At 34.2% G+C, this 288358-nt stretch overlaps 1 long non-coding RNA gene across 1 annotated transcript; it reads left to right on the forward strand.

Annotated features, from left to right (window-relative positions):
• Positions 1–2586: 2586 nt before the first annotated feature.
• On the forward strand, positions 2587–149725 carry LOC140608414 (uncharacterized). Its single transcript, XR_012010435.1, has 4 exons — positions 2587–2679; positions 112814–112903; positions 147515–147561; positions 149641–149725. It is a non-coding gene; the product is annotated as an uncharacterized lncRNA (long non-coding RNA).
• The last annotated feature ends 138633 nt before the right edge of the window (positions 149726–288358 follow it).

A 288358-nucleotide genomic window follows, 5' to 3' on the forward strand; every position in this document is an offset into this window, starting at 1 on the left:
TCACGATTATGTTACATCTTGTTATAGTTTAATTTGTTTTGTACTTCTTTTTTTGTCATTTTCTTTGCACATGCAGTTTATTTTCTGCATTGTAAACTCTTCTTCATTAGGAAAGTGAAAAGTTAACTTAAGTGATGTCTTAAATACTCCATCTTCAAGATGTTTTATGATTTGAATTTTTAAAGACAGGGACTAACTCTTTCATTTCTTTATCATCCAGCACTAGATAAAATACTAGTGTGCACAATAAACACTTAGTATACCAGAGAACTGTAGCTGCTTATTAACTACATGGTTATTGCTACTTATTGTTATGATCCTATACGTGTTATATTTGGTTCACACACACACACACACACACACACACACACACACACACACGATTCTTTAATCTCCTCAGAAAGACAGCAAGTTTGTTCAGGAGTTGTGCTATTTCTTTGCAGAACCTCCCAAACACTTTGTACTCAGTAAGTGATCAATAAAGGCTTTTGAGTTATCGATTAAAATAACTAGAAATTTTGTCTTCTTAGAGTGCTGACAATAAAGGGCAAAGAAGTAAAAATTAATCTGAAATGTGAGGCAGAGGTTAAGGGTAACCAGACTATAAATAGTTCAAATCTAGTTTTTTTTTTTTATCTTGGTTGAAAATATAAACTAAAAAAATATAAATATAAACTAAATATAATTTTTAGAAAAGCGCCCTTTGTCCATCTTCTGATTTTTTTTTTGCAATTACTAAATCAATAGAGGATACTCTTACCTGTTTGGAGGTCTTGAGCAAAATATTTATTTAGAAATCTCAACACTGTTTCATATCAAATCTTTGCTCTACTATTCATTTGTGGAATGGCTGTAGCTATTTTCCCCAAATACATTATGTTCCACTGTGTAATGTGTAGGCCAAATTTGTCCACCTAAGATTTCTACCATATTTTTTCTAGCTTTTAAAATTAATGTGTACTAAGTTGGGACATATAAAATGTAGGCAGAGAGAGGAAAATATTTTCCAATGTGTCCTGTTTTCTTTCACATACAAACATTCTTTAAAGATTCAATGAGGTAGCTATTTTGTTTTTAATATAAAAAATAGGTGGATTTTAAGACAAACATAAAGCTTTTCAGTAGGTTCATAAGTAGTTAGAATAGAAGACTATAAAGACTATAAAGACTATAATAATTCCTTAATTTCTTCAATGAGAAATTAAGGAATTATTAACGGCACAATAGTGTATTCTGAAACTGGCAAGTGATATTTTGGGGGTATAAATATAGCTTATATCAGAAGAGCCTCTGGAATACAAAATCCATTTATTTTTTTATTGTTGAATATGACAGGATCTTCCTATAAATATAACATGCATTTTACAGACTTCATGCTTATAATATGCATTTGGTTTTAAAAGTCTTGTATGAAAATCAGTTGTTTTTTACCTTATAGACATGTTTCATATGGTTGTATTCCACATGTACACGAATGTGGACAGACAGACACACTATAAGAATCATGAGTACCTCTCCATCTTGGTGCTATGCTCAGATGAGAATCAGTATCTGCTTGCCTATGAACCTTTTATATGCAGATTGGCAAAGAAACCCATCTATGTACAAGGGTATAGGGGAGAATTAATTTGAATGAAGGCTTGCAACGACAAAGCAAATTTCTTAGACCTAAGATCAAATTTCAAAACAAAACAAAGAGTTTTAAAACAATCACATGGATAGAATTATTTTATTATTTTCATCCAGTGGCTAGGTAAACAAAAGTTATGTGGATTTCTTCTTTACTTACTGCAGTATCAGTAGTGCCTAGGGCAGTGTACCTTGTACAAGAGGAGGAAATCAATAAATATATACTGAATGGAAAAATGAATAAATATAAAGTGTATATAAATATATCTGCACACATGAATATTAATGCTTGACTGAACTAGACTTTTAGCTGTAACAAGAAGAAACATTGGCTCATTTGTAGCTAAGATACTATTTGAAGACTAAACACCTAACCTTCTACTGACAGGCACTTAGACTGATGAAAGCTGGACAGTTTGCTTCAAATGATTCAGAAGTATAAATAGGACTAACATAATTGAATGGGCTTTTCCCCTATTCTGGGAGAATGAGCATCAATTCCATCTTTTTTGGAGGCAAGTACAGTGTATCTGTTATTCTGTCTTTTGTTTCTACCTTGGCTGTCCCTTCTGAAAGCATCTGTCACACTGTATTCAGTTCACTCTGCATTCTGTTAATGCTTTGAGCTAGCTGTAGGGTATCTGCTTGGGAGCAACTAGAGGTACTCCCAGTAGGGACCAGTTACACGCAGAAAAGAATAAGCAAAACTACCCACAGAGGTACTGGCTTCCAACAATTTTGCAGAAGTGTGAAGATTTACAGTAGAAAATAAAGCACCTCATGCTGGGTCTGGCTCCAAGCCTCCCCGGAGAACCTTCCATTTAGGCAGTCTCTTTTATCCTGTGAGCTTAGTGTTCTATCTGAAGGAGTTTAAGTTTCATATTAACAAATTGGCTTAATTATTTTTAACCAAACTGTTAACTACCTGCAGTGACTTCAGAAAAATCTCCCAAGTTTGAGTTTTTCTTTCAATAGGAAATTAAACAAAGCTGTGAACAACTGAAGAGAAGGAGCGTGGAGTCCTCTCCCAAGGAGAGCCTGAGTAGCCAGGTGGGTAGCTTACAGGCAAGCACAGTTCCAAGAAACAACAACAACAACAACAACAGCAACAACAACAACAAAACCAAAAAAAAAAGATCTAAGCTCGCCCACAGCAACAAGGTTTGTTTATCACAAAAGACTTCTTTCCATTATGTTGTTTAAATTTCTAATTTGGTAGCCATCAAATTAGAAGCACTGAGGTATGTTAATTGAAGTGTGTTCTGCCAAATTCCTGAGAGCATATAGATATGAATATTTTATTACAAAGGATTCGGGGCAAAGAAAATCAATCTGGTGGGTTTCATTTTGCCCACTGGTGTGGCAGTATTCATTTAAAACTAATTGTGGTCAAGAATTAGTTTCTTTTATTCAATATTGACACATATTCATATCACGTCTATGCAATGTTATATTTACTTCTCTAAGCATCAAAAAATGGAAAGGTTTAAAATTATAAAATATTACATACATGACTATTGACTACAGAACATTCATAATCTTAGTAAAAATATAAAAATGTATTTATTGCTACCATTTTATCTCATATAATGTTAGAAACATGAGGCTTATCCATTTTTGATCATGATGATATTAAATATGATTTTGCTTTATCGTGAGCACATTCATGAGCATAATCATATATATATTTGTTTTTCTATAATGTAATGATCATTGTTTTATTCTGCTATGGAAATTGGTAACTTTATTTGTTAATCAAAATCTGGAATACTTGGGCAGCCCAGGTGGCTCAGCGGTTTAGCCCCTGCCTTCAGCCCAGGGCCTGATCCTAGAAACCTGGGATTGAGTCCCGCATCGGGCCCCCTGCGTGAAGCCTGCTTCTCCCTCTGTCTGTGTCTCTGCCTCTCTCTCTCTCTCTGTGTGTGTCTCTCATGAATAAATAAATAAAATCTTAAAAAAAAAATCTGGAATACTTCCAACAGCCACCAGTCTGGGAGATAAACTTCTAGGGCAATTGAGCGGTACTTTCTAAGAGATGCATATGGCTGACCAAGATGTCCTTAATATTCCTCACAGCTTGGCTACACTTTGGACAGATTTCTTTCCGACACTTCCTTTACTTGGTGCATTGACTTTATTTATTTATTTTATTTTTTTTAATTTATTTTTTATTGGTGTTCAATTTACCAACATACAGAATAACCCCCAGTGCCCGTCACCCATTCACTCCCACCCCCCGCCCTCCTCCCCTTCCAGCACCCCCAGTTCATTTCCCAGAGTTAGGAGTCTTTACGTTCTGTCTCCCTTTCTGATATTTCCCACACATTTCTTCTCCCTTCCCTTATATTCCCTTTCACTATTATTTATATTCCCCAAATGAATGAGAACATATAATGTTTGTCCTTCTCCGACTGACTTACTTCACTCAGCATAATACCCTCCAGTTCCATCCACGTTGAAGCAAATGGTGGGTATTTGTCATTTCTAATAGCTGAGTAATATTCCATTGTATACATAAACCACATCTTCTTTATCCATTCATCTTTCGTTGGACACCGAGGCTCCTTCCACAGTTTGGCTATCGTGGCCATTGCTGCTATAAACATCGGGGTGCAGGTGTCCCGGCGTTTCATTGCATCTGTATCTTTGGGGTAAATCCCCAGCAGTGCAATTGCTGGGTCGTAGGGCAGGTCTATTTTTAACTGTTTGAGGAACCTCCACACAGTTTTCCAGAGTGGCTGCACCAGTTCACATTCCCACCAACAATGTATGAGGGTTCCCTTTTCTCCGCATCCTCTCCAACATTTGTGGTTTCCTGCCTTGTTAATGTTCCCCATTCTCACTGGTGTGAGGTGGTATCTCATTGTGGTTTTGATTTGTATTTCCCTGATGGCAAGTGATGCAGAGCATTTTCTCATATGCATGTTGGCCATGTCTATTTACAATTGCACCCAAAAGCATAAGATACCTAGGAATAAACCTAACCAAAGATGTAAAGGATCTATACCCTCAAAACTATAGAACACTTCTGAAATAAATTGAGGAAGACACAAAGAGATGGAAAAATATTCCATGCTCATGGATTGGCAGAATTAATATTGTGAAAATGTCAATGTTACCCAGGGCAATTTACACGTTTAATGCAATCCCTATCAAAATACCATGGACTTTCTTCAGAGAGTTAGAACAAATTATTTTAAGATTTGTGTGGAATCAGAAAAGACCCCGAATAGCCAGGGGAATTTTAAAAAAGAAAACCATATCTGGGGGCATCACAATGCCAGATTTCAGGTTGTACTACAAAGCTGTGGGCATCAAGACAGTGTGGTACTGGCACAAAAACAGACACATAGATCAGTGGAACAGAATAGAGAATCCAGAAGTGGACCCTGAACTTTATGGGCAACTAATATTCGATAAAGGAGGAAAGACTATCCATTGGTGCATTGACTTTAGAAACCTTGTAATTAGAGATTCTTTCCCTGATCCCTTGAGATGTAAACTTTTCCCAGCTTATTTCCGGTTTTATAATGCATGAAGTTTTTCTCAAGGACTGAGAGCCATCCCTTTGAAATGTAATTATGTAATCACCAAGGAAGGTAGAGCCCCTATGGCTTAGTTTCAGTGGAGGGTAGGGTGGTGGTGGGGGATGGGGAGGGATCCTAACTTCAATGAGAGAGAATTGACAATTAGCAAACATAAATAGTTTAATCGTAGACATGATTTCCTGCAAAGTCCTCCAGAAAAAAACAATAATTTTTTCTTTATTTCATCCCAGCATTTAAAAATCCGCTTGTGAGGCATCTGGATGGCTCATCAGTTAAGCAATTAAATGTCTCCCTTTGGCTCAGGTCATGATCTGAGGGTCCTAGGATCTAGTCCAGGGTAGCTCCTGTCTGCTTCTCCCTCTCCCCAAGCCCCCTACCCATGCGCTTTCTCTCATGCTCTCATAAATAAGTAAATAAATAAATAAACAAACAACAGACAGACAGATAGTGGGAGTCTTAAAAAATAAAATAAAAATCCATTTGACTTTTGTTTCAGAGGAGTTATGCTCAGTCTCTCTCTCCTACTTCAGTAGATTTGAGTAATTTCTTCCTTGCCTGTTTGACTTCATTTAGTGCAATTTTTTTTGTTGTTGTTGAGGTAGCAAATTTTGACAATTAGGGTAATAAGAAAACCAGATCAAGAATAAAATATTAAAAAAAGTGATGGGTGGTCTACATGGAGGAAGACAAAACTATATAATTTTTATAATATTTGATAATTGGATAATGATAAGGATAATACAACAGCAATATCACCTTTTGTCCCTTAAGAATTCTATCATCTATCTATCTATCTATCTATCTATCTATCTATCTATCTATCATCTATATAGATATATATAAAATGGGGCATTGGGTCCACAATGATAGAGGTAAAACAGTTGAGTAGAATCTACAATGCTGGAAACTTATGTTGTTTGTTTGTTTTTTAAGCTCTTCATCAACAACACTAAAATTGTTACTAATCATTAGATAAAGACAGTATATCTTGGATTTTTGCTAGGATATCATTTTAGCACCTCATGTTGAATGCACATACTACTGACCTGAGACTTAGATTACTACATAATGTCCATGAGCATTTTCTTGGTTGAATGTCTGTTTTCTTGTACCCTTTTAAGGCTATTTGTCTAGTTTGAATACTGCTGACTGTGTCATTCTTTGATAGAACTCTATGTTTTTGAAGTTTCTGGAATTAGCATGGGTTGTTTTGGATAGTTTCTTTATCCTTTTATTCTCCTTTCAATTTGTTTCTTTAGGGAATGGTTTGTGCTTTGCCAAGTTACTTTCTGATTCCCCTGGGGCTTGTTTGAAATCCTATTTAGCTTTATATTTAGATATTTTTAGTGTATAACATTATTCAATGCTGTGGCCTGTAGTGTCATATGTATGCAGACGATACTCAGATATTCTTTCCAGTCCCTGCAGACCTATGAAGCAGCTTGATGTTTTGCATAATTGTCTGTGTGATATTCAAGCATGGATGTCTTCAAATTTCCCTGAATTTAGTACAGATAAAATGGGTTGCTACTGATTGGTTCCCTAGTATAAGTGTTTAAAATGTAATCTATGCTGCTAACTTTAAAGAGGTGATTTTCTTTGTTCTAAAATCAAACTTTTTGACCTTAGGGTTACTGTAAAGTTGTATTTGTGTGTGCATGTGTGTGCTTGTATGTGTGGTGCATGTGTGTTTTATTAACCATATGGTTTCCTTTCTGCACCTACTCAGTGCACGCCTGTCACATAAAGACTTCATGATTCTGAAGGAGTTTCTGCCACAATTTACAATCACTGACCTCCATCTCCCACCTTGCAGACTGATTGTAATAGATCATATCCTTCCACACCCTGCTCTTCAGCCAGGAAATCTATTCTTTTATGCATGAGAGCTTTAAAATTGCTGTTGATTTGTAAGGTTCAACTAAAAAACTTATTTGTTTGATTTAGCCTTTTAAATATTTATTGTATTTTCCTTTATATAAAGTCCCCCTAGCACCATGGGATGGACACGTGAAGGACACTCATAAATGTAAATTGAGTTGATTGATAAGCCATGTGAAGTGCTTGCAGAAAGTACTATTTTACAATGAGAAGGCCTGTTAATGAGTCCATGGTGATTCTGAGCTGTGAATAAATGTATATCTAACATATCTTCCCACTAGGTAGCCAAAGAGTGTACAACATTTTAGATACTGCATGATGTAAATGGGGTAGAATAAAATTCCTGTGAAATGGTCTCAATTCATTAGTCTGGTAAAACTTAGGTATCATTTTAACTAAAAGGTATTCAGGATGATAATTGGTGCTTTCTTCCAGTCCTTTAAAGAAATGGGACTTTACATTCCTGTTTGGTAGCCTGCAGAAGTTAAGTTAGTTGAGTCTGTGTTAAATACAAAAAATGCATTTAATTGAGAGACCATAACCTAGAAATATCTGAAAGCAATACTTGCCTTGCCATGAAATTTCTGAAGTTGATGGAACTTTGTTGTTAAGAGTTAACAATGTAAATACTGTGTTGGTTAGAGAGGGTTACCAGAATTGGTAGGAAGCAGAGGCACAGATGGTTTGCAGAGCTCTTGTGTGCAGGCCTTTTTAAGGCCTGGAAAGTTAATGACTCACCAAAGAAGTCTGAACACATCTGCTATCTCCCAAGAAGAGCAGGTGACTTGGAATGCTGCCATTATAGCTTGGCTAAAAGACCCACCCACATAGTAAGAATATAAAACTTGTTATCAACAAGGCAAATAAAATTATATTTTTCTGTCAATGGTGCAAAGATAATTAGACCTCAGCACAGTGTGTCTTAGATGTTCTTCACTTACTTTGGGATAAACTAGGATACATGAACTTTGTTCCCAGCTGGAAGCATCAGCATGATCAGAACTGTCTATATCTCAGGTTCTCAAAGACTGCAACGTAGAAGCAGTTATTTATTTTTTTAAATATTTTATTTATTCATAGAGATGCAGAGAGAGAAAGAGAGGCAGAGACACAAGCAGAGGGAGAAGCAGGCTCCATGCAGAGAGCCTGACGTGGGACTTGATCCAGGGTCTCCAGGATCATGCCCTGGGCTGCAGGCGGCGCTAAACCGCAGGCTGCGCCACCGGGGCTGCCCAAGGAGCAGTTATTTATTGCTTGCTCAACACATACCAAAATTTATCTACCTGCATTATTTTCCATTATTACATATACTATGTGATACTCCCTGGCATCTGCTTGGTAAGAAATAATAAATTTCAGGATGTTTTTTAAAAAAAACTTTGTCCCTCTCCTCCTCCTTCCTCCAACTTTCAAAGTGTCATTCTTGGGATCCCTGGGTGGCGCAGCGGTTTAGCGCCTGCCTTTGGCCCAGGGCGCGATCCTGGAGACCCGGGATTGAATCCCACATTGGGCTCCCGGTGCATGGAGCCTGCTTCTCCCTCTGCCTATGTCTCTGCCTCTCTCTCTCTCTCTCTCTCTCTCTGTGACTATCATAAAAAAATTTAAAAAAAAAAGTGTCATTCTTGCACTCCCACCAGAGTCATCTGTATATCTTGCAAACTTCTCATATTCTTGTTATTTGCTGTGGCTACTGAACAAATCAGAAACAAGTGAAGGGTTTTTACACTGGCCAGCTCCAGCCATCATTCTTCACATAACTAAGTTACCTTTGTCATGATTTGTGCTATGCTATAGTCTTTTGGGAGAAATTTCTGTGATATAACACAATAATAATAAATATTTATTTGATCTAAAAATTTTCTTTGATATAACAAAATATATATTATTGTGAAATAATGCAATAAAATTAAATATCCAGGTTATTTTTATTTTCCATAGGCACTCTATATTGGGTTAGTGACTTATTACCAAACTTTTTCTTTTTTTTAATAAACAAATGAGAGAAACCTAAAATTAGGAGGGATTAAGCTACCTGCCAGACTCATAGTTGGTAAGAATTGGGAGCATTTTTTTTCCTCTTTATGCTACCTCCACTGAGTCAAATCTGTGAATGCAGAGTAAGAGGGACTGAATAACTTGATAGCAGAATATTCATAATGCATCTGTCATACATGGCATGGAGATGAGGTGGAGATTTGCGCTAAAATGACTTAGGGCACTCACTCAAGTTTATAACTGTTTCCATCTTTTCCACATAATTAGTCCTAAATGTATGTGTGTATGCGTGCATGCGTGCACACAATATATATTAAACATATATATATATATATATATATATATATATATATATATATATATACATTTCTCCTATTAAAACCATTTAGTAATTAAAAATTCCTTAATGACCAGCTTCCCCTCAGTACCATCAGGATAAAGCAAATACTTGTGATTATGGTCAATGGGCTTTTCATGTTTTCATGAACTGGTCTCATCTCTCGGTATCACCATCCTCACACCATAACCTCCTACCAGAATAAATTACTTTCTCTTATCCATAATCTGTTTTTCTTCTGAGTCTTTTTACATGGTTCCTCAGTCTGAAGCACTCTCATTTTCTTGTTCTCCCCTTTGACTAGTTAAATCCTAATAATATAAAAACCTAGCTTTAGGCTTTATATTATCCTAAGTGGTCACCAGGATTTTCTGTAGTTGGATCAGGTGCCTCTCACAATACACCGTATTTGCCATGTACCAGAATCATCACCTCATGTATTAGATTTTAAACTCTGTGGGGGGCGGGGGGGAAGATTTGTGCCTTATTCACCAATGTGACCGTAACAGAACTATAATGCAATGGTACATAACAGATTACCAATATATATTTTGAGGTAATTGTAAAGGTAAACATGGAAGATTCCAAATGAGCAAATGTAGAAATGAAACCAACAAAGAGCCTTTAGATTCCTAGGGAATCTCATAATTTGATTTTATCTCCTGGGAAAGCTTCCTGACTATGGTCCTACTTAGGAAATAAAGCACGTCATAGAAGTTAAGCTTTTCTCCATGATAATTCTGGCTACACCTTTAATTTAGGAGAACTCAGAATCCTAGGATATAAAACTAGACTATTATTTTCTTCATTCCTATTTCCAGTCTACAGTTGCCAGCCAAAGCCCTACTTTATGATCTATAACAGGGTACTTGAGGTTCACCTCAATGTTTATAGACCTTAGCCACTCCTTAAAACAGGTGTAATAAATAGGGCATTTAGCTTGATAAATAGGCAGGAATATAAAAAAGAAATAAGTAACTTAAAAGCATTATTTATATTACTTTAATATTCAAGAATTTTTAAAAAAAAATCTGATAGTAAACCGAAAGGACGTATGTGTCTAAAGAACCAGGAAAGTATGGGAAATGAAAAATAAAACAAAGCAAAACAAACAAACCCTCTCTTACCCTGCAAAAACACAAAACAACCCTAAAAAAAAAAAAAAAAAAAACAGACTAAATTACTACCTTTTATACATGCTTATGCAGATGCATTATAAATGTTGGGAGGATAGTGTGTATGAGTGAACATGTGGTAATCTCTTATGCTAACTAAGTCAATCATGAGATACAAATAATGATATAAATGATAATGATATAAATGAATCCATTGCTAGCTAGGAGGTATAGGATATCAAGAAAAAAAAAATTAAGGAAATTCAGAGCTTTAGAATGGCACCAAAAACTGGCTAAGGCAAACAGAATCAGGGTGCAGAGTATCATATGTCATGTGGACACTGAAAGTTTTGGAGCTGGGCATAGAGGCCTCACCATTTTCTGCTGTTCTGCACCTGCCTGGTTTACACATGGGTGTTTCTTGCTTCACTTTTTGTGAAGGATAAAGATCAATATCAGGTTTTGAGATTTTAGGAGAAGGAAGGAAGGGAGGGAGAAAAGGAAGGAAAGAAGAAGGAAGAAAGTATGGTTGGTTGATTTGCCTCTCAGTTCAACCACTCATAGGGTTGAACTAAAATGACTCATGTCATTTTTTTATTTTATTTTTTTTTCATGAGAGACACACAGTGAGAGAGAGGCAGAGACAGAGGCAGAGAGAGAAGCAGGCTCGATGCAGGGAGCCCGATGTGGGACTCAATCCTGGGACTCCAGGATCACGCCCTGGGCCAAAGGCAGGTGCTCAACCACAGAGCCAACTAGGCGTCCCTCTAAATGTCATTTTATGTTGGGCTTCTATCTTAACAAGCATCTGTGTCAAAGTTATATGATGGGATAATTTACCTCGTCCTAATTAAGGAATGCTCCAATATCCTTTAAATGCACATAGAGGAAAACCAATTTCAAAGTACCCATTACATGGTATTACAAACTACCAGATACCCAAATTTGCCATCATATTACTGATCCATTAAGGCACTATGGTATTTAAAGTTGTTTATTCAGAAAATTACAATTGAAGGCAGGAAATAAATATACTATTATCAAATAGTTCACCACTATCATCAAAACAAAAACAAAAACAAAAACAAAAACAAAAAAAACAAAAAGAAAAAAGAAAAAAAAAGTTCTACATGAAAACCTAACCATGAATGCTGGAAAAAGGCAAAGCATCTGGGCCATTTTTTTCCCCTTATTATGAATAAAAGATTTTGACATATAATTTGGTTTCTCACAATAAAATTAGCCAAAAAGGTAGAAAGAACAAATCAAAACAAACATTCCCTATTAGAAAAATCTTCAGCTTAAACTCTTTGTTTTGGAAGAGTGATAAGTGGGGCAAAGGCTCTGCCCCCCACCCCCCCAATCTTAGTGTGTATTCACTAGTCACAGACCTATCTGAATCTCTCCTTATCCAGTCAGTCAGTTTGTGCATATTTAATATCCCACTTCCATTTTCATGCCTGAGAACAGGCAGGTACTACCAGCACACACGGGAGCAGGATGTCTTATGCATATACAATGTTTACCTGAAGACGAAAGTTTTGATGAAAACTTGGAAAACAAATATTCATCTCATTGGAATACAATTTGTGAATTTTTCAGCAGTTTCATGAAAAACTGAAAACTATTTGAGAAGAATAAATGAGCAATTTCACACAACTCTAGTTTGCTTCCTCTTGTTCCCTGTTTTGCTCTGTTATGCATGGTGGAGAATCTTATAAAAAATGCCTTCTATTACTGACCTAGCTCTTTCTGAAAGTGGTTTTGTCATCCTTCAAGTCCTTAAAGAATAGATGAAAGTAAAAATACGAAAGTGTTTGCACTGAGGAAAATGAAAGTTGAAAGGCACACAGAAGAATTAGGGGCACATAGACGGTAGATACTGATAGACATTCAACATCTAATGAACATTTCAAAATGGAACTTCAATGAAAAGAGTAGTCTGCTTTAGTGGAAAAAGAATCATATTAGAAAATAATTCCTAGAAGAAATAGAGCAGATTTAGAGTTACTAAAACATACAAAGGAGGATTATAGCCTGTGGAATCCAAAACTGAATTGGTAAAGGCATTACTCAATATAATATTTAACCTAACATTGAAAAATGAAAATACATTATGTCCTAATGAAATTTAAGAATATGTTCAAAATTCAATGGCAAATAGGTTTTAGCAGAGCCTGACAGAATTTTTCTCTTGCAAAAGACTGTTTTTAGATGAGATTTCTCTCACTCTTTTTTTTTCTTCCTGAGGAGTGAAGAGTACAGTTTCCAGAGGGCTTGGAAGTTAACTTTTATTTCTTTTATTTCTTCCCTCAACTATCAAAGATGTTGTTACCCTGTCAAAATAGAATTTCTGTGGATGAACGACAACTTAGGTTCTGACTATAGGAAAAATAACAAAAGGAGAATTTTTCACATATTTCAACATTTTAGCCTCTCTTTTCCTTCTTTCCAACTGATGAATCAGGGTATGATAATTTACTGGTACTCATATACTATACTAAAGTCCACATGTATCAAATCCTTCCCAAAGCAACTGTACAAATCAAATTGCATGGGTCCCTAAATTGGAAAAGAAAAGAAAATCTCTAATCTACCTCAATGAAAAGGGCAAGAGTACTTAGATGCTGCCTTCAGGACTTTATAACCTCTAATTCCAGAGGAAGAAAAAAGTCAAATTCAAAAGTTGGTACAGTAAAATAGTAAGAGACTATACTTACTGAAGTGTTCTCTTCACAAAAATTTCATATTTTAGCTACGGCAAAAAAAAAGACTATTAGTAGGAAGTATAATGGCTGGAATGTGACTTTATTCTGATAAGTCATAGGAAAATATGAATATCCTAGAATAAACACTGTAAGTAGGGGTAATGATTTCCTCTGATGACATCTATGATATTTTCACATTTGTTATTACATGAGTGTGCCACAGGAATTTCTGTTCCATGAGATGGATTTGAGTACAGACCTATTGTTTTAAAGATTATATTTATTTATTCATGAGAGACACACTGAGAGAGGAAGAGACACAGGCAGAGGGAGAAGCAGGCTCTCCGGAGAGCCTGAGGCAGGACTTGATCCCAGGACTCCAGGATCATGCCCTGAGCCAAAGATAAACGCTTAACTGCTGAGCTACCCAGGCATCCCTAGACCTGTTTTTTAAATCTGTAGTTTTAATAGTAAAATTTGCATTTATTTAATGTTTACTATGAGTCATGCTCTTTTCTTTTCTTTTTTTTTTGTCATGCTCTTTTCTAAGCCCCTCATAAGTCTCAAAGTAAGTAATCATTCCTATGAAAATGTTGTAAAATCGATTATCTCAATTTTGCAGATTTAAACATGGAGGTACAGAACGATTCAGTGACTTTCCCAGGAACACAGATCTAACAGTGGCATGCCTGGACACTGAACCCAGGCCAAGTAGAGGCAAATCTGAGCTCCTAACAACCTTACTTTGTCACCTCTATTACATTAGTCTTCTTTAAGATTTGCTTAAGTTCCATGAGTTAAAACACTTGCCTGAATCATTTGACTTGATTTTTGAAATGCTTAATCAGATTTGATAAACACTTGGTATCTATCAACAAAGAAGATTGTAGGAAATATTATAAAATACATCAATGGAACTCTACCTGTGTTAGCACGTACATTGCACCATTTAAATCATTTTAGGTTATAAAACACTGTTATGGTGAGAATAAAATATTTAGAAACTTTTATAAAATATTTTGAATGTAGTGGATATATTCTGACTCTTTGTAAACTCTTAATTATATAAATGACCCTTTCAACCCTACATCAAGCTCTTAGTTTTATAGACACACAAAAAAATTATCTCTAGTTCCTTGGGCTCCCAAATTTACAAGACACGTGATGAAGGGGCACATCTATTACAACTGTGCTAACTGTCAAGAACCTCTTTAGATCACTATTTTATTCTTTGGCAAAGATCAATAGAAGTCACTTATTGTGCTTTTTGCGGGTAGAAATAGGAGGGAGATCATTGATGGGCATAATTCAAAATCACATACTGTGTGGGTATTTGGGAGTCACTGGAACAATGAAAGTGGCAGCCTGTAAAAGTTATTTAGATTCATTTGAAGAGGAGAATGCCAGAATTAGCCATTCTGCAAGACTGGACTGTCTCTATAGACATTTTAATGGCTCTCTGTGATACACATAAATTTGCATAGCATTTCTAAATGTTTGAGTGATCCAAGTAACTTGTATATGAAGCATATGCTTCTATGTGTTACAGTGCCCCCTAAAATCTTAAAAAAAATGTAATGAGATTTGTTGAGTAACAATGTTTGGATGTTCCAGAAAGGCCAGGCGAGATGGAATCTTTCAAAATGCCATAAACAGTTGTAATTGAGAGATAGAATTTATTCAATGTAGGGGACATGGTCTCTGCATTCAAGATGCATATAATAATCCTTTTTAATAGCTTGCTCCAAAAGAGGTTTTACATGCTTAATAAAAGTCTGTGGTTTGTTTTTTAGGCAATGAGTTAGTTGAAATTAGTATGACACAGGAGGAGAGTACAAACACATAGTAGGCACTCAAACGCATAGGTGTGAGACATGGTAGTCATCACAAAGATTTATGTTCAATGAATAGCTACACATTTATGTGATATGCTATGATTTGGTATATAATATAATTAACTTTTATCGATACCTGCTATTTTCAGACAAAATGCTGATACTTGGCAAATATTATATCTGAAATAGGTGTTATTATTCTTATCCTACAAATAAGAAATTCTAGGATCATATTTTTCATGTTTACTAAATGTCCTCTTACAGTACCTTGTTGAATTCTGACCCATTTTCTTTTAAGATGGGTCACTTTTTTAAAGGTTCATTTGTATACACACATATATATACACAGATATATGTATATATATATATAAATCTTTAAATTGTATATATATTTATATTTTACGTGGACATGAAAGAATATTTCGTAGTTAGTGGTATGTTATCTTAATGATAATATATGCCCATAAAGACTGCTAAGGTACGTTTTAAAGCAAATTGACAGAAAGAAAAGTGTCAGATAATTTAGCTTGCTACCTATTGGAGATTACATAGCTCAAAGACACAAGAGTGGCAGGCAACTAATTAAAGTAGAAAACAGCTAATAGAAGACTTTCAGGCCCTTAATACACCAAAGAGAAGGCATGACACCATAAAATAGACAGAGCATAAACAGCTATTTGCAGTACATTTCATACAAAGTAAAAATGAAACACAAGGAGACCCATCAGGGAGCCACATTGTGGAAGAAAAGGCCGTTAGTGGAGACAGTTGAGCCCTGGAATAGAGTGCTGTGTTGCAGCGAAGCTCCATGGGAGTTCATGGAGAAACAGCGGCCCCCTGAAGACAGAAATGCAAAAACAATGGGCTGGACATTTGCTGACAACAGAAATCCCACAGATCATTGTAAGAATGGCACCGTTGAGCCAAATGAATGACTCCAGAGTCATCTATGGTCCCTTTTGCTGTGCCCTTCAAGTGGCCTTCTCTGTAATTGTTTTAATTAAACAATGAAAATTGAAAACACTGTAAAGGAATCAATGTGTCTCAATGCTTCATAGGAAAGAAGTTATGATGTGTTTTTATAATCATTCATCCTGGAATAAGAAAAAAAAAAAAAAGCTAATTGCCTCCTGCAGGTAACTACAAAACTTAGATACCTTTAAAAAATAAACCTGTGGGATACCTGGGTGGCTCGATCACTTAAGTGTCCTGATCTCTGGGTACTGGATCAAGCCCCACATTGAGCCCCAGGTTGAGCCCCACATTGAACCTTGAGCTCAATGGGGAATCTGCTTCTCCCTCTCCCTCCACCCCTTTCTCCACTCTTGCACGCACTCCCTCTCTCTCTCAAATAAATGAAATCTTAAAAAATAAATAAACCTGTGATTTCCAGCTACTAAGCAATGTATAATCACGGGCTGCTGGTAGACAACTAGTCTATTTTTCTGATTGTAATTTAACATAAAGAATGGTGATATTATGGGAGAACATGTTAGATGATCAGATAAATATTGATCTTTAGCATTCTCATCAACTGTCTACATACTCTGACAACCACTGATAGGCATCATGTTAATTTTTGTTGGTCTTTTTTAGAGAACTTAGCTTGCAGAGATTCTGGAGAGAAAAGGAAACCTCAGATGACCTTGAGACAAGGAAAGTTTTGTCCTCCCAAATATTTTCCTTACCCTTGTATTAAATTGGATTCAAAAAAATCCTTCTGCTCAAACCAAAGTCCATGGTTTTCAAAGCACTATAAATATGTTAGAAGACTAATCTCAAGATATATAGAAACACACCTGTGGTAGGGAAATAATAGTACCCAAATATATCCAAGTTCTATCCCTGCATCCTATGAATCTTACATTATACAACAAAAGAGACTTTGCTTACTTGATTAAGAATCTTGAAATAGATTGTCCTTCATTATTTTCCTCCTGGTCCCTAAATTCAATCACAGTTGTCCTCATAAGAGGAAAGCAGAAGGAGATTCTATTACAGAGACAGAAGGCAGATGTCCTCTGTGATGACCTCAGCAGAAAGATTTGAAATGCTAAACTGTGGGCTTTGACAGTGGAAGAAGGGGCCATTAAGCAAAGAACATGGCCTAAAAACTCTCCCCGCCCCCTGCCCATCCCAAAATGCTGACACCTAAGTTTTGGCCAGAAGTTTCAGACTTCGGGAACTCTAAGAGAATAAATTTATATTGTTTTAGCCACCTAATTTTTGGTGGTTTGTTTCAGCAGCCAAAAGGGAACTAATACAATGTAATATATTACTAATACAACGTAAATATATTTTTGGGCTTTTTTGAGGTACGATTGACAAAATCGGAAGTGTAAATTGTGGTGATTTGATAAACATGTACACTATGAAAGAATTTCCACCATCTAGTTAATTAACACAATCCCTAACATCACAAATTTATCCTTTTTTGGAGGGAACATTTAAGTTCTACCCTCTTAGCAAATTTCCATTATACAATACAGTGTTATTAACTATAGTCACCATGTTTTATGCTAGATCATCAGACTTTATTTATAGCTGAAAGTTTATACACTTTTACCAACACCTTCCTATTTCCTCTCCCCTCAGCCCCTGGTAACCTCTCTTCTACTCTGTTTTTGGGATTTGTTTGTTCAGATTCCATATGTAAGTGATACCATTTGGTATTTCTTGCTTTGTGTGGCTTATTGTTGACCTCAAGATCCATCCATGTCATTGCAAATGGCAAGATTTCCTTCTTTCTCATGACTGAATAATATTCCTGTGTGTGTGTGTGTGTGTGTACACATACTACATCATCCTTTTATTTTTAAAAAATATTTATTTGAGAGAGGCAGAGAGCACAAGTTGGAGGGGGGCAGAGGGATAGGGAGAGAGAATTTCAAGCCTACTGCACTCTGAGCTTGGAGCCTGAGATGTGGCTCAGTCTCACGACTTGGAGATCATGACCTGAGCTGAAACCAAGAGTCGGACACTTACCTGACAGCACCACCCAAGTGCCCTTATTTTATTTAGTTAATTTTAGTATAAAAATTTTTAATTTGAGTATAATTGATGCACATTAGTTTCAGGTATACAACATAGTGGTTCAGCTTCTCTATACATTATGCTGTGCTCACTACAAGTCCAGCTATCACCTGTCACCATCCTATATATACCACATCATCTCGATCCGTTGATTGACACTTGGTTATTTCCATATTTTGGCTACTGTGAATAATGCTGCAATGAACATGGAAGTCTGGATATCTCTTTGATATTCTGTTTAATTTCCCTTGAGAATATACTTAGAAGTGGGATTACTGGCTCATATGGTAGTTTTATTTTTAATGTTTCGAGGAACCACCATACTGTTTTCCATAGTGGCTACACCAGTTTATACTCCCATCAACAATGACCAAGGAATTACTTTCCTCCACATCTTTGCCAGCGCTTATCTCTTATCTTTTTAAATGACATTCTGACTGGTGTGAGGTGATACCATACATTGTGGTTTTTATTTACATTTTCCTGATGATTAGTGATGTTGAGTACCTTGTCATGTACATGTTCACCATTAGTATGTCTTTGGAAGTTGTATATTCAGTTTCTCTGCCAATATTGTAATCAAATCGTTTTTGTTATTGTTGTGTTTTATTTTTGCTATTGAGTTGTATGAGTTCTTTATGTATTTTGTATATTAACCCCTTAGCTGATACATGATTTGTAAATATGTTTTCTCCTTCAGTAGGCTGCCTATCATTTTGTTGATGGTTTCTTTTGCTGTGGAGAAGCTTTCATTAGAAACAGGCTCATTTGTTTTTGCTTTTGTTGCCTTTGCTTTTGGTGTCACATAAAAAAAAAGTACTGCTAAAAACAATGTCAAGAAGCTTACCTGTTGTGTTTTCTTCTAGGAGTTTTATGTTATCAGGTCTTACATTTAAGTATTTTATTGATTTTGAGCTGATTTTTCTGTATGGAGTACTTTAGGGGTCCAGTTTCATTTTTTTGCTTGTTACTGTTTAGTTTTCCCAGTATAATTTACTGAAGAGACTATCCTTTTCCCATTGTGTATCTTTTGCTCCTTTGTTATAAATTAATTGATCATTTGTGAGTTTATTTCTAGGTTCTCTGTGCCTCTGATCTATGTGTCTGTTTTTATGTCAATAAAACATTTCTAAAGATTTCTCTATCTTTGCAGTGTAGTTTGAAATAAAGAAGTGTGATGTCTTCAGGTTTGTTCTTCTTAAGATTGCTTTGGCTAAAAAAAAAAAAAAATTAAAAAAAGATTGCTTTGGCTATCTGGGACCTTTGTGGTTCCAAACAAATTATAAGATCACTCTTTTCTAGTTTTCTGAAAAATGCCATTGAAATTTTGAAAAAGGTTGCATTAAAACTATAGATGGCTTTGGATCATATCGACATTTTAATAGTATTAGTTTTCCAAACCGTGAGGACAGAATATCTTTCCATTTATTGTGCCTTTTTCAGTTTCTTTCATTAATGTCATAGTTTTCAGTATACAGATTTTTATATCCTGGTTAAATTTATTCTTAGACATTTTATTCTTTTTGATGCAGTTGCAAATGGGATTGTTTTCTTAATTTCTTTCCAATAGTTTGTTCTTACTGTACACAAATTCAACTGATAGTTGCATATTGATTTTGTATCCTGCAACTTTACTCAGTTCATTTATTTGTTCTAACAGTATGTGTGTATAATTTTTACAAGTTTCTCCAAATAATGTTTTATTATCTGTGAATAGAGATCATTTTATTTCATTCTTCTAATATTGGATACTTTTTATTTATGTCTCTTGCTCAGTTTCTCTGGCTGGAACTTCTAGTGCATCTCAAGTAGAAGTGGTAAGAGTGGTATCTTTGCCTTCTTTCCTGATCTTAAAGGAAACACTTTCAGTCTTTTACCATTTAGAATGATACTAGCTGTGGACTTTTCTTTTTTTTTTTTTTTTTAAGGTTTTATTTATTTATTCATGAGAGACAGAGAGAGAGAGAGAGAGAGAGAGAGAGAGGCAGAGACACAGGCAGAGGAAGAAGCAGGCTCCATGCAGGGAGCCCAATGTGGGACTCGATCCCGGGTCTCCAGGATCACGACCCAAGCCAAAGGCAGACACTCAACCACTGAGCCACTCAGGTGTCCCTAGCTATAGACTTTTCACAAATGTACTTTTATTATATTCTACTGCTATTTTTTAATGTTTTTATCATGAAATGGCATTGAGTTCTCAAATGCTTTTGCTGAATTAATAGAAATGATCATATGGATTTTGTCCATTTTGTTTATGTGGCATATTATATCAATTGATTTTTGTATGTTGAATGATTTTTACATTCTATGAATAAATCCCACTTGGTCATTTCATTTAATTTTTTTATGTATTGTTGAATTTGATTTGCTAGTATTTGGCTGATTATTTTTTTAAACAATATTGATCAGAGATCAGTAGGTATTTTTTTTTTTTTTGTAATGTTTTTGTCTGTCTCTAGTATCAAGGTAGTACTGGTCTCATAGGGTAAGCTTTGAAGTTTTTTCTCCTCTGATTTTTTGGAGAACATACAGAATTATTGTTAATTTTAAATGTCTAGATGTAGAATTCTCCATCAAAGCATCTCATCCTGGGCTTTACTTTTTTGGGTGGATTTTGATTATTGATTCAGTTTTCTTATTTATTGTTTTATTCAGACTTTCTATTTCTTAATGATTCAGTATTGTTAGGTTGTGTGCTTAATTTATTCACTTCTTATAGGTTATTCAACTTGTTGGTGTAAGATTATTTAGGAACAGTTATAATAATTTTTATTTCTGAAATACTATATGTGATGATCCTTCTTTTACTTTTATTTTAGTTATGAGTCTTTTGTTGTTGTTAATCTAGCTAAGATGGACAATTTGATTTTTACAGGTGAAAACAAGTTTGTTGATTTTTTTCTATTTCCCACTTTGTATATCTCTAATCTTTATTACTTCCTTCTTTCTACTAACTTTGAGTTTAATTTTTTCTTTTTTTTGTAATTTCTTGATATGTAATATCAGGTCATTGATTTATTATATATTATTTCTTTTTTAATATATTCAATTATAGCTATAACGTTCCTTCTTAGCACTGCTTTTGCTGTATCTCCTATATTTTGGTATTTTGTGTTTTATTTTCATTTGTCTCAAGGCATTTTTAAATTTCTGTGTGAATTTTTCTTACACCCAGTTTTTCTTGTGCTATTGATTTTTTTTCTTTTCATTGTGATCAGAAAAGATACTTTGATTTATTTTTTCAGAATTGGTTAAGACTTGTTTAAAGCCTAATCCTTGAGAAGCTCCATATTTACTTGAGATTTTATATTCTGCTATTGTTGAATAGCATGTGTTGTATATATTTGTTAGGACCAACTGATCTATGGTGTTTTTAAAGTTTTGTTTCCTTATTGGTCTATCGACTTGTTCTGTTGAAATAGGGGTATTATTGGCTCCTACCATTATTGTGTTGCTGCCTTTCTCCCTTCAGTTCTGTTGGAGTTTGCTTCCTATACTTTTGAGCTCTTAGGTTTGGCATATAAATATCTCTAATTGTTATATCTTCTTGGAGACTTGATCTTTTATCATTATATAATGCTATTCTTTGTCTATTGTAATATTTTTTTTTTTGTGTTAAAGTCAGTGTTGTCTGATATTAGTATAGCAACTCCTTCTCCCTTTTGGTTATCATCTGTATAGAACATCTTTTTCTACCTTTTCATTTTAGCCTGTGTGTGTCTCTAGTTCTAAAATTTGTCTCTTGTGCCAGCATTTAATTGTGTTCTGTTTGCTTTTTTTTTTATGCATTCAGTCAATCCATTTCTTTTAATTATGAAGTTTAATCCACTTACATTTTTATAAGATTTTATTTATTTATTCAAGACAGACAGAGAGAAAGAGAGGCAGAGACACAGGCAGAAGGAGAAGCAGGCTCCATGCAGGGAGCCTGATGTGGGACTCGATCCCCGGACCCTGGGATCATGCCCTGAGCCAAAGGCAGATGCTCAACCACTGAGCCACCAGGGTGTCCCTAATTCATTTACATCTAAAGTAATTACTGATAGAGGTCAACTTCTTATTGCCATTTTGTTAATTGTTCCCATACATTTGATAACATTTTTGTCCCTCCTTAACTGCTTTCCTTTGTGTTTCATTGATTTTTCTTTTTCTTTGTTTCTTTGTTTCTCTCTCTCTCTCTCTCTTTTTGTAGTGCTATTTTTATTTCCTTCTGTGTATGTTCAATAGAACATTTTCTTTGTGGTAACTATTGCAAATACATATAAATCTTAAAGTTGCAGCAATCTATTTTAAACTGATAACAGCTTAACTTCAATTACATACAAAAACTCCACTGTTTACAGTTCCACTCTCTCCCATTTAATTTTGCTGATACCACAAATAACATCTTTATATATTGTATACCTGTTCATGTAGATTTTTAGATGTTTAAAATGTCTAAAATTTAAATTCTGTGCACTGAAATTATAGTAGTACTAATTATTATATTTGTTTACGTGTTTATCTCTACTGAGGAATATTATATTTTCATATTACGTTGTGTTGCTCCCTACCATATTTTCATTTCAACTCTAAGGACTACCTTGGTATTTTTTTTGTAGAATGGGTTTAGTGGTGATGAATTCCCTTAGCTTTTGTTTACCTGGGAAAGCCTTAATTTCTCCTTCATCTTTGAAGGCTAGTTTGGCCAAATATGGTATTCTTGGTTGACAAGAAAGCCTTGTGAATCTTTTAGGATCAGATGAGAAGCCCAGCCTTCACATTTGCTCAATATGTCTAGTTCTTATTACATAAGGTAAAAAAGAGGCATTTGTGATTGGCCTTATGTGGTGATGTCATGAAGATGAAGCTGATTTCCCAGTTTCTCTGCATTCTGAACCTGGTGGGGTGCTGTCAGGCTGGAGTTGTTCAGTTAAAGCCTTCAGATTTCTGTCACTTACTTCTACTCAAGACACCCAGCAATTGGCAGAACAGGCTTCAGGTACATATTGAAATAAACCTGATGAAGTAAAATGGATAATAAATGAAACTCAGTGTTTTAATCATTTAAAAAACATTGTAACAATAAAGATAGATAACACAGCCTATATCAGTGTATAAAACAGGTACAGTGGGCTATGGGGCTCTGGTAATAATCATGTCAACATCTTGAGTCAGGCAAGACAGAAACCTGTCTCTTGGGCAGCTCCCAAACATGCCAGAACATTTGTCACTCTTTTGTTGCCATTCTGGGTGTGAGAGGTTCTTCCCAGTTGCTTTGCCCTATTCCACATAGAGAAAGGGGCCCAACAGGTCTGTCAAATGCTATGAATTTTCTTATCCTTTTGCTAGAATCCCATGCTGCTTTTACAATAGCATGGGTGCTATAGCTTCTCAGCTGGTCTCTAGAGTCCTCACAGAGATATCCTAGTCTATAGTTTTTTATAAATTTGGTGTCTTTGTTAAGGAAGGAGAACTGCTTCCCAGTATGCTATTTTGCCGACCTCACTCTCACATGTGATCACCTTTTATTATTTCTGAAATAGTGATGTCTCTTTAAATGGTGTTGTCTTTTTTTTTTTTTCATTTAAAGGTTTTATTTACACTCCATTTAGTTAACAGATACGGTAAACTTGGTTTCACGTGTAGAATTCAGCAATTCATCACTTACATGTAACGCCCAGTGCTGATCACAACAAGTGCCCTCCTCAATATCCAACACACACTCACCTCCTTATCAACCTTCAGTTCTCTATAGTTAAGAGTCTCCTGTGGTCTGCCTTCTTTTTTCCCTTCTTCCCCTCTGTTCATCTATTAGTTTCTAAAATTCCACATAGGAGTGAAATCATACAGTATCTGTCTTTCTCTGACTTTTATTGCATTTAGCATAATATACTCCAACTCCATGCATGTCATTGCAAATGGCAAGATTTCATTATTTTTGTGGCATATATATATATATATATATATATATATATATATATATACTATATATATATACCACATCTTCACCTCTTCTTTATTCATTCATCATTCAGTGGACATTTGGGCTCTTTCCATAGTTTGGCTATTGTTGATAATGCTGCTACAAATATCAGGGTGCCTGTGCTCCTTTGTATCAGTATTTTTGTATCCTTTTGGTAAAAAATGATGTCTTCTAATCTACTATTTTATTTCACTTTTGTGATATATAGAATAATTGTATGTCTTAATATAAGATTAATTTAGATTTGATAAAAGAGAAGTTACATGACTTTATTGTATATATTTATTTTTTAAAGATTTTATTTATTTATTTGAGAGAGATAAAAAGAGTGAGAGAGCAGGAGCAGAGGGTGAGGGACAAGCAGACTCCAATCTGATCATGGAGCCTGATGGGAGGCTCCATCTCTCAACACCAAGATGATGACGTGAGCCAAAATCAAGAGTCAGTTGCTTAAGTGCCTAACTAAAGGCACCCCTAAGGAAGTTACTTGACTTTAATTAAAAAACCTGAGTTCCTTTTTCTGTAAAATGGAGAAAATAAAAATAGGACTAACTTCATAAAGTTAGTGAGAATTCAGTCTGGTCATCCATGCAACAACTACTGTGAAATAGGTATTTGACAAATTTGTGTATGTTTCTCCCCCCTGTATCTCTAGTCTTCAGTAGAAAAAGCACGTAAAATTACATATGGTTTCCCTGATAATCACTTTCTTTATTAGATTATAGATACTCTGTATAACTAGAAAATATTGAGAAAATAGATTTCTGATATGCCTTCAAATAGAACTGCAGGAGTTTCCAGTTTATTTCACTGGAAATAAAGATATTTTGGCATGAACTGAAGGAATTTCCTCCACAAGAAGGTCAGAGCAGGAGAAGCCTGAGTCCTAGAAATGCTATTATTTACAGTTCTTTTCTTTATACGGATTGTTCTTCTTTCTGCATATCTTATCAGGAAGGAAGGATAGGCTCCATAATAGTTCTTGTAGACACCGTTAATAATTCTTAAAGCAACAAAGTACTATTTACACAGTGAATTTCTTTTTATGTAATGGGAATCCACTTGAATGAAAATTTAATTGAAATATTCTATTGGATAAGATATTAGATATTGAGTCTTTTTCCAAACAAAGCAATTTGATAAACAAAATCATTTAATTTTAATTGATAATGTTAGGAAAAAAAGATTAATTCCATTACTTAATTTACAAGTTAGTACAGGCTAAATGTTATCTCTATAAATAAAATCAAGGAATTATGAACAATTTTAACTTGGAATGTAAAGTAGCTCACACAGCGGTTTTGCCTAATTACAACAAAATCTGTGTGGCATATTTTATAGTATATCCTTTGAAAGGATTTTCTTTTTAACTCAATCACTTGTTATTTAGAAGTGGAAATGCTATTTATTTGAATGAGGCGGTTTCATAGCATTGTACTGATAGCGTTTTGTAGCCCTATAACCTAAATTAATATTAAAAATGTTATTTCAACTCCCAAAATGAGATTTAATATTCTTTAAATGAGAGTATCTTACAATAAAAGAATTCTAATTCAACATGACTAATTGTGCATGCACTCCTTCACACAACTATCATATAGAAAATTACTGGCAAGTGTAAGGCACCTGCCTCTGCCTCTGAAATCAACAAACAAGTGTGTTAAATCCCTTCAAACCATTACATTTAAGTGGCCTTTTCTCCACCAACAGTGTCACTTTCTTCCTTGATCTTAAGTTCAGTGTCTTGAATTAATCTTTGTCTCTCTTCTCTGTATGGTCTAATTCACCATTAAATAATTTGCCAAATTTTATTTAAAATGTCTCTAGCATTTGATCCTTATTTCTCATTCCATTTCCACTAGGTAAGCCCAGATTTATATATTGAATTACTGCAGTAGCTTCTTCATTAGTTTCCTCTCCAACCTTTCCTCTCTCATCATTTCTCTATCCAGTGACATAGTAACATTTCTAAATTACTGTTTTCATCATGCTGTTTCTCAGCTCAAAACCTTCCTATGGTTATCCTTATAGGCTAAAAGCCAAATTCCTCAGCCTGACATGAAATCGCCTCTACCAGCTGACCCTGTTTACTCATTCAACAAATATTTATTGAGAGATGACCATGTGTTTAGCATTCCCAATATCTTATGACCCCATACACCCTGAAAGATTTAACTATTTGGTTGGAGATTTGTGAAAGTATTGAAAATAAGTTAAATAGTAGGTCCAGATAGTAATTTAAGAGTTACTATAAGACAGTGTATGTGAGTGTGTATGTACATTTATATACTATATATAAACATATTTTACAAATACTACATATTGAATGGCAGTAATAACATGTTTTTATACTATTGCAGTTATTACAGTTTATAATGCATATATAAGTATGCATTTCTTTTAATCCATCTGAACAATAACTAGAAATAGGGAGAAACTGGTGTTGAGAAGGAGCTTTGTGCATAATAAATAATATATTTTTGCTCTATAATCTAGAGAGATAGAGCTGAATCTAAATATATCAGATTTATGAGTCATTATTTTGTCTGTTAAGGCAAATGTTATGAAATTATTATGATCCACTGTGACAACTATAAATTTTTACTGTATGGATTCAAATATCCAGCATACTCTGCTAGGTGCTGTGATAGATGCAATCTTATGAGTTCCTACATTTCCTTTTTTTGGTCACATTGGAAATCTCTAAGTCTATTATCATCCCATCCCCCTTGCAGGTAGGAAGTCATGTGGTTGGGCCACGTGACTGAGTTCTGTCCAAGGTATGAGACCAGCCCTTTTTCAGTCTGTCCTTCTTACTTGCCATTATTCTCAAGACTTCTCGTCACTTGTGGTGTCTTGGAAGCCCCCATTTTTAATGACTTAAGTACCAATGTGGAGGAGGATTGCCTGATTTGATGCAGACTTTGCATGTGTAAGAAATCAACTGTATTTAATTAATTACTCATTTTTTTAAGGATTTTTTTTGTTAATGCAGCATCCTAATGCAGGCATACTTTGTATTGTATGCAAATTATAACACTACCTGAAACATTGTCACTTTTAAAATTCTCAATAAAATGTTGGAAAACAAGCAAGAATTGCATTAAAATATGGATTGCCTTGTATCTATTTTAACTACACACACACACATCTATTTGTGTATGTATATAGTTACATGTATCTACATATATGTAGATATGCAGGCACTTTGGCAGAAGCAATCTTGCGAGTTTCCACATTTACTCTTTCTGGTCACAATGGAGATTTCTAATCTATATCATCCTATCAGCTGAAAACTTCCTATATAGTTATCCTTATATGCATGTATGCATATATGCATATGTGCAAATATGCATACATGTAGATATATGCAAATCCACACACATACATAAAAAAGAATCATATACAAACTTCAAAGTCATTATTTTTAGTAAATGTACCAAATTCATGACATGTCATGTACTTTATGTATGTTAACTCTTCATCCTTACAACAACCTTAAGAGGTATGTACTAATTTAGACCAATTTTAAGATGAGAAAATAAGCAAAGATGAGAAAATAAGCTTGATTATGATTAGTGTTTCAAAAACACATTACTCAGGACACACCGTGTAACTAAGATGACTGAGTTGTGAATGAAGGAACTGATTATAAATGATCTTCCTGGGACATTCTTCCCATGCCTAGCTGCTCTTGCTCATCCTTCATATCTCAGATTTCCCTGGCCACTATGATGGCTACTGCTTTGATCATCATCATCACCACTCATCTGACTTTCTCATTATTTATTTCAAGGCAATCTGTTTATTTCTTTATTACTTTTCTCTTCTTACTAAGATCTAAAATTTATAAGAGGAGGAATAGATGGATGAGTGAACAAATTAGTGCTATATTTTGCATGGAGTTATTAGGTTGATTTAATCTTTAGTCTTTATAGCCCTGTGAATAGGAAGGAACTGGAGCACATTCTTGACACACATGGAAGATTCCTCTTTGCCTATACCAAGCTAACTCTAGAGGTTACACAAAATTTAATCACATAAAAAATTAAAGTTAGTAGATACTTTTGGAGCCCTGAGGGTAAAAGGTAACATAGACCACTTTGTGAAGGTATAATTATTGTCCTTCCTTATTTTACTGATGAGGAAATGGAGGCTCAGAGAGTTTCAGTGACTTGTGTAAGATCCCATAGCTGATTGTGGATTTTTGAAATTTTTTTGAAATTAGTCTTTTTCCTAGTTTAGCACTCCCACATTATACTTACCACAAAATGAATTCTCTATTAATGATAGTGGTTAAGAATGCTTCATGAAGATGATGGAGTCTATGAACTGGCTTTTAAAAAGTTATACAACTTCTCTTCCTCATTGACTCTTCTGTTTTCCCTAAAAGTTTCCTCAAGATTATTATCTTGGGACTCCTCTTCTTTATATTTTGTATATTCTCACAAATTCACATTCTTCTGGTGTTAACTCTATCGTAACTTTTAGATGTGTCCCTTCTTTTAAATTTTACTAGAATGCCCCAAAGTAGACCTTCATGGCCTCTCACTGCTAGTCCATGTATTACCAAATGACCCTTTGTCCTGTTCTAGTCAATACTAAAAATTCAGGCCAATATAAAGTTTCTAAAATTACAAGGTTTCTAAAGTTCTAAAATTATAATTACAATTATTCATTCAAAATCCTCAGGTCTCCCAAATCAACTGGAAAACCTCACAATTCTTACTAATTCTGGTTCTTTGGCCTAATTTCTGTCCACCTTTTCTCCCATGGCCTCTGTACACACACAGTTTCTTTTTTAATTTTTATTTATTTATTCATGAGAGACACACAGAGAGAGAGACAGAGACACAGGCAGAGGAAAAACCAGGCTCCCAGCATGGGAGACTCAATCCCGGGACTCCAGGGTCAGGCCCTGGGTTAAAGGCGATGCTAAACTGCTGAGCCACGTAGGCTGCCCACACACAATTCTTTCTTACCACACTGGGCCATTCACTGAGCCCTCCCTTTGCCATTTTGAATAATAACATTGCAGAAAGCTGCCTGAACCATCTTACTTCTTTGTATTAGAGTCTTCTTTATTAAACTCAACTCTGAAACCACTTCCTAGATTCCTTCTTTACTGTCCTGCCCTTTCCCCACACCACACTACAAACCATCTCTTTTCAGTGCCCTCCTTTGGAAATTTACATAGTCTATATTGTTATTTTTGCATTTTACATTGCATTCCAGTTATAGGTGCATTGGTCTCTTTTCCTTTACTAAGGGCTAAGTTTTTAGATTTACTATTGTATCCCCCAGAGTACCTAGTAAATGCCTATTTTTGAGCAATTAAGAAGTAACTAAAGGAACTTGTATTTCATGTTTTAGATTAAGCAGAGATTTTATGTGCTTTCGTAAAGTATAGAAGATATAAAAGAATAAAAATTGGCTTGGGATGAAATATATAAATATATATATATATATATATATATATATATATATATATATATATATATTTTGAATGGAGAATATCCAGAAGTTCATATGTATCTCACGTTTTAAATGTGATCAAGAGGAATACAAAAGAGAGAATAATCAATTATATTCTTGAGTGACCCCCAAATACACATTAGTATTTACTAAAACCAAATCCTATCTTTAAAGTAATTCTTAGAGAAATGGCAGGACACATTTTTTTCTAATAAAAGACTTGCTATTATTAGGCTATTATAAAATTTTATAATATGCCAATTGTAATATTATTTGCATAGCATAATTTTAAGGTTAGTGTTGTCCTTATAAGTGAATAAGTTGGATCTTATAAAATGAGTTACTTGATACCTAACTTATAAAAGGGTTCATAATTAATTTAAATAACTTAAACTTTTAAATGTCTATTTAATTTTAAAATACTTTAGTCTTGAATGCACTCTCTTAGATTCATAGGAATTAACTCTAAATTGATAATCTTCAACTCTGTATACCAGTCCAAATTTAGTACATTTATAACAATCCAAAGGATTAAATATATACACAGATATTCTCTAAAGAATGAATGTCCTTGCATGTGATAAAACAATCCATAAAATATAGAGTAAAAATATATTGCTGGTAGATGTTCTTGAATCATATGCTGAAATAACTTGACAATGTACATGAAAACAGCACTGCTATTAAGCAACATTTCATGGAATCAGAGACTTTCAGGAACTCCTTAAAAATATATATATTAGAAGACATCTATCACAGTGCATTTGATACTTCGATTTCTGCTACAACTTGTTCATATTCCCAACTATGTGCTTTGTTGTTTTTCCTTATTCTCTGAATATAGAGAAATGTAAATGTGCTCAACCTCTCCATAATTGTCCTGTTCATTTAGATTTCTGGCCTTCTTGTGGAGAGTTGACATTTTGGTGCCTGTGTTGACTAGAGCTCACACAGATTACAAATGTAAATGAGAACATCTCATGACCAGACTCAACACAGATTGCCTGTTTCATTCTTCAAATGGAAAAGCAATTAGCCATTCAAAATGATATTTCTGGTAGTGTCAATACAATCAATGAAAGTGCAACAATTTTAAACACCATTGGCTAGCAAGTTTTTTATGTTTTCTAAGGTTAAATATAGCTGCATAATACTGTAAGCTTACTTTTAATGCCTAATAAAATTTAATCTTTGAGTCAATCTTTCAGAAGGTATCATATAGGATAAAGCACATATTTTTAGTAAGATAATAAAATGTAAATATTCCAGATAGACTTTTTTTTTTTTTTGAGGGTGAGAGAGTAGAGGCAGCTATAGTTTCTTTAATTCTATCTGTTCTTTGGCAAATAAACAAAACCTAAATGTATACAGATATCTCTCTTTGCTGAGCAATTTCATTGCAGCCTATAATTGCACCACTATTTGTGATAAATTCTGATTTACAGCTTAATTGGCCAGAAGTGAATATAGCCGTAAGGTCATTGCAATAAAGATAGCAGGAACTTTAGGGAGGTACATAAGTTAACCAAAAGATTATCTGGTGCAGCTAGTGGAGAAGATCTGTTTAAAATATTAGAATACTACACGAGGTCATATTGTGCAGTGCTGACGCCATACATATAACACAAAAGGTCAATTTGAAGTGTTCACAGAGGTTGCACAGTAAAATATTTTATATTTAACAACAAGAGTGTGATGTTTTTTCCTACAAGGGAAACCAATAATTGCATGATGTCAAAAGGGATTAAAAATGGACCAATTAAAGCTTCCAAGAAAGTTAAGCCTTAAAAGAAATGTAGCAGAAAATTGAAGAGAATAGAAACAAGGATTTTAGCCACCTAGTATTAAATAGATTTGGGAGAGCTTGTTATTTCTCTATAAGACATAAGGGAAAGCTCAGAATGTTGGGAGTGATTCTGAGTATGATAGAGGAAGCAATGATAAAGATATACGTGGAGAAGTTTGAAGCATACTATATTCTAAAGTACAGTGAAATATGTGAAAGACACCTTTGCTTTTACATGAAAACAGGAAGAGGAAGAACTTATTGATCAATGAAAAATTGATTTTTAACTAATGTCCAAGTCATGAGGATTTGAGGCATGACTCATAGAGAAAGTATCATGTGAAATTGCATCAGACTAAGAGTAGAATGAGCCTCGTCTCCAGAGACATGAATAAAGTGAGAGAATGTAAGTATTTTCAACTGCCTACAATTTAAGAAATATCCAGAAAGCTAACAAAACCTCTACTATTAATAGCATTGCCTGTCACCAGGGACTCTAGCATATTTGCCTTATAAAAAGGGGCTTTAAAACATCTTTAATAGAATCTAAAACTGATTATTGTTACTATATTTAATGTGCATTATCTACTAATAATATAGTCTCCATGTAATGAAGCACAGGCTCAGAGATAGCCTTTTTTTATTTTTAAAGATTTTATTTATTTATTCATGAGAGATACAGAGAGAGAGGCAGAGACACAGGCAGAGGGATAAGCAGGCCCCATGCAGGGAGACTAATGTGGGACTCAATCTCGGGATTCCAGGATCACTCCCCGGGCTGAAGGCAGGTGCCAAACCACTGAGCTACCCAGGGATCCTCACAGAGATATCCTCTATCCATTGGTTTCACATCTTTGGATTTTCATCATACTTATACAAAAAGGAAGGAAATGCCCTGAAGGGAGGAAAAAAAAAACAAATAGACAGTGAACAAAGGCTAAAATTCCACTTAAATGTTGTTGCTCTTATTGATGAGTATTGACAAATAGACACAGGAAACCTGGCTAGAAACTCCAGAAAATAAAGCATTCACTCCATGGACATTAATAGATTCTCGAAAGTATATGATATAAGAGAGGAAAAGAGCACTATTTCCATACAAACCATCTGGAAAGTGGATTTTTGGATACTTTTATGACTTGAATTTGCTTGCTTCAAGTATAGACTTTGTTCTCTCTTGAGATAACCTATAATCACAAAGATTCCAATGAATCTACAATATTGGGACTTTATAAGGGATTATTCTTAGATTTGTGTTTCTCTCTTCTGGGGCTCTTTTTCACTATGAGCACTAGCTGTTAGAGGCCAAGAAATCCTATTATAAGTAAATCTATAGGCAGGCAAAGGCCTGTTGAGGAAAAATACATACAAGAAATATGGACAGCCAAGTGTATTTACCTCTGCTCAGGCATCACTGGAACCAGGAGCCTCAACACCAGTAGTATTTTTCCAGGCCACCTAGGAAGACTCCATAGTTCCCCGTTATTGACTAATACCTGCCTTTTAAGAATAATACAACTTATAAAGAAAATTTTAAAAAGAAAAGTAAATTTAAAACATAAAAAGTGAAAAGAGGGAGAATTACAGATAGGTCTAATAAGAAATCTTGAAGAAATAAAGTGATGGCAGTGGGAAAATAATATATTTGATCATGGTTAAGTGGTCAAATAAAAGATTGGGAGAATAAGGCAGATAAAGCAGGACAGATGAACACCTGAGGCAACAAACCTATTTATCTTAGGCCTGTGTAATTTTTGTGGTGCTAGACTGACTCATGAGAAGTGGCATGAGTGGTGATAAAGGCATAGATAGTTGCAAACTGTATCATGTTTTCATGACACCCATATGGATTTCCATACCATTTTCACTTCTCAAAAATTGAATGGAAGTTCATATAGTGAGAAAAATCCTAATTATATGAATTTAAATGAGGGTTCTAAAATGCACCAGCTGTGTGACATTGATGTAGGCACTTAATCTCTTTGAGTCTTATTTCCTCCCCTGTAATACAGAGTTCATTATCTGTGAAGTTTTATTATTTCAAGGTTTCTTCTCATTCTGAATTTTTGTGGTTCCAAACATCTTCTCCTATCATTTAGTATTTTACAATTGAGCACATCCACCATCATCCTCTATATCATCTGAGCTATCCTTTCCCAAGAGGCTTGCCGTGAAGGTGGCAACGGGAGTGCTAGCACAGATGAAAAGTAGATGTTTATCTCCTGAGTTTCTTCACCTGTGTATCTGAGCCCAGTACTTGGGTCTAATGAGTGCTCACCTTTCTTCCTGTGGGAATTTACTCACAGAGAAGTACGATTTATTTGTCAAGCATTTATTACATGTCTGTTATTTAATGGTTGAATCAAAGACAGATCATCCCATAGATGCCCTAGATTTCAACCAATCCTTTCATGATGGAATGATAGATACTATAATGAAAACTATGAAAGCACAAATGAAAGACATCTGACAAGCCTATATATATATGTTGAGTGAGTTGAAGCCAACCAGGTAAGGACATAGGGAAAGGATATTCTATAAATAGGAAACTGCATGGTTTTCAGCAGTTAATTCAGATTTATGTTTTAGATTAATTGCCAAGGTAATATGGAAAAAAAAAAAAAAGAAGGGATAATGCTGGAAAAAAGAGACCAGGTAAGGGTTGTTTTGCAAATTACAGTGACTATATGTAAAATGGCTGAAACATAGTAGGGATTTGACACATCATCAGTCTTCAAACTGGGAAGTTAAGGACTCTATCTCATTTACCATCCTGTATCTGAAATGTAGCACAGAACCCGGCACACAGAAGTCACTGACAAAATGGCCATTAAATATGTAATATCTGCAATACAGTATCACGAAAATATCAAGGTTTCATTATTTCCTGACCTGATTCATATTATTCTAAGGTGATGAAATAAGGAGAGGGGCATAAGATGTGAAGGGGAGGTTGATATTTTAGATAGGGGACTAGAGGGGGCTCACTGAGAAGGTGGTATTTGAAGGAAATGAAAGATGCAGCCATGCAGATGTGGCAGGTGGAGTACAGGAGAGCATTCCAGGTAGAAGGAACAGCAAGTGCAAAGGTCCTGGGAGAAAACATGTCAAGTCATGGTAAGAAAGGCAAATTGATAATATCTCCAGATCCCAGTCTACGAGCATGTGACACAGGACATAGGGATTTGAGGGAAGTAGTGCTATTAGGAAAGGGCTACATTTCAGGGATGGTAAGAAGGTGGAGGGAATTTTCATAGATGTGATAAGGATAGAGATGATTCTGTTGACTTTAAGTTGCAAAGAGCACAGGGAAATGTTTTCAGGAAATGAGGCATTGACAAGGTAAGGGGCAGCACAAGTACTGTAGAGCCCTGTTAAGATTAGATACAAAATGATTGGGGATGACTTGAAAATTCTAGAGAATGGTGACCTTCCTTAACTGGGGCCTGAGCTATGAAGGACTCACCCCTCACTGTCATATTCATGTGTAATGGACCTCGCAGATAGTTGAGGAAGGGAAGAGAAGATGAAGACTACTCCTGCATTTTAGTCAGTATCTTTAGCGCTCCCAGTGACATTATGGAGTTCACATTTTTCACAATACAAGTGAAAAAAAAAAAACAGAAAAGAAAAGAAAAAAGGAATGTATACAGTAGGCACCAAATCAAACATGGGTAAGGGTCTGGCCACTATTGCCCTCATCGGTGGGAGCCAGAGCTAATAGCATTTTATGACTGGGGAGTTCATATTCAGAGAAAGTTTAGTACAAGCCAATCATGCTTTGTTAAGGTTCTCAAAAGACAACTGAGCTTACAAAATCAAACATGTTGCATGTTTTCAAAGTAATTTCTATTGGGAACCTAGATCAGTCTCAGTTAAGTATTTTTAATGAGCTATAAGCAGATTACTGTTATCATTTAACGTTGTGATAAATTATTGAGAAATGTGTTTTAAATACCTATAGAAAATTATTTTAAGACAGATTGAAAATAAGTTTTTGGAATAAAGTGTGTTTTCATTTCTTAAATAAATCTTAGAGTTTTGTTTTGGGACTTGAACATTATCCAGTATGAGTTAGGTTTTAGATATCTTATTGGAAAGCTTAGAGTTGTAAAATTATAAAGTTTCTATCCTAGAGAATCCTCATGCTATAAAGCGCAAAGATGCTCATTTTTTTTTGTAGGTTCACAGTCCTTTATCTGAAATACTCTATGTAGTTTGCTAAGAGTGTACCACAGGAAACCCAAGAAAATTCTCTTTCATTTTGAATGAGAATGCTTAGGACCAAATTCATTATAGCTTTAGATACTATTTACCAAGAGGTTATAAAAATACAAACATGCTGTAGGTGATTGTATCAGCTTAAGTATGAGGTGTTCCCTAAACCTGACATTTTGTGATTCTGTGAAATATTAACCAATATATGTATATCTTTGTTCACACACAACCAAATATTAATTATTTTTTGATTCTCTGCCAATTTAAATTAAGTTTTTAAGCTTTTTTTTTCTAAAAATGATTGGGTTTAAAGTCATGATTCATTTCATAACTAATAGGGATTACCTAGCCCAATTAGAAAAAAAAATAATGGAAATCTGTTGAGGAAATCAGGATAGGAATTGACCAATACATGGAACTTAATTTTATACATACATGAAGGCTTATTGCAAACATTGGCAAGCTTACTAAAATGACAGAGCTAAAATAACAAGCTCATAGATGAGTCTCAATACAAATGCAAACTATCAGTGAAATATGCTGGGTAAGTCACTACTGAGGGACAACTTTAAAAGAGATGACATATAATAGCAGTTATCACTAAGAAGGAACATTCTGGAGAGTCAGGCAGATTTTGTGCTAGGAATGGTAATATAATTAGATAAAAAAAACATGATAGCAGTTCTATATGTGCACTCTGACATCACTGTTGAGATTGTTGTTAAGAAAAATAAAGTTCAAGTGAATGTTAGTGCATGGAATGACAGAAGAATAGAAATAATAACATTGCACCATTCTTAAATATTTTAATGTGAATAAAACATTTACCAGAGTGTGTAAATTCTTTGGGATTAAGGATTCTCTGGCTTAAAATGTATACGAATACTTTTCTATGCATATGCATAGAAATTGCCAATAGCCATCCAGTAAAACTGTTCTCCAGTGTAAACTGAAGTATTTATGTTCAGAGCTGGCTAGAGGCATACACACCAATATGTTAAAGAAAATCATGACCATTGAAACTGTTCCTAGCTTGAGGCTGTTTTTGGATATTTTCTGCAAGTCAGATTAGGAAAGGTGATATGACTATTTTTAGGCTAGAAGTGTCAATAAGGTCATTTTAAAGACATTAGTCTAAGTTCCTATAATGTATTCATAAATTCACAATGTGGTTCTTCATATACATATTCATATACTTTACTTTCTTATTTGTGTGTCTGTGTGTGACCCTCAAAAGATTCCTCAGGTCTACTTTGGTTCACAATCTTAGCCAAGTAGATGACCTTTATACCTTAGTTGCAAAGTGACTTTCCTCAAAATTAGAAGTTTCTATACTTTCACTGAAGGAGTTTAAAAAACAGCTACATTTTCTGTTGTATCTATATAGCATGTTTAAGAAAACATACCAGGGCAGATTTGGGATTAGAGGCCATGTACGTTATGGAACCTAAGAGATCAGTGACCGTGGAACAGAGTGAACCAGTAGAAAGTCAGAAATCAAGGAAGTAAACTGGAGAGAGATTTTGCCAGTAGCTTTGGAGGGTGGGGTTGACAGGGACATGTTGGTCAAAGGGCATAAATTTTCATATATAAGATGAGTAAGTTCTGAGGATCTAGTTATATATATATATATATATATATAATATGACTATAATTAATGGTACTGTATTGCATGTTTGAAATTATTTTTTTAAAGATTTTATTTATTTATTCATGAGACACACACAGAGAGAGAGAGAGAGAGAGAGGCACAGACACAGGCAGAGGGAGAAGCAGGCTCCATGCAGGGAGCCCAACATGGGACTCGATCCCGGGTCTCTAGGATCACACTCCGGGCCAAAAGCAGGCACTAAACTGCTGAACCACTCAGGCTGCCCTGTATATTTGGAATTTTCTGAGAAAGTAGATACTAAGCCTTCTCACCAAAACAAACAAAAAATAACTATGTGAGGTGATGGATATGTTAATTAATTTTTGATAATCATTTCACAATGTATGCACATATCAAATCATCATGATATATGCTTTAAATACATACAAGTTTATTTGTCAATTATACCTCAAAAAATCAAGAAAGAAAATTGGAAAGAGACTTTGACATCAGAAATGTAGATTTTCATAGATTTTGTCAGTGTTGCTTCTAGCTTTATGAAAACGTGACTCCATTGATATTTACAGCCATGTTATATATGAGCAACTATGGTCCTTAAATGCTTTGTAGTTTTCCACAAGCAGTGAAGGCCATAGTAAACAAGGCACTGGGAAATTTGCTATGATTTGGTTTGTATTTTTATTGTACCTTTATTTTAATTAGTTAAATCCATTTTTCAGTTGATACAGTTAATGGGAATAATTATCTTGATAATTAGTATAAGCTATTCACTTTCAGGATTAGATATCTTTAAAAATCATAATAAATAAATAAAGGAATAACTCTGGGCAGCCAAGGCCCATTTAGTAAATTACATTTTATAACATGCTAAATGATTTTATAGTGGACTAAAATAGTCTAATGTAAAGAAAAAAAGTTACCTTTCTTAATTCCCCTTTGACCACATCCTCGCCAACACCCGTTGTTTTTTGTGCTGTTGATCTTAGCCATTCTGACAGGTGTGAGGTGATATCCCATTATAGTTTTGATTTGCATTTCCCTGATGATAAGTGATGTTGAACATATTTCTGCTGGCCATCTGTATTCTTTAGAAAATGTCTGTTCATGTCTTCTGTCTATTTTTAATTGGATTATTCATTTTTTGAGGTAGTGTATATATTTTTCATATATTTTGGATACAAACCCTTTATCAGATATGTCATTTGCAAATATCTTCTCCCATTCTGTAAGTTGCGTTTCAGTTTTGTTGTTTCCTTAACTGTCCAGAAACTTTTTATTTTGATGTACTCCCAATATTTTTTTTTTCTTTTGTTTCCCTTGCTTCAGAAGACATATCTAGAAAGAAGTTGCTATGGCTAATGTCATACAGGTTACTGTCAGTGTTTTCTTCTAGGATTTTTATGGTTTCAGATCTCACATTTAGGTCTTTAATCCATTTTTTTTTTGTTTTTTGTTTGTTTTTAATCCATTTTGAATTTATTTTTGGTCTGTGTAAGAAATTGGTAAGAAAGTTATATGTTGCTGTCCAGTTTTCCAACCACCATTTGTTGAAGAGACTGTCTTTTTTCCATTGGATATTCTTTTTTGCTTTGTAGAACATTAGACTGTATAGTTGTGGGTTCATTTCCGGGTTTTTAAAATATGTTCTATTGATCCATGTGTCTATTTCGCGTTAGTATCATACTGTTTTGATTATTACAGTTTTGTCATATAACTTGAAGTGTGGAATTATGATGCCTCCAGCTTTGCTTTTCTTTCTTCAAGATTGCTTTTGCTATCTGGAGTATTTGTGGTTCCATACATATTTTAGGATTGTTTGTTCTAGCTCTGTGAAAAATCCTGTTGGTATATTAATAGGGGGATTACGTGTAGATTGCTTTGGGTAGTACAGACACTGTAACAGTATTTGTTCTTCTAATCCATGAATATGGAATGACTTTCCATATCTTTGTATCATCTTTAATTTCATTCATTAGTGTTTTATAGTTATCAGAATACAGGTCTTTCACCTCTTTGGTTAGGTTTATTTTTAGATATCTTACTGCTTTTGATACAATAGTGATGGGATTGATTCCTTAATTTCTCTTTCTGCTGCTTCATTATTGGTGTATAGAAATGCAACCAATTTCTATACATTGACTTTGTATCCTGTTATTTAACTGACTCATATATCAACCCGAAGGTGGAGTCCTTTGGGTTTTCTTATATATAGCATCATGTCATCTGCAAATAGTGAAAGTTTTACTTCTTCCTTGGCAATTTGGCTGCCTTTTATTTCTTTCCATTTTCTGATTGCTGAGGCTAGGACTTCCAGTACTATTAAATACCAGTGGACAACAATGTCTTGTTCCTGACTGTAGAGGAAAAGCTCTCAGTTTTTTCCCCATTGAATATGAAGTCCTCTGTGAGTTTTTCATTTATGACCATTATTTTGTTGAAGTATGTTCCCTCTAAACTTTTACTTTGTTGAGATTTTTATCATTATTAGATGTTATAGTTTGTCAGATGCTTTTTCTTCATCTATTGAAATGATCATATGCTTCGTATCCCTTCTTTTAATGTGATGCTTCATGCCGATTGACTTGCTAGTATCGAACCACCCTTACAATTTAGTAATAAATCCCATTTGACCGTGATGAACAAATTTTTTAATGTATTGTTAGATTCTGTTTGCTAGTATTTTATTGAGAATGTTTGCATTTGTGTTCACCAGGGAATTGGCCTATAGTTCTCTTTTTAAGTGGTGTCTTTATCTGGTTTTGGTATCATGATGATACTGGCCTCATGGAATGAATTCATGGAATGAATTTGCAAGTTTCCCTTCCTTTCTGTTGTTTTTTTCTTTTTCTTGGAATTGTTTGAGAAGACTAGGTATTAATTCTTCTTTTAATCTTTGGTTGAATTACCTGTGAAGCCATCTGGCCCTGAACCTTTATTTTTGGGGGAACTTAATTTCTGATTTAATTTCTTTGCTAGTTATCAGTCTGTCCAAGTTTTCTATTTCTTTCTGTTTCAGTTTTGATAGTTTCTATGTTTCTAGGAATTTATTCATTTCTTCCAGATTATCCAGTCTGTTAGTATAGCATATAGTTTTTTGGTGCTTGGCCTGAATGTGGCAAGTTTTATCTAGGTGTGCTCTGGTCTGCTTGTGAAGGAGACCTGTCACCACCTCTACTAGAACTAAGGCTCTGCAGAACTCTCTGGTTGGGAGATGATGTGGACAGGGGTCTGTGTGAGGAGCCCACCGTACTGGAAATGAGGCAAGCTTGTAGTCCCACCTGAGCCATGAGTAGTGGAGCTTATTGTATTCAAATAGGCTTCCAGCACAGGCACTGTGCTGCTTCCCACCGGTGGCTCTGTGTTTATACTGAAGGACAGGGGAGGGAGATGGCACCAGCCAGGTCCTTTGTTCCTGGAGGGGCGTTTCTGAGAATGTTGCCTCATAGGGCCTTGCTGGAGAAGAGCAAATAATCTCACTGTGTGCCCCAGTCATTTTTCATTTTGCTGTTTTTATGCTGCCTGTCCCCGAGTTGTTTGCCTGCCTTCTCTGCAGGAGCAGCACAGTGCCTTCTTGACTCTATCACAGCCAAACCTTCTGACCTATAAAACCAAGCTTTAAGCTCCTCTGGTTGCCAGAACTCATAAAATTCTGCCCCTCTCATTTTCCATGCCAATGGCTTTGGTGAACCATTCTCCTTTTGTGTTTCCCTATGTGCTCCTTTCTCTCTCTCTCTCTCTTTTCTCCATGCCCTTGCCTCCCTCCCCTCTACAGCATTTGTGATCCTTTTCTCACCACGGTTTTGTTTCTTCAGTGTGGCCTCTTCTCTCCCTTTAGTTGTAGAGTTTGTTCTCTCAGTCTTCAGGTCAATTCTGGGTATTTAGGATGATTTGATAATTACCTAGTTGTGTTCTTGGGACAATGCAAGCCTAGGGGTCCCTTTACTCTGCCACCACCTTCCTCTCTTTCTCATTTTCCTCTATTTTTAACAACTTGCATTAATATAGTGCTTTTGCTATAATGTATGAACAGATATAGATACATTATTATTCACTAAATATATACTTTCTTTATATTTTATTAATTTCTACCTAATGTCATTTTTCAGTTCTAGGATCCCAACCCGTATACCACATCATATCATGTTTAGTCATGGTGACTCCATAGGCTCCTCTTGTGACAGTTCCTGAGTATATTCCTTAGTTTTTTGGATATTAAATAAATTATTTTTGTTCATAAAACATAGTTTTTGATATGAGTACCTGTCAAATTCAATGTTTTTTAAAGATTTTATTTATTTATTTATTTATTTATTTATTTATTTATTTATTTATTTATTTATTTTTGAGAGGGATTGTGGCAGAGGGAGGTGGAGAGAATCTCAAGAAGACTGCACCGAGCAAGGAGCCCAGAGCTGGGCTGGATCTCAGGACCCTGAGATTGTGACATGAGCCAAAATCAAGAGTTGAATGCTTAACTGACTGAGCTACCCAGATGCCCTTCTACATTTTTATGATAACATGAGATAAGAAGAGTTCACATCTAAGAAATAATTCACACATAAAAAAGCTATCAATACACACGTGCATATCCATCTACTACTAGCTTTGTAAGTCCTTGAAAATGATGTGTTTGAATAACTTAACACTCTATTTGGCAAACTTTTGGTATCTGTAGTCTTTTTATTGAAGTATCTGGAAAATACATGTGAAGAATATTCTTTGATAATTGCTCTAAGATGGGTACTACAGATTTCACTGAGTGTGTCTTCATGACAATTATCAGAAACATTTTTAAAAATTAGTATTTAATGCAAATAAAAACCATTGTTACATTAATAAGCCTAAGAATATTGGTACAAAGTTATTTATATTTAATTATAGTCAGCATAAAATGTCATATTAGTTTCAGGTGTACAGCATAGTCATTTTGAGAATTCTATCGCATTATTCTATGTCCACCACAGTAAGTGTAGTTACCGTTTGTTATCATACAATGTTATTAAAATATTACTGAATATATTCCTTCTTATGCTTTACTTTTCATCTCCATGACTTATTTATTTTATAAATAGAAGTTTGTGCTTCTTAATCTACTTAACCTATTTCAGTTTTTATTATAGTTTAATGTCTATAACTTGGAGCTCATTTTAGAATTTTAATTGGATGGTAGAACATTTGAGACAAGAGTCTTAGTTAACGTGTCCAGTAAACATCGTTAATTAGTTTGAAAAACCAAGGAAGACCTCATGTTAAAGAAATCTAATGAAGGGTCAAAGAAGAGAGTTTAGGAAAAAACCTACGCTAATTATATAATATATTATTAGAGAAAGGGGAAAATATCTGATAGCTATAAGGAGAAAGAGTAGATCATACAAAAGAAAAAAATTGAATTCACATAAAATTTTTCAACTTCAGTACTGAATTCAATAAAGCCTTGAGACTATGTTTTCAAAATGTTGAAAAAAAAAATCTCAGAACATAGGATTCAATATCCAGGTGAAGTTTTATTGAATATTATGGCACGATAAAAAAAATCCTCTTTAAATATTTTTAAACATATGATGCCTCAGAAAAGTCACCACACAATATTTTTAATGAGAAATTTTAAACAAAGTAATTAAAAGTGGAAAAATGCATACTCAAGGGAGCTACCAAATTTACTTTGTAAAAATATAATCAAATATATTTATTATAATCTTTAAATATATGCTATATTTATATTATACCATCAAATACATGTATGCATAGAAGTACATATATATAAACATAAAAAGGGTAAACAATATATTCATAAAAACTCAAATGAAAGTGTACATAGTCTTAACAGGATGGGTTGGTATTATGGAATAGAAAAATAGTATCAGAGTTGAGGGAAATACAGATATCCTTTTAGAAGAATAGTAGGAAAGAAATATTTTTAAGGTAGGGAAAGTGGGATATATTGAAATGATAAACTTCTATGATAGAACAGTTACATATGGGTTAATCTTTAAAATAAATGTAAATCGACTAAATTCACCAGTTAAAAGGCAAAGATCGATATATTTATTTTAAAAAGAAATTTAAAATATAATAAGAAAAACATCTAAAGGTAAAGAAAATAAAAGTTTAGAAAACAGAAGTATGAGACTAATAGCTATTAGTAATTTGGCTTAGCTATATTAATGTTAGATAAAATAGTTCTTAAGCCAACAATGTCCTTTTAGAAATGAAGAGGTTTATTACCTTTACTGTGACCCAGCACAATCAAGTCGAGTTTATTCCAGAAATCTAAGATTGACTTAATATTTCAAAATCAATCCATTCAATTTTCCATATCAGCAGATGCATAAAAATCCTTTGACAAAACTAAACACCCTTCTCAAGCTGGGAATAAAGTGGACGTTCCTCAAGTATAAAATACTTTTAGCTAACAGAATATTCAAAGATTAAATAATGATTGCTTTTTGCCTAAGATTAGAAATAAAAATATTTGTTCTAAAAATTTAATTCATTGTCACACTGGAGATCTTATGCAGTGCAACATAATCAGATAAGTAAGTCTTCAAGTTTGGGAGTCTGATTGTGCATTAAAAACCCATAGGGTTATAAGACATTAGAAAGAAAGTAATACAACTCTACTTGCAAACAACCTCATTATGGATATAGAAAATACTAGGGATTTTATAACCAGTTACGAGAACAAAGAAGTAAAGTTAACATGGTCACAGAATTCAAGGTGAATGTGCAGTAATCAGTTGTATTTCTCTAAACTACCAAAAAACAACTGGATACTGAATTTTAAAATACCATTCTCATACATTGGGAGACTCAGTGTTGCTAGGATGTCAATTTTTCTCTTAAATAATCAATAGTTCTGTACAATGTCTTTATAAATTCCACCAGGCTCTTTTGATGAAATAAATGATTCTACTATTTATATGGAAACACCAAGTTATAGAATAGCCTAAGCAGTCTTAAAAAAATTATAGAAAGTGTACCACTTGTATTCAAGACTTATAATAATGAATGTGATTTACCTAGATTAGACAAAGAGATCAGTGAGATAGAATACACTTTCCAGATCTGTTCTGTCCAATAGAGAAGCCACTAGCCACATGTGGTAATTTTAAATTTAAATTCATAAAAATAAAATTAAAAATTGGTTACCTCAGTCACATTTTAAGTACTCAGTAGCCACAGGTAGCCTCAATAGTCTTGTTAACAGAATATATAAAGAATAGAACAAAACAAAAAGTCCAGTGAGGAATCCAATAAAAATTGTCAAAAGACTTGAATAGATCCTGCAAACACTCAGGAAAAGGTTTTATCATTACTCATCTGGGATGTGCAAATTAAAGCCACTATATACTCTACACATGCTAGAATAGCTTAAAATAAAGAAGAATGATAAAACCAAGTGAGGTCAAGATGTGAAGCTACTGGAAATTTCATATATTACTGGTGGTGGAGTGAAATAGAAAAAACACTTGGAGAATTATTTGGCAATTTTTCATGAGTTTATAAAATACATCAACCCCACTATCTACTAGTTTCATTCCACAAGATGTTAAAATATATGTCCACACAAAGACTTATCATGTTTAAAACTTTTTTATTCACAATATCCATAACTGAAAACCATCTATACAATCATTGGATAACCAAATAGTAATATATCCCAAATATGGAATATTATGTATTCATTTTTCTGTCTACCCTGAAGAAGTAATTTCCCTGTCCACACATGTTCCCCAAATTATGCTGGACAATCCTTTGTAATATTACTGAAGCCTAGTCTTTACAAATTGGGCTTGCTTACTCATTTTATTCATTTTTTTAAAATTTAAATTGCATCAACGTACAAATAACTTTTTAGCTTTTCTGCTATAGTTAGATTGCAGCATTTTGTAGTCAGTCACACTATCTGAGGAGGACACTTGCAGCTTATGTTGAGAATGCAACTTTGAGAGACTTTGTATGAAAACCAATTGTTATTTTACTTGCTTCCCTGGAATTTCTCAATATCCCATAATACAGCCATCTGCAATTACAAACTGTAAAATAATTACTGTGCTATCCCATCAGCTGTGTGTGGATTCCGACGTCCCTTCTATGACACTATCCATTGTGTTATTGGGAACCCTGGTTATATTGGTTAAGACAAAAAGACATGTATATTGACTTAGAAAAGAAGAACATGAGCTAGACTGTAAGCATTGGTAACTCTGGAGTGAGATAGGAGGTATACAGGAATGATGCATCGAAGGGGGAGAAGTGAAGAGTAAGAGAGCAGACCTGCATTTATAGTATATAATTTACTGGAAAAGTTGAGGGGAAGATTTTTTTTGACCTTTGATATCTTTTCTTAGACACTCCCTCAATTTATTCTCTTAAGGGGGCCCTGTATTTTTCCTGTGATAGTTTGGGATATTGTCAAATGTCCTTTTTTACCACTCCTATGGTATATGCTTGGCTTGTTCATATAACTCGCTTTAGGCCAAAAGAATGAGAAAGTGACATCTGCAGGGGCCTTATATGTGCTTGCTCAGTTAACTTCAGCTGTCATGAGAAAAACATGCTTTAGGTAATTGTTTCTCTTCAACTTGAACCCTTCCCAGCAACATGCAGGTAGAGATATCTTGAATTCCACTTGCAGCCTGAAGCTAAAGCCCAGACAAACCACAGCCTGAAGACAGAAAAACACAGCTGAGTTCAGTCTAGATCAGGCAAGCCATGGTTGCCTATAGACCACTACATATGCTTTTTGTTGCAAACCACTGCTTTTTAGCCTGGTCACTTATATAACATTGTTAAATAACGGATTGTACATTTTCAAGGATGCTGTCCACTCAAAACATTCTATATTTCCTGTTCTCCTGGTTTGTTCTGATAATGAAATAATATAGCACATGTGAAAATATATATGATAAAGAATATGAATATATATATATATATATACACACTTATATATATACACACATTGTGTGTGTGTGTGTGTGTGTGTGTGTGTGTGTGTTTACCTTGATTTCAGAAACAATACTTTCTTATGCCTTTTAGGGCTACTACATTCCTTTAAACTTCATGAAACATCTTTTTTTCCCTTATTGTTTTAGTCATTTTCTGTTTGCCTTCAAGTTACTCTTTGGTAATTCGGAACTCTACAGCATTGCCACCTAGTTCATAATGTTGAACTCTCTCTTATTGATACCCTCATCTTGGTTAAATTAGGTCTATGATTCAACCAGCATCTGAGACCACCTTCTCAACTTTATTATTAATCTTTTATCTCTAGCTTAGAGCTAACTGCATGGATATTATCAACTAAACTGTGCCACTGTTTAAGTCTTGAGCTCTAAAATTTACAGCTCAGATCACCCTCTCTCTGCTTCTGTACTCCCATAAGTCTACCGTCCTATGATAAGTTGTTCATTCAGAGAGCATTCATGTACTATTTATGCAAAGTGTTAAAGGAGATTCAACTTTATAACTAGTAGTGTACTCATTACCCTTTTATTTTCCCTTTTTAACTCACTCCCCTAACTGGTACCTGAGAACTGAATCACACTTATGGTCCTTGTGCTCTGCCAATATTCTCGAAGATGGTATACCCTAAAGACATAAGGTATTAGCCCCACCACAGGAAATTTGTGTAAGGACTGCTTAAAAGTATCTCTCAAATCTGTATCATAGTGCTTCACATACAGTAGATTTTCAATAAATATTTATTGAAAAAATGTGGACATATCCAAGGAATAACTCTCTAATGACATTATCCATTGTGTTATTGGGAATCCTGATTGTATTGGTTAAGACAAATAGCATGTTCATTGACTTAGGAAAGAAGAACATGAGTTAGATTGTAAGCATTGCTAACTCTGGGGTGAGATAGGAGGTATATATGATAGGAATTATGGTATATATATATATATATATAGTATATATTAGGATTTCTGATATTGTGACTAAGCATTATATATTTCAAATTATTTAAAACAAAGAAAAAATGATGCCTACTTTCATAGATTCCACTTCTAGCATTGATTTCAACTCCTAGCTTTGAAAATAAAATATCTCTTCTCATGTTTTTGTAGAAACACATTTTGCAGTTGTAGTATTCTATCTTGGGCAAAAATTGATGGTGTGTGAGAGAATTACAGATTCAGAAGGATTGACTATGACCACATGCATATAAACAGAGGCAAAACGACTATTCACCAACTCTGACATTTCCATCAGTGACCTCTGAGGAAAGGCAAAATAGTGGAATATTTTTTCTGTTTCTGAATTGTCCTTTTTATCTCTAGGTAGTAGTGATACTGCAAAAAAAAAAAATCACAGTACATATTAAGATGAACCTTGGATGACAAGAAAAGTCCTTTATTACCAATGAATATGTCAGTCACTATATCAAAATACTTTTTTTCCCTTTGGGCTCAGTAGCATTTTTGTTGACAGTATGACACTCTCACAGAGAAGAGGGGTTAGGTCTTTACTACATTCACTGAATTAAACTGAATGAGGGAAACAGGGAGAAAAATTACAATCAAATGCTCCACCAAAAATATTCAATATGATGACAGATTCAGTTAAGTGAAACTAATGTGATAATTGATTATCACTTTTAATAACCTTGCCTTCAATAACTCTGTTAAGGAAAGTCATACCAGATACACTCTTTGGAAATAAATTAGCAGTAAAATAGCATGGTAAATAGAAATATACATTTGAATACTCACTGTACTATACCATAAGACCACAAGTTTTTTATTGTGATTTCCTATGGGCAATTTATTAAGTGGAAAATTTGTGTCACTTGCATATATTGGTATTTTATGATTTTAGTCAGCAGTTTTATCATCGTAGTTTTATGCATTTAAGCTCCATATTCCATCTTTGCTCCTATAAAAATAGTAAATCTATGCATGAATCTGCATTCTTCTCATATATATATTAAAAACCATGAAAGATAGCACATTATACAGTAGAAACATAATTACCTTTTTAGAATTTTGATGGAAATTCAGAAGAATTTGTGTTGAAATGCTAACATCTAGAATATAAACCTTTTCTTGAATACTTGCCTACTTCCTCCCCCAGCATTTATATGGTCTCCTACAAATTTCTACAATTGCATGTTACAGATTTCTCCATGTTACATATTATACAAATGTTAGAGTTATGCCTACCAAGCTATATAAAGTCCTTTATCTAAGCTTCTACTATACTCAACACAGAGCTGGTCATACTGTTTGTCCTCAGAAAGGACTTACTGATAATATATTTGCTTTTCATATGTAGAGAACTGCAAAAAGTTGAGAATTTTTAGTGCTTGGAAACATATCTTTACTAAGCAATGTATAGTCAATTCAATCTCCTAATGTTAGAGCAATATATGACCTCATTTAGTAATTCAGTTAAAACATCAGGCAAATAGCTTAGTGACAAAACTCACATGCCAGAGACTACTGATTGGTTGCTTTTCAATTTTCTCCTTGAAATGGTGGCATCATGTAGACATAAATTATTTGTGTTGCCTTTGTGCATTCCTATTATACCTTTGGCTTAGCAAGTATATGACTATATGCATTCTTGTGTTCAAATCAGATTTATAACTGGGAATGCATTTGCAGAAAAATTATACCTTCATCTTTTTGGGCATTGAAAAAGATGTGAAAGAAAGAACTGTAAACTGTCATCTAAAGTAGCGAAAAAGGGGGGGGCGGTCATCTGAAGGACTCAGTCAGTTAAGCATTTGCCTTCTGCTCAGGTCAGGATCCTAGGGTCCTGGAATCCAGCTCCTCATTGGGCTCCCTGCTTAGTGGGAAGCCTGCTTCACCCTCTCCCGCTCCCCCTGTTGTGCACACACTCTTTCTCTCTGTCAAATAAAGAAAGAAAATCTTATAAAAAGGAGCAAAAAAAAACAAAATTCTGACTATGTTAACAATCTGTGACAATAACTAATTAATAAAGGAAAGTTCCTGTTGGCAAGATATAATCCCTCACCCCAAAATCTGTTTCTGGGGAAAGCTATAAACTCTACATAAACTTGAGAAACTTCTTCACTTAAATTAAATAGGAAAAATAATAAGCATCTTGCCATTTATATTAGGTTCATAAGTTCAAATTTCCGTTGCTGTTTTTGATTGAATTTGAAAATTTAGTGAACATTATACAGTCTCATGAAAAATCTGTATTCATAGTTTTGTAAGTTTTTAATTTTTTAAGATTTTATAAATAAAATAAATATTATTATAAAATATTGTGAAAATACTTAAAATTTAGAGGGGAAAATAAAAACATGAGTCTTACTTTCCAAAGATAACCATATTTTAATGAATGTCTTTCCAATTATATGCAAAACTGAATTGCATCTCATTCTTCACTTAATGCTAACTTAGAAGCATTTTCATAATTATAAAACTCTTCCAAATATTTAATGAGTATATATGTTCCATTATATGTATGCAACATATTTCATGAAAATTTTCTCTTAATCTGTAAATTTTGGTTATTTACCAGCTATAATATTACAAACACTAATATAGTAAACAGAATTAGATGTTTAGAGATACAATTCTGGCTTTAATTTGTGGATCGTATTCTGAATATATGTGGTTTATTCTTTTTCTAAAATTAAATTATAAGCATTCATACAAAGAATCACATAGTTCTAGAAGTTTCTTTTTTCCCTTCTTGTCTTCCTTGAGATAAACATTGCAAGCTCTCTTAGCTAATTATTTGATGTTATTTAACAACTATATCTCAAATTAATATGATTGCTTTTCTACTTCTTAATTTTTCAATTTGGGACATTGACTAGTGACTTTATGCTCTGAAGGACAATGATTTAGCTTCCATTTCTCCCCCAGTCTCTATAACACAAATGCACTCATGATGCCTAATTCATGCTTCTAATTAAACATATAACAGAATATTAGTAATTTCATGATTAAGGATTTATATGTAAATATTGCTACATTTATATGCAACCAATTTTTGCCTGTAGAACATGTAGAATTTTTGATTTTCAATTGTAGAATTTTGCCTGTAGGACATGTAGAATTTTTGACTTTCAATTTTATGAAATTTTAAAATAAAGTGACATTATAGGAGTATATTTTTCTCTATTATATAGAATGATATGTGCCATTAGTAAAAATCACATGCATCAGCTTTGGATTTAACTGGTGATTCCTTTCTCTTTTTTTACTGATTTCTCTTTCTGGAACTCTTTATTGGCTAATAATCCATATTTCTTACCTTAATTCATATTTTCATAGACATAGAAATGGAATAATTTAAAACTAGGAAAACTATAGAAAACACCTAATCTAAATTCTTCACTGTGGAGATGGAGATAATAAGTGCTCCATAAACAAGTGAAAGAATGACGTTGATAGAGGAGACATTTAGTAATTCTGACTAAAGTACAGATCATTCTTGGACTTTGGTATGATCATAGCTGATTAGATTTCTATTTTATTCCATGCTCTAATGAAGATGGGATCCATGCAGAGAAGAAAAGTAGTCTCATAAACCTGAATGAGGAAATTTATAAGTCCCCTACATTCTAGTATTAGTAGTATTTATGATATTGTCACCAAAAAAAAAGATCATACTATAAACATTTATATAAATTTGAGTTTCAGATCTCCTAAAATGCTTAATACTTTACTTAGTACTTTAAAATTACGGGAATGTAGAGCATAGTGATTATAGTTAACAACACTGTATTGTATATTTGAAAGTTGCTAAGAGAAATATTAAAAATTCTCATCTTGGGGATCCCTGGGTGGCTCAGTGGTTTAGTGCCTGCCTTCGGCCCAGGGTGTAATCCTAGAGTCCTGGGATTGAGTCCCATGTCAGGCTCCCTGCATGGGGCCTGCTTCACCCTCTGCCTGTGTCTCTGCTCTCTTTCTCTCTGTCTCTCATAATAGTTAAATAAAATCTTTAAAAAAAATTCTCATCTCAAGAAAAAATATAGAACTAAATGAAATCATAGGCATTAACTAAATTTATTGTGATGATCATTTCCCAATACATACATATATAAAACCAATTTGTTGTACTTCTTAAATGAATATAATTTTAGTAAAAATAAAAAACCCCAGAAAAATAGAATAAAATTACAGTAGTTATTTGGTTCACACTAAATAAAAAATAAAGAAGTGAAAACTAGAAAAAATAGAATAAAATTATAGCAGCTTTTCATTCACACACTAGATCTTTTTATTTCATGTGTTAACACGGCATGTATTTGCTGTTACAAATTTGTTTTAAAACACATCTTGTTAAATATACTTCTATAGTATTTGTTTACATCATAATCTATGTATGTTTATTTTATTTATTTAAATGCAAAGAAAATTAAAAATCACCATGCAGATGAGATTCCTCTAATAAGAATGAGCAGTGGGGTGAAATTTTAATGAGTGTCCAAATTTTAGGCATGCTATGAAATAGATGGTTTGTGCAGATAGTTGGAAAATTTTTTAAAATTTTTAAACATTTAACTTCATATCATTTAGCTTTATGTTAATTTTACATTTTTCTAAATTTTAGTATTTTCTCTTTTCCAATTACAGTTCCTCCTAAAAGGTATAAAATTAAGTAAGACTTTTCATTGCCTCATTTGTTTTGTACGTTTTTCACTGGATGTGATGGGAATATTCTAGGGAAAGAATGGAATAATTTGCCATTCTAATTAGGCCATTGTAGAACTTAATTTGCTGTACTGTAATCACCATGTTTTTCATTCTCTCTCAATGCAAATGTAAAGTTGAAAGAAGAAAACTATTCAGGAGGAAGTAACCAATAGTCAATTAGAAACATCTGGTGACACAAAGTTTGAGGTGTAAAGTCAAAGTTTGCCTGGAAAAAAATTACATACATCATTAAATACAAAATTTGACATTAGAATGCATTTTCAAATATTTTGGATAATTTATACCATTAATTCTTTAAAAGGAAAGAGATTCAATTAAACATATTAGATAATACCCAGAAAAACATGTTAGAAATTTTACTTTATTTTAAAAACATTCTACTTTCCTTCAAAGTTCATTGAGTGTTATAAACACTGGGCTGTTGTGACATATACAATGACAATAAGATACATGCCTTATTATTGAAATCTTGATATTGAAATCTCAGACTTCTGGTATAGAAAACAGAGAAGATTAATAAATCTATTTAGTGTGAACAAGTAATGTTTACCAGCTATGTTGTGGCCCAACATAAAAATGAATAAAATGTGCTAGTTTGTAGGAGAAAATGAATTAACAAATTACTTGCACCAAAATTATTTAAGAATTGCACATATTACAATTTGAACATATTACAAAATAGAAAATTTGGTAATAGAAATTAAACAAAGCATCTCAACCCAACCATGGGGGTAGGTACCAGTAGAGATAGCTAATTACCATACTAGTTTTACTTTTTCTGTGGCAGAGAATACAAAAGAAAATCTGTTTACTTAGATTACCTTTTCCTAAAGAGCATTCCGTGGAGTTCTTTATTTGAAAGATGCTCCTAGAAAATTTAATCTGTTATAAAAATGTTGAGGAAGTATAGCACAGAGTATTCTTAGCATTAAGACTCTGAATTGTAGATTTACTTGAATTTCTACACAGGAAAATTTTACAGACATGATTACAAATGATACCCGCTATTACTTGAGGAACTAGGAGTTCATGGAACATATTTTAGAAATACTGGCTTGATAGTTGTAATTTAATAACACATACAATAAACCTATGTATTTATATGATCTTATTTTCCTAGTTAATAAACAGTTGTGATTAAATAGAAAGAGTGAAGTTTAAAAATGGGAAAGAAATAGAAGAAGTGAAAATCTCTAAGAGACAATTGAAGATCTTTCTTATGGTACAACATTTCATTTTGTGATATTAGATGCACTGAATTTATTGCAATTTCAAGATTAAAGAGCAGATGCAGTAGATAGAAATTATTTTAAAAGACTGAGGAGAATTGCATTTTGAATGCTAGAAATGGTCTCTGAGAGTTAATGGAAGGGAATTTAAAACTATTGATTAAATCCTATATTTTTAAATGAAATGTGAGACTACTGATGAAATGTTCATGATGTTACAATTACAAAATTGTGCTATATATGCAATTCATACATTTACTTGAAAACCTCAGAAATGAACTTCTTAACTCCAGATATTTTTTTCTTTTCTAAAAAAGATATTTATTTATTTATTTATTTAAGAGAGAGAGAGCGAGAGAGAGAGAGAGAGGAGATAAAGAACATAAGCAGTGGGGAGGAGCAGACTCCCCACTGAGTAAGGAGTTTCACTCTGGGCTGGATCCCAGAGACTCCAAGATCATGCCCTAAGCAGAAGGCAGACACTTAACCCACTGAGCTACCAAGGCACCCCTCAGATATTTTTCTGAACCAGAGTAGCAGAGAGGGTACTAATAAATATATTTAAGTTTGAACACATCTGAATAATAAATAAAATTTTGATAAAGATGTAAAAAAAACAACCTTGCCAATGTGGATGACATCCTTTTATTACAAAAAAAAAAAAAAAGAAAACAGACCAAGGGGAAAAATATCCAGTCTTTAAAGTAATAACATATACCAATAATTGCTTGCATTTTTTATTCAACAAAGTTCAGATCCTAGAAGTTTGAGAGAATGGAGGAAAAGAAGCTTATTTTTAGAAATTATTATTAAATTTAAGAAAATATTTATTCAATTGAAGATAAACATCATCTAATTTTATTTATTTTTTTTAATTTATTTTTTATTGGTGTTCAATTTACTAACATACAGAATAACCCCCAGTGCCCGTCACCCATTCACTCCCACCCCCCGCCCTCCTCCCCTTCTACCACCCCTAGTTCGTTTCCCAGAGTTAGCAGTCTTTACGTTTACATTTTAGTTTAATACTAATTTCCTTATAGATAAAACACACTATTCCTTATCAGAAAAGCAACAATATTAACTGAAATCGAAGGGAAAACAAAATCATCTTAATCAAATAAAACAAAGGCCATCAGAAGAGATAGAAGTTCTCTCAGACTAGAAAAATGGTAGCATGGTTTGTGGCCAAATTGGAGGTCACAAGGAAATTACAAACTCAGAGATTGATAGGACTGAAACAAATGATGGTTCATTGTATATCATCTGTTTAAGAATTTGGTGCCAGAGAGAAAAATAGGATGATGACTCCATTTTAAAAGAAAATGAAGTCCTCAGTATTTTCTATTTTGGCCAGAACTAGCATTACTGGCTATAAAAATAGGTAATACAATTTAAGTAAAATGGAGATGTACCAAGTATTTCAATACATGTGTGCTTATGATTATTCTTATACTGAAGTCATATTTTTCATTTGAGTAAGACTTTCCAATTTTAGCATCAGATTAATTTTATATTTTCTTATGAGGAAATTTAACTTGAAAGCATATATTTTGTTGAAGATATTTTTAGGTTATTGGCAAGTGATATAATATGCATCAGTGCTTCAAGATGTTTAATCAATATTTTGGTCTATGTTAAAATCATTCCAAATCATGGCCAGTTTCTTCTTCTTTTAAATTTGATTGTGTTGCAGGTATTCAATTCTATCTCAAAGTGGTGCTTTGTTGGATATTTTCCCAACCTACAGCGATATTAAGCGAGGCAGGTCATACAAATGACTGCCAACAAGTGAAATTGGCATGTTTTGTAAGTGGTTATGAAGGGGATTGGCTGGCTTGAAATTCACCTGAGGGGCTTAACAATTTTCAAGCCATTAACTCAAGACTTCCTCCCCATGGAGAAAATCAGAAGATAGTCTCTAAGGCTGTATCAACAAAACAAAAATATCGTCCAATTATTTTGCAAAATTAGGTTGCATTTCCCCCCCTATTTTGCTTCTATCCCTTGATTGTATTCTATGAGTAACAGTACATGGAACATCCATAAAACTATTCTGTTTTGAGATATTCTTAAAAATACCTCTTCAGAAATTCTCAAAGGGTATGTCAACCTGAGGCGGTCTAATATTCTCAGATTGGCTTGACTTTTATATTATCATTTACTGATTTGATCTTCAAATACCAGTAGTTGAAGCTCTCACTATGGTTATAGATCTTTGATGGTCTGAACTGAATTGACTAATCAACTCACACTTCATAGAAAGATTTTGGATTTATAACTGATCTTCATTTTCTCTGATTCTTAAGAATTAGATTACTTGGAAATGCTCACTGTGATGATTTATTCCTCTCTGCTCATATATTCTTTTTAAATTAATGAAATAGAGACACAATTTTCCAATTGGAATAGTAATAATAACAACAATAAAATGAGACTATGATTATTATACTTTTCTCAACCTTTGTACTATGGATAATTTACATCAAGTTTAGATATAATATAGTATTTATATAACTTCTTTTAGTTAACCATTACAAAGTATTATGTTATGTAACAAAAATATTTCATAAATCACTACTATTATTAGTTTTATCGTTAAATATTTAAATACATTAGCAGGAAAATATTTAGATGTATATTATATTTTTTACCTAGTAATTATTAGGTGTTCACTATGTGCTACTGACTATGCCAGGCATAGAGGATACAGAAATAAACAAAGCAGGTATTCTTTATAGAGGTTGTATTATAATTGAGGAGATGGACAAGATATAAATAGTTTTATTGATGTAGAACAAATGAATAATTCATCTAATAATCTGTTCTTAAAGGTTGGCAAACATTAGCCTATGGATTGTAAATTATATTTGTAGTTTTAAAGAGCTCCTGATAGACAACCTAACATTAAATGTCTACAAATATGGACAAAAAGATTTTGTTTATGCAGATAATTTGTTTCTCTTGAAGTCCTAGTCACCTCTGGAATTTTGTTTTTTAATTGATGTTGGGAAAGAATAACAGCAGTGTCAATACATACAATATGGCATTTATTGAGAGTGTTTATATACTGGGGACCACTCCAAGCACTGAAGTAATCTAAAGCATGTATACTCCTTTTAATTCTCATTAGCAGCCTTGTGAATTCTTTCATATGTAAGAATCCAGAGGAATAAGAAGATTATGTAATTTATCTAAAAATGCACAGCTGTTAGGTGAGAATAGATCTATATGATTCCAGATACTGTAAGCAGTACTTTTAATTCTTTTTCGATTGTGACAATTAAGAATCTATTGAATAAATGTAAGTAAAGGAAGAAAATATAATACTGAAGGAGTTAAATAATGAAGTAAAATAAATGGTTCTGGGAAAATATGATTCAATGTTTAATTTTTTTCCAGAAGTAACTGGAAAAAATGGAAATGATTTTTAAAATAGATATATCAAAATGATCAGTATGGGAAAGCAGAGTTACTGGTGATCGCCCAGGAGTTATCAACTTCAGAATTCTCAAAGTAGTAACAAAAAGAAGGAATTTAACTTATTGTAGATTCATAGCTGTGGAGACTCCTTATGAAAGAACAGAGGACCTAGAATGGAAACAAAACACAAACCTGCAAAGAATACATAGCCCATGCAGCAGCAGGTGTTAACATTTTTAATAATACAATTTGGGTACTTGTATCATGGATAATATTTGTTAAAAATCACATGGGATGTGTCATGGCATTTATTTTCTGCCCAACAGGGGAATCCAATTTCAGTTAGGACTCAGTCTGGAATATATTATTATTGCCTCAAAGCAAACTAGATGCATCAGCCCTCTTATTACCACAGTGGTAATTGAGCAAAATGCTGATCAGGCAAGACGGAGGCAAATAGAGAACAAAGAATACAAGAGAACAATTAGGAAAGGACAAAAAAGTATCAGCAACAATTAAGTAAGGAAAGCACGTTGCCTAGTAATATGGCAGATGTTTTGAATATATGGTTGAGAAATAATACTTCCTAGTAATGAAACTGAATATATCTCTGAACATACCTATACACAAGGAATGCATAAATCTGTGCCTTTAATTCAGCCTATTTTTAGAGCTAAATACTAGTATTTTAATTTGTAGAGTCTCAGGTAATATGAAAAGTACTCTGCTAAGTATTAAAAAAAAAAAAAAGTTAAAGACCGGGTTCTCGCCTTGAAACATTGGAAAAGAGGTAATTAAAATATGTCAACTAGGATATTGGCTTCTGGCCATGACTGAGTAACTGGTATTAAATGAGCTTTCCTGCTAGAATAACAAGAAAACTGGAGAAAATATATGAAATAGCCTTTTTTATATATTGAATGAAAGGCAGCGTAAGCCTGCATCCCAACGAAACAAAAGGAAAAGGTGGTAAACAATCCAACAAACTTTTTTGTTGATGTCTTTTGCTTTTTGTTGTTTGTTGTTAATCTGAAAGCATTTACTGCATCTGTAGCACACAAAGAGTGAACCTAATCAGAACTTTGCGGTCTTGCTAAGCTGAGGACACAGAGTTTGGGAATAAGACATCACTGAAATTTGAAGGGCAGTGTAATTAAACCTGCATTAGTTTCCCTTGAATCCTAACTTTAACTTGAACCTACATATATGTAGAATGACACACAATGAGGTCAGGTGAAGAGTAGCTACCACGAAAGGATTGCCCCGAAGGAGATGTAACCTGAAGTACTCTTAGATCTCATAAGATTCAGAGAATTTATGAACATGAATAACCAGTGTGTAGAGACATTGTTGAACATACGTAGCATCCAATAGATATTTCAGAAAGGCCATAAATTAGATGTAGTGCTAAACTAGTCCTAGTACAAAGGACGTCTTATACTTTTCCTCATAAATCTTAAAGTAAGCCCAAAAACAATTGAGCTGATCAAATATATTAAGTGCTTACCAAAATAAAACTCAGTGCTTTTTAAATATCCGACTTATATGAAGAATCTATACAACTCAACACTAAAAAAAACAAACAATCCAATTAAGAAATGGGCAGAGGACCTGAATAGACATTTTTTCCATAGAGGACATAGAGACGGTCAACAGGGACATGAAAAAAATGCTTAACATCACTAATCATCAGGGAAATACAAATACAAATCACAATGAAATGTCACCTCACACCTGTCAGAATGGCTATGTTCAAAAAGACAGTAAATTACAAGTGTTGTCAAGGATGCAGAGAAAAAGAAACCCTTGTGTACTGTTGGTAAGAATGTAAATTGGTACAGTCACTGAGGACTCCAAAACCTCAAAATCAGTTTGGAGGTTCCTCAAAACATTAAAAATAGAAATACCATATGATCCAATAATCCCACTATGGTATTTACCCATAGAAGGCAAAAACACTAATTTGGGAGGATGTATGCACCCTTATGTTTATTGCAACATTACTTACAACAGACAAGCTATGGAAGTAACCTAAATATCCATTGATAGATGAATGGATAAGGAGGATGTGAAATTATATTATTATATTTATTGTATTATATTATATTTATTATATGTTTATGAAATATTATGCAGCCATAAAAAGGATGAAATCTTGCCATTTGTGACTACATAGATGGGGTTAGGGGATATTATACAAAGTAAAAGATCTCAGACTAAGAAAGACAAATATCATATGATTTCATTCATATATGGGCTCTAAAAACAAAATGAATAAAAAAAACCAAAACCAGAATTAGAACTATAAATACAGAGAACAAAGTGATGGTTGCCAGAGGGAAGCGAGGTGGGGAGACAGTCAAAATGATTAAAGAGAAGTGGGAGATGGAGGCTTTCAGTTATGGAATTAATAAGTCAATGAGATGAAAGGTACAGCACAGGGAATATAGTCAACAATATTGTAATAGCATTATATGGTGGCAGATTATGACTACAATTGTGATGAGCATAATATGATATATAGAGAAGTCACATTACTATGTTGTATACCAGAAACTAATATAACATTTTGTGTCAACTATACTCAAACAAAAAATAAAATAATTACAAAGCATATATATGATTAGTTCATGGGTAAATGAATTACATATGAATTACCTACGACTCATATATATGAATCACATCATCATCGATGATTTATATCAGTAATGAAAAAAATATATATATACACATATATATTCAAAGACTTGTAGAAAATATGAACATTATACAGAAATGAAGACTATAAGAAAGAGCCAATGGAGATTCTGAGCTGATAAATAGAAAACATGAAATAACACTTCACTCTATGGCTGAATAACAGACTACAGAAAAAATTATCAAACGAGTGAATTTGAATAAAGAGCAACAGAAGTTATCCAAACTTAAATATAGACAGCAGAAAATGCTAAAAGAAAAAATAAAACAGAATTTCTGTGGGCTATGAGATGATATTAAATAATGTACCATTGGTTACATGAATCCTAGAAGGAGATGATAAGGAGAAAAAGGCAGAAAAAAGGAGATGATAAGGAGAAAAAGGCAGAAAAAATATTCAAAGTAATAATGGACAAAAACTTTTAAGATTTGATGAAATCTTAAATGACCATATTCAAGGAACTCAGTCAAGATTGACACAAAGAAAATAAGGAATAAAATAAAGAAAATGTGAAGATGCATTATAATAAATCTTCTGAAAAAATAATAAAGAAAAATACTATAAAAAACAGCCAGAAGGCAAAAGGAGGATAAAATCCACAGTTGTTATGTAAAAAAGAACAATTATAAGAATGACACACTTTTTATTGAAGGTAATACAGGCATATAAATATGGAATAGCATCCTTAAATTATTAAAACAAAAACCTATCTAACTAGAATTCTATCTCTTACTAAATATCCTTCAAAAATGGAAGACAGAATGAATACATTTTTGACAATTCCTGAATCTATTGACAGTATATCTTATAGTACAAAAATTATTAAGGAGACTCCTTCAGGCAGACAGAAAACAATTAGTAATGAAAACTAAGAGCTTCATAAAGAATGAATAGTCAGATATATAAAGACAGGGTAAACAAAATAATTTTTCTCATCTTTAAAATTTACTATAAAAGATTTTACAATTTAATAAAAAAGGAATAGTAATGTAATATCAGCTTATAACATTGAAAGAAATGTATGACAATAATAGCATAAAGAGCAGAATGAGATGAAAAAGAAGCATCCTATTTTATGATATATAAAATATGCATAAAGTAGAATACTATTTTTTAATTTAATTTTCTTTAAATAATAATAATTTTCTTTTAAGTAAGTTCTGTGCCCATTGTGGAGCCCAACTTGGGGCTTGACTTCATGACCCTGAGATCAAGACCTGAGCTGAAACAAAAAGTCAGATGGTTAACCTGTTGAGCCACCCAGGCACCCAGAATATTTCAATTAGAAAGTGATAACTTAAAGTTTTTTTTTTAGTATTAGAGAAATTATTAAAATGACAAAAGCAAGGTGAATTAATGAGTCAATAGGTAATAAAAAGGAATACTAAAAAAAATTTATATAATAATATATGGCAAGAAAAAATGACATAAGAAACCATAGTTGGGATTAAAAACTTAAAAAAAATAAAAACTTAATTAGCATGATGGTGTATTAAACCCCAAAATATCACTAATTAGTCTCAATACTCCAATTAAAAGGGAAAGATTGTTAGATTGGTTTAAAAAAAAAACCATAATGATGAATATTCTTTCTGTTAGAAACCAGTGATAAAAACAGCATATAAGTTAAATAATGGGAGAAGATATAACAGGTAAAGACTAATGATAAGAAACAAGAAGTGGCTGTATATCAGGTAAAGTTAGCATTCTTTCAAACCTATGTGGAAAAAGATATTTTAAGTAAAAACAGAGGTTTTAATATGCAAATTTCTTCGAACTAACACATTAGCAGTACTTTTCTATATATTTGATAGCCAACAAAATTGCCACTCCTAAAATATTTGAATGTAGAAATTTTGAACCATCTCTGCCTTAGCAGTATTTCTACAATTCTTGAATTTTAAGAGAAGACTTTCACTGCTCACTTTTGCCCACATTTCCAGCTTTGTCCGTCATTACTTTCCTCACAGACACCTTAACTATGGCAATGCTGAATGACTTGCAGTTACTTAAAGGCAAATACAGCATACTTAATCAAACATTTAAATGTTTTTACATTCCTTTTCTGGAATTTATATTTTCACTCCTACACAAGGATGTTTCTTACTAATCCTTAAGTATTCAGCTTCAAAAGGATGAAAATATCACCTGGTTCAGGAGACTTTTCATTATACCTTCCAGATGGGTTAGGATTCTCTTTAGTAAGCTTCTGTAATGATCTCTCTGTTAGCACTTGTCCCTACTCCTTCCTACTTTGTTTCCGAAATATATTTGTGGGAATCAAGTAAAAGAACTCCTTGAGAAAAGGAATGTGGTTTTGTCACTTTTGTTTTAACATGAAACTGTGATTAGTACAGATAGATGACAATGCTACAAATAGTAATTGAAGCTAGGATATTTGGGTCCAACATTTTTTTTTTAAAGATTTTATTAATTTATTCATAAGAGACACAGGCAGAGGGAGAAGCATGCTCCATGCAGGGAGCCCGACGTGGGACTGGATCCCAGGTCTCTAGGATCACACCCTGGGTCGAAGGTGGCGCTAAACTGCTGAGCCAACCGGGCAGCCCATGGGTCCAACATTTTGGTCTGAACAGAAGCACGGTATTTTGCAGGTTAGAAAACAAGCTATTAAAATTAGAGGGTTTTGTTTTTGTTTTTGTTTTTTTTACAGTTACCAAGTAATGTTTACAACAGATAGCTTAACTCCACCTTCACATTCCCATTTTACACTTAACTATATTTTTACAAGACAATCTTGACTTTTGTGAGGCTTTGGCACTCTCAGCTAGAAATACAATGGTGGGGGGAATGAAGCATTTTCATATTCCAGGAATAAAGAAACTTAGTTTTTCAATTACTTTTTCTACTTGGAAAGTTGACTTCATTGAACGTAAAATGAGAAGTTTAAAAATAAAAAAAAGTACTGTAAGCCAAAAAACTTGGTTTTCTAGTTCATTTCTTCATGTTATTGATCATACTGAATTTTCTGAGTAGCAAATTCACTCAATAATTATTTATTGAGAATTTACCATATGCCAAGTGCTGTATCTTAAGAATTTAGCAGGGAACATAGACAAGGAGAAAAGACAGATATTAACTAATTACACAAAATTAATGTTATATTTGTAATATGTGTTAAAAATAAGCATTCTGGGTGCTACTGCGATTTCCTTAGAATTGTCTTGTTTATTAACAAAAAAAAAAAAAAAAAAAGGAAGACAAAAAGCTTGACACCAGCAGACATCTTTGAAGTCTGGTACTAGATTTTACATTGTCTTGTGCTTATTACCTCCAGTCATATCCTTAATGCTCATTGAAAAGGAAATCTGGGGGATGCTCAGCAGTTAAATGTCTGCCTTCAGCCCAGGGTGTGATCCTGGAGTCCTGGGATTGAGTCCTGCATCGGGCTTCCTGCATGGAGCCTGCTTCTTCCTCTGCCTGTGTCTCTGCCTCTCTCTCTTCCTGTGTCTCTCATGAATAAATAAACAAAATCTTTAAAAGAAATAAGAAAAGGAAATCTGTTTTTCATTCAGTGATTGCTGAGTTGTAATATAGTGCTAGCATTTGTAAATGTGATACTTTACCTACTCATTATATTTATAGCACTGCAAAATATTTTACTTTCCCCCAGAAGCATTTTTCTCCAGAATGTGAATATTTCAATACTGCTTCTTAATTTTTAGGATTACTTAGCCTTTGTGAAATGGGTTTCTCTGTTCAAGAAAAAAGTCCAAGGAAAAACATAATACAATTTATTACTACTTAGATAAACTTATGGCAAAAACTCATAGGAGGGATGATAGAGAACCTTAGAAACCCCTATTTTATCTTTAGCATAGAGAGGTTTAGGTGAATGAAATGAAGGGGTTATCATAAAAGTAGATTTGTCTTTGACAGATTTTCTTGCTGTCAAGTAGGGTGGATCTTTTCATAATTACCATATATCATTCATGGGAGTCCTTTCTGAGTCTATCCCTGGTCATGAAAAATGGCTTCAGACAAATCCCACAATTCCTTATAGAATGGGTTTTAGAAAAGACCTTATTGGATAAAATATATGGTTATTTAGAGCAAAAAATAATAGCAAGAAAAGAGAAGAGATGGCCACTTGAATGTCTCATCATCATGGGAGAGGTGTTACCCTGAGGCTGTGTGGAATCTTAATGTAGGCCTGTGTTTCGCTATGGAAATCCTTTTTCTTAGATCTCACTTTTTATAGAGAATCTTAGGGAAGCTCACCTTCTTAATAAGGAATGAACAAGTTGTTGGGTGCCTGTTCTGCTGTTAGAAATATATTGATTACTGTAAAAAGGAATTTTGGACAAGCAGCTCTTTTCTGAAAACCTGTAAACCCCCATCTCCAAGTTAAACCAGGTCTGGGTAGTGATGTCCAATTGTGTTTCTCAGTTCTATGCTTTACAGCAAAATCATTTCTTACACTTTATAACTAAGCACGGTTTTTGGATATTAAGAATTGTCTGAAATGAAGGTTGTTAATCTGTTAAGTGCTCTGTAGGCATGAGGTTTTGCCTAGTTTATGTGTAACTAACTCTGCTGGTGAAAGCAAGATTCTCCGGTCTTAGCTTCCTTTAGTCAACAATAAGTGATCTCTCTAAGTTATTGTCCGTGAATTCTCATTTCTCTACTCTTTGATGTGTAATAAGAAACTAATTCACCTTGACCTTACCTAACTGCAACCAAAAGTACGGAATTTTCAAAATGAGTTATCCAATGACAAAGAAAATAAACTGTTTTATGAATGGATAAGGAGATCCCACAATGAAGCGGAATAAATCTTCAAAACTACACTGACATAAAGAAAATCAAGTATTTATTCCAGAAATTTATAGTATTAGTCAATTTAATTAACAGAACATATTGCACAAATTTATGGCTTGAATGTGAAGCCATGAGATAAGTGTACTCAGCCATCTGAAATATACCGTAAGTGGACAAATAAAACATAGCATGTGGTTTCTGAATACTAATGCTAAGCACTATTTTTCTAATAAGTATCTTTGTACTAAAATTTATTTTAGAACTTAACAGATATCATTTTTCTGAAGAGAAAAAAATGTTATATTTTCTTAAGCGTTTCTGCTCTATACCAAGCACACTGTCAACTAACACAATTAACTGTCATTTCTCTTTGTCCTTAAGATAATGGGTTCAGATTTAAGCCAGGTAAAGAGTAGTGATTCTAGCTCTCCAGGAGATGTGCATATAACCCCATATCTTTAGTAGAATATGTTTGCCCTTTTCTTTCCATCAAATTTCAAGTGCCTCTGAGTGGTCAGAAGTAATGGTGAATAAGCCTGTCTCATTTTCCCCATGGCATCTATTGTCCAGATGGTGACATAATCTTTCAAACTTAGAACTCTTTATAATTATCAACACCTTCATAAACTCCTAAATATTTCTTTGGCAGTAGACAATATGTCACTTAATAACCTTGAGAACTTACTCGTTTATTTTATCACAAAAGTAAATTACACGAGTAATATAAGTTCTGCTTAACTCAGTGATTATCTGTCTTCTAGGAGGCATGATAATATGATTATTTAGAAAGTTCTCAAGAATTCTAAATGTCAGCCTTGGAGTATTTTTCTTTGCTTACCTAAGAAACTCCAAATATCATAATTTTTAGTGCACATTGATGCTAACATAGGGTTCAGGTTTAAATAAATAAAGTGCCTCAACAACCATTTGAAATAGGTATCATTAACCTTGATTACCACTGGTTAACTCAAAACAGAGTCAAACTAATTATCTGCACTGATTTGTGTAGCTTTTTACTGACGGAGGCAGAGCTGAAATCAGATGTCTGATTCTTGGTGAGTGACCATGATTTCATTCAAGTAGTTCACAGACATTATAAATGCATGCGACATATATAATCTCTTATACCTATGGTAATAAGATGTCAATATTCTCCATTCAGGAAGGAAGTGACCTGATTCAACCATTCTAGGCAAAATGCCATGGCAACAGCTGGCTTCTCATTCTAGCAATGATTTTACAATCCTGCTGGAAGGCCATAAACTGTAGGCTTTTCCCCTTTGTTCAAGCTCTTTTCTCTCACTATGAGTGAATGTTAGATACTCTTCAGAATGTGATAAGGAGCAAGAAGGTGGCATATAGGTATGTGTAGTACTATTCTCCCATTAGCAGTTGAGAGAGAGAGAGAGAGAGAGAGAGGAAAAAAGAATGGCAAAGCCAACCTGTAGCATCTAATGGAAGGATTCTGATGAAAAGGATAAATGTCAAGAGACTCTAGTTGTATTAAGTGAAAAAAATCTTATAAGAGTTGAAAGCTAAATTTAACAAAATAGCCTTGAAAAAAAATGCTCTCTGGACAATAAGAAAATGAGGCAAATAATGACTGAAGGGGAGACTATGTGGAAAAAAGTCAGTAGAAAAAAGAGACAAAAGGAATAATCCTTACAGCCTTTGAAAACCAATATAAATCAAAAGGAAATTTTATGAAAATACTTATTTGGGGGGGAAAATCTGAAATTTGTAAATTGTTTTAAATGCAAGGTACCAGAAACATAACCTAGCAACATTTTGTTATACCCGATAACAGAAATTATGCAGTAATTAAAATAGGTCTCATTGACAGATAAACCAATGATGTGGTTCATTGTCCTAAAATGTATATGTTAGAATTAAAGTGTGATTTGTTGTGGAACATAGCAAAACATCTCAAAAGCTTTTAAGTATGTTGTGTGAATGATCCATTTTCAAAATTATGAGATAATATGCCAATTATATTCAAAATGTTATTATTTAGATGGCTAAAAAAGTATGAAAAAGATAGTATCCATACGTATTCTAATTTAACTTAATATTTACTCTAGAATTTACTCACATACAACCATGGAGACTTCCTAATTTTAGTCTTTCAATTAAAGAGAAGTAAAGGGATGCCTGGGTGGCTCATTTGGTTAAGTGTCTGACTCTTGATTTTGGCTGGGGTCATGATCTCAGGGTCTTGAGATCAAGCTCCCAGTTGGGCTGTATGCTGAGTGTGGAGCCTGCTTAAGATTTCACTCTCCCTCTGCCCCTCTCCCACCTCTCTCCCTGTCTTTAAAAAAAAAGAGGAGTAATGACTCAACTTTAACTGTATTATTATTATGTGTGAACAAAATTTAATCTTCTTTAAGCTAGGATCCGTGGTTTTCATCTCTTACATCTGCATTATCTTGCCTGGGTTATGGTACCTAAGCATTACTGAATAAATGCAACTGAATTGTAGAAAATTAAGATGAATTTGTCTATGGTGATATAATTTTACTTTCTAAGGACATTGATTATTGAGACCAGTAAATATAATATTTTATATACTCATATCAATGTTGCTGTCATAGAACCACAAAAGATAGTGTTTTTTTTGAAACTCAGAAATTATTTTGAAATCTCAGAAATTCTCTGAATCATATCTTCATCAACATAGAAATACTTAATGCTAATGTTTCCAGAAGAGATTTGTTTAGTCCTAAAGAGTAATTATACATCAATGGACATCTTCGGGAATCATGTGATCCATACTATCTCTTGTGACTCTGACAGGGACATCAGTTTCTCTCCCTTCAGTTAGGGAGCTGGTATTTAGTAGGACAACTTTATCAAGGTCCTTCCTAGAATGATAGACAATGGTTCAGCAGCAGCAAATTTGTGATCATCATCATGGTTCACATGGCCTCCATCCAGAATTCAGGGGTCTCCATTCTCCACTTCAATCGTGGGAGGAACAGTATTCTCATCACATGATGATTTATGTCATGATTTTGTGCCATTTACTGAAAATGTGACAACTCTTACAGATATTTACATCAGATAAGTACTGTTAAAATAAACACCATTACAGTATTCCAAAAGGAACAAACAGTAAACAAATAAATAGAACAGTTAAAAAAGGGCTTAAAAATTAGTTTAAAATAAAAGAAAATATCCAGATTGCTATTCTTTTTATAAATTGAAAGCCCTTTTACTTGGACATTATTCTTCAGGAAAAATAGATCAGAGGTTATTTTAGAAATATACTCCTTACAGTTCAGCCGTTTAAATAATGCCTGTGCTTCCTTGCCCAATCAAATTCTTATAGTTTTTTTTTTTTTTTTCAGTTCTTTTCGGTAATTCATGGTGCTGCATTTTCTGGTTTATTATCTTAGAAGTAACTGACCATTTGGAAGAAGACCCTACTTATTTTTTCTCTAGTTTTACTTGATAGTCTGTGATGGATAATTTACAACTTTTTATCTGTCTAAATTTTCAATTCACTTTCCAACAATTCCTTTTTTAAAATTTCAGCCTTTCTCAGTATTTGCCAAGATAGAATTCTAAGTTTTTTTTTTTTTTGAGCATTACTTCTTGATCTAGTATCACTAACTCCTGTTTAAATAAAATTACTAGATTCTTAATAAACTTGTACTTTTTACTAAGGAAGTACTTGCAAAATAAAACACACCAAAACTATTGCTTCAGTTCTCCTTTATGATGTTGAGTATGTATGTATGTGTGTGTGTGTGTATATTTCACAATGCCTATTATGAATTAGATGAAAAGTGTATTATATATACATATGTATATATTTGACTAAAATCTTTCAGTAATCTGTACCCTGTACCCTGTACCAAAATCCATATCCTGACAAAGCAGGGTTATGTGGCTCTTTCACCAGTACAATTTAGTTCCTCCTCTTTCTTAAGTCAGTAAAACTAGCTATTTTATCTATCACACCCTGAATTCCATGATATTTTAAGATTAATATTTTCCAGCTTTACCCCAAAGTACATGGTAAATGAGTATTTGAATACATTATAACTATAGTGCAATCTTTATTTTGCCACACAAAAATCAATCTAGTTAGCTGCTATTTATTGTATTATCCTTTATTCACTCACTCAGCAATCTTTATTGAGCACTTTCTGTATGCAAAAGCTTTTGTTGGGTACATTAAGACTTCCAGAATAAGTGACATTTATTATTAGATGCCTTTGTTGAATTTTATGTTGTTCTCAGCTTCTTCTCCTCTTATATTTAGTGCTGCTCCATACTTAGATCTGATTGAAAACCTGTGATGGTCACTACACAAGTCAAGTAGATATGATTCTTTGGCATCCACAAATACTCAGAAAAATAGTGGCAAAGAGAACAGTGACGCGAAAAAATATTTCCTTTCTCTCTCTTTTTTTTTTTTCTATTTTAAGAAAGAAACAAACCATGAGACTCTTGATTGATAGCACAAGGAGGATTGATAAAAGGAGGTGGGAGGGGAATGGGCCAGATGGGTAGATGGGCATTAGGGAGGGCATTTGTGATGAGCACTGGGTGTTGTGTGTAAGTGATGAACCACTGAATTTGACTGTTGAAAACAATATTGTATTGTCTGTTAACTAACTAGAATTAAAATTTGAAAAAAAAATATAAAACATAAGTTTATTTGTTACTCTTATGGAAATGTGTATGCCACGTATGTTCATAGTCCATCAGAAGAGAATGGCAAAAAAATACACTTTTGAATAAGTGAAATTGGAAATAATTATTATCTACCTGTGGATAGAGAAAGAAAAGTCATAAACTCATAAAGTTATTTTATTTTTTTTATTTTTTAAAAGATTTTATTTATTTATTCATGAAAGACACACAGAGAGAGGCAGACTTCATGCAGGGAGCCCAATGAGGGACTTGATCCTAGACTCCAGGATCATGCCCTGGGCTGAAGGCAGGTGCTCAACCACTGAGCCACCCAGGAATCCCTCATAAAATTATCTTAAATGATAACTCCGTGATTCTCAGAACTCTATAATCTCCATTTATCATATAAGTGATATGGCTTCTTGCTTAGTCACTTTCAGGGTTTTACTTTAGATTTCCCTAGTTTTTATTTATTTTTTTTAATCTTAAAGATGGAATAAATAATTTAATTCAGGGTATACCAGTAGTGGTTAAAGAGACAAAAAATGTTTCTACTGGTTCTTTTTTATTGGATTCAATGAAATTTAATTCAAAACAATCTTTTGTATATTCTTTACTTTATCTGCTGTTAAAATTAGCTTTAGGATTGCTATACTTATTTTTTCCAAGCTATGTATTTAATTATCTGTTTATTTTTAGGATTTTCAAAATTCATTTGAGAGAGAGAGAGCATGAGCAGGGTAGGAGCACAGGGAGGGACAAGTAGATTCTCCACTGAGCAGGGAGCTCAAAGTTGGGCTCTCTCCCAGGACCCTAGGATCATGACCTGAGCTGAAGGTAGAAACTTAACTGACTGAGCCACTCAGACACCCCTTTCCAATCAATTGAAAAAGAATCAAAGACCCCATTAATGCTCAGATTTATGTACATATATTTGAATAAAATCCATGTTTATATAGGTATAAATGATAGATTGTATAACCAGTGCTATATTAGTATGCATCAATTTAGTCCAAAAGAGAGGAAATTGTGATTCTATGCCTCACAAAACAAATATATGAGACAAATAGAAAAATCCCCACAAAAATTTAGGGGACTGAGATTGGGAGGTGGTAGATGAGAAAACAATAAGAAAATATATATTTTAAAATGTCCAACTGAAGAGCATTTGCGATTTCTGCTAATTAATACAGGATCTTGCCCAGTTATCACACATATCATTCTGTGGGCAGATTGACTGAACTTAGAATATAAATGATTTAGAAAGTGAATGAGTTTTCATAGTAAGCTTTTCAAAATGAAAAACAACAACAAACAAGGGCTTAATCTCCTTTCTTTTCCACCTTGTGGCTAATCTGCTGTTTTTTAACCTCCTTTTCTTTTTTTTTTTTTTTTTAATCAGACTCAATTATGTTTGACTGGCTCATTGCCCGTTTTGTGAGGTAACTTCTCAATGTGCATTTTGAGATCTCCTTGACTTATTTTTTGAGAGTAATTTTGTTACTTAGGATTGCTATCTACACGGCCTGTGCAGAAACTTTACGTTTTTATTATCCACTTTGACATTTTGATAATACATCCCTAATTTTCCCTCCTTCCTTCTTTCTAATCCCTCTAACTCTACCCCTCCTTCTCTATCCCTCTCTCAGTTTTCTTTCTGTTTCCTTTTGGATATAGAGTTATTATAATATACATTATCCTGCTACTGCCACTACTTTTATATACTTGCTCCAGGTATTAATATTAGAATGTTGACCCCAGGGTCACCTGGGTGGCTCAGTCGGTTAAGCATCTGACTCTTGGTTTCTGCTCAGGTCATGATCTCAGGATCGTAAGATTGAGCCCTGAGTGGGGCTCCATGCTTAGCAGGGAGTCTGCTCAGATTCTCTCTCCCTCTCCCTGCCCCTCCCTCACCACGTGTGATCCCTTCCTTCCTCCCTCCCTCTCTTTCTCTCAAATCAATACATAAGTTAAAAAAAGGAAATCTTAAAATAAAGAATGTTGATCCTCAAAGATAGTTGATAACAATTCTGAGTAAAGATTTACTGTATTTCTTGGTGACAGCACAATCACAAACTACTGTATCCTGAGATACAAAAAACTTTAAATATTATTCTTAACTTTACTCGCAGCATAGAAAAGACCTAAGAGTCACCTTGAAATTCAGCTTATTATCACAACTTTTATAGGTACCCATATATTGTTACCTATAAAAGTTATTATTAATAATATATGTAATGAAAATTAATTATATATTATATTTAATGTAATAACAAAGGAATTTCAGAGATCAACTGATTTAATCTTTTAATTTAATAATTAGTGAAGAATCTGAGTCTCAGAGGTTGAAAATTCATACAATTGGAGCTGCCGACCAAAAATAGAACTCCGGTTCCTATTCTTTCAATTCTATGCTCTTTTATTACAAATAAATCTACTAATTTATTTATATTTTTGTTTGGCATATATCAATAGCAGTAATAAGCTCCAATATTGATTGCAGAGTGGTTGACAGAGTCATCAACATATTTTGAATTGGAATAACAAAAGTCTTCCCATATATCATATTATCTGTTACAGCATTTTGTGGTATAATTATTGATTGAATTTTATATATTGCGAAACTAAGACTCAGTATGCAAATAGATCATCAAAGGTTACTCAGCTGCTGAATAGGGAATTTTGATTTTGACTCTGAATATTTCATTCTCTTATCATTACATGCTTTTAACATTTGATCAGAATTTGATATTATGTTATTTGTGTTGCTCATAATGTGAGATAAAATGATGTTTAAGACAGGTTTCATACTTTAAACTTCAAATTTTATAGTAGCTTGTTCAATGTATGGAAGCTATTTTGGTATGGGAATGCATGTTATTTATTTATTTATTTATTTATTTATTTATTTATTTATTTAGAAAGATTTTATTTATTTGATAGGGCATAAGCGCGGGGAGAGGGAGGGAGAGAAGCTGGCTCCCGACTCTGCAGAAAGCACAATGCAGGACTTGATCCCAGGACCTTGGGATCATGACCTGACTGAAGGCAGACACTTAACTGACTGAGCCACCCAGGCACCCCAGGAATACATGTAATTTAATACAGAAAAAAATATTATATGATATTCTTTGGAATTGGAGTCAGTTTTTCCATTCTTCTTAGCATTATCAACATAGAAAGGCATAAAAACATTTATGAAGATACTTCCCAGAAGAAATAATAAAAATGAGACAATGAGATCTATTTTGTGACTTATTTATTGAAGTCACATTTTTAAAAGATGAATAATTTTAAATGAAAATATCAGTTGGAACTGAGTTTTGGATATGTTTAATATTAATATGAGAAATAACATTAATCACCCATACATTTATTGCTCAGCTCCATACCAAGGAATATATGACATAGGTTTTTTGGGAGAAATGATTCTAATCTGTAGTTGTAGTCTATGATAAACACACAAACATTGAACAAATACAACATTTTGTCCTTTTCATCCTCTTCTTAATAGGCTGTCCTCATTGAAGTAATTAGTTTTAGTGATAATTATTTTTTATGCATTATCTAAATTCTGTTTTCAATTTTTCTTTGTGACTAATGGTATTTTACACAAACAAATACACAGAAGACTAAGTAAATGATGGCACATTATAAAGTGAAAATGAGCTGTGTCCATTAAAAAGAACAAGTATACCTATAAAAATGGGTAATAGAATGACCTGCAGGGCATTTTATTTAAAACAAACAAGCAATCCAGAGCAGTGTGAGAGTGTACCACAGTATTAAAATGGAAGGGCAGAGGATATGTGTGTGAACTCTATGTGTGAACACTGAGTGTTTCTACCAGGACACTTAGAAGACTGATTATAGTATCTGCCTTTGGGATGAGGCTGGGGCCAGGGACTCAAGAGATTGATTTTTTTTTTCTTTAATACAGCCTTTGTATTGTGAATTTTTTTTAACTGTGTGCATTATTAACATTGAACAGATAACATGCAGATTGTCAGTGTTTGTGATTCTTATAAAAGTTTGTCTAGTGTGTCTTTGTTCTGTGCAATATCAAGGTTTATCAAAGTTTTCAAGTATTTTCTGATAAATCGCTTAAAAACATGAGAACAAATTGTAACAGCTTTTTTTCAAAAAAACTCTGTAATCTATGTATTTATGATATTTTTATTTGAACGAACTTTATAACTGGCCATCCATTTCCACATGCAATATTGTTATACCAAAAAATATATAATTTAAAAACATTTGAAAAATAATTTACCAAAATTTGTCAGTGCTTGATTTTTTTCTGTTTAATTTCAGGGCTGATTTTTCTTAGGATTCCATATAGGAATTTGAATGTCAGTTACTATTTTTGACATTCATCACAAGGAAAGGAGTTTATGGATGAAAGTTGGAAAACATAAAGAACTAAAAAACTTAATTTGACCTTATCATTCTAATAATGTTTTCATTCTGTTAAGTATTTTTTACTATTTGCTTCTTTGAAAAGGGTGAGATGTTCTAAGAAGCAAATAAAAAACATACTTTTCAATTATTTCTTTATTGAGGAACAAAGCTGAGTAATCTCTATTTTCTTATCTATATATAACCCTACCTGTTACAAATATCCTCCCATATACTGATTTTTTAAGGGAGGGAATTCTCAAGCATTGATAAAACATTTGAGTTTGAGATTACTCCTGAGGGAAACTCTTAATCTGTGGTGTGTCATGTTGGTTTTTATTAGTCCTATTTAAGTAGTTGTATTAGTTTGCTACTGCTATTGTAATAAATGACCAAAAACTTAGTGACTTAGCCAACACAAATTTATTTTCTTACAGTTCTGTACATTGGAATTCTAAAATCAGTCTCTTTGGGCTAAAATCAAGGCTTCAATAGGACTGGTTCCTTTTGGAAGCTCTGGAGGGAGAATCTATTCTTTTGCCTTTTTCACCTTCCTCAGGACATCTGCATTTTTTTGGACCCTTTCTCTCATCACTTCAACTTTTTTGGTTCTGTCCTCATATCTACTACTTTCTCTGACTCCTTCCTAATCCCACTTAGAAGAATTCTTGCAGTCATGTTGGACAGTAGCATAGGGCAGAATAATTTCCTCATCTCAAAATCACTAATTCAGTCACATCTACAAAGTCATTTTTGTCAGACAGAGTGACACAGACAGGCATTAAGTTGCAGGGATTAGGAAGGGAACAACTTCAGGGTTCCATTGGTCGGTCTATGAACAAGGGTCTGGGAAAAATGTCTAGACATAATCAGCGACTCAACTTCTTTTTTTTTTTTTTTTTTTTTTTTACTGGATAGGAGACAAGAGAAATTGTCCCAAAAATTATTTTTCAAATGCAGGTTGAATCTGCTATTACACTTACTATATAATCCTGTCTCTCATTTTAGCAGTTTAGAGGATTTATGTCTTGAGAAGGTGGTAATGGGTAATAAACTGCCTCATTACCCTCTTAAGTCACAACCACTGTTTTGATGGTAATTTGAAATTTCATAATCTATTCTTTTATAAATTCTATTGAGTTTGCAACAAAGCCCAAATTTAATTCTCTGTCGCTGCCAACTACACTAAATAAAGAACCTTGCAACAATGCAAGCCATGTGATCTTCTGAGCCTGTGATGCCTCCAAGTGACTCCACATTATGAGCAAGAGCTAATCATGACCCATTCCATGTTATTAGAAAGTTCTGAATTAGAAGTAAGAGTTCAGGGGCACCTGGGTGGTTTAGTCGGTTAAGTGACTGCCTTTGGCTCAGGTCGTGGTCCCAGGGTCCTGGGATTGAGCCCCTTGTCAGAACCCAGAGTTGTCGGGCTCCCTGCTGAGTAAGGAGTCTGCTTCTTACTCTGCCCCTCCCCCTGGTGATGCTTTTACTCTCTCTCTCTCTCAAGTAAATAAATGAAATATTAAAAATAAATGAAGGGATCCCTGGGTGGCGCAGTGGTTTGGCGCCTGCCTTTGGCCCAGGGCGTGATCCTGGAGACCCGGGATCGAATCCCACATCAGGCTCCCGGTGCATGGAGCCTGCTTCTCCCTCTGCCTCTCTCTCTCTCTCTCTGTGTGTGTGACTATCATAAATAAATAAAAATTAAAAAAAATTAAAAAAAAAAATAAAAATAAAAATAAATGAAATAAGAGTTCATATTATTTGTTATTCGCCAAAACAAAATAGATTTTTCTGTAGCATGTACTCACGTCTTTCCAAATATTGATATATTGAAAAGCAATTATAATCTCCTACCTTGTGAAAAAACTTGAAGATGTTTTATAAACTTTTATTTTAATATATAGATTAATTCAAAGATATCTGTGAAAGAGACTTCTTTACACATTTCTCTTATAGACACATGTTTGGGTGTTGATTTGGGGCTAATTTGAAAGTATGTCTCTTATGAATAAATGTTTTCACATGTATGCTTACTGTTGAAACAAATGTGTTTCAATTTGTCATCAGTTTTTATGAATTCTGATTATAATTCCTTGATATTTCCTTTGTTATATGTATTGTTTAACATACTCTCTGTCTTGTTTAAATTATTCTCTTTGTTTTTCTTTAAAGATTTTATTTATTTATTCATGAAAGACAGAGAGAGAGACAGAGAGAGAGAGACAGAGACAGACACAGAGACAGAGACACAGGCAGAGGGAGAAGCAGGCTCCATGCAGGGAGCCCGATGTGGGACTCGATCCCGGGACTCCAGGATCACGCCTGGGCCAAAGGCAGGAGCTAAACCGCTGCGCCACCCAGGGATCCCCTATTAGTATTATTAGTAGTGCTATTTATAATGTCAAAAGATATACTTCAAACTCTTATTTATCCAGTTTTAATTACAAGTTTTAATATATATACAGTATACACATGTATGCATGTGTGTATACTTATTAAATTAAATTATTATTGAAACCAAAGGACAAAACAAGTTAAAAAATAACAGAACACTATGAAGGAAATTTCATGTAGAATTTTACTATGGGATATGCGAAACTCTGTTAATCCTTTTTATAATGTGTGTGTATATACACATACAAAATAAAAAGATAAGGAGGAAAGTTAACACATTTTTACATAACTATTGCCATAAAATAGAAGCTAAATCTAACTTGCTCTATATTTTATCTTTGATACAAAGAATTTTTCAGTAACTCTGCAAATTTAGTTTTAATAATGCCAAGGACTAATGGCTTAAAATCTTCAGAATATGAATGTTTGTAAGAAGAAATTACATGTTAGAATACTTAAGTAAACCATTTCTTCATTTAAATATGTAAACTATGCTTGTCATTAACCTGCTGGCTGTGGATACATTGATTTAGTTCTGAAAACAGAGCGCAGATTATTGTAGAAAGATATATATCTGAAATCATTACTCTTTGCAAAATCTATTTTGCAATTAAAATAAACTTTAAAACACAAGGCAAAAATATCATTCTTCCACACTACTGTAATTCTGTAATGATAATGAAGAAATTCTCACACTTGTTTTTTGTTCAGACTCTATCCCTCAGGTTCTGTTTCCCGTATCCTTCATCCATCTCTTCATTTATATAAATGTGATTGCTAGTATTAGTTTTCTATTGTCGCTGTGACAAATTACAACAAATTTGGTAATACACACACTGGGTGACTTAAAGCAACATAAATTTATTACCTTACATTTCTGTAGGCTAGAAATAGGACATGAGTTTTACTGGAATAAAAACAAGTTGTCAGGGCTGCATTCCTTTCTGGAGGCTCTAGAGGAGAATCTGTTTCGTTGACTTTTCTAGCTTGTAGATGCCCTTTGTATTCCCAAGCATGGGGTGCCTTTCCTCCATCTTCAAAGCCATCCCATTGTATCTCTCTGACTATTCAGTATTACATCTTACTTTGACTATGCCAGGAAAGGTGATTTGATTGGACCCACTTGAATAATACAGAATAATTGTCCCATCTAAAGTTTCTTTTAAAAAATATTTTATTTATTCATTTATTAGAGAGAAGTAAAGAGCGCATAATTGGGGAGGGGTAGAGGGAGAAAGAATCTGAAGCAGACTCCACACTGAGTGAGGAACCCGATGTGGGTCTCCATCTCACCTCAGTGGGATTGTGACCTGAGCAGAAACAAAGAGTCAGATGCTTAACCAACTGAGGCACCCAGATACTCCCCATCTAAAGTTTCCTTATCACATGTGCAAAGTTCTTTTTTTCTGAATACTTATAAATCCACCTCCAATTATACAGTTATTAATTAATAGCAAGCCAGGTATGGACAATTACTTATCAAGGCTGCAAAAGCATAAGAAGGTAAGAAATGCTCATTGTAGTTACAAGATTTTTACTACAAGATTTTAAACATATTAGTAGATTTTAATAACTGAGGACTCAGTACCTGAAGAATAAATTCTAAACCATTTAGTATGGAAGGCAGAGAAAATCTCTCAATCTAACTACCTTATTAACATCATTTTATGCTTGTCCCTGTCCCTTATACTCCAAATGTATGGGTTGTGAGCCTATGGTCCTGGGATCAAGTCCCACATCAGGATCTCCACAGAGAGCCTGCTTCTCCCTTTGCCTGTGTCTCTGCCTCTTTCTCTGTGTCTCTCATAAATAAGTAAATAAAATCTTTAAAAAAAATTGCTAATGGGAAAGGAACTTCAAAATTCTTTTAAACAAATGATTAGGCAGTTGTTGTTGTTTTTAGCTCAGAGCATAGATACAATTCAGCGGTAGCTCTTTTCAAGATCTGCCACTACCAAAGGAAGATCATCATTACAATATGTTTAGCATGCTTACAAGTAGTTTGTAAAGTTGTGACAGACACCACTTCAGAAATTCAAGTAAGAGCTGCATGATGTTTTCTCCTTTGAGCTTGGCATTAAATTATACAGACAACCAACTTTAAAGAAGAAAGTTTCATATCACTGCATGCTTTGTCAAGGGTGCAGTTGGATAGTGAGGCTTAAACATCCATTTTAGCTGAAGAATTACACAGCAACATAATCCTTTAGAATGAAACATTCATGTATATCCTGAAAAATTATTTTCTCATATGTACTGCTCACTCAATCCTTTAGTAAATATTTCTAAAAAGACTTTATTGTACTATTATGTATAAAAATAATGCATCATCCCCAGACAATATAATTTTTTGCTTCTGTGAATATCTTCACAAATTTCTGATATGGGTGATGTGGATAACTTTTACAGTTTTAGTTTGAATTCCAAAATACTGGAAAAGTCCACTTCTAATGGAATTATTTAACTCAATTCAGGAGTTCTTTATTGCCTGCAGTCTATTGTCAAGAGAATAGATTCCATAGTTGGAATGAATTTTTTTTTTTTGCCATGTCACATGATGTGGGAAAGAATGTTAGGGTTCGGAGCCGACGGCCAAGAAAGAATTGTTGAGATGTCTTTGGTGCAAAAAGGTGATTTTATGAAAGCACGGGGACAGGACCTGTGGGTAGAAAGAGCTGCACTGGGGTAATAAGGAGTGGCCCATCATATACTTTCAATTTGGGAGGGATTTAGGGATATGGTAGGTCTCTAAAGAATTTTAGAAGCAAGGTTTCTAGGACATTGGGGGAGCTAGTTATTTTTGGGGAAAGGGTCATTTATTACTGTCCAATAAAACCTGAGTAATGAGACCATTCAGATGTATAGCAGTGGATCATATGCTTTGGGGATGATTGACAACATGTATCTTGGGGGGTAGAGATGAAGTTTTCAAAGGAATTTTTATATGCTAAAGTAGACTTACAAGATCCTGGGTTTTGGGCTAAGATGGCCTGTTGCCCTTAACAAAGTATTAACATCAGGGCAGCTGAGTCTGTCTCTAAAGGACAGTCACTCTGCCTGTTTCAAGGACTTGCCAATGGACTGTAGATAGTAAGGAAATTTAATAATTTTTCTTCAGCCTTTGTTTTCCACATCACCACATGCATTTGAAAAATAAAACAGCTGAAAAATTTAAATTCTGTGATTTAAATAATTTCAATTATTTTCTAACAATAAAAAATTTAATACTTTATTGATAGAATTTCAGATCTCTCCTTAGGAGAAATTCATTTAGAAAAAAATATGGCTTTTATTCATAAAATTTTGAATGGATAGAGAAAAAGTAACCTCCTTTGATAATTCAAATGTATACCGCTACATGCAATAGAGATGTATATATTTTAAAAGGAATACATTTACAATTAACTTATGAGCTTCAGATATATATATACATATATATAGTATCTATACCTTAAATTATGCTTGCTCATTAAACTCATTAACTTTGAATTTTTTTTCTTGCTTCTCAGACTGTCAAGCTGCTCAATATTTGCTCACAAATATATGTTGAACACTTACTATATTTAAGACACTGTGCTAGGTAACCTCAGGTTGCAAATGTATAAAAGCTGGAGTTTCACCCATGCAGGAAGGTAAAGAAAATAGCATTATACATTACATCATATATTACACCCTCATACATTGTACAAAGATGAAAAGGTTTTAGGTTGTCTGTTCTGTGGTATCCATGGGTAGACCTGCTTTGTCTAGAAATCATAGTAAATTTAAATCTCTTGCCATGGTAATTGCTTCAAGGAACCCAGACCCATGTCAATCAATAAACGGCAGGCCCAAGGGCACTAGGTGGTTCAACACAGGTATACAATTTGATGGTAAGGGAAGGAAATGTCCTCTTCCCTGGATATGAATGATAAAGAATATACTTGTGCTTGGTTGGTGCTTGCGGCTATTTGTGAAGCCAGTGTAGCAATGAAGCTGACACACATGGGATGCAGAGCCTCCAAAATCATAAAGAACTAGATCCAAAGCATGAAAAAATGTATAAGCCTACCTTAACAATGAATCTTCAGAAACAAGCCAATGAATTCTTACTTTTGTTTGTTAGGGTTTTTTGAAGTTGCACTAAAACATCAAAAGACAAAGATACTTGAGCGAGATGAATTTGAGCAGAAGAAATATAGTGGAAAAGAGATCAAATGAGAGTTTTATTTATTAAGTCAGGGTTGGAAATTCAAATGCTTCAGGCCTCGTTTGGGAAATCTATATTAATGAGGCAAATCAGGCGTAAGATGAAATATTTTGGACAGTAATATAAATAGGTTTTTATTTTTGTGTCTTGTTTTTACTGTTGGCATATATTAATGTAAGCCCAACACTATTAGATCTTTCTATGTTCAAAAGTTTTAGAAGGTTAAATAAGTTGAGTGTGTGGAGGATGCTTCTCACAGTGACTCATAGACACAAAACAATAAATGGTAATTTTCATTATTTATGAGAATGATGGCAAGGTGTATGGCAGTCAATAAATTTTAGCTCACCTCTTGTATTCGCAGTTTGACAGGGTATATATGACAAGAGGACAGGTGGATGTAGGACTAGAGAATGAGTTAGAGATGAGCTGGAGTTAATTAAAGGTGAACTTAGGAGGCTAAAGGACAGATGAGGGGTCAGAACTAGAGTGACTAATATGAGTATTTGAATACAAAGGATACCAGAAAAATGAAAGAAATAGTGAAGTTAACAACCAAATAAAGGGGGAAAAAAACTGAGGGACAGCTGTAGAATGCTATTTATTGGTGAAATATAGCAGTAATTGAGATCAAAGTTCTTGAATGTAGACAGTTTAAATCCAACAGTTACCATGTAACACCTGTGCAAACTTAGCCAAATTAATTAACCCGCATTTCAAAATTTTTATCTGCAATATAGGAATATTTATTACAGTTCCCTCATAGGGTTTGTATGAGGTTAAAAGAGATGCATATAAAAAATGTAGCCTAGTGTCTGGTAGAAAGTGGGTGTTCAGTAAATGTCACTAAGTGTATTATTTATTTAGTGAGGAGTAAAGATAAAGGACCTGTAAAGAAGAATGAGATAGAACAAAGGAGGCATAGTTCAAAGAAAATCAAGATAACAAAATTACAAACTGAAAGAATGTATAGATTTTACATAGTTACAGAGAATTGATGGTTGCAGAGAATGTCAAGGATAAACAATGCAGAGAGAAAGTACTAGTGCTTAATAAGTCATCACAAAGTTGAAGAACATTTCCATTGAAGGTGCAATTTTATGAGGAAGAAGACGCATAGCAAGGGAGAAAGAAATGTGGTAGTAGTAAGCTTAGGTCTGCAGAATGTGAATGATTCTTTGAAATTAGCAATACAAGCCTGCCCACCCACGGAGAAAATATCAGACAAGCCTGAAAAGAAAAGTTTTTGAGACATGAGTATATTCTTATGTAGATAGGAGAGGTCTCAGTAGAGTTTCTGGAAAGAGAAAAGAAATGAGGATGTTAAGTACCAGGATGTGCAATGGCAGAAAAAAAAAAAATAAAGAGGTTAATCCTTATTAGGAATGAGGGAAGCACCTCTTCTTCCAAAATAGAAATAATGGGAGAAAGGAAAGATTTTAAAGAGACCAGAGGGTGTGGCGATGGCTATAAGCTGAGACCATGGCATGTATATTTTTACCATACTAGTCTTGTCAGTAACTCAGAACATTGGCCTATTTTTGAGCATAAAAGATGTGATGCATTTAAAGAATATAGACAAATCTTGGAAGAGCTGCTTTGGTAATAAAATAATGGTGTTATCAAGAGATGAATAAAAGGATATGGTGGTGAAAGCCCAATTGAGGTAGCATTGTAAATGACACTGGATCTATTTAGTCATGTTCAAAAATTTGCTGTAGAAATTCTTTTTTTTTTTTTTTTGAAATTCTTTATTCCTTTAGGCAGTAGGAGACCAAATGTTGAATATTGCCTGATAGTTAATACTGATATGAGGAGAAAGAATAGTGGAGTTGCAGATAAAATGATTAATTTTCTTGAGGCATCAAAATTGACTGTGATGTAATGATTGAAGGGGAGGGGAATTCAGATAAGTTAGAGTAGCACATGCATGCTAAGTGCCTAGAAATTAAAGGGAGGGGAGTGCAAGGAAGTAGAGAATGAAAAAAGATCAAATTAGAGTTTTAATAGTTTTGAGAAATACAGAGAAATACTGGAAGAAATACTGGAAACACTGGAAGAATTGGATAACTCTGTTTTCACTTAATATTTGTGGTAAAATGTTTGCAAGATGGTCCCAGTTCTCCATTAGCCTCCCCTGTATCCATGCCCATTGCAAAGTAACTTTTCTGTACCTCCTCCCAAGTTGAATCTCTTACCCTCCTCTTTGTATTTGAGTTGGCTTGTGATTTGCATTAAGCAACAGAATATAGCAAAAATGGCACTGTGCCAGTTCCAAGGCTAGGTGCCAAGTAGTATTGGTATTTTAGAAATCTTCTTAGTCTTCTCTGGGATAATAAATTACATAAATAATATTAATATACATAGACTTAATAACAAATATATGCAGCTTTTAAATGTATTCTTACTTCCATTTCGCCTTTGGTCCTGTGCCTTCGCCATGACAGCATGCCTTGACTGGCCTCTCAGAGGAACAGACTGGATAGTCAGTGGGCTATCTAGTTAATCTAGCTGAGGCAAAAGATACGTGAGAAATGCCATGCCTGGTCAACCCACAGCTGAACACAGGCATATGAGTAGACCTTATCAAGACCCGCTTAAGATAGCAGAACCATTTAGCCTAAGCATGGATTCAGGACCAAAATAATGTTCATTGCAGGATTACACTAGGTTTTGTGGGTGCTTGTTACACAATATACCTGTAACAAATGACATTGTATTTTTCCTTAAAGGTTAAATATAGTCTACTTTTGCAATGCATTTCATATGAAATACTTGCTTACCATTTTCTGTGAATTTTGTGTGTGCCAGATTGCTACTTAGAGTATGTTTCTCCAGATGTGTGTAAAATACAGCACAACCAGTTCAGAGTATAATAGATTCATCTCTTTCCATGCTTATATCACTATTGATGCATTCAAGATTTAATTACCCATTTGGCAGCGATTTCGTACTGTTGAGATTTCCAGAGGGATAGGATAAGCTGGCCTGTGTCTCTGAGGTATGAGCTACTGCTCTTCAGCTCTTGCTTTAACTAGAAAGCACATAACTTAAATATTATGTGGAAAGGCTTCCCATGAGCTTTTATACTATATTTGGAGTCAGAAAGACCTGGGCAAAAGTATCAGTTCTAACGCACACTCTTAGTATAATCTTGGTCAAATTAATTTATTTTTTATTTATTTTTTTAAAAAGATTTTATTTATTTATTCATGAGAGACACACACACACACAGAAAGAGAGAGAGAGAGAGAGAGAGACAGACAGACAGACAGACAGAGACACAGGAAGAGGGAGAAGCAGGCTTCATGCAGGGAGCTGGATGTGGGACTCGATCCCAGGTTTCCAGGATCACGCCCTGGGTCAAAGGAGGCCTTAAACCGCTGAGCCACCCAGACTGCCCATTAAATTATTTTTTGAGCTTCATTTTTCTCAACCACAAAATGATTGAAGTATGGCTTTCCCAGTATCAGACACAAAGTTAGAATCCAATTTGTGGTAAATATAAGTATGATTATTAGATTCATCTCATAACCTTCAGTAATTTTGGTATTATATTCCCAATTAATTTTTCTCAACTATACTACAGTCCCAACACACACACACACACACACACACACACACCCCACAGTCCCCTTAAAAATATATAAGTTCAGTTTTTCAGGGCTCTTTAAACTTTAAAATATACCTATATTTGTTGTTAAACCTATTTATATGAACATTGATTTATGTCCTTTATTCAGAGAAGATTAAGATTTAGAAAATAACAAAAATCCAGAAAAGTAATAAAATATGTTGCAAAGAGGTCACCAGGGTAGACATATAAATAGACCTTGAAATGAGGCTGTAACACAAAAAGTTTGGTCATAATTTCATTCTAACCTCTACAGTAGAAAATTAGAAGAGAAAATAGGATAAGTGGATGATTCATAATGCCTGTAAGATAAAACAAATGATTTTTTTCTAAGTTCCTCCCAAAGAGTATACTACAATCTAATGAAAAAAATTCTCAGCCCTATCTTCTGGTAAACATAGCTTTGAATTGCACTGGGCTATTTCTTATAATGTCACTCACTATCAGGCTAATGGAATTACAGCAAATCACAATTTAATCAAACTAGTCCTATGGGGCACCAATACAATAGTTTTCAGATGTACAGCTATCAGGAGAGCTGAATAAAGGCATAGGTATCACGGTGTATAGAGAAATCGATTATATAATCTTTAGGAAATCCTTCCTAAATATTTTCTCTTAAATCAGAAGTTGATTTAGGGCATTGTGAATTTAATATTACGTGCCCTAACAAAAAGCTAGAGTGTGGGTCATCTTTATTGGCAGCTAAATATTATGTGGTGAGCTTGTCGGTGAGCCAGAATTAATATTTGTATTATCAAAACTGAGGAAGTCATCAATACACCAGTGCACAAAGCCACTGCAATACTCTCAGGGCCAAAGGGAAGGAGCACCACTGCTGGAAGTGTCAAGATTCTCCTTGGTTATTAATTTTGGGTCTACATAGTTCTTAGGTAGATGATTTTTTAAAATTTTTTTAATGATTTTATTTATTTATTTGAGAGAGAGAGAGATACAGCAACAGATGTCAGGAGTGGGGAGGAGAGGGAGAAAACAGGTCCCCACTGAGCAGGGAGCCCTGTGCAGGGCTTGAGTCCAGGTCGGGTCATGACCAGAGCTGAAGGCAGACACTTAACTGACTGAGCCACCCAGGCACTTCTAGATGATGATTTTTTTTAAAAGATTTTATTTATTTATTCATGAGACACACAGAAAAAAGAGAGAGAGAGAGAGAGAGAGGCAAAGATAGGCAGAGATAGGCAGAGACACAGGCAGAGAAAGAAGCAGGCTCCATGCAGGGAGCCTGACGTGGGACTCTATCCCTGGTCTCCAGGATCACGCCCCAGGCTGAAGGCAGTGCTAAACCATTGAGCCACCTGGGCTGCTCTAGATGATGATTTTTTAATGGCATAGTCATTACCTATGTCAATTGTTTGTACAAGATAAAGAATTTAACACTTCAGGATGATTTGAGCATTAGTTCATGAAGTAGAAAAAGATGACACTTTTAATTTCCTTGATTTAACAAAAAAATGTTTCTTTTTTCTTTTCTTTTTCTTACTTATGTAGTCTTCTTCATCCCTGTTTTCCTCCAGTTCTTTTGATAAAGGGCATTTATTAAATGGCCATATCTATGTGGCTCCTTGCCAAGCTCTATAGAACAGTCCATGCCTTTTAGAGCTTGCATTGTGAGACAGACAATGTGGATGTCAATAGACACATATAAGGGATACCAACCACAGAAGGAAAATGTTAAACACCTCAGTGCTTTTAAGGTACAGGGAAGTGGTCTTTTCTTCGGGACTATTCTCTCTGAAACCTACAACTTTTCTTCCTTTTACATTTCTGATGTTCCCCTTTTGCAGTCAATATTGCCAGATGTTCCCATAACCTGTGCTTTGCTTGAGATCTCTCCTAGGTTTTTTTTTAATCAGTTGAATCAATTCATCTTATAAGCTAAATTATTTTTACAGAATATTTATACATTTACAACCCCTTAGTTAGGTCTACAGTATAAACAAAGGCTGCTGTCACTCCTCTAGGCACAGCCCCATCATCTGAACCAGATGGTTTATTCTACTTATGTCAAGGTAGGAAATCTTATTTAATAGTCCTTGGGGATTTGAGAAATCAAGGCAATTTCATAAGAGAAATACTGGATGTTCTGTAGCTCAGGCTGTAAAATAGATTCCTGTGCACAAACTACATGAACTGCAGCTGCTCAGCTACTTTTTGCATGCACTCTGATTCATCTGCAATTTTATAATGTTGTCTGTTCATTTGGAAAAATATGATTACCAAATTCTGAAGTATTTATCAAGATGGGAGTTGTGAGTTTGGGGAGAACATTTATATATCTCTGACATGTAAAATTAGAAATCAACAAACAGATTATTTTTTCCATATTAACTGATGTCCATAATGTGGATGAAATCACCTGTTTGGTGGTCAGCACTTAATTTATAAGGAAACATTGACTTGGTCATAACCATTCTTTAGATGTCTGAATGCCAGTGTTTGGAAGTGTATTATGAAAGTACTACTCTTCCTTTGTATCTAATGGGAAAATTAGTGTCTATGAGGACAAATACAAATGAAGTATGCTTACGTTTTGAGTCGAAGCATCCTGAGTGTAACCGAGAGCAAAGTTTATTTTTTACATTTGTCATTCTGTTCTTCTCCCCAAAGCAGAGTCATATCACACTAAAATAAGGGCCATGCGGTAAAATATTCATTATTCCATAAGCTATGATCATATAATTATTATACTTTTATCATTTGCAAGTGACAAAAAATTCATTACAAACTGGTTAAAGAAAATCTGTCTACCTACCTACCTACCTACCTACCTATCTACCTACCTACTTCACTAATGTGTCACCTGTTTATCGTCTATCTTGAGAAAACTGGATAATATAGCTTCTGGGGCTCTATCCTTGCCCCCAGACCATATTTACTGAGAGTGGCATCAGAGCTACTATCAGAAGATGGGGATATAGATGCTGGGCATATACACAAGTGTCCACTGCATTGATGAAATTTGGTAAACTGAATTAACAAGTGTCCACTGCATTGATGAAATTTGGTAAACTGAATAAAGTAAGCTCACTAGTCTGCAGCAACATAGGATGAAGCATAATGTAATAGCAACTAGCTGCTAGGAACAATGCAGATCTGTGTTCATGGGTTAACATATATTTATTCTTATTATCCCTAATCTCAGGAGAGAACTACATTCTAGAAGGATCCTCAAATATCTAGAAAATTGCTCTATTTGACTCTAATTAAAATTTAACCTTTTTAGATAAGTTATAGTAAAACATAAATATATTCTATAATCCCTAGAGATGTAGCATGTACAGTATATTATTAATAATACTAAAGGAAATTTTTGGAAAAGGTCAGGATAACCAGCCAAGATTTCAAAATAAATGTTTGCAAATTTTCTAAACACTGATATAAAATCTGAATAGTGTCCTCAGGAATTTTTCTTTTGTATTATGTTAATAGTCAAAATCAATTGAAACATGAACTGTGTGGAGCTTTACGGACTTTTATTTAATGTATGTACTGTCAAATTTTCAAGGCAAAATGCAAAAGAAAAGCCATGCAGATTTGGATTGAATATGTAGAGGTTGAGAGAAATTAGTTACAGTGAGTCTTTTTTTTTAAGGGAAGGAGCTTATCAAGAAAAATAAACTCGAAATTGAGTTAGCAAAGATTTTGGGCTTTGGGTTTAATAAGGGTGATCATATTCCAGTTTCTTTAAGATGAATCCAGTTTATACCCATTGTCCTGGTACCACATCCTGTCCTCTTGTGAATTGTCCCAGAGTTTGTTGGTTTGCTTTTATAATAAAATTGTATTAATAGTCACATTAGGGAACCCTGGGTGGCGCAGCGGTTGAGCGCCTGCCTTTGGCCCAGGGCGCGATCCTGGAGACCCGGGATCAAATCCCACGTCAGGCTCCCGGTGCATGGAGCCTGCTTCTCCCTCTGCCTGTGTCTCTGCCTCTCTCTCTCTCTCTCTCTGTGACTATCATAAATAAATAAAAATTAAAATAAAAAATAGTCACATTAAACTACATATAAGATTGGTTTGACTTCCAGTTTTAACTTACTGTTTCTGCCACAGTTTCTATTAATACTCTGGGTGATTCTTGTGCAAACAATAATATTTTTTAATATAAAATCTAAACCATAGTCGTAGATAATTGATATTTCCTTTTCAAACCTCTATCAGATAAAACATAATTAACACCCCCCAATCAAAACAAGCTTGCAAGCTCTCTATTAAAAGGAAGCGTCTCTCCACACAGGAGTGTAGGAACAGCTTACTTCTTCCATTTTTCCACTTTGCTGTTCCTGGTGCCACTTGATGCAATAGTTTATATCCAATAGTGGCTCTGTGCAGTAGCCTGCTAGATGCATGAAGCCTCCAGGTCCCCATTTAATAGGGTAGCCATTAATCCTTGCAAATATGTGTTGGAAATAAAGGCTGAGCAGTCTTGCCATAGAAAAAATGAAGAGCAGTATGAATGCTCTTGCTAGAGTGACTTTTAAAGTGAATAGTATACATCTAAACCTATCTATTTTATTGTTTGTTTTAACTTTGCAATATACCTCTTTGGCAAAAAATGGGCTCATGTTTAGATTTAGCCAGCTGGACTCAGTTTAGATTATTTCTTTTTTTTAAATTTTTTTAAAGATTTTATTTATTTATTCATGAGGGACAGAGAGAGAGAGAGAGAGGCAGAGACACAGGCAGAGGGAGAAGCAGGCTCCACGCAGGGAGCCCAATGTGGGACTCAATCCTGGGACTCCAGGATCACGCCCTGGGCCAAAGGCAGGCGCTAAACCACTGAGCCACCCAGGGATTCCCCGGTTTAGATTATTTCAATTTTGTTGGCAACATCCACAGCATCATCAGTCAAGAGTCTGTGGAATGTATGCCTTCATCCATTGGGCCTGATTGGATGTTGACCTTGACAATGTCGATGACCTGTCACTTCATCCCAGCCTGTTTGATCAGGGGCTTATTGGCCATGACATCCACAATGAACACAAATAAGTTGTCCTGTTTTCTTCATGGCTGACTGGGTGGTCAGGGAGGACTTGATGATGGCATAGTGATCAAGCTTGTTTCTCCTGAGAGCTTTCTTTTGAGGATACGTGTGTTGCTTTCAGAGACACTGTCTTGGACGTATGTGACTTATGGATCTCCTTTTTCTGTGACTATGGATACTTTTCAAAACTGCTTTCTCGGCCTTCAAAGCCTTTGCTTTGGCTTCAGCTTTGGGAGGGGCAAGGGTTTCCTTCTTCCCCTTGGGTTCCATTTTCGTGTAAGGGAACAAAGTATATATTTAAGAAAAAAGTAATTCCTGCCCCACTGTCTATCTCATTCTCAAAAGAAATTTGAAGATGAATGTATAATTTGCACAAATATTTGTCAAGAGTTGCTAACCACTGTGGGGGCCCCAATTCACAAAAATCAGCACACACAACTCTGCTGCAGCACAGTCAACATCTACTTTAAAAATCCCAGAGTTATTTTAAATCAACTGTGCTGGTTGATGATGTTTTAATACCTGAAGCTGACATATTCTGAAGGATGCCTTTTCATTTGGATCTGATGACTTCAAATTTAAATTCACTTATTTTTATATTAAGGTATTGTTTATATACAATAAGATTCATTTAGAAGCTGAACTTCCAACTTTACCCATTTTTTTCCCCAAATTTTCATCTGCACATAGAAGAAGTTGTATAAGTGATAGCTATTAAAGTGTTGGCTACCTCAGCACTTGAAAACCTTAATGAACAGTTAGAAGATGCCTAGTTTTACATGTGTCATCAGAAACTTCAAAGAGAAAGATAAATTAATTCTAGTGATGGTTTATTTTTTTTTTCTCCTCCAATTCTTGAAGTCAGTGTAAAACTTTTGATGCGCCTTCTGTTTAAGGTGGAACTTCTGACATTCATTACTATTAATGCTTTTAAAAATTCATTTGAAAAGTTAACCACCTAAAATAAATTTATGTGTTCAATGTGATGAAAATACAAGACAAATTTGGTAGAATATAGCATAGGACTATGAATCTATCCTACTAACTTAAAAAGCCTATGAAACCTAAGTGTACTTGGAATCACTTTTGGTGCAAGTATCTGAAAACAATGATATTCCACCAATGAAATAAAATCTGTAGTTTCATTATATATATAATTTTAGTAGTATTTTTGTTAACATACATTTTAGTCAAAATATTCAACAAATGGAATACTGAAATCATCAGTTTAGAAATTTAGTGAATTGTAGTTTTTGAAAAATTCTTGTAAACTGGAAGACTGTAAAATTTACATCTGTGAAAGCAAAAGCAAAAAAAAAAAGGTGTTAAATTATGGTAGTCCAAATGGAGTATATCACTTAATTCGGAAAGTCTAAACTATTATTTGCAGCATTTTGACCTATGAGGGGAACCTTTTCATAGAGCTTATATTTTTCAATTGGATAAACTTATAGTCCTTGCTAAAGTGGAACACAATTAATGAAGTCTGTGATTTTGCATTATTTGAATTTAGGAACACTTAAGTTATTATGAGTAGAGACATTTTTTGTGCATTTTCTCTTAAAAATATTTATTAAAGAAGGAGGTTTTAAATGGAGAAAAGGAATTAATCTTTAAAAATATTTTTGGACTGAAATATTTTTGCATTTCAAAATGAAAAATTTAAGAATATCCTTCTCTTTGCAGGTCAGGTAAGATCAGATACCTGATCTTACCAGGTATCTCAGCACCTATATAAAAATATTTCCTCTATTAAAAATATTAAAAATATAATGACCTAAAGAGAAGAATTATTTGAAGGTGGGGTCAATTTCAGATTTATCTTCATAGTCATCTTCAAAGTTGCCTTATTAAAAGGTTTTAAAAATCACATCATAAAATAATTCTTCACAAAATACACATTATAATAGAAACAGATATAACTAAGACACTATAACCTAAGTGTGAACAAAATCTAAATATAGAGATTGTTTTGCTTATGTATTTACAATTTTTTTTATTTTTTTACTTAATTTTTACTTAAAAATGAATAGATATATTTTAATTTTTAGAAGTATTTTTTTGCTTTGATGGGGTGCCTCAGTGGCTCAGTTGGGTGAGCATCCGACTCTTGATTTTGGGCTCAGGTTATCATTTCAGGATCCTGATTGTGAGCCCTGAGTCAGGCTCCACACTCAGTGAGGAATCTGCTTGCGATTCTTTGTCTCTGTCTCCCTCTTCTTGCCTGTGTGAATGTGCTCTCTCTCTCTCTCAAATAAATAAATCCTTAAAAAAATAAATAATTTCTGCTTTGAAAATAAAATACAATTTTATAGATATACCAGTGTTCTTAAATATTGGTAAATGACTTTAAATACATATATTTAATACATTTAATATAATGATTTGGTTCATTCTGTCAAAAAGTGTATCAGTAAATCCAGTGTTTCACTGATTTTTGTAAAGTAAGCCATTGCACACTGAACTTTCTATTAGTCTGGCTTTATCTAGGATTAAATTTCAGAACAACTAGATGCATATATATATATGACAATTGTCCCAATGCCTCTTACCTCAGTAGATATTTATATATATATTTCAATCCCTGGCAAATATCTGTAACAAAATTAGCTTATACTGTCAATTAAAAGAGGAATAATTGAGTTAGGGAGAGGTGAACATCTTGAGAAATTGAGGGAAATAAGGATAAATTTCTGAAGTAAATGTTCTAGCTCTATTCAGAGCAACACCAGATAGGTGGAATTTTTTTTTTTTTTCCATTGAAAGATGGGTATGAGGATACTTGAAATATCAAGATCAGAGAAAAAAAAAACACTGATTTAATCTGAATAAATCTCTATATTTGCATTCCATCTCATTTATTAGTCCTAGTCCTCCAAGTAATGTACTGACTCATAGCAACATGCGAAAGTGGTAAAATCACCCAACCTAACTTTTAAAGCTAGGAATCAGGTGGAGCACTCATTTTCAAAATGTCATGGTTGAGCTAGATTTCCCACTCAGTCTCAGTTAAATTTCTTTTTGTATGTATTTCCCCTTCAGGTTTCCTTCTCAGATTTTAAAGGCATGAGAGAGATGTTTAAAGAGGAAGGTGTTAATGATGATGTTAAAGTATTAGTACCAGTCTCCATAATATATTGCAATTTATTTCTGATTTCTAAAGAAAGTCAATGTTTTTAAAAGAATTATTTTTAGACTTACCTTGAAAATCATTCATTCATTCAATAAATATTTACTATTTTTTTATGTTAAAAAGCATTTATAGCTCTAGAGTATGATGACACATGTGATATCTATAGGTATAGGTACTTATTTTTTTTCTGTCCATTATAATTGTAAAATGAATCTCATTGAGGTGATAGAGACACTATTTAGTTTTGAGTTGTTGGTTTTGCATAGTTTCCTTAGAAAATTCTGGCAAAGTGATTTGTGTTCTGAAGATAAAATTTGTAAGCTAAATTTGTCCTTGAGTAGAAGATTGACCATATATAAAGTGATCAAGTGTTGCAAGGATTCCACTATGAGGAACTTCATTCCACTATCAGAAAATTTTGGATTTAGAATCCAAAGCATTTTTAGCATTGAAGGCATTATTTTTATAATGCCAGTATATCTGCAAAAAGGCATGTGACTGTAAAAACCCAGGAGCTGCATGTGGGCTGGTGTTTTAGTCTTTGATCCCTTTGTCAGCTTAGCTATGATGACTGCATTGGGAGAGGCTTTTTTTTGCCTTTTAATTCAATTTAATTTTTCTATTGTATTGAGAAACCATTGATATACAGTATTGAGTAAATTTCATTTGAATATACTGTGAAGTGATTACCACAATAGGGTTAGCTGATCTCCATCTTCATATATAGAGACAATAAAAATAAAAAAAAATAAAAAAAGGAAAAGGAAATTTCTCCTGTGACAAGAACTCTTAGTGTGGAGGCCGAGAAAGTTAAGGCCATTCCACCTCAAGTTTAGCATTAGCACAAGTACAGCCATGTTAGGCCCCTGCGAATAAGAGCTGAACTTTACAGGAAAAGCTGCAGAATGTCCTCGGCAGGGAATCCCATATCAGAAACACAACAGAGCTCAGAATTGCCCTTGGCAGAGAATCCCATATCAGAAAGACAACAGAGCCCACACCTGTGGCAGAAAGTCCCATATTAGATTGAGAGCAGAGCTCAATGCCCTTGAAAGCCCCATATCAGAATGTAAACAGAACTTGAGAAATTCCTCCACCCCTTCTGAAAATCCCCTAGACCAGCCCATAAAAAACCCAGCTGTAACCCACTTAGGGGTCCAAGTCCTTACTCCACTGTGTTGGGTGTACTTGGACCCAAGCTCGAGCTTGCAAATAAACCCTGGTGCTCTTGCATCGTTGTCGGCTCCTTGGTAGTTTCTCGGATTTGCAATCTTGGGCACAACATTAGAATGTAATCTCTTAAAATTTTTTCTATATATCATATAACAATGATATTAGCTGTAGTCATCATGTTATACATTATATCCCTAGTATTTATTTATCTTTTAACTAAATGTTTGTACCTTTTGACTATATTCCTCCAATACAGTCCCCCCCACACCCTCCACTTCTGGTAACCACAGATTCCACATATAAGTGAGATTAGACAGTATTTGTCTTTCTCAGTCTGACTTACTTCACTTAGCATAATGCCTTCAAGTTCCATCCATGTTCACACAAACAGTAGGATTTCCTTTTTAAAAAAATGGCTGAATAATATTCTATTGTATTTATATACCACAATTTCTCTATCCATTTGTTCATTGATGAATACTCCTATTGTTTCCATATCTTGACTATTGTAAATAATGCTGCTTTGAACCTAAAGGTATAGATACTTTTCTGAGTTGGTGTTTTTTTTTTTTTTCCCCTTTGAATATATTCCCAGAAGTGGAATTGCTGGATCATATAGTTTTTTAAAAAACTTTTCGAGGATCCTCTATACTGTTTTCCATAGTGGCTGCACTAATTATGGAATCCCACCAACCATGTACAAAGATTCCCTTTTCTCCACATCCATGCCAGCATTTGTTATCTTGTCTTTTTTGATAATGGCTATTCTAAAAAGGATGAGATAACATCTCATTATTGTATTAATTTGCATTTTCCTAATGACTAGTGATGTTGACTTTTTTTCATATATCTTCTTTGGAAAATGTTTACTCAGGTTCTTTGCCTATTTTTAAAATTGGGTTATTTATGGAGTTTTTTGCTATTAAATTGTATGAGTTTTTATGTATTTGGGAAACTAATCTTTTATCACATATGTGGTTGGCGAATACTTTTTTCTCATCCCATAGATTGTCTTCACTTTGTTGATTTTTTTTCTCTGTGCCAAAGGTTTTCAGTTTGATATAGTCTTTGTTTACTTTTTATTTTGTTGCTCATGCTTTTTAGTGGTCATGTCCAAAAAAATTATTACTGACCCATGCCAAAGAACTTTATTCTTATGTTTGCTTCTAGGAGTTTTGTGGTTTCAAGCCTTAAGTCTTTAATCTATAGGAAGTTAATTTTTAGGAAAGGTGTAAGTTAAGGTTCCATTTTCATTTCTTTATATATGAATATCCTATTAGCTTAGCACTATTTATTGAAGATTCTCTCCTCCATGGAGTATTCTTGGCTCCCTTGTCAAATATTAGTTGACCATATATGCTTCAGTTTGTTTCTGGGCTCTTGATTCTGTTCTGTTGGTCTGCTTGTCTGTTTTTATGTCATTACCATACTATTTTGATGAGTATAGCTTTATAATATAGGTCGAAATCAGGAAGTGTGATGCCTTTTTTGTTCTTTTTTTCTCAGGATTTCTTTAGCTATTTGTGGTTTCTTATGGGGGTTTGGTATAAATTTTGCTTCTATAAAATACCATTGAAATCTTCATAGACATATTATTGAATCTATAATACCTTTCATTAGTATTGGCATTTTAAAAATATTAATTCTTCAAATCCATGAGCATAGGATAACTATTTATTTGTGTCTTCACTGATTTATCAATATAGCATAGTTTTCAGGATATAGATATTTTACTCCCTTAGTTAATTTATTCCTTAAGGTGTTTTTTTTTAAAAAAGATTTTTTTAATGCTATTGTTAATGGATCAGTTTATTTATTTTCAGAAAATTTATTGTTAGAGTATAGAAACACTTCTGATTTTTGTCTATTAATTTTATATTCTGCAATTTTATTGAATTCATTGATTAGATCTAACAGATTTTTTATTGAGTCTTTAGGATTTTCTCTTTATAAAATCATATCACCCACAAATAGAGACCATTGTACTTCTTCCTTCCAATTTTGATGCCATTCATTTATTTTTTTGCCTGACTATTCTGGCTAGGACTTTCAGTACTATGTTGAATAGGATTGGTCAGAATGAACACCCTTGTCATGTCCTGATCTTAAAGGAAAAGCTTTCAGTGTTTCTTAACTGAGTATAATATTAGCTGTGGGCTTATTATATAGGCCTATATTATGTTAAGATGTGTTTCTTCTATGGCTAATTTGTTGAATTTTTATCATGAATAGATATTTGAGAGAGAAACTTAAAAAAAAAAGATAAATTTGATCCTAAAAATTGTCCTCTTCTTGTTGAAGTCATTGTGTATATTTAATTGCTCATACTGGGACTATAATTGGCAAACAGAGAATCATTTCCTGATAATTCTCAGGAGTAATGAATGTTTTGAAAGTTACACATTAGCAGAGAATATCATTCTTGAAATAGAGTATTTAGTGATCTATGTGCACACAGAGAGAAAGAATACCTTTTGACTTTAGAAGCAATGTTGACTCTGAATTCAACATCTTAAAAATTAGCCATCATGAACACATTGATAGTTTTCAACAGTTCATTAATGGAGTTGTGGGACAAATTAATGATGACATGGAAACCAGGGGATGCAACAAGACGTACAACAGATAAGATCAAAACCAAGGTAGAGATACTTCTGAATAGAGACACTTTCTTTAATCTTCTTAGATACAGTGAGAAGAATAATACCAAAATCATATTTTATTTGATCCATTCCCTAGTATGTATATATTTATGTATGTATGTTTGTATGTATGTCTTTTTGTTTTTTATCAACCTGAGATATGCTTTTTATTATCATATAAAATATACATTTTGAAAAGTTTTGACACATGTATACCCTGGCTACATCATTGCTGCATGAAACTATAAAACATATTTATCCCCCTCAAGATGTCCCTTAACCATGGCCCCAGGCAAATGATGGTTTGATTTTTGTCACTATAGATTAATTTCCACTTTCTGGATTTATGAATTTATATATATACATCTATATATGTCTACCTATCTATCAATCATCTATTTACAAATGGAATCATACAGTATGTTCTGTTCAGTGTGGCTTTTTTCACTCTGCACAATGATTCTGAGGTTCATTCACTTTGCTATATATGTCATTAGCTTCTGGTTGTTGTCTAGTATTCATTGTACTGCTAAATCTTATATATTATGTATCCATTCACCTATTGTTGGATACTTGGGTGGTTTACCATATTTTGGCTATTGTGAATAAAACAGCTATGAAAATTAATGTGGTATCTTTGTGTGGACATATGACAGACAACCCAATAAACATAGGCAAAAGGTTTAAGCAGACATTTCACAGAAGATGTATGAATGACCAATAAGCATAGGAATGATGCTCAATATATTTGTCACTAGGAGAATACAAGTAAAAACCTTGGTCTGATACTACTACATACCAATTAGAGTGGCTAAAATTTTAAATAACTGAAAATGCCAAGTTCTGGCAAAATATGGGAGTGCTGGAACATTAATAAACTATGCAATAAACTTACTAATAAAATGTAAAATTGCATAACCACTTGGAAAATTATTTGAGAGTCTCTAAAATAACTGAAAATACATCTATCATACAACTCAGCTATATCTCACCTGGATGTTTATGCAAGAGAAATAGTCTTAATTTAAAAACAGCATATTGAATGGAAATCTGAGCCTTGTTATTCTGACCGTGTGATCTTGGGAAAGCTGGTTAACCATCCTGAGTTTCAATTTCCTCATTGTTAAAATTGAGAATAAATAAGATATATTCACAAAGAACCTTGCATAGCACCCCAAATATACCAATTCTCAGTAAATACTAGCTACTTTCCTCCATACGTTATTTATTTGGCTTAAAACTTTCAACCCACAGTGTGTATCCATTCTCTCTAAATTCTTTTACTCAGTTTTCTAAAGTTTTAAACCTCTAAAAACTATGAAGTGTAAAAATCTAAGCCTGGTGGATCTAACCACAGGAAATAGTAACAATCCCTCAGAATTAGGTAGGAATTTCACCATCAGAACATTGTTCAGCTACTGTCTCATGGAAGCAAGACACAGGGTAGACTTGGGAAGAAGGCAAAGACACCAACAGGCAAGTGGAGAGGCCCCTACTTGATTCTTCCTTAGTAACTCTCTTGTGACCTTTGTAATTACAAATTTGGAAACAATTGTAATATATTCTGTGCTTTATTTATATTGTTCATGTCTCAAAATTCCTATAAGTCTCTTCAGACTTGGTGGGCAACATATAAGTATTTGTTTAGTTAACCATTGGTATTTATGGAGTAAGGAAGTACTTGTAAAACTAAGCAGTAGGAACAAATGTTAGCTACAAGATCTCACTTTAACCTCGAGAAAACAGGTCATGAGTATGTCAAATACTTTATTAACAGAGTGTTATACAGAAGGTGAGAGTTTAACGTGTATTTTTTTTTTTCTAGAATATTTGGGAAAGATGTCAATGAAAAGGAGGTGTATGGTGAAGCAGCTAGGCATATCCCATGTGTGTTTGAGATTTGTTTTGTAAGCAAGTGTATGAGGCAGTGTTGTTTTGAGTCAAACTAAGACAAAATAGAGCAGCCAGCTCAAATGGAGGCTTTACATAATTGGGGCATGTGGAAGAAGTGTGGCAAGATAAGCAGTGGCCAAATGATAAGCAGATAGCATTTATACTTCAGGTATGGAGCTTTTGAACATTTTACTTGTGATTGCAGCACGATCAAAGATGTGTTTAAGAAAAAATAAATCTGTAGGCAGGTTAAGCTAGATTGAGCATCTGGAGGTAGCACACACACCAGGAGAATATTTGGGCAACTTTTGTGATAATCTAGGATCAGTGCTAATCTTTTAACTCCATACTTTTCACTCTATTCTTGTTCTGTGGCCTTTCATAGTCCTAGCTTTGTAATAATCCTTATTCCCCTGACTTTGCCGTGAACTTGGCCTACCATACAAAAGCTGAATTATCAGAATGTAAGGTCAGACCCATTAACCTTTGAGGAACATTTCAAAATTAAGGACATGTTGTGCTTTTTAGTGGGAACAAGATGTGTAAATACAGAGAATTATCAGCAGCTGTCATTTTAGAAGAAAGATCTTTCTCTTTGTTGTGCTGTGTCTCCTGAGGAACAATTGAAGGTCATACTATTAAAAGTGCTGATATATTATAATATTTGTATCAGCTAATTAAATCTGGACTATCAAACATCTTCTATTTTGCCTGACACTTTCTCTCTGAACTCCCTGTGTCTCTACTCAGTAAATACAGCAGACAAACAAACAAATAATAATACTTTCAGCTGTCAGGGCCAAAACCAAAACATTATTATGTAACCCTTTGTGTATATCACTGCATGTGTTAAAGTAAATCACTTATTTTACTATTTTATATTTTTAGTTATTTTATACTTTTTAATAAGTCATCAGGGAGAATAATTTAAATGTATGTCTTCATTCTGTATTTGTTTTATCAACCAGATTATTCCTGAAAATTATCTGGGGTTTCTCAAGTACCCCATATACTTGTAAACACTAAAGAAAACAGTGATAAGGAGACGTGTTTCTTTTAAAAACTATTACAGAAATGAAACTAGCTCTTTTCAATAGTTACCCAGTTTAAGGTTTTGTGCTCATAATTTAGTCTTGAGTGATTTAAGAATTTCCAAAGTATTATCACAGAATAAACTCAGGAAATATCAGCCTGTCCAAGAGGGTCACACATGCAACTTTACAAATGATAGTCACATTCTGAGGTTGCTAAGAACATGTCTACAAAGTCTTATTCAGCACTACCTTGATGTTAACCTTCTGCTTTACCAATTTATCTCAAGGAAAGTTTTACTACCACCATTATTAAAACAGTGTCCCACAAAATAAACCCATAAACCATATGCTCCTTCGTTTTTGAGGTCCCTAAGTCTTCACCAATAAATTCTATGGTGAGCTTCTCCAATTGAGTGGAACTTTGCTACATAAGCTTTGCTAATTTTCTCTGCTTTGGGAATTTTTTCATCTATCATGCTTTTAGGTACTCAACTCTTCTCATTGATTTCAAATTAAGCTTTTATTTATTTTTCCAAGGAATTCTATTCTTAAAAAAAGAAAAACTAAATAAACTGAAATGAAAATTCTTGTAGAGGTTGAAGCCATAAGTAATGTCTCTATCAATATCATTTCTTATCTTCCTTATCCTTTCCTTCCACTGAATGGATTCAGTTGAATATTGAGGACATGTGTGAACAGGACAGGAGGGGACTTTCTCTTGCCTACTCCCCAATTCTGGGCTCCAGGTAACTTAACTCTGCTGAGTAAAGAGAGCTTCTGTGTTTGGTGACTGTTACTATTTTAACTTTTAACTGATGCTGTCTTCCAAGACTATCCAGTACTATTTAGTAAACAAATAGAGCAGGGATTTAAACAAGAATTTGGAGAATCCTGAGTATAAAATAAAGGTTGCTGGTTCCATACTTCCCCCTCTTCAATAATCATACAAAACAGAGCTGCATGCATATAATTTCCTTGACATTAGACAAGACCGTACTTGAACCAACATATCAGTAAATTTATTTTCTTCAGTTCTGTACAACCCAACTCATCCCCATGTTCACTTTAATGCCATTTCCTCTCACTAAAACTAGTGGAAGTAATTAGCCGGTAATTTGGAAATCTGGTTTGCCGCCAGTGTGAACCTGATCTAAAATTGGTTTATTCAATTTAAAGCAACTTTATTGCATTTAGAGTGAAAAGGAGAAAGTATATTGCCTCCAACAGGTCTCCCATATTATGAGTGACTGGAAACACAAGGGATGTTTATGTTGTAAACATCTTAACCTTAGTAAGTGTATGTTATGAGTTTGTGAGATAAATAGCTATATATACATAAAAATTATAATAATATATATGATATTAGAATATGGGTTAGTTAATAATAACATAATTAATGATAAATCACTTAAATATAAAACTTGGCTCTGAATTCTCTTTATTATAGAAGACTATTACATAATTCTCTTATAGCATAAGAAATCATACTTTTTAAAAATCAGTTTTTAAACTAAACAAAGGGTGCTTGGGTGGCTCAGTTGGTTAAGTGTTGGCCTGGTCATGATCTCAGGGGCCTGGAATCCAGCACACATCAGGCTTCCCACTCAGGGGCAGTTTGCTTCTCTCCCTGCCTCTGCCCCTCCCCCTGCTCATGCTATCTCTCTCTCTCTTTCTTTCTCACAAATAAATGAAATCTTAAAAAAATAAAGTAAACTAAACGTAGGAGTACAAGTCATGAGATTATCTATATTAAATTGTATCCCTAAAGTTATTTGTTCTTTTTTTCAACTCATGCTTTTAATTCTATCAATTGTGATTCCAATTACCCATTAAAAACAGCATAAAAGCTTTGTAATAGAACTTACAGTCATTGAACAGGATATGTTAAAGATATTTTAATAAAATGAGGAAAAGACCTTGATTTAATAAGTAGACAACTATATGAACAGCACAATCATATACATGTGTAAATTATCTATTGGAAAACCCTGTAAATTGTATTTCAAAATATTAAAAATGTTTACTTTTGGGCTGAAAAAGAAGATTGGCTAACTTTGTTTCCTATCTCATAAATTTTTACAATCCCAAAACATTTAAAGTGAGAAATTACTAATTTACTATCAGGAAAATAATATCTTAATTTTAAATGAAATAAATGTGACATGCATAACAACAATCTCACACATAGTAGGTATTCAGAAAACATCAAATCCCCTCCCTACTCAGACAGCATCAAAGAAATGGGTAAAGATTCATTTTGTTATCAATGAAAACATAAATTGTCTAGAAACCAACTGTACTCAAATGTCTTGCAGCCTTGGCTAAGAAGAACAGCATAAAACTTAGAGACAGGGGTGAGCCCTGGGCATGAAGAGCCTTCACAGGAGAAAGTTAAAATGACTCATTGATGCACTGGGGTCTAATTAAGCAAGTGAAGCATGAGGGTGATATCATCAAAAATTGTTCTAACGGTAGGGAAGCGATTATGGAAACTATTGCAATGGTCAAGTTCACTCATAATGAACACATGAATAAGAAACTGTGCATTAGCCACTGAAAGCAAAGTTTTATCTGGACCATATTTTTTTCAGTGATAACAAGCAAAGTCAAATGCTTACTCCAGTTTGCATTTTGAAGGAAAAGTGAAAGGTCAAGGTTTCAAATGACCATAGGACTCCAAATAAAATTTTCTGTCGGACAAATATGGTCAAGGACCTATAGATAAACTGAATTTTTTTTAAAAAAGGACTTAAATAATTTTGGCTTCACCTGGAACGCATAGATAAGCATAATGCAATACAAGCAAAAGAATAAATGTATATTTGTCTTTAACTCACATGTACATCTCTTCTCACACCTCAGGGCTTTTTGGCTTTTCTATTTTGTTCTCTCATGGTACATCTCACTAATAAACTAATGGAGTGCAATGGTCAGAGGTAATATCTTTAGCAGAATATCACTTCATTTATTTATGGGTTTGTTATTCATTTACTCAATATACATTTATTGAGTTTTCTTCTAAAAAAAAGTGTATTGTTGCAATTGCTGGAGATATAATAGGTAATTAAGCTAGACAAGTTTCCACAGTCATAAATTGATATTCTAGACAAGGGAAGATAGATAATAAATAAGTGACACAATGGGGCTGAAGTGGGCTGCTGCACATTTGACTCACACTGCGAGAAGGATGTGTATGGAAAATGCAGTGCTGCCCCTGAAGGGACACTTGATAGCTCTGCGGGACTCAGTGATGCTGCTGGGTGTTTAGTTTGGTTTATTCCTTAGGCAAGGCTTCTGGGTAATGAAGCTGTTTTCTCTGGATTGTCTTAGTCTCCCTCCTCATCACTGGCTGTGGACCCCTAGCCCCCTTCCCCTCTCTCCAAGTTGCACAAGAACCTGGGTGTCTGCCCCAGCGTCTGCCATGGGTTGATTTTGTCCTTCTATGTTGAGTCTTAATTAGGTGACTTTCTCATACAGGCACTGAGAGAGGTGCAATGAGACTGAACCTACAAGCCTCCCTGATCAGGCTAGGCTATCAAGTTTATTTTGGTATGTCTTGAGCTGCCACTGATATGGAGGGAGAAAATGCTAGGAGACCTTAATTATGCTATTTGCTACTTGGAAACCGGGAGGTTCAACATAATGACTCTGAAATTTCTCCTAAGATAATCAATAAGTTGAAGGGGATCTCAAATAAAAATAAGAGAAATTTAACTACAAAATCTGAATTTAATATGGAAAAATAAGCAAGTAAGAGTATCCATAAAATTTCTGAAAATGAAGACTCATGTTGAAAGACTAGCTCTACTTCATTATAACACATTTCATAAAATTATAATGCTTTTTAAAGTACTGTAATGTTGGGGCACCTGGGTGGCTCAGTCAGTTAAGTATCTGACTCTTGATTTTGGCACAGGTCATGATCTCAGTGTCATGCAATACAGCAATACGTGGGGCTCCAGGCTCAGCATGGAATCTGCTCAAGTTTCTTTCCCTTTGCTCCTCCTCCCTGCTCTCTCTCTCTCTCTCTCTCAAATAAATAAGTAAATATTTAAAAAAAATAAAGTACTCTAATGTTGATTCATAAACAGATTATTGGAAAATAAGATAAAATGTATACATATACCTAAAACATAGAAATTTATTGAAATATAAAATTGGAGTTTTATTTTTGTAATAAACGCTATTTCAACAATTGTGTAAATCAATGAAAAACAAATAAATTTGAATCCTATGTCATACTTTTACTCCATGGAAAAGTCCATATGGATCAAATATTTAAGTATAAAAATAAAAAACAAAAATTCTAGGAAAAAATTGAAAGAATATTTCATTCTTTCCAATATTTAAAAAATATTGGAAAATGGACAGGGCTTTTCTCAGCAGGTGCAAAACTCAGAATCCATAAAATAGAAAAATTAAAGCCAGTATATGTTTTAAATTCCACAGCAAAATGAATATGTTTAGTTAAAAGACAAATATTAACTTGAAAAATATTTCCAACTCGAAAAACATAAGACTAGTATCCTAACACATGAAAAGCTTCTCTAACTAGTGAAGAAACACTTGGCATCAGTAGCAAATAGTGAGCCAATATGGCTAGACTTCACCACAGACGATTAATTATAAATGTTTAATCCATAAAGGATGAGCAAAATCACTTTTTAAGAAAAGCCATGCATGTTAAAATTAATATTACTTTTTACCTAAATTATTATTAAACTGTAGAACATATTGATCAGGATATGAAAAATTAGAAACTGTCATATATTGCACAAAATTTAGCAAGATGATTTATATAAATCCTCCTGAATACCTCTGCTTAGTCCTGACACTCTGTTCTAAAACACCCTATACTAGTTTTCATCTATTTGGACTTCTTCCTTCCTTCCTGAACACACTCTCTCTTGTATGAAGTCTCTCCTTCCTCTGAACTCCTTATGAAACTTTCATGTTATCATCTATATTTAAGTATATTGAAAATTGTCGAACTATGTTGTAATCATCATGAAGTTTGAACCATATCTTATTTTCTTAATAAACCCAGTGTGTTGGGGATCCCTGGGTGTCTAGGCGGTTTGGCGCCTGCCTTTGACCCAGGGCTCGATCCTGGAGTCCCGGGATCGAGTCCCACGTCAGGCTCCCTGCATGGAGCCTGCTTCTCTGCTTTTCCCTCCTCCTGTGTCTCTGCCTCTCTCTTTGTCTCTGTCTCTCTCTCTCTATGTCTATCATAAATAAATAAATAAATATTTAAAAAAATAAAATAAACCCAGTGTGTGAACGTTCTACTTGTTAATAGTAAAAAATATCTACAATATGGTTTTGATTTGTATTTCCCTGATGGCAAGTGATGCAGAGCATTTTCTCATGTGCATGTTGGCCATGTCTATGTCTTCCTCTGTGAGATTTCTGTTCATGTCTTTTGCCCATTTCATGATTGGATTGTTTGTTTCTTTGGTGTTGAGTTTAATAAGTTCTTTATAGATCTTGGAAACTAGCCCTTTATCTGATATGTCATTTGCAAATATCTTCTCCCATTCTGTAGGTTGTCTTTGAGTTTTGTTGACTGTATCCTTTGCTGTGCAAAAGCTTCTTATCTTGATGAAGTCCCAATAGTTCATTTTTGCTTTTGTTTCTTTTGCCTTCGTGGATGTATGTTTTGTAAGAAGTTACTGTGGCCAAGTTCAAAACGGTGTTGCCTGTGTTCTTCTCTAGATTTTGATGGATTCTTGTCTCACATGTAGATCTTTCATCCATTTTGAGTTTATCTTTGTGTGTGGTGAAAGGGAGTGGTCTAGTTTCATTCTTCTGCATGTGGATGTCCAATTTTCCCAGCACCATTTATTGAAGAGACTGTCTTTTTTCCAGTGGATAGTCTTTCCCCCTTGTCGAATATAGTTGACCATAAAGTTGAGGGTCCACTTCTGGGTTCTCTATTCTGTTCCATTGATCTATGTGTCTGTTTTTGTGCCAGTACCACACTGTCTTGATGATCACAACTTTGTAGTACAACCTGAAATCTGGCATTGTGATGCCCCCAGATATGGTTTTCTTTTTTAAAATTCCCCTGGCTATTCGGGATCTTTTCTGATTCCACACAAATCTTAAAATAATTTATTCCAACTCTGAAGAAAGTCCATGGTATTTTGATAGAGATTGCATTAAACATGTAAATTGCCCTGGGAAACATTGACATTTTCACAATATTAATTCTGTTAATCCATGAGCATGGAATATTTTTCCATCTCTTTGTGTCTTCCTCAATTTCTTTTAGAAGTGTTCTGTAGTTTTTAGGGTATAGATCCTTTACTTCTTTGGTTAGGCTTATTCCTAGGTATCTTATGCTTTTGGGTGCAATTGTAAATGGTAGTGTCAGTTTTCAGTTTTCAGATTTCAAACATTTTCTAATTTGGTACCAAAATAATGCCCGGGGCTGAGTATCACTATTTACTTTATTTTACTGATGAAGAATTGAGTCAGGTCATGATGACATATTGACCAGAGTCTTCATCATAGGAGTTTTTGGAGAGACAGAGAAACAGAGAGAGAGAAATATAGATAGCTCAATCCTGGCTCTTCCACTTATTGGTCTTATGAATTTTAGTAATTTAGTTAAGTTCTTTAAACTAGTTTTCTTATCTATCAAATGGAAATGACAATGATATCTACCTTGGTGTTTCTGAAAAAGTAAACAAGAAAATAAAAATAAAGCTTTGGGCACATTGACCAGCTGCATAGTGCTTAACTACAGTGACAATTATTATTTTTCAATAAATACAGCTTTTTATTAACTAGAGTTTTTTTTTTTTTTTTTTTTTTTTTTTTTTTTTTTTTTTTTTTTTTTTTTTAACAATCTGGCATTCTGATTCAGCCTCTTTGTAGGTAACCCAAATACTAGTGGTGGATCATTTTTGGTGATAGATTCATGTGAATTCAATAATTGGAATATATTTAGTGCTTTACAAATGCACTTTTCTCATCTATAATTCAATCAAAGAACCAGTAATAATCAGGTAAAATGAGAGTTGGCATTGAACAACTTCATTATTCATTATTTCTCTAGCATCAGCCTTTCACATCTGTTCTTGGTTGCATTGAATATAGTGCATGAATGATACTTACTTTGATTAGTGTCTATTCTTTTTTCCTAAGGCTTCATCAAAACATTTGTCCAATATCAATATGAATTTCTCTCTAGCTCTTTCTTTTTGTTTTTGTACAGAATTTAATCTTGCTCATCCACACACAGTTTAATTCTCTGAATCACCAGATCTTCTTGTCAAAAGTCCCAAATCCAGTGAAATAATAGATCATCAATTCCTATTGTGAAGAGACTGTATATGAGAAGTAGCTTTAATTTAGAAGTTGGTTTCTGTTAGGAGGAGAGAGAAAGTTCCTTTATCTTTTTTAGTCACTGAGTTATGGTTGACATAAAGACAAATGCTGGCAACAACAATGTTAAATGTGGAAATTTGGAGGCAAGGATTGTTTTATTGCACTAATATATTCCCTCTTTAATTGTGAATAATGAAAACTAACATTATGCTATTAAAACAATAGCTTTAGCAATAATTTAGTTATAGCTTGCTATATAATCATTTTCTTTTTTTTTCTTTTTTTTTATTTATTTATGATAGTCACACGCACACACAGAGAGAGAGAGAGAGAGAGAGAGAGGCAGAGACATAGGCAGAGACATAGGCAGAGGGAGAAGCAGGCTCCATGCACCGGGAGCCCGACGTGGGATTCGATCCCGGGTCTCCAGGATCGCGCCCTGGGCCAAAGGCAGGTGCTAAACCGCTGCGCCACCCAGGGATCCCCTATAATCATTTTCATAATTATTTTCTTTTTAATCTGGAAATCAAAAGTAATAATTTCATGTTCACAATAGCTTATGAGAAGGTAGCTATAAACTCCAATAAGGAAAGAAAAGTTAAACATAAAATTATTTTTATATAATTGTTATACATTTATTTATATATTACATACATATTATATGCTTTAGAATTTTTATTTATAACATGTTGATACTTAGTTGCATCTTACATCATAGGTTAATCAATTAAAATTCAATCCAACCACAAGAAAGTCAAAATCTGTAATAATGATATATAAACTAAAATATAGCTGCATGGAAATAACTTTTCAAGGTCCGAAGTCAAAATTCTGAAGATCTGACATAGATAGTAGAAATTGGTTCTAAGTTGTTATAGGACAATAAGTTGTATGCTTAAATTGAAATAATCTGAATATATTTATTCCTTTAACAATTTTTTTTTTATGTTTACTGTGTCTCAGAACTCTGCTCTACGGGTAAAGAATACTGTGGTAAAGCAAAATTTAGTTTTCTTGAATGCATCTATTTAGATAAAAAATAATTGCTGACATACAATTTTATTTACACATTATACTTACATTGTCTTAGCGATACTAAACTGTATGGAGTGATTAATATAATTCGGGTACTGAATTGAGTATCTTACTTATATGAAAACTCCTCACAGCCCTTAGGTGAGCAGGATTATTTTGCTGATTTAAGATGAGAAAAGTGAGGTTTGGAGAGATTAGATAATATATATTTTGCCCAGTTAATAAGAGGAAAAACTTTAAATTTCAGTCCCAAGTTACTTTCACATGAAATTATATAAATGCCTTTTCTTTCAAAGTTAGTATATAGATTAATAAAGGGAATTATTTGTTGTTTATTTTTGATGAGATGTGAGCCAATACGACCTAGTGTTGCAAGGTCCATACTTGAGAACTCTATATATAGAGTCCCTGTAAGAGCTGAATCCCTCCAAAAATAAAGTAACCAATTCTAATGTCTGTAGTCTTCTTCCTACTTTTATAGTGCCTCTCTTTTTGCTAGGGTCTCTAGCTCCACCTCTTCCTACTTATTTCTCCAAATTAAATGTTTTAAAGGATGCCATTTCTATTCTTGAAAGATTATTAGGCAAGTTATATAACCAGTTTCCAGGCTACTTCCTTCTCTGATCTGTAACTAGCGCATGCCAGTTAAATTAGAATTTTAGATAAACAGCAAATACTTTTTATTTTTTATTTATTTTTTTAAAGGTTTATTTATTTATGAGAGACAGAGAGGCACAGAGACACAGGCAGAGGGAGAAGCAGGCTCCATGCAGGGAGCCCGAAATGGGACTCGATCCCGGGTCTCCAGAATCAGGCCCCGGGCTGAAGGCGGCGCTAAACCGCTGAGCCATCCGGCTGCCCCAGCAAATACTTTTTAAATTTAATTATATCCCATACATTATAGTTAAATAATGCTGAAATTTAAATTTAAATTTCACTGGGCATACTGTAGTTTGTGAGAATCCTAGTCCTGTGGCACGCATATACAGAAATGGACAAGCCTGTTGGTCAGGTTGTCAGATAGAGTGATGACTGGATGGTCAGCTTGTAGGAGGTTTTTTCTTGCCACCAAATCTTCACTGAAGGTGCAGCCAATGTCTCTTCTGATGTCTCTGGAGAATTATTCTGGAGTTGTTCTTCATGAACCCATATGGAATACCCTCTCTTAAATCAAATGTCTTAGACAAATCGATCTTAAGCATGTGTAAAGGTTTTACTAACAATAGGACCAGCAAGAAGACTAAATCATGAGGCAATTAACAAAAATTTGTAGGGAAAGAACTTAAATACTCATGAAGTAATTGTTTGCATAAGCACAGGCCCAAGATGTTTGTATAGCATGATAAGAAACTATCCTACCTTTATGAGTTAACTTAAGTCATGACATCTAGGAGCCATCACCTGAGGTTACCATCCCAGGCAACCTGTGGATCATTAATCAGAAATAATAAGCTTATGAGCCTGTGGCTCTTAACAAACTAGATAGTAAGCAACAAATAATGCAGAATGCATTTGTGGCTTCTGATCAAATACACTGAGCAAATAAATTTTATTTTTTAACACTGTCAGAAAAGGGCTAACTAGTAGAGACACCAGTTACAAATTTTTTCTTCCAAGAAACTATCAGAAGATTCTCAAACCTAAAAAAAATTGCCAAGTCACATAGTCCTGCTGTATCTCAGGTTTGAAAAAATAATTTTAATTTTCACTAGTGAACAGTAATATAAGTTGAAATATTTATTACCCTAAGCATCCTGGAATTGCACCAAAGTTGGATGAGTAGACAAGTTAGGCCTGGTTCTACCTTGTATGTATGTACCCATAAGAGACAAGGACTTAAGTCTTCAGGATAAGACCCACATGCATGCTTTCTCACTTTTATTTTTTTAAGGTTTTATTTTTTGATTCATGAGAGAGGCAGAGATACCCACAGAGGGAGAAGCAGGCTTCATGCAGGGGAGTCTGATGTGGGACTCCATCCCAGGACCTTGGGATCAGGACCTGAGCCAAAGGCAGATGCTCAACCACTGAGCCACCCAGAGGCCTCTCAACTGTTTTTTTATTTTTTTTTTAATTGAATTTATTTTTTAAAATTTTTTTATTGGAGTTCAATTTGCCAACATTTAGCATAACACCCAGTGCTCATCCTGCCAAGTGGCCCCCTCAGTGCCCTCACCCATCACTGAGTGGCCCCCTCAGTGCCCATCCCAACCCCCTGCCCACCTCCCCTTCCACTACCCCTTGCTCGTTTCCCAGAGCTAGCTATCTCTCATGTTTTGTCACCCTCACTGATATTTTCATTCATCCTCTCTCCTTTCCCTTTATTCCCTTTCACTAATTTTTATATTCCCTAAATGAATGAGACCATATAATGTTTGTCCTTTTCCGACTGACTTGTTTCACTCAGCATAATACCCTCCAGGTCCCTCCACATCGAAGCAAATGGTGGGTATTTGTCATTTCTAATGGCTGAGGAATATTCCATTGTATACATAGACCACATCTTCTTTATCCACTCATCTTTCGATGGACACCGAGGCTCCTTCCACAGTTTGGCTATTGTGGACATTGCTGCTATAAAGCTTTCTCACTTTTAATTCTTCCTTATTCTTTCTCTTCAAACATTTCCCTCCCTTTGAGGACCTCTCTATCCATAATGTTCTTGCTACCAATTCCAAACAAGCATAATTTCTCCAAAGAGTCTCAAAGCCCCTTGGTTCCTTCTTTTTGCTAGCAAATGTTACCAATTTTACAATGCTTCCTTCTAATATAGTTTTTGTAGCTCTGGTTATGATGTGGAAAAGTGATCTCTTTTTCTGAGGACAGTATCAGAAAGGAAAGTATCAATAATGTCTCTAATATCATCCACAAACATCTCATTTGCCTCTTTTCTTTGAACATGAATTGCTCTTTATACACTCGGGTTTGTCTCCAAATAATAGAAGTTTCTGCCAACCAAACACATTATTTAATAATCATGTTAAACAGATTTTTGTTTTGAAACAAGCTTTCTGAGAGGTGCAAATCCTGTAGATTATGTTCTAAACAGCTGCTTGCTAGCAGAGAGGAAAAGACAAAGAAGTCAGTGGATTTCTTTCAAGGTGTCCTCTCTTTCCATTACTAAGAGCCAAGGGAAATAGAAACACATTTTAGCTTTAATCATTTCATTTTGTTGTAATTGCAAAATGTTTTATTCTTTTCACAAGGCAAGTGTGTAATAAATTATTAATTCAAATTACATATTAACATGTGCAGGACATTCTGGGGTTGGAATAGAAATAGTGATAAGTTTGAATAATTTCTTGAGTTGGGGTAAAAACATTAGGAGATTGGAAATTAAAAATAAAAATCTAAACTGTATAGCCACAATGATACATTTAGTGACACATAAGCTTTATAGTTCTCAGATTTTACTTACAAGAAATAAAATTGTTGGGCAGCCCGGGTGGCTCAGTGGTTTAGCGCCGCTTTCAGCCCAGGGAGTGATCCTGGAGACCCTGGATCGAATCCCACCTCAGGCTCCCCACGTGGAACCTGCTTCCTCCTCTGCATGTGTCTCTGCCTCTCTCTCTCTCTCTCTCTCTCTCTCTTTGTGTCTCTCATGAACAAATAAATAAAATACTAAAAAAATAAATAAAATTGTTACCATGTGACTTAAAATACAATTTATTTTATAATAATTACCATAATGTTAATACTGTATATTTTAATTTACAATTCATATTAATTATAGGACTTAGTTTTGCCTCAGTAAGTTCATAATGAACATTTAGTATGCAAAATACAAGTTCTTTGGCCATGTATTCAGAAAATATAAGAATATAAAAAAGAAAATATAAGAATATCAAATTTGTTATAGATTTTGAAATATCTGTCCTGATCACAACACTGCACATCCTTCAATGGCAGCTGCCTCTCACACTAGTAAATACTGAAGAAAGAATATGTTAGGTAAGACGTTTCAGGCAGCACCCAGTAGAACACAAGGAAGTGAAGCCTAGCAATTAAAAATGTGGATGCCGGGGTGTCCGGGTGGCTCAGTCAGTTAAGCATCTGCCTTCCATTCAGGTCATAATCCTAGAGTTCTGGGAGTGAGTCCCACTTTGGGCTCCCTGCTCAATGGGGAGCCTGCTTCTTCCTTTCCCTGTAACCCTTCCCCTGCTTGTGCTCCCCCTGTCCCATTCTCTCTCTCAAATGAATAAGTAAATAAATGAAATCTTTTTTTTTTAAATGTGGATGCCAGTGTTGGATAGATGAGAGTTGATTTTCCTGCTCTCTCATTACCTAGTTGTGTAATATTCTAGATGATATTTAACTTTTCTAAATCTTTGTTTCTGAATACCCACAATGGGTTAATAGTAATATTTCACTAATATTACATCATAATGTTACATTGAGGATTAAATAAAACAGCATAGTAAGTGCTACTACAGTAGCTCAAATGCAGTAAGCACTGACTGTTAAATAATTATACTATTACAGGTCTACTATTGCTACTGCATATATGAAAATTATTTTTAAAAATGTGTGCATTTACCTTTTTTCTAAGTAGCTTAAAAGTGTACATTTTAAAGATTTTCTTTTCAGGCACCAGAGACCACTAGCTGGGAAACTTCTTCATTCATTCAAACTTCATTGTCAGTCAGTTTTAAAAACTCATCGACCCTTTCTTTTAAATGATTTCTGTGAGAATTAGTTCCTTTTCTGTCACAAACCCATCACTGTTGTCTGTGTTTTTCTCATGTCTATCAAATCAGGACTATCCAGTAGAACTTTCTGCAGTGATGGAAAGGTGCTAGATCTCTATTGTTCAAAACGCTAGCTTCTAACTACATATGGGTATTCAAATTTGAGTCAATTAAAGTCAATCCAATTAAAAATTTAGTTTCTTAATGCTGCTGGTAACATTTCAAGTGCTCAAAAGTCACATGCAACTACTTGTCTACCATTTTGGAAGGCACAGTGACAACCGGTCCTATTGTCTTCAGTTTTTCTGTAATCAAATCCATTACACAGACTAGTCCTAGTTTAATATTAATAATGAATAATTTTGATTACATTATTCCCATGCTCAAAATCTCTTTGATTAAAGGCATACTCTTAAAAATATATAATTACATGAAAAAATTTTCACATTAGACATTAGAAAATGCCTAAGTTTGAAAAGTTGTTGCCTACAGTTTTTTGTTGTTGTTGTTTGTTTGTTTGTTTAAGGTTTTATTTATTTATCCATGAGAGACACAGAAAGAGACAGGCAGAGACACAGGCAGAGGGAAACATGATCCTAGGACCCCAGATTTCATCCTGAGCTGAAGGCAGATGCTCATCCACTAAGCCACCCAGGCATCCCTATTGCCTGCGTTTTGTCTTTATATTTGTATATCCATATAAAAATTGTCCTAAAGTGAAGGATATTTATATTTAATTAAAAATGATTTACATTTCATTCTCTGCATTTTCTGCCTTTCAAGTTTTTCAAATATTTGAAAATAATGTTTTTCTTCTATTAGTCATTTCATCTTCATTTTATTTGCTTTTCTTAGCAATTGGGGTAACTTCCACAAGCCTCACTGACATAGATGGTGCCTTTTTAAATTGTGGTGTCCAAGACAAACATAGTCCCATTGATGTGAACTGGAAAATACCAAATCTCATGGAAACTAATTTTCCTTAGGCTTCCTCTTCAAGAGAATATCTTATGTATTTGGAAGATAGACTCTCATATACAATATCAGATAGTAATGTTGAGTATTGCATATCCAAGTAAAAAGAGAGAGGTGCTAAACAGCCTTTAAAGGAATGTTGTTTCTTCTAATAAGAGAGTTAAGGTTTTGGCAAGACATACTGAATTTTGGCATCAGTGTTTAATAGGTAGGAGTTGGGGACAGTGCTCCAGGAAATTTGACTGCTCATGGGGGAAGATGCTTAGAAAGGGAAGAAGGCTGAGGGTTTTATGACTAAAAAGGGTGATTGTGAAATAATAATAATAGAAATAACAATAGCAATAAGATGTGTTTATTAATCATGGCTTCCAAAGTGAAGGCATAATTTTTAATTATAGGGAAATCGATTTACATCGATTAATACTGTCCATTCCCTCTCTCCCAAAACATTAGTTCTTTACACAACTGCTATTCACTTCAGTAATGCTCATTTATGTATTTGATTAAGAAGAATTAGGGAGCCAGATCTCAAAAATATGTTGACCGGATATGAAGTGAAAATTTAAAAAAAAGTCATATAGTTACAGACACCTCAAAGCATTTGGTTTACAATCAAAAGTGCATAGCACATGGGACTGAATTTGGGGGGAAGTAATTGATAGTATGTTAATGTTGTAGCCAACATTTTGGTTGTTAAACATTCCGTTTTTCTTCTTCTTTCTAGCACAGACTGATTGGCTGTCCTCCACTTTCCCCAGAAAAACTTAAAGCAGGGTGACACCATCTCCAGCTCCAGGGGCAAATCATATTTGATGTAAGATAATATTTTTGATCTAGTTCTTTTTGTGGTGTAAGAATGACCATTTAAGTCAATTCTGACTTATTCTGGTCTTCTGGGAAAGGATTCCTCTTCCCTGAGAAGGGGACCCTAAAATAAAGAACACTAAAATAAATGTTTGTTTTCATAAATGAAGAATGTCTGGAACTGCCTAAAACTATGCCTACAATCTCTCCAGTCTTCTGTACCTGAAAACAGGTCAGGCAAAACTTGAACACTGAGGTTAGAGTGTAAGAAAAAAACAAGAAGAGCTAGCAAGGAGCTCAGACCATGGGAATATCACTGAGTCATTTATCACACATAGCCTGGAGCCACCTACTTATGGATTTCATTCTAGGTGAGATAATAGATTTTCTTTTGGTTTAAGCCAGTTTGAGCTGGGTTTTCAATTACATGTAACTAAAGATTTCCTAGTGGATTCGATCTCCACTATTTGAAGTTATAGTCACCTAAACTGCTGTCATTTTATTTTTCATATGGTTGTTGCTAAGTCACATTTCTGCAGTGCTGTGCTGGTGATGTGAATTACTTGAATATGGACACATAAAGCACATAATTTAAAACATTCTAATTAAATAGCAGCAGAAACGTAGTGCTAGCTGATGGTAATATTGGGTTCTTTATAGTAACGAGACTATGTCCCAAATCTAATTTTACAACTTTAAGGGATGGGTGGCTTTAATTGTGACCTCTAGTTTGTGGGAACTTAGAATTTTTCATCTAAAGATGGAGGCACAATATGAATTCCTAATTCATGCATCCATTAAAGCATTGAGAAGAAAATTTATATTTTGTCTAGTGCAATGCCTGGGAAGAAGTTTTACAGTAAATCTATCTTACTTTATTTTTAAAAAAGTTTATTTATATATTTGACAGAAAGAGAAAGAGCACAAGCAAGGGGAACTGCAGGCAGAGGGAGAGGGAGAAGCAGACTCCATCTTGCCAGGGAGCCTGATACGGGGCTTGATGTGGGGCTCAATGTAAGGCTTGATCCCAGGGTCCTGAGATCATGACCCAAGTCCAAGGCAGATGCTTAAACAACTGAGCCACCCAGGCACCCCTATAAAAATATATTTTAGATACTTAATCATCTTTGTTGATTTAAGTCTAGTATAATGAAACAGTTTTCTCAATTGAGGTTCTTTCATTTAATGTCTTTAATTATTTTAATCAGCTTTTTTTTAGCTTTTTTGAATTTAAATTTGTATTAGCTTATCTTTTATGATTTCGAACACATCATTAAACTTTCCAAAAGGATCTGGTGGGAAGAGCTTACTAACAAACATATGAAGTACATTAATTATGTATCTGTCAGATGACATTCTGATATTTTGCCTTCCAACTAGTATTTTCCCAAATTCTTCCTAGGATATTAGTGAAAGAACTTTACTGAGGACACACAAAGCATTGCTGAAATCAACAAAGTTTGTCTATAAAATTCACCTAATTTGCCAGTCTAACAACTCTATCAAAAAGAAGTTATACTTTGTAAGCCCATGCTGGTTCCTAATGATCATTGCTTTTTCTCCCAAATGTTCTCAAAACATCTGTTTAATATCTTCTAGAAATTCACTAAGTCCTTCTTTGCCATGCCAAAGGGTTGACTTTTATCCTACGCACAAGGGGAGAAGATCTGTGTTCTTACAGTTATTTTTATATGTCTAATTCTACCTTAAAATTAGGGATTATGCTCATTTATATGCTCATCTAGAAATATATGAATCATAGAACTCATTTAATATTATATAAATAAAAAATGACAGTAATTAATTATGAAGCATTACCTTGTATATAAGTTTGAGCAGAGATAAAGATAACTAAGGGTGAAGCTAGATTTAGGGAAACTTATTAAGAGTCCATTGAAAATTTTTAGGCAAGGAGAGATGGACACCTGAATTAAATGATGGTGGGGACCTAAAAGGAAAAATGGAATGGAATGGATGGTTGGAGAGATAATGTGTGTGTACACATGCACATATTTGCCTATCTCTACATGACCGAGTTGATCGGAAAAATGCAGAAGTCCACAATGACATCCAGGTTTTGGGCTTACCCATCTCAGTATTTTAGGGTATTTAAATTAGTGAAATCCTCCAAATGACTAATGGTGTAAGTACAATAGAAGGTTATTTCTTCTTCATAAAATGGGATTGTGCGGGGCAGCTCTCTTCAACAAAGATTCAACAAGATTTTTCTCATTTCAATTTATAACAATCAGTTTGTCTCAAGTTTCCTTCTTGCTGAAAGAAAATTAGAACAAAAGATGGGGAATATTTTAGGCCATATTTGTAAATAGAATATATTACTTCCTCTCCTATTACAACCATTGGAACACAGTCCTCTGACTACAGCTAAAAGCAAGGAAGGCTGAAATATATGTTTTAACTGTGTTTCTAAGAGATGGAAAAATATTCCATGCTCATGGATTGGAAGAATTAATATTGTGAAAATGTCAATGCTACCCAGGGCAATTTACACATTCAATGCAATCCCTATCAAAATATCATGGACTTTCTTCAGAGAGTTGGAACAAATAAGATTTGTGTGGAATCAGAAAAGACCCCAAATAGCCAAGGGAGTATTAAAAAAGAAAATTAGAGCTGGGGGAATCACAATGCTGGATTTCAAGTTGTACTACAAAGCTCTGATCATCAAGACAGTGTGGTGCTGGCACAAAAACAGACACATAGATCAATGAAACAGAATAGAGAACCCAGAAAAGAGCCCTCAACTCTGTGGTCAACTAATATTCAACAAAGCAGGAAAGGACAGTCTCTTCAATAAATGGTGCTGGGAAAATTGGACAGCCACGTGCAGAAGAATGAAACTAGACCATTCTCTTATACCATACACAAAGATAAACTCAAAATGGATGAAAGATCTAAATGTGAGACAAGATTCCATCAGAATCCTGGAGGAGAACACAGGCAACACCCTTTTTGAACTTGGCCACAGCAATTTCTTGCAAGATACATCTATGAAGGCAAGGGAAACAAAAGCAAAAACAAACTATTGGGACTTAATCAAGATTAAAAGCTTCTGCACAACAAAATAAACAGTCAAAAAAAACTAAAAGACAACCTACAGAATGGGAGAAGATATTTGCAAATGACCTATCAGATAAAGGGCTAGTATCCAAGATCTATAAAGAACTTATTAAACTCAACAGCAGAAAAACAAACAATCCAATCACGAAACGGGCAAAAGGCATGAACAGAAATTTCACCAAAGAAGACACAGACATAGCCAACAAGCACATGAGAAAATGCTCCGCATCCCTTGCCATCAGGGAAATACAAATCAAAACCACCATGAGATACCACCTCACACTAGTGAGAATGGGGAAAATTAACAAGGCAGGAAACCACAAATGTTGGAGAGGATGTGGAGAAAGGAGAACCCTCTTGAACTGTTGGTGGGAATGTGAACTGGTAAGCCATTCTGGAAAATGGTGTGGAGGGTCCTCAAAGAGTTAAAAATAGAGCTACCCTACGACTCAGCAATTGCACTGCTGGGGATTTACCCCAAAGATACAGTGGCAGTGAAATGCCGGGACACCTGCACCCCAATGTTTATAGCAGCAATATCCACAATATCCAAACTGTGGAAAGACTCTCGGTGTCCATCGAAAGATGAATGGATAAAGAAGCTGTGGTCTATGTATACAATGGAATATTCCTCAGCCATTAGAAACAACAAATACACACCATGTGCTTCAACGTGGATGCAACTGGAGGGTATTATGCTGAGAAATAAGTCGATCAGAGAAGGACAAACATTATATGGTCTCATTAATTTGAAGAATATAAAAAATAGTGAAAGGGATAATAGAGGAAAGGAGAAAAAAATGAGTGGGAAATATAAGAGAAGGAGACAGAACATGAGAGACACCTAACTCTGGGAAACGAACAAGGGGTAGTGGAAAGGGAGGTGGGCTGGGGGTTGGGGTGACTGGGTGAGGGACACTGAAAGGGGCACTTGATGGGATGAGCACTGGGTGTTATACTCTATGTTGGCAAATCGAACTCCAATAAAAACATACAAAAAATATTTTAACTGTATTTAAGTAATAAGGAGAGGAAAACAAATTTAATTGAGTTCTTTTCATTAATATGATCATAAAAATGGAAGAAACATTCACCCAAGAAGATGTTATGGGGCTTTGAGTCATTTTGTAGTATAAGCCTACGATATCATTATGCATACATATACAGAGCTATCTATTAAATGAAAATACAATGCCTGAGTTCAAATAGAAGGTTTGCTTGGAGTTCCAGATTTGGAAATCATTGGTTTATGGATGACTGAAGTCATGAATTAAAGGATTTTTTTCAATAAGAGTGTAAACTGAAATTAGATGAAAAGAGATAATCGAAAGATAGAAGAAAAAAAACAATAGTTAAAAGAGTGAAAAAAAATCTGTATAGTCAGAGAACTCCTAAATGGAAAGGAAAATCCAAGAAAAAGATAAGGTGGCAGCTAAGAGACACAGATAATAGATAATAGTGCCAAAAAATTAGAGTGGGCTTCAGTTTCAAATACCGGGGGGAGATTAGGTCAGATGGGGTTTGAAATATGTTCACCGCTTTTGGCAATAATGACATATTTATGCATTTTAAGAACCTAGTGTCAATGGTGTTTTGAAGGCAAGGACAGATTAAAATCTTATTAGACAAAGAAGACAGATTATAGCCAGAGGTATGAGAAAAGGGCGAACACTTTTGTTTTTGATGTTGTAGTTAAAAATAAAGCATCTTAAGCAATTTACATATTGAAAAAAATAAATTATTAAGGATGAAAATGATTTAGATGTAGGTACGACGGTATGGAATCTCAAGTATGATTATTCTTGTATAGGAAAATGGTCTTCTTTTCCTTTAAATAGTTAGGAAAGATAAAAATCTCTATCTCTTAGTACTCTGATATATAAATTGTTGAGTTTTTAAACTTGAAATGACTTAAATAGTTTGAATTATATTTAAAAATTAGATTTTGTAGTCATGCCATTTATTTCATTCCTTCTTTTTGTCAATAACCTCAGTCAGTAGTCATGTATTAAAGGCTTACATGTTAGTGATGAGCTCAAAACATTTTTTAAGAGGACCAAAAGAAAAAATAGCAGAGAAAATACATCAAATAAAATTATAGAGCTACAGTTAGGAGAGGTATATATTAAATAGTGATGTAAAGATTGATTTATAGAATACTGACATTAGTAGGAATTTGTTATATGTTCCATGATATTTTTATTATTTTTAACAAAGTATATATTTACGGTGCTCACACTGGATTCAGGTTATTGAATTTTTCAGCCACCCCATATAGAGACTGTTCTTATATTTCTCCTGTTCATTCAAATCCAATTATACTCACAGTAGTAAAGATAGAAAAGTAGCTAATTGTTGGGTGTGAAACTTAGAAGTTCCCACTTTTTATAGTTACCTGGGATAAACAGCATAATGAGCTTGATTCTATCCACTCCAGGGTGCATGGACTTAAACTTGGGGAGAAGAAAGGGTTTTTAGAATCATAATAGGTTAGATATCTTTATGGTCATCTTGTTTAGCCATATTTCTCAAAAGTTTGGGATTTAGTGAAAGATCTTGGGAGAAAAATAACTTTAGTCTGTTTCTGATAGAAAGGAAACAGAGACAGGATGGCTTCTTGGACACAGAGGGATGTTGGAAATGGTACTTTCTCTCTGCCCCTGGTAAAGTCTGTTTGGGAAGAAAATTGGGCTCCTCAAGAGCCAGTGTCCATAACAGCTTCCTAAAACTAGAATGATGGTAAACTGGTATGGGGTGTGTAATGATGATCATTATTAAACTATATAATAACTGCTTCTAACCTCATATTTTTTCTACCTTCCCCACATATGCTGAGCTCCACTTTTTCTTCACATATATTAAACATTATTGTCTTAGGACTCCTAGGTGTTGGAGATTCTATGATTCAACTTCTCACCCCAAATGAGGATTATATCTATACTATTCCTGCAACAAATGGCATTCAAACTGGGCAGTGGCCAATCAAGGTTCTTCATTTTCCTACATGTCCTCAGAAATGCCATGGCAAAAGACTTAGACTAGTAGCTAAGAAATACTTTCAAGATGGGAAAGAAGAAATAACTTCCCCAAAATTATTTTAAAAACAAACACAAGTAGAACATACACCTAGAGATGTTTCCACCTGAGGGTTAAGATCACTAAAGGAGCTTAGAATTCTAGTCTCCTGGTAAATTTACTGCCTAAGTAACTTTTGAGTTCAGGATTGATGGATTTCTAATATCCCAATCATTAACATGATCCAAAACTACAGTTTCAAATTTACCAAATCAGGCAACACTTTAGTTGGCGCCTTTCAAAATCAAATTTAACAACAGGTAAGCCAATGAAAATACCCACTCCAAGCAAAGGCAACAGAATTCCTCCCTATGATAGAGACCAATAGCCATGACAAAGAGTGATTCTTTTAATTATGCTTAACTGTTTCTAAACCTCTAGCCAAAACCTGGGATTAAAAACAAAACAAAACAAAACAAAAAACAAAAAACAAAAACAAACAAACAAAAAACAAAACAAAACCTGTGATTACAAAGTTTTAAGAATTCAGAAAAAATATTTATTTCCTATATTACTGAGAATTTTTTTTTCTGAAATGTGGTTCAGTGTTAGACAACATCAGTATTTTAACTGACAGTTAAATATTAAACTTTCTTTTTACAAATAAAACAAATAACCTGTGAACAAACTGAGAAATACTTAGCTTAATATGTATTCAGCAGTTATGACTGATAGTAAAATAAGAAAACCTAAAATATACAAGCAAAATTATGCATATGGTCTCATATGCATAAATATTTTATTTATAATCCATTGATTTATATTCATAGTTAAAATATAACATGAATAAAATATTTACTTATAGATATAGTTATATATTTATGGGATGAAATAAAAGTAAGTTTCTAGTGTCTACCAAAATATCTTCTCTAATAATTTTAGAACACATTACATTGGAAATGTAGTGCAAAAACTTACAACATGAAGGATAAAACTTTTTACCCCCATGTTTATTTGCATTAAAAATGAGCAATTTAACAGTAACAGCAAAGGGATAGAAACATATTTTACTTATTAGCAGTTAGTATGTCAAGGAAATAAAACTGTCTTTGTTTAAAAATGACTGTGGAAAATTGGATGATTTGAAAGGGAAGATAATTCTTCTTTTTAGTTAATAAAGATCAATGTGTCGAGAGAGTTGCAAGATAGATACATGGAAAATGGGTAAGGATATCCACTAGAGAGATGCATAGAAAATACACACACCCACATTTATATCTCACAGCTTTTAAAAATGTTCCTTCTGCTTGACTGTTGTTAAACCTATATTCCGTAAAGCTTCTGTTCCTTTTCTCCTTACCCTTCGAGGGTTCTCCTTCCTACTTCATCCTCCTCCCCTCCCTACCAGCATCTGGGCTTTTTCAGAAGTCAGTACTACTCTGGACTCTCTTATAGAATCTGACAGCCCTTTCCTAATAAAACTCCTCATTCATAGTTAAGCTTTTAAATATGATAATTTTTAATGCTTGTGGAAATCAAGAACCAGAATTCACTATTTAAAAATTATCAGGGATACCTGGGTGGCTCAGTGGTTGAGGCTCTGACTTCCACTCAAGGTGTAATCTTGGGATCCAGAATTGAGTACCAGTCCCACATCAAGCTCCCTTTGGGAAGCCTGCTTCTCCCTCTACCTATGTCTCTGCCTCTCTCTCTCTGTGTGTGTGTTTCTCATGATTAAATAAATACATTTTTTAAAAAATTAAAAAAAATAAAAGTGTTCAAATGGTAAAAGTCTCTGCAGGGAAGTTGTAAAGAGGAGGGTATAACCAACATAATATTTGACAAAACCAGGCAGGAGAAAAAGCATGAGGATGGTGAAGTTTCAAGGCAGTTGAATTTTGCAAGGCATTCCAAGGAAAAGAATATAATAAATTCAAAGGATTTTTAAATTATATATATAAAAAAAGGGATGGATAGGTATGCTTCCTGGAGCTAATGATTGAATGTTGATATGTGAGAACAAGAAGGCAAAACCACTCAACTCTATTTTACTTGTCTTCTCTGTCATTGTGAGTGATGTATGAACTAAAAAGGATAGAATGAATGTTGTTTAGAGGGATTTAAGTTCAAAGTGGGTAAAAAGGTTCTAATAGTCACTCTGAGTAGTTCAGCTCATCGGCTTAGATGAAATATATCCCAAAACAGTGAAGGAATTTGCCCATGAAACAGATCACTGTAACTGATCTTTGGCATTTTAAAGAGAAGAAAAGATGCTAAAATATTAGTGAATGTTTCTCAAGCTAATAATAGTAATAACAATAATGTAGAAAGTAAGAGGAGAAGAGGAAAAGACATAGGCTGCCTTATAACGATTGATTAGGGGACTAAATGTTGATCTCAGACCAAATCCAGGACCACTTTTTAAAGAATGGCTTATGAGAAGTAACAACTCTTCAAAACCAGCATGGAATCACTGAAAGCAAAATATGGCAAAATGACAGGTCATCTCCTTTCAGGGCAATGAATGCTTCTTGATTGGGTGTATCTAGCAAAAATAAGGTTTTTTTTTTTTTCTTCTTTAATTTCTCCTTTTGGCAGTCTAACAAAGCTAAAGATCAGCATAAATCCATCAATACAGTGTACCTCATTTTCAGGGAAATATCTTTCATGAATTTACATGATGTCTATGAAACATGAATTGTGGCATGGTAAGGATAGTGCCATCTAGGGATCTGGCTCTCATTCTTATGTGTTAGCTCTGAAGCTAGGAAGAGACATAAGAAGGTAATGTGGACCAAGTAGCTATGAATTGAATTAGCTTGTACGTTCACTTGATTCTATATTCAAGTAGATAAGATGGAACTGGGAAGAGAACATGGTTATATGTGTTGTTTCTATTATTTCTATTATTTTTGTTTCAGATATTAGGGAGGGGCTGAAGCTGCAGGTGAAGAGCATCCAATACTGTAATTGCAGTGAACCTAGGAAGTCTTGAATAGATGTAAAAAAAGGGGGGGGGGTTCCAGATATACAACTTCTTCCCCCCACCCCCCCACCCTGGGGCCTTGCTTTTAAGACCCTGAGATCATGATCTGAGCTGAAATCGAGAGTCAGATGCTTGACCAACTGAGCCACCCAGGTGCCTCAGATCTACTATACATTGAACTGTGTGACTCTGGGCAAGTTGAAACTATTTTTAGTTGCTTATTCTTAAATGTTAAAAAAAAAAAAGGAACACTAGTATTTATATTTCACTTGAGTGATAAAATGAGGTCATGTGTATTAAAGGACTCAGCCTGGGGCTATCATTTTTTCAGATGCCAAGCTACATGAACACAAAGATCATTTGCAGTTTTAGACTGTTACACAGTGTCTAGTACATTGTAGATACCAAATGAATATTTGTGAAATTAAGGGGTTCTCTTCAAAATTTCTGAACAAATATTTGCATGAAATTAAAGTATACATGTTTAAATGTAAAGATGACACGTATTTGGCCAACACACTAGGGTTTTGGAGAAGCAGCATTGCACGGCAGGAAAAATGTGGTCTTTGAAGTAAATGCAAATACATAGAAGACTAGATGCTACTATTGGCTCTACCATGACAACCCCTGTGACATTGGGCAGTTTGCTAGAATATTTGAAACTTCAAGCTTTTACTCTTTTGGTGGTGAATTGTTCAGTGAATAGATGATTAGATTATATATTTTTAGAAGTGATTTTTAGACCTGAGATTTTATATTAGTTTTGTATTTTTCCTGGTTTTGACAAAAAGAGAAACTTTATTGATTTTAATGAAGTACAATAATTGTAAAAAGATGGATTGTCTTCTCAGTGATAGGACATGTCTCATAAGTATAAGAAACTACATATTTTATTAGCTATGTACATGTTTATGCATATTTATCAAACAAGTGTTGGAAATTTTGCCTGGGAGATAAAACCTTACTGCATCCTTTGATTCTATTTTATCTTTTTTGAGATATTTAAGAACCTTATAAAATATTCAAATGTGAATTTATTTGTTTATGTCAATATAACAGAATTTTACAGGAAAATAAGAAATATAGTATAAAATTCCTTATAAAAGGAAACTGAAAATCTAATGCTGGTTCATGGCAATCATGACAATGAAATCCTCCTAAATTTCACTTCCTATGATGTTGCTTACTTGTTTTGAAGGTTCTTGCCTATATTGTATCAGCATGACTCAACTCTTTACCTTAAAAAAACTGATGTCAATTCTTCCATTGATTTACAATTATTTCTGGTAAAAGAAGAGTCAATGCTTACATAAAATTAAACGTACCACATCAAAGTCATCAGGAAACACTGAAAAAATTCTTAAAATCGAATTGCATGCTTTTTTTCTTAAGTAAATCTAAAATCTTGATTGGAAAATGTCTTACTTGCAGGTAAGTTTGTTGAGTATGTACACTGACTACATTAAATATTTTTTTTTTTAAACAGCAATATTAAAACTACATTAGGGACATGACAAAGCTAGCAGATTTTAAGCTGACATGGAAATCAATCACTTAAAGCAGTTCCTAACCATGAAGAACTCCCTTGGAAATCATGGTGACATTTTCTGCTTTAAGCACTATAGAATCGAGTGCATAGAATCTACAAAGCAGGCAGGTGTTTCGTGTGTCTGGCCACAGTGGATTAGTTGAAAGATGATGTTTCATTATGGATTCAGAATTTCTCAAGCATTGCCACTTTTGCACAGCATTGTTGACATTTGTATTAGAGGGAAATCCACATGTAAAAGTGAGGTCTTTTACGAACTGCCTGCCTTCAATCTCTGTCTTCCAGTCTGTCCCAACTGCCACTGTGAGCATATCACTTCCCAGCCTCTGCCACTTTAAACATCCCAACAGAGAGTCAAGGCTGCAGTTACTTTTCACAATATTGTCTTAATGAATGTTTAACATCTAATCACAAAATAGTAATAGTAAGAATGAATAATTACTCTTAAAAGAAATTTACCCCTAAGTAATTGTTAATTTTGGTAGGTGCAATTGTTATAAACATCAATAGCTAACTTTTATTGAGTGATTACGTGGTGCAAAGCATGTGGCTGAGTGACTTACAATCTTTTTTACTGCTTATATGAGGGATCCCATGTCAAATTTATATCATTACAACTCACCTATAAACTTTATTTTGCACCCCACTAAATTGATGTGACTTTTCCAAGCACATACATGGCTAATTAATTATTCATCAAGTACCTCTTACAATTTAAATTATTTACTAGATATAAATGAGTTTACAATCTAATTGGTAAGATAAGACAAGCTAATGAAATAATAAAGAAATAGTACTTGTGTTAAAATGTAGCTGATGTTTATTAGATGGTTATATTTATGTTGAAAAACTTGAGAAATAAACCTGATGTGGCCGCTAGACTGACAATATGCAGTGGCATCCACTGATACTGGTTGATGACTGAAACAAGTAATTTGGTAGGGAGAAACTTGATGTATCTCTTATTGCCTTTGAAGACATGTGAAAAAAATCCTGAAAGTCTTAGAAACACCTGTGGAGTAGTCATATCTTCATATTGATAGTCAAAACCTTGTAGAAGGATGAGGATAAGGAAGCTGATCATTTTATTCATATTTAAGAATACCAATTTTTAGGAGGTGCCTTAGTGGTTCAGTTGGTTAAGCGTCCAGCTCTTGATTTTGGTTTAGGTCATGATCTCAGGATTGTCATGTCAAGTCCAGCATTGGGCTGTGCTGAGCCTGCTTAGGGTTCTCTTTCTCCCTCTCCCTCTGCCCCTCCCTGCTCCCCCACTTGCACACTCTCTCTCTCTTTCAATCTCTCTGAAATAAATAAATAAATAAATAAATAAATAAATAAATAAATAAATACAATTAAAAAATACCAATTTTTCACTACTCTGGTTTCTGGTGACAGAGTAATGTTCTTCTAGCAAGGGATAAGTTGAAATTCATGAAGACTAGGGAAACACTTGTTTTCAGACTTGCCACTATAATCAAAATCATTTAAATTGGTATGCATGTGGAAAGAAAAGAAGTATCCATTTGAATTTTGCTGCTCTTCTAATACGTCACATATGCACATAGTTATGCACATGCACACACAGAGAAAGACCGTATTGAAGGAGTAACCAGTGATTATTGTAAGTAAGTAAAAGAGGGCTTTAAATTAAATTTTACCTATATAGCCTTTTGAAATTCATATTGGGTATTAAGCAAGCCTGAGACTTTAACACAAATGCTTTCATAGATATTAACGAGACTTGGCAGAGCAGAGCAATAGAAGAGTAGTGGACATTGTTATGGACTTAATGTTTATTCCCCTAAAAGTCATATGTTGAAGACCTAACCCCTTATATAATGGCATTTGGAGATGCAGCCTTTGAAGGATAATTAGGTTTAGATGAGGTCATGAGTGTAGTGCTCTCATATGGAATTATTGCCCTTACAAGAAGAGATACCAGAAAGCTTACTCCCTGTGAGGACAAAGTAAGAAGGCAGCCACCTGCATGACAGGGAAAGAGCTCTCATCAAACCCCAACAACTCTGGAACTCTGATCTCAGACTTCCAGCCTCCAGAACTGTGACAAAATAAATTTCTGTTGGTTAAGTCACCTAGCCTATGGTATTTCCTTATGGCAGCTCAAGATGACTACTATCTTATTCACAAGAAAGGAAAACAGAAGACAGACATATTGAGAACATTTATAATGTTATGCTTTGTTTTCATACACCTGCTTTATGAAGCAAAGTAGAGTCGGTGAGTAAAGGTGAAAATAAAGAAAATACACAGAATTAATATCATTGTGGATTAATACTCTGCCAAAATCTGGCTGCTAGGAAATACCAACATAAATACAAAATAAATATGTTTTGAAAGACTGATATATATTCAAATCAAATGAAGATTATGGATAAAAATTCATAAGAGATTTTCAAATTAACACAAAACCATCTGTATGGAAATAATGGAGGACTTAAACTCTGTGAACATCTGTTAGAAATCTAATTCTGCTAAAAGGATGGCATCTAATAAATTTGTTATTTACCTTGTTGACAATTTCATCTTACATGAGGAAGCAAATGGGCAATTGCTGGATTTCATTCAGATGAGGGAAGAAAATTGGCTGCGGATGTGAGTGTGATGGAAACCTTTCAATTAAAGTGGCTGTGACTATTTAGAATTTAGAATATTGAAGGACAGAATTGCTCAGTAGATTCAAAGACATACCCTTGACTTTAGGAAAGCTTAAAAAGGTAAATGTGAACCCATGATCTAATCTGTAACTCTAAAGGATACATGTGTTGACAGTGTTCAAAGGCTCTGAAATAAATTCTGATGATACATTTCTGCATAACTGCAACACAGAAGAAAAGTAGGAGACAGTAAATGGATCCTAAATGACAGTTTGGGGAAATCTGCAATAGGCTCAAATCTATAAGCAGTTTCCAAAGATGAAAGGAAGGTCACAGAACCAAGGCAAAAGGCAAATGGAAACCAAAAAATTCTAAGAATAGAATTAAAGTACTTAAATCCAGAAATAAGTTCAGTTAATGAGAAAAGTGCTGGTATCTGTTGTTAGAATAAGAGGAGAAGTTAATGAGGTAATTGTCATCTCTTAGAAAGGTATGATATTCATCGATGGCATAATGAAGGCTAAATGCTCAATTCCTGAATACGTCTGACTTCTTCTGTAAGAAGACTAGTCTTTCCAATTCTCTCCTAATAATCTTTTTCACACACCAGTAATTTGAGATAAAATTAGGAGTTTGTCTTAGATTGGATTTCCCAGAAGCAAACACTGAGATGGGTACCATATATAAAAATGATTTTTTAGAGAACATTCCCAGTGCAGTGGGGAAGGAGTAGGAAAGTATTACAGAAAAGTGTCTGGTTTTCCAGGAAATTGTAACAAAGTACCACAAGCTGACTGGTATAAAAACAGGAAAGCATCCTTCAGTTTTGAAGAGTAGACATCTAAGAGCTAGGTGCCAGCAGAGTTGGTTCCTTCTGAGAGCTGTGAAGGAGAATCTGTTCCATGTTTCTCCCAGCTTCTGGTGGTTTGTTAGCAATCTGTGATTTTCCTTGGCTTATTGATACATCACCCCATACCTGTCTTCATCTCCACATGCTGTTCTTCCTGTGTGTGTATGTGTGTGTCCAAATTCTCCCTTATTATAAAGACACTGGTCATACCAGATTAAGGCCCACACCAATGGCCTCATTTTAATTTACTTCCCTCTGTGACAAACCTATTTCAAAATAAGGTCATCTTCTGAGGTAATGGGGATTTGGTAGGAGGCCAAGCAAATTATCATGTAACACATTGTTCCTTGTAATCTAACTTGAGTTCAATCCCACTGGAAGCTCTGCACACACTGCAGCCCACCTTTAGAGTTGTTTTATTCAGGAATAAGAAAATCAAAGTATTTATACCATTGTATTATCATTCTTTGCTTAGTGGCTGCCCTAGGTGGACATCACTTCCCAGGCACTCCCAAGTCTAGATCTAGAAGTCTAATTACAAGAGTCTAATTAAGGAGTGCAGAAACTAGCTTTGAAGGGTGAAAACACAGTGGGAGCCAGTATGTGTAAAAGTGGCAAAGGGATTTGAGTAGCCATGGACAGACCATTGACAATGTCTATTATAAAGCAGCATATATACACAAAAACCAATTCACTATTTAAATAATATTAAGTTTCCATACCTGAAAGAATTACATTACAGGGTATTTAAATATGTTGTAGTTTTAACCGCAAAACCACTGTAAGTAATCCACCAGAAATATGAGAAACACTAGATTTTCCATATTGGTAATGAGCACATGTTCTGTTTTCAAAGAGGGAAGACATATATTCTGCTAAGTTTGATATATAACCTGAGAGTAGTTAGAAATCAAATCAGTGGGTCACAATTAGTCTACATGCATTTATCATGGACAATATAAAGAAATAATTTCTTTCCAATAAATCCGTAGACCACATTTCAGAGAGATTTTGCTCCCTGGTCGAACAACTCACCGGTGCCATTCAAGTGATGTTCCCACAACAATGTAGTGAAAAGTTTATATGGTCATCTACACTGGCCCCTTATATATGCAGATATGTGTAATCATTTAGATTAACTTTAGGGGTAAATTTGACAAACCTATTAATAATCTTAAGACAACATAGATGGATTCTTAGATGATTGAACTCTATGTTGATTAACAGAGCTGTAAAAACCAGAAGATACCTATTAGCACATAAATGGATTGGTACTCTCTCCAAAGTATTATCAGTTTCTTGGAAAAAGATATTTTATCAAATTTTCTTATTTATTATTGAAAAACAATTTGTATACTTACAATATGTCACAGACTATTATTACTGAAGCTGAGAAACAGGAAAAAGGGCATGGTCCCCCCTCCTTTTTTTAGAGTACTTAAAATTTGGCTGGGAATCTGTCTTAATAATTAAAAAATACTAAAATATATTAGTCCTTATATATAAAGTCCTATGTAACAGACTTTGTAATTAGTAATATTTGCTAGAAGGAGTTCATAATTTCTCTCCATTTTTACCTTCCCAAGAAGTAGTGATAATTTTGATGGTGATTTCCAAAGATACCCACTGGATGGGCTAAATTTCTAGAAGACTGAACATTAATTGCAAAGCAGCAGGTCTTATCTGGTCACGTGCACCTTCTTTTTTGTTTGCTTGTTTTTAAAGAATGTTGTGTTCTGTATATTTGGAGTTGTAAGAGCGTCCCAGAGCTGCTAAGGGGGTGCTAAGCCTTCCCTAGTGAGATTTAGATGAGTCAACTTTGGCCAGCTTCTCTCTAATGGCTGGTTGGCTCTGCCTAGGACAAGTTTTTCCATTCCATAAAGTACAAAGAAGTAGGATTAAGAAAATGGAGCAGGGGCACCTGGTTAGCTCAGTTGGTTAAGTGTCTGCTTTGGGTTCAGATCATAATCCCAGGATCCTGAGATTGAGTACCACGTTGGGCTGCTTCTCCCTCTTCCTCTGCCCCTCCTTGACTCATGTGTGTGTGTGTGCACCCTCTCTCTCTCTCTCAAATAAATAAAATCTTACAAAGAAAAAAACTGAATGGAGCAATAGAGGCTGCTGGCTTTGGACTCAGTTCTAAGTATTAGGCCTGCCACTTCAAGTAAAGTATAAGTAAAAGTAATCCAGCTTGATTTATTAGGGTTTCATACTGAGTTAGGGCAAAACTCCTAGTTGTGATAAAGTGTTCTTTTCTTTAAACTTTCTCTATTCTTTATATATTTTAGAGAATTCAAGAGTTAGTGTCTTAGACTGGATTTTCTGGAAACGGATTCTGAGATAAGAAGTTGCATACGGAAGATTCACTGAGCAGTGGTCTTATGAGATACAACTGTAAGGGAGTGAGAATTGCTGGGCTGGGTCACAGAAGTTGACTTTCATTGCATTTGTAACTGCAAATTTTGCTGTTTTTATGCATAGCTTTGGATCTGGGATGCTTTTTATAGTTGTTTGAGGTAGGTGATAGGCCTGGTAAGGCCTTTATTTCTCTACATCAACCTGTTGTTGATGCAGCTTCTGTGCAATGAAGTTCTCTATGGTCAAAGGCAGTTCTCCACTAGGAGCAGATTGGTGACTCTCAGCAGTTAGTATTCCCAGAATTTGGAGTATGAGTGCATGTACTGCAAGAGGGGTTCTGAGTGGAATACTACAGCATCCAAAAGCACTGGTTTAAATTATTGAAAAGAAGTATGTGTATTGGGGTGGCAGGATAGGAGGAAATCTATTCCAGATAATTCCAGAGTTAGGAAATATATGCAACTAAAACATTGTTTGTTATTGTAGAAGACAGACTGCGTTAAAAGTATGCTAAAAAAAATAGTAAAAGCCTGTAGACTTCAAAAGCTAGGGATTGATGTGACTAGAAAAGCCAGACAGACATCCACAGTGGAATTGTGGAGAGCCTCTGTAGGGATATAAAGGATTGGTCCCCATAGACCTCATTGTGAATAATATGATTTAAAAAACTAATTCCTTATGCTCTTTTTTAACTTCCTTCTTTTAGAAGAGCTCAGTACATATCACTGAGATTTCTCAGACTACTAAAATCAAAATTTTAAAGTTATAATAAGATATATGTCATTTGTCTTTTTCATATAAGAAAGGGTACACTCATCTACAGTTGTTCTTCTTTGTAATAAGCTACAGCAGTATCAGAAATACTCATTGTGTAATAATAATAGCTGTTGCATTTTTATGCCACTTAAGTCCTTAAAGTATAAAATCTGGGTTGGTTGTTCATGAATATTTTATTTTTTAGAGCAGTTTTAGTGTCATAGATAAATTGAGAAGGTACAGGGATTTCCCTATACTCTCTGCCCTACCCTCACACGTGCGTGGTCTCCTTCATTACCAATATCCCCCATTACAGTGGTACATTTGTTATAATTGGTGAGCCTACACTTACATATCATAATCAACTGCAGTGCATAATTTATATCTGGGTTTACCCTGAGGTTGTCCATTCCATAGTTTTAGACAACTGTTTAATGACACGTATCCACCATTATATCATAGAGAATTTTCCTTGCCATAAAACCCTCTGTGGTCCATCTATTCGTCTCAAACCCCTAAGTCTTGGCAACCACTAATCTTCTTACTGTTTGCATAGTGTTGCCTTTTCCAGCAATTTGTATAGTTGGAACCATACAGTATATGGCTTTCTCAGATTGCTTCTTTCATTTGGTAATATGCATTTAAATTTCCTTGATGTCTTTTCATGTCTTGACAACTCATTTCTTTGAGCAATAATATTTTATTATTCTAGGTATATCACAGTTTAATGATCTGTCCATCTACTGAAAGATATTTGGTTGCTCCCAAGTTTTGGCTATTAGAATAAAGCTGTTATAAACATATACAGGTTTTTGTGTGGACAGAAGTTTTCCATTCCTTTGGGTAGATACCAAGGATTGCAAATGCTGGATTGCAAATGCTGGTTACCTAAAACAATAAATAGATACTAAGGATTGCAAATGCTGGGATGCAGGGTTGCAAAACCACCAAACTGTCTTCCAAAGTAACTGTACTATTTTGTGTTCCCACATTTGATATATGAGAGTTCTTGTTCCACACCCTCGCCAGCATTTAATATTGTCTGTGTCTAGGGATTTGCCCCTTCTATTAGGTGAGTAGAGGTATCTCTGTTTTATTGTGAATTTTCCTTGTGACATATGATGTGGAACATCTTCTCATATGCTTATTTGCCATCTGTATGTCTTCTTTGCCAAGGTGTTTGGTGGGCCACTTCTTAAATTAGATTGTCCTTTTCTATTTTTTAGTTTTAAGAGTTCTTTCTATAGTTTGGATAACAGTTCTTTAGCAGATGTGTCTTTCACAAATACGTTCTCCCAGCCTGTGGCTTATCTTCTCATTTCTTAGCATTGTCTTTCATAGGGCAGACATTTTCATTTTATTGAAGCCCACCTTATCAATTATTTCTTTCATGGGTCATGCCTTTGTTGTTGTCTAAAAAGTCATTGTTACCCAAGGTCTTCTTGATTTTCTCCTATGTTATCTTCTAAGAGTTGGATAGTTTTGTGTTTTACAGTTAGATCTGTGATCCATTTTGAGCTAATTTTTGCAAAAGTTGTAAAGTCTGTGTCTAGATCTGCTGTGCTCTGTTATATAGTCAAGATACCATTAGCAGTTATATTATTTTAATTACATGAATTGAGTTTATAAATAGGTTTTATCAAACACTAAAATGCACATGGAAATAATGTGTTATGACTCTTGATATCTTATATTAATTTTCCAGAATTGGACTTTCTCTAATTTTACCCAGTTGATTTTAGTTTGTGAGTGCACCTCACACTTAAACAACTGAATTTATTTTTAAGGTTTTTATTTGGGTTTTTTTTAAAGATTTTATTTATTTATTCATGAGACAGAGAGAGAGAGAGAGAGAGAGAGAGAGAGAGAAAGAGAAAGGCAGAGACACAGACAGAGGGAAAAGCAGGCTCCATGCAGGGAGCCCAACATGGAACTTGATCCCGGGACCCAGGATCATGCCCTGGGCCAAAGGCGGTGCTAAACTGCTAAGCCACCCGGGTTGCCCTATTTTTAAAGTTTTTAACAGTGATACCCTATATACATACTCTATATAGATTGATTTGTAGACAAGTACAAGAATACTATTGCTGATTTTATTTTGTCATTGTTGTTCATACCTAGGAATTTTCATGCCTTCACAACATTTCATGAACAAGTGTTCAACAAATGGCACCTGCTCACTGTCATGTTTAAAGTATTTTTAAATGTCAAATTACATATTTGAGCTTCTTTTGAAAAAAGTGATGGAATTAAATTTTTAAAATAAATAGGTGTGCATGCTATTGTATAATAGGTCTTTGAGTGGGTTCATAAATAAGGAAGTGGTAAATGATTAGAGTGGAGAATATAATTTATTTTAGAATCGGAGGGTAGTGAAATAGAAGTTCCTACACCAAGATTCTGATTTCTTATTCTCTCCTTTTGCTCTATGATCTCATTAGTTAGAATATGCATGTCTAGGAATAGCATAATATATATGAGGTATTGTGAAAAGGTAATCAACATGCCCAGTAAACCTTCAGATAGGAAGATTAGGTGTTTAAAAGCACCATTATTGCTAACTAATTCCAGAGGTTTTAGGTGTACCATTGACGTATATTCAGATTATTGAGATTTAAGACTACCAAATGTGTAATCATGCAATTTATAAGCCTCAGAGTGCTGTATTTCTCTTCAAATTCATTTAGTTGTGAACAAAATATATAAAATGCTGACATACTTGTTACAAAAGCATTTTGGGTGTAATTAGTGTCATTAAATTTGAAGTGTTACCAAACCCGGTATGATAGCTACTGGGGAGTTAGTAGACAACAATTCAGAAAAAAATACAAATAGCCCGTAAGCACATAATTCCAGGGCTCTGCAAAATCATAGTGGTAGCAAGAGCTTAGACCTGGTATTTTAAGGATAAAATGTAATGTTACAATTTTTTGTGTTTGTTTTGTTCTTCCAATTAACATTAAGGCTGATGTATTTACTTTAGAAGAGAACTGTCTCTGCCTGGTATTAACATGACATTTTAAACAAGGAAACTTCCTTTGGCAAAGCAAAGTTTGCAGTATTATAACTACAAAATTTAATTGTTGAAACTCTGTATTGGCAAGTGGACTTAGAATGGCAAAACTTATCCTATTTTTTTTCAAGAACGATGTGTGAGGATAAGTCTATAGCAGGCAACCTGAGAAAAATAATATGAAGAATCATATTCATTTCCAAAAGTATCTGAATGCCTTGCTGCTGTCTATAAATCTGATTCTCTTTGTCAATAATATGACTAATAGTAGAGTGCCCAAACTGTGACTGAGGGTTTCAATCCACAGCTGACTTTAATTTGCTGGCTGATTAATTGGTTTGGGTGAAGTTAGGAAATTCAATCTTTTCCACCTTTATTAAATTGCAGGAGCAGAGGGACCACTTTTAGTGTAGTGAGAAACTGTTGCAATGGACTGCACTTGGGGAAACTGGGTCGTAGTGTTTCTCTGCCTTTGACTTGTTCCAACAGCCTGACACACACAAAAATAGATATTTTTCTTGACTAAAATTCCATACAGGAATAGGAACTGGCCTAGCTGAGCTTACCTTTCAACACTGATACTCTATTTTTCCTTTTCCTTGTGCAAGTGCAAGGGTGGCAAGAGGGTATTACGCAGGATGAAATATCTGAGGTGTTTAAATGTTGAAATACATTATAATTGCTAAATTATGAAAAGTTTTATTGAGAATCAGCTCAAGTATATTAAAATTAATGAAAGAAAGAGTGTTTTAATATCAAAGCAGACTGATTTTAATAGGTAGAAGAAGCTGTATATGTAATAAGATTCCCTCCTGGGGCATGGAGTAGGGACTTGCAAGGGCCAGCCAGTCTATGTTGGTAACTAGAATTAGTGTATCTAAATTCTAGAAATCAAGCACTCAGACATGGTACCTATATTTGTAACATGGGAATAGAAAATAGAGCAAGCCTACCCAAAGAGTACAAAGGGGATGAGGTTAAGGCACAGGGAGGTGTAGAAGGAATTTAGGCAGCTGTTGCTTTTCCATGACTGGCTCCAGCTCTTAGGAGAATTTACCCTACTGTTCATCAGAATTGGTGTTCACTGCATCATTCCAAAAATCACCACTCCCCTTCTAGAGAATCTTAAAGTAAGGCAAATGAGTTTTATCTACTTTTATTTCAGTTAAAATTTTTATGGGACTGTATCAGAGGTCAAGTGGTATAATGGTCAAGGGGCCTAGGCTAAGTCTTGATGAACACTGACTTTAAGATACAAATAAAATAAAGAGGAGTCTGAAAGGGACACTGTGATAAGTGATCCTTGGAGAGGCAGAAGGAAAGTCAGAGGAGAGAGGCTGGGGTCAGGGAAGCTCTGGAAGTACACTATCCCACCCCAATTGTTCCAGAGTCCCCACCTTACTTTGATATAGAGATATACTTTTCAATGAATGAAAAATTATTAGGCAAATCCAGCTGCAATGCATATGTCTTAGCAGTATGTTACCTTCAATTTTTATTAATATTTTTATTTATTTATTCATGATAGAGAGAGAGAGAGAGGCAGAGGGAGAAGCAGGCTCCATGCAGGGAGCCTGATGTGGGACTCGATCCTGGGACTCCGGGATCACACCCTGAGCCAAAGGCAGACGCTCAATTGCTGAACCACCCAGGCATCCCACCTTCAAATTTTTGTAAGGCCCCTAAGCCCTCTTATAAAGAAACCTTTGGGCTGTCACTATAGAAAAATGAAGGCAGAGAGTGCTTTGCTTGCAAAGAAAGCAGATGGTAACACTGTCAAATATTGTTAAAAGATCACTAAGAGGAAATTCTTGAAATCCTCTCTTCAATTTAGCATTACGAAAGTGAGAAAAGTTAGTATTATGTTCGGGAAGGAAGAGAGATGGCTTAGGTTTGAAAAACTGAAGATCAAAAAAGTAAAATGATCAGAAACTGGAAGAGGAGGATGATAGAGAAACTGTAAAAAAGAGAGGTGGATAGGACAATTGATAAGAAAATTTAGGAAGGATTATCTATTAGTTAGAGGAGAGTAGAGCAACCTAACAAAGCTCTCAAGAAGCTGGTGGAGGAGAAAGTGAAGGGCACAAAGGAGAGTGAATATGTCATAGAGAAAGATAGGTTCTGAGATGATCAGAAAGAATGGACTTCAGACCATATCAGATCAAGGCTTTGATCGCTGTTCCAGTTTTCCATAGCCAACTCTCCCAGGTGGCTATCTTCAGTTCCATCCCTTTCACCCTATGTAATCCCCGCATGGGTGAACTTTACCTGACATCTCAACTTTTAGTCACTCCTTCTGGCACCACTCTTGTTATGAAATCCCCTTTATATTTCCTGTGTTATTTTGCCATCAGCTATAAAATAGTTAATCTGATAAGTGCTTTTATTAAGAAAAGCATTTTCAAATTCTGATTTTATGGAGACTGCATATTTAGTGATAACTTAAGTGTTGCCACATTTTAGTGTTTTCTACCTGTGAAGTCCTTTAATATTTTAGGTATATTTTGAAGTATGCCTAGGTCATTGGGGCACAGCCATTTATGTCTAAGTGCAGTGTAGATCGTTGGCTTAAATTTCCTCAGGGATCTTCATGTTGTCATTTATTTGTAGGGTTTACTTTTAAAATGCTGAGATCAAATTTGAGAGAAAAATCTTATGTTACTTAAACTACTACTTGAAAATACGTTTATACTGATTACACATCTTTCTGACTTTTTTATCACCAGGATGTCACCAAATAAATTGTTACTCTATTTGAAAAGAATAAACATTGTGCTTCAGTATCAACCATGTTAGGATAATTTCTGCTGCTTTAACAAGAAAGGCTCAAATTTTAATGACATAATGAAAATGTTTCTTGCTCAATTGACATGTTCTTTACAGTCCCACTCAAGGTTCTAACCCACATCTCTTCCATCCATTTGACCTAGGCTAGACTCAGCATGCTACAGCCTAAAAAATGTGGCTTCATCTTTGAAATTGCTAGTCTTCTAGGCAGAAGGAAAGAAAGCTCTGGAGAGTCTCTCATCAGTTATTATATACTCTGCCCTCCTCATAATTCTTTTGCCGTAACAATCACATGAGCTCCCTTCCCTTATTACAACTTTCTCACATTCCAGCCTCAAGGGATATAGAAAGTGCCATTTTACCTTATGTCTGGAAAATGCAGAGCTGGAAATAGTTCACAAACAACACTAAAGGTGAATTTAACAGAGTGTTTTAACAATGTGAACACTCTATATTTTGTGAACACTATTTTCAGAATACAACTGTTTTGAAAGATCTCATGTCCCAGCGTAAATATATATATATATATACACATACATATATATACATACTATATACATTAATATGTATTTATGTCTATCTTAAATATCCTCATTAACTTTTTCTTATATTTCAAGGCATCAAGTAATTTGACACAGTTTATTCTATAATCTTTCTTAATATGTTCCAATTTAGTTCTGTTCTTACTTGTAACTTCTACAAATCTCTCATACATGCTCTGATAAAATAGTAAGCTTTGAAACCTGATTATTTTCAAAGATATGTACTGTTTAATTGTTTATAAACAGTAAGTGTTCCTAAGTGTGTGTTCCTAAGTGTGTGACATTATTTTCTGTGCCAATTTGTTGATTAAACTAGTATGAGAGAATAGGTTGTGATTGGATGTTGTGTCTCATTAATATGTGTGGTTGTTTCTTTTTTTTTTTTTTTTCTTGCCTAAATATCTGGAAGTGAACTTGTGTCCTTTTTGAACTTTTTTTTTTTGGTTGTACAATTTTTAGATACAGTTGTCTTCCCTTCCTGTTTCATTGTATCATATGAGCCATAGTATAAACTTAGTAATATATTTGAATAAAATTTGAATAAAACATTCTATAGATTTTTAAGAAGTTGAATGAGGATAGAAAGCACTCAGTGCTTATTAAAACTAATCTTCATATTCAGATTATCTGGGGCAATGCATTTCTCACTTGAATATATGTGTGCATACACACATATATACTTTTTTTTAAGATATTTATTTGAGAGAGAGAGAGAAAGAAAGAGAGAGCAAGAGCAGGGGTGGGGGGCAGAGGGTGAAGCAGAGTCCCCTCTGCGGAGGGAGCCTGACTTGGGGCTGGATCTTAGGACCCCGGGATCATGTCCTGAGCTGAAGGCAGATGGTTAACTGAGTCACCCAGGTGCCCCATATACTTTTAATGTTGTGTTTAACTAATTAAAATATCCAGTGGATTGAATGATATAGGATAGTATGTACATCTTTTCTATGAGTATTTAAGAGTACTCTGCAATATGTGAAACAATTATGCTAATATGTGCGCTAATATATTTAGAGTAATTAGATGCCATAGGAAAGAAAGGAGACCTTCTGGTATATGTTAATTCAGTAGCTTTGCATTGATATATGATTAAAATTCCAGTTTACTTTTTTTAGCACTAATATATTGTATGTGGCTTTCATACATTTGAGGAAACTATTCTAAAACAGGATCCAAAATAGAGTTTTTAGGATACATTTGTGCAAAACTAGGGTAAATTAGTAAACAGTTTACCCCAGTTTACATTTCAGTTAGTATTTACAAAAGATATATTTGGTATATGATGCATTTATACTTTATAACTATTTATCTGGTTTACTGCCAAAGATACACAGAATTTCCTTAAATTTACCTTATATCCAAAGTGTACAATAACATAAATATAATACTATTATTTTGTTTTGTGATGTATTAAAGGTTCCATCAGGGATACTTTGACTCAGCCCCATCTCCTCGAAATAGTAGCGACTTAACAGGAAATTATTTAACTATTTTGAGGGCCAGTTTCTAGATTAAAGGGTTGTGGGGAGAACAAATGCAATCAGTGAGATATTATATGTGAAACACAATGCCCTGTGTTTAGGGGTAGAGTAAACATTAGTGCCCATTCTCACTATGAGACAGAAATGACAAACAGGAAAAAATACTTACTACAAAATACTTACTATAAATTCCTAAAAATATCTATAGAGTTGCATACAATTTATATTTGCATTCCTAGTGATTAGCCTGAAACTCTGAAATATAGGAAAGTACTTTTTGAATCAACTGTCAGATTAATTTATATTTGCTATAACTTAGTGTCCTCATGTCCTTTTCTATGTAGTAATTCTCAGTAAATATGTAACAATTGATTGCTATCAATGACACACGTACCAGAGTGGTTGCTGTGATTTAGTCAAAATAACTAAATCAATGATGCTCAGCAAATGACTTAATGTCTCCATTTTCTTTTCTGAAAAATGAAGAAAATAATACATGCTGCATTAGGCAGGATTTATTTCCATTGTAAATGACAGACTCACAACACAAAGCAGCTTAAACCAAGAGGTCTAGTAAAGCTTTGAGGTAGCTGACTAAATCAAATGAAAAGCTTTTGGAACCGGGGTTTCTCCACCACCCCAAAGGAATGACACCAAAGGCACCAGGTCATTTAAACTTTCTCCACTCATTTGTCTCATTGTTTGCTGTCTTTCTTTTGCTGGCTGTGGTTTCCTCCAAAGAAAGAGAAGACCACAGGCAACCCAAGGGTTACGTTATCAACCCTTTGTAAGCTCATAATGTATATTTCTCTTTTGGGTGAGAATAATATACCCAGGGAATGAATCAGCCTGATGTAGGTTACGTGCCACTGATGAGCCAAGTGCTGTATTTACGAAGTTTACAGTGGCACCCGGGTCCACCCATTATGATTGACAGAGGCTCTGGCTCTTACTGCCATTACCAAGCCCCAAATAATCTGCATACCATGAGACATGCTGGTGTCCCCAGCAGCTGCTTCAAGGGCCAAGTAACCCAGAAGTCTTCTAAGTAGAATTTAACCACCACCATGCTATGACCACCACCACCACCACCAAGGGGTGGGGAGTTTGGGGAAGTGGTGAGAAACTTCGCATACTGAGAAAAAGAAGACAATAGCAAAGAACCTAAAGATAGGTAGATGATTTTCCCTTCCTTCCTGTCTTTGAATGACTGTTGCTAGTTTTCTTGAAACCCTGGCCAGAGCTATTCCTCATAGCCAAAGGACCATGACTGTGAAGCAGCGCCAGCTTGGTAACACATCACCCCTGTATTTGCTCCCACCCTCCTCTAACACACTGAACTTTGCCTTCACTCTCACTAGCTCCTATTCAAGATTCCTCAATGAAGAATTAGCATTTGGGTGTTTTGATGCAGATTCTGTTTTCTAGAGCTCCCAAGTTAAGACCAATGCACACCGAATTATTTGTTTATTTATCCTTATTGCTTTTAATGTAAGCTCTATGAGATCCCTCTTTTTAATGTTTTCTTCACTACTGTCTCCAGTGCTAAATCTTCTGACATATACCAGCTCCTCAAATAATGATTAAATTCAAATTCAATGGACTCCAATTAAGTTATATGACTTCAGAAGAGCTACTACAAAAAAAAAAAAGTGCAAAAGAAGACTGACTTTTCTCAAGGTGCAGTATAATAATGACAGGCCTGAAGTGGTACTCAATAGTTCTTCAGCAGTTCTGGGAGAAAAAAAAAAAGACTGATTCTGTGTTGAATCTTAGCCAGTTACCAACTGTCTACTGTATGACAAATAATGCAAACTGCTGAAAGTGCAGTGGTTTGCAAGACAGAATTTTTGCCTTCAAAAATATACAGTCCAGTGTGGGAATGCATAGCTTCATAGTTGTCTTAAGATTTCCCAGAAAAAAAAAAAAAGAATACTTTATAATTACTTCATTTTTCATGAGAAAAAAAAAAAAACAATGTTGTTTATGTAGGTGATTGTCATTCTACTGATGCCTCCAGCTGGTTGCCAGGGATGGGAAGTTCACTCCAAAATAAACTACTTTGCTTAGACCACTTTGCATGTTGAAATGTCGCAGCAAGCGAAGATGGAGTAGAAACACAATTCAGCAGCTTTCTTCTCTGTCCTAGTATTTATTTCTCTCTTTCCATCTGGCAACAAGGGAAAATAAACAAAGGCAACAGCATCTGTTGCTCCTGCTGCTTTGAATTAAGCTGACTTAGTTTAATCAGTTTGCCCCCACAAAATCCATTGCTGCACCTTTCCAGGTATTAGTCTGACCTTTAGTTTGACACTTCTGTTGGTTGAGTTCACCCGATTTTTTTTAAGACATAAAACAGAGAGATTGCAATTAACAAGTCAAAAACACGTAATAGCCTTTTCTTCCTGTTGTATGTGTGGATATAAGCTTAAGGTTTTTAAAATACAAATCTCCACATTTGTGTCTATATGTAAAGCACAAGTAATAAGCCTCTGATATTAAAAGCAATGGATTTCCTGGAGATTTGTTTTAAATGATAGGCTTTTGAAGCTTTAGTGATAGTTGTGGGGTGTTTCTCCTTGATAAGGAGATGGGATGTAAGAGAGATTACTAAATGATTTTGAGTTTAGAGAATGCACTGATTTCTATGCAGGTCTTGATATGCTTGAGCACACAAATACATCCCATAAATCTGTCTAAGTTCCCCAGAACTCAAGGGTAATGCATTTCCTCCTGAATTCTTGTAGTGATCAGCAAAACACACACACACACATGCACACATCCCTCTTAAAAATGCAGCCCCAACATGCAGAAAGAGGCGCAGTTCCTAATACATCAATCCAAAGAAGTAAGAGAAAATCAGAGCGGTTCCTTCTCATAAAATTGTCTCTAGGTATCTGAAATCTGTTCACGTGATTGTAGAGCAACATTATAGCTGTAAAATGTTTAGAAAGTCTGCCCTTTCTTTTGAAGTACTTAATTAGAAGAGAGTTTGATAAGAAAGGTGCTATGCAATTAAACTTGCGGACCATATTAACATTTAAATGAGAACAAGCGACATCAAGATTTTTAGAATAAGAAGTTTAAGAGAACATTCTAGCAAAGCTCTGACAAAGAAAGAGCATTTAGGATCTATACTTATAAAGTTCATATGCTAATTATCAGTTTCGAGCACAAAAATATAGTTAGTAAACATTGCCAAAAAATGTTCTAAATTTTAACCCTCAGTTCCAAGAACTTCAAATTCAAACAGTATGTTTTGATCGTTAATGAACATAAAGTTTACAAAGTTAAAGGTTAAAACATACTACTATTATAACTACCCATTTTCAGTAAATAGGCAGTTTTTAAAAAAACCAACATTCTGTTACTTGCTACTGTTTTTTTTTTTTTTTTTTTTATAGCAACGAGCAGTTGTGTTTTGCTTAAACAACATTTGTGAAATGTCTTGTGCTGATACTTGGTAAAAATGGAAATATCAACATTGTTTATGTAGGTTTTTCAAACCATAAATCAGTCAAAGGTACATTCTGTTCTGCGGTCTACCTGTTAAGTATGAATGGGCTTTTCTGATTGGTGTGACATTTTACTTGACATTGTCAAATAACAAAGACAATAATACCCATTTAAAAGTAAAACAGAATGAAATGTTCATCGTTTTTGTCAAATAGAGAACAAATGATCCTTGTAAGAATAAAGCACTCTGCTACTCTCCAAATTGTCCAGCATTCAAAAGTACATTTACCACAAGTCATTAAAGTAATTTTGTTAGGAGTGATTTTTTTGTGTACTGGTGATTTTTTAGACTTTTTATTAAGAATGTGAAGTATTTTATTCTTCAAACTGAAACTCACTTGGTTATAAATCAAAGTCACTGATTTTTCTTTTTTTTTTAATTAAGTTGCCTTCAGAAGTCTTTCCTTAGTTCTGAATATTTTCCTTTTTACAGACTCTTAGAATAGGAGAGAACTAAAATTTGCATTGTCTGTGTAAGCCTACCCTGTTTCATTAGTGAGGGGATTGAGTCTAAGTGAGAAAAAGGAACTTGAAAATCCTGGAAGGCCTGCTTGCTCTCTTATGCCAGGTGTGTAGGGAATGGAGCCTGTATATTACTTTCTTGCCAGGAACAAAACTAGCTCTGCCATCTGGAAATGGGGACCTGATGGTGGCTAAAAACTCAGGTTTATATAGGCTTGTGACTGAAGGGTGCTTCCCAGGTGTGTAGATTTTATCTGGTCTGGCAACCACTCTCAGCAGCTCTAAGTTAGGAATAGTGAGTCCATCGGGGATTGTTGTAAAGCGAGGATGGCACATGTATCTGTCATCAATTTAACATTCCACAAATAGTATTGATTATTCTTATGACATTTCGCATTTGTTTGTTGAACTCTACTGAGGAAGATACAAAAATACATCTGATTGCAACAAATTTTAAAAATCCTGAATGATAAAGAATAATCTCCTAATTTCTAGGTTAGCAAGCACTTGTGCCAGAGTTCATTACTACAGATTTTTATGACACTGGAAGGAAATCCTCAAAGATAGCCTATTTTTCTCAATTTATTTTTCTCAGATTTCATCCCTACCTTAAGTACAATATCAAATAAGGTTCAGGTAGGATTAAAAAAAACAGCAGATATGAACATATTTTTACTCTTCGTGGTTGTGTATGATGAATAAGAAATTTTCTAATATCTTTTAATAGTAATATCTAAATTAGTGTGGTTGAGTAGGTATGAATAATTTATTAGAAATGAGAGTGAATCTGACGAAAATGGGATTGTCTTCATGTAGAAGTAAAGATGTTTTTATAAGTGACCATTTCTGATATGCTTCTGGATTTGCCAGGTAACTAGTACACTTTTACTTTATAGACTAGGAATCATACTTTAGGCTTCCTACTGTATTTAATAATTAATTAGATTTGCTCTGTGCTTCATTAATTCCATGAGAACAAATCACAGTTTTAGTGTTTTTGTTTGTTTGTTTGTTTTAGTTTTAGTGTTTTTGTGTACTTAAATCTTACAGTTTTCTCTTTACTGAAAAGTAAATGTATCACCTTATAGAGAATTACATATATTCCAAAAATTTATTGCAATAAAATTACAAATTGTACTTAATAGTTCTTTGTATATTAGAAAGATAGGTGAAATATAATGAAATCTAAGTAATAAGGGCATATAAGATAGAAATGTTTATAGGAATTTAATAATGGTCAACACATACAGTCAGTGGTAAAAATACTAGAAGTCATTCTATTTAATACAGAATATGAAAAAAATATTTTGCACAATTGACCCTTGAATAACATGGGGGTTAGAAGCTGGCAGTTGCATAGATGCAAATCTGTGTATAACTTTTGACTCCCTCTAAGCATAACTACTAATAGCCTACTGCTGAGTGGAAGCTTTAACAATAATGTAAGTAGTCAATTGGCACATATTTTGTATGTCATATGTATGTACTGTATTCGTTTTTTTCACACGTACTGTATTCTTACAGTAAAGTAAGCTGGGGAACAGAACATGTCATTAAGAAATTCCAAAGAAAGGAGAAATACATTGACAGTACTGTAAAAATGTGTATTATGTGGATCCATGCAGTTCAAACCTGTGTTTAAAATTCACCTGTAGAATTTATTTTATAAATAAAGAAATTCTCTTTTAGAATTTCCTACCCTTTACTTTATTTGGAAAAATAGAGGTATAAGTATACAAAGTTGATTATCAGAGAACATATTTGAATAGACATGGTTTTTATATGACAAAGTGCATTTAGTCCCAATATCTTCTGTGTCCATGGTAGTGTGCAATGGGAACTGATGTGATGATTTAGGAACTCTGAGGCAATATGTGTCATGCTTAAGATTATTTTTCTTGTTGTTCAAACTTTGAAAATTGCTTATGAATTGTATGGAAAAAAAATCCCAGAATACCTAATTCACATCGATGTTCTATTTCACAAACCACTCTGAATGAATAAACAGGGATTTAATATATTCTGAATAGGTTTCTATATTTCCTTCTGCTGAGAAGAATGGAAAAATCTCCATAAAATGGGCTAATCAAATTCCTATGGAGCCATGTCAATACTCACTTTGCAGCCTTCTTAAAATACAGATAGTTTAAGCAAGTTTTAGATAAATCTCAGATTTGATGTATTCCTATGATCTAGGGGGCAGGGAAAATGAGAGTTAGAGAGACCAAATACCAGTTAAGAACAGAATAACAGGAAAGCAGCTTACTTGAGAGGAGACAAGAAGAATAAATATTTCATTTTCAAAAGACTTTGATTTTGTAATTTCAAAATGTTCATTACGAAAAATATCGAACACACATACAAGAATGTGAAACGACTATCCAGATTTTGCCTCATCCATTCTTTTTTTGATACGTTGTCAAGTATTTTAGACAACTGCAAGACCATACATTATTTTATGTGATATCTTAGGATGTATATATTTCCCCAAAATGAGGACAGTTTTTTGCATAGTCACAAGAAGATCTAACAAATTTAACAATACTTTCTTGAAATCATCTAATATCTATCTATATTTAAAACTTTTCATAAAAATCATAATGTAAGACAAGTCCTTAAATTGCATTAAAAAAATCTATAGCCCCCTCTTTTTTTTCATGTCATTAACCCTTTGAATTATTTGCTTCAGTTATTTGTAGAATGTCCTAGTTTCTGGTTTTAACTCTGTGTTTTCATGGAATCATTAACTCTTCCTCCTGTAGAGGAAGGTAACTAGAAAGATTTTGGAAGATTTGATTTCAACGTTCTTTACCTAAAAATATCTATTGGTAATTCTGATTATTTCTTGTTACATTACAGCAGGCAGCATGGACTATCTCATCGTGTTTAGTGATACTAAGATTAGACAGAAAGTCTGGCCATTACATCCTGAACCCTCACTGTAAAGTTCCCCATCAATCTTTTTTCTAATGGTTTTATTCTCTAATGAACGTTGCCTGAAAGTTACTTCACATTTATTACCTGGATTGTTTCCTTCTATAATGATTAACTTTTGATCTATTTTGTTATCTTTCAATACAGTTTGCATAGAAAACGTAGGATGAATGCTGACTTCTTTCCTTTGGCTTTTCCCCCCCAATCTCTTTTGTGAGTGCCAAGCTGAAGTTAAGGTTTGTGTGTCTTGTTTTGTTTTTTAAATTTCAACATATGCCAACCCATTGTAGTTATTATTTTTTTTCCATTGTTAAAATTGTTCCATATCTGGCCATTGGAAGCTTAGTTTTTATAGACTCCTGGTTGTTGTAATTTTTATCTTATTTATTATTTCTCAGCTTTATAGAGGTATAGGTGACATGCAGCAAATGCCACACATTTAGAATGTAAATCAGCTAAGTTTCCAGATATGTATGCACCCACAAAATCATCATCATAATCAAGAGAATAAGTATAATCATTTCCAAAAGTTTCATTTTCCCTGTGTAATCTCTCCTTCCAGAGTCTTGCCACCAGCTCCCACCTCTCCCTCCACCCTCTCTCTTTTTTTGCCAGGCAACTACTGACTTATTTTGTTTCTACAGTTTTGCCTTTTAGAGAATTTAATGTAAGTGGAATCATATGATTTATAGTTTTTTATAGAAGTTTTTACAGACTTCTACTTAGCATGTTGGCTTTGAGACTGATCCATGTTGTGTCTGTTGATAGTTCTCATTGCTGAGAAACATTCTGTAGGGCAGGTATAGTATGTTTCTCTATCCATTCTCTAGCCAATTAACATTTAGTTGTTTTTTTTTTTTTTCAGTTTATGGCTATTACAAATAAAGCTGCTAAGAACATCTGTGTGCAACATTCTGTTTGAGCACATGCTTTCATTTCCCTTGCATAAATATCTAGAGGTGGAATTGCTAGATTATATGGTACATATATGTTTAACTTTTCACAAACTGCCAAACTGTTTTCCAAAGTTAGTGAACAATTTTGTATTTGGGGTTTTAATTTGTGTTTCCCTAATCACTAATGCTTTTTGAGTATTTTCTTTAAAAAAAAAAGATTTTATTTATTCATTCATGACAGACACACAGAGAGAGAAAGAATGAGAGGCAGAGACACAGGCAAAGGGAGAAGCAGGCTCCAGGCAGGGAGCTCCACGCCGGGCTCGATCCTGAGACTTCAGGATCACACCCTGGGCTGAAGGCGGCGCTAAACCGCTGAGCCACCCAGGCTGCCCATTTTTGAGTATTTTCATGTGCTTATTTTCCTTCTGTACATCTTCTTTGATGAAGTCTCTGTTCAAATATTTAGCTCATTTTTTTATTGTCTAGCTGTTACTGTGTTTTGTAAATTCTTTAAATTCTGAATGCAAAACCTTTGTCAGATACATAAATTGCAAATATTTTCTCCCAATATATTACTAGTCTTTTCATTTTCTGTAAAGTGTCCTTCTGAAAAATGGAGATTTTCTTATCTTTTTGATGAATTCCAGTTTCCATGCTTTTGGTATTATAGCTAAGAAATATTTCCATATCAAGATGACAATTTTTTTAAAGATTTTATTTATTTATTCATGACAGACAGAGAGAGAGAGAGAGAGAGACCAAGGCACAGGCAGAGGGAGGGGGAGAGAAGCAGGCTCCATGCAGGTAGCCTGATGTGGGACTCAATCCCAGGTCTCCAGGATCACACCCCAGGCCTACGGCAGTGCCAAACCACTGGGCAACCGGGGCTGCCCAAGTTGACAAATTTTTATTTTATGTTTCATTCTGGAAGTTGTATAATTTTAGGTTTTATGTCTATTACCTATTTGAATTAATGTTTTGTAATATTTCTTTTAAAAAAATATGGATGTTTGCATGCCCAGTATCATTTGTAAAAAGATTCCCTTTCTTTACCAACTTGACATTGTATTTTTGTTGAAAGTCAGTTATCAATGTATGGATGGATTTTGAACTATTTTATCTCATTTTTTCTACTTGTCTTACACTAAAACTACTCTGTCTTGATTAATGTAACTTTATTATAAGTCTTGAAATCACAGAATGTTAGTTTCCTAACTTTCTTCTTCTTTTTAAATATTGTATTGGCTGTGCTATGTCCTTTGCATCCCCTCACATGTACACACATCCATGTGTATGTATATATGTATGTAGATATATGTACAGTCATAGTAGAATCAGTTTTCCACTCTTTATTGTTAAAAGAGCCTAATGAGATTTTAATTGGGATTTCATCAAAGCTATAGATCAATTTGGGTGAAAGTGACATCTTAATGATATTGAGTCTTCTTACCTGTCTATGGACATGGTATATTTCTTCATTTATTTGGGGCCTCTTTAACTTCTCTTAGCAATGTTTTATAGCTGTCAGTGTATAGTGTGTACATGTACAAATATAAATCTTTGCATCCTATTTTATACCTTGTTTTTTTTTCCACCTTAAATGTATATCCACATGACTGAAAGACACCTCATTCCTTTTACAGCTAGCTGTATGTTGTCCAATATGTGGTTGTACTCATGAGTTAACTTCCTATTGATAGATTTATGGAGTGTTTTTAATTTTTGCTGTTACTAACAATGTGATCATGAATAACATTTCGCATAATTATATTTCTTCTAGGGTACTTTTGGAATGGATGCTTTCAAGTGAGACTGATGATTCAACTGGTAGGTAATGTGAATGAAATTTTTTTAGAGACTGCATTTTCAGTAATAACATAGATTAACTCATGTTTATTTTTTTGACCTGTGATATATATTACAAATCTCTTTCCCAGTTTATTATTAATATTTTACTTTGCTTATAGTATGTTTTGCCATGTGATAGATTCTATTTTGTACCTCTTTCACTGGCTTTATATTCTGAATGATATTATTAGGAAATTTTTTTCTTTAGATCTAGGTTAAAAATAAATGCATCCTTGTTTTCTTCATATGTCCCTGTATTGTTGTTGTTGTTGTAATTATTATTCTTTCCACTTATTCCTCTTTTTTCTTTAGAATTTGTCCTTGTCTATATATGACATATCTGTAGCTGCTATTTTTATTAGTCACTTGGGACTTAAAAGCAGACTCCTGAGAGTCTGTATTAGTAGCAGCTTATATACAACTTCTATAAAATGGCCAGCCAGTTATATGAGTTTACATTTCTGTCCTAATGCATTGCTCATAAAGGAAAAATATAGTTGTCAGGAAAGAATCTTCAAAACATTAAAAACCAAACAACAACAAAAAATCTCAATATTATTTGACTTTTTGATTTTGTAAGTAAAATATATTTGAGGTCCTTTAATAGCTATACATCACCTGTAGAAGGTTTAAAAGACATGTTTTTCTCACCAGTTCTTATACTTATTCAAGAAATCTGAAGCCAACTTGAATTCCCTTAATATTTAAAATAAATCTTGCTAAAATAACAAGAGATGCAGTTATGATTGTGAATGTTATTTGAACTCCTCATTAGACTGAGTATTCTGAATTAATTGTGAACACATTAAAATCAAATTCTGTAATTGTGGTTCTCCTGGTAACCTAGAGAAGTAAAATATTAATTTCTTTAGGCTATCACAATAGTACAAGATTTTAAAAACAAAATATTAATCCCTCTACTTTGCTTTATCTCTCCTTAAAAGCATTTCTGGCTTACTCTGTAATGTCAATTATCAATAGACTAATTAAAACATAGTCACACATTCTGTTTCCTAATGTTTATATTATAAAGGTCAACAAAATGGCACAAAGACTTTAACTGTCGTATTTATTTTTAAATTGCTGAGAAATAATGATACCCTACTCTGCATTCTATCTAAGCAATTTAGCAATTCTCTAAGCAGCACTCAAGCAGGGAGGGAGAGGGATGGTATCTTTTCTGGGAAGTCTTTCTTTTCTGTCTCAAATTCAATTGAATTAACCCCTATGGAACTTATTTGAAGACAGGAAATAAGAGAAAAAAATGTTAGCAATAAAATGAATGTGCCCATCTGACTCTTTGCCTCTTTCAAAATGAAGTGGCTGTAGAAATGATATTACTGACATGTTGTTTGGTAGAATAAATTAAAGATGAAGTAAAATAAAATATGAAAAGACACCAAGTTATTTACAAAAAAAGGCATATTTAATGTTAGTTTAGTTTTTTATTGGTGACTTTACAGAAACTATGTGCTAATGTTTGTATGAAGTGAAGTTTATCCCTTTGTGGGTTTTTTGTTGTTAATTCTTTAAAAAGCAAGCAAAACCATCAGAGTACATGCATATCTTTTTAATGTATTTACAGACCATTTGACATGTTTAAATTATTTTAGAGTGATAATTTAAGTGTAGATTTTTGTGTAATTTTCTATGTGTACAAAACTATATTTGTTATGATTTGCTCTTCTGTTAGACTGTATCTGTTTTAACAAACTACCATTCATGTAATGTTATTTGTAAGACATGTAAATAACAAAAAAAAAAAAAAAAGACATGTACATAACTAACAAAAACAAAAACTTGACTTTTTGTTCTCTAATACCCACCACCTAACTAATACCTAGGCCTTCCTAAGTATCACTTGATTCCGTCTCTGGACTGCTTTACTTTTATTTATTTTATTTTTATTTTTATTTTTGTTTATCTATTTTAGATTTTATTTATTTATTCATGAGAGACAGAGAGAGACACACACGGTGGGGGGAGAGGGGGGCAGAGACACAGGCAGAGGGAGAAGCAGGCTCCATGCAGGGAACCTGATGTGGGACTCTATTCCAGGTCTCCAGAATCAGGCCCTGGGCTGAAGGCTGTGCTAAACCACTGAGCCACCTGGGCTGCTCAAGGACTGCTTTACTTTTAGGTAATTTCCTATAGTCTTGAGATAGCTGTCTACCTATATCCTACCTACCCAACAACCCTTTTAAAATCTATCATCTTCAAAGGATCACAATCATTGTTCTATTTCTTTTCTTTGTTGAGGAATAATTTACAAATATAATTGTATATATTTGAGGTGTACTTGATAATTTGATAAACATATATATCATGGAATAATTACTGAAATTAAGATAACACATCCATCACTTCATATAGTCAATTCTTTTTTGTGTGTGATGAGAAACCTTAAACCTTAAACCTTAAGATCTATAGATCTATTCTCAGCAACTTTTGAGCATACCATATTATTTTTTTACAATACCATATTATTAACTACAGTCACATACTATATTTAATACCTCAGAATTTATTCTTAAAAATGAACATTTTACCCTTATCCTAAATGTTCCATTTCTTCCATCCTGTTTTCTATTTCATCCTCCGACATCTACTGTTTCTATGAATGTGGCTTTTTTTTTTTTTTTTTTTAAGTTTCCACCTATAAGTGATACCATACAGGATTTGTTTTTCTCTGTCTGGTTTATTTCACTTACCATAATTCTTTCTAAGTTTTATGTTGTCAGAGAAGGCAGGAATCCTTTATTTTTTATGGCCAAATAATATTCCATTATGTGTATATATTTATTATACACACATACGTATACACACAATATTTTCTTTAATAATATAGATATATATCTGGACATATATCTATATATAGATATATTATATACACACATGTATACATATGCACACAATATTTTCTTCAACTCAGCATCAAAATATAAGTTGTTTCCATATCTTGGCTATGGTTGGTTGGAAGATACTCAATATGATATTAATCTTCTTAAATTTATTAAGACTTATTTTGTGGCCTAACATAATCTATCCTGGAGAAGGCTTTATGTACACCTGAAAAGGAAATATATTCTGCTGCTGCTTGATAGAATGTTTTGTATATGTCTCTTAGGGTTATTTTGTCTAAAGTAAAGTTCAAGTCCTTTATTTCCTTATTGATTTTCTGTCTCAGTAATCTAACTGTTGTCGAAAATAGGGTATTGAAGTCCTCTTCTGTTCTTACATTGTAGTCTATGTCTGTCTTCAGATAGGTTAAATATTTTTTAATACATTTGGGTGCTCCAATATTGGGTACATATATATTTACAATTATAATATATATTTGATGAATTGACCCCCTTATCATTATATAACAACCTACTTTTACTTGTTACAGCTTTTACTTAGTAGGTAGTTTGTCGAAGTCTAGCTAACCCTGCTATACAGATAGCATATCTTTTGTCATTGCAGCTACTCCATGTCTTTCAGTTTGAGACTTTAAGCCATTTATATTTAGATTAATTATTAAAGGTAAGAACTTACTATCATCATTTTGTTAATTGCTTCCTGATTGGTTTGTAGCTCCTTTGTTTTCTTTCCTCTCTTGCTGTCTTTTCTTTATAAATTGATTATTTTCATAATGATGCTTTTGCTTTGTGATTATAATAAGGCTTTCATAATATATCTTATAGTTATACCAGTGCATTTTTATGCCAACAACAGTTTAACTTCAACTGCATAATTACTTGTTCACCCCTCCCCCAAATTTTATGTTTTTTGGTGTCATAACTTACAACTTTTTATGTTGTGTATATATTAACAAAATATTGTAGCTATAGTTATTTTTAATCATTTTATCTCTTAGCCAATTTGCTAGAGTTCAAGGTTTAAAATGTGTTGTATATACTTATATATCCATTTTCTCATTTTACTGCAACAAAATTTGGCAAATATGATTGTCACACTCAAAGAATTCTGCATACCCAAATGAAAATATTTCTCTAAAACTGAACCAAGAAGACTGGCAAAAGCCTATTTCATTTCTTGAATCCCCAACCCTTATTCAAGATTTCTATCCAAACGTTAGTGACTCAGTAGTTTTTAAATATTGATTCTGTCCCTCGGGTTCTCTTTTTCCATATACCCACCCCTTGTCTCTGTTTGTGGTCTTACCTCATTTGGTTCTTGCTGATTTGGGAAAAATATTAATTTTATTATACATTCTTATCCACAATGTGACTCACAAGTCTTTTAGACTTTAAACTTTGATATGTACAACTAAGCTTTTAGCCTTTGCAAAATCTTTTCCTTCACAAGCCCCTGGTTCTTAAAATTGGGAAACACGACTTTCAAACTGCTCTTTGCTACAGATTTATAGATGTCTACTGCAACATTGGCACTCCAGGGAATTTCTCTCATTAAGACAAGCAATGATCTGCTAGTTGCCAAATCCTATGCATATGTTCAGTCCTTATTTTATTTGACCTCCCTGGCCTTTGGCACCGTTAATGACTGTACTTAAAATTACTCCTCCCAGGATATCTGTGAAATTGTTCTCTCCTGATTCTTCTTCTATCTCCACAGACCACTTATTACAATTTTCCTTTCAATCTGCACACTCCACATTGCTGTTCAAAGGGGATCTGTTTCCTCCTCTAATTTATATTTCCTGCCCATGATTTCAACTGTCATGTGATTTGCTGAAATCTAGATTTCTAGCACAGACTCCTTTGAGTCCTATGTGGAAATATAGTATATAGCTATTGTTTTGTATTGCTTTGTTTTGTTTTATTTTTGTTGGTTTTTGCTTGCTTGTCTCACTCAAGCATTAGCAGTACTATATCAGATATGATCAGACTCTGCTACCTGTCCAACTCATATCCTGTCATTTTTCCTTTCTACATAATGGTTCAACAACACCAAACAACTTAGGTCTCTGAAAACGCCCTATTCTTTCACCCCTCATGCCTTTACTCAAAATGCTTCCTTTTTTTTTTTTTTGGAATGACTTTTCTACCCTCGGTTTCTCCTGAGCATAATAGTATTTATCTTGTAATACTTAATTCTGATGCTTCCTCCTCTATGAAACTTTCCCAGGGATGCCTAGGTGGCTCAATGGTTGAGCATCTACCTTCACCTTAGGGCATGATCCTAGAGTCCAGAATCGAGTCCCACATTGGGCTCTTTGCATGGAGCCTACTTCCCCCTCTGCCTATGTCTCTGTCTCTCTCTGTCTCTGTCTCTCTCTCTCTCTCTCTCTCTCTGTCATGAAAAAATAAATAAGATCTTAAAAAGAAAGAAACTTCCCCAGACTTCCTCAGTCAAATTGAGTAGTATTTCTCTCCATAAGCTCCTTCTTTGTACTTTGTATATAAGGTTTGGTGTAATTATTATCATATTATTTTATAATTGCTTGTTTTCATATTTGTTTCTATAACAGATTCTGGGGTCTTTTAGGGCAGCCATAATGTCTCTTTTATTTTGATTTTTGTAAAACCAAGCATCATGAACTAAATCAGATAGGCAGTTAATACATGAACTGACTGCATAAATGCATAAATGAATGATATATAGTTGATGCAGCCTTGTTTTATACCTCAGACTAAATGAACATTGGTTCTTGACATGTGCTGTGCTTTCACTTTATGTGTCATTACTTATGAATAGAGACTAATTTTTCCATTTGTATGAAGACCCACACTGAGTATGCTATTGTCTCCAATCAGTCAGTCATTGATTATGGATAGATGATGAGTTACTTATTGGAAGATTATTTTGGTAACAGATCTCTATGACATTACTTCAGCTTAGGGCTACAACCTGTCTACTTCCAAGAAGGGAAGTCTGCACAGGGAGCCTTGGCTGACCAGCTCCTAATCTTATCTATCCATGAGTTAGGAAAATTAAAAAAAAATCTTTAAAATTAAAGATGTAAAAAAGTAGAAAGAATTTATATTGAAAATTTTAATTCTTAAAGCTCATTATCATTTTTAATTAAAAAATATTAATCTTGATTGCTAAGACTTTAATAGAATGCATCATCTTTTCTGTAAGAAGGCATGGGTCTCTTCTGAAATAATTGATTCAGAAAAAATTAGGGATAGCTTAACATCTTGGATATATCTGTTTCTCAAAAAATAAAATTCCAGAGATATATTAGTGTTCATATTAGATGTATTATTAAAATATATACCTAACCCAAACTCATATGTCTATCACTAAATATGCACCATACACTAAATATTTTGTTAATATAAATATGGGAATAGACATATGCTGTTGGAAATGGAGAAATATTCTTAATGACTCAGTTCAAAACTCCTAAATATCCTAGTAGTTCTTTTGTTAACAGGGTTTTTAGTTCATTGTTTCTGTTTGTTATTTATGTAAAGAGAGGGGAAAAATGTAGTTATTAAAAAAGATGTTCTTCATTTTGTAGTAATTTTGCTAAAGTTTATCTTTACTTTTATAGTTTTTTTTTTCTCTAAATAGCATATTTTTTTTTATTGGTGTTCAATTTACTAACATACAGAATAACACCCAGTGCCCGTCACCCATTCACTCCCACCCCCCGCCCTCCTCCCCTTCTACCACCCCTAGTTCGTTTCCCAGAGTTAGCAGTCTTTACGTTCTGTCTCCCTTTCTGATATTTCCCACACATTTCTTCTCCCTTCCCTTATTTTCCCTTTCACTATTATTTATATTCCCCAAATGAATGAGAACATATAATGTTTGTCCTTCTCCGACTGACTTACTTCACTCAGCATAATACCCTCCAGTTCCATCCACGTTGAAGCAAATGGTGGGTATTTGTCATTTCTAATAGCTGAGTAATATTCCATTGTATACATAAACCACATCTTCTTTATCCATCCATCTTTCGTTGGACACCGAGGCTCCTTCCACAGTTTGGCTATAGTGGCCATTGCTGCTAGAAACATCGGGGTGCAGGTGTCCCGGCGTTTCATTGCATTTGTATCTTTGGGGTAAATCCCCAACAGTGCAATTGCTGGGTCGTAGGGCAGGTATATTTTTAACTGTTTGAGGAACCTCCACACAGTTTTCCAGAGTGGCTGCACCAGTTCACATTCCCACCAACAGTGCAGCAGGGTTCCCTTTTCTCCGCATCCTCTCCAACATTTGTTGTTTCCTGCCTTGTTAATTTTCCCCATTCTCACTGGTGTGAGGTGGTATCTCATTGTGGTTTTGATTTGTATTTCCCTGATGGCAAGTGATGCAGAGCATTTTCTCATATGCATGTTGGCCATGTCTATGTCTTCCTCTGTGAGATTTCTGTTCATGTCTTTTGCCCATTTCATGATTGGATTGTTTGTTTCTTTGGTGTTGAGTTTAATAAGTTCTTTCTAGATCTTGGAAACTAGCCCTTTATCTGATATGTCATTTGCAAATATCTTCTCCCATTCTGTAGGTTGTCTTTGAGTTTTGTTGACTGTATCCTTTGCTGTGCAAAAGCTTCTTATCTTGATGAAGTCCCAATAGTTCATTTTTGCTTTTGTTTCTTTTGCCTTCGTGGATGTATCTTGCAAGAAGTTACTATGGCCGAGTTCAAAAAGGGTGTTGCCTGTGTTCTTCTCTAGGATTTTGATGGAATCTTGTCTCACATTTAGATCTTTCATCCATTTTGAGTTTATCTTTGTGTATGGTGAAAGAGAGTGGTCTAGTTTCATTCTTCTGCATGTGGATGTCCAATTTTCCCAGCACCATTTATTGAAGAGACTGTCTTTCTTCCAATGGATAGTCTTTCCTCCTTTATCGAATATTAGTTGCCCATAAAGTTCAGGGTCTATACATTTATACTTTTATAGTTTGATCAGTTTCCATCCCTATAGCAAATGCTAATACATCCAAAACTAATTTCGGAAATATTAAAACACAGAGTTACAGATATTGTAACTAGTTTATGCATTAAATAAATAAAATTAGGAATTAAAAGTTATAATTGAAAATAGGAAATGAAAATTCATTAATTGGGATCATGATTTTGCTTTTACTACGAATTCTAATAATTTACTGCTAAAATTTATGGTACTCAGGGAAAGGATTATTTGTCCAGTATTGGGGAAAGAATACACTGTCTAGGAGGAGAATTGTGGAGAAGCCACAGCAGGATGGAGCAATGGTCTTGTAAGCTGAATGAACACACTGTGGGATATTAGTTAAAGGAATATGATACTGATTCATGAAGAAGGCCCACGGACAAATGTAAACACACTTTATCCACGAACTTGGACTCTGGAGACACCTTTGGAATTTTATAGAAAGTAGTATATTAGATGAGTTTGACTCTATTCATAGACATACCCCCAAAATTACCTCCCTGTTAACATTTTGTCAATAAATTTCCTCTTGGTTTTAGAAACCTTAGTATCATAGAATATATGATTTTTTGGGTTATGTTTTACAAATATTAATGTAGGGATGACTTTTATTTAAAAATCCAAAACATAATACATGATGTGTGAGAAAAGTTATTGTCAAAGAATTCTTAAAGTTTTCATCAGAATATGCTTAGAAAAGTAGAGTGAATGCCATTAACAGAGATGTGCAGATGCAATTATGAATATTTTTTTAATTAAAACCTCAGACTGGCTGGATTCTTCCAACATATTTATTTTTAAAAAGTTGAGACTAAGCATAAGCAAAGATCAACTTTGTAATTCTTTTACCCTAAAGCTTGAATCACCTAACCAGAAATATTTAATATGTATTTCCTGCTCAAGGGTACCTAGAACAGCACTGAAAATTACATGGACTCTCTGCAGCTCCGCTAAATCTCATGGTGTCCCTGAAATTGCCCCTCCACCACCCAAATCCTCTGCTGCATTCCTTTTGCAACCAGAAATAGGGCATTGCTACTCTCCTTGCTCCTTTTTCAGCTTTCTTCAGGCTCTATTTTCTACTCTATTTGGTATATAAGAAAGACCTCATTTTTGAAAATTGCCTTCTTTTTACTCTCAATTTTTATTTGTATTTCTCTAATCAACTTACTTGTTGCTATATGATAGTTTTGCTCTGCTTTATCCTAAATGCAATGTTGATGTAATGGCATACAGACTGCACATGCTACTTAGCTGCACAGAAAGAAACTGCTTGTTAATAAATAGATTGTGATCAGAAAATGATGCCTTAAGTATTTAGCATCTTAGCAGGAGAGTTCTATTGCTTACATGTAAGAATATTACTGTATTTTAGTTACATTTTAGGAAATTGGTCTTTGGTTTGATATGTGATTATGTGTTATAATTTCTCTCATAAAAAAGGCTGGAAAGTAGGCTGCAGGTAAGCATTTTAATGCAGAGCATTTGACTTTTCAGGATGAGATTAGGAATAGATTACTGATGTTAAACAGGAGATGCTTAATCTCCGTTTTTTATTACAGTAATTTTTTTTCTGTTGTCAGAAACAGTGGGCTTGCCAATGAGATGATGGCAGTTGTAAGTTAGGGAGACCAATCCTACCTATAGATTTTGCACACTTCAGAGTGGGAGTTGAATTGAGACAAATGTGACACATGTGTATCCTAAATTGAGCTCTGCATCTCTAAAGCAAGGTTGAGAAAAACTTGAGTAACAGTTCAGTAATTTTTTTTCTAAATACAGGGCCAGAAGAGCCCACTAGAGGCAACATTTTCCAACCCCCTGACTCCAGTAAGAATGAACCTAAATAATTCCAAACAGTTATTTCCGATCCTAAAATATATCCAGGAAATGAGAATCTACCCTTTGGTAACTAGTTCCACTATCTCACAGTCATTATGCCAATATGTACTATTAAGAGGCCTAAATGCACACATTACTGACACAATGGGCTATAATTGCGCTTTTGAAACTGCTCCACAATATCCAATCTATGATTATTTAGGGAGTTTACATCCACCCATTATTGATGCAACAGCCCTTAATAGTACCTTTGTTGTCAGAAGGGGCTGTGTTGCTTAATATTCCCAGCACTGTTTGAAACAAATTGGTAGGATACCAGACAGTGGCAAGATTTCAGATATTTATGTGCAAATGGTATAGTCTGCCCTTAAAATTGAATTTATGCATTATGTAACTAGAGGAAGACTAAAATCTTTTAGAATATTTTTGAAGACGATTCCATTTCAACAGAAAGATTCAATACAACCAGAGCATAAAATAAGAATCGATAAACAAGCCACAATATGAGGAACTATGGTTTGTTAGGATGTTTTAAAATATTACATATCAAACACTTAAGAAAAAAATAGAACAAAAGAAATTGCATTTAATTTTGTATTATTCCCTAATTCTCTTTTAACTGGGATATAATTGATGTAACATTGTTCAAGGTAACTATGCAATGTATTGACCTGAAACATATCCCTATAGCCTGTAGGTAGCAAAATTAGCTAGGAAAGGCATGTTTGTGTCACTTTCTCACTATTGCTCACCAAGACCAAAACAGGTTAGAGGATCAGGTGTGAAAATCCAGTTTAAAAAAAGTTGCTACCAGGTAGAAAGTTAACAGGTTCATAAAGCAAAGAGTTGATATCAGATACTTTAGACCCTATTTTGTTAAAAATCTTGTTTTTTCCTTAAATGTCATATTTAGTTCACAGATTTCCTTTTAAATTTTCTCTTCTGAAAATTTATTTTCTGGACACTAGTGATCACTGATGCTTTTTGATATGATATACCAGGATCTAGAAGATAATCCTAACTGATATGTAGTAATAAAGAACAGAAAGTCTTACAAAAAAAGAAAGAAAAGAAGAAAAAAGGGAAGAGAACAGAAGTGAAGGGAGAGAGAATAATTTGATTTGCTAATTTGGGAAAGATGATTAAAACATACTCCTAAAATTAAAGTTCTATTTATAGCTGTTGACGTTCTTACTACCAACATGTACAACATTTTCCTCTCTGAGTGAATCACAAAGGTAAATATTTAAATGTACTTTATTGTACATTTGTTGATTTACTCAGATACCTTTTTTATAACTAAGTTAAAAGTTTTGTCTAGATTTTTGAAGTTTTTCTTGTTTGTTGTGTTTAGTGACAAATGTAGCTTGTTCTCTTCTTCAGTTCTATTCTCTAACAGAGTTCAGAAGCACATAACTCACAAAGTAAGATAATAAGCAATAAGTGGAACAATTGCAACACATGGAAACTAATTTTAATTTATATTCCTCCCCACTTCTTGCTAAGGAATAGAGAACTTGAAGTTCCAGAGGTTGAAACGCTCCTATTCCAATTATTTTGAATGTATCATAGAACTCAGAGTTTTTATAAATTTTGCAGATTTAAGTCCGAAACCTCATTTTTAAAATATTTTTTCAATATTTTTAAAGTGAATTGTAAACTTCCAGATCTGAGGAAATGGAGTAGATGTACTTTTCCATATTCCTCCTGCTGATTACAACCAAAAATCTTGGCATTATATAGGAAACAAACAAAAGAAGACTCTGAAAAGTATAGAGAAGAAAAACTAGCTAGGGAACTTGGGACCCGAGGAATAACGTATCAGACTTGGAGATGAACCAGCAGCCCTGAAATGCCAATAAGTGCAGACAAAAGCTATAATAAATTTCTGCTATCTCTAGCCAAAGGACCAGGGGGAATTTGCCTATCAAGATAGAAAACCTTTTCTCAATAATTTCTCTGTGTAAACACCATAGAAAAACTATTGTTCTTCCTCTACCCATGCCAACAAATGCCAGGTGGAGAATATGATCTTCTACTCTCTCTAGGCTGTAACAAAGCACTACAAAGTCTCCCACTGGGATCATGTTAGAGAAGGAAAAAGGACTATAGAGAGGTGGGATTTTCATCCTCATCAAGAGGATAAGTCCCACTCCTACCTCTCTTCCGCATATTCCCATGGTATGAATGAATACTATGTGTGGAAGCTGGGCTTCTACTCCCATGTAGCAGTAATAAGTTGTCATCCTTCTCACCACTGGAGTGGTGTCAGAGAAGACCTAGTGGAGAGTCAGAACTTTTACCACTTGCCCCAGGGCCCCCCTACCCCAACCCACGTGGTATCAGTGGAAGACATGGGGAGAGTACTGTGGTGCTTTTATTCTTCCCTTCTAGCCAGGAAAGGATCACTGCAGGTTTAATGAGGAGCTAGGATTCCTGCTCTTGACCAACATTTACAAAAAGTCCTCACACATTGGGTGTCAGTAAAGACCAATTGAGATACCCAGACTTTTAGCCCCACGTAGGAGAAATAAGGCAGGATCCTTTCTCTTTCTCTGCCTAAAGATATCAGAAGAACCCAGCTAGAATAGAAGGTTAAAATAAGACCCAGAGTTTAATGACACAATACCCAAAATGTCTACATTTCAATTGAAGATCTTATCATACTAAGAACAAGGAAGATCTCAAACTAAAAAAAAAAAAAAGGAAAATCAAGAAGATGCCAAAACTCAGATAATAGGGAAATTAAGATTACCTGACAAAGATTTTCTCCTTTTTTCTGTTCTAGTGAGACTTTATTTACATACATAGGCAAGGAAGGGGCTGGACTTGGACTGCAGGTTGTAGGGTGTGGATGCCTGACCTAAAAGATTAAAAAAAATAAAGTGCAGTAGTATTCAAAATACACAAATTTCAATATATATTTTAACCAGAATGTGGCTTAAAGTTCTGGGTGTTATACTATATGTTGGCAAATTGAATTTAAATTTAAAAATTACAAAATAAATAAAAATTTAAAAACCCAAAAATGTGATTTAAAGTATAAAAATGTAAAAACCTATGTTTTCTGTTTTAACAGTAATTTTCTTATAAAATATCCGTTACTATCAAAATTACAAAGAATATAGGTATAATTAATGACAATCCAAATTTTAAGTCAAAACTATTTAAAGCTGAAATTTTAATTTAGTTTTTTTATTTGTTTTTATTGAAGTTTGATTTGCCAACATATAGTATACCACCCAAGGCTCATCTCATCAAGTGTCCTCCTCAGTGCCCGTCATCCAGTTACCCCAACCTCCAACCTTTTGTTCATTTCCCAGAGTTAGGAGTCTCTCATGTTTTGTCTCCCTCTCTGTTTTTTCCCACTCAGTTCCCCTCCTTTCCCTTATAACCCCTTTCACTATTTCTTATATTCCCCATATGAGTGAAACCATATGATGATTGTCCTTCTCCAATTGACTTACTTCACTCAGCATAATACTCTCCAGTTCTATCCATGTCGAAGCAAATGGTGGGTATTCATCTGATACAGACTTTAAACAGTCATAAAAAGAAAAAAAATGAACAATTACAAACACACTTAAATGAAAAAAATTAAAAGGCTCAGCAAAGAAGTGGGTATCTCAGCAAAAACATAGAAGGTATGACAAGGAACCAATTGGTAATTTAGAACTTATAAATAGAATAACTGAAATGAAAAACTCAAAGGATGGGCTCAGCAACATAATGAAGGAGCGAGAGGAAAGGATTCCCTGAACTGGTAGATAGAAAAATGAAAATTGTACACTTGAACAATATAGAGGAAACTGAATTAAAATAGGTTAGAGATTCAGGGACCTATGTTCAATAGCCAAAGAGTTATATGATCAGAGTTTAGGAAAGAGGAGAAAGAAGGTACTGTTGCTTTGTCTTTGTGTGGTCTCTAATTAGGATAATAAAACTGTCTTTAGAGTTTTTTTTGTAGGAACTGTGTATCCAGTTTGAAAGTATGTGCCTACAGAAGTTTTCATAAATTATACCCCCAAAGAATCACAGAACATTTTAAAAAATTCTTTTCTTTCAAATTTCGTTTCTGTCTAAACTCCTGTGAGACAGCAGTTTACTTCCCCACCTCCCAACCAAAGCTCAAATACTTTTTCTAGTCACTTCTTGTGCAAATGGAATCTTTCGCTCACTTAATATTTCTTAAAGGAAGTATGAATGAACATTTAGAAACATGAGAATATAATAGTATAATGCAATTCTAATTACAATCTTAATGTCTTTTTGAGAATTTTTTTTCATTTACTATAATCAAAGAAAATATCTATAGAAATAACCAATTTTGAAATAATTTTCAAACTTAATGAAGAGATAATTTACTCGCCACATAATATAACTTATAAATTCACAACAATGAAAGCATTACAAAACTGGCACAAGAACAGTGAGATCAATGAAATAAAGGTGAAGGTGAGTGAGCAACCTCAATGACATTTAATAATTATTAGCATAAGATGAGCATGGCAGTTCAAATAAAAGAAAAAAAAGTTGGTTAATCAATGAATGGCATTAGGGCAACTAATTAACATTTTGAATAATAAATATTCTATATTTGTATGAAAATAAATCCCAGATCAATTAAAATTTTTATTGTGAAATACTAAAATCAAAATGTATTTTACATAATATAAATGATGTTTTATGTAACCCTGTAGAGAAAATGATATTGTAGGAATGATACTTGACACAAAGAACTCCAGGGAGCTAATTGTTAATTGTCTTTTAAAAAACTTTTAAATTTATTTTTAATTTTTTAAAAATATTTTATTTACTTATTCATGAGAGACAGAGGGAGAGAGGCAGAGACATAGGCAGAGGAAGAAGCAGGCTCCATGAAGGGAGCCCGATGCAGGACTCGATCCCAGGACCCTGGGATCATGCCCTGATCCAAAGGCAGACACTCAACCACTGAGCCACCTAGGTGTCCCTAAAAATTTTTTATATTGAGATAATTTTAAGACTATGGACAAGTTGTAGTAGTACATTGTATCTAAAAAGGAACAAGTTATTATAAACTGTCATTTTTGGAATAAAATAAATGTACATTCAGACATAATATAATCTTTATATATTTGTAATATATTTTTAAAATAATTCAGAAAAGATTTTTAGCAAGACGGTAATCTATATTTTCAGATTTATGAAAGCAAATGCTAGCTGGCAATCATAGTAGGAGTATAAATTGGTACAAAGTTTTGTAAATAAGGTAATATATATTAAAAGTCTTAAATTATACTATTATATTTCTAGGAATATTTTCTCAGGAAATACTGGTGGGATTATATAAAAGTTTAGCTAAAATGATTTGTACCCCAGGGTTGTTTATTAGCAAATGTTAGACAACATTCAAATACTCATCCAGACAAGACTGAGTAAACATATCATGATGTAGCAACACAAGAAGACACAAATGAATAATATACATCGGCAGTGGTGGTTATGGAGTAATGAAATTATGAGGATTTTAATTTTCTTCTTTCTACTTATCATTATTTTATGTCCTTTTATGTATGTTTAAAGCTTTCTAATGAGAAAAGAAAAGCTTTCTAATGAGGTAAAAGTACAATGGCTCATAAACTCTTATATTTGATAGATTAAAAAATACCTTTAACTTGTATTGCTTGATCTGTATAAAAAAATAATGCTGAAGGTATGGTTTATCTATATCATCAAATTGAGAATGCCATAAAAATCTGCCTTAATGTGGTTGGTGAAAAGTTCTTTTTAATAAACATAAGTATGTATACACACATATACATATACATACACACACACACACACACACACATATATATATATATATATATATACAGATTTTTTTAACGGAGGACACTCTCTTTTGATGAGAGTAGTGACATATCTGTGTACAATCAGAACTGTCTTTTGTGTGATGATTGAGTCATATGTAACTTTATGCACCAATGTTAGGACTTTTTGCTATTGAGTTGAAAAAAAAATCCATGTGCAAAATCTTCTGGCTATTAATTACGTTGGAGGATAACCCACTCTGAGAAATGACTCACTTGTCTTAGAAGCCCACATTGTAATAATAATAAATGTCTGCAGCAAGCACTTGACTGGGAGATGGCAAAATCATAAAAATGAGCTTCTATTCTCTTGTGATTCCTGATGACTTTTCTCTGTGTCCAGGCTCTCACTTCCCTCCCTCATCCTCATGCTATAAATGTTATCTGTAATCAGGAGTGAAGGGATGGATGCACACCACAGGCTGTCACCTGAGTGATTGCAGCATTTAGACAGGATAATAATACCTAGAAGTATTAAGGATAAAAGAAATGTCCTATAATGTTTTTCTTTCAAAATACATATATAATATTAAAAAATTCAGTAATGCATGAATTTTTCTTCACCTTCTGGCAAAATGTCCATTTCTAAGGTCATCTGAGGTGAGCTATTTAATTCAGCCAATCTTTCAACCTTCCATCTTTAGTAGACCATTTGGCGATGTAATTCTCAAGACTGTCATGTTCAGCAATTGGACTGGACAGAGCCTTATTAGAGAAGGGCTTTTCCCTGATTAATCACAATCAGTTCCCATGTTCTGAAGAGCACTGGAAATCTGTGGAACTAGTTTTCAGAGACACTCGAGTCAGATGTTCTTATCAGAAGTGGTACTTTTTATACCCACAAAATTAGAACCTGAAATTCATTGTATTATCGTTCCATGAAACTAAGCTCTTGTGCTATCAATTTAAAAGTCTATAAAGCATATATAGCCTTTTTTTTCCTATTTGTATTCTAAATAAAATACTCTGAACCTTTAATTTTATAGAGTTTATGCCTCTATGGTTTATACACTAGTTTGGATTTTCTAAATAAAATAATTACTTCCTTGGCTAATAAAACTATAAATTTTAAAATGAGCTATTTCAGTGAAATGGATTATAATTTGTAATTATTTAAGAAACCACAATGACATTGCATTTTCAACACTAGACTCTTAAATTTTATCTTGGGATGAATCCATGATTTAAATTTGATATAATGTCAGTCCAATGATTATAATGACCACTCAGTTTTATTCCAAAATACCACTCAATGTCAGTTGCAATATTAGTCTTTAGAAGCTATAATGAATTGCACAACTTACAATCACACTGATTTCTATAACATAATTGTAAATGCAAATTAGTGTTTATGACACATACAGAAGACAGAAAATATTTAAAATATTGATTTCGCTGTCTCCCACGGGCCAAATTAAAAAAATAACACATAACAACATTTGAGAACAAGAGTCCTTTCTTGTTTTATCAGTTTATATATTCTTTATATTAATATTTTTATAATATTGCACAAACATATGGTTCAAATATCTGAAATGATAAATAAGTATGTAAGTGAAGTTCTCTCTTCTAGTTCTTGTCCCCGTATAGCTTGTTATTTGCCTTTTCTTAATTCAACCATCGCTGTTGATTTACTGGAGATTCTTTGAAGTTTCATATATGAGCAAATATGTATAAAATATTTTCACCTCTTTTCTCAATAATAAAGGATTTCAAATATCCTTCTGATAACTTCTGTCCCTTTCTTTTTTCACTGAACAATATATCTTGGCATTTTCCACACAGAAAGAACTTTTTCAATTTTTATGACTGCATAATATTAATATTGATAGATGCGTGTATTTATAAAATTAATGTTCTCTCTTTGGATTTCTTTTTTTGATATATATTTTATTTATTTATTTTATTTATTTTTTTATTGGAATTCAATTTACCAACATATAGAATAACACCCAGTGCTCATCCCATCAAGTGCTCCCCTCAGTGCCCGTCACCCAGTCACCCCCACCCCCCACCCACCTCCCTTTCCACCACCCCTTGTTCATTTCCCAGAGTTAGGAGTCTCTCATGTTCTGTATCCCTTTCTGATATTTCCCACTTATTTTTTCTCCTTTCCTCTTTATTCCCTTTCACTATTTTTTATATTCCCCAAACGAATGAGACCATATAATGTTTGTCCTTCTCCGATTGACTTATTTCACTCGGCATAATACCCTTCAGTTCCATCCATGTCGAAGCAAATGGTGGGTATTTGTCATTTCTAATGGCTGAGTAATATTCCATTGTATACATGAACCACATCTTCTTTATCCATTCATCTTTCGATGGACACCGAGGCTCCTTCCACAGTTTGGCTATTGTGGACATTGCTGCTAGAAACATCGGGGTGCAGGTGTCTGGCGTTTCACTGCATCTGTATCTTGGGGGTAAATCCCCAGCAGTGCAATTGCTGGGTTGAAGGGCAGGTCTATTTTTAACTCTTTGAGGAACCTCCACACAGTTTTCCAGAGTGGCTGCACCAGTTCATATTCCCACCAACAGTGCAGGAGGGTTCCCCTTTCTCTACATCCTCTCCAACATTTGTGGTTTCCGGCCTTGTTAATTTTCCCCATTCTCACTGGTGTGAGATGGTATCTCATTGTGGTTTTGATTCGTATTTCCCTGATGGCAAGGGATGCAGAGCATTTTCTCATGTGCTTGTTGGCCATGTCTATGTCTTCCTCTGTGAGATTTCTGTTCATGTCTTTTGCCCATTTCGTGATTGGATTGTTTGTTTCTTTGCGGTTGAGTTTAATAAGTTCTTTATAGATCTTGGATACAAGCCCTTTATCTGATACGTCATTTGCAAATATCTTCTCCCATTCTGTAGGTTTGTCTTTTAGTTTTGTTGACTGTTTCTTTTGCTGTGCAAAAGCTTCTTATCTTGATGAAGTCCCAATAGTTCATTTTTGCTTTTGTTTCTTTTGCCTTCATGGATGTATCTTGTAAGAAGTTACTGTAGCCGAGTTCAAAAAGGGTGTTGCCTGTGTTCTTCTCTAGGATTTTGATGGAATCTTGTCTCACATTTAGATCTTTCATCCATTTTAAGTTTATCTTTGTGTGTGGTGTAAGAGAATGGTCTAGTTTCATTCTTCTGCATGTGGATGTCCAATTTTCCCAGCATCATTTATTGAAGAGACCATCTTTTTTCCAGTGGATAGTCTTTCCTGTTTTGTGAATATTAGCTGACCATAAAGTTGAGGGTCCACTTCTGGATTCTCTATTCTGTTCCATTGATCTATGTGTCTGTTTTTTTGGATTTCTGAATTGTTTCAATTCTTTGGCTTTGGAAAACACTGCTCACCATTAGTAAAACTGTACAGATATGATTTCACTTGTGTGTGAGTTTATCTGTAGGATAAGTACCTAGAAATGAAATTATACTTGTAATGTAAGTATACTTGAAATTTTGGTTCGTATTACCAATATTGCCTTAGAGTCAGTATCAGTATACATTCCCACTAAGAATGCATGTGTGTGTGTACATACATTTGAATTTCCTAGTTTATTTTTTTTTAATTTTTTTTTTTTTTTATTTATGATAGTCACAGAGAGAGAGAGAGAGAGAGAGAGGCAGAGACACAGGCAGAGGGAGAGGCAGGCTCCATGCACCGGGAGCCTGATGTGGGATTCGATCCCAGGTCTCCAGGATCGCGCCCTGGGCCAAAGGCAGGCGCCAAACTGCTACGCCACCCAGGGATCCCGAATTTCCTAGTTTAGTATTACCTGATCTTACTCTCAAAATTTGATTGTCTTTCTGGAAATATGGTGCTTCTCTGAGGGTTTATAATTCAACCATGCAGAAGAAGCAAATCCGGGTATGCTTGGAGAAATTCAAAATTCAGTGCTGTGAAGTTAACTGTTTTGTGTGGTAATGCTCTTATTTTTCTCTTCCCTAATACATTCCTGTGACATGACACTTCCCCATTAGTAACAGTGGTTTACTAAAGCAATTATTCTTAAGTGTAGGAAGACAACACATTCCCCCAGGGGTTGCATCAGAATCTTGGTGAAAATAGTGGCAAAGCATGCAACTAGAATTTCTTCCACCAAGAATCCATACACCCTTCCTTATTTTGTGTAGAAATGTGACTAGCTATGGGTGACTATCGCTGTCTGTGCAATGAAATTTTTTTGTGAAGAAAAGCTATTTACGTACATAATTTTGGTAGGCAAAGTGGTCAGTGTGAGCAATGATATATTAGAGAACCTGACAGAGATGCATTAATGAAGTTACTAACACTGGACATTAGTCAGTAGAAGAGGGAAAAAAAATGTGAGTTTACTGAAAATAAGACTTTCTTTACTAAATCGTCTTCATTGGTTGGAATATGCCTTTCACATGGCAGTTGCTGCATAATCGTATTGTTAAATGAATGGCTTAACAATAATGTTATAGTATGGTAGAAAACAACCAAAATAAGTTTTCCAGAGATAATTATTTGGATTCTAATCCTGGGTCTGTGATTTTCTAAGTGTCTTTAAGCAAGATACTAAACTCTCTGGGTCTCAGATGCACATCTCTAAGATAAAGGTACTAATAGCTGTGTTATAGACTATTCATCACTATGCTAGAAATGAAATTTCATCCTGTAGTTTCTGAGGTCCCAAGTTGAAGGATTACAATAAATATCTTAAACCAGTAATTATCAGACCAAGCAAATTTGCCACAGCTCTTCAAATGGAGGGTAAGCAGGCTTTACCTGTCCTGGGGTACCAAAGAGCTTCATTTATGACCATATTAATACAACCAGGTGAAAGTTAACAATTAAATAACTGTATGGGTTTATTAATCTCCAAGAAGGCTGTTATAAGGCTGCATCTCTTCTTTGGTAACGTAGCTGATCCAAGCTTCCCACAGGTTTTCTCCGTGTTTCACCTTCTCAGGTCTCCTTAACTGTTTTCTTTTTCTTTTTTTTTCTCCTTAACTGTTTTCACGCACTGTAAATAAGTCTCTGGTATGCTCAGACCCAGGAGTATACTGACTGAGGTTTATTTTAAGAAAGAAGTTTGATTTTCCTAGAAGTACTGAGATGGATTTACAAAACCTTATCTTATCTTTTAAGTAAATACCATGCATTTTTAGCCTTATTCCCAATCTCCCAAGACTAAAGAAATTAAATATCAAAATTATATTTAACTGACATTAAGGCTTCAATACATAGCAGCACATGGTAGCATATTTGTTTAAGTGACTTAGCTCTCATCTTTTTCAATCACATTTAAAGGTATGAACCTAAAATATAGCATCAGCTTTCATTTTTTTCTAAATTTTATGTATTTGGTGTTATTTAGAACTTTCTATTTGCCTCCTGTATTTTCTCTATATAATTATATATCAAGTATTCAATGAAGTTTTATAGAGATTGGTAGGAAGACACATAGAGAATAATATAAAAAGATGGCTCAGGAAATAGAATATGTCTGAAGTTTAAAAAGCACCTATGATAAATAGGTGTGTGAACTTGAGAAAGCCAAGCAGCAAAAGGAAGTAGGATTAGAACTCGTTTTGCATTTATGATGATCTTTATTTAAGAAAACTCTGCTTTGAGCTAATGATACAATGATGTGTTATCAGTATGTTGACATTGAAATGATATCAGATATTTAAAAGTGTATATACAGAAAAAATCATGATTCAGTGCTTTGTGTGCCTTCTTTGATGCACAGAAAAGCAAGGTTTTTGTTAAGAGTTTTTTAAATGAGGATTTTCTGGATCCATAATGTAAAAGGGCACAAGCCTGTCCATGGGCCATATTCTCTATTTGAGATTCTCTGTGCTTTCAGAGTCCACCTCTAATTTTTAAGTCAATTATGTGTATCACTAGTAGTTCAATCAATTAAAAAAAAAAAAAAGAAAGAAAGGTTATGCTGCTGTGTTCCTGGCTGTCTGCCCAAACAGAAAACTTTTTTTTTTTATTCTGTCTTGGTGTGCACTTAATCAAATTAATTCCAAATAGAAAAAGTGATATAGGGATATAGAGATCAAAATAAAATGCTTAACTATAAATTATCTGCACATCCCTTGGGAAAGAGTTACCTCCCTCTAGATTAAGTGTGAAAGTGTTTTCTTCCTGTATACTTATTTTGAATCTCTCCACTGCAATTTTGATAGCATGTAGAGAATATACTAAAAAAAATACAGTCAGAAGGCAATATTCTGGTTGCTTATTTTCTCTAGATGGTTGTCTCCGAGATGTATGAAATAATTTGGGAAACAGCAAATAATAATAATAATGTCTATATTATAGATTAGATAATAGATTTATGGGATATCCTGTGATCATACCTTACTTTCATTTCAATGAAATTAATTGATGGAGTTTGAATTTTTTTGAAGACTAGGAAATATTATGAGATTATGTTTTAGGATAAATTTATTAATGACAGCTTTTATGTTGCTCTTATTTCCATACAAAATGTGTTAATGATGTTAGTTCTTTTCTTCCTGGTTAGATGCCCACATTCCCAATCTACCTCCACGATTGACACTAATTGGCAAGTCTTTTGGCAGTCACAGCTAGGAGACAAATGACCGTTGGACACAGAAACTAAATAAGGTATTATGTGCTGGTTAGGGTTAAAGCACATTGAGTAGGGAATCTATGCCACCATTGCATTTGCTTCCACTAAGTTTCAAGAAGGAAGGACCCAGAATTTCTAGGCTGTCAATTTAAAATTATTCATAGGTATTATATCCTAAATATAAATCTATCAATTGTTGGCTTTTCTATGTAACGGAATTAACAATGTCAAGATAAATTTCACACAACGTCATCATCATGAATATTGTATGAAGAATGAAATCCTTTCTGACATACAATTAAGTGCCATTGTTGTTCACTTACACAAAATACACTAACAGCATGGTCCTTGCTCTCCTAGACACAAACTCTCCAATGAGCAGTACAAATTGGCACAAACTCTCAATGTTGTGGGAAGTTTCAAGAAGAACCACATAGGTAATGATCTCCACAGACTTGGATTTTACTCTCTAGGAGATTTTACTCTTAAGACCGGACTATTGCTGATGGTCAAAGAATTTCTTTTGCCTTCCTTCCTAACTATAAGGCACATTGGAGAACTTCAAGTTTAAATTGAGGACACAGGAATCATACAGTTATGCCAACAGTGGGAAGCAGAGTTTTGGTGGCACAAGTGAATGTTTGAGTTTCTTTATTTCTATTTATCAGCTTTTCTTCATTTTAAGAATGCTTTAAAAGACCATGTTTTTAAAAGATGCCCCTTGAAATAAGAGTGATAATGATCCGGCAGCCCCAGTGGTGCAGTGGTTTAGCGCCGTCTGCAGCCCAGGGCGTGATCCTGGAGACCCTGCATGGAGCCTGGTTCTCCCTCTGCCTGTGTCTCTGCCTCTCTCTCTCTATCTCTATGAGTAAATAAGTAAAATCTTAAAAAAAAAAAAAAAAAAAAAAGAGTGGTAATGATCAAGGTGGGTGGCAAAGGAAAAGGAAACCTAGGATTTTCTAGGGTTGGCTTTAGAGTTGATTTTTGATCTTTATATTTTGTTTTATTTTATTTTAATTTAGTTTATTTTATTTTGTTATTCTTACTCACCAGAGTAAGAAACAAGATAGGAACTCAATACAAAGTCCTAGAGTGTGGTAGTTGGAAATGTAGATAGCTCTACATATGCTTTTGAATTCTGCTCTAGCCACTGAAGCCTGACCTGGGACAAGCAGGTTAACTCCTCCAAAGCCTTACTTTCTTAATCTGAATAATGGAGATAATACTGTATTATCATTTATTAAGAAGGTGCCATTAAATATGCAGAGAATGATGCCTGTTACATCAGAAGTGCTTAATATATTGAAGTCAATGTTATTAGTTATATTTTTAAAAAGGAAGAATGTATCTGGCACATCATGCTTTTCCATCAATACCCTCTAGCTCACCATCCTTAAATGTGATGGCTTGCAACTTGATGGCTGAAGTTTAGCAATAGATAAGTGACCTCATTCCCCAGTTTTCACAGGAAATAGAGAATTGTAATAACAAAATTTTAGGAATGTAAAATTTGTTCATTCTGTGTCATAATTTTAAAAATTTTAATTATAATAATCATAGCTTTTAATCTTATAAATACTATTAGATTTATATATCAAATGCTGTTTTTTTGGTAGATTATCTCCACTCGTGTATAACATAAGTACCATTAAGAAGTTGAAGTTTCTTTGTCATCTGCTTCATAAATATTATAAACACTGAACTTTTTATTTTTTTAACACTGAAGTTTGATCCTCTCTTTCTAATTCTCTCTCCATATATATTACTTATTGAGCTTAAATTATGACAGTATGTACCTTTATATTTATGAGATCAGGAAAATTCAGTCATTTCTTAGCCTTTTGGCTAAGATCAAGTGTAGCAAAATTTAAGTGAGAGATTAAACTTTATATTTAATTATTTCAGTTGATATCATTTAAAGTATATATATTTTTTCAACAAATATTATATTCTTTCACCAATCTGCTAATCAACCACATCTGACATAGTCTATATTCCTTCAATAAATAGTAAGAGAAAAAGTTATAGAAAGAACTGGGGACTGATAACAGTGGTGCACAATGAGGCAAGTTTCGTATTAAAATTTTTCTTCTAGGGATCCCTGGGTGGCGCAGCGGTTTAGCGCCTGCCTTTGGCCCAGGGCGCGATCCTGGAGACCCGGGATCGAATCCCACGTCAGGCTCCCGGTGCATGGAGCCTGCTTCTCCCTCTGCCTGTGTCTCTGCCTCTCTCTCTTTGTGTGACTATCATAAATAAAAAAATAAAAAAAAAATTAAAAAAATTTTTTCTTCTACAATACTTTAGAATATATGATAAATGCTTGATAGGGCTGGTTTGTTTCAAAACCATGAAACCGTGTCTTTTACCCATGTATCTATACTATTTTTGATCACTTATGCTTTTTATTAAATAGCATTCCCAAACATTTCTGTTTATTTGTTAATAAGTTACATACTTGCACTACTATTATATCAATGTATTATATAAATTATAAAAAAATAAATAAATAAATTATAAATTATAAAAAGATAGTAACTAAAATATATGAGAAATCAAATACATCTAGAAATTTTAATTTTTAATTTTCTCAAAGAACCCAGTGTATGTGCATATCCCAAACTGGATGCTAGTCATTTGGTAATGAAGCAGACTATATTAGCAGGATAGAGTTGGTTTGACCTGCATTTCCAATTTCTTGGGACAAGGAATGGATGGTTTCCATGGGTCAGATGTGTACCCCTGAGGTCATCTTGGTCCTAATGAATAAGGCTACATAAGGACAGGGCCATCACAGCCACAAGAAGCTAGAATAAACAATGGATTGTTAAGAGTTTGAGAAGGAGCCAAGAAACTATAGCCACCCAGAAAACTGATACATTTGCCTAGGTCAAAGGAACTATTGAAGAAAAGTCCCTAGTATGGGAAACTTCCAATATATCTAATAAAGTACATTATGTAATCCAATCCATAAATATTTATGGAGTTCCTAGATAAAGTTAAGTAGTTTTAGGCACTACAGAGACATAGCACACAGGACCAACATATCATTGTCCTCATGGAACTTTTGTGCTATAGGGGGTGGGGACAGAGATGATAAGTATAAAAATAAAAGTAAGAATCAAGGGGATCAGGAATGCTGGGATAGACGGGGTAGGTATTATTGAGAAGGTAATAATCTGAGCAAAGATGTGAAGGAAATGATGAAGTAAGTCACAGAGCCATGAGCAAGGAAGAGACTGAGCATTCCGAGTAGAGGAAACAGTCTGTACCAAGACCCCAAATATGGAAATTCTTCCAGTATGTTAAGGATTAAGAAAAAGGTCAAGGTGTCTATTGCTAAATTAACGGGGCAAAAATTAAAAATTTTTTTATATTTTTATATTTTTATGTTTGCTGTCTATATAACTTTCCTAAATTCTAAAATTTTCTATTCTGAATGAAATAAAAATTTATTTAGAATTTTTTGCCCTGCATAAATATATATGTGATTATTCAAGAAATATACCAAGATAAGATAACAGAATTTTCATTGGGTAAGTTGTTTTAAAGTTCTTTCAGAAACATTTAAAAAGGTTAAATATGCTACAATCTAATTAATGTTTAGAATTTATCTCAAAATGCAGTTTCTATGCATATGTTTTCCCTAAATTATTTTTATTTTATTTATTTTTTTATTTATTTTTCCTAAATGGTATTTAATGTCTACTTATCTATGTGATATAATTATAGTTGCACTTTTTGAATTGGCATGACACTATCGTCAATGAATTTTAACAGATTTTTTTCATCAATTTCACATTTATTAGTGAGGTTTAAGAAAAAAACAAACAAAAAACAGTAGACAAATGTGAACTGTTCAATAAATACCATATCACTGTAATGTGGAAGCATGAAATAGAAATGATCAAATTAGATGAGTTTTTATTACTAGTAATCTATGATTTACTGGTAATAAACCCAGCACATTTTCAAAATGGCTTGGCCTTTAACTCTTAACTCCTATATATTTCTGATGTCAGCAATAAAGAACTGATGAATATTAGGGCAGCCATCTCAAGAAATTTGATTGACAAAGATGTGCTTCCAAAAAAAGTGATATTGACTTGATTATAAATAGCTTACAAATTGTTTAACATCATTTAAGTCTTGGTAACTTTACTTCTATAGGCTGCTGATGTAGTATATTTATAGCAAACTAAAAATTGTCTCACATCTATCAGAAAATCTTTTCAAATGTCAGGAATGAAATCTGGGATAAATAAAAGAAAAACACTTAAATATATTTCTTATATGGTTTTGTTTGTAAATGCATTCTATTAGAGTGAAGAATGACCCTAAACTACAAAACCAGTGTCGTATATTTTATTCTGAGGTTGTGGTGTTGCTTATTTTTTATATTGTGTTTCTTTATATTATTCTATTTATTAGCAGCTAAAATGATATGCATGATGAAAAAACAGAGAAGAATGAATCTTTTAATGTGTGAGACTTTTTAATTGGTGGAAAGACAATTGGGAACACGATTGTCTTGAAGTGAAAATGCACCTTGACTTTTGTCACACTGGCCTTAGTTAAGAGACATACCAAGTTACACCATTTACTTCTGTGAGTTAACTACCCTAATATAATTTGGAAACATCAGATTTACTACAGGTCTATAACCTATTTTCTACCTTTTCAGGGAACCTAGGGAAAGAAAGAGATGGCCCGGTTAAAATCTCTTTGTAAGAAAATCTCCTGGTAAATACACATGTAGTATTTACCTTAGAAAGATAATGGAGAATTCTTACTTTTAAAATATTTTTATCAGGATATATCTGGTCTTGATGTAAAGGTGCATTCAGTTAATTTTTGAGGCATGACCCACCAGAAAATGTCACATTAATTATGTAGTTAATAGGATATAAAAAAGAGATGTTCCATAACTGAATGAGTCCTTTTCTTCCAACAATAATCCACGTGCTTTGCTTATATATCACACCTGAAATCTTTACAAGAACTTTTTCAAATGTGGAAGAGAAATTACATTTGAGAATTAATCAACTGTCAAATCACTCTCAGGGAAGAAGGTTGGCCTAATCCTTGCTATTGCTTCTGCCTTGAATCTTTTTTTTTTCAACTTAAATTCAATTAACCAATATATAGTACATCATTAGTTTCAGATGTAGTGTCAAAAATTTTTCAGTTGTGTATAACACTGTGCTCATCACATCATATGCCCTCCTTAATGCCTGTCACCCAATTAATGCTCCCCACCCCCCGCACCAACCTCCCCTCCAGCAACCTTCAGTTTATTTCCCATAGTTAAGAGTCTCTCATGGTTTTTCAAGCCCTTTGATGACTTTTCATTCAGTTTTTCCCTCCTTTCCCCTGTGACCCTCTGCGCTGTTTCTTATATTCCACATATGAGTGAAACCATATAATTGTCTTTCTCTGATTTGACTTATTTTGCTCAGCATAATACCCTTCAGTTCCATCCATGTTCATGTAAATGGTATTCATCCTTTGTGATGGCTGAGTCATATTTCATTGTGTATATATAATACATATATACACAAAAATATATATACATATATATGTGTATATATATACACAAAATATACATATATACATATATGTGTGTATATACATATGTGTATATATATATATATATATTTTTTTTTTTAACCACATCTTTATCCATTCATCTGTTGATGGACATCTCTGCTCTTTCCACACTTTGGCTATTGTGGACATTGCTGCTATGACCCTCATATCACTACTTTTGTATCTTTGGGATAAATACCTAGTAGTGCAATTGCTAGGTCATAGGATGGCTCTATTTTTAACTTGTTGAGGAACATCCACACTGTTTTCCAGAATGGCTGTGCCAGCTCACATTCCCACCAACAGTGCGAGAGGGTTCCCCTTTCTCTGCATCCTCACCAATATCTGTTAGTTCCTGTCTTGTTAATTTTAGCCATTCTGACTGGTGTGAGGTGGTATCTCATTGTGTTTTGATTTGTATGTCCCTGATGCCAAGTGATGTTGAGCATTTTTTCATGTGCCTGTTGGCCATTTCTATGTCTTCTTTGGGGGAAATATCTGTTCATGTCTTCTGCCCATTTATTGATTCGATTATTATTCTGTGGGTGTTGAATTTGATATATTCCTTATAGATCTTGGATCCTAGCCCTTTATCTGTCATTTTCAAATATCTTCTCCCATTCTGTAGCTTTCCTTTTAGTTTTGTTGACTGTTTCTTTTGCTGTACAGAACATTTTTATCTTGATGAAGTCCCAGTAGTTCATTTTTATTTTGTTTCCTTTCCATTTGGAGATGTGTCTAGCAAGAAGTTGCTGTGGCCAAGGTCACAGAGGTTGCTACTTATGTCCTCCTCTAGGATTTTGATGGATTCCTATCTCGCATTTAGGTGTTTTTATCCATTTTGAGTTTATTGTTGTGCCTGGTGTAAGAAAATATCCCAGTTTCATTCTTCTACATGTAGTTGTCCAATTTTCCCAGTGCCATTTATTGAAGAGACTGTCATTTTGCCGTTGTATATCCTTTACTATTTTGTCAAAGATTTATTGATCATAGATTTGAGGCTCCATTTCTGGGTTCTCTATTCTGTTACATTGATCTATGTGTCGGTTTTTGTGCCAGTAGCATACTGTCTTGATGATCACAGCTTTGCGATATAGCTTGAAGTCTGGCATTATGATGCCATGAGCTTTGGTTTTATTTTTCAACATTCCTCTGTCTATTCAGGGTCTTTTCTGGTTCCATACAAATTTTAGGATTATTTATTCTCTCTCTGTGAAAAATGTCTATGGTATTTTGATAGGGATTGCACTGAATCTGTAGATTGCTTTGGGTAGAATAGACATTTTAACAATATTTGGTCTTCCGATCCATGATCATGGAATGTTTTTATGTTTCTTTGTGTCTTCCTCAATTTCCTTCAAAAGTGTTCTGTAGGCTTTTTTTTTAATTTTATTTATTTATGATAGTCACAGAGAGAGAGAGAGAGAGAGAGAGAGAGAGAGGCAGAGACACAGGCAGAGCGAGAAGCAGGCTCCATGCACCGGGAGCCCGACGTGGGGATTCGATCCCGGGTCTCCAGGATCGCGCCCTGAGCCAAAGGCATGCGCCAAACCACTGCACCACCCAGGGATCCCTGTTCTGTAGTTTTTAAAGTACAGATCATTTACCTCTTTGGTTAGGTTTCTTCCTAGGTATGTTATGGTTTTTGATGCAATTGTAAATGGAATTGATTCCTTAATTTCTCTTTCTTCTGTCTCATTGTTAGTGTATAGAAATGAAACTGATTTCTATGCATTGATTTTATATCCTGCCATGTTGCTTAATTCCTGTATGAGTTCTACCAATTTTAGGTTGGAGTCTTTTTGGTTTTCTACATAAGGTATCATGTCATCTGCGAAGGGTGAGAATTTGACTTCTTTGCCAATTCAAATGCCTTTTATTTCTTTTTGTTGTCTGATTGTTGAGGCTAGGACTTCTAGTACTATGTTGAACAACAGTAGTGAGGGTGGGTCTGCCTTGAATCATTAATAAGCTTGATTATGTATAAGATCTATTGTTTGTGTTGATAGCATTTGACAGTTTGGTCCTTTTTATTGTTTTACCAGCTAGGATTCACACTCCCTCTTCCTAACAATCCACAGAATTTGTTTTTTATATATGTACTCTACTCTTATTTTATTGATTCTGTTCCAATTTACTAGCTATTGTATATTGTTTTCCTGGTGATAAGTATGTAGATTATGTTTCACCATCTTCGTTGGTATCTCTAGGCTGAGGACTAGCAGATAGTAGGTGCTCAAATATCTTATACATAATTCATTGAATTTTAAGAAGGTGGATAAGACCATTTATGAATATCTACTTCAAAAGTGAATTAAATGGCATAAATCTTCAAGGGCACATAATGGTTAAAAAATACTTAGTTGGAAAATTATAGCAAACCCCATGTCCTTAAATCTGAGAAGGAGGAAAAGTGGATAATGTTCACCAAAACAGATGATCTTCTTTATATAATAAGGATAAAGAAGAAAATTTGAAGAAGGCACAAATAAATTGAAAGATAATCCATGCTTGTGTATTGGAAAAGCTAATATTATTAAAATCTCCATGCTACTCAAAGCAATGTATAGATTCAATGCAATACTTATCAAAATACCAATGGCATTTTTCACAGAACTAGAACAGAAATTGCTAAAATGTGTATAGAACCACAAAAGACTCTAGATAGCAAAAGCAACCTTGAGAAAGAAGAAAAAATCTAGAGGTATCACACTTCCTAATTTCAAACTACATTACAAAGCTGTAGTAATGAAAAGAACATGGTACAGACATGAAAATATATACATAGATCAATGGAATAGAGAGCCTGGGATAGGGGAGAAACACCATACATATATGGTCAATCTATGACAAAGGAAGCAAGAACATACAATGAGGAAAAGTCTTTTCATTAAAAGATATTGGAAAAAATGAAAAAAAAAATGGACAGCGAGTTGCGAAAGAATGAAATTGGACCATTCACTATTTTATACCATTTGCAAAAATGGATTCAAAGTGGATTAGACTTGAACATAAGATCTGAAATCATAAAACTCCTTGAAGAAACCATAGGTAGTAAGCTCTTTGACATCAGTCTTATTAATATTTTTTGGACCAATCTCCTCAGGCAAAGACAAATTAAACAAATGGGATTATAACAAACTGAAGGCTCTTGCACGGTAAAAGAGACTACCAGTAAAACAAAAAGGCAACCTACTGAATGGGAGAAGATATTTGCAAACCATACATTTGATAAGGGGTAAATATCCAAAAACTATGAAGAACTTACACGACTTTATATGAAAAATGATTTAAAAACTGGCAGAAGACTTCAACAGACATTTTCCAAAGAAGACATACAAATGGACAATAGACACATGAAAAGATGCTCAACATCATCAATCATCAGAGAAATGCAAATCAAACTACAATGAGATATCACTTCATATCTGTTAAATTATTACCAAAAAAAAAAAAACCAACAAAAAATTACAAGTGTTAGTGAGGATGTGGAGAGAAGGGAACCATTCTGTTAATTTGGATGTACTTTGGTATAATCTCTATAGAAAACATTATGGAGGTTCCTCCAAAAATTAAATATAGAACTACCATATGATCAAGCAATTCCATTTCTAAGTATTTATTCAAAGAAAATGAAAACACCAATCGAAAGAGATATATGCACCCTTATGTTTACTTACAGTATTGTTTATAAAAGTAGGATATAGAAGCAACCTTTGTGTCTGTTGATAGATGAATGGAAAGAGTAGATAGATGTGATATATGTAAATATCAGGTTTAATAAAGATTAAAATCTTACCATCGTGATAACATGGATGGACTTGGAGTTTATTATGCTAAATGAAGTAAATCAGACACAGAAAGATCAGTACCATAGGATATCACTAATATGTGGAATTTGGAAAGCAAAACAAAACAGGAACAAACTATCAGTTTGCAGAAATGGGAAGTGTCAGAGTGCTAGGCAAAATAGGCAAAGGGGAATAAGAGGCACAAACTTCCAGTAGTAAGTAAGTCATAACAATGTAATGTACAGCATAGGGAATATAATCAATTATAGCGTAGTAACTTTGTGTGATGACAGATGGTAACCAGACTTACTTTGGGGATTTAGTAATGTATAAAGATATTGAATCACCATGGTGTACACCTGAAATTAATAGAGTAATATGTGTCAGTTATACTTCAATAAAAAATGGATAAAGGTTAGCTCAGTGGTTAAATTTGGCTATTTGATTTTCTCTTCCAATCATTAATTTTGCTGTGAGTGACAAATTGGAAGCATTGGTCCGAGACTGCACAATGATCCAAAGAAACCATAAAGCAAAGAAAGTTGAACTTGGTTATTATACTAAGTTAAATTCAACGTTGTAATCCTATGCAATGAAACAAAGCTCAAATTTATTCTAAGTATAGTTTTATCAAGCTATTTTTTAAAAAGGGCAACATTTCAGAAAAAAATCCATCAAAGTAACAGATATTTCATCAATTATCACATACAATAACAAAATTTTATGTGTATAATTTTCTACATTTTCAGCTTTTGAGTAACATCTTTTCAGATATTTATTCTTTGGATAGCAAAGAGTACTCCTTGTGCAAAGAGTCACTCAATAATCATTTTAAGAATAAGTAGATGAACTTAAGACATTTAATTTATATAGACCAGCCTATATTTTATCACAATGCCTGATAAATGAGTTATCATTATAAAAGTATGTAGCATATTTAAGTTTCAAACTGGACAATATAAACTGATATGTTTAGATCACTGTTTCTAAAAGCCTGTTCTGTGGGTTTATTTGGTGTTGTGAAAATGAATTTGTGCACAAATAAGTTGAAAATTTTAAATATTTGTTATTGCTGAAACAGTCTCAGAACCTTTAACATGCTAACGTATATGGAGAATGATGGAATTATGTAATATAAATTAATCTACAACCTTACTTACCTTAACCTAGAACTCTTGCTCTCCAGGACATGATTTTGGAAACTCTGGTTTAGCAAAAGTGTTCTATTCACAAGGAAAATACCTTTTAACAATTTCTTTCCTGAACTATATGCATAATGGATATATATTGACATTTCTGGCAGTGTTTTTTTAGTGGTAGTGATTCTAAGGGTGGGTGAGAGGGAGCGCTGGAATCTAATGTTATACTAGGACAATGGAATAACATTGAACCTTAAATGCATATTAAGTGAAAGAAAACAATCTGAGAAAGCTGCATAGTATGATTCCAACTAAATTGTGTTCTAGATAAGATGAAACTGTGGAGACACTAAAATGATCAGTGGTTACCAGGAGTTAGAGGAGAGGCATAGATGATAGAGCACAAGGATTTTTAGGGCAGTGAAACTATTCTGGATGATACTGTAGTCATGGATACATGTCATTATACATTTACACAAACCCATAGACTACACAATACCAAGTGTGAACCCTTTGTAACTATGGATGATAGGTGATGATGATATGATAATTTAGGTTCATAATCTGTAACAAATTCACCCCTCTGGTGGGGGATGTTGATGATAGGGGAGGTGATGCATGTGTGGAGGCTGGATAAATAGGAAATCTCTCCATTTTCCATTAAATTTTGCTGTGAACTTAAATTTACTCTAAAAAGTATATTTTCTTAAAGGTCAGCAGGAAGGGAATCCTACTCCACGCAATTTTTTTCCCCTTGGGAGTCAAATTAATAGGCAACTTGAGGGAATAAGAAATTTGTAGAGTATAACTGAAGGGAAGAAATAATGGTGTCTTTGTTCTACACATTTTTCTTATGCTATACTTCTTCCTGCTTCAAGCTAGATCTAAATGGACACTAGATTTTTAATGCAATCTACCATAATAGAGTCTACACTCTTGTAAGGAAAATGGTGAGGCTTTTATAATGAAAAATAATACCTTATCAGAAATGCTGCTAAATTTTAGAAATGAAGAAAATCTTCAGACATAGATGAGTTTTGCAATGCTTTTTTACTATATTACTATAGTAATATTTACTGAGAACCAAAATTACAGGTATCACCTAGAAGAGAAAATGAAACAATATTTCTGCAGTATAAGCACAAAGTTTGAGTCATAAGGTTAGGTCTAAAAAATTTAAAACTAATGTGCTAGGCAAAATATGGTTATTAATTTAAAATTTTGATTTAGCATAGAACAACCTCTGATATCTCCACCTTTCTTCCAATTATCTTACATTTTGTTGACTGAATTTTAGAAATCAGACAACATGGCATATCTCTGTGTAAATACATCAGTTACCCAGAATTAGTATATTATTACTCAAAAACATGTTAGCATCTAATACTGAGCCTAATACTTGGAAGATGTGTAAAAGAAGAACCTGAGTGTTCATTGTGTCTGAGAAAATAGCCTCTGGAAGCTTCTGGTTGGTAAATTGAAACACTATTCAGCAATAATGAATAAAAATACTAAGTAGTACAGCATATTTAAAAAGACAGTATGACTTTTAAGAAGACAAGTCATCATCTGAAGAGAATTAAAAAAAATTTCAATAAGTCAATACTTGGGCAACATAGGCAAAAGTGTTGTGTCAAAAAGATAAAATCAGAGCAGTTGGGTAGCTCAGTCAGTTAAGTGACTGAGTCTTGGTTTCAGCTCAGGTCCTGATCTCAGGGTCATGAAATCAAGTCACATGTTAGGCTCAGTGCTTAGTGCTCAGTGAGGAGCCTTCTTGAGATTCTCTCCTCTCTCTCTCTCTCTCTCTCTCTGCCCCTCCCTGTACTTGCATTATCTCTCTCTCTCTGAAATAAATCTTTAGAAAAAAAAAAAAAGAATATAAATCCTATACTGTTACTAGTCTTTCCGTATATTAGATTTGCCTATAACTATATAGCTTTATCACCAAAGTTTTAGCTTACCCATTCCTGGAGAAACTGGTCCATGCCATCAATTTCACAATTATTGATTGATTAATCCAGCTTCTACTATTTGCCATACAGCCGATTATATATTTCATAATACCAATTATATCTAAAAATGGGTCAAGTTTTGTGTTGGTCAGGATGTTCTTCTTCCAAAAGGATTGTTATTCTAGGAAATTTAATACAATTAGAAACCAATTTGGAAAGGCATGGAGAGGATGGAGACTTTTAGAAATAAACTTGTCCTTGCTAATGAAAATTCTCATTGGGGTGGTTTGAGGTTTCTGGGTCCTGTATTCCTGACTACACTCTTTAAAACCTACTTTGTTTCAAATCTCCAAGTAATTCTTTCTTTTTTACTGATTGTCCCACTGGGTCCACTTTTTGCTTCAGGAGGAGATCCTCTACTAGGCACTAATCTTTCTCTTAACATCCTTTCAGTCCAAGAAACTATCTCTGTGGGGAAAAAAAATATGCTCAAGGGACATGGTTCTTGGATTAGTAACTTGCAGATGGAGCATGAGAAAGGAAGTAGGAAAAACTAATAAAGTTAAGAAAAAAGTTTTTTAAGTGCATGATTGGAATCAGTGCCAGATTCACTCTTTCCTTCTCCATTTGTTGATGTATTTATCAAAAGCTGTTCAGAAACAGGACCTAAAGTTTTAGTTAAAATACACCTTAAAATGTCAAACTGGTAATTAAATGACCTTTGTAATTCTTGGCTTATAAAGTGATTCTGCTAGCTGAGAACATCCTAAAAATGTCAATAATATCTAACCTTTGTGCATAGCAATATTTTCTTTTCTTTACAGGACTTTACAGTTTAGAAAGCACATTAGAATAATGGTTTCATTTAATGTTTATAGAAATCTTAGAACTAATTATGTTGTAGATAAAATTTCCACATCAGAGAAAGATTGTAATGAAACCTCGAAGGTTTTATAATTAAGACTAGAAATCAGGTGATTTGACTTTGAATATTGTGTTTTTCAGCATATGAACAGTAGAGTAGAAGTCAAATGCTCTGCATGGCTAAAGTTGACAGAGACCTCACTTCAGTCCCTCTCACAAGCTTAGCTGATACTCCTAGAATATGCCCACTCTCTGACTGACAAGGTTTCCTTTAAAACAGACACAGTCCTGTCTGATTGGGGGAAGTATTTATGATGCTTAAATTAGAATTAAAATTTTACTTTTTGGTTTGGAGACAATCGTAAGCAATGGACAATGAAAAATCCTAAAGAGTTCTAAAAAATTGAGTTCTAAAAATTGAAATTGACTTTCAGTAACAAGCGGAGTGGACATTGGACTGATTGAACCCTTCGATTGTATCCTGTGTTTCCTGGATTCGGTAAAAAGACCCTAATTCAACTCCTAGAGTAAATCCCAAATGGCATAAGCCAATCAATGTATTCGATAATATTACTTTTGGGCTTACATCAGACATAATAGGACTAATGCAATTCAATTCCTAACTTTTGAGGGAGTTATTATTGAGGCAGAAGCTTTTCTCTTTTCTGGAGGATTTGAATTTAGAAACATCTTACCATGAAAGACCACCTCAGTTATGTGATCCAACAATTTTCCTTAATGTTTAAAGTATACTGATTTGTTCTGTTTTTGTTTTTGTTTTACATTGAAACTGAAAGCACCCTAGTTAATGCAGCAGCCTACGGTGAAAGAGAATTTTGGCAGAATGGTAACTTCTACTTTCTCTTTCTAAACCTTGATTATATCATAATGAATCAGTGTCATTCTTATTATTCATATTTATTTGCTTTCATTTTGCTTAATGAAAAGTGGGAAACTAATGTACTTAAGTTTTTATCTTTTCTTTTAAGAAATCGACCACTGGTGGAATGATATTTCTCAAGAAAGAAGCATTCAAAAGAAAAAAAAAAAAAAAGAAAGAAGCATTCATAGTTTTTTTTTTTTTTTTCTTTTGGATTGCACTCTCTTTTCAATATTACTATTTTTTTCAATGTGATCTCACTATTATGTAATGCATTTCTACAACACTGCTTTCATTTTTTTAAATTGTGTATTCTGCAAGTAAGAATGGCATTTTTGTTTGAAGTGGAGGCAAAATCGTTCTATTTGTCTGACATATGTAAGTTCTGTACCATAAACCCTAACAATTAGTACTGAAAGATTTATGGTGAATATGTCATATCTGGATTAAAACTTCTCTCAAAAAACTTTTTTTTCTCATAGGTGTGACAGAAATAATTTTCTAAAGCTAAGGGCAATTTGCTCAGTAGAGTAAGCAAGCATTAGGTTTTTAAAAAAGGATATTTGAGGGTATAATTGTATAATTGAATATTCAGATGTAGGCAGAATAATACAAGGTAAAAGTGTCCTGTTTTGGGGATGCGTGGGTGGCTCAGCGGTTGAGCTTCTGCCTTTGGCCCAGGGTGTGATCCTGGAGTCTCGGGATCCAGTCCTATATCGGGCTCCCTGCATGGAGCCTGCTCCTCCCTCTGCCTGCCTCTGTCCCTCACCCCTCTCTGTCTCTCAAGAAAAAATAAATAAAATCTAAAAAAAAAAAAATGTCCTGTTTTTGGTGTCTGAAAACCTATATATGGGACCAGGAACTTGGATGACAACTCCATTGGATGAATTTAAAAGTAGTTAACCAATCCTCTTCTTTTAATTGTGTTCTTAGATATTATAATATTTCCCTAAAGGGAGATTCTGTTGTGTTTGTCATCATCTTGACTCTAGGTGTATCCTAAAAGAAAATCTCTCTTTCATATTCTATCCCGTAAAAGTATACAATTAAAATATTAAGGGCGATGATTGTTTAGTAGTTGGATCAAGCACTGGAGAACTCAGAATATGTATAGGAATTGAGACATGATGTGGAGCTATTCAGGAGAGTTTTAAGCACGCTATGTGGAGTTCCATCACAGTTGACCTGTGTCAGTGTTGCAGAGTTCTCTGGAACCTCAACCAGCAACAAGTTGATGGCATTATTTATGCTCACAGTACCCTAGAATTTCTCCCATCTTAAAAAGGACACAATTCTCATCTATTTTTTTTAAAGATTTCTTATTTATTTATTCATAGGGAGAGAGAGAGAGAGAGAGAGAGAGAGAGAGAGAGAGAGAGAGAGAGAGAGAGAGAGAGAGAGAGAGAGAGAGAGAGAGAGAGAGAGGCAGAGACACAGGCAGAGGGAGAAGCAGGCTCCATGCAGGGAGCCTGACGTGGGTCTTGATCCAGGGTCTCCAGGATCACGCACTGGGCTGCAGGCGGCGCTAAACCACTGTGCCACCGGGGCTGCCCACAATTCCCATCTATTATTAAATTCTGGGTAGTCAGCAAAGTGTGTGTGAGTGTCCCTGTGTGTATGCTCATGAATTTGTATGTGTATTTGCTTATTGCATGTAGAGTTATATATCTTACTTTATTCCTTCCATATTTACATAGAATTCATCTCCGTATTTATATATGTAGAACAAAATTTACTTAAAATATCCTACGTATAATGGAATTTACCTCCACTTTTTTCTGTCCTATGGATACATCTACTTAAAGATGTATCCATATATTGTTGATATTTGGGCAGGTTTGAGTTTTATGATATCATAAATAATGCCTTAATGACATCTTGATAATACTTTTTAATGTACATGCACTTTTCTGTGCATTCCCTTTTAGTTCCCTAGGATAAGTTCCTGGAAGTGATGTCTTGGTTAAAGTTATAACCATTTTTATGATTCTAGATGTAATTATCAAATAATCTGCAAAGAGTCTGAGCTAATTTATGTTCTTGGCAGTTGCATAAGTAAAGTATTGGTTTACTGTGTCTTTGGAAAAGCTGAATTTTAGATAGCAAACATTCGTCAAAATGTATAAAAAATATATCTTTTTTCATTTGTTTTAACTTGATTTGTAGTTGGGTTGAACATTTCTAATTCTTTTAAGTGATGATATTCTCCATACCCTCCCCCAAAGCTAGAGTAAATATTCTCTTCCTTAACAGCATTGCCCATTGAGATGTCAAGGATATTTAGCCATAATTTTTGGAGCTTAGAAATATCATAGGAAATTTTCACAAGTGGAGATTCTATTTTTTTTTTTTTTTTTTACATATATAGTGTGCAAGTGGAGATTCTAAATAAACACAAAATGGTTTCCAAATAAGAGACAGATTTCCTTGATGGGCTGTCTGTGGGTGAATTGCAAGCTAATAATAAGGGAAGATATGAAATAAGCAACAATTTTGACTTTGCCACTAAGCTATCTCCATTTCTTCCTTTACTGGCCATCATGATCTGTGACCTGGACCCAGCTTTCATGTCATCCAAGCACTGGCTACCTGTGCTGCTAAACAGTTGTCTGATTGATTCTACTTCTCTCCACACAGCCCTCCCTAGTCACCTTCTCCTGTATCCCACCATTAGATCTTGTCTATGTTTATGCTCACATTCCTTTCCCCCAACACAGATGACCCTTCTCTATTATGATTGGCTAATTGTGTTTTTCATTACTCTCTTTGTAGTTTAATATATAGTGGTAACTTGATACCTTACTACCCTCAGATTCATTTTCGATATAAAACAGAAGAGAATAATGAACAACATTGACTTTTTGGCTTTTTCTATTTCTACTGTAATAATACTGGAAATAATCTGTCTCTGATTAACTAAGGAAAAAGTCTCAAAGAACAAAATGAGTAAAAGAGAATCACGATAAATATATTTTCTGGTGATCTCATTACACTTGTAATTATTATTTATGCATGATCTTTTGAGAAATGTCTCTTTTTATTCTCTTGAACTTTTTTTTTCATATTAAAGGGAACTAAACCCATTTTAAAGAGTCATTATTAGATTTTGGCTTGGACCCCTCATTTTTTCTTTTTCTTGGCCAAATCACATATTCTTCAAAGAAGAGAAATTGCTGCAATAAGTTCAAAACCTCCTGTTGCTTAGAACTTTCCCACAGCTTCTTATTCATTACTTCTGTTATCAGTCTAGACCAGATCATAAACAGAATCCCTCTAGGGATTTTGAGAGTATCAGTCATTTATTCAGAGGTCTTTCAAATACAAATGTTTTAAAAAAAATCACAGTAAATGCCATCCTTTTGGTCAGTACAGTGTAAAATTTGTTTTCTGAAATGACCCCAAACTTTAAATTATATTTTACTCTATAAACCTGAAATTCTAAATTTCTATGGCAATAGTAAATCCCTTAGACTATCCTTGACATTTTAAAAATGCAAATATTTCAAGATTCCTTTAGAAATATTTAGAAGGCATCTCAGATCCAGGATTTGTTTTCACCCAAGAAAATTTAGGGTTTTTCATCTGAAATAGGGATAGGAAATAACTGAGGTGTGAATCATAATTTCTTTGCTATTCAGGTAATTTATAAATGGGTTAATGTTATGGAGTGTTAATTTTTTCACTAATGAAAGAGATATAAAACATTCTCTTGTGAATGAGACTTAAGATAAAAATACAGTTTTAATGCATAAGAAGAAATAATAAGTGAAGACAAAATTAGATTTATATCAGTCTTTTGAATTTTGTGACTCTAAGGCATCTCCCATTCAATAAAAATCTTAAGGTAATAATGTAGCACAAAAATAGTAACTATGGGTACAACTGGCTGGATTGGATTGTTTTAATGTTCCAAAACTTTTCTGGGCAAAGTCAGTAGAGTCCAATATCAAGTAATATACTGGTATGATTATAGGAATGTTTCATACATATACATATATATATATATATATAAATATTCTTTGCATCCATATGTTTGAACTTATTGCAGCAATTTCTATTCTGATTTTCCTAGGAAATATAAGTGGCCCCACAGAGCATTCCAGGAAAATTGTTAGAAAACAAATGAAGTGTGTGTATGTGATGATTTTCATTTTAAAAACTGGTCTAACTCTATTTTTCTTATGTATAAGTCCATAAATTCATAAGAAAAGAGATCTGAGAAGAAGTTCATCCTGGTTTTCTTTAGTTTGGTAGAATATAATCCAATAAATGGAAGAAGCAATATTTTATTTCATACTATATCATTTGCTAATAGTGTTTTGAGTACATACGGATCTAAATAAGTTTGTATTGTTGAGTAAATCAGCAGTGTATTTTTTGTCAATCAATTTTGGGAAAAAGAGTCAGCTGAGTTAGGCAAGATTAATATTTTCATTTGATCAAATATTTGTCTAAGTAATTCATGCATACAAAATAATCAAAACCATATCATATTTTAAAATACTAATAGCATTAAAATTGATATTTTAATTAACTTTAGATATAGAATAATTTTCTCAAGCCAAGTTATGCACTAGAAACATAGAAGAAATGTTTCTGAGACACCAAAAAAAGGAATTTCAAGAGTATTAATATTAATGTCAATATGGAGGAAGCTACTGCAGCCATTTAATACTTTTACTTATTTTGAGCAGCTATGTCATCATATGGACTGAACTCAAGGCACGGGCTGCTAATAATTACATGCTTGGCAGGAAACAACTGCTATCATAATCAAAAATAGTGTATGATTTTTTAAAAAAACTGATTGTTATAGTAATGATGGACTTTTAAGCCACAGAAGTAAAAATTAACGCAATAGAGTTAGATATGGACTTTTGTAATATATATAAAAGAATATTTTAGCTAACAGCTCAGCCTTGTCATAACCTTAATATGAACATTTCCCAAACATGTATTGAGCATCAAATAACATATACTTAAAACATGCAAAGTGAATATACTCTAAAGGTACAAAATTGTACAAAATTTATAATAGTGCCATGTATGTGGGCTTAGGTATATACATTGAGAACTTAACATGAGATCTATCTTAACAAATTTTGGAATGCACAATACCCTATTATTGACTATAGACACTATGTTGTACAGCAGATCTTTTGAACTTATTCATTTAATATAACTGAAATTTTATACATATTGAACATCTTTTCCTTTGCCTCTGGTGATAGTATCACAGGTGTTTGCATATGTACAAACTCATCAAATTGTACACATTAAATATGTATAATTCTTTGTATATCAGAACTTCAAAATGCTGAGATATATAAATACATATACACATGTATTTAAGTATATATATGTGTGTATGTTTATATATACATATATTTAAGTATATTTATAAATATACACATATTCTCTATATGTGTGTAATAGAATATATGTGTACATATATATGTATATAAATATGTAATAGTGCATCTTATGTAGTACATTCTATATTGAACTAAGAGAATATAAAGATTAGGAAGTAAAATACATGGCCTAGAAAATATCAATGACTATTTTACAATCAGATTTCTTTTGCTTTATGTTTAATTGATATAATCAAGTCTTCTTTAAATAATGGCAATCAGAAAGATAGGGAAAAATCCAAGAGGAGCCAAGAAGTAAGTTTAGCAGTGGGAAACAATGGAATGGAAAGGGCAGGTAGGACTTTCAGAAAGGAACAAAGGAAAAGGGAAAAGGAATTATCTCCTAGCATGAGGGACAAGGCCCTCAAGGTGCTTTTCCAGCAGAATCAACTAGTGCCTCTCATCTCAATCATTCTTGAGGATTCTTTTCAATTTTGCTTTACAGGACATTGTTCATTCCATGTCCTAAGCCAACAGTTCCCTATTTTCTTTCATCAGCTATCTAAATCATTTGCAACCATCAGGGCAACATCTCCTGAGGCAAAATAAATACATCTTACTTATACATTCTTGCAATATGTTTCTTGGACCTCTACTCAGGGCCTCTGTAATTCTATATGACATTTGAGTTAGTTCTGTTTGTTTTCTTCTATTAAATGTTAAACTCCTTAAGCCAAAGATAGATTTTAACAGAATTTTTTGTTCTCATAATGCCAAGAACAGTGAGTAACACAATGTCGATATCAAGGAGTTCATTGAAATAGACAATAAAAGGAAACTAATACGGGATAGTACAGTGCAGGATTTTGTAAGGGAGAATAAGAATTTTGATTCATAACATAATGGTAACTCTCCAGAAAATTAAAATTAATGCAACAATGTGAATGAATCTCAAAAGCATAATATTGAGCAGAAGAATGGAGACACACAATAGCTGCACATACTGTATAATCCCATTTATAGGAAATGGAACAATATGCACAAGTAATCTCTGAGGTTAGAATTCATGATACTAGCTCCTCTTGGGAGATGTGGCTAAGAGAAAGGAGTGGGAGCTTTGGGCATGCTAGAACATTGTGTTTCTCTAGTCGATGCTGACTAAACAAAAGTGCTCTAACTATGAAATTCACTGAGCCGTAGACTGATCTGTGTGCTTTTCTGTATGTGTTATATTTTGATTTAAAAAGCCTGCATATGGGATCCCTGGGTGGCGCAGTGGTTTGGCGCCTGCCTTTGGCCCAGGGCGCGATCCTGGAGACCCGGGATCGAATCCCACGTAGGGCTCTCCCGGTGCATGGAGCCTGCTTCTCCCTCTGCCTATGTCTCTATCTCTCTCTCTCTCTCTGTGTGTGACTATCATAAATAAATAAAAATTTAAAAAAAGCCTGGATATGAGTATGTTTTAGTCCAGGGTTTGAATGAGAAGGCACACACAAAAGGAGAGATGAAAGTGCTAGACCTGGTTCTGAAAATACTCTTGATGAAAACCTCAATTCAGGACATAGAATCCATTGTAATGGTGAAATTTATCAAACTAGGAAATCCTCTTAGGGTTTGTTGTTCTTGTTTTTGTTTTCTGGTATACGATGAGTTTTGGGATGTCATAAACTGGTGGTTTTGTCAGGACTTAAGAAGAGACATCCTCTTCATATTTTGCAATTAATACAATGGGCTTCCTTTGAAAAACATCACAAAATAATAGAATCCAAATGAGGAAAACAATGGGTCAACTTTTTATGACTTGAAGTAACCTCAAACTTTGTTAGAATTGTGTAGATAGAAATTGAAAACAAAACAAAAAAAGAAAGAAAAAGAGTTTATCACAAACTTTGAATTTTGTGGCTACAGGAAGACATGGGCCATGAGACGCTGTAACCAGTAGTACTTGTCATATTCAGGCTTTCAGACCAACAGTGTGCCATGGGAGCTGAATGTAGTATTTAAGCTTGTTTGCAATATACTAGGAATTCAATTTTATTTTCTCCATCTGTTGTTATTTTTTATTTCTGATTCATAGTTTAAACGGAATGCCATTGTGTGTGTTTTCTAAATGACCAATATAATATGTGTGTTAAAATCCTAATTCTTGGCAGAGGAAAGAGTAAGTCCAATTGCCTTGATTTGTACATTTCTTCCATTCAAATAAAACAACATTAGGTGATCTTTGTATGTTTCACTCTAAACTCACAACTCATCCCTGACTGCTTATGCTTGAAGTTAAATTGTATTTTTGGGGAATGGAATGATTCTCCAGCTAACTCCCCAGTGCATAGTTATTCTACTTCTATTTTCCTGAAATGAGGAGCTGCTATTGTGTAATGCATCTGGAGGTCATTAAAATGAAAGTTGGTAATTTCTGAGTATGGTGCTGGTAATAAGATTTACTTTGTTTTATGGGTAAGTTTTTATATAATTGCCCAGTTATTTTAGATGACTTTTCTAAAAACTGAATATAAATGCTGGCCTTTGATAGCCAGCTAGTATGGCATTTGCAGAGGCGGTATTTGGGCATCCTCAGTAGCATGGCATCTAAAAATGCTGTAAATAAGGGTATTAATGACTTTTTATCCACAAATCATTCTGAGATACTGTAGGCTATTGAAGACTGTCTTAGTTCAACTTTATTCATGTTAAATTGCTTACTTTTGGGCACACAGTGCTGACTGCCTATCAGAACTTCTGAGGGCACTTGATGGGATGAACACTGGGTGTTATTCTATATGTTGGCAAATTGAACACCAATAAAAAATAAATTAAAAAAAAAACTTCCAATGGCTTTCCAGGGATTTCTAGATGAGACCAACTAATAATTATGACTTTCTAACCTAAGATTTGGAGGCTTACCTGGGATACATTTTCATGTATTTTGGTATAAAAAGGAATGCAGAAGGTAATTGTTCTAGTTACCTAGTAACATAAAATGTAAAAGAGTTGAACACATTTAAGAAATTTTCAACTTGTCTTTGTATCCAGTGAATGATGCTACTCTACAGGTTGGCAAACTTCTCTCTAAAGGGCCAGAAAGTGAATATTTTAGGCTTTTCAGGCCTTGTAGTCTCTGTCACAACTACTCACCTCTGCCGTCAATTATTGTAGAAGTGGCCATAGACAATTTGTGAACAAATGAGCCTGATTGTGTTCGGATAAAACTTTACTTACTAAAATAGGTGATGGCCTGGATTTTGTCACACAGGCATGTTTGCATACCCCAGTGCCAGTGTGAGACAAATGAAATATTTACTGTGAGAGGTATTGAAGTTTCTTCTGTCCCTTGGCTTAGCTAGCCATCTCTGATACTTTTCCTTCTTTTTCATGCAAGTTTCCAAAAAAAAGAAAAAATTTTGTAGGCAGAAGTGGTTCCTAATGAATATGGTATCTGCAGTCACACAGGACTCCAACTGATGCTTATCATAGTTTAATGCTCTGCTGCTGTCATCTTGAAATTTTAAATATTTTTACAGGAATCCAAACATTTTCATCTTGTGCTGAGCCCCACACATTATGTTGTTGATCCTGACATGTATCGTTCCACATATATACTTTGTACCCTTTGTCACATGGTTTCAACCATTAGGGTACCTATGAAACTCTTCCCTGGAGAATCAGATAGATCATTATATGAAACTTCATCCTTCTCATCCACCATGTAGCATTGGATGCTTTTGACCAACTCTAAGTTTTTGACCTTAGAGAATGCATTTGTCACTTAATTGATACTAAGTAAGTCTTTTTTTTTAATCAACTGATCTTTGAAGGTTAAAATATAAGTTACATGATTCATAATACATCAGTCATGATTGGGTGGAGAAAATTGAAGCCATTTAAGTATTTTTCTAACAGAGAGGATTTAATACATAACATTGGTCACACAATTTTGGAAGGTTGAGACAGCAAAAAGCCTATGCTAAGGTAACACAGACATTCAAAACTGCAAGGACCAGCCACTACCTCCAGGACTCGGGAAACCAAAGGCAAGGTAGTAGACATTAGAATGAGAGATGAATGTTGTTCCACTGGCGCTGGTAATGCTGATAGAAGAGCCTCATAGAGGGTGCTCTGACCATCCAAGGCCCATGTAAGAACCTGTGAGGTGATAATGGGAATATGGCAATAAGATGGCACCTGAAACTCAACCTGTCTTTTGTTATTGGAAGGATGATCCAGGACCTAGAGGCAAGAAAGAAATTACTTCCCTCCTTGTCCTACCTTTTCAACTCCTGCCGGGCCTCCAGAGAGTCTGGGAAAGGCAGCTTGTAGCCTGTCAGTCTCAGTGTCACAAAGCAAAGTACTCCAAGTTAAACTTAGGGTTGAAAGACAAGAAGCAAGCAAAATAAGATAAAATAAAAACCTAGTTGCTGAAGAGGAAAGCCAAGAAAATACATCTCTCATGCGTCCTCTGTAATGTGATACATGGCATACTTAATAACATCTGTGTAGTAAATATCTTTTTGCATTTTGTGGTTTCTTATGACATTCTCTGATCTAGGACGGTGGCATTTAACTAAGCACAAATCAGGTGAATCCTTTCTATAGGAAGTGAAGACAATGCAGCTCTAAATCCAGAGGGATTTTAGAATATTTATAGAAAGTGGTATTAACCATTTTACATCACTGTTTGCCATTTATAGTTTGGTAACTATATGCTATTTTCCCAGAAAAACAGACTTACATATATGTTCATATACAGAATTGCATGTGTTTTGAATGGGCTGATTCATCCTAAGAAGTTCATTCACAATCCCATTTAAAGAAACCCTAAATATGGAGGAATAAATTTATTCCTTTATTTTAAAGGTTCTACAGCAGTTTCAGATAGGCATCAAGTAGTCTTCCATTCAAGCTAGTACTTCCTAATCAGTGATTAGACCGTTGCAAGTTCAGTGACATTAACTCTTTTTCAGAATCTACTTTAGCTAGGAGAAAGAACCCAAACAAACAGAAATGTTAGGTAAGCTAATAAATTACTCTTCAGGGGATCCCTGGGTGGCGCAGTGGTTTAGCGCCTGCCTTTGGCCCAGGGCGCGATCCTGGAGACCCGGGATCGAATCCCACGTCAGGCTCCCGGTGCATGGAGCCTGCTTCTCCCTCTGCCTGTGTCTCTGCCTCTCTCTCTCTGTCTCTCTGTGACTATCATAAATAAATAAAAATTTAAAAAAAATTTTAAAAAAATTACTCTTCAGAACCCTTTAAGGAATCAAAGTGGTGTTTGAAGTAGATAATTGGAAAATGAGCATAATATATCTACCAAGAAAGAAAGCCTGCATGTGACACTCGATATCAGTGTTTTACAGGTTTAAGCAAATATGGTGACATTTATAAGATGCTATTATATTGTGTTGAATAAATGATGGCTATGGTCTATGAATGCAGGACAGAGTATTCATGTTACCACTTAAGTCTCTAACCAAAATGAATAACTTTGGATGGCAAAAGAAAAAAAATCAATAATTAGAGAAGAAAGCTTCCTTTGAGGACTTTAGGCAGTGGCTTTAAATGTAATGTTTAGACTTGTGAGACAGTCCCAGGAGTGGAAGTACCAGAGTTTATATGAATGCATTTCAACGGATATTATAGATTCAGATGAGTGGAAAGCTGAATCTTTGGTTTGTATTCTACTCTACAATAGATCAATAAACATTGGCTTAGTTGTTAATCTTTACAAGTTTTAGGAGTAGCTATTTTTCATATTCAGCTCCTTTAAGGAAATGAAGAGATATTTTACAATTTTTCTTACAGTAGCCAGAAATCAATTGCTACTGTTGGTAGCTATGAATTACCCTGGATCAGTGGCTTCCAAACTTGGATGCTTATTAGAATCAACTTGTACACCTTTTAAAACACCAAGATCTAAAGCCCATTATCAGAAATTTTTTATTTATTTGGCCTGGGGTGTGGCGTGTGGAATAGTATTTTTAACCCCTTCCCAGCTGGTTCTCTTGTCAGTCGAGGGTTGGAAATCACTGCGGCAGGTTCATTCTTGAAAGGCTGCATGCAGGAAAGAGGAAGATCTCAAAACTCGGTTATATTGCTTTATACCAACATCAATTATACTTGTAGGTTACTTGTTCATAGCATTGTTATGTTATTTTTATTCTCTAGTGTCTGTATTACACCTATTGAACAGGATTTACCTTTTCATTTCCCTATTTCTGTTCTCTTATAGCAGCATCATGTGACAAATAATTTGAATTTTCTGAGGAGTCTGTGAGGCTTGGATTTTAAGGGGAACATGAATCATTGCTAAAATAGTGATCTGGAAGTCCCTGTGTTAACAATATGGTTCCAGGGGATCATATTCTGTATCAGGAGACCAAGTACCTGGGTGCACAGTTGTACCATCACATGATTACTTGAATGTCTGCCAACACTTCTGTACAGACAAGCGGTGATTTCCTCTCTAAGGGTAATTGCCAGACCACAGTTTCTCATGCCAATTCATCAATTCCTCTAAACTTGGTCTTGGCAGGCTCCCGGATATAACTTGCCCCTTAATTTTTAATATTTCTATAAGAAAATTCAAATTTCTGACCACCTGGCTCTCAAAACCTTGAGTTTTAAACCTTAGATGCTTAACCATTTCATTGTTCCCTCATAAACACTTTATGAGAGAGTTTTTTTTCCTCCTCTCTTTCACAGGTGAGTAAAATGAAACGCAGATGATTAAAAAATCATTTGGTATTACTGAATAGTTAGTGGCAGAGCCAAGGACTTCAGATTCCAGGTTTTTTTTAGCTTCTGGTGGGATGCACTATACCCTAGACCGTGTCTGCCTCTCTCTAGTTATAGAGTACTGAACTCAGATATCTGTTAAATATTGTATGTGACAAATTTTATATAAGTATTCTCTGGCTTACTAGGAGCATTTTAATACTAACATATTTCATGATGCAATGTGAAAGAAATACAGTGAAATATATATTTTTATGATATAAAATTTCAATTAATTTTTTATCATTTTCACTGGAGATAATGAAGAGACAAAATATATTGCCTGTAAAGCATAGAGAACACAGTCTGTCCTGAGACAGAGAGAGTAGCACCAGAGGTTTATTAACTCTTTTTAAATGAACTCTTCTATGAAGTTGGGATATATAGAGATAAAGATACATACGGAGGGATAGAGCTAGGTAGATATGCCTAACTTTCTATTTTGAAAGGCAACCTTAAGTATTTCTGGGCATTAGGAGACCCATATTTAAGGAGAAGGACTTCTGCTTGTTAAGAAGAACCCCATGGGGGACGCCTGGGTGGCTCAGTGGTTGAGCATCTGCCTTTGGCTCAAGGCCTGATCCTGGAGATCCGGGATCGGGTCCCTCATGGGGCTCCCGTCAAGGAGCCTGATTCTCCCTCTGCCTGTGTCTCTGCCTCTTTCTCTCTCTGTGTCTCTCGTGAATAAATAAATAAAATCTTAAAAGAAGAAGGAGGAGGAGGAGGAGGAGGAGGAGGAGGAGGAGGAGGAGGAGGAGAAGAACCACCCCATGGAATTCCTATTTGTCAATTAATATTGTATTGTAGAGCCCATTTTAGAGCCTCCATAATATATTCCATTGACCTTGGCTTCTAATGTGCATCTCATTCTGTGAGAGCAACAGTAGCCAATATCAGCTACACATACCCGGAGTGACAAGATGATCTGAAATATTCTGACTCCTTCTGTTTTTCTTCAACAATGACCATATCAGAAAAGGCTCCAATCGACTAAATGGAGATTATGGTGCAGAAATGTCACTTGTTTTTAAGGCAAGCATATTGCCTCAAGGAAATTGTCTCTTCCCTTTGAAAATTAGCTTGGGATAAACCCGAGGATGGCATGGCATTTTCATATAGCTGGTTCTTCTTAGATCCTTCCCAGAATATCTGAAGACCAGCATAATTATTTTTTAAATATAAAAAATAAAATCATGTAAGAAAGTGACTCTGCCCTTACATATGTTCATTATGGCTCATGGATCCGGTGAAAGTGTACAGAAAAGGGCACCATATTAATTACGTAATGTCTTAAAAAGATAAAGTTCTTGATAGGCCCAATTTCTCTTGTTTTTTAATCTCTTAGGCAACTTTGTTTGTCTTTTGATTTTTTTTAAATTTATCTTTTATTGGTGTTCAATTTACAACATACAGAATAACACCCAGTGCTCATCCCGTCAAGTGCCTCCCTCAGTGCCCGCCACCCAGTCACCCCCACCCCCCACCCTCCTCCCCTTCCACCACCCCTAGTTCGTTTCCCAGAGTTAGGAGTCTTCCATCTTCTCTCTCCCTTTCTGATATTTCCTACCCATTTCTTCTCCCTTCCCCTCTATTCCCTTTCACTATTATTTATATTCCCCAAATGAATGAGACCATATAATGTTTGTCCTTCTCCGATTGACTTATTTCACTCAGCATAATACCCTCCAGTTCCATCCACGTCGAAACAAATGGTGGGTATTTGTCATTCCTAATGGCTGAGTAATATTCCATTGTATACATAAACCACATCTTCTTTATCCATTCATCTTTCGATGGACACCGAGGCTCCTTCCACAGTTTGGCTATTGTGGCCATTGCTGCTAGAAACATCGGGGTGCAGGTGTCCCGGCGTTTCACTGCATCTGTATCATTGGGGTAAATCCCCAGCAGTGCAATTGCTGGGTCGTAGGGCAGGTCTATTTTTAACTCTTTGAGGAACCTCCACACAGTTTTCCAGAGTGGCTGCACCAGTTCACATTCCCAGCAACAATGCAAGAGGGTTCCCTTTTCTCCGCATCCTCTCCAACATTTGTGGTTTCCTGCCTTGTTAATGTTCCCCATTCTCACTGGTGTGAGGTGGGATCTCATTGTGGTTTTGATTTGTATTTCCCTGATGGCAAGTGATGCAGAGCATTTTCTCATGTGCTTCTTGTCCATGTCTATGTCTTCCTCTGTGACATTTCTGTTCATGTCTTTTGCCCATTTCATGATTGGACTGTTTGTTTCTTTGCTGTTGAGTTTAAGAAGTTCTTTATAGATCTTGGAAACTAGCCCTTTATCTGATATGTCATTTGCAAATATCCTCTCCCATTCTGTAGGTTGTCTTTTAATTTTGTTGACTGTATCCTTTGCTGTGCAAAAGCTTCTTATCTTGATGAAGTCCCAGTAGTTCATTTTTGCTTTTGTTTCTTTTGCCTTCGTGGATGTATCTTGCAAGAAGCTCCTGTGGCCGAGGTCAAAAAGGGTGTTGCCTGTGTTCTCCTCTAGGATTTTGATGGAATCTTGTCTCACATTAAGATCTTTCATCCATTTTGAGTTTATCTTTGTGTATGGTGCAAGAGAGTGGTCTAGTTTCATTCTTCTGCATGTGGATGTCCAATTTTCCCAGCACCACTTATTGAAGAGACTGTCTTTCTTCCAGAGAGCAGCTAGGTGTTCCCCACTCCTGTGGGTTTTCATTTCCTCCTACAGAGCTAGAAACCTAACCCCTTTGACCACAGAAAAGCAGCTCAGAGATAACAGTCACAAGGACTGCAAGAAAGAGCTAGAGCTCTCTGAGCCAAGTACACCCTTCCTCTCAGGATTTGCCCATCAAGGCCCTCTGTTAATCTGGAGCTGCCACTGACCATGGTTGCCATTTCCAGAAATGAAAATAGCACATAGGAACTAGTGGTAGAGAGAAAATGTATCTTGACTAATGTATAATCTACAAACACAATTTCATGGATGTTAGGAACATTTTCTCAAGTCAACGTGATAATTTTATCATTTTTGTATTTGAATAAATCTGTATAACTAGATATATCTTAGTAGATATAGAATTGATGTTAGTAATATGTTTGGGGTAATAACTATATATACTGAAATATACCTTGAGCATTCTGTATAATTTTATTTCTTAGACTATAAAAATATCTGGGCATACTAGAGTACTTCTTTATGTTCAAACATGAATTTGAACATAATTATCTTTTTATAAGTTAGTATCAAAATGAAAGAAAAGATGGAGCTGTTTATATCTATACACTGCTTCCCTCTTATGCATTGTTTTGATAGAATAGACATTTTTAGTCTCTTTTTAAAATTTAAGTATAATTAACATATAATGTTATATTAGTTTCAGATATACAATATAATGATTCAAGATTTCTATATATTTCTAGGTGCTCATCAAAATAAATGTACTCTTAATCCTCTTTATCTATTTCATTCATCCTCCCACCTACCTCACCTCTGGCAACCACTAGTTTGTTGTCTATATTTAAGCTTTTGTTTGTTCATTTGTTTTGTTTCTTAAATTCTGCATATGAATGAAATCATATGGTGTTTGTCTCTCTCTGACTTATTTCACTTAGCATTATACCTTCTAGATCCAACCAAGTTGCAAATGGCATGATTTCATCTTTTTGAGGCTGAATAATATTCCATTGTATACATGTACCACATCTGCTTTATCTATTCATCTATGGATGGACACTTGGTTTCTTCCATATTGTGAATAATGCTGCAATAAACATAGAGGCACATACACTGTTTCAAATTAGTGTTTTCGGGAAACCCCGGGTGGCGCAGCGGTTTAGCGCCTGCCTTTCCCCAGGGCGCGATCCTGGAGACCCGGGATTGAATCCCACGTCGGGCTCCCGGTGCATGGAGGCTGCTTCTCCCTCTGACTATATTTCTGCCTCTCTCTCTCTCTCTGTGACTATCATAATTAAATAAAAATTAAAAAAAAAATTAGTGTTTTCATATTGTTTGTGTAAATACCCAGTAGTGGAATTACTGGATCATATAGTAATTATATTTTTAATGTTTTGAGGAATTTCCATACTGTTTTCCAAAGAATAGACTCTATTAATAGAGTGTATGATATTGTCTAGTTTCTCTGTGTATCTATTTCATTTTAAAATTATTTAATAAATATTCAGTACCTACAATGCCCTTGCTCATCTGATAGAGTCTGAAAGTATAAGAAAAAGACAAAATAGACATTTACCCCTAGACTAATAAGGGCAAATATTAATCATAAAACTACATACTATATGAATATAAACTGGACTGTAGTCATGGAATAGATGTTATGATTGCCTATAATAGTAGTCTGGATTTTAACTGGGCATTGAAAAAAAGGTAGAGAAAGATTTACGATATGCTTCTTAGGAGTTTCTTTTTGAATATGAATCTTGGTTTTCCTTTTTCTCTCTTTAACTTTGTCTATGCCATAGAACTTCATTATATGCATCTATGAATCACTGGTAGCAGCTACATAAAGCTGTAAGGAAAGAAAAAAGAAAAAAGATTCTATTTTTTCTATTTACCACGGCTGTAGGAGCTGGATATTATCAGCCCGCTTCTATCCACAATACCATTTTATCATTGTAGAGGTGAAAACACCAGAAATTTGTATTTTGTTTTAATAATAGTATACAGTTTATTTGCTGACCTGCTATGTAAAACAATGTATTAAACATTGAATGAGGTAGGCAAAAATATTAAAGATGGTGAATGAAGTATACACTATAAATCAAGTGGATTTTTAAAAATACGTAAAACAAAATCCAAAGAAGCTTACTAGTTAAAGAGTAATTGGACATCTTGCAAACAGAATTGTGAAGTTTTTTTATTTTTGTTTTTTGGCTGATCATTATTTAGCCCATTTCCTTTGTTTGGAGGGGAATTTTTCCAAGAGAAAAACAGTCATAACTTTTACAAGGCCTTAGACGAATGACAAAATTTTATTAGAATCTAGAGGTTGTAAGAAGTTTGGTGCCTTTTCTGTTAATGCATACTCTCTCATAAATTAGAGTTATTAAAAATTAGAAATCCATTTGATATCTTTGAATATACATGACTCGAGATAAAAACTGTAAATATGTTTAGGGGTAGTGATCAGAAAAAGTGGTGTGTTTTTAAAGGAGTTTAACATTTATTAGTAATTCAGTAATTATTGACACTTCCAAATTTGGTACGTATTCTTTAGTTAGGTTTATGCCCATATATGAAATATGGTTTTATATCCAAGCTTAGAAAGTAGAAATTAAGTTAACTTCAAACACAGTTTATCAGTGCCTGGCTTTTTGTTAATAAAGCTTTGTTTGTCTAGTGCTCTTTTTGCTATAAAATAGACTGTAGTACACCCTAGTAGGAAAAAAAAAACTAAATTTAAAAATAAAAATATACTTCAAACACAGTGAAGCTTAGGATAAAAAAGAAAATTCTATTTCAGCTACAATTTCACTTATTAGTATCTATTCCGAATATTCAATAGAAGCCCCAACAATATAGGTGAATTGATTTTATGAAATACTTGCTTAATTAGGAGATGACTGTCACATTCTGAATCATGCAATTAACATTGAATTTTTGGCATGGTCCTATAAAATATTTTTATTTGTGTGAATATCACATATTTTCCTTCTATTCTTTATTTTGGCTCTGTGCTTTTACTTTCTCGCCAGGAGTTAATTTATTTTTTTCTTAAATTGTGTTCTGTTATCAAAACCAAATACAAAGAATTCTTCTTTTTCCTGAGAAAATTAGTTACCACTCTTTCTCAGGTCTATGAAAAGAAATATCTTCCTTTTGAGACAGATGTAAGTATTTTGTTTATTAGTCATTTCTGGGAGAAGCAGAATGACGCTGTGATAAGGGTTGGGGTCTTAGAGCTTTGGTTACCATCACAAGTACCTCTAGTGTCTCATGGATCTTGTGTCCTGGGCATGGGATGTGCCTGAGTACCATGTCCACCTTGTCTGGTTGTCATGGAGCCAATTGCTTTAATGTGAAAGTTCCTAGCATGGTGGCAAATATGTCCTCAATAAATTTATTAAACATTCATAATTATTACTTCTGAACATCTTGGAACATTTCTGTGAACCTCTATTTTGTCAAGATGTTTATTTTTTTTTATTTTTTTTTTTAAAGAACATTTTATTTTTTTTATTTTTTTAAATATTTTTTTCTTTATTTATTTATGATAGTCACACAGAGAGAGAGAGAGAGAGAGAGAGAGGCAGAGACACAGGCAGAGGGAGAAGCAAGCTCCATGCACCGGGAGCCCGACGTGGGATTCGATCCCGGGTCTCCAGGATCGCGCCCTGGGCCAAAGGCAGGCGCCAAACCGCTGCGCCACCCAGGGATCCCTGTCAAGATGTTTAATGTATAAAAGAGTTGCAGTTTATTTTAGAAGATTATAAAAAAAAAAAGGCCTGTGTTATCATTAAGCCTGGAATTTGATAATAGTTTTTTTTATTTTATTTAAATTCAGTTAATTAACATATAATTGGTTTCAGAGATAGAGGTCAGTGATTAATCAGTCTTATATAATATCCAGTGCTCATTATATCACATGTCCTTCTTAATGTTCATCACCCAGTTACCCTGTCCCCAGACCCCTTCCCTTCCAGAGATCCTCAGTTTGTTTCCTATAGTTAAGAGTCTCTTATGGTTTGTTTCCTTGCCTGATTTCATCTTGTTTTATTTTCTCATCTCTTCCCCTATGATCCTCTGTTTTGTTTCTTAAATTCCACATATGAGTGAGACCATATGATAATTGTCTTTCTCTGATTGACTTATTTCACTTAGCATAATATCCTCCAGTTCCATCTGCATCATGCAAATGGCAAGACTTCATTTTTGATGGCTGAGTAGTATTCCATATATATCACATCTTCTTTATCCATTTGTCTGTTGATGGACATCTGTGCTCTTTCCATAGTTTGGCTATTCTGGGCATTGCTGTTATAAATATTGGGGTGCAGGTGCCCCTCCAGATCACTACATTTGTATCTTTGGGGTAAATACATAGTAGTACAATTTCTGGGTCATAGGGTGGCTCTGTTTTCAACTTTTTGAGGAACCTCCATATTGTCTTCCAGAGTGGCTCTACCAGCTTGCATTGCTACCAACAGAGTGAGAGGGTTTCCCTTTCTCTACATCCTTGCCACATCAGTCATATCCTGACTTGTTAATTTTAGTCATTCTGACTGATGCGAGATGGTATCTCATTGTGGTTTTGATTTGTGTTTCCCTGATGCCAAATGATGTTGAGTATTTTTTCATGTGTCTGTTACCCATTTGTATGTTTTCTCTGGAGAAATATCCGTTTATGTCTTCTACCCACTTCTTAATTGTATTATTTGTTCTTTAGGTGAGAAAGGACACTGTATCATAATTAAATGGCCTATCCAACAAGAAGATATAACAATTGTAAATATTTAAACCCCTAACATGGGAACAGCCAGTTATATAAGCCAATTAATAACATAATTAAAGACACACTTTGATAATAATACAATAATAGTAGGGACTTTAGCACCTCACTCACTGCAATGGACAGATAATCTAAGCAGAAAACCAATAAGGAAACAAGGGCTTTGAATGACACACTGAACCAGGTGGACTTCACAGATACATCTAGAACATTCCTTCTAAAACAACAAAATATGCATTCTTCTCGAGTGTGCATGGAACATTCTCCAGAATAGATCACTTACTGGGTCACAAATCAGTTCTCAACTGATACCCAAAGATTAGGCTCATTCCCTGTATATTTTCAGACCACAATGCTTGTGAACTCAATCACAAGAGGAAGTTTGGAAAGAACTCAAATACATAGAGGCTAAAGACCATCCTACTAAAAAATGAATGGGTCAACCAAGAAATTAAAGAAGAATTTAGAAAACTATGGAATCAAATGAAAATGAAAGCCAACTGTTCAAACCCTTTGGTATGCAGCAAAGTAGTCCTAAGAGGGAAGCATATAGCAATACAAGCCTTTCTCAAAAAAGCAAGGTCTCAAAATATACAACCTAACCTTATACCTAAAGGAGCTGGAGAAAGAACAGCAAATAAAGTCTAAACCCAGAGAAATAATAAAGATTAGAACAGAAATCAATGAAATAGAAACCAAAAGAACAGTAGAACAGATCACCAAAACTAAGAGCTGGTTCTTTGAGAAAATTAATAAGATTGATAGATCTCTGCCCAGACTTTTTTTAAAAAATACTCAAACAAATAAAATAATGAATGAAAGAGGAGAGAGATCACAACCAAAACTGAAGAAATACAATTATAAGAACCTATTATGAGCAACTATATGCCAACAAACCAGGCAATCTGAAAGAAATGGTTGCATTGCTAGAGATGTATAAGCTACTAAAAGTGAAACAGGAAGAAATAGAAAATCTGAATAGACCCATAACCAGCAAGGAAACTGAAGCAGTAATAAAAACCCTCCCAACAAACCAGAGTCTAGGGTCAGATGGATTCCTAGGGGAATTTTACCAAACAATAAGTTTTAAATGTTGCATTAAAAACAACAACAACAACAACAACACACACCCACACACACACACACACACACACACAAACCTTTATAATTGTTATTCATTATTCATTAAAAATCTTGTTTACTTAAAAAGAGAATAATCTAATTATTTTGGTAGCAAGAAAAGACGCAAGAAGTGTTCAGGTATAACTTGGCTCTGCTAATGGTAATCCTGATTGTCTACATATTTATATATTATTTTGTATATTAAGTGTATACTTGTCAATATTTAAAAATACACTCCCTTACCTATAGAATGAGACAAAGTAATATGAGGCCATTCTGATGACTTTTACAACAGCCATTTAAAAAGATTATTAGAAAAAAACTTGTTATATTTTAATTTACTTAAAAAGCAATTTTGTCTCTTACCCTAAGGATCTCATAATGCATTATAAATAGTCCTATTTACATACCAAACAGAATTTAGAGGTTTTCTAGATGGATAGAAGGAAATTAAGCAGGTGTATTAACTCTTTCTGGACCAAATATGCCCTCCTACTCTGCAAGGGTGAATGGAATTCTGAGTTCCTGCCAGGGAGTAAATTAAGCACTTAGAGACTCTTCATTTAATGATCTCATGAATCCTCATAATATTCCTTATGAGGTAGATGACAAGTTGTATTAGCTCCATTTGTATTACAAGAAAAATGGGGCCTAAAGTTGTTACACAATTTCAATACATAGATTAAAAATTGTGTTTCTACCATAGTATGGTCCACAGTATTATATCATTGCACATGTGTTATAATTACTCTGTGCATGTAGAATTACATCTGAGTCCTCTTCAAATTGAAATTATATCCTTTGCTTTGTGTTTTACGTCTTTTTATACATCAGTAAGCACCATGTCCCCAAAGCCTTTTCCAAGACTTGTATTTTGCATTTCTCTGAGTACAGAGCACACAGGCTTTCCCATTTGTAGGAATAGCTAAGCTAAAATCTCCCAGGAGAGAACCCAATCCTTACAGAAGATCAAAAATCTTAGTCCTGAGTACTCAGCCCTCCTTTAAAGCATTCGTATTGCCAAGGGGTAATGGAACCATCATTTAAGTAGTTTTGTAGGTACCATCATTTTTAGATTGTGTGGGAAGACATATCTTTAGCTATCCAGAAACAAGGAAGACAAAGAGTCTTGACTATGGAAAATTTGCTCATGTAGTTTTACTGAGCAGAGCATTCAAAAATGGAGAAAAAATGCTGAGATTAAATAGGAAAAATGCTTAAAAGAAACAATTCATTTTGAACTGCAATGCCACTTGCTTTCAGATGGTACAGTCTGTATGGTCTTTTTATTCTCCTTTCTGAGAAAGGTAGGTGTTCTGCTGAATCCTCTTTTAGATCATGAAGAGGTCAAAAAAATATTAGGCCTTACCAGATTCTAATGATACAGTTTCATCTTTGCCATTTTTTAAAAAATTGTTGGGATAAGCAATATTATGTAAGCTTAATTTGTGCATTTACTTTTATTTGCTATGTGGCATATACAGTAGAATTTGGTATGACTTTGATGTCTATACATTCATACATTTCTAAGAGGAGGTGAACAATATATTGAAAAGTTTGAATGGAGACTATCACTGAAGTACAATTAATTTACCGTGTCCAGATGGGTTGTTTCTTCCCATTCTCTACTGAAACCACCATTATTCTGAAAGATGATGTAAACATAATATTACCTGGTATGACACATTCTCGCTGTTGATCACATTCCTGGAGAGAACTCCTTCGTTTCTGAAAAGATATTCTTTTCAAATGCTAAGAAAATATAGAGTGGCCATGAGAAGGATGAACACTGGATTCAGTGTCACACATAGAAAGAACAAAGTAGATATAGATATCTACTTCTGTGTGTGAAGAGATGAAGGAGACATGAGGCAACAATCAAGGATATTATTAATTTATTTGCTAATATAGTATTTCCTTAGAAGAAAACTGAAAGCCAGTATAAATAGTTAATAGTGGTTAATTCTTGAGTGTGGTGAGTTTTTGTTACATTAATATTTTGTGTTTCTGTATTTTAAAAAGTTCATTTAAAAGTAAAATTTAGGAATACTTTCTTAGAAAAAAAAGTAGAGAATAAAGACTAAGAACATGGTTTAATTATGATTTTGAATCCCGGTTAATACTTTTTATTCCTATGACTATGAGAAACTTCTTAATTCATTGTACCTCAGTTTTTGTGTCCATTAGGTGGTGAAAATAAATATCACTCACATTGCTGCAAGAATTAAATGAAAAAATGTCTGGAAAGCATTTTTCACTATACCTGTCATTTAACAAGTTCTCAGTAAATTATTAGTGTTGTTATAAAGCGGAGGTACTATTTTTAAAAATAATTAGAAATTATCCATGTACTGATATAATAATCTTGTTACAATGTATCTTTCCATGAAGATAAGTGCCTAATAATTCTCAGGTGCTATTGATCTTAAATTCAACGGATTTTTATCTAGTATGTGGGCATTTGTGTATGCATGAGTATGTAATGTAATTTATGGATAAATGAATGCTGAATATGCAAAGATTATATAAAAATAAAAGATAGTAAAAAAAGATTATTTTGGATCCTGAATAATTTAAGAATAAGATACAAATACAGCAGAGATAATTTATATAAAAATCATAGAGAAGGATGAAGAAAAAACCCAGTATTTGATATTTGTGATCATGTACTCTAAAGACTATTCAAATCAGATTGGAAACTCGAATTTAAGTGTTTTTCCCCCCTCTAAGTTCTTTCTCTTCCCTTTGTTATGTTATTTTCCTTGGTTCTTGGTTTTAATCATTTATTCTTTAGAGGCTTAAGTCAACTTTTTTCTATTATAAATTTCTAGAGAAAAGAGATAAGTGGTATAGTAGGAGACTCAAGACAATTCCTTTCTCCCATTTATTTTTATTTATATTTAAAAATATCTAAAATAGGGGGAAAAAAAGCTTCTTTCTCTAAGAAGCAGTGAGTTGGTGCTCAGTGAATAATAAATCATCATAATAAATGAGATGACTAGATTTCTTGCAGAGTTGCTACACTCTGGTTTTAATATTGTTAGAGGATGTGTGTATCTTGTCCCGCATGTGTTACTGCAACTAATTTAAGGAGGCCACAAGTACCTACAAGATAGAAAAAAATAGTGCTTTAAATAAATGTATGAGTTCTGAGGAATATATCATAAACTATATTTTCCATTCATTATTTTTTTATTTTTATTGTACTCCTTTCTTTTCTCCTTCTTTATGAGATTCCTTTGTCTTTTTAATCTCTTTATTTTCTTTAAAACCTTAAATCAGTCTTTTACATCAGTTTTGCATCTGGGCCACGTTTCTTATTTTTTTGTTTTGCTTTGTTTTTTGGCTTGTTTGGTATTTTTTCTCCCGAATACTGTGATCAGTAGGAATAGCCTCTGTTCCAATTCTGTTTATGGCACCATCTTATAATCCTTTGATTCTTTCCAGTCTATGCCACTTCATGGTCTTTTCAAAGTTCCATTTTGTAATAAGATCACTACAGTATGTTGCAGCTGAATATAAAATGAGGGCAAAAATAATACGATTCTTTGCCATATTATTCTTTTTTTCTGACATCAAAAACAGTATCAAACATGTCTCGAATTACCTTACTTTGTTAGCTTGCCATTTAAAAAATTGTGCATAACAAATATGTTGGTATTTCATTATTTCAGAAGGTTCTTCTTTTTGATTGTCAGCCTTATCAGATCCAACAATCTTTTTAATAACAAATGTAAAGTGAGCTAAAAATTCCCTGCAACATAAATAATGGATAATAAAATCTACCCAGACATGTAATTTTATAAAATCAGTGCAATGTCCTAAATGTGTGAAGGAGAAAGAAATAAAAGGAAATAAATGTGTAATAAAATAGTACAAATTTCAGTATGCAAATACACAAAAGTGACCTCACTACAAGATATGATTAAAGAGCCAGTTTGTGCACCGTACGTCTGATAGCTATAAATGTAGACTGATATAACCAAGTTAATATTAAATATCACAAATAACATTGCCATTGGGGATATGATTTTCTGGATCATGAACATCCCTTGGAAAAATTTAAAACCAAATATATGTAGTCCTTTCTGAATTTGCACAGTTCTTACATTCCTGGAAAATTCAATGCATAAAAAATGTATAAGACAAATATTTTGTGTTTACATATAAAATGGTTAGAATCAAGCTCTAGATAATTGTAAATAGGGTTTTAATATAAATAAATATTGTGACATTAGAATGTTGTGTGGGATGTAGGAAAATTCTTTATTGTGCAGGACTATCTTAGCCAGATCATTCTCTCTTAATAAGTGTCAATGTGTCCCCCAGTCATTGTGACAACAAAAAATTCTACACAAATCACCATAACATTCTGGAACCCATCAGAAAGCAATTCTCAAGGGATAAGATATTTAAATGTTAAAATGTTCTAATGGCTATAAGAAAACAGTTACACACACACACACACACACAAACAAAAAACAAAAACAAAACAAAACAAAAAAAGAAAACAGTTACACTTTTCATGGGTGACTATAGAACGCTATCACAACACTATAATTCCATTAATCTTTTTCTCCCCACATTCTCATAAATTAAGTTACCATATTTTACTTTGGTGATCGGATTTATTTTTCAAAAATAAAATGGAACAACATTTTCTTGAAGTTTACTTAAGGACTTTTGAAAAATCAGTAGTTTTTTAATTTATAACACGAAAGATACAAGTTGAAATTTCAAATGTCTACTTCTTAAAATTATAACTTCCTCAATCCTAAAAACACTACTTTTCTATATATCTTTCTCATTTTTGTGGGTCATGTCTTTCATAATATATTATTTTTCCTAGGATGCATATTTAAAGATATCCTAAAATTCATTCATCATGAGACAGAAAGTACAACTTGTTTCATATTACATTATCATGGCCAATATAGGTTTTTTAAAAGAATTTTGTGTTTCAGCTAAGAGGGAATTTATGAATACTCACAGAAAGATGATAAAATAGTGGCATAACCATCAAGAGGAGTGAACAGTCTTCCTCAGAGCCATTTAAATAGACTGGCGAAAGAGGCAATCATGACGCAGATAGTAAAAGAGAGCATGGATGGTGAAGATGTGGAGGTAGTGGAAGATCTTTAGATCTTACTAATTGTTAGAAGAAAAGCTGAAAGTAAAAGGATGGTAAGAAAGCAGATGAGAGCTTGCCAAGCAACAGTTTTGATTTATGTTTTGTTTTGTTTTCTGAAAACTATTCCATTTTATAGGCTAGCATTCTCTGGAGATGTTAAAAATTACAGTACTAAACCTAGGACAGAAATAGGAAATGAAATCTACATTTAACAATATTGCAAATTCTATTTATCTTTTGCATACATTAATATTTTATATCTCTGGAAGGATCAAGATTGAAAATCTAAGGTTGACTATTATTTTAATGCTATGAAAAATATTTTATTCAGTCTTCAAAAGAGGAAAGAAAAGATCAAAAGTCTTCTTTATACCAACAGGTTTTTTTAAATACAAAAAAATCTCATTTGTACAAAAATAATTTCTCAGACAGCATAATTCATCTTATCTCCTCATACCTATGCACAGAGGCAGAACATTAATATATTTAGACCTTTTGATTGGAGACTTAGCATTTACACTGGCATAAAATATTAATACTATCATCCAAGCATGAAAATTCCAAATTAACAGAAACCAATATTGCTATTCAGACAAAGTGGGAGTTACTGTGAGAAATGGAAGCAATTCTATAAAACAGGGGTTAGCAGGATATTAAGAATCTAGATTTAAGCTTTATTCTTCATACATGGTAGGACAAGGCATTAATCTACCTACTGTCTCTGTTTTGAATGAATATGCTTTCTTTCTATGAATTTATTAGTAATACCTGCAGATAATTCCAGACTCTGGATCCAGATTGTTTGGCTTCAAATCTGGCTTTGTTAAGTAATACTAGGCAAGTTCTTTCAAAATTCTCTACTTCAGTTTTCTTATCTTTATTTTTATTTTTTGTTGAAGTACAATTGATATACAGTATTACTTTAGTTTCAAGTGTACAACCTAATGATTTAACATTTGTATACATTGTGAAATGATCACCACATTGTCTATTTGCCATCTGTCACCATACAAATTTACAACAATTTTTTTTTCTTCTCATGAGAAACTTTAAGATTTACTTTCTTGGCAACTTTTGAATTTGTGACATAATATTATTGACTGTAGTCCCCATTTTGTACACCGCTGCCCTATGAATTATATATCTTATAAGTCAAAGTTGGTACTTTGTGATCTCCTTCATCCATTTCATCTACCCCTCACACCCTCCCATCTGGCAACCACCAATCTGTTCTTAGTATCTATGAGTTTTGATTTGTTATGTTTTGTTTCAGTTGTTCACTTGTTTTGTTTTTTTACATTCCAGATATAAGTGAAATCATACAGCATTTGTCTTTCTCTGCCTCACTTATTTCATTTAACATAATACATTCAAGGTCAATTCATGTTGTCTCAAATAGCAAAATTTTATTCTTTTTATGGCTAAGTAATATTCTATTGTAAGTATATACCACATTTCTTTAACCATTCATCTATATCTGTGGATGCTTAATTTCTCTCCATATCCTGGCTATAATAAACAATGCTTCAATAATCATAGGGATGCATATGTCTTCAGATGAGTGTTTTCATTTTCTTCAGGCTAAAACCCAGAAGTAGAATTACTGGATTATATGTTTAATGTTTGGAGAATCTCCACACTGTTTTCCTCATTGGCTGCACAAATTTACATACCTAACAACAGTGCAAGAAAGTTCCCATTTCTCCACATTCTTCTCACTAACACTTGTTATTTTTTTGTCTTTTTGATAATAGGCATTCTGACAGGTGTGAGGTGATAGCTCATTATGGTTTTGATTTGCATTTCTTTGATGATTAGTGATATTGAGCCTCTTTTCATGTGCCTGTTGGCCATCTGTATGTATTCTTTGGCAAAATGTCTATTCAGATCCTCTGCCCATTTTTAAATATGATTGCTTGTTTTTTTTTTTGTTGCTGTTGTTGTTATTGAGTTGTGTGTATTTTAAAAAAGAAATAGGGAGAGCACATGTGCAAGAGTGGGGTGAGGAGCAGAAGGAGAGAAGAGGGGGGTACTCCTCACTGAGCGTGGAGTCCAATATGGGGTTCCATCTAAGGACCTTGAGATCATGACCAGAGCCAAAACCAAAAGTCCTATGCTTAACCTACTGATCCACCTAGCCTCCCCAAGGAAATTTTTTCATGTGTAGCTGTAGATTGATAAATTGTGTCCATGGAAGGATGTGATATCAGGGTCTTCCTACTCTGCCTCCTTTCCTCATCTTTAAGTGAGATAAATGTGCTGCCCTTCTAGAGATGATGTCACTGAAACATGAGAAGCCTTCCCTGAGTTTGAGCAATTTTTGTTGTATTTTTTAATCAAATTATCTAATTGAAAAACCAAAAATGATTCATGATGATCCACAAAACTATATGAAAAGGCACTTCTGTAGGTAGAAAACTACCTTAACATTAATGAATTAAAATATTACTGTTTAATTAATAACAAATAAGGAAAATGAGTATTTTATTTTTTCTCAAACTCATATACAATATCATCTTGCTAACATTTAAGCACTTTTTTTCTCTTTTTATATGCCAACTTCAGCAAATTTAGTCAGCAAGAGCCTGAACAGAAGTTCCTTTTGTAAAAATTATTCACCTTCAATATCATATGTATTATTTAAATTCATTCCACATATTTAAAATCCAAACATTAGATTTTTTTATTTGCAATTCTTTCTATCTCTGTGCACTCTTGGAAAAGTAATGAATAGCCCAAATGCCTTTGCTCTCAAACTTTAGTTCACAGTGATGAAATCACTCCTGAGCCAAGCATCTAGTCTTCAGGAAGGGAAAGCACTAATGAAAATTAGCATTCCAAAAGAATCTTCTGCAGCTGTCATCATAAAAAGAAACTGATTAGTGGTTTGGACGGTGCTAACTCTGTAAATTATCAAACAAAATACTGCAGAAGCATCCATTTACGTATATGAAAATTACAATTTGAACATCACACTTAGAGCACATTAATCAACTTCATTCTTTGTTTTTATGGGTAATGAGGCTTTGCAGAAAGGTAAACAGCCAGCTAAATAAAGTTGCTTTGACAAAATGGATTAAATATATTCATACTTTTAAAAAAATGTGCTAAGAGGTGTTTAAATAAAGGAAGCATCCCCTGGTCATTTATTTCTATTTTGGGTTCCTACATGGACTTTTCCCCCTTCTGGCTTTTTTTTTTTTTTTTTTTTTGGTCTTCTGTGCATTTCAGTGTCTTTCATAGCCAGTCTATCTGTAATGTTAATATAGGACTCTTAGAAGCTAATTATTATGTTCTACCACTTTTTTATTTGGCATCTAAAAATATAGCCTTAATTAAAATATGTTGGTTCTTAAAAGCTACTCAGAAGTTACATAATTTGTTGTACATAGCAATAACTATTTCCTGTGATGAAAATGACATGATTTTTTTCCTAATAACTTTTCCTGTCTTATATGTGATAATGTATATAAAAGGAAACTTCTCCGTTTATGGAAATTGGATTACTAGGAAATGGAACCAACATTGAAGATGGCTAAATTTATAGTTCTGATAATCGATGGGTAAATGGGTTAGGCACATAAACCAGATATTAACATAAGAAAATAATAATTCTTTCTCTAAATATTTGAATATCTAATATGCCCAGGTACTGGAGATATAGCGGTGGAAAAATATAAATGATTGACCGGTCTTGACCAATGATGGAAAACCAGTGGAGAACTGAGAATCCAGCAAATACTAGGTGTCAGTGAATATGTTAGACAATTATATATAAAAAATGACATCAATTTGTGATGTACCTATGCCTTAGCTACTTTTTGTCTTGTTAACTTCCTTTTTACAGTGGATTACAGGGCAACACTTCAACATTTTCTTCTCATGTGTCATTGTTTACATTCCATTATGAAGATTATGTAAGAATCCCACTCCACTTTTTTTTTTTTTTTTGGTCTATGTTTTCAAATTTACCTCAGGCTTTATGATTTTAGCCCCTTAATTATTATTGTTACTTAAATAAATTTTTCTAACTTAAATGTTGTCAATTCTCCTTCCTTTGATTTTCAAATATATCTTCCCTCCAGCACCACTTCAGAAAAATTCCAGGAAATCAAGAATTGACATATACATATTTTTTTATAAAACACTATTTGTATAGTGTTTGCTTTTACATGAAGTCATGTTTATTGCCACATAAAGAATTAAAAAAAAAACATGAAGTGGATATAATAAAATTAAAGTTAACAATACTGGTAGTTCAAATTTGGAGAAATTAAATTGTATAATAGGGCATTACATTTAGTAAAGGAAAAATGATCTCAATTTTTGGAGAAGTATATTGACAACTTTATGGGTAACCTGGTTCATTATTTTAAATTGTGGGACATAAATTTAATATTATTCATGCTCAATAATTTTTAGTTTAATGTAAAGAACAATCTTTATATTAATCATACTACACTTGTGCATTAACCATAGCCACTATGCTTGCAGACTCAAAGGAAAAACGGCAGGGCTTTGTAAGTGGTTGCCAATGCTTATTTTTATCCTTTTAACCTAAAGTGTTTCTAATGTGCAAAATTGTCATCAGCCTCATCAACCAGTCTGTTGATGCACATGCACAATGTAGAATAATAAATACACACTTGGATCTTTTACATCTTTTTGACTAATGTATTCTCTTGGAAAGGTATGTACATATAGGAAACTGAAACAAACCTCACTTACTGGCATTAATATCTGCCAAATTTTAGTATATTTTTCTTCAAACAACTTCTGTCTTTAAAATGATTTGAAAATATTTCTGTCTGTTGGGAGATTAATTAATGATGATATAGCTAGTGACTTAATATATTTTACACTGTATTCTAGCTTCATTTTTAAAGATTTATTTATTTATTTATTTATTTATTTATTTGAGACAGAATTTGAGTGGGGCTGGGGGGCGGAGGGAGAGGGAGAAGCTGACTCCCTGCTCTGCAGGGAGCCCCACACTTCATCCCAGGACCCTGAGATCATGACCTGAGCTAAACACAACAGCTTAAATGACTGAGCCACCCAGGTGCTCCCTAACCTGATTGGACAAAATTATACCTTGTCAGTGTCAAAGTGAAGAGATGACTCGTTGGTAGGTCCCTCCATGATCAACATTATACAACATTTCCATAGAGCTAAAACTTTCATGGTTTCATTTTCACTGTGTATTTCTAATAAAAACATTTCATGTTTCCCTGTATCACTTTATTTAATAATTTCTTTATTCTACATAATACCACAATAATACATATATGTCACTTCTTTTATACTTCTACTGTTAAGAATTAATGTTGGTGCTCTAACTGGAATACAGTAACTTTAAGAAATAGTACTCCATAGAGCTATAAGGATATAGGAGACAGCTAGTTAAAGAATAGACAGTAATATTGGTGCAGTGGCATTCCCTGGCTTTGTCTTCTTTAGCAGCTAGGAAATATGAAATCTGGAAAATTGAAAATTGAATCTATCTTTGTATAACTACGAAACACTCTGACAAGTCAATTATGGACCTGAATTGCAAATATGGAGTTATTATTCTGTCTATCCCTTTTACCTTAGTTGTAGACAATTGTTTTCTGAAGCTCTTCGAAGCTTTCACCTCCACTATGCTCGTCCTTGAACTATATCCTTCCCAAAGAGAATATGATTTAATATTGAAGAAACATCAACTTCAACTCTGCCATTTTGAGGGAGATTTGTAATCTAGGAAATAGTATTAATCTGTGGAATATCTTGAATCCTTTATACTTTAAAATTCCTGCTTTATGTAGTTCTCTACAAACATTAACAATGTTTTTTTTTAAATAATGTGTATATCTGCTTCTCAACTATTTGCCTACTTGTTTGTTTTGCTGGCTTGTTTGTTTCTTTGCTTCAGGATGAAAGATTTGTATCGATTTTTGGTTAAATTATGCTATGGCAGCAACCAAATCCTAAACTGAGATCACAACTTCATCATATTTTATGCCTCTCTTGGACTGGCTGCCTTTCTGTTCACATTATCTTTATTTTTGTACCCAAGCTAAAGGCACATCCCCTTTCTGGATCATTATAAACCACAAGGCAAAGGGAAACAAGAGAATGATGAAACCATGTGATAATTCTTAGAACCTTGGTTGAAAGTGGCTCCCATCACTTCTGCTCACAATTGCAGCAAGAAATAGTCAAAGTCTGATGTTAGTGGGTAGTATATTTCCCAAGGGAAAGAAAGTAAATAATTTGAACAGTAATACAGCTTACCCCTGGAGAATTAAAATATATATATATCAAAAGCTTAATTGCCCAAGACCTACATGAGAATAAGAAGTTGTGGCATTTTCTCCCCAGTTTTACTGAGATACACATTGATATTGCATAATTTTCAGATGTGCAACATAATGATTAGATTATGTGTATTTTGAAAAAAACATCACGATAAGTTTAGTTAACACATATCACCTCACATATTTATAATTTTTTCCTTATGATGAAATATTTATGATCTCCTCTCTTTCAAATATATGAAACAGTATTGTTAGCTATAGTCATCACATTGAACATTGCATCCCCAGAAATTATTTCTCATTTAGCTTGAGGTTTATGTGTTTTGATCACCTTCACCCAAATCCCCCGACTCCATCCCTGCCTTTGGCAACCACAGAACTGATCCGTTTCTGAGTTTGATTTTGTCAGTCTATATATAAGTAAAATCATACAGTATTTTTCTTTCTTTGACTTACTTCACTTATTTATTTACCTTTAAAAAATATTTTATTTATTTATTCATGAGAGGCACAGAAAGAGGCAGAGACACAGACAGAGGGAGAAGCAGGCTCCATGCAGGGAACGCGATGCGGGACTTGATCCCCAGACCCCAGGATCACTCCCTGAGCCGAAGACAGACACTCAACTGCTGAGCTACCCAAGCGTCACTTTCCTTAATTTTTTATGGCTAAATATTATACTATCATATATTTACACACCAATTTCCTTTATTCATTCATTAGTTGTTGGACACTTAGATTATTTCCATGTCTTAACTATCATAAAAAAAGTATACTTGTGGGATCCCTGGGTGGCGCAGCTGTTTGGCGCCTGCCTTTGGCTCAGGGCGTGATCCTGGAGACCCGGGATCGAATCCCACATCGGGCTCCTGGTGCATGGAGCCTGCTTCTCCCTCTGCCTGTGTCTCTGCCTCTCTCTCTCTCTCTGTGACTATCATAAATAAAAAAAAAAAAAAAAAAAAAAAAAGTATACTTGACCCTAGGGGTGCAGATATAATTAGTGCTCTTATTTCCTTTAGCTATATTTCCAGAAGTGAAATTTTTGGGTCATATTTTTAATTTTTGAGGAATCTGCCTACTGTTTTCAAGACTGGTTGTATGGGTTTGCACCCCCACCATAGTGCATTGAGGATTCTCTTTTCTCTACATTCTTACCAGCATTTGTCATCTCTTGCCTTTTTGATGATGGCTCTTCTAATGATGTGAGATAATATTTCATTGTGGTTTTTATTTTCATTTCCCTAGTGATTATTGTGTTGAACAATTTATCATGTGCTTGTTGGCCATTTGATATCCCCTTTGCAAAAGATGTCTTTTTGGGTCCTTTGTCCATTTTTTTAAATGAGCTGTTTATTGTGCTATTGAGTTGTATAAGTTCTTTCCATATTTTGAATATTAACACTTGATCAGAATATAGTTTGTAAATATCTTCTCCTATTCTCTAAGTTGCTTTTTCATTTCACTGATTGTTTCTTTTACTGTGCAGAAGTTTTTTAGTTTGATTTAGTCCCACTTATCTTTAATTTTGTTGCTTGTGTTTTAGCTATCACATATTTAAAAAATCATCCAAAACTAGTATCAAGAAGATTTTTCACTGCATTTTATTTTTGAAGTTTCATTATTTCAGTCCTTTCATTTAACTTTTCAATTCAATTTGAGTTAATCTTTGTGAATGGCCTAATATAGAGGTCTAGTTTCATTCTTTTGCATACGAATGTCTGATTTTCACAGCAGCATGTATTAAAGAGATCGCCTTTGTTTGTTTGTTTGTTTATGTATTTATTTTTATTGATTGATTTTTCTCCATGAGTATTCTTTGGTCTCTTTTTAAATATTAGGTGACTTTTTATCCATGAGTTGATTTCTGGGCTCTCAATTCCATTCTATTGGACATGTCTATTTTTTTCAGTGTTTTGAATAGTATAACTTTGTAATCTAGTTTGGAATCAGGGAGTGGATTACCTCCAGCTTTGTTCTTTTTTTTTCAATAATATTTTGGCTATTAAGGGTCTTTTGTGGTTCTATATAGATTTTAGGATTAGTTTTTCTGCTTTAAAAAATGCATTGGAAACATGATAAGGATTATATAGGATCTATATATGCCTTTGAGTTGTATGGCCATTTTAGCCATATTAATTCTTCCAATCCATGAACAAGGGATATCTTTCCATTTATTTGTGTCTTCAGTTTCTTACATCAACATTTTATAGTTTTCAATATGGAGAACTTTCACCTCCTTGGTTAAATTTATTCCTATGTGTTTTACTATTTTTGATGCTATTATAAATGGGATTGCTTTCTTTATATCTTTTTCAGATGATTTATTGTTAGTGTATAGAAACATCATTAATTTTTATATGTTTATTTTGTATGCTACAGATAGATATACTGAATTTGTTGATTAGCTCTAACAGTTTTTTTGATGGACTCTTTAGGGTTTCCTATATATAAAATTATATCACTACAAATAGAGACCATTGTACTTCTTCCTTTCCAATTCTGAGGTCCTTTATTTACTTATTTATTTATTTTCTTTGCCTGACTACTCTGGCTAAGACTTTCAGCACTATGTTGAATATAAGTACTGAGAGTGGACACCCTTTCTTTGTCCCTGGTCATATGAGAAAAGCTTTCAACCTTTTACTGTGGAATATGTTAACTGTGGGCTTATCATATATGGCCTTTCTTATGTTGAGGTACATTCCTTGTATACCCAGGTTGTTGAGAGCTTTTTATCATGAATATTGAATATGCCAAATGCTTTTTCTTCACTTATTGAGATGTTCATATGATTTTTATTTTTCATCCCACTAATGTGATATAGCCTATTGAATTATTTACATACGTTAAACTATACTTGCATATGAGGGGTAAGTTCCATTTGATCATGGTGTATGTTCATTTTAGTGTGCAAGTCACTTTGATTTGCTACTGTTTTGTTGAGAATTGTTGCATCTATATTAATCAGACATATTATTATATAATTTTATTTTCTATACTGTCTTTATTTGTCTTTATATGAAGGTAATGCTGCCTTTATAAAATGAATTTGTGAGTTATACCTCCTCTTCGACTTTTTTATTTTTTTAAGAATTTGAGAAGAATTGACAGTAATTCTTCTTTAAACATTTGGTAAAATTCACCAGCGACAACATCTGGCCCTTAGCTTTGGTTGTTGTTGGGAGGTTTTTGATTACTGATTCAATCTAATTACTTATTATTGTCCTGTTTAGATTTATTATTTCTTTTTTATTTAGTCTTGGTAGATTATATGTTACTAGTTATTAATCCATTTATTCTAGATTGTCCTGTTTGTTGTCATATACTTCATAGTAGTCTCTTAATTTAATATTCTTTGTATTTAGGTATTATCAGTTGCAGTGTCTCCTCTTTCATTTATAATTTTATTAATTTGCTTTTTCTCTATTTTTCTCTTGGTTAATCTAGCAAAGGATTTTCAATTTTCTTTATCTTTCCAAAGAACCAATTATTAGTTTTGTTGGTTGTTTCCATTGTTTTCCTGGACTGTAATTCAAGTATTTCTGCTCTAATCCTTCTACCAACTTTGGGCTTTGTTTCTCCTCCTTCTCCTCCTCCTCCTCCTCCTCCTCCTCCTCCTCCTCCTCCTCCTCCTCCTCCTCTTCTTCTTCTTCTTCTTCTTCTTCTTCTTCTTCTTCTTCTTCTTCTTCTTTCTTTTTCCTTTAAATATAAGGTTATAATTTTTATTTTATTTTAAATCTTTTTTTTTTTGGCATATAGCTATACACTTTTCTCCTAGAACTGCTTTTGCTGCATCCTATATGTTTTGATTAGTTATGTTTCCATATTCACTGACTCCAGGTACATTTGTTTTCTTTTAGCTTTTTTCTTTGTCCCATTGGCTGCTAAAGAGTGCATCACTTAATTTCCATGTATTTGTAAGTTTTCAAGTTCTTCTCCAATATTGATCTCTAGTTTTTCACTATTATAGTCAGAAAAGACACTTGGTATGATTTCAGTTTTCATAAATTTACTAACATTTGTTTTGTGACCAAATATATGATATATCTTAAGAAATGTCCATGTGCCCTTGAAAAGAATGTGTATTCTGCTGTTATTAGGTGGAACATTCTGTACATATTTCTTAGATCTGCCTGGCTTCTAGAGTTGTTCAAATTTATTCTTTCCTTGTATCTCTGTCTAGATGATCTATCCATTATTGAGGATGGAATATGAAAGTCCCTAAAAACTATTCTCTTGCTCTTTATCTCTCCACTTAGTTCTTTTTTTTAATAAATTTATTTTTTATTGGTGTTTAATTTGCCAACATATAGAATAACACCCAGTGCTCATACCATCAAGTGTCCACCTCAGTGCCCATCACCCAGTCACCCCCACACCCAGCCCACCTCTCCTTCCACCACCCCTCGTTCGTTTCCCAGAGTTAGGAGTCTTTCATGTTCTGTCTCCCTTTCTGATATTTCCCACTCATTTTTTTCTCCTTTCCCTCTCCACTTAGTTCTGTTAGCATTTGCTTTTTATATTAAGATGATATGCTATTGGGTTCATAAATACCTATAGTTGTTCATTCTTCTTGATGGATTGGCTACTTTATCATTTTATAATAACTTTTTATTGTCTCTTTTGACTATTTTTAGCTTAAAGTGCATTTTGTCTGATATAACTACTCCTGCTTTCTTTTGTTTACCAGTTTCTTGAAATTTTCTTTTCTATTGCTTTATTTTTCAGCTATGTTATCTTTAAAACTCAAGTAAGTCTTTTATAGGCAAGGTGTTGTTGGGTCACATGTTTTATACATTCAGCTATATTATGCCTTTTAGTTGGTGAATTTAATCCATTTACATTTAAAGTAATTATTATTAAAATGTTAGGCAAGGACTTACTAATGCCACTGTTTTCTGACATTGTTCATGGTTTTCTATTTTGCAGATCAATTATTTCCTGCTTATTTTGCTGTCTTTTTTGTGATTTGATTTTTTTTTAAATAATCTCTTCTGTATCTACTATATGTTTTGCCTGTGGTTACTTCCTTTCTCCCTGAGGCTTACATAAGATACATTAGGCAGATAATATCTTTTTTTTTAAAGATTTTATTTATTTATTCATGATAGACATATATATAGACAGAAAAGAGGCAGAGACACAGGCAGAGGGAGAAGCAGGCTCCATGCCAGGAGCCTGACGTGGGACTCGATCCCGGGACTCCAGGATCATACCCTGGGCCAAAGGCAGGCACTGAACTGCTGAGCCACCCAGGGATCCTCAGGCAGATAATATCTTAACTTTAATAGCATTTGTAACATTTATACTTTTACTTCTCTCTCCCCCTTCACATTTTAAGTTATTGATGTTACAACTTACATTTTTTACATTGTGTATCCAAAAATAAGTTATTGTAGTTATGGTATTTTTAATTGTTTTTTAACTTTTAAACTATAGTTGCAAGTAAATTATTAACCAGTCCTTTTACAATATGAGAAAACCTGGCTTTGATGATACATTTACAATTACCAGTGAGTTTTACTCCTACATTTATCTTTTTTCATGATATTAATTAATATTCTTTCATTTCCACTTGAAGAACTCCTTTTAGCATTTCTTATAAGGTTGGTCTAGTGATCATCCTGTGATAATATACTATCTCAACTTTTGTTTCTTCAGGAAAATCTTTATTTCTCCATCTCTGAAGTAACACTTTGCAAAGTATAGAGGTCTTGATTGACAAGTTTTTCCTTCAATATTTTAAATACATTATCCAATTCTCTCATGGCCTAAAAAATTCTCTTGAGAAATTCACCTTTGGTTCACTTGTTTGTGACATGTCAGTTTTCTTCTGCTACTTCCAAAATTCTCTTTTTGTCTTTAATTTTTGAATTTAATAATAATACATATTCATTGTGAGTTCAATCTGTTTGGGATCTTTTGGGCCTCATAAATCTGGATGTCAATCTATCACCCAAAATTGGGAAGTTTTCAACCATTGTTGCCTGAAACATACTCTCTGTCCCCTTCTTTTACTCTTCTGAGATTCTTATACTTTAACTTGTTTCTCTTGATGGTGTTCCATAACTTCTGTATGCTTTCTTAATACTTTTTTTTTTTTCTTTTGGATCCTCTGTTTTGTTGATTTCAAATGCCCTATCTCTGTTTCACTTATTCTTATTTCTGCTAGGCTTATTGCTGTTGCAGCTCTCTATTGAATTCTTTTTTTCAGTCATTGTATTCTTCAGCTTTAGGACTTCTGGGTCTTTTTTTCTTTTTGATGGTTTCCATTTCTTCATTGAACTTCATATTTTGTTCATGCCTTGTTTTCTAATTTCATTTAGTTGTCTGTCTGTGTTCTCATATTTCACTAAATTACTTTATGAGGACTATTCTGAATTCTTTACCAGACGGTTCAAAGATTTTCATTTCTTTAGTATCAGTTATGCTTTATTAGTTTCCTTTTGCAGTGTGTGGTTACTTGATTTTTTGTGATCCTTGGTACCTTATATTGATACCTATGCATTTGAATAAATGTTCTCCTCTTCCATATTTTACATGCTTGCTTTGGCAAGGACAGCCCTTCAGCAGTCACATCAGCTTGGTGTTCTGGAACACTCTCTAATAGAGTTTTGAGGCAGGTAGGGTCTGCTTTGGGGATCAATTTTTGGGTGAGGCCACTGCCTGAGCTCTGAGGTCATGGAGGAATGCTGCTGGATGAGAATAATTGGTTAGAATTTCTCTCTTGATTTCCTTTTCAAGTGTAGCTTTAAGATATGCTCCAGGGTTGTCTGGATTTTCTGGTCGGGCATCCTAATTGAGTGAGACTGAGTACTATACTCAATAGTAGACGGGGCTATAAATTAGCCTCTTTGCCTGTGCGGAGCATCAGAACAGTTTCTCAAGACATAATAGCTCATTATTTGGAGACCTAATTCAGGGGAACTGTGCACTGAGTTCCCTGGGGCCACCAGGTTTGCTCTGCAGATGGCAATCTGTGGCTGCAGTTGCAAGTCAAATGCCACTGTGTAGATGCTGTAGAATAGGCTACACAGTTTCCTAGGCACTCTGATTAGGTTCCTGGTCAGGACTGAAGGCCTGATTCAAGAGTGAACAGGACTACAAAGTAGCTTCCCTATCTTGGTGGAGCTACAGAACAGACCTCAAGACCAGCAAGGATCACTATTTGGGGGAACAAATCAAGTAGAACTGCACATCAAACTCCCTGACCTGTCAGAGCTGTCAGCCTAACTGTAGATGAGTAGAGTCACTGGCCCATATCTATACTTGAGTATTGCTTGGTTGTCTAGTTTCTCAGGTTCTCTAATCAGGTTTCCTTTTTGGGTAGGACTAGGGGCTTCACACAACAGTAGACAAAATTACGAATTACCTCTCTTGCCTTTGTGGGGTGGCATAATATACTTCTAAGCTGGCAAGACTCATTATTTGGGGTCCAAAATTAGGCAGAACTATGCACCAAACTCCTTGTTGGCTTGGCTTGGAAAGGGGTATGGCCATTAGCTGGGTTTTCTGCTCAGATAATGCTGGGCTACACAGCTTCCTAAGTGTTCTGGTCAGATTTTCTTGCTGGGTAGGACTGGGAACTACAGTCAACAGTAAGCATGGCTACAAATTAATCTCACTATCCAGGGTGAGTGGCAGAACAGGTTCCAAGGCCAGCAAGACTCACTATTTAGATTCCTGAATCAGTCAGAACTCTTCATTGAGTTCCCTAGTGAGATAGGACCACTGCTTTGTCAGTGAATATGGGCAAAGCCACTTACTGGGATTTCCTCTGGGTTTTCCAGCATGTGGGAATTTTGTATGCCAAGATCCAAGTACTGATTACCCACCTTCTGTATCACAGTATGATTTTCAGTGGTCAAGCCCCACAGATTCCCCCCCTGCAATCTCTCTGAAGAAAGATCCAAGCAGTCCTCTTAGGAGGCAACCCATAATGCTGGGGAAGCTAAATATCTACTTTTGAGTTCTCTGCCCACTAGAGAGACCATAGGCCCAGTGGTCCCTCTTTGTGTGGTGCTGTGCTGGCCTAGGGAAGGGGTATTGTGGTATAGCTGCTTCTCTTTTAATGGGTGATCCCTATTGGTCTCTGATCCAGGGGTTGCTTCTGCCTCATTTCTGTGTTCTGGATTTTCACAATGTTGTCTTGTCTGTGTACAGTTGTGGTTGGTATTCTTGTGAGGGAGTCTGAAGTTGGGAATGACCTATGTCACTAACTTGATGTCACTCCAGAATATGCAGAATTTTAGTGGGATTGTACAATGTTAAATGCTCTTTCTGAGATTTTTCTTCCTTGAATTTGCCCTATGGCTTCCTGGAGTGTTCAGTAGTAGTAATATTACTGTGATTAAGTAATTTAGATTCATGTTTTATTGATTTCAATCTGTGGATTATATCTGCTTGTAGCTGGAATGAAGGAGCATCAACTTTTCTTGGTATGGTTTCAGAGGGTATCTTGGCCATTATTTTACAAGGTATTAAACATCTGACATATCCTTCATGGACAGCCTAACTCATTTATTTAATGGACCATGACTGATTTAAAACATAGGTGCTGCCAACTATTCAAAATTTACATCATTGGATGTAAGACTTTTTCCCCCCAGTGGCACTTGTCAAACTTCATGTTACACCACTATGCTAACTTTAACTCACAATGCTCATCAAAAATAAAGACTTACCTTCTTGGGCTTGGAATTCTTTTCATAGCTCAGAAGTTGAAGTCTACTAAAGCAGGTCTCCTTACATCTTTCCTGCTGAAATATGTCTCTGCAGGTGGTCTCTTTTTTGAGCTACAAGACACCTGCTTCAAGGAACTCCTCTATGTCTATTGATATTGGCTCCAGGTTTAAGCCTGAATGTAAGATGTTTTTGTTGTCATTGCCACTTATCTGATTTTAACTAATTAACTCAGCAGGAGAGATAACTTTTTTAAGTTTAATGTTATTGCAGAGCACCTTGAGATACCACAGCATGACAAGATGACATAAAAGTTAGTGTGTGTACGCCTCCACCTTCTCTTGAAGGTAGGCACCCTGGAGGTTTAGACAAATGCATTGGTTGTTGAAATGGAAACTTGATACTAAGAGTCATGGGGAGAAAAAAGACTGAACTCTAATTTGATGTTTCCAGTTTGTTGGAAACATAAAACAAAAAAATGGAGGACTCATTTATAATTTCTTTGGATATTTGCAATCATATACAAAGTACTGAAGTGAGAAACAAATTCCTGGGGCAAGTGCTTAATGATATTAGTACTCATTTTCCATGTCATCTCTTATTATATAAACTGTGGTGTACTATTTTAAACTAATATTTGTATAAGGTAAACATTGAAAAACTTCTTTCACATAAATTATTTTTACATCTCCAATAACTTATGTTATTGTTATATTTATGTAACAAAAAATAAGATTCTAAAAATTGAATAAAATTATCCAAATATATAGAAGTTAGAAATAATTAGTATTGGTACTCAAACTCATATGTCCTTTTAAATCATGTTGCTTATATGGGTTATTTTAATAATTAAAATTGTGTAATTTCTGCAACAAATGAATTATCTTTGAAACAAATACTATACCTATTAAAACTGCACTATTCTATGTCTTGGATTGGAATATTTTGAAAGGGACGGCTTAAAACATAAATGTAGTTAAAGCAAATATGTATTACATGTTTCTCTAGCTTAAAACTGAAGTAGAATATGTATCTAAACACTTATGTATGGAATATTTGTAGCAAATGGAATTTTTTTTGCATTGTGGTATACTTAGTAGAGACTTAAAATTTCAAATATAGCTGTATATTTATAAGAACTTTGCTAAAATAACATGTCCAGATATAGTATGGGGGATGTATATTACAATTAAATATATAACAATTTTTTAACTCTTGTATGCATAGAAAATCAAGTGAAACAGAACCAGTTCATTCACCTTTCTTATGTCTAGAGATGAAAGTTTTAAAAAAAAATAGAGTTCAAGGGCAAATTGTATATTAAGTACTTGATGATGAGACATTGTAAGCCATTCATTTATTGATTCATTTATTTGCTTATTCATTCACTTAACATACTAATTAACACATGTTAAGTATGTCTACCAATTAACACATGTTAAGTATGTCTACCATGTTAAGAAATGGAAATGGAAACTTGATACTAAGAGTCATTATCATAGGCTTTTTGATACAGATAAAACTCTCCTAAAAAACTTAGAATAAAAAGGGGTAAATATTAAACTTTTAATTAAATGAAGTTATCAATTAATACACGCCACAAACATCTAGAGAAGGAGAAACAAAAAATCAAAAAGATCTAAAGGAGGAATGCCTGAGTGGCTTAGTGGTTGAGCCTCTGCCTTTGGCTCAGGACATGATCCCGGGATCCAGGATCAGGCTCCTGGCAGGGACTCTGCTTCTCCCTCTGCCTGCGTCTCTGCCTCTCTCTGTGTCTCTCATGAATAAACAAATAAACAAATAAATAAATCTTAAAAAAGATCTGAAGAAGACTAAATTTAAAAAGTGGTTTAATAGAGATAATGTATGGTGATTGTTCAGGGTGACCACATATATCAATGCCTAAAAGATGAAATTTAATTTGAGCTCTGAAGATTGAGAAGAGCCAATCATATGAAGAGAGAGGGGAAGATGAAGGAAAGCATGGAAGAGGTTGGCATATGTGAGGAACATATAAACCCAGTGGCATTGGAGTATAAGGAGTAAGGGAGAGATTGACATAAGGTAAGTCTATAGGTGTAAGTAGGAAGTCAGACTGAATACAGATTCTAGATTTAGGAAAGTATTTGAGGGCTGCCCATTTACTTAATGAAAAGACACAGAAGGTTTTAAGGTTCAAATAAAGTTTATTCGTTTGCCAAAAGACACTGAAGGGAAATTAAGAAGTTTTATAAATGAATGAATGAGTAAATAACAAGCCAATCAGTCAATCAACTTCTGCTGTTCATAAGGAATGAATAATGTCCTACAAGGACAGAAGTGGACCAGTTGGGGAATAAAGTATGGAGACTAGTTAAGAGATTATTATGATTATTGTAATAGTTCTAATGGATGATAGCTTGAATGTAGATGGTGAAAGTTTAAATATACAAAGTGAATGGATTTTACATTGGGTTGTCATCTTCAGGAAATTAAAAATCTGAAAGAAGAGAGTGATTACCTTTTTTCTAATATATGTAATTTAAATTGAAAATCTCGGGCAGCCCCAGTGGCCTAGCAGTTTAGCACCGCCTTCAGCCCAGGGTGTGATCCTGGAGACCCGGGATCAAGTCCCATGTTGGGCTCCCTTCATGGAGCCTGCTTCTCCCTCTGCCTGTGTCTCTGCCTCTCTCTCTCTCTGTCTCTCATGAATAAATAAAAAATCTTAAAAAAAGAAAATCTGAAAGCCTTCAGAATGTAAGAGGCAACCAGACACAAAGAAGAATTAAGAAACCTTAAGGAAAACTGTAATTACAGTTTGGAGTATAGCATAATGTTAAGTATACAAAGGAAATAACAAGACGCATGAAGTAAATGTTTAATTATAAGAAACTCTGCCTATTAATGAAAGCTATGAGGGCATTTTGAGAAAATGGAATTGATTAAGGACTTGTCAAATAGGTATATTTTCTTAGTTTGTGGCTTGAGTTGCAAATACAGAAACAGAAAGTTGTAGTTTTGATATTAAAGAAGAATAGTACACAGAGTACTCAAAACTCTGGGGCAGGAAGACATATGTGGGTAAAATGTAGACAGAAGCTAAGGTAGAACAGATATGAAATCCAAGAAAATATAGAACTAACTGAAAGGCAGTTGATATTTAAGCTAGTTAGAGGATAGTTGAAGAAAAGGAGGGATGAGTATAGTTGTTCAAATGGATATTTTAAACACGGTATATAGGTTGGCAGTGAGTATAACTAGAAGAATATCTAAGATAAGATTTTTAAGACTATTTTTTAGAGCAGTTTTCAGGTCACAGAAAAATTGAAAGGAAGATAGATTTCTCATATACCCCATGCCCTTCACATGTAACCACCTTTCCATTATTAGCATCCACTGTCAGAATGTTAAAATGGATATACCCTACATGAAGCATTATATTCATTCGAAGTAGATAGCTTACATTGGGGTTCACTGTTGGTGTTACACATTCTATGGGTTTGGATAAATGTATGATGGCATGTGTCCATCATTATAGTACTTCACAGAATATTTTCAGTACCTTAAAATTCTGTGCTCTACCTATTCCTCCCCAGCCTCCAACCTCTGGCAACCACTGACTTTTTATTGTCTCCATAGTTTTGCCTTTTCCCAAATACTATATAGTTAGAATTATATACTATGTAGTCTTTTTATATTGCCTTCTTTCACTTAGTAATATGCATCTAAGTAGTTTCCTCTGTGTCTTTTCATGGCTTGATATCTTTTTTTTTTTTTTGGAGCCAAATAATATTCCATGGTCTAGATGTACCACAGATTATTTATCCATTCACCTCCTGAAGGACATTTTGGTTTCTTCCAAGTTTTGGCAATTATGAACAGAGCTGCTATAAATGTATGTGCAGGTTTTTGTGTAGACATGAGTTTTTAACTCCTTTGGTTAAATACCAAGGGGCACAGTTACTGAATGGTACAATAGGAGTATGTTTACTTTTGTTCTAGGATAACATATTATGGACAACCAGGTCAAAGAGAACAATAGATTATTAGATTGGGAAGAGATCAGGATTTAAATGTCACATCCAAACCCAAATCAAGATGCTATGCCTTCCCTTTGTAATTTGGACTGGTAAGAATGTTTTCTGCTCCCTAATTTGATTTCTATAGAATTAAACGTTAAATATATCCATGATTGTGGAGACATTAAGAGTTTTACCTGGATATACATGTTAATCTGTTGCTCATGGAATTAAAATTTCATAAAAGCAATCACTCCAATAATTTTCTGAATAATGAGAATTTTTATATGAGTAAGTTAGAATGTGATTTCAATATATGTATAAGTCTGCTGGGCTTTTTATTGAAAACCTTTATTTAAAAAAACTATTAGTGTTTTACCATATTTAAACCTATTCTGCTTAATTGAAATATAGTGAAAGTTCCTTTAAAATAATTGCTTAAATACTATAATGTATGTTTGTATTCATGAAAAATGCGTTCTAAAAGTTAGTGATTATTTATTGATTGATTGATTGTTTTCGTATTCTTCTAAATCTAAGAAAGCTGTCAAAATGTCACTCTAAAGGAGAAAGAAAAAAATTGTCAGTTATAGGGCAATATTTGTGGGAAACTTTTCATATAAGGTTAGGAAAATTCTTGAGGATACTCATGCAGTAGTACCTATAAAATCATTTACTATCAGTAGGATGTGAAGAGGCCAATACCATATAATAACTTTTTAGTGATTGAAACGTCTAATAAGTTGATTATGTTCAAAGTAGTCAATTTGATCACTCAAAAACAATGAAAACAGGACACTCATTTTGAGCATGTTCATGACTGAATTAACTATCAACACCTAAGCACTATTATCTATCATTTGGTGAATGCTCACAATATACCTAATACAAGACAATTTTAAAGCAGATTCATGCCAAAGATATTCAGAAACTTTCAATGAAGACCTGATAATGGGTATATTTAACTAAATAAAAAGGAGCTATGAAAGTTTTTTTTTTTTTTTGAATCAAAGAGAATACTCTGTAAGTCCCCTAACACAAAAATATAGTATATTAGAGATATGGAGGGAAATGAAATTTGGCTAAAATATAGATTAAGATGTGAGAAGAGTTGTTTTATGAAGAGAATCTAAAGAAGACAAAAGAGTTACAGCATGTATTAGTTTCCTTTTGCTGCATAAAAAATGACTACAAATTTAGTGGCTTAAAGCAATACCTTATTTTAATCTCACAGTTTCCATGGGTCAGTAAATTCAGGAATAGTATAACTAGGCCATCTGCTTAGGATCTTTCCAGGCTAAAATTAAAGCACAACCAGGGCTATGCTAATATTAGAGGTTCTTCCAAGCTCATTCGGGTTGTTGACAGAATTCACTTTCTTGGAACTTTAAGACTGAGGTCCCAATTTTTAATTTTTTTCTTCTTTTTTTTTTTTTTTACTTTTTTTTTCCCCCTGACTATATGTTAGGGATTTCTCTCAGTTTTTAGGAGCCACCGTCAGTTCCTAGCCATATAGCATTCTCACAACATGGGAGCTTACTTCTTCAAAGTCAGCAGGAAAATCTCTCTCTATTCAACAGATAAAGTCTTACATAACATAATGCAATCACTATGGTTACTATTCTATTACCTTCCCTTTTAGTGTAGCCTCATCAGGGAGCTACTACCCTTTAATATTCACCAGATATGTCCACACTCAAGGAGATTGTATTATACAAGCCTGTACTCTGTAGAGTGGGAAACTTGGGGCCCATCTTAGAATTCTGGCTGCCACAGATTACCAGAAGTGTTTAAATAGTTCAAAGTTCTTGAATAAAACTGAAGATGTTCAGCCAAGGAGGTGATGTGGTCGTATTTATTCAGAAATATCCCTTTGACTACTATGCATAAAATCGGTTGGAGGGTTGGAGTGCAACAAGACAAAGCAGTGAAATCAGTTAGAAGCCTGTATGGTTGTAAGATAATGGTGAGGCTCAGGCTAGGGCAATACTAGACAAAATAAAGAAAACCATATGAATTTGAGAAGTAGTTATTTGTAATATAGGATAAAAAGGCCATTTTCTTATTTGAGAGAAAAAAAAAGGAAAAATTAAGAGCCAAAGATATGCTCAGGTTTCTTACTTGAGCATGGGAACTCTGGAAGACAAGAGAAGAATAGAGAGAGGTATGAGTAAAATGCTTTTTTAAAAAATAATGTTTGTTTATTTTTATTGAAATTCACATGCTGGGTAAGTATTGGATTATGCTGAGCAATTTGGCTTTTAGAAATGGTTTGCTCATTCCCCCCTACCTCCCCTGTCCAGGGCCCTTTTTATTTCCTATGGATTCAACTTATCATCTGGAATAATTACCTTTGACCTTAAAAAAATAGAATTTTCTTTAGTATTTACAGAAGTTCTGCTAGCAACAGGTTCTCAGAAACTTAAAAAGCAAACAAACGAACAATTTTTTGAGACACTGTTAAGATCCAAAGCTATGTATGTTTAATGTATATAACTTAATGGGCTTGGATATAAGTATATGCCAATGAAACCAACACTATAATCAATACCATAAAAATATCTATCTCTATTTACTTTAGGGTATTTTTATTTTGCCTCATTTTTGAAGGATAGTTTTGATGGATACAGAATTCTTATTTGACAGTGTTTTTCTCTACCACTTTGAACATACCTTCCCACTTCCTTTCGGCCTCCCCTGTTTCTTTTATAAAATTCTGATATAAAAGTCTTCCTGATACAAAATATTTTATTGGTGTTCTACTGTACATGCTGAATCATTTTTCACTCTCAATCTTCAAGATTTTTTGTCTTTAAAAAGTTTGAAAGTTTGACTATGATATTTCAAGATGTGTCTTTTTGTTTATCCTACTTTGAATTCATTGAACATATTTTGTATGTGTATATTTATGTTATTTTATAAAATTTAGCAATTTTTCATCCATTTCTTCAAATGTATTTTCTTCTCTTTTTCCTTTCCTTCTGGTACTACTATGTGTGCATACTGATGTGTTTTATGAGATTTTACAGATCTTTGTGGATTTGCTTATTTTGCTCATTCTCCTCATCAGATTGTATAATAACTATTGGTTTATCATAAACTTTAGTGACTTTGGGGTACTGTTTTGACACTCAGGATCCAAATCTAATGACATATCTATAGAAGTCTGGTGTTTAAGGTTGGACTAGACATCAAGTTTAGTACTCTCAAGAGTAAGGTGAGTGCACTTAACTAAGTAAGAATCATAAGGAACATTAATATTTATGGGTGGATTAAGAAATAGAAGCCTGTAACAGCAACTGAAAGAGATGAGTCAAATTGTTAGAGGAAAATCAGAAGTGGGCATTTTCAAAGTAACCAAGAGAAAATAGGTTTACAATTTTCAGTATTGATTAACAGTGTCAGTATTGCACAGTTTTCCATCTATGTGTGAAAGAGTGAAACAATACATTAAAATTATTGTAGAACCTACCATTATGGAGAGGTGTTGGAGTGTTTAAGAAGTGGACATAAAACATTATCAGTACAACATAAATTTTGACTATGAAAAGAGAATAGAGTTATTGGAATGTGGGTATGTAGGATCAATGGAGATTTTGTTAGTTTATTTTTCAGAGGGAAGAAAAGAAAACATATCAATCCTGATGGGACGAAAAAAAAAAAAACTAGAGAATTGGGATTAATGGCATAAAAGATATTTCAACTTTGTTTCTAAGCTGAAAACACTGTTGAACTCTCCTTCTTGTCCCTGTTACTTCTTCAGAGAAACAAATGTCTTTATACTGTACAGAACTCACCAAACCCTAAAACTAGTGATCCAATTGATTCCCATGTTTTAGTAGCACTTGCTCCATAACCTATCTCCTTTCTTTCTTGTATTTTTTCCTTTATTTTCTCCACCTTTCACTTGTTTGGCTGATGATGGCAATACTCAAGAAAAATAAATAAATGATATTTCCTCTTGAAAATTTAATGAATAAAGTCAAAATTCCAGAGACAACCATTCAGTTATGACTTTGCTCTCATATTTAACTACTTCTCTAGCTTTATATATCTCAACATTGACAGAGATACTCTAAAACTAGGTAAACTGCACCATTTACCATCATTAAATAGATAAATATTTCTTCATCTTTACTTATCCCATTCCATCTGGCACAAATGTTCTCTTACTGTTATTTCTGCCATTTCCACTGACCAGAATCTATTTTCTTAAGATTTAACTCTGACATGATCTCCTTTATGAAATCTTCCATGATAGCCCTCTCATTTTTCACTGACAAAGATAGAAGTGGTTTTACTTTTTCTTAATTCTTCAGAAGATTGGAAACCCAATGTTTTTGTTATTGTTGTTATTCATTTGGATGTGTGTTTTTTCTTTTTCAATATTTTATTGAAATTAATTCCAGTTAGTTACTACAGTGTAAAATTAGTGTAAGGTATATAACTTAGTGATTTATCACTTACATATAAAACCCAGTGCTCATCACAAGTGCTCCCCTTAATACCCATCATCTATTTAACCCATCCACCTGTTCACCTCCCCTCCAGCAACCTGCAGTTTGTTCTAGAGTTAGTCTTTTCTTCTCGTTTGCCTCTCTCTCTTTTTCTCAATTCTGTGTTCATTTGTTTTGTTTCTTAAGTTCCACAAATGAGTGAGATCAAATGGTACCTGTCTTTCTCTGATTGACTTACTTTGCTTAATATAATACTCTCTAGCTCCATCCACATCCTTGCAAATGGCAATATTTCATTCTTTTGATGGCTGGATAATATTCGTGTGTGTGTGTGTGTGTGTGTGTGTGTGTGTGTACCACATCTTCTTTATCCATTCATCAGTCGATGGGCATTTAGACTCTTTCCATATTTGACTATTGTTGCTAATGCTCCTATAAACATCAGGGTGCAGGTATCCCTTCAAATCAGTACTTTTGTATCCTTTGCATAAATATCTAGTAGTGCAATTGCTGGATCAAGGGGTAGTTCTATTTTAACTCTTTGAAGAACTCTCATACTGCACAAGTGGCTACATTAGTTTGCATCCCCACCAACAGTGTAAGAAGGCTCCCCTTCCTCTGCATCTTTGCCAAAATGTGTTGATTTCTGTGTTGTTAATTTTAGGTATTGTGATCATGTGTGAGGTGATCTCTCATTGTAATTTTGTTTAGAGAGAGAGAGGCAGGGAGAACAGAGGGAGGAGACACAGAGCCCAATTCAGGGTTCAATCTCACAACCCTGAGAACATGACCTGAGTCAGAATCAAGAGTCAGATACTTAACAGAACAAGCCACCCAACACTCATTGTAGATTTGATTTGTATTTCCCTGATGATGAGTGATGTCAAGCATCTTTTCATGTGTTTGTCAGCCATCTGTATGTCTTCTTTGGGGAAATGTCCATTCATGTCTTCTGCACATTTTTAACTGGATTATTTGTTTTTTGAGTGTTGAGTTTTATAAGTTCTTTATGTATTTTGGATACTAACCCTTTATCAGATGTCATTGGAAAATATCTTCTCTAATTCCAAAGATTGCCTTTTAGTTAGTTTGTTTGTTTGTTTTGGTTGTTTCCTTCACAGTTTTATCTTTTGACAAAATCCCAGTAGTTCATTTTTGTGTTTGTTTTCCTTGCCTCAGGAGATGTATCTAGTAAGAAATGCTACAGCTGATGTCAGAGGGGTTACTGCCTGTGTTTTTCTCTAGAATTTTGATCGTTTCCTGTCTCAAATTTAGGTCTTTAATCCATTTCAATGTATTTTTGTTTATGATGTTAGAAAAAGATCCAGTTTCATTCTTCTGCATGTTACTGTCCAGTTTTCCCAACATCAATTGTTGAAGAGACTAATTTTCTTCCATTGGATATTCTTTACTGTTTTGTTGAAGATTAGTTGACCATATAGTTGTGGGTCCATTTCTGGGTTTTTTATTCTGTTCAATTGATCCATATGTCTGTTTTTGTGTCAGTACCATTCTGTCTCGATCACTACAGTTTTGTAATAAAACCTAAAGCCCGGAATTATGATGCCTCCAACTTTGCTTTTCTTTTTCAAGGTTGCTTGGGCTATTCAGAATCTTTTGTGGTTCCATACAAATTTTAGGATTGTTTGTTCTAGCTCTGTGAAAAATGATGGTTGTGTTTTTGTAGGGATTGCATTAAATGTATGTAGATTGCTTTGGATAGTATAGCCATTTTAACAGCATTTGTTCTTCCAATTCATGAGTATGGAATGTTTTTCCATTTCTTTGTGTCATCTTCAATTTCTCTCATAAGTGTTCTATAGTGGTCAGAGTACAGGTTTAGGTTTATTCCTAGATATTTTACAGTTTTTGGTACAAACGTAAATAGGATTGATTCTTTGATTTCTCTTTCTGCTGCTTTGTAATTGGTATATAGAGATGCCACAGATTTCTCTACATTGATTTTTGTATCCTACAACTTAACTGAATTGGTATATCAGTTCTAGCAATTTTTTGGCAGAGTCTTTCATATTTTCTACCTAGAATTTATGGTATTGCTGAATAGTGAAAGTTGGACTTCTTTCTCGCCAATTGGGTGCCTTTTATTTAGTTTTGTTGTCTGATTGCTAAGGCTAGGACTTCTAGTACTGTGTTAAATAATAACGATGACAGTGGACATACCTGTCTTGTTCCTGACCATAGAGAAAAAGCTCTCAGTTTCTCCCCATTGAGGATGATATTAGCTGTGAGTCTTTCATATATGGCCTTTATGTTTCATCGACACCTACTTTGTTGAAGGTTTTTATTAAGAATGGATGCTGTGGGGGATCCCTGGGTGGCGCAGCAGTTTGGCGCCTGCCTTTGGCCCAGGGCGCGATCCTGGAGACCGGGGATCGAATCCCATGTCGGGCTCCCGGTGCATGGAGCCTGCTTCTCCCTCTGCCTGTGTCTCTGCCTCTCTCTCTCTCTCTGTGACTATCATAAATAAATAAAAATTAAAAAAAAAATATTTAAAAAAAGAATGGATGCTGTGGGCAGGTGGCTCAGCTGTTTAGCACCGCCTTTGGCCGAGGTCATGGTCCTGGAGACCCGGGATCCAGACCCACGTAAGGCACCCTGCATGGAGCCTGCTTCTCCCTCTGCCTGTGTCTCTACCTCTCTCTCTCTCTATGTGTGTCTCTCATGAATAAATAAATGAAATTAAAAAAAAAAAAGAATGGATGCTGTATTTCGTTAAATGCTTTTTCTTCATCTATTGAGAGGATCATATGGTTCTTTTCTTTTGTTAATGTGGTGTATCCTGTCAATTGATTTGTGAATACTCAATCACCCTTGCAACCCAGGAACAAATCCCTCTTGATCATAGTGAATGATTCTTTAATGTACTGTTGATTTGCTAGTATTTTGTTGAGGAGTTGGCATCTGTGTTTATCAGGGACATTGGCCCATAGTTCTCCTTTTTAGTAGAATCTTTGTCTGGTTTTGGAATCATGGTAATGCTGGCCTCATAGAATGAGTTTGGAAGTTTTCTTTCAGTTCCATTTTTTGGGGAATAGTTTGAAAAGAATAGGTTTTAACTCTTCTTTAAATGTTTGGTAGGATTCCCCTGTGAAGCCATCTGTCCTAGACTTTTGTTTGTTGGGACTTATTGATTACCGATTCAGTTTCATTGCTAGTAATTGCTCTAATCAAATTTTCTATCATTCTCTGATTCACTTGTGGGAAGTTATTATGTTGCTAGAAATTTATCCATTTATCCTAGATTGTCCAATTTGTTGGCATATAATTTTTCATAATTTTCTCTTACAATCCTTTGTATTTCTGTGGTGTTGGTTGTTATTTCTCCTCTTTCATTTATGATTTTATTTGAATCCTCTGTGATAAAATTTTTACAAAGGTTAAATATAAATGATGGGTTTACTTGGGATTATTATATTTTTTGGCTTGCTTATTTTATTTATTTTGTTTTTTTACATTTTTTAAAAATATTCAATTTGCCAACATATAGTGTAACATCCAGTGCTCATCCCATCAAGTGCCCTCCTCAGTTTTCAACCTTTCCGTAAATATGAATTTTTTTACATAAAAATTTTGAAATAATAGTTTTTAACCTACTTATATTTTAACCTAATCCAGCGGGGGGAAGGAGTGAATAATTATTTATTGAGTGAATAGTAATGATGCATTTCTATTTTTGATCTGTAATCTTGGTAATAACAGTTTATTGTAATTATAAACTATAAATAATGACTTAAATCATCACTGAGAAATTTTGCAGTGTATTAGTTGATGTGGGGGAAAAAGCAAACCCTACTTTCTAGTTATTCCATGGTAGAGGTATAACAATAAACAATAACAATATGGCCTTTCAAAGTCTACCACAAACATTTTCTTTATTTCTCAGAAGCCAGAATATGCACCTAAGCTGTTACTTTCTCTTTGCTTTTTTTTTTTTTTTTTTTTAATATGACTTAATTTGTTTTCTAGTATCCTGGAGTTGCTTGGATTAGACTACATTCAATTGGTATTTTGACCCCATCAATGAATTAAAATTTTGAGCCAAACTTAAGACTTTTCAAGTGAGTCTTTACAATAGGATATCATGTCTAAAATAATACCTTTTGGGGGATACTAGAGTGACTCAGATGGTTAAATGTCCAATCTGGATTTCAGCTCAGGTCATGATCTCATGGTAGTGATCAGGCCCTTTGGGCTCTGTGCTCAGTGGGGATTCTGCTTGAGATTCTCTACCTTTCCGTTTCCTTTTTTTTTTTTTACCTTTCCGTTTCCCTTTGCCTCTCCCCCTGCTCTCACATGTGCATGTTCTCTCTCTCAAATAAATGAAAAAATCTTTAGAAAAAAGTAAAGTAACAACTCTTTCATTGCTAATATGCTAATGTAGTTACTGGTTCCTAACTTGGTATGCTTCATTCTACAATTACAGATGTTAGCATATTAAAAGGTCAACTAAGCTTAACTTTCATGTTTATGAAATACATATATTACAGATTCTTATTTAATCAAAACCAATTTGGGCAATAAAATGTAATAATAATCAAAACATATATTCATTGAATTTTCTACAGATCTACATAAATATTATGGAATTGATGGTCAGAACACAGACAATTGGTGAGCATCAGGAAAATGTCAAATAATAATTATTATTTCCTTGACATGAAGGAAATAGAAGACATTTCAAGAAGCAGAAGTAGCAAACGACTATTCAGAACTTTAAGAGTTCAATTTAAGGATATGTTCAAGGGATACCTGATTTTTCTTTTCTTTCTTTTTTTTTTTTTTTAGGGATACCTGATTGGTTCAGTCATAGAGCATGTGACTTTTGATTTCTAGGTCATGAGCTCAAGCCCCACCCTGGGCATAGGCTTACTTAAAAACAGAATAAAATAGGGGCACCTGGCTGGCTCAGTTGGTTAAGCATTTGACTCTTGATTTTAACTCTTGATTTTGTCATGATCTCAGGGTCATGATATCGAACCTCATGCATGGCTCCATGTTCAGTGGGGAGTCTGCTTGAAAGATTCTCTCTCAGCCCCCCTCCCTACTCGCTCACTCGGTCTCTAAAATAAATAAATCTTTAAAAACAAAAACAAAAAACAAACATTAAAGAAAAAAGGATATATTTGAAAAAGATGGGAAATCGTTCCTTTACTGGAATATTCACATGTTCTCATTCATCCCCTACAATGTGAAAATATTTTTCTCTATTGCATGGATAAGAAAATTGAGAGATACTTCCATGCTTGGTTCAGGATACGCTTCTATTCTACAAAAGACCTAAGAAAAAATTCCTTTACATCAATATTGTTGGAATACAATTACATTCAGAGTTTGATGTGCATCATGTTTCTCATGGTTAATGAATGCTTTCTAACACCATTGTTTTGATATTAGATAAGATCCTGAAATCAAGGCTGAATTTTGGCATCTCACGAAAAGCTTTGCTTGACTAAGGTACCTCCCTCAAGTTACATCTTCTCTACTTTGACCTACCTTCCTTTTGGTTCCATAGTATAATATGCACTACCATAAATTTCAGGATATAAGGTAAAAATTATAATATCTGTCTCTGTTCATTGTCCCCTGTGTAAACTCTGCCAAGGAGTGCTTACTTATATCTGTATCCCTAGTGTTGAACTGAAGAGTTGAATTGCATCTGGTATGATTTATGCTTTCTCATGAGGTAGAGGAGCTTATTCATTCATCCATTCAGAAACCTTTATTTTGTGACTAATGCTAGAGTACTAGCTAGGAGATCAGTTTAGTTTGCCTTTGATTTTTAATATTTTAAGGTTTTTACGTAGCTAATATATGATTCAGAAATCTGAGGATCCAAAGTAAAAAAAAAATCCTGGCCCTTAATAATAGTAGAAACTCGGACAAGTTAACTAAGTATCAAACTGAACTTGAATTTCCCTGCCTGTAATATGACGTAATAATTCCTGTGAAAATGTTCTGATGACTAAACCAGTTAACATAAAATTAAAGTGTAAATAACAGTAAACATGGAAGTATTAGGGACTTTATGGACTGAATGTTTGTATCCCCCCAAATTCATACATCAAAGCCCTAACCCAGCAATGTGATGGTGTTTGGAGGTGTGGTCTTTGGAAGTAATTAGGCTTAAATGAATTCATAAGTATGGGATCCTCATGAGGGGCTTAATGCCTTTATAAGTAAAGACCAGAGAGAGGCTCCTGGGTGGTTCAGTCAGTTAAATGTCTGCCTTCAGCTCAGGTTATGATCCCAGGATCATGGGATCCAGCTCCCTGCTCAGCAGGGAGTCTGCTTCTCTCTTTCCCTCTGCTGCTCCCCTCTGCTTGCATGCACTCTCTCTCTTTCTCTCTATTTCTCTGTCAAATAAGTAAATAAAATCTAGAAGAGAGAGAAAGAGAGAAACCAGAGAGCTAATTCTTCCTCTCCACACTATGAGAACTCTGGGAGAGAATGTCCTTCTGGAAGACAAGAATCGCCCTCACCAAAAGTCAAATCAGGCGGTGCTCAGATCTAGGATTTCCATCCTCCAGATGGAATTCTCCAGGTCTATTATTTGAGCCACTGATATGTAGTATTTTGCTATAGCAGCCAATGTGGGTGCTGCTTTCTGGCAGACTATGTGTGCACCTCTGCAATACCTTTCAACATTATTAAGTGTGTTTATATTGAAGCATCTGCTTCATTGCTTTAGTTTTATTCTTCTGCTTACTTGTGCAAGACCACTTTTATCATTTTGGTTTTTAATCGCTAATACCAGGGAAGGACAGTCTTACATGTATCTGTTAGAATATCTACTTTTTAATATGTACAGAATTCACCATCTGAATCTCGTTAAGTAGCATTAAAAGAGGGTATCTTTCTTAGAGCATAAAGTTAATAGCAGCACAAAGCATTTACCTTGAGTGATTTTTTTCTTAATTTGAAGCTTAGATTTAGAAATATCCCATGACAAAATATGCAATACAAAAACAAAAAAAAAAAACCTGATTGACAGGCAAAAACATGTATTTTATTCAGGAAAAATAAAACCAATCTTCCAAAGACTCTATTTTTTTTCATTCTGTTGTTGTGGTTGCCTAGAAACCAGACTAAGATCATGATTTAAGGGAATGAAATTTAATCTTTCTTTTTCCCCCAAATACAGACAGAAGAATGCACTGAATATCACTCAAAATTAACAGCATTTCATTAGAACTTTGTGACACTTTCCTCTGTGTGGTCACACAGGCAGACCCAAAACTAGCCGTCTTTAAATCTAAGGAAATAGGGACGCCTGGGTGGCTCAGTGGTTGAGCATATGCCTTGGGCTCAGGGTGTGATTCTGAAGTCCTGGGATGGAGTCCCATATGGGGCTCCCTGCAGGGGGCCTGCTTCTCCCTCTGCCTGTGTCTCTGCCTCTCACTCTCTCTGTGTCTCTCATGAATAAATAAATAAAATCATAAAACAAAACGAAAAAACTAAGGAAATAGACTTTGTTAATTGGTCAGCAGGGGGTAGCCAATTTTCCTGCCCACTTCCAAACTGGGATTGACCCTCTTGTGTCCTTCAGGCCTCCAGCATCAGAAGCTTTGAGCACAGTAGACCCCGGGAGTTAAACACTGTTTTGTAGAGTTTTTCTTTACAACTGCAACCTATGTGTTGAACTGTTGCAAATTATTTTTAAATGGTTCCTTTACTAACAAAGAATGATATAAGAATTATGAGGTCAATGCAGTGAAAGGTGTATATCATTCCATTTATTCTTTATTATATAACTGACTTCTTATCAAAGTAGAACTAAGGCTACAGTGCTCAGAAAACTCTGAGTCCAAATATGATATTTGTGAAGAGCTAAACATAATAATAACATTGATAACAATTCTATAGAGGGTGCACTATCCAGATTTGTGAAGCACACGTGATCTTCCATTTAGTTCTATTGTGTTCGAATACTTTTTCTTCCCATTTCAGATGATACCAGAGATGAAATTTAACCAGGCTTTAGCTCTCTCCCCAAGGAAAGAACAATTTGTATTTGAAATGAACTGCTGGTGCTAAGGGACTGGAATGGTCCAGTCCTGATTTGCTAGTTAGGAAGGTGTGTTTCAAATCAAATAGGACTTGATAAAGCCATTTGACAAAGAGAGATTAGCATTAAGTCCAAATGTAAACAGCTTGGCTAAGAGTAAGAGTGAGTGTGGGGGCAGAAGGAAGCTGATTAGTAATTCAGATTTTATCTTGGCTGAAAGGGACAGATAGCCAGAGTCCTGGCAATCTTCACCTTTTGTTGACCATCTGTACTGTGAGTTCCCCAGCAGAGAGCCAGCTCATTTGGGGACAAGAGAGCAGAAGGGCATAGCTTCTCATAAGAGAGAAAAACCAAAAGCCACGCTAAACACCATCAATTAAAATGCATTAGTCCTGTAGGAGCTGCCCATTAGAGTGTTGAGTGTGCACAGATGTCGCTGTTACAAGCATGACACCAGTAATTAGGTATCACAAGTAGGAGGACTTCACACACTATTTAGCAAAAATATTGCACTGTTTTTGCATAAACTTGTGCCATAACTTTAATTGCAGTGGGTTTCACCAATATTGGTCAAAAGAAATATTGTCATTTTATCACAGCCAGGACTGTTGCTTTCTAATTAGGTTTAAGACACATAACAAAATAGATGAGATTACCAAATAGAGGGTGGGGGAGAGTACTATGCTATTATAAGTGTTAGTTATGATAAATGTCTATAGTTAGTCAAGAAAAATTAAAGCCCAATTTATTCTTATACATTTTCATGTTCCCTGTCATTGCTGACTGATGGCTTGTCTTTCGAGTGCATCTGTAATGCTTTAAAATAAATAAAACAGGACTTGAATCTGCATCTCAAGTGCCGCCGGTAGTACTGTAACTTGTGTTAAAGGAATTTTCTTTTCCACTTAAAAAACCATCCCTCCTTTTCTCACTTTTAGTTTCTCCCTCAGTTTCTCTCTCTTTCCCTGTAATACATTCTTTCCCCCACAAAATTCGGGGAAAAAATACAATGACTTTAACTGATGTGAAATCTATGGAATGGAATGTGGGCTACCCTAAATGGGACATTGTAGACAAGTGTCACTTTTCTGAGAAGCATCACACATCTAAAACACCATTTTCTTCCTTCTGTCTTGATGTTTCAGGGAAAAGGTAATGAAAGGGTAGAGTCTTCCCTTCACCCCTGAAACCAGGGCTCTATAAATACAAATCTGCCAGTCCCAAACACCGACAGCCTGTCACTACTGTAAACCTCTCAAGGGAATGGGGCGTGCAGCATCTAGATTAATAGAAAAAGCAGATTAAACAAATCACTTGGGCATCTCTGACGCTTCCTCCCTGGTCACCACACATCTCTGTAAGAGCTGAGTGCATTACCCTCATTAGAACAATCTGTACAAGCCTCTCTATCTCCCAGGAAGAGCATCACAGTAAGGAAACAGGAATCAATGGTGAAAGCTTCAAGAGGACAATCAGGCAGTCCCTAGGACAGTGAAGAGGCAAGGAAAATAACAGCTTGTAAAGCTTGACAAGCTCGAGTCAGATGCAGCTTCAGGACTCCTGTTGCTTGGCGTCTGCATCCTGAAATAAGAACATTGTTCTTTGGGGATGGCCACGGCCCTGCTGTCTTTATTTAGGATGCATAAAACTGCCCAAGGTAGAGGTCCAGAGTGATTTAGAGAGTACATTTTATATAGAAATGAGTACCAGACCGCTGGGAAGACTAAAAATAAAATAAAATGAAATACTTCAGAATCTGTGAGTGTGTGTGCATGTACATGTGAGTGTGTGTCTACGTCTGTGTATGGGGACCCATTGGCGAGATGTGTGTAATCAGTAATCTAGCAGCCTTGCACAGACCTACTTAGCTACAGTCCAGAAAAAGAAAATGGGATACACAGTCAAGAGATAAATATGGTTGGTCATTTTATTGTTGTTATCTATTATGTTCCTAAACAAAATGACACTTAAAAAAATAGTCATTTAAAATTCTGTGTATTTTGAGTCCATTCTCAGAAGTTAAGGTATAAAGAAGCTAAGATATTAAACTTTATAACTTTTCTAATATATAATATATAGGATATATAGGACTGTGTATATTGTATGTAATATATATTCTTACAAAATATTCAAAAATACTCTAAATGCATTCTACTAATTAGAAGTCCAATAAAAAAAATCACAAATGATGTTTCAGGATTTCTTATTGGAATTTATGAGTACAGAACAGAAATTAAAATGGCAACCTAATTGCTTTGAATACAAACATCATATTATTTCATTGGCTTGGTATTTGCATAAGATGATTAGTCCTCTTACCAGTTGAAAGAAGCTATCAGCACTAGAGAAACAATTAAAAGTATTTCTGATCCTATGAGACACAGGCTAGTAAAACTACTCCCTCTTGGGAGGAAAGTGCTTGTCCATATGAGGTAAATTATCTCTCCAAGGGAGCCAAATGATGATAATGATTTTCAGAGGCCAAGTAATAATTCAGCGACAAGTAAAATTTTTCCATGGCAAGTATGAGTTTAGAGTATTTATAGATTCCCCTGAGCCTTTCACATTAGAAATATAGCAAATGGCCCCATAATTTGATATTTCTAAACCTAAACGCAATTACCCAACATGTAGCTGATTATTAGAGATCATAGTAATATTTATGACATGATTTCACTGACTCCATAGGTATGCACCACATAGAGACTTACTGCGTCATTTAAAACTTTAAGACATAATATATTAAGATATGAACTATTCAGTATTCACACGCGTGCATGCACACACACAGAAACACTGATAATTGAGTAATTACACATATGTCACACACATCTATTCCCTCTCAAGGGCACAGCTAAAATGTCTAACATCTTTCAGTCTGAAATGTTGCCTCTTGTCATAACATATTCTCCTTTGTTTTCTATCTTGGAGCTAACTATAGTAGATGCTGATAATAGAAGTATATTTGTTTCCAGTGTTCTCTCCAGCTTCTTCTCTATTTATTTTTTATCTATTTATTTATTAGATTGATCAAAGTGGTATTTATTATTGAATCCACCTCATCTGTAGCCATTCCCCATATATTTACAGATTAAAGATCTCTTTAGGGTTAATTAGCAGTTAGACTGAAGGACAGTAGGTAAAATGGTCGCAAGCAGTGAGTTTTCTCTGCCAGAATATTTAGTTCTGGTGAAGTCAGTGCAAAAGAAAACATAGCTGAGTCTTCAATAAAACTTAAGACACAGTCTTCCTTCAGAATTGCACTTTGATTGAAGTGCAAAGGTTCAAAGCCAAAACAGCTAAATATATAGGAGTGAAAATCGTCCACGTTTTCAAGTAATGAAAAATATATCAATTTATCACACACTGTATATTCTTCTAGTTTGACTTCCATTTTTTACAAAAGCAGAAAGAAATTGCGGATATCTTTGAAGGCAACTTGAGAAACTATTGAAACTCATCTCAGGCACTGCTCCTGCATGTAAAACGGGAGAGGAAAAAAGGGAACCATATTTAAATAGTAGTAACTAGCAAATGTATAACTTTTAAATTAAAACTATAGAAATGTCATAACATCATTATGAATTATTGTTGTTAATTCCTTTATTTCTTACTTATTTTTCCTTTCTAATTAATCCATTCCTTATTATCCACTTTTGTGGGTCCTTTGTGTAAATGATGAAAACTTTAAAAAAGTTATCTTCTTATTGTCCAAGCAGTTAAAATCAAATACTAGAAAGTTTAATAGATTCTATAATATTGAAAAGATTCTGAAATGTTTCTGTTAGGGTTCTCAGCAGAACTTCTTGTAATTCCCCTTTGCCAGTTTCTCCTTGCTTTACTATGCTCTACTTCCACTAATTTGGGGAATATGAACTCATCATCACCATCATTTTATTTTCTCATTCTCTCTAAATAGCATTCTCTTGTGATTCAAAAATTATCTTAAATGGGTTATTCACTCCAATAATTAAAAATGCTCTGAAACAACCTTTTTCTTGATAAAATTACACAAATTATCTTACAGAAAAATAAGGTTATATAAGTCAACCAGAAAAATTCTGTAAGAGTAATGAAGATGAGATGATATTGCCAAGTACTTTAAAAATATTATAAAACTATGATAATTGAAAGAATTGGTCTTAGTAATGTGTAACATGTGAATGTAAAATTAATACAAGACAATCGAGGCATTTGAATATAAGTGAGACAATAGTGGCAGCTCAGCAAGTTATATAGGGGCAGTTGGTTAGCCATTTAGAAAAACAAGTCAGTTTCCTCACCTCCTTGTGCATGGGTTTATAAAAATACATGTGACTCAGTGATATAGAGATAAAATAAGGGCAAAACATAACCCATAAAATTAATAGAGGAAAACATGAAAGATACCTAATATATGTTATTTATTATTAAGCAGGGAAAAAAAACAAGATGCAGAATGTATATAAGAGGATACTTTCATTACTGTAATGTATATGAGTATGTGTTTGGACACACATTGGATGCTTCTAAAAAGACCTCAGATGTTGATATGGTCCACAACACTGTTGGCAAAAACAAACAAAACATCAGCAGAAAAAAAAAAATAATAGGTTTGAGAAATTACTTGCTTTCTCATGGTACATTGATTTGATATCATTGAAGTTCTTACTCTTACCAAGTAGAATTTTATCCTAAAAGTTTAACACTAGTTAATAAAGCAAAATTTACTTTACTTCGAGATTTTCCTCATGACACTTTCCTTTTGCATGTCATTTTTTCTACTCACTATATAACATAATTATACAAATATAATCACTGCCTTTATATGAGAACTGAACAATATTTTTTGTTAGTTCAGTGTAATATACCAACCTCAGAGGAAAGTCTGCCAAATCTTAAACACCATGATGAAATGAACCTTGTCCTAAGGATTACTTCACAATTTCTACTCTTTTCCCCAAGCTCCACTTCCCTAACACCCCTTTTAATGCTCAGCTGATGAGTCTGCTTATTCATTGAGAAAATAAAGGAATCAGAAGAAAACTTCCACAGATGTCTCTCTCCTCCATCTATCATCTGCCACTATCTGTACTTTGACTTCCTTCCAGTTTCTTTCTTTCTTTATTTTTTTTTATTTTTATTTTTTCAGTTTCTTTTTTTAAAAATATTTTGTTTATTTATTCATGAGAGAGAGAGAGAGAGAGAGAGAAGCAGAGACACAAGCAGAGGGAGAAGCAGGCTCCATGCAGGGAGCCTGATGTGGGACTCGATCTTGGGACTCCAGGACATGACCTGGGCCAAAGGCAGGCACTAAACCGTTGAGCCAACCCGGGATCCCCTTCCTTCCAGTTTCTATAGGCAAATGAAGACCCTTATAATAAATCCTAGTCCTGCCCACACAATGAAGAATATAGGTCCTTCAATTCTCTTCTTTATTATACCAGCATTTGTTCCTTTTTTTTTTTTTTTTTTTTACAAGATGATTCCATCAAACGACAACAGGATGCTTTTTTTCATTCAAACAATAAAAACAACAACACAAAAGATCCTGCTTTGGTGCCATTACCCCTATCCCCATTCACTACTCTACTCCCCATATGGTAAAACTTTCTTTAAAAGTTGGCAGTCTATAATTCCTCTCATTACATTCTCATTCTTTCATAAATACAATTGCAAAAGGATTTCCTCAGTGTATCTCCATAAAAACTTATTTTATCAAGGTCATCAATTATCTCCATGTACTAAATCCACTCATCATATTCCTGATTTCTCAACAGCATTTGGCAAAGTCGATCATTGTCTCCCTTTGAAACTTTTTATTCATTTAGATTTCACATTATCCTTTTGGTTCTCCTCTTCCTACTCATTTTTACAAGTTTCTCTTCAGATCCCCAAGCCCTTAAAATTGGAATGTCCCAAGGCTCTGTCCTTAAAACTTTCATTTTCTTTATTGAAACCTTGTTTAGTAATGATCTCATTCAGTCTCATGATTTTAAATAACATCTATCTATAGATAAATAACAAATGTGTATTTGTAGTCTAGACCTTGCCCTGAATTTATGAAACACTATTGCCTATAAAAATCTCTATCTGAATGATTTATAAAATATCTGACAATTTTCTTGTATAAAACTAAAGTCTTAATATTCGTCCCTCCATAAAATTAACATTCTTCTTATCAGTTGATGGAAACATCTTTGAAATGCTCAGGTCAGAGTCTGTGAAGTTATTATTGATCCTTTTCAAATCAGCAACCCAACCATTTTAGTTTAAGAACCATAATCTCTTAATGGATTATTGCCAAGACTCCTCCCTGAGCTCCGTGCTTTCTTTTCTGTCCCTCTCATACTGTATTTTTGACATGGCAATTGGAGTGATACTATTAAAATACAAGTTAGATTTCACTTTCGTTTTTAAAATCTCAAAAGGTTCCCCAATTCAATTGGATTCCAAATCAAAGTCTTTACTATGGTTTATAAAATCCTTCTCACTCTGGTTACCACTGTAATCCCTTCTACCACACTTCTGATGCACACTCAGTTTAGTTTTGCTGCAGACTTTTCCGTATTGCTTTTGCTATCTGGAAATTGAGTCTCCTAGATATTCACATGATTCATTGATCATCTCCTTTAATTCTTTGCTGTGTATCACTTTCTTTTAGTGATGCCTCCCCTGACAAATCTCTCTAAAATTTCAACACATCACCCAGCTGACAGCTCTTATTCCAGCCCCCATTGTTTCTCTTTTCAAATCACCATATCTAGTATATAATACACCTACTAGTTTTTGAAGTGTCTGTTCTGCTTCCCATTCTATATAGTAACATGTATAAAAATGGAATAATTTTTGCACCTCTGTATCTCTTGTTGGTGAAGTGAATGTCACTTTTTAATGTTATTTTTTAATGTCACTTCTACATTACTTTCTATTGTTTACTAGAGATAAAGAAGCAAATCCCTAATAGTGGACTTATAGGCAATAGGAGGCAAATTTGCGGGAAGTTTGACAAGGTTGTATGGAATTCTATATTAAGTTGTAAATTTTTTTTTAAGATTTTATTTATTTATTCATGAGAGACACAGAGAGAGAGAGAGAGAGGCAGAGACATGGGCAGAGAAAGAAGCAGGCTCCATGCAGGGAGCCCGATGTGGGATTCACTCCCGGGACTCCAGGATAATTCCCCTGGACAAAGGCGGCGCTGAACCACTGGGCCACCAGGGTTGCCCTTAAGTTGTAAATTAAGCTATAATTCTAGGCGTGGAAATTAGGTGAAATATCTTAATTCTTGTGTTCCAGAAGATGTGAGCTTCCCACAATTTTCTAAGTTTAACGCTAAGCTCCTCAATGTGTAAGACTGAATTTTTGTAAATTTAATTACAAACTAACATCTATTCACTCAATTAATAGCTTTTATGCATCTTTTTTGAATATACCAATGCCCAAAGATGCTCTGAAATTATCCCTCTGAAAGTCTACTGAGTCTTTTAAAGAAGAGGAACAAAAGGGTCCAACACATTAAAATTATGCCACCTCAAATATGCAATATATTCTAAGACTGTTTCATTTATTTTATTTTAAATTATATTTCGACATTTGATTTTTAAAAATTATTTGTGCTTTTTAACCAAAGAATTACATGCTATGTCTCAAATGACTCACATTCATTGACGAGTTAACTGTTCTGAATTTTTAATACATATGTTACTTAATAATCTTCTCTTTAATTAATTTTAGTCTTATTAATCTCTTATTCTTTCAAGTGAATGTCTGAAATCCCATTTAAAGAAAGCTTTCAAATGATAATGTATTTGTCAAATAATCTCAACCAATTTGTAGAATTTATATACAGATAACCCTTTTATATATCCATAGACATTTAATAATCCTATAAACATAATAACTGAGTTTAGACAATGTGAGAAAACTGGCCTTGGTTGCTATTTTTAGCCAATACAATGACTTAATTAAATCACCCTGTAGTCAATGTAATTGATTGACTTGCTGTAGAACGTAAATGGTTGAAAATAATGAACAGATTGGGGCCAAAATAAATGTAGGGATGTATAAGTGTATGTGTGCATGTGTCTGCATACATATGGATAGTCTGCATAGACACAGTTATGCAGACACTCGTATGAAAAGATACATGTATGCGTATTGATTTATCTCAATATTTTACCCTACAATTAGTCATATATTTTCTCAGAGATTCATGATATAATAAATGATTGATATTTATTCCCTCAGTTATTTTTCAGAAATGTTATGCATTAAAATAAAGTAGATTGTCACCTATCAAATGAGGTTTGAATATCACCTCACCTATTCCTAGCTGAAAAATACTACTTAAAATCCCACTATCAATGATTTATTATTTGAGTTAACACTTTTTCCCTGTTAAAATAGGAATACCCCTTGTGGAAAAGAAATCTGTTATGCAGTATTCCACTACTAATGAAATGAGTAAAAGAAGTACCTTGTATTTCTGTATAATATCTCAATTTAGCGAAGGTCACTTTATCAATATTCTGAGCTTTTTAACAAGTAGTAATGGAAGGCGGTATTTGTAGTTTTGTTGTACAAGGGAGGCTAGAAACTCCCCGAACTGGGTCACTGTCTATGGAAAATGACGTAGATGGGGCATGGCAGTAAGAGGGTGAAAATACCCAGAGGCCTGTTTATAGGTACAAAAGGTCAGGGATGGTGGGTGGCAGTCAGGTATTCAATATTGACAGCTAAAAAGGCAGGTTATAAAGATGGAGGAGAAGAAGCCAAAAGCCACTGTAACATATTTAATTATTTAATCTGGTGCCATCTCTGCATCACTGCAGACCATGACACTTATGGAAGTAATAAACATAATTATTAATATTATTTATGTTCTACTACTCTCCCTGAGAAATTGGTAGATTTGCAAATGTCTTCTAGCAGGAAAATATAACCATTAGAAAAGCTAATTAAAATCTGGGATTTTTATTTGGCTTGAAACCTTCACAGGTGTCAATCTTTCTTAATTAAGAATACAGTGAAAAAAACATCCGTATTACTCTAAGCCATTTTGTGCACTGTGAAATTGCTTTTCTTCTCAAGGAACTGTAAAGTCATTTCTTGTTCTTAACACACATTCCAGACATTTTAAATGGATATTTCCTAGAAGAGTTGCAAAATCCATAAAGGACTTTACTTTCTTGAAATATTTTCACTTTTATAAACAAGTAATTAGATGAAAAAGCAAATATATATGTGTTAGTGAGGAAAAAGTTAAATACATATGTATAAATACCCATTTAATATACATGCACATATAAACAGAGATGGAATCTATATGAATATAGTTAATACATGCATATTATGTGCATATTAATTTTCCCATTGAAATATTATTTATTATTGCCATTTTTCCAAGGAGCTCAGATTACTTCATGCACATCTAATTAATTCTCAGTATTTCAAAAAAAAAAAAAATCCTCAGTATTTCTTTAAGGTAAATAATAAAGCACCATTAGTTCCTTTTTTTTATTAGGTTAAGGGTAAAGAAAATGCATAATGACAGAACAAGTGTTTTCTTGTCATACATAAAGTTCGCATTCTTATACAGCCAACATACAAAGTTCACAAAAAGATAGTGATAAATATATTTGTTGCGTGTGTGTGTGTGTATACAGTTGAACTGACTTTTCGTAGTCAAATGTGTCTACCTTGTCAAATACAAATTGTTCTGGCTTTTTCAAATTATTGACTAGTAGAGATAAAATACTTATTTCATTGATACCCCTTTTATTTTCTATTATTTACATAACTATCTCTTGGAATTTTCTTCAGGGACAGAATCATGTTCTTTGCTTTCCATCAATTGCTTGGTATCAAAGGGAAAGAATCAAATTGACTATTGAGGAATACTCAGTGGGTAATAAGAGATTGCAGCATTTATCTGGAGGCTTGCAAAAGTGGTTTGTAGTCCAGTAAGATCATGGTTATGGAAGAAGCTAGTCATTGGTTTAGAATTAAAGATAGTACAATCAGAAAAGATAGCCTTAGGCAAGAATTCTTGCAAAAGCAGGGACTCCTCATAAGCCTCATCTTTCCCTACAGCCTGCACCAACTGTTGCTCACTGCTCTCTGGTGGGTTGAATGTGGAAATGTGGCTTTCTAAGCCATTACAAAGAAGAAAATTATAGTTTGGGGTGAGGTTAACCCAAAGTACATAAATTTTGTAATGGCAAACAGAAATTTGAGTTTTTTTCATCGTCTCTACCAGTGAAGACATACTGCATAAATTATTTGTACCTTAGTGTTTTTCCTGCAAAACTAGGATGATAGTATCTACTTTATATGGCCCGTATGTAACTGTGATACCATAATGCATGTGAAATACTTATGACACAAGAAGTTGTTTTGTTTTTTTTTTTTTTGACACAAGAAGTTCTGAATAGATACTATTTTTCTCCCTGATTCCTCCAAAGAGAAGGAGGTAAATCAGTTCTTCATCAGATGAATTGAACACTAGAGTGGGAACAGAGGCAAATGATCAAGTTGCAGGCAGACATAAGAAAAACATGGGAAGTGAAAATATGAGACTGGGTAAATCACTCAGCTTTCTCCACCACAATTCTGGGGTTGCACCAAACCTACCACTAATCAGAGAGTTTGCAATTTGTAAGATGAATGGACAGAAGAGAAGAAGGAAATGACATTTGCAAAATTCCTACCAGACAAGAAGCAAAGTGCTAGCTACTTTCTTTATATAATCATTCACATATTTAATGACTGTATTTCAAGTACATTCAATGACTTGTGAAATCACATGGCTGCAAAGTATGGAGGCTGAGATTATAACCTGTGACGCTAAAGCTCACAATTTTCTTCTAAGATCGTTTTTTCTAGGAGTAAATGGCAGAGTCATCAGAGTTTTTTAAAATGTATATGCCTATGTTCTACCCAAAAATTTTTTTTTCATCTACAGAGTGGGCAAGAATGATATAAAAATGTATTCGAAGATATCTTCTTCTCTTTCTGATGCCTTATTCTTTCTCCAAGACACGTAAACAAATAATAATTAGAAACACTTGGTGGTGGTAGCTTGATCCTGAATTAGTGGCTAGGAGGTGGCAGAGAATAGAGTGCTCTTAAATTAGGCAACATAAAAATATATTGATCAGAATATTTAAAATATTTAATATGTGTAATCATGAACTCAGTCAGCTGTTCCTACAACAATTCAGGAGAATTGATGAAATTCAACTTAGATGTTTATCATATGATTTTTGCTAAGTAGAATAGAATTAAAATTAAATATGACTCCTTCTTTAATATCTTTAATGTCTTTAACAGAGCGGCTCCTGGGTGGCTCAGTCAGTTGTCTCCGACTCTTGATTTCGGCTCAAGTCATGATTTCAGGGTTGTGAGGTCAAGCTCCACACTCGGCATGGAGCTTGCTTGGGATTTTCTCTCCCTCTCCATCTGCCTCCCTCCTCCACTCACGCTATCATCCCCCCCCCCAAAAAAAATATACTTCAGACAGTGAATTTAGAGGACTACACAACATTATAGTTATGATAATTTGATTTATTTTTTACTGTAGGTATGTAGAAACCCTAGATCAATCAACATCTATTTATTCAGTTAACTGAATTCAGTAGTTAAGAAGGTACATATGAATTTGCCTGTGAACACTGAGTAAAACTAGAGGGCAGGAAGGTGACAAGTTTTATTTTCCATGCAAACTTGAACTAATTTTAATGGCTCTGGAACACTCTGGTGAAAAAGGATTCTGGGATAACTTTGCAAAGTTGGAGGGTACTGACTGGTTAGTAGTGTCTGTTACAGCTCATGAAAAGATGGTGGTTTTGTTTAAAAATTTGATTTCACTCCCTATGTTTTATAGCCTGACTTACAAAGTACTTTTATATATATAAGTAAAGTGTCCTATGTCAAACAATGCACTGACATGCCTGGTTTTTCCAGAGGAGGAAAAGGTAGTTCATAATACTTTGCCAAAATCACACATAATAAATGATGAAATCAAAGATTTTGTTCAGGTAAGATAAAGTATAATTAAGGGAATAACAATAAACAACAACATAATAGAGCTTTGACACCTACACTGAGGCTGACAAATGATGAAGATGATGATGATGATGAATACCAACAACATGGACTGAGTTATGACTGCCTGCCAACACCATGCTAATATGCAAGTCATTTTATTTAATAATCACAGACATTTATTCAGTTATTTACAATTATACTAATTTTTCAGATGAAGAAACTGAGATTTTAAAAGTTTAATTCAGTTGTCTAAGGTTTGCCTTATATTCAAATATGCTTACATCTGAAACCGGAGCCTGGCTCCAAATCTCTTATTTATTTAGAATTCTGCTCAGATGTCCAAAGGTTTAAGATACTATTTAGAGAAAATATTGCAGAGATTTCGACAGGATGTAGGTTTATAGTTTGGTTGTAGCTTTCTGTAGCTCTGTAATTATGAGAAAGTTACTCCACTTCTCAGACCCTCTGACTCCATCTGTAACAGCAATGCAATAATGTTCAGATGGGAGATGGGCTAGCTCGGGAGTCAGGCATTAAGGGAGGGCACTTGTGATAAGCACTGGGCGTTGTGTGTAAGTGATGAATTCACTCTACTCCTGAAACCAATATTACCCTATATGTTAACTAAGTAAAATTTAAATAAAAATTTGAAAAACCAAAACAAACTCAACAACAACAAAAATAACAGCCATGAAGCTGCTATAAAAATGATATAAAATAAAGGTGTTGTAAAACACATAATACTTGATATTTAATAAGCACTGACAAAAGTAATACATATTGTTAGTATAATTGTACGACAGATTAAGCAAACTTAAGGTGCCAAGTGAAAGTACAGTGACCATGATTTTCTCTATATATCCCTCCTTTTTAAAAAATTCTTACTGTCTTTAACTTGCCTGCATAGAGACCTTTAAAACATGTCGTGAGTCTCCTCATCCCAGATTTTAAGCCTTTTTAAGTGCACATCATAGAAAATTTCTGAGAATTTTGATGGAAAGTTTCAAATTACCTAAGTGTCACTTATTTGATTTTTATAAAACAAATAACATTTGTCATCATACTAATGGTTAACATATTTATTCTGCTTATTGTTATATAGTTGATCAGATCACAGCTTATTTTCACAAAGCAGGCCTGACTCATCTGCTAACAGATCTATGCAGCATTATATAGTGTTGAGAATTAAATATTTTATTATTAATACTAACCCTCTCCCTAAAGATGTGGCACAGCCAGGTGTTCCTGGCATACTGGGTCAAATATTTCTTTGCTAGTTCCTGTGACTTGCAAACTCTTGTGCCTATTTCTGAATACTCCTTGGACTGACATTTCTTCTGATGTATTTGCTACAAAATGGCACTCTATTTCTGCTTCATAACCATTTTAGTGCCCTAAAACACTTGCTCCTTATCAATAACTGAATTACAAATTGATTCTTCACCTAAACCTTTGTAATAAATGGGTGTCCTTCTGCAGCCCCTTTAATGAAAGATTTCCAATGAGCAATTAGCAATGTGATTTTCAAGAAGATAAGTGACTGTACTCTAACAGATGGAATTTACAATTTTTTCCCTTCCATTTGTGATTGACTTGGCTGGACATCTTTATTAGTAAAACTCGGTGCTTTTAATATGTTGTTATTAATGTCTTCAATATAGAATATTTTTGAGAGTGCCAGTAAATAGCAAGAGTGAATGTTAGAACCTGTGGTTGCAGCAACAAATGCTACCTATCTACACAATTTACTCAATTTTACTGATGTGTTTGGGTCTGTGGCGTATGTGTTGTAAAATCTAGGAGTGTGTGGGCACTTGAACTCTCGATTAATTAGTAAATATCATTTGGATATATTGAGAAATAACTATAATGGCAAACATGTGCAGAGTGGTAACTTCTTCTCACTCTCTAAAATGTCCTTGCACATGTATGGATGTTTAGAAAAAATGGTGCAAATACATGATTACATGAAAAGAGCATGAAAATAAAGACAGGGAAATAAAACTTTTCACACATGTATTTTGGCCAGAGATGGGTGATTAAGGAACTGGAAAAGAGAAAGAGTGAAAATGTAAAGAAATGAACTGCTATATACAGGAAAGCACAGACACCAGCAAATCACATCAGTTCTGGTCCTATGTTATGTGACAGGGTTTACTGACTAAAACATGAATTTCATCAGCACACTCAAATTCTTCCCCTATGCATCCTAAACCCCTAAGGGCTAGAGGGCCCCAAACCATTCTTCCTCATTGAGCTTTGAGAGGGAAATTTCTAAGATGTTGATATTCCTTTAGTCAGAATTTCTGGTTCCCTACTCTATGCCAAAATACTTTTTTTTATTCACATATTATCGTGCTCTTAGTATAAATGTCTTATTAAATAATATAATGAAAAATTTAGTTGTTACAACTTTCAATGAATTTTTCTCCTTTATACCCGAGTAACCTGGGGTCCTAGACTTAGAATTTATTCCAAAAATATTGAGTGAAATAGGTTTTTAAAAAATTATTTGCATATTCTAAATACTCTCTTTGAGCAAAACTATATCTCTGGTAGCTTTTGTTTTGTTGTTTTTTTTTGTTTTCATTTTCAGGCAGGAATTGCTACCCTGGTCAGATATAATGCAATTCTCACTTGCCTCATGATTTTACAGGATATTTGTAAAGTGAAAATTTCCCTCTAAGTTGCTAATGGGAAAATCCTAAGAAAGACAAGGCAATTTAGTAACATTATTACAATCAAACAAAAGTTTGCCCCTGATTTAATATTTTTAAGCTATCAGTTGAATTTCCATGTTACCTTTTATAATGACTATCTTATTTACTTGTATTTCAGCTTATTTCAAAGGATTTTAAATGGCATCTGGTCTCAAGATTCCTAATTTTATAGACAGAAAATTAAAGAAATGTTTTCTTTCTTAGAAAAGAAATATCCTCTCTTAGAATATCTGAAAATAAAAGGGACAATGAGAGGGACACTCTTGTAATGCAAAACTTCTCTATTTTTTTCTCCCTCTCATGGCTACAGATATTTACCAAAAAAAAAAAAAAAAAAAGATTGATTTATTTATTTGAGAGAGAGAAAAAGAATGTGTGAGCCGGAGGAGGGATAGAGACAGAGGGACAGGGGAAAAATCTTCAAGCAGATTCCCTGCTGACCATGGAGCCCAACATGGGGCTCGATCTCACAACTCTGAGATCATGACCTGGCTGATGGTTACAGATCTTAAGCAGACAGCTCATGTTACAGAGCCACCCAAAGAAGTGAACTACTCTGAGGACAAACATAATCTTTTCTGTATATGTTAGAAACCTGAGAAAGCCTCCCGGACCCATAAGAATTATGACTCCTGAAGATGTCAGCATGAAAACACAAATAACATAAAAATTGTAAGTTGCTGACTTTGAAGAATGGACTTGAAGTGAGGAAAAATACTGTGATTTTAATACAATAATAAGATGATAACCTTAATTTTTATAGGAGGAAAAATAAATGTATTGTTCATGGGGCACCTAGGTGGCTCATTCAGTTAAGTGACTGACTCATTTGGTTTCAGCTCAGGTTGTGATCTCCCAGTATAGGATTGAGCCCCATGTAGGGCTCTGTGGTCACTGGGGAGTCAGCTTCTCTCCTTCTGCCCCTCCTTCCCCCCTACCATGTACTCTCTCTCTCTCTCTAATATAAAATACATCTTTGATATATATATAAAATTCAAAGCTGAGAACTCAAATAATAAAACTTCATTAAAGTTATAAATATGTGATATTACTCATACTAGTTCGGTAGTAAGTACTGCCTACAGAAACAGAGGATTAAATATATGATCTTCTCTATTTATGTTAGACTTCAAGGTCGGATAACTTGAGGCTGTGTCTACCTTATTGCAAAGTACATCCTCAAAGACCAGCCTTGCCCCTCGGCATACATCTGGTTCTTACCAATATTTGTCCAGTAGATTAATCGACACATTCCTTGACCTGCTTTATCTTTCCTCTCTCTCTCTCTCTTTTTCTTTTTTAGTTTTTATCTAACTTCCAGGAGCCCATTTTTAAAACAATCCAATACGCTGCCTCCTCAGTACCTTCTCTCTAAATTGGTAAAGGTTGCTGGAAATCATTCCAAAAAAGTATCGTTTGGGTCACCACCAATTCTTGGTCTTTAACCTCCACTGGAAAGCCTTTGCAATGTCACCCAGTGTACTTTGTTCCCACATAGGTTATTACTAGTATTCACTATTTTCTTTCCCACTAGCCCTTTAGATTCCCAATAGTCTTCATTCTCAAGAGATGACTTCTCCATCTTCTTCATAGGATAAGATAGACCTCAAATATGTGAGCTCCTCGGTATCTCAACCATCACCATAATTTTTTTTTTGGTTCTATATCATCTAAATCCATTCTCTCATGTTATGATTTTGAAACAAAAGAAAACAAACAAACAAACAAACAAAAAGCAAAGAAACACCACCCAGGCAATGTTACCCTATCCCATTTTTTCCCCTGCCCATCTAATATTTTGTCATAGAAAAACTTCTCAAAATAATTGCTAAATCTATTGATTCATTTATTTCCAATTTACTCCCTGGCCTTTGAGAGTACTCTTCTTAGCCTTCCAGTGAAATTCCAGTCAAGGAGAATTTTTAAACTTTATTTTGACCTCTCAGATGTCTTTGACACCATTGATAGAGGACTTTTTGTCTTGAAACACTTTTCATCTTAGATTTCTGTGACTAAATACATTACTGCTTGTCTTCCAGCTCTCTTGATGTCTCACGTTAGTCCTTTATATGTGTCTCTTCCCTTACATTTGTACTTGGCTTTCTCTTATCACTTGATGTACTTAGTGTTAGCATTCGTATCCAGTCATGTCTTCATCTACTTGTATGTTGGTCATCTCCAAGCTCACCTTGAACTACAGGCAAATATCCTTTGCCCCCAAACAGATTCATGCAGGTGTCTCACAAGCACCTTTTCCCAAAATGTTAAAAAACAAACTTATCTCTTCATTCTGAATCTGAATATCTTTGTCTCTGGCTATTTTCAATTGATACCAGTGCCCATATCAAAAATCAGGTGTAATCTTGTGTGTTTTTTATTTCCTTTGTCCAGCCAAAAAGTCATCATGTTGAATATACCTGCAAACTATTGCTTGAGTTATGATTCTGTCTTTTAATGTCCTCACTATTGCTACCTTAATTTAAGCCCTCACCCTGTCTTGTTTGGATTCCTGTAACAGCCTCCTGGCTGGATAGCTTCCTTCTAGTTTTACTTTCCTCTAATCCATTATTTACACTGCTGCCAGAGTGAGCTTTCTAAAATGCAAATCTAATCATGTCTTTTTCTTGCTTCGAAATCTTATAATGACTCCCATAGCTTTCATGATAAAGTCCAAACTCCTTAGCATGGCATATCAAGTATTTTATGACCTAGCATCTGTTTCCTTCTCCACTTGTTCTTCTTTTTATATTCTGTCTTTCTGATATTGAGCAAAAAGCCCTTCACAAAAAGAGTCCTGCCCACTCTGGTCTTTGGGTGTGTATGACTTGATATTTCCCAAACTTTCCATTTCTGAGGTGACTTTCACTCATCTTTCAGAACCCAATTCAGAAGATACCTCATACAGGAAGGCAAAGTGTCTTGATTCTAGTCTACTTTAGAATATTCACTCTCTGGCCTTTCATTCTATAATACCTAGCATGGCATTAAATCACATTTTATTTCTGGGAATGTGTTTTCCTTACTTGAATATGTTATGGAGGATATATATTGTGGTTTATGTTTCTCTTATATTCAGTGAATGTTTAGTGAAGAAATAGAAGAATGGAAAACTAAAGGTAGGCATGGTGGCTGTATTTACATATCTATCAGGGAGCCATAGGAGACATTTTATTTTATCTTATTTTATTTTATATATTTCATTTTAAAACATTTATTTATTAATAAGAGACACACAGAGAGAGGCAGAGACACAGGCAGAGAGAGAAGCAGGCTCTCTGCAGGGAGGAAGCCTGATGTTGGACTTGATCCCAAGGCCTCGAGATCACACCCTGAGCCAAAGGCAGATGCTCAACCACTGAGCCACCCAGGTGTCCCTGTAGGAGGCATTTTATATTCTAGCTCTGGCAGTTACTAGCTCTGGGACCTTAGTTACTCAATCTCTTGAAGCTCCAGTTATTTCATAGGGATAACCCAGAGTTCTTACTACATAATGGAAGGTAAAATGAAGTAATTTAGAGAAGACACATATTTCACTGTTATAAAAATGCTATCTTATATTGTCCTCACTGTCAAGTAGTCATTTGGATGGATATGTTTGACCACAGAGAAGTAGATTAATGATTGGCGTGTACAAAGAGACATATTTTTCCTGACATAAGGAAAAACTTAGTAAAAATGTCAAATGCCTTAGAATCAAATAACTGTCTTATGCAACTAATATGAATGTACAGGAAGGAAGGGTCGCAGCTTAGTATTACAGTGTATTAAAAATTAGACAAAGATTTTAGCTGACAGAATATTTAATGTGATTCAAAAAGTGATATGACTACTAGAAAAGTAATCTGAATTATAACTTAAAGGGAATGTATATACAAAAAGCAATTGTGATTCACTTTACACCATGCTTGTTAAACTCTACCTAGAGTTTGCAATCAATTCTCATTGTTTAAATGAGAAGGAAAAAAAAAAACACAAGGATGGTGACAATGATAAAAACCAGTGAAATGAAGCATAATGAAGGGAAACTAAGAAAGTTCAGTGTAGACAGAGGAAGTCTACAGGTGGATATTAAAGCTGTTTTCAAACTCTATAATGTGTATAATGTGTATGTAACCTTAGATGATTGGGTTTCACTTCTGGCTTATTGATTTCCAAGCAATGTGAACCTGAAGAGGTATCCAAAATCTTTGAATATCTGTTTTCTCATTTGTAAAGAGGCAATATAATAACTCCCTCTAGAGTTATTGGGGAGATGAAATTGGATCATTTTATGCAAAGTTATTAGCTTGGTGACTGACGTTTAAGGGGTGAATAAAGGATAGAAATTATTTTTAACAAGAAGTTTAAGCTTTCTCTTGTTGAACTATAAAGTTGTAATTAAAAGAGAAGTACCAGCTTAAAACAGGTACTATTTCCCAATTGCTAGAGAGGATGGCCGGTCTGAGTTTCTTGTTTTTGGATCTCAAAAATCACATCTTTAGGGAAGCCCTCTTTAAAATATTAGTTACTTGTACTTATCTTTCATAGCATATTAACTAAGTTACAGTTTTATATCTATAAAGTATGTCCTCCTGTGTAAGTATATTCCATAAGAGAAAGAATCAGTCCTACCTTATTTTGCTATTATATTCCCCAAATCTAACACTTGAATGTTTAAAACAGGTTATATACTATTTCTTGAAGTAGTGAGCAAAGAGTGTATGAAGAAATTAATGTAGTCATATTCAAATAATATTTTTTGAATTAATGAATGAAGGTCAGTGTCAAAGCTATTGTAGAGAGGATTTAAAAATTTGAGAGTGGTTAGACAAATTACTTGCTCAATTCCTTCTAACATCAAGATTCAGTTAATCTTGAGTGAGCTCCTTTCCTTAGAAATTTCCAATAAGAGTTGTTCTATATCCATCAGAAATCATTTAGAAAAAATCCTTCACTACTTAAAAGGTTGGATTAAGTGCTCTTTAAGCTCCCTTCCAATGCTAAGATTCAGTGAGTTATTTCATGATTACATTTAGCCATGGATTGAAAAAAGGCTGTATGCAATGTAAGAATAACTACTATCAAGGAGTACACAAGTTCACATGTTTATATTAGGATCTAGAATAAGTGACCTGATTATTTTTAGTTCTTACACACAATAATTATTGAAACAGCTTTTGCTTTGTGCAGCATGGCTTCTAAGTAAGTAAACCACCTAAGTAAGTTACCATTTCACAAATAATAAATTAAACCTACTAAAAAATTCACATAATGTCACAAGTGGGAAGTAGCTGAAGCTGTTTGCTTTCCCACTTAGAGTTACTTCATCTATTTTCTATCTTATCTAGAGAGTAGGTAATATTGCAGAACAAGCTTAGTATAGCTGTTGATTCAAACTCCTTAGCCTCACTACAATTCTGCAATAATCCCATAAATAGATGATATTTGTTCCCAATGCCTTCAATCTCCACTGCCAAACTTCCGCCCTCATGCCTCAGGACAATGGTATTTCTAAAAAGATGACTTCATGCTATCAAGAAAGATCACACATGCTGATTCGTTAACTCCAGTGTACTGTATGTCTAGCCTCAAAATCTGTGTTGCTTCCAAGTTTAGTTTCCTACCCTAAGAACAAGTAGTTGAGGATAATTCCATTTAATATCTGGAGGGTATCAGAAGTATGGATTCATAACCAAAAATTAAATTCTAGGCAAATTTGATGAGATTTGATAATGATTCTCTCTTCTGATACCTTCTTCCCCACAAAAGGCAAAATAAGCATGCTTGTATTTAAATATTGTGTGCTTTCTGGTTTTAAGTCAGAAAATTCATAAAAATTTTAATATGATTTTTTTCCCATGCCAACAGGAAAATGTGAAACATAATAGAATACAATATCCCAGTTTCTTCCTGATTAGGATTCTCTGGAGTGTGTTGTGTGTGTGTGTGTGTGTGTGTGTGCGTGTATTTCATACTTTGGAAAATGACAATGCTGCCTGTTAATTTCAGGATTTTTTTTGCAATGTATTACAACTTGGGGTTTGCTTTTAGGTTTCTCTCATGAGATGGCGAGTGGATTGGAGGAAGCATTTGACTGATATGTTTAATGTATAGCACCTGCATTTGCTTATGTTGGATAACAACAGGAGCTTTCCTAAAGGTAGTTGGTAAATGTCCCGTATCGGGAAAGCTCCACCATAAGCATTTTGCAATTTAATTCCACATGCTACTCTATTCCGTATGTGCTTTATTACTCTCTCAAGGAGTTCAATACCAGACATGAATTCTCTGCAAAAGGCTAACCAGTAAGGAAAATAAAACTGACAAACAAAGGCACTGAAGCATTAAACAATCAGAAGAGTTTAGAGTCTTCTTTTAGTGTTATTTGTAAACGACTTCAATTTTTCCCTATCCAGCTTCCTCTGGGGTTTGTGTCTTTCTTATACAGTCATTGTCACAAAATTCTTGCTTATAATACTCTTTATACATCCAAGATGACCTTGACTGATACGAAGAAAAGAAAAAAAAGGAAACATGTCCTTTAATAGATTTTTGTTATAGTTACTACCAAGGAGGAGAAAATCACCAGAGATAGAATTAGACCACAATCAGTGTAGAATATAAATTTGTAGGTGACTTGGTACATAAAATATGTGATTCATATTTTATAATTCACTGCCTAACAATAAATGTCTTTTATTGTTATTAAAAGGGGGCATATTTAAATCATACTTCCTTCTGATCCATTTACCCACTTGACCACTCAGAAGGAGACTCAGAAGGCAGATTGCCACAGTACTTCTCTATTATGACCTGGAGGTGGCATAAGCAATTGACCCTCTTGAATGTAAGAGGCACAGCAGCACATTTTGTGAATTCTTTCTTTCTCGTATTATTGGTTCAGCATTTCTCTGCAAAGTTCAATGAGGTTCATTAGCTTATCTGAAGAGAATGGGACCAGTACTTTTGAGACAGCTTCTCTCTGTGACTTTTCTAATTAAACTCCTTCCATCAGATGAAGAGCTGCCCTTTTTACTTGACAAACATTTGTTCTAATTTGGCCTTGCTTGATTTTTCAGTGCTTTTACGTCCCTCTCCCCCTCTCTATACCCACTAGCATCTGTTAGTCAGAAGATCGCTCTGGCTGACATTTACTCTGAATGTGCTTGCTTATTAAAATATTTCAATGTTAGACAAGCTTATCAGTTGAAAAATACAATATAGTTTCAGAGCACTCGTGCAACTCATCTTAAAGAAAGATTTTGTCGTACAGATGCATCTTCCTCTTTCTTATGAGATAAGATTGAAGATACTCAGAGACATAGGGAGTCTATGGGAAGCGGAGACATACATGTTTTGTAGTACAAACTCAAGCCTCTGCCCTAATTTGCCCTTAAGTGTAAGAAATAGATGTTGCATAGGTAAGCAAGGAGCCAACTGATGATTAAAAGGAATATAGCATAAAGCAGTAGGACTGGCCTTGTCTGAAAGTGATGGTCAGTTGTCAACGATAGCATCTGTCTCACTTCAGAAGGCAACTGTAGAAGTTGACAAGTTTAAAAACATTCAAATTCCAAGCATTTCTCACAGGCTTTGAAAACGCTAGCAAAAGTTCCCAGATATCTGGCTGATGGGTGACTAATCCTTCAGGAAGACTCTTCTTCATAGACACGATGATATGTGAGGTTAAGTGCTCACTGGGAGCAAGTAAACAGTCCAGGCTTCGAATGTTCACCCAGGACTTGAGAAAGGCATGCTCTGTCAGTGACAAGCCTTGCTACATTCAGTTTATTCTCTATTTTCTTTAACCGTATCCAGTGCTATTAGCTTGCCAGCCATGTAGTCTGTAAGTAATAGGTTGCAATAGCAGCTGAAATTGACAAGTGCTTAGCCCAGAGCATGGATTGAATGTAATTCATAGGGTTCCCGAGTTAATTTCCAATACCTATTTCATCAAGGCAGACTGATAGATGGCTGCCAGCATCTTTTGGCTTTATCTGTAAATCCCTATGTCTTTTACTGCCATCATTTGGTTTTTTATACATTCCATCCCTTGCATTTGCTCATCTCCATTTCCATAACTTCAAATGGAGCTTCTCTCTAGGCACATCAGTCATTTAGGTTAGAGGCCCTTGCAGCTAAACGCAAGACCTTCAAATGTTATTGAAGTGTATTTTTCCATGTGGCCCTGTTTAAAGTGATGTTTCTTTAGGGACTTCAGGGTGAAATATGAAGTTATCTGGGAGAGTAAATCTGAGATGTTGGACAGATGGTGAAGCGTCAGTGCATCCACAGAAATGCATTTCATTTTTATACAGGGGACGCTCTCAATCAATTTTGGCTTGAGAAAACAGTTGCTTGTATTGCATCAGTGCCTTTTTTTTTTCTTTAACAGATCAATAGTGAAGCTTGCAATTTCCCAATAGATTTTAAATAAATTTGTTAATTAAATACATGTGGAAAAATGAATTTCAAAATGGAAACTTTCTTCAAAATTAAGAATTTATTGAAAATGGAACAAGGGTTACCACTAAAAGAGCAAATGGAATGACTGTTGGCAAGACATAAAACTCTCTTACTCTATAGGATGGAAAGTTTCATTCCTCAACTACAGAATGCTTTGGGAACATCTCTTTACTACAGTTCTTATTTAAACTTTGTAAAATGGCTTTTTTTCCATTGACGGTCCAAACATCCATTTATACCACATACATTTAACAGCCTTCTAAATAACCCATCTCAACCCAGAAGAGTCCTTCTCTGTGGTCTTGAGTCCTACTTCAGCTGTCACTGCCCTCAGATCACTCTGGCTTCATCTAGCATTCAGAAAAAAAAACAGTCGGAATATTGTATATTTTATCTATTGTGAAACCACTATTTGAAAAATTCCAAATGAGAATCTGACAGTATATTGATGTGTATCATCCATTCACGGGTGATGTCCCAGACTATGTCTTCTACACTATAGTTATGATTTACCATTTAACAGTGCTAAGTAGATTATGCTTAAACTAATTTCGTTGGCCCCTAATATGAAATTTAATCAGACTTGGAAAAACATAGTAAAGAAAAGTAAACTAAATCATGTGAATTGCTCAAAGGTACACTCATATCTTCAAAATTATAGACTTTCCAGAATTAGATGGGGATTGTCCCAAATTACTTTTTAAAATTTATTTATAGAATGAATGACTCTGGTTGTTCAGCGCTGCTGGAATTCCAGTGAAATGTGTCTACTGGGGAAAAATTGTTTGAATGATGATACTGAGTGTAGAGAGGGGATACTTAATGATACAGATGCTAGAACAGGGATTGGCTTTTTTTTTCTGTATAAGGACAGATAGAACACATTTTCAATTTTGTTGAGTTATATGGTCTCTGCTGTAGGTACTCTGCAGTTTATGGTGCAAAAACAGCAATGACAAACAAACAAACAAACAAACAAACAAACAAACAAACAAGTGGGCATGGTGCCTTTCCAATAAAACTTTATAAAAACAAGTAGAAGAAGCTATGGTCTGAACATTTGTCTTCTTCCAAAATTTATATGTTGAAATTTGAATACCCAGTGTGATAGTATGAGAAGGTTGGGATATGCTTAGGTCATGAGGGTAGAGGCTCCATGTTGGGATTAATGTTCTTTTTTTTTTTTTTAAGATTTTATTTATTTTTTCATGAGAGACACACTGAGATAGGCAGAGACATAGGCAGAGAGAGGAGCAGACTCTGTGCGGGGAGCCTGATGAGGGACTGGATCCCAGGATCCCAGGATCAGGACCTGAGCCAAAAGCAGATGCTCAACCACTGAGTCATCCAGGTGCCCCAGGGGATTAGTGTTCTTATAAAGGAAATCCCACATTGCTCCCTAGCCCTGTGAGGACACACCATGAGGTAGACAGTTTGTAATCTGGAATAGGTCTTCACTAGACACCAGCATAACGAACATGCTGGTGCCATGATCTTGGACTTCCCTTCCCAGCTTCCAGAACTGTGAGAAATAAATTTCTGTTGTTTATAAACCACCCAGCCTGAAACAATGCTTGGCAGTATTTTATGACAGCATCCAAAACAGAATAACATCATGGATTTGTTACTCCTTCCCTACCCTCCTACTCTGGAGTACAGTTTTAGAGTCATGTAGACCTGCAGTTGAATCCTAACTCTCCCGTTTACTGATTGTGTGATTCAGGGGGAGTTACTTAATCCTTCTACTTATCAGCTTCTTCCTCTGTAATGTGAGGATAAGAATAACACCCAGTGGCAGGGGGTGAGGCAACTGGGTGGCTCAGTCAGTAAAGCTTCCAACTCTTGATTTCAGCTCAGATCATGATCTCAGGGTTATGGGATCGAGCCCTGCTTCTGGCTCTGTGTCAGGCATGAAGACTGCTTAGGGTTCTCTCCCTCTATCTCTCCCTCTGCCCCTCTCCCTGCTTGTCCCTGCTCTCTCTCTCTCTCTAAAATAAATAAATAAAATCCTACAAATAAGAATAACATCAAGTATAAGGTTAAATGAAACAGTGTCTTAAAGTCTATAATATGTTGTTAGTGCTTAATAAATGCACATTATCAATGCTAGAAGACAGCGATGGCCATCTACTTCGGGTTCCAGAAGAGGAGGAATAGTTCAGAAGGACTCATGTGGAGGAGACCAAGTGGATTTGCCAAGCATGGTTCAGTGAGATAAAAGATATTCACAAAATTCAGCATCCCCGATTGAATGTTTTTAGAATTCTTTACTGAGACAAGAGTGGGACTCAAAATTGATGAGGAAAGAATACAGTAAATTTGACTCATTCAGAGTAATTGAGGTGGAACCCCTTCTGGATCATTGAAAAGTTTGAATTATATAATGCTTTTTATAGAAAGCAGTTTTGTTGTTTTCAAGTACATACAGTAATTGGCAAAACATTCAAGAAAGTATTGCCAAGTAGACTTCCTGCTGGCATGTTTAAGTGAAAAACTGAGACTCATTTAAAATTAGCATAGTATTATGTGTGTGTATGAAAATAGCCCAAATAAAGTTCTTGAAAACAGTTTGTTTGTTTGTTTGTTTTTTCAGGTGGGTTAGATATTTTCTTTAATTTATTATTTTGAACAAACAAAACCAGGCAGTTTTTAGCCATCGTACTTTCTCAATAAGATTCTTTTCTCTACATCTGCACACTTAACTTTCTTTGACTTAAAGTAATGATTACACTGTGTCCTTGGAATACCAGCATTTCTCTGACCCTTCTTGTCTTGTTGGCACCTGGAATCCCCTCCCTCACGTAATTCAAAATGACTGGCATATAAAATTATTTGGAATGAAGAGCTAATTCAGTCTATAGTATGAGTGTTCTTAATAGAAATCACACATGCACATAAGGTATTATGTTAGGGATTTAACTGAGAGTATATGTAAAATATTACATGAATACTTACAAATTGCCATTCTTGTCACTGCTCTTTCCATGTTGTAATTTCTTTCTATGGGTATTCAATTTTAGAGTAATTATTCTAGGAGAAATGTCCCCTTCTTCTAGGTGAAATGACCAGATTAGATGCTATAATCTTTCCTTTAAAAGTTGTAAACAAAGGAGGCTTCTCTCCCATTTATCATTTATTCATTTAGTCAGTAAAATTTTGCTGAGTCACTCTTGTGCCACTATTTGGAGAGATACAAGGATGACTCTGCCATTTTATTCTCAGTGGGGTCTTTCCTTGGAGACATTGTAAGTCTCCAGGAGCCCTCTGTGGTTACTGTAACTTGAAGCTTGGAATATTCCTAATAGCCTTTGTTTAATAGTCTCTACCTTATTTGTCTCTAATTTGCTCACTACATACCATGAAAAATGAGACTCTAGTTTAACTAGTTCTTGTGTAAGGATGAAACTACCCTTCTGGTAGCCACTTACAACAGGAAATAAGCCAGTTTCTTTCAAACTTTGACTCTATAATATTTGACTATTAATTTTCTCCTTAATAAACTTCCTTCTCAATTTATTCATCTTGAGATCTTAGCAACTGGTTTCTTTTTTCGCCTCTGCATTTCAAAATATTCCAATTGTAATTTAAAAATCTAATTTTAGAGTATATTATCTTGCATTTCATTCTGTATTTCTCTCTTATGGTGGCCATATTTTACTTAATGTATGCCTGCTTAAGCAAGCAGTTTTTTTGACCCAGCTTTGAGATGCTAACCCTGTATTCATGGTTATGAATTGCTATATCAACTTCATAAGGAGGCTCATTACTCGAATACATATTCATAGATTAATACAGCTGTTGGTCTAGAAATTGCCTTTCAGATAGTTATTTTAGGGGAAAACTTGTTCAGTTAGGATTTCAGGTTATGATGAATATGAATATCACCTCCGACTGACTTCACCAAGAAAGACAAAATTTGTTGATTCATATGACTAAAAGTAGCCCGGTTGATATAGTGGCACATTATAAAATGGCAAATAATCAGGTATGAATGTCTACATTGGTCAAATGAAGTCTTCAGGACGGTTTTTCTGTCCCCTTCCCTGGCTTGGCTTTCCTCCCTAATTTGGTTGTATTTTCATGCTGCACATAGTAATGAAATGATTCTACAGGGTTCCATTTTATTCCCTCTTGGTTCAAGGGTGGAGGAAAAGAACAGTCACTTCCTCAAGATACCCTAACAAAAACTCTGGTTTAACAATAAATGGGCCTCATGTGGCTATTCTTAACTGATCTCTGTTGCTAAAGTAAAGGAATGAACTGACTGACCAAGCCTAGGTTGCCTTCCATCCAGAACACGCAAATTGAGAACTGGAGATAGTTGTTGCAAATGGAGATTGTGGGCTCTTACTAGAAAATGTATGGTGTGTGAATGGATGCTGACCATTAGCTCCCAAACAGTAAATGTCCACTGACCCATCCACCCCCAAAATTAACGTTAAATTTAGCAATTATTTCATGTCCTAGTAGCCGAACATAATAACCAAATAGCTTTAGCCAATCACTTAACCTCTCTAAACTTTTTCTCCCTATTTGAAATCTGATTAAAGACATTTGTGTGAGAACATTGTTTTAGGTAATAAATATAATAATGTGCATGAAAAAAAGTAGGTACCATATGTATACATTTGTCATTAGTAGTACTAGAGGTGGTACTAGTTGTGCCAAAATGATTGGAATAATCAATTTCCATAAATCAAGAGAAGACCAAAGTAGCAATGTTTCACTGGAAGTATAGATAAGAGGCAGAGCAGTAATGGGAAATTCAACATTTAAACTGATGGGAGGTTTAGGTCTAAAAGAATAGTTTTAGTTTGAAAGACATTGACACTTCTGGAAAAAAGTATGAGGTAAAATCGGAATAAAACTGATAAGAAAGGACACGGCAGGGTCATTTGTTATAACTTTTGGTAATTGCTTATTTTCAGAAGAACATAAACCAAATTGTAAGAGGGAAAGTATTTTACTAGGCAGACTTCCTAATTTATCTTTTAAGACCTAATTCAAGTGTTTCTTCCTTTCTACAGCTTTTTGCCGTGTCTGTAGAAAGAACTTATTCTTTGCTCTATTTTTTCATATCTGGCTGTCTATCCATCTATCATCTATCTATCTCATTGGTCGGTTTCAGTTACCATAATAGGATACCACATTTGGGGTGGCTTAAACAACAGAAATCTATTTTTTCTAAGTTCTGGAGGCTAGAAGTCCAAGATCAGGTGCTATCGGTGTTGGTGCCTGGTTAAGTCTCTTTTCCTGGCTTGCAAATAGCCGCCTAATTGCTGCGTCCTCACATGCCTTTCTTTACTCTGTGTATGAGGAAAGAGAGATCTTTGGTGTCTCTTCCTATTCTGTAAGGACACCAGCCCTATCACACTGGTGACCTCATTTAAGCTTAATTGCCTCTTGAAATACCCTTTCTCCATATGAAGTCACATTGGATTTAGGCTTCAGCATACAAATTTTGCACACCGGTGGGTGGGCTAATTCAGTACATGCCACTATTATCTCTTTTCTCATTGTAATACTTGAGTACATTGTAATTGATTACCTTTTTCTATTTATTTTCTTTGAGGGCACTAATCTTGTCTAATTCTCTTTATGCTTTTAACTTGTATTTCCTGGTTTGTTGTGGTGCTCAAAAAAAAAGTGTTGGTTTCTTGATTTAAATTGATAATAGGTAAGAGTCTAGCAACAGGAATTCTTTCACTTTTGCTTTCTTGGGAAAGAACCAATATTGGCCTCACTGCCACATCTGACCACTGTTCCCTGTTATAAGGTTCCTTCAGTATCTCATTCAATAAACTTGATGGATTATAATATTTCCCCTGGGAAATCACAAACTTTCTTCCATTAAAGTTTGAAAAATATTTAAAAATATGACCTGTAATTTAGTCTCTTTCTGGCATAATTCTTCACATTTTGTAGGAGGTAGCGAGGAGTGTGGTTGTAAATAAATACATACAATAAATGCATTTAATAAACTTATTTCAAATATCATAAACACACACACACATGTTTCAACCTGACTAGAATTATTCAAACAAGAATTCCAAATTAAAGGCATCAGCTTTAAATAAATGCAGTTAGGAAGCATCAAAGTAGTAAACACATTCTCATAATCTTTTAAGCAATTGGTAATTCGGAATTTATGCATTCATCAAGTATACTACTAATAGCTTTTCACATTGTGGATTGCTTTTTTTGTTCAGAAGTGCATTTACAGACCCTTTTTCCCCAATGCTGGAAATATTTTGAATTTTTTACAAGGAAGAAATGCAAGTACTTAAAAACCTATACTAATATTTGGTTTGTAACCTTGAGTTAAGTCACTGGATATTCTAACCTTTCAGACTTCTCATTTTGAAATGTTATGATAGTACTTGTAGCCAGTTTTTAAATATACATATCAAGAATAATCTGGAGGTTAATCACATTAAAAATTCGCAATTACTTGGCGTTTCTTGGGGTTAAAGGCCATATAAATATAGCTGTCATTCTTTTCCTAGGACTTGACCAAATTTCTTTTAAAAGCAAAAGGTTTTCATCTTGTTTTCCTGAAACATGACCTATGTTAGCAGTCACGATGCTTTATAGCATTGATGCAGCTGCCTACTGAACCATTTAAAGCACCTTTCGATCTGGAAACTTTGATTACATTTTATGATCACTCTCCTAAGGTCAAGGAATTTGATTTGCATCCATCAGACAAGTAGAAAGAGGAAAGACTTTCTGAAGCATTAGCACCAGCTTACTTTAGGTGAATCCCTCCCAATATTTTCTTCATACACATTCAGCTTTTCATAGTTACTTTGAATGTAGATATTTTGTGCTTTTAAGCTCCTATTTTTAGGACCTAAAAACACAAAATCATGAGCTTTGTAGAACCTGGAATGAAGGTGGAATTTCAATTTGTGGAATTTCAATTTATTAGGTGGTTTTAGGTCCCGGAGACCCATTGCCATTTTGAAACGTTCCAGAAAGCAGAAGTACTTATTTGATAAAACCAAGTAACCACACATCAGACAATCATTTTGTAAAGGGCAGGGAGCTTGGTGGAGCCAACATAATTCAGGCTGCAGATGCTGCACTAACTTTCTCCTGGGATTTGAACAATCAGCTCTGGAGCTGCCATTTCAGAAGCTGTCTACTAAGCCACATGTGGGAAAACTTCAAACAAATTAAGTCTTGGAAACATTTAACCCTAATGCTTGTCACCAACTTTATTAGACTTGTATAGAGAAATATTAGTTATCTGAGGACTACCACAGGCAAAAAAATAAATAAATAAATAATGGAGTGCTGTAAAAGCTAGACTTTGCAACCTGACAAAGAAACCTACAAACGATAGGGAGAAGGCAGCTATTTGTTGCCGAGGACAGTAAGAAAAGAGATACTCATTTGACTTGATGCAACTCTGTGTCACAGTGTGCCAAGAGGAAAGAGTGTCAGAAAACCTAAATTTTATTGAATGGTTTATGTAGGTTCTTTGGAAGATCCCCTTAAGTTTCACTACAGAACTACTGAGATTTTTCTGTTTTGTCAGAATACCATTACCACCTCATGTGGCATCTAAAACATTTTTCAAAAGCAATTTCGTTTGCAGTATTTATGCTGCAGACTTCTGTATTTAATAAAGATGTCTCAGTAAATTTCAAGGCATTTCCCAACCCTTCATTTTTGTTGGCTTATTCTACAGTTAATTGGTAATCAATCTCTGTCAAGATAAGCAATTTGATCTATCTTAATGGAGTAACGAGTTCAGTTGGGAAGTGATAAAAACTCATTTCATTTTAATATGACCTACACTGCACATATCGAATGGGTTAGCACAGACATTCTGTTTGTTTCTGTGTTATAGAAAAAGAGATGTCCAGATTTATCATATATGTACCAATACCACAGTTACATATAAAAAACACAGTAGATTGTGTCTGATTATGTATTAATTACAGATCATGGATCAAATATTTTTTTAGTGCCTAGCACTATGCTATGATGTAGTAATTGTTTGGAATTTTAACAAATGAAAAAGGTTGTGTTTACTTGTCTTTAAATCACTAGTCATTCAGTTCAAAAGTCCCCATGGAGAAATTAATGAGTTAACTCTTTGAGATTGGTAACACAGCCAAAACAACTTGAGAGTCTGGTTGTATATTTTAACTAGCTGCCATGGCACTGTGTGTAACCCCTAAGATGTAATTAAACATGTTTCCTTTCTCCATATTACAACTAAATTGATTTCATTACAGGAACCAGAGCTTCTTCGTTTAGCATGAGATAAAAGTGTTGAAGTAATGGTCAAAGGGGTATAAACATAACCCAAATGTTGGTGTAAAAAGATAAGAAAGGAATGATAATTAAGAAAAGTTTGGGATCCCTGGGTGGCGCAGCGGTTTGGCGCCTGCCTTTGGCCCAGGGCGCGATCCTGGAGACCCGGGATCGGGTCCCGCGTCGGGCTCCCGGTGCATGGAGCCTGCTTCTCCCTCTGCCTGTGTCTCTGCCTCTCTCTCTCTGTGTGTGACTATCATGAATAAATAAATAAAATCTTTAAAAAAAAAAAAAAAAAAAAAAAAAAAAAAAAAAAAAAAAAAAAGAAAAGTTTGTCTCTGACACAGTTGATCCAAAATCAGAGTAGTGGTAGTCAAAGGACATGAAGAAACACATTGGTATGAAATATTCATCCAGTACTATAGCAAACCCTATTGTGACATGTTGTTAGTTGAATTACCAGAGTTTTAAAAACCATAAATCTAATAAAACTAGCCTGTGGATGCCATGTATAATCTAATGACTTTTTGTGTGTGTGTTTGTGTGTGTGTGTGTGTGTGTGTATTTCAGAGCCAAGAATAACTATATCCAGTGATTTATGTAGTGCCAGAGTTTATGGTTGTACTTTTGTTTTCATGTTATACTCTTGGTAATTACTGTGATGCATTTAATGTTGAGTACATGATCGGGAATATAATCTATACTGGAATTGACTTATTTCTTTAGAGAATATAATGTTAGTTAAATTGTTAAATTTAAATGACTCTAAGGAAGAGACAGGGTTCCAGGAAAGATTTTATAGTTTGGTTATACCTGGGGTGTGTGTGTGTGTGTGTGTGTGTGTGACAGTGAAAGAGAGAGAGAGAGAGAGAGTTTGTGTCTGTGTGTCTGTGTTCATGTGTTTGTATTCATATCATATGAGATTAATAGCAGCCAATAATCCCAAGTGTTTGCACATGTATAATTTCAGAATATTTAGGAACAAATAAAGCAACCAAATTAAATTACCTTCTGTCAGAAAAGCCACTATGCAAGACTGAAGACTTTGAGTTTTGAATTAACTATATTAAAATAATAGGTCCAGTCCTGTGACTTTCTTCACTCTCAGCTTCATAGGCTGGCATAGCAAATTGATGACACAAATGGTTAAAATTAATTAAAATGGTTAATTTTACAATTTTTTTCTTTCAGTTCATGAATCTGTATCTGTGTGTTTATTACATATAAATCATCAATAAATTGTCAAATTGTTGAATTCTGGTATACAGGAACTCTGTTAAGTGCATAAGGTCAGGTGACTATTGTCTAAATGTATATTGAGTTTAAAGACTATTTTATGTTCTTGAAATACTTTATATGAAAACCTGTTTTTCTTCCTCTTACCTATTTCAGAAAAACAAGTAATTTATTTTCTGAAGCTTTTACATCTTATAACTTAAAATTATTTTATTTTAAATTACATATGAAAGTATGCGGCATATTACATAAATTCATTTTTTGTTTTTTTATTTTTTTATTTGACTTTTCTATTTTAATTATTGTATTTTGGTATCATCAATAAGTAAATTATCCTCCTCACTTAGCTCATTCACAAATAAAAATTAGTTCGGATTTATTTTTTTATTCATATCTACCTTGTTTTTGTCAGCAAATCTTATTAATGTTGTTTGGAACATTTTTCCTCTCCTTTCCTATCATTTTCATTATAAAGATAAATAGCTAAACTCTAACCAACTACAACAGTTGTATTATTTTTTCCCATCCTTTTGGAATAATTATACGGAAATCTTCATAACTTTAACTCTGTATTAGGTAGGGTTCTCCAGAGAAACAGAACCTTTATGCAGGCTGAGAATTCCCACAATCTACTGTTTCCAGACTGGAGACCCAGGAGGGCCAGTGGTATATTTCAGTCCAAGTGTGAATGTTTGAGAACCAGGGGTCAATGGTTTAAATTTGTTTGAGGGCCAGAGAAGGTAAGAGGAAACGTCCCAGCTCACTAATTAAGGCAGGAAAAACAGAATCATTTCTCCCTTCTTCCACATTTTGTTCTGTTCAGACCCTCAGTGGATGGGATGATGCCTAACCACATGAGGGAGGTCAATCTACTTTACTGGGCCACTGACTCAAACAGTAATCTCATCCAGAAATACCTTCAAGGAGAACATCCAGAAATAATATTTAATCTGGGCATCCATGGCCCACCTAAGATGATACCTAAAATTAACCATCATAACCCTGCATCTTCTTTTTAAAGATTTTCCTAGCTTTCCCCTTACGCATGGATTTTTTTTTCTTTTTCCTCTCATGCTTCTTGTCAAATAGCCTACTTCATAATCCATAAATTATAGGACTTGTGTGTGTGTGTGTGTGTGTGTGTGTGTAAAGTGTTTCATACCTTAAATACAGGTTGATGATTTCTCTTTCTCTCTCTCTCTCTCAAATCTCTCTCTCGTTGAGAGAGAGCGGTGGGTGGGAGAAAGAAGGAAAATATTTTTCTTTTAATTTAAGCAGCTGCAGTTAGTCTTTAGATTCTCTAGGCTGGCCTATCTAAAGCTATTTTCCTATCTCCCCTGTCCTACCTCAGTAAGGCACCCATTCACTCATTCAATAATCATACATCAGGTTCTCCCTGTGTGCTACACTGTGGTATCCAGTGGAAATATCAGTGGTGTTTGGGATCCAGTGGTAAAAACACTTATATTCCTTATAATATTGGAGCTTTCATTTTTATGAGGGAAGTATTTGGTTATTTGGATAATAGGTATCAGGCAATAACTATCTCTTAAAAAATTCTAAAGATAATTTGAGATTATGTAAATGCTTTGATGAAAATACGGAAGTTAACATATGAAGTGCTCCTTCAGAATGTATGTCTAGGTAGGGAAACTTCTCTGGGGATCTGAATTTGAGATGATATATAAGAATATGTAAGAAGGAAGCAGTCTGAGAGAAAAATTATAGGGAGAGAACATAGTGAAGCAAAAGCTCTAAGGTGGGGATAACTTTTGAGATTTAGATGGCCTGCGTATTATGGGATATTAGTAAGAATGAGAGAGAGGTGCCAAATCATATCAGAAATGGGCAGAGTCCAATTGTGCAAAACCTTGTAGGCCGTGGTCACGATTCTGAATTTTACTGTAGTGCAATGGTGTGCAAGGAGTGATAACTGAGTGCATGTTTCCAAAAATTATGTTGCCTACTTCTTTAAGGAAAGAACTCTATCTGGTAGTAAGTCAGAGAAACCAATTAGGCATCTACTTCATTAGTCTAAGCAATGGAAAGAGCTAGCACCATGCAAACAGTGTCACCTCACTTTTCCTATATAAAAAGAAATAGAGAGATGGAGAGGGTGGTAACAGGAAGTTTCTTCCTCAAATAGAGTAAGTATGTGGTGTACTCTGTGTTTTATTACTTTCATATAAGATAAACAGAAATTTTAAAGAAAGAAATAGCATCAATCTTGCAAATATTCAGCCACTATTTATAGTCACTTACTAGTCAATTGATTTTATTCTGAAGCACGAACAAAGCATCCTTTGGCTAAGAAAGTAACTATATTCACTGGCTTTTCTAGAGAAACCTCTGTTTGGCATATTCTATCTTGCCATCAAAATCTAGTAATACAATGTTCATATATATCCTTTGATGTTGTGCTATAATTATTTTTTTCTAACCAGGATTCTGTATTTGAGGTCAAAGAATGATTAATCCAGTCCTCCTTGAGTAATTGTGGCTGCCAAGAAGTTGAAAGACAATTATGTGGCCTCTGTGTTAGATGTGTATAGAACCTCACAGCCCTCCTGTTCAATGGTCAACATAATCCTAGAAGCAGCTGAGTAATTCACCTGTACTCTACTAATGATTAATTTTTCTCAGTTTAAGACTTTTTTTTTTTTTTTTTTTTGCCTGACAGAGTCAATATATCTATTATTTCTTAACTAATGGGCCGGGGATTAGGCTAAGTATGTCTGTATATGTCATCTCACTTAATTCTCAAAATAGTCCTATGATATAAATATTACTAGTACAGTTTAAAAAAATAATAAAGAAAGAAATGAACTTAAATAGAAGGAGAAGAAAATTACTTGCCCAAGGTGGCAGACTGTAAATTGCACAGTTTAGGATTAAAATCTAGATTCTCCTGCTTAAGTGAAGAACCTCCTGTGTAAGAGGTAGCCCATCCTCTTAAATAATGTATTATCTTCTTATGCCATCTAAAAAACCCTATTTCAATTATATTATGTAATTGTGCATATGTATGCAGGTGTATATACATATATATCATATTTAAATAATCTATAAATTTATATATAAATAAATAAAAGCCTTTGAAATTCATATGTGAATTCAAACATTGAAGCTATTTGTTATTTTAGAAATCTTAAAATTTCCTTCACATAGACTTCTAGGATAGTTGTGAAAAATTAAATTTAAGTAAGCTTAATAATTTAAGCTATATTAGGTAAAATTAAATGTGAATAGAATTTATGATAGTTATTCATGCTTTACTATTGGGTCATTTTGCATCTCAAATATTCCCTTCGGTGTGCCTTACCCCACTTTGAGAATTCTTCCCTACAAAATTGTGTGTATATCTTCTGTTATTGGTCCCATAGAATTTAGTCTTTAATACATCCAGTTAATTGACTGACCATTAAAAATTTAGAAAACTATATGAATCAGAAAACTGAATTCAAATCACAGTGGAACCCTTCTATTACCTGGACATAGAAAACAAAAACTAAAACCTGCATCATAGGCTTTGAGTGGTTATGAGGTGGAGACCAAAGCCCATTCTGGGAATTGATGAGTCATTCCTTAAGCATTGCATTCTCCAATTATGACCTCTGCAGTCCTCTGCAAATGCTTCCTAGCCCACCACTGCATATGACCCACAAAACCCCTTCCTCTTTCTTTGTCTCTGACCTTATACAAGTCAACGTCCTTTTTCTGTGTGTGTTTACTTTCATCCACATTCAGATGAAAAATAGGAAGTTAAAGTGAAATGCCCCTTTGCAGCTATACTAGCTCCCATGAGGCAGACATCTTTCTGGCAATTTTCATCCAATGGGTAATGTTGATAAAGTACAATATAAAGCAATAAAGGGGACTTTCTCTAGGCATCTCTGTGAGCAATATTTCTTTTAAAAATCATTCACTTCCTGCACTTCTAAGAGGAAAGACAAAGTTTCTCCCTAAGACAGGTGAGCAAGTTAATGAGGACTAAGGCAGTAGCTGAAGAGGAAGATGGACAATCTGACACCTGATGGTTTTGTCTTGCTGTAATCTCAAGTTTGTACTAGCCCATTGGGAAATTAGAAGGAAATAGCAATAAACCACTACTTGCTGACAAAGCAGACTGCTTTGTGAAGGCATTCCAACCTATTGACAAATACATGGCAAAGTGTTTAATTTATCAGAGTAAATGGTAGTTCATTTTCCATTCTAGGGTCAGTCTGATTATTTGTCTAGATCTGAAGATACACATCCATATCAAAGTTAGGAAACTGCAAAGGCAATCAGAGTTTATAAGTGATGATTACATAGCTCATATCAACATCCGAAACTATACATATACTTTACACATTAATTTATAGAAAACATATAATTTGATTATATTTCATTCATTTATATTTTTTTCATAATTAAAACTCAGACTGCAAGTCATATAACTTCACTTGCAGGGAGCAAGGATAGAAATGAGAATTTAGGAGTGACACAGATGTTTGAGCATATACAATGATTTTCTTTGCCTATTCTTACTTTTCCTTAGGTTGAAGCACAACTTCAAGCTTAGGTCCATCTCAAGAAAAGTATTAAAATAAGTTTACTCGGCCATTCTTCCTCTTGTGTTCCCTCAGTGCCATAATCCTAAAATATTTAGCTGATTTGAATAAAAGAAAGACAAGGAAGCAGTTAGTTATCAATTGCAACTGTGTAACACCTCTATCTTCCTTTCAAATATTCTGCTTTATGAATATATCTGAATCCAAGAGAATTCAATTATAGCATGTTCTGAGAGTAGAATGTCTCCTGGTATGTTAAGAGCCTCTTCCTCTTTCTGCCCAGTTCTTTGGATTGCATGAGGTCAACAAGAGTATCTCATTTTTCTTAATAATAATCCTAGGTTCTTCTAAATTTTCATATAGTTATTTGAATAGAGGTATCCTTTCTAACTCTCAGTTATAGAAAAATATTTGCTTTCTGTGTGCTTAATCTTACGAAGTTAAATAAAAACTTCAGTTAACGATTTTACAGACCAATGTATTTTTCACTTTATCTCCCCACAATGTGTGCATTTATCTATCAAATGCATATACATATATTTCACTTTGAATGTGTCATGTAATACTATTATTAGTATTCTGGAAATACTAAGATGAATAGGAAATCTCCTGCTGAGGAACTTAAAATCCAGTAGGGAAGTTGGACATGGAAATATGAATTGAAAATATGAGGTTTTGGGGGGTACAAAAATTTATTTATAATCTTGGAGATGTCAGAAAAGTTTGTAGAGAAAAGGTTATGTTCAACCTAAGTGTTAGATGATGAATAACTGTTCACTAGGCAATTTGGGGATAGAATGTGAGTGTGTGTGTGTGCATGTGTGTGTTGGGATTAGGTGTCAGGTATACAGACAGTAACTGAGGAATGAAAACAAATTCAGCCACAAGTTCCTGAAACCGTCTGTCATAATGGAGAACCATAGGGATCTGCCAGGGGCAAAGAAAAGGATGTGATGAAAGAGGAATCTGGAGTTACAAGGTAGGGGCTAGATCAAGGAAAGCCTCACGTATCATACCAAGTTTTTATTTATCCTCTGGTAAACAGGGAGCCATTAAAAGGTTTTAATCAGGAGTAAACGTGATTAGATTTGCATTTTAGAAAAATCAATCTGGCAGTAAAAGCCAGATGTGTTGTGCAAGACTGGAAGCAAAACCTACTTAAGAGCTTATTACTATAAATCAGGCTGTGGCTAGGGTCCACACCAGGGTAAAAGCAGTAGGAATTCGAGAGGAGAGATCAGATACAGAAGGAGGTACAGTTGAGAGAACCTGACAATTGATTTGTTTGTGAAATAGTAGGAATGGTAGACATAACTAAGGAGTTAATTATGTTCTATCAGTACAGAATTTATGGACTTGAAGACAGGGTTGGACTTACGATGGAAATTTGGAAACCAAATATCTAGTATAAAGAATTGGAGACATGAAAGTGGTTGAGATTACCAGGAGTTCTTTTTGAGTAGAGAAAGAAGAAACTCGTAGATGAAAATTCTGGGAAGAAAAACAGATGCATAAAGGACAAGCAGAGAAATTGGAGCCAACAAAGAAGACTGAGAAAGAATAGTTGGTAAAAACGGAAGAGATCTTGGAAAGAATGGTGCCAGTAACAACAATGGAGAAAAGGGTTTCAGAAAGTAGCTAACAGTATCAAATGCATCATAGCGGTCAAGTAAGAGGAGGAACACAAGGGTCCTTTGAATTTGGTTATTGTAGGTTGTTATCACTCTGAAAGTAGAGTCAAAGAAGTAAGGGTATGGTTTTCTAATAGCAATGGAGGGACATAATGAACACAAGGTGTGTAGCATATTTTACTGGAGTGATTTAGTGGGAATTGGATAATATAATTATTATTATTAGGAAAGGATGTGGAAACAGAGCAGTATGTGGTGATGATGTAAAACAATGGCACTTAAAAATATTTACTAAGACAAGAAATAAGTTGAGAAGAAGAGGTTAAGCAAACACTATCTACTAAAGATGATAAATAGAGTACCTAAAAATAGAGCAATAGATTATTTTGATATTTTGCTTGTCTTTGTTGATTCCAGTTCTAATGAAAAACATGTAGTAAATTTGAGATTGTGGATCTTTTTCTCCCCGCCCCCCCCCTAAATGAAATAATAAAGAAAATATTCTGGTTTAAACACAGCAATTGCTTTAAAATATTTGTATTGCAATTGCATAAATAATAATACAGAAGTCATGAATGGAACTTTTTTGGGGGAAATTTCTAAAACTCATTGCTTTGTATGTATAATGTCACTTTATCTCCCCACAATGTGTGCATTTATCTCTCAAATGCATATACATATATTTCACTTTGAATGTGTCATGTCATTTCATGTTCTGGTCCTTTATTGCTTGAAGGGATAGTCTAAAACCAACTACAGTCTGAAAAAGCATAAATATTTAACAACCTTTATTATAAGATTATAGAACCATTGGTCTCCTTACTAGACTATGTGCACATTGAGTTATTTTTCCCTAAAAGTAATTCAATCCTTGCTCTTTAATTCCATCCCCTTGGTGAGCAATAATACCCATTTGTAAAATTCCTGGTTGGAGATTGTACAAAGAGGGAAACTGTGGCAGTGGAACTTAGAAAGATAATTGACCCATGTGAGGATTAAACCTATGACCTTGGCTTCATTAACATTTGCCCCAAACAACTTTGCTAAGCAACCTGAGGCACCAAAGCTAATATAGTATTGGTGCATGACAAACAATTTCAAATAAGAACATGCAGACTTATCACAAGTCTAAAATAAGACTTTCAAACTTAAAAAAAAAAATGAAATCTAGAATTTAGCTTTTCTTCTCCAATAATTACAAGAGTTTTTGGGAGTTTTTTTGCAAATATTACCTGAAGTCATTTCTGGTTTCAAATCAGCACATGTAGGGGCCCCTGGTTGGTTCAGTGTTTGAGCATCTGCCTTGGGCTCAGGGCGTGATCCTGGAATCCTGGGATTGAGTCCTACATCTGGCTCTGCATGGACCCTGCTTCTCCTTCTTCTATGTCTCTGCCTCTCTCTCTCTCTCTCTCTCTCTGTGTGTGTGTCTCTCATGAATAAATAAGTAAAATCTTTAAAAAAATCAGCCTATGTATAAAGCATTTGAAAACTCATGATAAGGATGATAATAATAATTTCATTAAGTTCAGAACATACGCAAATATGAGTCAAAAATGGTATTAAAAATTGGACAGGACAATTGTTATAGATTCAGCTGTGATGTGCAAAGAGCTAAGAAATTGTCATTCATTCCATCCTTACAAGAAGAAACAACAACAACAACAAAACTGAATGAAGTGTAAATCAGCAGCTTTTCTTGGGCCCACCAGAGAAATGAAGTTGAAGTGCACATCTCCATTTTAAATCTGAAGTAAAAGGTGAACCCATGGTTACAGAGAAAGCCTTTCCTAAAGCAAAAGCCACTAGAGCCATAAAATAGTAGGAACACTAAAGTAGTATTTAACAAATTGCTGGAGGCTGTGTTGAGCTAGCATGGGAATCAAATTCCTGAAGGCTGCAATTTTATAGGAGCCCTATATTCTTGTGGGGTTTACCTCCAGGAGCCCCAGAAAGTTCCCACAATGAAGATCAGGGAAGACCCCCTCTTGGCTCTGGCAGTGGAAAGGAAAAGGAAACATTGTGAAATAACCCTGAGTGTTTTCCATAAGAAGAGCCTATTCTCCAGAGGAAAATATTTTAATAGAGCCTTATCCCATCTGGGGCAGTTCCTGCCAAACCAATCTCTCTCAGCCTTGCAATCTTACCTAAGAGTGGGGAAGAAATTGTACCAATGGAGAAACACATGTCCAGAAACATACAACACCCCAAAACGGATTTAATCATAAGATTAAAGAACACTCACAATCAGCTCTCAATCTTACTACCACACCAACTGGACTCCACTATAATAACCAAGGGTTATGGATAATGAAGCTGCAAGAATTAGATATTCCTTGAGGAGAGGAGTATTTAGGAAACCCCAAAATTGAGAAAAGGGACCAAAAAAGCAAATGATGACAACAACAAAAAACCCCAAACAGAAATAGAGGAAATTTGACACTTTTAGAACACACAAACATAGCAATCATTAACCACAGTCCAATTCCTAGACAGATTAAATGAGTCCTCACACCCTAATTAACTCAGTCTCTATTACCCTACATACCATGTCCAGCTTTCAAAAAAGGATTACAAGCTATGGCAGAACGGCAAGGAAAAAGAAAAAAAAAAAAAAAAAACAGTCCTAAAAGCAATTCACGCAATAGAACCAGACTTGTATATGACACTGATGTTTGCATTTTTATTAAGTATGATTAATATGTAAAGGGCTCTAATGGAAAATGTAAACAACGTATGAGAACAGATAAGCAATATATGCAGAAGGATAAAATTTCTAAGAATCATAAGGATGCACTAGATATCAAAAACACTAACAGGGGGATCCCTGGGTGGCTCAGTAGTTTAGCGCCTGCCTTTGGCCCTGAGGTGTGATCCTGGAGTCCTGGGATTGAGTCCCGTTTTGGGCTCCCTGCATGGAGCCTGCTTCTCCCTCTGCCTATGTCTCTGTCTCTGTCTCTGTCTCTCTGTCTCTGTCTCTCTCTCTCTCTGTCTCTCATGAATAAATAAAAAAAATCTTAAAAAAAAAACACTAACAGGAATGAAGAATGCTTCTGATGGGCTTATGGATATAGTCGAGGAAAGAATCACTGAGCTTAAATATAGGACAGTAGAAATTTTCCAAACTGAAATACAAAGGCAATAAAGGGGGGAAAAAGAAATGAACATGCAAGAGTGGTGGGCTAGTTTCAGAGTTGTAACATATTTGTATTTGGAATACCAGACAGAAGAAGAAAGATAGAACAGAAGAAATATTTGAAGTAATATTATTTGAGAACTTTTCAAAACTAATGACAGACATAAAAACACAGAACTAGGAAGCTCAGGTAACACAAACCAAGATAAATTCCAAAAAAGGAAATAATCAACAAACAAACAAACAAACAAACCCAACATCATCTAGTTGTAGACTATTCTAAACTGCAGAAAACCAAAATGGAAAAGGAAATCTTGAAAGAAAACAGAGAGAAAAACTCTAGTCCCTATAAATTAACAAGGATAAGAAGAATAGGGAATTTCTCATTAAAAAAAAAAAAAACATGCAAATAAGAAAAAAGTAGAATAAAACATTAAATTTGGAAAGAAAAACAACCCCACTAACCTGATTTTATATCCACTGAAATTATATTTCAAAGGTGAAGGAGAATACATTCTGGACAAAAACTGAGAGAATTCATCATCACCAAACCTGTGTCTTAAGTCTGGTTGCTATAACAAAATATACACTTGGTGCTTAAGCAACAGAAATTTATTTCTCACAGATCTGGAAGTCCAAGATCAAGATGCCCAAAAGGTTGGTGTCAGGTGAGAGCTCTCTTCTTGGATTGTAGATAGCCACCACATCTGGCTGTGTGACAGAAATACTTCTGGTCTCTTCTTCTTTTTTTTTTTTTATTTTTTTTATTTTATTTTTTTTTTATTGGTGTTCAATTTACTAACATACAGAATAACACCCAGTGCCCGTCACCCATTCACTCCCACCCCCCGCCCTCCTCCCCTTCTACCACCCCTAGTTCGTTTCCCAGAGTTAGCAGTCTTTACGTTCTGTCTCCCTTTCTGATATTTCCCACCCATTTCTTCTCCCTTCCCTTATTCCTATAAGGGCTCTAGTCCCATTATAAGGGCCTCATCCTCAGGGCTTCAGCTAAACTTAATTATCTCTCAAAAGCTCTACCTCCATATATATCATAGTGAGAGATTAGGTCTAACATTTGAATTTAGGGAGGACACATGCAGCTCGTATCACTTTATTTACAAAAATGCTTAAATAAATTCTTCAAGGACAAGAAAAATGATATAGGTAAAAAACTTGCATTTATATAAAGAAAATAAAGTGTTTAATAGAAATAAATAAAGGAAAAATAAGATATTTTATTTTTCTTACTGTTTAATAAAAGATAACTGTTTAATAGTAGTGATAATATATTGGGTGATATAGCATATATGCTAAGTAAAATTAATCAGAGCTATGCCATAAGGAAAGGAAAGAAGGAAATAGAAATTCTGCTTTAGGTAACTTCAGTAGACCTGAAGTTATATAGTATTATTTGATGTACTTAGATTGGTTAAAATGTTTATTAGAAGCTCTAGATCAGCCACTAAATTGTAAAAATAAGAATAGAATTGATGTTAAGTGGAGAGATAAAATAGAACCATAAATAATGTTCAGTTGGAAACCCAAGAAGGCAGAAAAAGAGAAGAAAAAAATGAAAAGTAAAGAAAAAGTGAAATAGATATAAAAGAGTTACAAATATGGTAGATACTAATTTATTTATCTAATAATCACTTTAAATGTTCATGGTGCAAATGTACCAATTAAAATACAGAAAATGACAGAGTGGGTTAAAAAAAAGACAACTATATCTTGTCTGCAATAATTCCACATTAAATATAAAGACATGGATAGGCTAACAATAAAGAGACAAGGAAAGATATACCATACTATGACTAATCAAAGCAAGACTGGAATAATATTAATTTTAAGCAAAACTATCTTAAAAACAAGGAAAACTATCAAGGATAAAGTAAAACATTATATATATATATCATTATATATATCATATATATATATAAAACATTTCATTATATAATGAAAAGGGGTCAATTCTCAAGGAAGACATAACAATCCTACAATATGGGATTTTAGAGCCTCAAAAGATGTGAAGCAAAGCACAGAAGTAAAAGGAGAAACAGACACACCGCTATTAGAGTTGTAGACTTTAACATTCCTCTTTCAGTAATTGATTGATCAAGCAGGTAGAAAAATCAATAAGATATCAATGACCTCAATAACATAATCAGTCATCTTGATCTAATTAACATATATAGATTACTCCAAGAACATCAGAATATACATTCTTCTTAAGTTCATGTTATGCCAATTCTGTGTCCCCATTTAATAACTTAGATGACATAGACCAATTTGCTGAGACATAGAGTACCAAAAGTAACACAAGAGGAAATAAATAATCTGAGTAGAGCCATATCTATTAAAGAATAAATTGAGTCAATATCTAATAATGTTGCAAGACTCAGAGCTTTTCCTGGTGAATCCTACCAATATTTGTGGAAGAAATGATACTAATTCTGTAACAATATTTTCCAGAAAATAGAAACAGAGGCACACTTCTTAACTTTTCCTACAGGGCCAGAATTATTCTTATTACAACACCAAATAAGACATTGCAAGAAAGACAAACTACAGACCAATAAGTCTCCTACACATAGTTGCAGAAATCCTCAAGAAATATTAGCAAATCAAATCCAACAATGAGTAGAAATTTCATTTACTATGATAAAATGAAACTTATCCCAGATTTATAAGACTGTTTTTACACTTGAAAAACAATCTAATCCACTATATGAACAGGTGAAAGATGAAACATTATGCAACATCGAATGATAGAGAAAAAGCTTTAGGGAAAGTCAACACCCATTAGAATAAAGTTTCAGAAAACTAGGAGTGCTTCAACTTGATAAACAGCATCTACAGAAAATCTACAACTAACATGATGCTTAATGATGAGAAACTGAATGTTCTTTCCTACTACGAGGAACAGGGCCAGGATTTCCTTTCTCAATGCTCATACTTGATCCACATCATGTTGGAAGTTCTAGCTAGTACAAGCTAGTACAATAAGACTGGAAAAATAAAGAAAATGTATACTTAGTGAGAAAAAAAAGAAAACCATTGTTGTTTGCAGATGACAAGATTGTCTACAAAAATCCCAGAGAATCCCAAAAACTTCTTGGAACTAGTAAATGAGAATATTAAAATTACAGGGCAGAAAGTAAAAACATAAGTCAAATGTTTTCCCATACAAAAACAATGAATGCTTGGAATTTGAAATTTTAAAAATACTGTTTTACAAAAATGCCATATAGATGAAATACTGAATTATAAGTATAGCATATTCAGGTTTTACATGTGAAAAACTACAGAACTCTGATGAAACAAATCAAAGCTTTTAATTGTCATCATATATCTTCTTTGCTAACATGTCCCTTTAAATCTCTCTCTCTCTCTCTCTCTCTCTCTCTCTATATATATATATATATATATATATATATATATATAGTTTTCTTACTGCTGAGTAGTAAGTTTTTTTTTTGTTTTTGTTTTGGGGTTTTTTGGGGGTATATTTTCCTTAGAAGTTTTTTTTTAAATCAGATACATGTTTTGCAAATATTTCTTTCTAGTCTGTGCTTGTCGACATTTTTCTAACAGTATTTTTCTCAGAGCAGTTTTTAATTTTAATAAAGTCTAACATCAATGTTCTCTTTCACTGATTGTTCTTAAAGTGTTGTACACAAAAATATCATCACCAAATCCGAGGTTATCCACATTTTCTCTTATGTTTTCTTCTAGAAGATTTATGTTTATGCATTTTACATTAGGCCTCTGGCTCCTTTTGAGTTAATTTTTGTGAAAGGTATAAGATCTATGGTTATGGATTTTTTTTCCTTGCATGTGGATGTCCAGTCCTTCCAGCATTTTATTTATTGAAAAGTCTATCCTTCTTATCCCTTCTTTATTGAATTGTCTTTGCTCTTCTGACAAAGATCAGTATTTGTGTGGGTCTATTTCTGGGTTATCTGTTCTATTGAACTACATGTCTATTCTTTTGCCAATACCACGATGTCTTGATTACTCATGCTTATAGAAAATTGTGAAATCAGTTTAGTCGTATTCAGGTCTTAGAGAAGGAGGAGAGAAGAAGTATAGCTATTAAAAGGTAGCACAATGGTGCTTTATGGAATGAATAATTCTGTATGTTGATTGCTAGAGAGGTTACCTGAATCTTTACATGTGATAAAATTTTGCAGAGCTATAAACTATAAACTGAATTGTATCAATGTCTATTTCTGGTCTTGATTTTGTACTACAGTTACTCAAGTTGTTACATTGGGAGAAACTGAGTGAAGGGTACATGAGACCTCTCTCTACATTTTTTATAACCTCCTATGAATCTATATTTAAAAATTAAAAGAAATTAGGTAGGATTTTTTACTATGAATTTTTTTACTATGAATATTAATCTTAGGACTTAAACATTAGCTTGGCCTATTGCAATCTTACACTAAGCTTTGAAAGTATAAAATTTAAAAAAAAAGTCTATAATGTGAAAAATTCTTCCAGTGATTGTCAAAAAAGAGAGTAGGTAAATATCACCTATTTGTTTAGGTTGTACTTCTTGTATACCATTAGGATCCTTGTTGAGAGGGTATCATTCTGTGGGGGATGCAGAATTCAGTAGATTCATATTTCTATATAGTACTATATGTCTTTCAAAGCCTTCTTACCTTATATTGTGTGTACATTACCAGGGTCACAGGATTTTGTTTTATTTTGTTTTGTTTTAGGAAGGTGATATTATATTAATTTTTCAAATTAGAACATTTAATCTCACAGGTTAAACATTACATCCAATACCCCATGATAAATTATTGATAAAATAAGGGATAGAAGCTGTTTACCTGGTCGTATTTAAGGCAAAATGTATGTTTAGCTATTGCACGTTTGATCCTTCTCAGGAACACATGAAATATTATAATCAAAAGCACAGGCTTTTTTTTTTTTTTTTTTGCCTCAAGCTGCTGTTGCACAAAATGTTGGGCAATGCAGTGAGAAGTAAATGTAGCCCTTATTTGAGAAGACTGAACAATGCAAATCACTAATATGAAAGCATATGTTAAGTAAATCCATGGGAGACACATGGAAAGAAGTTTTAACTGAATGCTTTATGACTATCTAGAAAATAAAATTGTGAGCAAGCACAAGGAAATATTATGACCACTCTAAGAACA

Source organism: Canis lupus, chromosome 17 (assembly GCF_048164855.1).
Source record: "Canis lupus baileyi chromosome 17, mCanLup2.hap1, whole genome shotgun sequence".
Taxonomy (NCBI): Eukaryota; Metazoa; Chordata; class Mammalia; order Carnivora; family Canidae; genus Canis; species Canis lupus.